General features: G+C 40.7%; 20 protein-coding genes and 1 non-coding gene across 25 annotated transcripts in view; 15 read left to right on the top strand and 6 right to left on the bottom strand.

Annotated features, from left to right (window-relative positions):
- dact3b (dishevelled-binding antagonist of beta-catenin 3b) overlaps positions 1 to 3,242 on the top strand; it is a 5,488-nt gene extending 2,246 nt beyond the window's left edge. Inside the window, exons 2-4 of the mRNA XM_030765202.1 lie at positions 1,165 to 1,294; positions 1,601 to 1,693; positions 1,843 to 3,242. Of these exons, the coding sequence (XP_030621062.1) occupies positions 1,165 to 1,294; positions 1,601 to 1,693; positions 1,843 to 3,242 (1,623 nt within the window). The remainder of the gene's footprint in view (positions 1 to 1,164; positions 1,295 to 1,600; positions 1,694 to 1,842) is intronic.
- A 6,504-nt stretch (positions 3,243 to 9,746) lies between these two features.
- On the bottom strand, positions 9,747 to 11,416 carry c5ar1 (complement C5a receptor 1). Its single transcript, XM_030765201.1, has one exon. The coding sequence runs from the start codon at positions 11,414 to 11,416 to the stop codon at positions 10,307 to 10,309; it is 1,110 nt and encodes a 369-aa protein (XP_030621061.1). The 3' UTR covers positions 9,747 to 10,306.
- A 4,095-nt stretch (positions 11,417 to 15,511) lies between these two features.
- On the bottom strand, positions 15,512 to 21,476 carry lbhl (LBH regulator of WNT signaling pathway, like). The gene is made up of 5 exons (XM_030765200.1): positions 21,460 to 21,476; positions 19,648 to 19,878; positions 16,191 to 16,269; positions 15,739 to 16,024; positions 15,512 to 15,582 (listed from the first exon to the last, which is right to left on the bottom strand). Exons 1-5 carry the CDS (start codon positions 21,474 to 21,476, stop codon positions 15,512 to 15,514), a joined length of 684 nt encoding a protein of 227 aa, XP_030621060.1.
- A 15,530-nt stretch (positions 21,477 to 37,006) lies between these two features.
- Positions 37,007 to 42,677, top strand: pglyrp5 (peptidoglycan recognition protein 5). Its single transcript, XM_030765199.1, has 4 exons — positions 37,007 to 37,067; positions 41,875 to 42,061; positions 42,201 to 42,319; positions 42,457 to 42,677. The coding sequence occupies exons 1-4, from the start codon at positions 37,007 to 37,009 to the stop codon at positions 42,675 to 42,677; spliced, it is 588 nt and encodes a 195-aa protein (XP_030621059.1).
- Positions 37,427 to 40,844, top strand: polr2i (RNA polymerase II subunit I). The gene is made up of 6 exons (XM_030766098.1): positions 37,427 to 37,564; positions 37,917 to 37,971; positions 38,061 to 38,134; positions 38,298 to 38,372; positions 38,735 to 38,786; positions 40,417 to 40,844. The coding sequence occupies exons 1-6, from the start codon at positions 37,503 to 37,505 to the stop codon at positions 40,477 to 40,479; spliced, it is 381 nt and encodes a 126-aa protein (XP_030621958.1). The 5' UTR covers positions 37,427 to 37,502; the 3' UTR covers positions 40,480 to 40,844.
- Positions 42,678 to 44,167: 1,490 nt separating the features above from the next.
- On the top strand, positions 44,168 to 45,109 carry foxg1c (forkhead box G1c). Its single transcript, XM_030765198.1, has one exon. It carries the CDS (start codon positions 44,219 to 44,221, stop codon positions 45,107 to 45,109), a length of 891 nt encoding a protein of 296 aa, XP_030621058.1. The 5' UTR covers positions 44,168 to 44,218.
- Positions 45,110 to 49,841: 4,732 nt separating this feature from the next.
- snrpd2 (small nuclear ribonucleoprotein D2 polypeptide) lies at positions 49,842 to 51,581 on the top strand. The gene is made up of 3 exons (XM_030765909.1): positions 49,842 to 49,915; positions 50,614 to 50,793; positions 51,062 to 51,581. Coding segments are annotated over exons 1-3 (357 nt in total). The 5' UTR covers positions 49,842 to 49,913; the 3' UTR covers positions 51,237 to 51,581.
- Positions 51,582 to 57,085: 5,504 nt separating this feature from the next.
- Positions 57,086 to 75,943, top strand: vaspb (vasodilator stimulated phosphoprotein b). Its single transcript, XM_030765956.1, has 14 exons — positions 57,086 to 57,509; positions 67,490 to 67,661; positions 69,358 to 69,538; positions 69,649 to 69,715; positions 71,101 to 71,198; positions 71,605 to 71,840; positions 72,061 to 72,164; positions 72,520 to 72,577; positions 73,430 to 73,457; positions 73,613 to 73,655; positions 73,990 to 74,043; positions 74,961 to 75,030; positions 75,161 to 75,218; positions 75,376 to 75,943. The coding sequence occupies exons 1-14, from the start codon at positions 57,505 to 57,507 to the stop codon at positions 75,411 to 75,413; spliced, it is 1,212 nt and encodes a 403-aa protein (XP_030621816.1). The 5' UTR covers positions 57,086 to 57,504; the 3' UTR covers positions 75,414 to 75,943.
- Positions 75,944 to 77,595: 1,652 nt separating this feature from the next.
- On the top strand, positions 77,596 to 86,588 carry akt2 (v-akt murine thymoma viral oncogene homolog 2). Of its 3 annotated transcripts, XM_030794473.1 has the most exons (15): positions 77,596 to 78,009; positions 81,905 to 82,072; positions 82,211 to 82,339; positions 82,614 to 82,725; positions 83,058 to 83,202; positions 83,486 to 83,617; positions 83,703 to 83,768; positions 83,878 to 83,946; positions 84,067 to 84,189; positions 84,471 to 84,599; positions 84,764 to 84,978; positions 85,339 to 85,426; positions 85,745 to 85,847; positions 86,282 to 86,287; positions 86,365 to 86,588. In XM_030794473.1, exons 2-15 carry the CDS (start codon positions 82,027 to 82,029, stop codon positions 86,442 to 86,444), a joined length of 1,443 nt encoding a protein of 480 aa, XP_030650333.1. In that variant the 5' UTR covers positions 77,596 to 78,009; positions 81,905 to 82,026; the 3' UTR covers positions 86,445 to 86,588. The 3 variants fall into 3 exon arrangements, with proteins under 3 accessions (XP_030650333.1, XP_030650332.1, XP_030650331.1); XM_030794472.1 differs by lacking the exon at positions 86,282 to 86,287; XM_030794471.1 differs by lacking the exon at positions 86,282 to 86,287 and having other exon boundaries at positions 83,058 to 83,205.
- A 3,019-nt stretch (positions 86,589 to 89,607) lies between these two features.
- ccnp (cyclin P) lies at positions 89,608 to 94,093 on the top strand. Its single transcript, XM_030765197.1, has 9 exons — positions 89,608 to 89,661; positions 90,169 to 90,294; positions 90,624 to 90,699; positions 90,837 to 91,009; positions 91,408 to 91,506; positions 91,663 to 91,818; positions 92,263 to 92,421; positions 92,795 to 92,973; positions 93,916 to 94,093. The coding sequence occupies exons 1-9, from the start codon at positions 89,608 to 89,610 to the stop codon at positions 94,091 to 94,093; spliced, it is 1,200 nt and encodes a 399-aa protein (XP_030621057.1).
- A 1,464-nt stretch (positions 94,094 to 95,557) lies between these two features.
- Positions 95,558 to 102,336, top strand: si:ch211-132b12.7 (CLOCK-interacting pacemaker). 2 transcript variants are annotated; one of them, XM_030793463.1, is made up of 4 exons: positions 95,558 to 95,762; positions 97,900 to 98,088; positions 98,637 to 98,773; positions 99,319 to 102,336. In XM_030793463.1, the coding sequence occupies exons 1-4, from the start codon at positions 95,744 to 95,746 to the stop codon at positions 100,537 to 100,539; spliced, it is 1,566 nt and encodes a 521-aa protein (XP_030649323.1). In that variant the 5' UTR covers positions 95,558 to 95,743; the 3' UTR covers positions 100,540 to 102,336. The 2 variants fall into 2 exon arrangements, with proteins under 2 accessions (XP_030649323.1, XP_030649331.1); XM_030793471.1 differs by having other exon boundaries at positions 95,558 to 95,906.
- A 1,142-nt stretch (positions 102,337 to 103,478) lies between these two features.
- On the bottom strand, positions 103,479 to 116,177 carry LOC115804689 (sodium- and chloride-dependent GABA transporter 2-like). The gene is made up of 14 exons (XM_030765196.1): positions 116,039 to 116,177; positions 115,432 to 115,566; positions 111,519 to 111,659; positions 110,983 to 111,070; positions 110,707 to 110,839; positions 109,643 to 109,777; positions 106,659 to 106,762; positions 106,179 to 106,303; positions 105,968 to 106,080; positions 105,612 to 105,749; positions 105,236 to 105,338; positions 104,825 to 104,925; positions 104,194 to 104,364; positions 103,479 to 103,619 (listed from the first exon to the last, which is right to left on the bottom strand). Exons 2-14 carry the CDS (start codon positions 115,553 to 115,555, stop codon positions 103,479 to 103,481), a joined length of 1,617 nt encoding a protein of 538 aa, XP_030621056.1. The 5' UTR covers positions 115,556 to 115,566; positions 116,039 to 116,177.
- A 1,716-nt stretch (positions 116,178 to 117,893) lies between these two features.
- LOC115804688 (sodium- and chloride-dependent GABA transporter 2-like) lies at positions 117,894 to 131,655 on the bottom strand. Its single transcript, XM_030765195.1, has 15 exons — positions 131,529 to 131,655; positions 127,325 to 127,507; positions 126,897 to 127,031; positions 126,365 to 126,505; positions 125,792 to 125,879; positions 125,558 to 125,690; positions 125,152 to 125,286; positions 121,980 to 122,083; positions 120,536 to 120,660; positions 120,291 to 120,403; positions 119,904 to 120,041; positions 119,643 to 119,745; positions 119,217 to 119,317; positions 118,663 to 118,833; positions 117,894 to 118,025 (listed from the first exon to the last, which is right to left on the bottom strand). The coding sequence occupies exons 1-15, from the start codon at positions 131,653 to 131,655 to the stop codon at positions 117,894 to 117,896; spliced, it is 1,929 nt and encodes a 642-aa protein (XP_030621055.1).
- A 2,512-nt stretch (positions 131,656 to 134,167) lies between these two features.
- Positions 134,168 to 146,083, bottom strand: LOC115804687 (sodium- and chloride-dependent GABA transporter 2-like). The gene is made up of 14 exons (XM_030765194.1): positions 145,930 to 146,083; positions 145,670 to 145,804; positions 141,082 to 141,222; positions 140,532 to 140,619; positions 140,256 to 140,388; positions 139,809 to 139,943; positions 137,435 to 137,538; positions 137,053 to 137,177; positions 136,808 to 136,920; positions 136,418 to 136,555; positions 136,165 to 136,267; positions 135,700 to 135,800; positions 134,799 to 134,969; positions 134,168 to 134,299 (listed from the first exon to the last, which is right to left on the bottom strand). The coding sequence occupies exons 1-14, from the start codon at positions 146,081 to 146,083 to the stop codon at positions 134,168 to 134,170; spliced, it is 1,773 nt and encodes a 590-aa protein (XP_030621054.1).
- A 3,826-nt stretch (positions 146,084 to 149,909) lies between these two features.
- Positions 149,910 to 152,379, top strand: LOC115804686 (major histocompatibility complex class I-related gene protein-like). Its single transcript, XM_030765193.1, has 5 exons — positions 149,910 to 149,913; positions 150,019 to 150,276; positions 150,846 to 151,118; positions 151,661 to 151,945; positions 152,282 to 152,379. Exons 1-5 carry the CDS (start codon positions 149,910 to 149,912, stop codon positions 152,377 to 152,379), a joined length of 918 nt encoding a protein of 305 aa, XP_030621053.1.
- Positions 152,380 to 163,377: 10,998 nt separating this feature from the next.
- Positions 163,378 to 163,541, top strand: LOC115806268 (U1 spliceosomal RNA). The gene has a single exon (XR_004025168.1). It is a non-coding gene; the product is annotated as a U1 spliceosomal RNA (small nuclear RNA).
- Positions 163,542 to 164,617: 1,076 nt separating this feature from the next.
- Positions 164,618 to 173,417, bottom strand: vwa7 (von Willebrand factor A domain containing 7). Its single transcript, XM_030765192.1, has 17 exons — positions 173,337 to 173,417; positions 172,094 to 172,379; positions 171,311 to 171,544; positions 171,068 to 171,164; positions 170,715 to 170,846; positions 170,040 to 170,235; positions 169,384 to 169,565; positions 168,915 to 169,027; positions 168,556 to 168,672; positions 168,257 to 168,436; positions 168,031 to 168,169; positions 167,547 to 167,699; positions 167,087 to 167,179; positions 166,539 to 166,816; positions 165,657 to 165,793; positions 165,356 to 165,515; positions 164,618 to 165,130 (listed from the first exon to the last, which is right to left on the bottom strand). Exons 2-17 carry the CDS (start codon positions 172,328 to 172,330, stop codon positions 164,618 to 164,620), a joined length of 2,961 nt encoding a protein of 986 aa, XP_030621052.1. The 5' UTR covers positions 172,331 to 172,379; positions 173,337 to 173,417.
- Positions 173,418 to 179,466: 6,049 nt separating this feature from the next.
- On the top strand, positions 179,467 to 218,705 carry LOC115804308 (von Willebrand factor A domain-containing protein 5A). Its single transcript, XM_030764677.1, has 16 exons — positions 179,467 to 179,515; positions 179,953 to 180,155; positions 180,873 to 181,095; positions 181,421 to 181,590; positions 181,699 to 181,813; positions 181,928 to 182,103; positions 182,230 to 182,318; positions 182,497 to 182,641; positions 184,761 to 184,840; positions 186,872 to 186,986; positions 187,460 to 187,618; positions 188,020 to 188,123; positions 192,320 to 192,548; positions 217,013 to 217,213; positions 217,328 to 217,451; positions 218,186 to 218,705. The coding sequence occupies exons 1-16, from the start codon at positions 179,473 to 179,475 to the stop codon at positions 218,263 to 218,265; spliced, it is 2,256 nt and encodes a 751-aa protein (XP_030620537.1). The 5' UTR covers positions 179,467 to 179,472; the 3' UTR covers positions 218,266 to 218,705.
- Positions 218,706 to 232,287: 13,582 nt separating this feature from the next.
- Positions 232,288 to 245,635, top strand: LOC115804307 (von Willebrand factor A domain-containing protein 5A). Its single transcript, XM_030764676.1, has 20 exons — positions 232,288 to 232,339; positions 232,595 to 232,646; positions 233,087 to 233,289; positions 233,750 to 233,981; positions 234,315 to 234,484; positions 234,824 to 234,938; positions 235,052 to 235,227; positions 235,340 to 235,428; positions 235,584 to 235,728; positions 236,048 to 236,127; positions 237,224 to 237,338; positions 237,545 to 237,703; positions 238,076 to 238,176; positions 238,252 to 238,469; positions 238,566 to 238,634; positions 238,919 to 238,981; positions 243,785 to 243,826; positions 244,576 to 244,715; positions 244,829 to 244,952; positions 245,108 to 245,635. The coding sequence occupies exons 2-20, from the start codon at positions 232,604 to 232,606 to the stop codon at positions 245,185 to 245,187; spliced, it is 2,364 nt and encodes a 787-aa protein (XP_030620536.1). The 5' UTR covers positions 232,288 to 232,339; positions 232,595 to 232,603; the 3' UTR covers positions 245,188 to 245,635.
- A 2,816-nt stretch (positions 245,636 to 248,451) lies between these two features.
- Positions 248,452 to 266,804, top strand: LOC115804684 (von Willebrand factor A domain-containing protein 5A-like). The gene is made up of 20 exons (XM_030765191.1): positions 248,452 to 248,494; positions 249,305 to 249,507; positions 250,232 to 250,463; positions 250,780 to 250,949; positions 251,056 to 251,170; positions 251,285 to 251,460; positions 251,587 to 251,675; positions 251,854 to 251,998; positions 254,097 to 254,176; positions 256,293 to 256,407; positions 256,896 to 257,054; positions 257,456 to 257,559; positions 262,267 to 262,484; positions 262,713 to 262,894; positions 263,253 to 263,361; positions 263,828 to 263,896; positions 265,026 to 265,085; positions 265,309 to 265,448; positions 266,228 to 266,351; positions 266,618 to 266,804. Exons 1-20 carry the CDS (start codon positions 248,452 to 248,454, stop codon positions 266,695 to 266,697), a joined length of 2,613 nt encoding a protein of 870 aa, XP_030621051.1. The 3' UTR covers positions 266,698 to 266,804.
- A 6,561-nt stretch (positions 266,805 to 273,365) lies between these two features.
- itpkcb (inositol-trisphosphate 3-kinase Cb) lies at positions 273,366 to 283,637 on the top strand. Of its 2 annotated transcripts, none has more exons than XM_030765920.1 (7): positions 273,366 to 273,951; positions 280,680 to 280,779; positions 281,214 to 281,427; positions 281,790 to 281,994; positions 282,433 to 282,534; positions 282,944 to 283,015; positions 283,332 to 283,637. In XM_030765920.1, the coding sequence occupies exons 1-7, from the start codon at positions 273,403 to 273,405 to the stop codon at positions 283,542 to 283,544; spliced, it is 1,455 nt and encodes a 484-aa protein (XP_030621780.1). In that variant the 5' UTR covers positions 273,366 to 273,402; the 3' UTR covers positions 283,545 to 283,637. The 2 variants fall into 2 exon arrangements, with proteins under 2 accessions (XP_030621780.1, XP_030621781.1); XM_030765921.1 differs by lacking the exon at positions 273,366 to 273,951 and adding an exon at positions 277,605 to 277,897.
- Positions 283,638 to 285,346: the final 1,709 nt, after the last annotated feature.

Here is a 285,346-nt window from a genome sequence, read left to right as displayed (position 1 = left end):
AAATTTAATATGAACACCTCTAGATTAATCACAGATGTTTGTCAAAGGTAGATGCATTTATTACATCAGTCTTTGCTTTTAAAATTTCATTCTCCTTAGACAGATGGACCAATTCATGTTAAATTTACATTATTTTGTTGCTATTACATGTAAGTATTTTAATATTTGCTTGGTATCCTTCTTTTGGATGTATATGTTTGTGGCTGACTCTGTGTGGCTTGGACTACTGACATAAAGATCCCTCCCTACTGAGGCAATGAATCATGCTGTGAAAAGAAAAGCAGAATCTGTTTTGGAAAGTGAACAGTGAATTTGTTTTGTGTACCGTAAAGTTTACAGCATATCTGAACTCATGTCTTTGTATTGCTGTGTGACTCACCAAACAAACATGCATTGTTCTTGTTCATGTTTACCCTGATGCACAAAAACAGACTACTTTGAGTTTGTTTCTCACTCTGTGTGTGTGTGTGTGTGTGTGAGTGTGCTACCGTGTTCCACAGTGTGTATGGTCAGAAAAAGAGCAACTCTACAGTACCTTCCCAAGATGCCCTGTCTACAGTAAATTATTGATGTTCCATTTGCTTGCAATTGCTCTCGGCTTACATAACAATGTTCAGTGGTGCGCATTAGGACACACATGCACTTGCACACACACTCACATGCAAACTCAAGCTAATCGTGCCACAATTTCATTCGAAATCTCTCAGATCCATGAACAGTCATATCAGTGTAATTCTGCTCTACCCTCATGTTTTTGGATATACATGCATTCTACTTTTAAAACAAAACACAAACAATCCAAATATGGTGGAGAGATGCAAAGCTATTGGCCCATTTTGGGTGAGTTTAATGTGCACTGATTTACTGGGCCAAATGCTGTCACGCTCTCCTTTCCAAGTTAGACACCTCCAATAAAAGTACAGTGTGAAAACTGTTCACAGTTTGAAAGTTCTAGTTTTATGTACTCTCCCTTGCACTGACATGGTCCCAGTGTATTTTCTGAAAAATAAGAATTGAGTTTCAAGTGCTGCATTTCTTTGCAAGCTCTGTTTTTGCTGTGTGTGTGTGTGTGTGTGTGCATGTGCATGTGTGTGTGTATACACCCAGTATTTGTTTCTGTTGCTGAAATGTGTTCATCTGTGCCCTGACCACTGTGTTTTCCAGAACAGACTCCAGGGTGCCCCTAGAGGCCTGATGCTGGCCCTGCAGCAGCAGCTCAGCGAGCTGAGATTGGACACAGAGGTGACATATAACCAGAACCCAGAGGAGGACATAGATAGTCCCCTCAGCTCAGGTACTCAGCCTCTACTCTCCCTCTCTCTCCATGTGTGTGTTTGTGTGTGTGTGTGTGTGTGTGTGTATCTTGACTCAACTCTCTCTCTCTCTCTCTCTCTCTCTCCCTCTCTCTCTCTCTGTGACGTCTGACACTGTCACATTTAGATTTCCAGTAATAATTTTTCCTGTCCACTAGGTTTTTTTCCAGTCGACCTTAAATGAATACCCAATGAGGTGTACTAATGCAAACTGTATGGCCTATGATTATACCTAATGTACATGTGTTTCTAAGCTTTAGTGTTGATCTTAGTATGTGTCACCCCAGGGTTTTATGAGCAGAGTGAAAGTCTGTCACCATCAGCCTATTCCTGCTCATCTCAGTACCTAGGCCTTACTGGGCACCGGCCCAGATCAGTGGGTGAGTTAAGCTTTCCAATCCACAGCTCAGTCTCACACCCTATTAACATGTTCTTTTGGTACACAGTCTGCTCTCCCAGCTGTTTTGAGCCGAAATGTAAGATATGCTCATGTTATCCTACTAATATGAACTTTGACCTTGTGTTTCAGATGCTTACATGCTGGATTGGGAGGGAGACACAGAGCCACCTCCTCGCTCCACTCTGCCACGTTCATTCTCTGCACCTTACTCATCTCTGGAGGGCATCGCCGAGGGAACCGAGGAAGAGGAGGACGGGGAGGATGGACAAGAAGACGAAGAGTTGAAGATCACACAGGAGGCAGAGGAGCACTTTAGATCGGAGGGTATAAGAGGTCCCACGATGGAGGAAAACGAGGATGTCACAGAGGAGGACATCCAACAGGCCCTGCGTGTGGAGGCCTACATCCTGGGCCTGCTGCAACGTCGAGCTCTAAGGTCCACACACAGCTCTTCACCAGCCGTGGATCCTGCTGCTGTGCCCTGGCATAACTCACACATTTATGAGCCTTGCGTTCCCAATCATTATAACCCTCCACCTGATCACCCAGACTGGCAGACATGGGCAGCAGAGAACGGCCCAAATGGAGAGGAGTATCAAGACCCAGAGATGTACTACACTCCCATGCTCAATTCCCAATCTGAGCCACCATCTCTGAGCTGTGAGGAGCCAGAAACATCTCTGGAACTAGAGTATTATGGAGCTCCAGATCCCTGTGTTAGCAGCAGTGAAACTGATTCACCTCAACACCATCACAGTCACTATCGACGACCCGACCCCCCTGGAATAAACAGTCTACCAAAATACATCCATACGTGCCGTGCCCATACCTGCACCCTTCTTCACTCAGTACAAGAGGACTCTGACCAGAGATGGACCCCTCTTTCTTCAGAGCAGGCACTCCCAAACTCAATGCCTAGAAAGTTCCAGATGGAGCAGTGGGCGAGTACTTCAGAGACCCATCAGAGACAGACCAGTCGATCGCAGTCTGAAGACAGTCTGTGGAGTCGGGGGTCCAGGGGCATACTACTGAAGCACAGGTATTACACAGTGGACCGGGGCATGGGATGTCACCACGGCAACCACTCCCATCTACATAGCTCCGGTCAGCGTCGCTGGAGCTCCTCGGCTGACCTAAGCCAAGAGGAGGTGGAGTCGGTGCTGAGATGGGAGCCAACAGCCTTTGGACACACCCACCTACCCTACCGTACACATGTACACACTTTGCCCCAGTATACAGGGCAGAATGGTAGGGCAGGGCAAGGGTCAATCATAGAACCTACCCCAGGAAATGGTTCTGACTCCAGTCTGAGTGAGGCCTACTCCCCAGCATCCAGCTCCCTATCCAGTGACTCAGATGAGAGCAGCGGTCTGGTGTGGCCCCAGCAGCTTCCCCCATGTCTCGCCCCTTCATCTGCCTCCTCCAACCTGCCGCCCAACTCTGGTGTCAAGATCAAAGCCTCGCATGCCCTGAAGAAAAAGATTATGCGCTTTCGTTCAGGCTCACTCAAAATGATGACCACTGTCTGAGATTTTGGAGCCAATTATATTCTCCCTTCTGGGGATTTCATACATTAGCATGACTCTGCAGTGTCCACACTGACTGTACCCCCACCCACTTACTCAGCTCTCAGGCAGGGGGGAGTAATCTGGGTTTCCATGGACTATGCAATGTACACACAGGACACTAAGACTTAATGTCACCCTTTCCAAACCTAATAAACCTTGTGTCCTCATATCTCATATCCTGTCTTTAGGTTCAGAAGGAGTCGTATTGAGAATGTGTGCTCAAGACACAGGCCCTCTCAGCGACAGACTTTATAAATGTGATTGCCATGTTCTTCCCACCTTTTAGCCACTCCCTTTCATCCAGGCTGTTGTAGCTACACATCCAACTTATTATTACCTAGCCGAATGTTTCACAAAAAGACTCACAATTACTGCCATGCTTTTCTTCACATATATACACGTATTTACAAGTTTTTATGATGAATCTCCCAACTGGTAAATGCAGTGTATTATGTGCCATGCAGACAGTGTTGTGGCATTGCCTGTGCTGTTGTCATGGAAAATATTACCTTAACAATGTCTTATTGTTTTTATCCATAATAACCATTATGCCATAGGGGAGCCACGTAAAAGTGGATCAGCTGGTGACCAGTTGTTCAATAACCATGTCCAGTCACCTTGCCCTGTCAATACACTGCCTGCCACTGTAGAGACCATGTACACCAGTCTGTGCCCTGATGAGGGGGGGTGGTATTCCCCAGCCCCCCCAGCATAAAGTGTTTATACTGTAGATGACCTGTACATAGCCCGCCTAGAATTCACTTGTTGCTCTGAATTCACTGCAGCCTAAATAAAGAAAAGGCCATCTGTTTTGATTGTGCCTGCATGTGAAATGTAAGCATGTGAGTTTTTGTTGTATTGGGATTTACTGAGTGTGTTATGAAATGATTCTAGTTACAGCTGTTCAAATCAGCTTTTCTTGTTTTCAGCCAGCGCGTATCCACTCTGTTAGCTGAAGCAGATGAATTTGAGTAGCTTATACTGTCAGATACACTCTGTCAGGTCATTTTTCATGGCCTTTTAATGACAAAGCTAGCTACGCTGATGCCCTCATTAGACCAAAATGTGCTGCAAGCTCAGTTTAGAGGTGTCTGAGAACAGTATATTGACACTGATGTTGCCATCTCTATTCCAGCCCGGCATGTTTTTAATTGAGCTATACAGGCTTCGCAATCTCTTCCAATCTGCCTTCAGTCACCTAGAGATTTCAAAAGCATTCTACCAAGTAGAGTCTTCATGAGAAAGAACTACTTTTAAAAATGAGAAGAATATAATGAAAACACACCAATATGGATACACTTGTAGAGACAAGATATGAATATTGAAGTATTGGTTGACACGACACATACATTAACATATATAAATGCATAAGACACACCTAAAATCATCACTGAAAATGGGGAAACTGAGGACAAGAGTCATGTGTTGTCATGGCCTGTGAGGCCTGGGATACAGAATATGGGCCCAGAAGCAGACTCTTGAGAGCTTGTATTTAAAAAGATGATTTTAATGATCAAACATTTCAGCAAAACAGAAAACAGCAAGCAGTGTTCGCAGTTAATTCATAATCGGGCAAAAATGGGGAACAGGCATAAACGTGGTTTGAGTCCAGGCAGAGTTCCAAATAACTAGAGGTCAGTCCAACACGAAAGGCAGAGGTACAGAGGAGGGCAAAGGAGTAATCAAAAGCGAGCAGGCACAGGTCACAGACAAGGAGGGCAAAAACAATCTAGGCAATTACAAAAACCAAAAGGGCAAGACAAGAGCAAAAATCCAGGAAACAGGCAGAAGTCAAAACATGAGCAAAAGTCAGAAAACATACATGAAATCGCGAGAGAACCTTCCAAAAAGTGGCAAGGATAATCTGGCAAGAAGTGAGTGGTGAGACAAGGCTTTTAAAACACGATCCGCTTGCCTTCTATAACGGGGAGAGATGCGCCAGAGACAGGAACGGGCTTGGGCCCAGACTCTGTGGCACCGCCGGATGAAGGCTTGGGGACTGCCACTTCCTCCTCTTGGATTGGAAAAAGGGGGGGGTTGATAACCGAGACAACACTGAAAAGGAGAGAAACCCGTGGATGACAAGGGAAGAGAATTGTGGCCGTATTCCACCCAGGTTAATGCCTTACTCCAGGAAGCTTTGTCTTGAGCGGTCATACAACGGAGAGTAATCTCCAGCTTCTGGTTGGTCCTTTCAGTTTGGCCATTAGTTTGGGGGTGGTAACCTGAAGGCAGACTAGGAGAGGCACCAATTAGCTTGCAAAAAGCCCCCCAAAACCGAGCTGTGAATCGGGGGCTGCGATCTGACAAAATGTCATTAGGTAACCCATGTAGTCTAAAAACCATGATGCATTAAAAGTTCAGCAGTCTCCCTGACAGAAGGGAGCTTGGGTAAGGGAACAAAATGTGCAGTCTTAGAAAAACGGTCAACAATGGTAAGTATACATGTATTTCCATGAGAATTGGGAAGTCCAGTGATGAAATCTATTGCAATGTGAGACCACGGGCGGATTACTATGAACGGATGTTTGGCGCCCTCTAGCCAGTGTCGCCATTCCTCTAAGGCCAGTTTCACTGCCAGCAGCTTTCGATTTCCAATGTCATAATTCCGCTCCGCCTGTGAAAGACAGTGAGAGAAATAGGCACATGGATGTAACTTGTTGTCCGTTGGAGACCTCTGAGATAGGATTGCCCCAACTCCTGTCTCGGATGCATCTACCTCTACAATAAACTGTAGAGATGGGTCTGGAATGATTAAAATGGGAGCAGAGGAAAACCTGGTCTTGAGTTCAGTGAACGCCTCCATGGCCTGTTCTCCCCAGACAAAAGGGTCTTTGGTTGAGGTCAGAGCAGTGAGAGGAGTGGCAGCAGAATTGTAATTACGAATAAATCGTCTGTAGAAACTGGCAAATCCCAGAAACAGCTGGAGCTCGCGTCTGGAAGAAGGAGTGGGCCATTCAGTCACAGCTTTCACCTTGGAGGGGTCCATCTGTATCTTATTGGGAGAGATAATAAAACCAAGAAATGATATTTCTGTGTGATGGAACTCACATTTCTCTGCTTTGACAAAGAGTTGATTTTCAAGGAGTCGTTGTGGAACCTGCCTCACATGAGTTCGATGTGCATCAATAGAGGGGGAAAAAAATCAGGATATCATCCAGGTACACAAACAAACTTGTTGATCATATCTCAGAGTACATCATTAACTAAAGCTTGGAAAACTGCTGGGGCATTGGTCAATCCAAAGGGAACAACAAGGTATTCATAGTGTCCAGTTGGGGTATTGAAAACAGTCTTTCATTCGTCCCCTTCTCAGATTCTGACCAGGTGGTATGCATTGCGCAAATCCAGTTTGGTGAAAACCTGCACACCCTGTAGTAGTTCAAAACCAGTGGTCATGAGGGGAAGAGGGTAACGGTTCTTAATAGTTATATCATTTAAGCCCCGGTACTCAATGCAAGGTCGCAGGGATTTGTCTTTCTTTTCAACAAAAAATACCCAGCTCCTGCAGGTGAAGTGGAGGGGCAAATTATGCCTGCTGCCAGGGACTCAGAGATGTGTTTCTCCATGGCCTCTCTCTCAGAGGGGGACAGAGAGTAGATGCGCCCTTTAGGAGGGACAGTGCCAGGTAAAAGGTCTATGGCGCAGTCATAGGGTCTGTGAGGGAGAGACGTTGCTCTGGACTTACTGAAAACTGGCTTGAGATCAAGATATGGGGGGGGGGCAGGACAGATGGGACGGGCGGAGAGTGAAATGACTCATGGGAACTGGCAGCATTGAGGCAATGGGCATGGCAAAAGGCATTCCATCCTAAAATGGATGTAGATTGTGCTTTGATAGCCAAGGCAATCCTAACACAATGGGTACATGGGAGTTCGCTAAAACATAAAAAGAACTCCTCAGAGTGGTTATCTGAAACTTGTAAAAGCACTGGCTCGGTAACCTGGTGGATGGCACTGTGACACTGACCATTTACAGCTCTGGCAGTAAGAGGCTGATCGAGGGAGCATGTGGTAATCCTCAGCTCTTGAACTATGGAGCTGCACATTAGATTCTGATCGGACCCAGAGTCAATTAATGCTTGGAGAGTGTGGACCTTCCCTGAAATTGACAGGGAAACAGACAATAGTGACCACTCCATGGGGAATCTTTTATTTATTACACCCACCAACCACTCTTTACTCACTGGTGAGGGTTTGTTCTTCCATGGACATGTCTGACAAAAATGCCCATTCTGTCCACAGTAAAAGCAGGCCCACATCTCCAAACGTCGCTGACGTTCCTCTGGAGAAACCTGGGTCCGATCAACTTGCATAGACTCAGGGGATGAAAGCAAGAGTTCCTGTGGAGGGGGCACTGGGTCCCAAGCCCTGTGAAGTCTTGGGGTCCTCTCTCTTTGTCATGACTTTAGGCGGGCATCAGTGCGACCTGCCAGATCCATGAGGGCATTCAGGTCAGTGGGTAGTTCTCAGGAGGTCAGCTCATCCTTGACATTCTCAGAAAGTCCGTTGTAAAAAGCATCATAAAGCGCCAGATAATTCCAATCACAAGAGGCTGACAGGGTTCGAAATGTTATGGCATAATCATAGGCGGAATGGTTACCTTGCTTGAGGTGTAGTAGCTCCTTCGCTGCCTCCCTCCCACTCAGAGTGCGGTCAAACACCCTCCTCATCTCCTCTGAAAAGTCTCTAAAACTGTAGTAGAAAGGAGAGTTGGCATCCCACACAGCAGTACCCCACTCACAAGCCTTCCCAGTGAGCAAAGAAATGATGTAGGCTACCCTGGAGCATTCAGTGGGGCAGACTGAAGCCTGGAGTTTGATAATCAATGAACACTGCGACAAAAATGACCGGCAGGCTCCTGGCTCACCATTGTAGGGAGGCGGAGCTGGTAGCCTTGGTTCTCCTTGGAGGAGAGCTGGAGGATTAACAACTGGAGGAGGGCTGGATAAGGCAGGAGTAGGAGAAGAGGTAGTCTGGAGCTGCTGGATCTGAGTAGTGAGGATATTCAGAGAATCAGCAATGGATGTGAGTTTTTGATTGACTTGTTGGATTTCCTGGTGGTGAGTTCCGAGAAGAGATCCCTGCTTCTCTACGGCAGCTTTGAGGTGGTCAAGGTCTGCTGGGTCCATTTTGTTGGCCAGATTATTCTGTCACGGCCTGTGAGGCCTGGGATACAGAATATGGACTCAGAAGCAGACTCTTGAGAGCTTGTATTTAAAAAGGTGATTTTAATGATCAAAAATTTCAGCAAAACAGAAAACAGCAGGCAGTGTTCGCAGTTAATTCATAATCGGGCAAAAATGGGGGAGGGCAAAGGAGTAATCAAAAGCGAGCAGGCACAGGTCACAGACGAGGAGGGCAAAAACAATCAAGGCAATTACAAAAACCAAAAGGGCAAGACAAGAGCAAAAATCCAGGAAACAGGCAGAAGTCAAAACATGGGCAAAAGTCAGACAACATACATGAAATCGCGAGAGAACCTTCCAAAAAGTGGCGAGGATAATCTGGCAAGAAGTGAGTGGTGAGACAAGGCTTTTAAAACACAGACTAATGTGAGAATGGTGAACAGGTGAGTAGAGGGAAGGCAGGTGACTGGTGAGAATACAAAAATGTGGAGTAGAACCCAGGAAACAGAACACAAAACGGAAGAGAGGGAAAACGTGGCTAAACAGTGGAAGGACCAGGCTGGATTGTGACATGTGTGGTGCACTTTTTTTCCAAACCCAAATCATTCACTGCACCTGTGATCCATTTGCCCTGTGTTCTCACCCCATGAGGAGGGGAGGTACCAAATAAAAAAAGGATACATCTTAACCCTTTCAGGCATGAATTCTTCTCTCAAAAAAGTAATTCATAAGTCCACTCAGGGGGAAAGTGTGCATTTGGGCACTAAATTACAAGCAGTATCTATAAATAGACTAATGAATGAAATAGTGTAATATTTGAAAACTAAGACAGTAAGTGGAAATGTACTACAGTAAAACTAATACTGCATAACATTATAACATGTAATGTAATGTAATAGCAAAAACTGTTGTACAATGACCTGTGATGACACTATATGTTCTAAATCAAATCAAACGCCCACCCCCCCCCCAAAAAAAAACTCCGGTGAACAGTTCTCTCCATGAGCCTCAGAATACTCCTTTCAGATTAAAAACTGCAACAAGGGCTTTTCTTGAGTCTTCTCAAGCATTTAAACAGCTGTCTACTATAGCGACCAACATGCATGAAAAGGTTAAGTAACAGCTGTCTACTGTAGCGACCAACATGCATGAAAGCGTTAAGTAAAATAAATGGCTTTTCCATATACAAAATTTATTGAAAATACAACTTCAAAAGCTTCATGCAAAAGTACAGGAAACATGAAAGGGTGTGTTCAGGAAGAACTTCAGTCCGGTGAACCAGTGGGCTAGGTTGTTAAATTCTAAACACTTCCCAAAATTCAAATAGTGATCAAGTCTATGTATCTTCTACCCTTGATTGTGCACATTCACTTTGTACATAATAACACATCAGGAAACATCATTCTTATTGTTCACATTATTACATTATTATTACATCACATTATTATCACTTTTTTGTATTTCACACTTCTTTTGTACTTAATTGTACTTCTAAAGCAAGGATGTACCATTTGTTTTTAATTGCCTAAACATGAGAACTATACTGGCAGGTTCCTCTTTTGTGGTATGCAAGGACTGTTACAGTTTGTGCAACAGACTAAGAAATCTTTTCCTGCCCTCTTTGTTAGTTTCACAACTTGCCACTTAAAAAAATGAAGAAAAATAATTTCAGCACTTGACCTCAAAAAAACAGAATCATTCCGATCTGTACAGATGTGTTTAGGGAGAGGATAGGTGTTTAGAAGAAATAGTAGCTTTACATGTGCATTCCTGATGGTTTTCATGCATGTACGCATATTGACCTACGTTGTTGAGGTAAACACTGAAAAGTTGAGCCTGCAGGGGTAAATGATGGATAATAGGTTTCAGGTGAAGATGCGTAAAGTTCAAAGTGGTTTTAGGGTTGAGGATTATAGTTTGTTGGTTCTACGATCGTATTCATGCTGTTTGTTCTAACAGAATTCTCCTCAGTCTGCAGGCTGTTGTCGGTTAAGTTCTTGGTTTTTGTCGCCATGCTCATGCCTCGTGAGTGGTCCTCAGAGGCGAAGTGGAGGACGCTGCGCAGGGTCTGTGTCAAACTGGCCTTGAAGCCGCGACCGAGGCACACATAAAGCAGTGGATTCAGACAGCTGTTCACGTAAGCCAGGCAGAGGACAAGTACGTGAGCCAGGTTCAGGTTAGCAGCTGCCACATCTGACGGTGTGCGCACTACTAGCATGACTATATCCACAATATGCAGTGGCAGCCAGCACAGGAAGAAGCTCAGAACCACAGCCAGGATGACCCTTAGCATTCGTGCTGATTTGTTGTTTTGTCTGCCCGGTCCCTGCCCTGCCCTCTGGTACACGGTCCAGTGACTGACGCTGATGATGCCAAAGGGGATGCAGAACCCGAGCAGGAACCGAACAATGACGGTGGCCCAGGCCGAGGTTAACGAGTGGTGAATGGCCCTGCACTGGGTCTTATTTCCCCTTTTTTCCTCTTGCATATAAGCAAAATGAGGAATGGCGGCCAGGAGTGCCAGCATCCAAGTGCCAAGACAAACCCAGCGTGCCTGCTTCACTTGCCTGTGGTTCTGGCACCAGATTGGCTGAGAGACCAAGAGCCAGCGGTCTACACTGATGAGGACAAGCAGTAAGACACTGCAGTACATGACCAGGTAAAGCGTTCCGGTCACCAGCTTACACGCCAGCCAGCCAAAAGGCCAGTGCAGATCCTGTGCAAGTGGTACCATGAGTAACGGAAGGGACAGACAGCACAGCAGGTCAGCCAGCGCCAGGTTGAGGAACCACAGGGCGTTGACTGAACGCGGCATGCGGAACCCTGTGACCCAGACCACAAGGCCGTTGCCGGGGACACCCAACAGAAAAACCAGTCCATAGCAGACCAGAGAGATCCAGTGACGATGGCTAATCACAGGTGTCTTCTCATTCAATATGTTCTCGCAATCAAGCCCCTCATCACATTCAAAGTCTGTATCATTCGAAAGTAAAAAATCGTCTTGCATATCGGAACCTGTGAGTCTGTGTATAGAGAGAAATAGAGTGTGAGCGAATAGTCTGCCATGGTTTAAAATAAAATAAATTACATGTAACTATACAATGTACTTGTACAAGTTATTTTTAACCAATTTGTTTACAGGATTAGGTTGACTTACGGACTTTAGCGAAGAGGACTGTACTATATCATATTATAACCAGTCAATTTCAAAAGAATCATGCATAAGCACATGTAATTTTACAAAGTCTATGATAGGTCACATTCTAATTTCAAAGATAGTAAAACTTATGATCAGTTGTACCTATCTGACTTTATTACACCCTATAAACTGCCTCATACCCTACACTCTCAAGATTCTAGACTATTAATCGTTCCAAGGGTTAAAAAGAAGTCCGCTGCCAACCAAGCCGTTTCCTACCGCTCTCCCTTCCTCTGGAATGGTTAAGTAACAGGAATTAGGGAGGCAAACTCTCTCCATACCTTCAAAACCAAACCAGAGACCCATCTATGTTCTCTAAATTATGGATAATATCATTCTGATTTGACTTTGTTATAGACATGTAAAGCCCTTTGAGACTATAAATAGTGATATTGGGCTCTAAATAAACTTATTATTATTATTATTATTATTATTATTATTATTATTATCATTATTATTATTATTGTTGTTGTTGCTGTTATTGTATAAAGCACATGAAGCACAAAGCACTAGCAATATTATCACTCATTAAAAGCTGAACCGGGTTTCATTAAGAAGTGAATATACAAACAAACAGAATTAAGTTGAGTAATTAAGTTTTCACTTTCAATGTACATGTTAATTAGATGTGGTTGTACCTGCTTTCAGGGTAGAGCTGGGTACGCGATCAGTCTGATCCTCCTCGTGTCTTCTAATGCAAGAGTGAGTTCTTGCTCTTGGAGTGGCAGTAGTTTTGTCACAGTATGTCATTACCCAAACGGGAAATGAATGAGTGCTCAGCAGTTTGATGATTTCCATAAAGTGTGCAGGCTATCATACTGTTATAAGTTCTTCAAAATCTTCTAGACCTGATCAGCTGTGGGTGTCTTTTTTTTCTCACTCAAAAATTGCCACTTCCCACTCAAAATAATGTTGTCATTATGTACGTCTTATTACAACACTGCATATGCACAATTAGTGAGAGAGCGCTATGCTTCTCTGTCTCTTTGTATGTGTGCGTTTGTTAACAGCTCTCCTCCAGTTCTGAGCGAAAAATCTCCTCATGGAAGTGTAACCATTTATTATTTCATTAGTAGTACTACTAGTAGCAGCAGGACTAATAGCACCAGCAATATCAGTAGTTCTACTAGTTGCAGAAAGGTTTGGGGGTTTTTTTTGTTTTTGTTTTTGTTTTTAAGAAAAAAAAGGAGCCTTGTAAGAATGCAAAACTGCTTTAAATGTAAACATTTCTTTCTCTCTGTTTTTTAAACAACAAACTGTGGTGTCTTTTTGTTTAACAGAACGTTAACAGAGACATAATGGGGTGTAGATATGGTAGTTACACAAATCAAAAGGTAGTACAACAAAAAGCAAACTGCATAAAAAGATACCATGGAGGACAAGAGTTGTTAGACCAAAATGTATGAATTCTGAAGATATTGAAGACATTGAGATGACCTAAGTCTGCAGTATGAAGTGGCATTTCTTCAAGATTATTTTATACATTCTCTATAAAAATGCATAACTATATGCTCTCAGAAAGACTCTCCACAGCTGCTGAAACAGAATAACTTTATTGGTATTATGTACAGAACCCATCTATGAAATATTTCTTTTTCAGTAGGAAACTGTACTTGTTAAACCATTGTATACACAAAGTAGGAAGAGGATAATGCCTTCCAAATGGTAGAGAAAAACTACTTAAGAGCCAAAGGTCTATGTCATAACTGTTCCCCATGGTATTTCTAATATTAATAGCAGGTATTAGATATAGATAATATGCAAATGCAAAAGGTTCAAGTAACAGTTTCTTGGGTGTGCATCTGCTTTTGTGATATCCTGAGCATTTTATCATGTTAACCGCAGGCCAAGTTTAGTCAGCTCTCACGTAACATTTTGCAATCAGACAAACAGGAGATTGGCGTCAGATATGGCTTGCGCAAAAATTATAGCAAAGATCAGCAAAATTCCAGGGGCCCTGTCATCACATATGCGCTTCATAATTTTGTTTCTAGTTTCCTGTTGAGGTTGGGTGCCACAGCTCCAGAACTTAAGTCAGTCCTCAAAGTGCTGACCTTCACACTATACTATTTTTGTTTCTGTTTAATTTTTTTTTCTTTTACTTTAAAGCAGCCACTCTCCTGTTTGTCAGATATCCTACTTTAAGCTGTGTGTATAATCCCATATAGGAAACAGAACATCTTCTTCTCTGGGCCCTGTGCTTTTACAGGATAGCCGAAGCATCTAGGAAAGTAAATCTAAGTTACTGAATGTTAATAAATGAATTGCCCTATCTGCTTGCTTATGTATCACTTTCCCATCCTCCAAAACACAAATTGCATATGCGTGGCATTAGGGCTGCCCCTGAACAAAGATTTTCCCAGTTGACTGTTAGTCGTTAATTCAAGCCATTAGTCCACTAATCATTGCACGTTTATGATGTTCATTTCAATAGATAGATAGATAGATAGATAGATAGATAGACAGATAGATAGATAGATAGATAGATAGATAGATAGATAGATAGATAGATAGATAGATAGATAGATAGATAGATAGATTTTATTCATCCCCTGGGGCAAATTCAGGAAATTTGAATATATTTTTGGGGGCATCAGAGTTGAGAAAGCTTGTTACAAGTATCATTGTTAACACTGTGCTACTTTACAGAGAAGCACAAAACCATAATAATGACCCTTTAAAATATAAATTTTACAAGCACACGCATGAAGCGAGCTGCCTGCTAACGGCAAAGTCTTTGCATGCAGAGTTTGCATGTCACTTTCTTGGGGTAGTCCTCTCCATGCTCAAATCCCACACTTTGGATGATTTCCTATGACAGAGTATTAAGGCCACATTGAGGAAAACAAATTCCGAGATTTCGAGAATAGGGTCGTAATATTATGTGAATAAAGTCTTAGTTGAGGAAAAAAACTCATAATATTACAAGAATAAAGTCATAATTCAATGAGAATAAAGTAATAATATTTCAAGAAAAAAGCCGTAATATTATAAGAATAAAGTTGTAATTTTAAGAGAAAAAATTATAATATTACGAGAACAAAATTGTAAAATTTTGAGGGAAAAAAACATAATTTTTAGGAAAATATATCACCAGCAACCAACAAAATCCCCACAAGTAGGTCTAACTGCAGACATTTTTTTCGTAAAATTATTACTTTATTCTGGTAATATTACAACCTTATTCTCTAAATCTCAGATTTTTGTTTCCCTGAATGTCGCCCTAATACTCCGTTGTAACTTCCTGCCCCACATAGTCTAAACTTTTTAACGACAAGACGCAGCTCCCGAATGGAGTTTGAGGGGGGTGGTTGTTTGTTTGTTTGTTTGGGGGTTTTTTCTACGACAAACTGACAAATGAAAACTTGGTCGACTAAGACTCTTCTCATCGACCAGCGGTTTAGTTGACTATTGGGGGCAGCCTTACATGGCATTGTGTGATACTCTTTTTCCTCCTTTTGTTCTTTATTTTAAACTATTTTAAGTATTATTTGTTATATTTTATTAACACAGAAAGAAATCTCTGTAACAGCCCACAACAACAGCAGTTTGAAGAGTTGTGTCAGAGTTAGAGGAAGGAAATGACACATACGCTGTCAAATAGCAGAAATTATGAACAACATAATGTTTACAAAAAATGACCATTAACTTCCATGGCAATTACAATCAAAGCGTACACTGTTACATCTCAAAATGCAACCTGCTGGTCATACAGCTTCAGAGTCATCATGCTAACTCAGCTCAGGTCAATGTACTTTTTGTAACACAGGGTTTGTATGGTGTGGGTTCATCTGTGGAAACAGTCTAAAGGATGTGCTGAAAAGTGACCGATCATTGGTCCTTCTTGGAGAAGTGACTCTACTGCATGCAGTTAAGGATTTAGACAGTGAATGATCAATGGGATTAGTTTAGAGCAGACGCACTCTCTGGAGGTAGTGTTGGGGTGTCATCTCTGAAGTCATCTGACTGAAGATCTGTGAGACAGAGAGAGAGAGGGGGGGGGGGGGGGGGGGGGGTAAATTAAATACTGCAAAAACAAAAAGCAGGGAGAAAAAGGAATTCTAGGAGAGTTAAACAAAATTTGATGTGACAAGTTGTTAATGTACATCTAAACACTAATGTGGCTTCACCTAGCAGAGATGATTGGTTGTTGATGATAACTGAGGTCTCTTCCTCCTCCTCTTCTTCTTCCTCACCCCAGTCAGCAATGTTGGCTGGTGGAATGCACTGCTCCAGGAACAGGTCCTCATCCTCCTCGAAGTCCATGTTCTCTGGAGGCCAGCGCAACTCTCCACTCTCCACTTCACTGACTTCAGTGGGCTCCACCACTATGGAGGGGAGCCGCTCCTTCTCCTGCTCCACACAGTTTAGTGTGCCCTCTGGCCCCAACACCACCTCCACTGGGTCAGGGAAGATCTTCAGAAAGAGAGGAGAGAGACAGAGAGAGAGAGAGAGAGAGAGTGAGAGAAAGAGAGGAGAAAGAAGGATGTACCAGAGCAAAAACAGCATCAGCCGTCATAAGCTTGTGTGATGGATTTATGGATGGATGAATAGATGGATGATTGGACTGACAGATCTTTACCTGGAAAGGTAACCTGTCCCCTTTTTTCTGCAGTGGAATCTCTTCCATGGCAGGGTCCTGAGCTCCTAGCACCTCCATTCTATATTTTATAAGGAAAAAAGAGGAAAAGGAGAAGAGATATATACAGAGAGGGTTTTAGAATTCAAACAAAAACTGCTTATTTATGCAACATCTTTTTTGTGTTGCAAAATAGGCAGAGTACATAATGCAATAGTAGAAACAAAACAAGTACGTTGCCAAATACCAGTTGCTGAAATAAAATGATATCTTTTGCACACATCGCTGGCCATGTATGTTTATGTTTAAAGTATTGAGACAATCCAGAATCTTCAAATTAGGTAAGGTGTGCCCTGTGTTGATCAAATCATCATTGTTTAGAAAGATGACACATCACACACAGGTTCTTGAAGTGTCAGGGTAGAAGGCAATAAAATTACAGAGATTATTCTGTCATATAACGTGTGAATGACCTACTAGTTTTTCACTTCCTCTTCACTGTTCTTCAGTTCTCTAAAACATTTAAGTAAGGACATATTTGAATACTCACAACATTTAGAACAAACATACACAGAAAAGCTTCTGATTATTTTTTTCATGAGCTCAGAATTGCTTTGAACATATGCTTTGAGTGCATAATATACACTAAGTTAATGGAGAATTAGATTAAACAGGAGTGTCTTCAAGGTTAAAAGGACCCCATGAAATCAGAAATGTACTGACAGTTATACATGAATGTCACTACATGAAAGTGTCTGTGTGTGGCTTTGTTCAGTTTACAATGTTTCTTATCATGAATTCAAGCCTATTTGGAACAGAGCTTGTGTGACCATGCTCACTTGGTTTCTAACTGTGAATCACTGGGTCTGTTTGAATGTTCAAATCCTGATATCTGTATTATTAGCTGTCATGTACTGTGCACCACAGTATTACTGTAATCATAGCATTATCCTCAGCACTCTCTCATCTCATTTTATCCCTTTATGAAACTCATAAACACACACATTAAGGCTTCTCTCTCTCTCTCTGTGCATGTGTGTGTGTACACTGTGAATGTGTCTGTGATTGACAAGCTTTCTGTCAAACCTAGTTCATTCAGAAGCATCATAGGGAAACTCTGCTTTGGTGGCCACTGCCTTTGTCTTGCTACTCAAGGGACATGTGACATGTGACAAATATGACACATGACAACACAAAGCTACGATTTATCCTCCAAAATTTAAAGGGCCTTCATTGGCCATATTACATGTCTATCTATCTCACAGAAGCAAAAAGTAGAGACCTCATTGGTTATAGGGTCATCGCTATGATACAGGCTGGTGCCTGATAGGTTGGTGTGGGAGTCCCAGATGACCTCTGCCTAATCCTACACTCATGTGACCCTCCTGTGTAAAGCCAGAGCCCAGATTATAATTCTTATAACACTGATGGAGGGTACATATTTTACAAAAATGGATTACTTTTCTCTATAGTCCCTTTTGCATGATTGGTGGGTTAGAAAAAACTGGAGCATTATTTCTTCCATCCTCTGAGAAGGAAACAAACCAAGAGGCCGATGATGACCTGGCATGTTCTCTTCAGTGAGGCAGCCTCTCTTTGCCACCATCTGTCACCCACACCAGTTTCACCAGGGTGAGCTCAGGTAAAAAAAAAAAAAAAGACCCTCATACCCAGGCTACCCCAACATCAAATTTAAATCTTCAGTCAACAATCACCTTCATTCATGTTTTTGCTTCTAAAAAGGTTTGCTTACCCTGGTTAAGAAAGAAATGATTTCATGTCACTGTTTATGATGGGGGGTTTTTTCCTACTCCAAATCTGTTTATGTTCTCCAGAGAAGCTGGAGGGGGATTAAGAGAGCCTGAGGATCTGTCTGATAAACAGAATCCTCTTTTTTCTTTGTAACTCCAGTGTCAACGGGTGTGTCACCAGCCCTCCTGTGCTCAAGAGAAGTTGTCACAATCCTTTAAAAGCTTTTTGAATCAGGACAGGAGTGAGATAAAGCATTAGACAACATGAGAACAGCTATTTGGGGTCATTCTATTTCCTTTTTGTGAAAGTTCTAGAATTCGGTTCTTGTTTTTTTGGGGGGGGGGGGGGGTCTAAATCCTGTACGTCACCTTATTGCTTTGTGCTGATGTTGTACCATTTGTATTATTAGAGCATTTCAATTTTAATATGAAAGTACTAAAATTCATTTTTGTGAATAGCTTGTGAGTGAAGAACGCCAAAGCAAGGTCACTGGGACCACTGAAAGACCAACAGAGAGGCCAGATCAAAGACCTTTATATCAATATTTATATCTTTTTCCAAGAGTTTGTTATCGCCACTCTAACGTATAGCTGACATGTTTACTACATAGTTAAATACCTGCCTAAATCATGGCTCATACATCTTAGCCTGCATTTATTCCATACTCTTCTAATTAGAGGACTTCTTGTAAGTTTTAAATAATGAGTCATTACCACGCCACATGTCATGTGGGACACCGACATATCCCTTTAAGTCTCCATGACGACTGTTGCTCAGTGGCAAGCATTGTAATCCAGGTTGCCACCTCCTGTCAGCTGCAGTAAGTCATTAACAAGCTAACCCAATCTCCCATGCCGTTCACACTAGTGTAGCATTAGTGCTAAGGCTCAGATTGGGGACACAGAGTAGAGCCAAGTGAGGCGAAGGCCACAGAAGTTGTGCGTGTGCTTTTACAAACACATAACAGCACTGAGGAAAGACAATTATTCCACATATCACTGTGGATTCATTCTTATGTACACAACATATTCAACAGGCTGAACATATGTCAATATATCCTCACTGAATATATATCAATAACGTTATGAGTGACAACATTCATTCCTTCCATATTAACATACGCACATTTTCCACTGAGAAAGTCAAATCTAATTTCATGTACCCAGCAAACGCCACCAAATAAACTAAGTCATACATACATGTATACATACACTCACAGACACACACTCACTGCTCTAAGTACATGCTGGGTGTTCAGTGTACCCTAACGATGTGACCTATATTCATGTAAGCATACACTGTAAAATTTAATGCTTTATTAACCATATAAGCTAAATTTATTATATCTCTCTGCTTGTCAGAAACACCAAAACAACACACACTTATTTTCTAAGAACTCAAACCTTATTAAGTAGCCATACTCGTATGTATAATTGTGCACATGAAAATGTACTGAGGCTCTATGTCCATTTGCATTTATTACATTTTCTATATGCAGAATAACAAGAAATGTGACTATATCCTCCAAGCAGCAAGGTTTGTGGAGATAAAAAAAACAAAAGCAGCAAACACATATGCACTGAATACACACTTAATACCTATCTAATCTTTCTTCTGTCACACACACACACACACACACACACACACACACACACACACACACACACACACACATACATACATGCCCGCACATTGCGAAGGCTCTTACCTGTCTGTGGGGGGACAGGCATCATGACAGAGGTCCACAGTTGGTACGGTGGGCATGGTGATGGGTGGCACAGACGGAAGGGGGCAGCTCCCACAGCAGTCCCCTTCTGTAGGCCCAGAGTGTGGGCAGTGGCTCTCCAGGGCGATGGGGACTGGGCACGGGGGTACCGAGGGCACGGGAGAGTTCAGGTGGCTAATAGAGCCTCTAGTGAAGTCACAGAATACGGCAGCACTGTAGGTCCCACACAGGCCAGCCAAACCAGAGCACAGATATCCACACGCCTGACCACCTCTTTCTTTCCCTTTTCTTTTCTCTCCCTCTCTGAGTCCCTAACTCCTCCTCTGTCTCTCTCTCTCTCTCCCTCTCCCTCTCCCTCTCTCTCTCTCTCTCTCTCTCTTGCTCTCTCTCTCTCTCTCTCTCTCAAAGCAGAAGGGCTTTGCAGAGGAGCAGGATTAACGTCTCTTTCGATTAAAGCTACAGGGTTCGTGACGTCAGAGCAGGCTGACTGTCCTGCTGCCGGCACAGGCACAGAGTATATCACTGAAAGAGAGCTGGTTTTAGGGGCCAGGTGTGTGCTTAGTGATGTGTGCACATCAGTGCCACCTAGAGGGAACTTCACTTTACACACCCACACAAACACACACAAGCACATATATGCATATATATGTTCACATTCCTTCTTTTTTATATTACTTTTGATATTTCTACCACTCCAGATTGCCACATCTATCAGCACATCTGTTTTTCCTCTTTATCTATTAGCACTACGTGTGGCTGGTTAGCCATTATTTGTTTTTGAATCTGCATGTCCCACAAAATCTTAGCTCATCTCTTTTCCACCACACTCTCTTTACCACACTTTTTAGGCCCTGCCTCTCTTCCTTCCCATAGTGTGCAGTCTCTGGATGTTGGTTTTTGAGTGGAGTGCTCTGTGCATTGTGAGGAGCTTTCAGGTCTTGATTTCAACAGCTTCCGTTTCCTCTCTTGGCCAGTTCATTGCGGCAGATGGGTATTTGATGACTGAGAGGGCATACGCGTTGATGGCTTTGATCTTCCCTTACAGCTGCCTCTTCAGGACCTGTTTTGTTTAGGGATGTACTTGGATTTTGCTGCAAGCACAGGAGCCTCCCGTATATATGCCACCATTCCAGATTTATACACATCGTCTTCTGCAAAGAACTGCTTGAAGAGAATGTCAGTGACCAGATCTTTATCATACACAGACACACACACACACACACACACACACACACATCTATCTATCTAATATATATATATATATATATATATATATATGCACACATACACACAGGGGTTGGACAAAATAATGGAAACACGCGGGATTTCAAGACCTATAAATTTGCTGATGTTTAGGCATTAATACGATTCCCAGTGATATGTAAATCTTATGTATATGCACTGCAGACATCCTGTGCTTTATGTATTACTCAAGATTTTTCTTTCTGTAGAGGTCTGCGTATTAGTATAAGTCAAAATGTGTGACCTTTCAAGCAAATTGTTGGAGCGCGAATGCCTGGCGCTTCAGTAACAAAAACTGCCAAGTTGTTTAACTTATCAAGAGGAACTGTTTCTAAAGTCATGACATACCAAAAACTATGGAAAACATGTTCTGGGAAGTGTAACTCTGGACAGAAGCCAAAACTCTGTGAATGTGACTGCAGAGCACTAAAACATGTTGTGTCAAAAAAACACAGAACCACAACTACTAAAGTGACTGCAGAGCTAAACCAACATCTTGGTAACCCAGTATCAACAAAAACAGTTCTTCGAGAGCTCAATGCAGCTCTATACCATGGAAGGGCTGCCATCGCCAAACCTTTCTTTTCCCCAATCAATGTTCGAAAATGCCTAAAATGGTGCAAAGACCATCAGAAGTGGACAATGGACCAGTGAAAGAATGTCATCTTCTCTGACGAATCATCCTTCACACTTTTTCCTTATTCAGGACTAATTTCTGTGTGGAGGAAGCCAAAAGAAGCCCTTGATTTCGACTGCCTGACCCCAACCATTAAGCATGGAGGCGGTTCTGTGATGATTTGGGCCGCAATATCGTGGAATTCTCTTGGTTCTGTATTAGCACTGCATGGTAGGGTTATCTCTAAAGAGTATTTGTCAATTTTGGGTGACCAAATTCACCCAATGGTCCAAACACTCCAAACGGTAGTGCCATCTTTCAAGACAATAATGCGCCAATTCACATTGCTAAAAATGTTCAAGACAGGCATGAAGAGCACAACAGTGAAGTTGAACACGTGGATTGGCCCCCGCAATCACCAGATCTTAACATAATCGAAAATGTCTGGTATATTTTGGAGCAGCAAGTAAGGAGCCACTTCCCTCCATGATCATCTCTGAAAGAGGTGGAACAGGTTTTGCTTCAGGAATGGATTAAAATTCCCTTACCTACTGTCCAAAAGTTGTATGAATCTATTCCTCCACATATTGAGGCAGTTATTGCTGCCAAAGGAGGACCAACTCGATATTAAATAATGAAACTGTTATTTAACTAAGTGTTTCCATTGTTTTGTCTAACCTCTGTATATAAATATAGGGGTGAAGAAGTTCCTGCCTTATTTCCATAAGATGGTAAAAATGCATCATGTTTTTTCAATATCAGTTTGTTTATGGTAACTATCACTGCCTTTAGCCCATGACATGTTTGAAAACGTATGGGATTTGCTTTTAACTGGTAAAATGATTTCTTCTATTTTTGCTGGATATACTTTGAACACAGATCTCTGTCATTCATCATACTGGTCAAAGTGCTCTGAGATGGAACTGCAGTTATTCTAATGTAGTTGGGGAGAGTATGTACAGGTCACCAAACAAATATGTAGGGTCTTTATTTTGATTTGGTTTAGATTTATGGACTTTTAGTAAATGTTCTTAATCCTTGGCTAAATAGGGCATCTACTCTGATCTCATAACAAAGCTCACATTGCTATTTGAAATACAATTTCTCTTTCTATTTACAGATTGAAAGCAGTGGGTGGGGCCTAGAGGTAACACAAAACAGCAAAATACATGATAAACAAATAGACTTCTCGTGACATGAACGCGCACACACACACACACACACACACACACACACACACAAAATGCCACAAAGCATGGATAAATAAATTAAGATGATTGAAAAGATGAGTCCCTGAAAAAAATGAGGTTGGCAGCAAAGCCTATTGTTTCAGTTAATCTTTGATTATCTTTGTGGCCATCATTTTTAAGTTAATTGTGCAAACAGACTTGGTTAATGTAACATTATTGTTACTGCTAATTAACCATAGCTAGCCAGCTAATGAGAATATGTGACCTCGATACCTGCCCCTTCAATTTGACCATGTCTGCATGATTACTGATGCAGAACACAGAATATGCAAACTCGAGCAAAAAGTGCAGCTGTCGAGATACAAGAGCCGTTACAATTTGTGCCTTTATGAGCAACGTGAGGAAAATGTGAGGCTGTAATTCCTGCACATTCTGACAAAATGCGAGGATTTATCAAGGATCATGACAGGTGACAGCAGCTCTGGTGGCTTGTTGAAAAAGCTTGTCAAAAAATCCCCTATTTTTTAGCTCAAAAGGTCTACATTCATACTAAGGAACTTTTGTTGGCAAAGGATTAAAAAACAGAATCTTTGAATGGATGATGAGTTTTTTTTCCTTTTTCTTATGGTTCAAACGATATAGTTGGTGTGCTTACTTTGAACTAGCCTACAAATGCAAAGGTAAAATATCAGAATCAATGGGTGACCCTGAAGGTCATTTTCTTTTGCTAGTGGTTTTAGTAGATTATTACTTTTTATCAGGTTACATAAGGTTTCAACTCAACTAAAAACAATGTGAGGTTGTGTAGTTTGGTAGAAATTCACTTTCAGATCAATCATTTATTTCAGATCAAAACACACTAACTCGTATTTTCATTTTTGCAAAACTTTAATGAAACTTTGTGCAACACCCTTGATTGTTCACCTCCCAAACTGGCAGTCAAATCATCCTTTTTATCATGTCTTATGTCTCATTTTGGGTCACCTGACAGTTGAATTTACTTGTCCAACAAATCAGGTTCTTTAAAATCTAGATTTGATTTTTGGCTGATTTCAGACTCACTCTCATGATTGTATGCTGCTGAAATTACATGCCTCTCACTTAAACAATTCTGTTCTTTTTGGGAAGTTAATTCCTTCCTGGTAGAGTTACACAATTTAAGATTCAGCATTTCAACAAAAAGCACAAGAAAATAAGCTTGCCATTCATTAGGAATTGAAATTTAACATCAGTACTGAGGAAAGCTGGCACTCTGATCAGCTGAGTAGATTTGAATCAAAGAAAATACTTTGTCCCTTTGTGTCCCATTTTAAAATGTTGGGTGATCATAAAACAAAGTTGGCTGAACTCCAGAATAATCTTGATAATGCCTGCATACAATAGGCAAAGAGTGCTTTCATTCACTCCCAAAGAGTTTGAAGGTGAACACAAACTTCCTTAAACAGGGGAGGACCCACACAAATATCCTCTAGACGGTTTAAAATGATGTAATCTCAGAAACCAAGATTTAGATTTTCCAGTAACTTCAGTTTATAATGTTCAAGATTCTCGGCTTTACGTTGGTCATTAACCAGAGGCAAGACCACGCATTTACACAAATTTAAAGTTAAATTTCAGTCCAGAGGCATACAAAATACAGGAACACAGGCAACAGCATGGCTAGGCTTCAGGATACAGGGCAGGATTACAGGTCACAAGACTGGCATAACAGTCAAACTTTGTGCTGGCAAGCAGTACAGATCAGGGTCAATTTCATATAAAGGGACAGCGAAAGACCCAAGCATTTATACACAAAAAGGAAAGCAGACCAAATTAACAAGCACGTGCACCAGGCTCCAACCATGGAGTCACCAACCTGGGGGACATCCCTTACAGCGGCGCCTGCGGAAAATATTTGGTTGGGGGAGGCCATATGGGGCCAGTGAAAATCTTGGGGTGGCACACTAAAAGGCTATAAAGCACAGAGGAATTTCAGGGTACACAGGTTAATACAAAGGTAAAGACACTATATTATAGTGTATAACAAACTGAATACGGTTTAATTCCTTAGCTGATCTCATGTGAATATAACATTATGATTTTCACATGAGATCAACCAAGGAGTCATTAATTAGCCTATCAAATTCCAATTTGAATGCATCATCACCACGTCACATGAGAAGAGATGCGTAAACACAGACATAGGATCCATATTTTACTAACCTGATTGTGTTAGGAAATGAATTAAGGTGAGATAGCCAAAACTGATTACAAGTAGTAATACTAAGTGTCACAAAATGATCAAATTATCGTACATTATGGGGCCTTTGGCATTATTGATTGTACATCTTACAGAGGGCAAAAATATTGTACAAATATGATACTTATCGTACATCTGGCAGCGCTGAATTGCTCAGCTCAACATCTGTTGACCCTGCACCAAAAATCAAAATGAGAATGGGGCTCACGGCCAAAAAACAAGGGAATTAGGTGCTTTCGGAGGAACAGTTCAAGGGTCTCATTTGATAGGAACTACCTCATGGGGAGCTTCCCGAAGAACTACATACGTTTGCATTCGCACCGCCAGTAGGAACGCTGAAGTGAGCTAAGCCGGCCGACGTTAAAGCAGCTAAGAGCTGTTGTTTACGACTAACCAGGATAGCTGCACATTTTTAAGTACAAATTTAATGACTTTTAAGACCTTTTAAATACCTCCAAAAGGAAAGAATACCATTACTGCGGCAAAAGAAATCGACAAATTAGACTACAATGGAAGAAAAAATGTTCCCCTGCGTTTACCACCGCAGTAGCAATGAATGACGCGATGGGATAGTACTTTTCGGGTGCTAGCATAGCGCTTGTGTCTGACGCTTGCTCGCAGCATCGTGGGTTTTTTTTTCTTTTCTCCTTTTTCCCCGCCGCAGCCCTCAAATCGTGAGCTGGATAAACACATTGTTATTTTAGGTTAAAATGCAGATCACAGACACACAAGCAGACACACAAGCACCTACCGAAGCAGAGTGTACGCTACCTCTTCAATGTACAAATATGCATTGGACGTTGCAGAAATGGTCATTGTGGGGGGATATAAAATACCGGTAAAATAAAACATAAAAACCAACTCCCCTCCTACAATTCCAGACATTTTTAGACATGAATATCAAAAACTAAATGTAAGACGTTCTAAAACTTGCAATCATCGTATACCTGCGTCTGAACCAATGGCTGTACATCTACGTCACAAGGTTCCTATTGCGCTGTGAAAGAACCTACCCTGAAGTAGGAGCTAAAAAAGCCCCTCAAAACGGCGTTCTAAGAACTATGATCATTCTAAGTTCCTGCGGTGCGAACACGTGTAAAAGGGGGTGCTTTCTCCAACAGCTCTAAGAACTATGGAAAAGTTCCTCCGGTGAGAAAGCGCCTATTGTGTGCACTTGTAAAAGTGTCCTGTGGTGCTGTGGCCAGAACCTCAACTGTTCCGCCTTAAATGTGTAATAGATTTTTAAGGGTTTGCCGTTGCAAAGAGATTAGAATGACTGGGGCTTGTCAGTTGGGGAAGCAGTGGGGTGGACAGTAATTTTAGTATGGTGGCCACGCCCCCAAAAAGCTGGCACCGGCATGGCACTGCAGAATTGCTGGTCCTAAAAGTTGGAACCGCTGCCGTCAGAGGCTATGCAAAAAAAAAAAAAAAAAAAACTATGCGAGAACCAATCAGTTCAGCGTTTGTTGTGTTTGATACGTGATGTTCTCTAAAGAGGAGGGAGTAACAAAAAAGGTCTGACCAAGATAGCGGTAGGCTAAAGGCTATATGTAGCATGAAAATATGTATATGATTAAAAGATGAATGGGAAACAATTTGTGTCTACATCAACACGGGCTGTTGTTGACATGTAACATGCACATCGGACCCAGAGTGTAGAAAAAACACTCTCTCTCGGCTCTGGCTGGTGCAAATAGCCCACTGCAAACCTTCATTTGAAGGCTCATTTAAACATTTGAGCTAGGTGACAGGTTTACTATATTCATGAATTTTGTACCCAGAGCGAAATGTTTTAGAATAAATTCATGAGGTGTTTCGCTGTGAGGAAGCCTAGCGTAAAAGTAAAAAGCAAGCAGATGCGTTCTGTCCGACATTATTTTTTCCCCACGGAAATTACCCAAACTTTCGCTACGTGGCATTCGGTTCCCAAACCTGTGGAAATGCGGGCCGGTTCTCAAAAGGCACCAAGGCAGCACTGGCTCCGCACCGGTATGTAGTACCATAGGTGCAGCATGGCCAGACATACAATGTCAGAGGCCCAGGTGGGCCACCAGAACCTCCTTTAGGAGCTCAACGGAGCAGATGATACCTGGTTGACCCAATGCCAAGGAACTCAGGAGCAGGCTCCCTGCAGGTCTCACTCATGCCTTGTTGCCCTGTGGGGCACCAAAAGGCTTGTAGACTCTGAAGATCAGGTGATCTTTAGCTTTCTTGGAACCTGGGGGGGTGGGGTCCACTCCACTCCTCCAATGCCAACTTTACCACCAGCAGCTAAATATTCAAAGTCACAGTTCCTCTTAGCAAGCAACAGCTTTGTGGGTGGGGAGGGCACACACTGGAACATTTGAGTGCTCACCAACACATTGGGACAGTATTGCTCTATTTGAACAAAAGCTTGCATAGGTCTGGTAGATTGAGTACTGGTACAGTTGTCAAGCAGCTCTTCAGCTGGTAGGTGTGCCTTGCTGCTTTGGTCCAGTGGAGCCGATTGGGTTTTCCTTTTAGCAGGGCCGTGAAGAGAGCTGCAATTGTGCTGAAGGTCCTGTGGAATTGGCAGTAAAAGCTGGTTAGTCCCAGGGAGTGCTGTAATTCTTACTGTCCTAGGCTCGGGCCATGACAGCACACTGCATGCCATGCACACTCCCTGTGAGCGGATATAAGTGAGGAAGATGGTAATTTGATGGAAATCCCGATGATCCAACCTCATGTCGTCAGTGGTGTAGGAGGTGGTAAAGTACTTTGACCATGTACCACATGCTCCTGGAACACCAACGAATGGATAGAGGTCAACGTAAGGAAAGATGCTGTCCCATCATATCACATCAAGGACCTGGAAGACAAAGGGTGCATCAAGACCAAAAAGCATGAGCAATTGCTCAGTGCAATGTGGTACTAAAATGGTCTTTCAGTCATCTCCCTCCCAGATATACACCAGGTTGCAAGTGTTCCAAAGGTCCAGCTTGGTGAAACACCAGAGACCCACGCAGCTGCTTAATAGTGGAGGGGAACAGAGCGCACAATACCGATACTTTACAAGTTTAGTCACCAGTAGTCAGTACTGGATTGCTGACTTCCATCTCTCCATGAAAAAGAAACTTGGCAAGGCTAGAGAGGTGGAGCAGCCGATGTACCCCTGCTGTAAAGACTCCCTGTTGTACTCCATGGCGACTCTGCAGCTGCCCTACGCGTGAACTGCCTAATTTAAATACCAACGCCTAATTTAATACCAATTAAATCTCCGACTAAGGTACGTGAAACTTTCACTATGGCAAATACTCAGCCTGTTCAGTGTGTCGAGTGCAGGATGTTTAGCCATTCTTCCTCCGTCATTAATAATAGCTCTGTTTGTGCTAAATTTACATTAGTTAGCTCCCTGACGGAGAAGATTGTAGCATTAGAGATGCGCATCCAGATGCTAGAGAGGCTTAGTGAGAGTGAGAATAGCCTAGTTCCTGTAAAAGAAAATCCGGATGGCTCAGGAAGAGTTAGCAGCTCCCTGACACCGGCACTAGAGCCCTCACAGCGGGGCGAATGGGTGACGACTCGGCGGCATAAGTGCAAAGCCAAAGCTAACACTAAGGCTAGCCCACGAGAGACACACCACTCCCCGCTTCACACGTCAAACAGGTTTGCCCTCCGCAGTGAAACACCCGCTGAGAAACCTGAAAGGGCTCTGTTTATAGGAGATTCCATTCTACGGCCCTTAGTTAGCTGTATACCGGGAGCCAGGGCGCCGGACATAGCAAGTAATCTTAAAGTGTTAAGTAAGCACAGTTTTCAAAGATAGTTTTTCATGTAGGAGCTAACGATATACGCCTTCGTCAATCAGAGATTACTAAAAGTAATATCATAGAGGTGTGTAAATTAGTGAAGGCGATGTCCGATGCAGTAATATGCTCTGGCCCCATCCCAATCCGGCAAGGCGATGTAGCTTACAGCAGGTTATGGTCGCTGAACTGCTGGATGTCCAGGTGGTGTTCTGACAACAATGTGGGCTTTATAGACAAATGGAATAGTTCTGAGGGCAAGGCTGGCCTCTTAGGGCAGGACGGTGTCCATCCCACTCGGGAAGGTGCTGCTCTCATTTCTTGTAACATAGCGCATAGTCTCAGAACAGTTAGTCCGTGACAATCCAGAGCCAAGGCCAGGGAGCAGGCAAGCAGGCTAAACCGACCATCTGCTAGAGTCGTCACCCAGGTTAAACTATATTGAGACTGTGTCTGTTCCCCGATCTATACGAAAATGTAGAAACACTCAGAGAATTTGTTCTAGTAACCTAATTAACATAGATTTAAATCATACTGAATGTACCACCAGCACCTTCGATCTAAAGCTAGGACTGTTAAATATTAGATTTCTTACACCCAAAGCGCTTATTGTCAATGAAATTATTACTGATCAGGAGTTTAATGTACTGTGTTTAACAGAAACGTGGATCAAACTAAATGGGTATGTCGCATTAAATGAAGCTAGTCCTCCCGGATACAGTTATATACACCAGCCTCGTTTAACTAGCAGAGGAGGAGGCATTGCAGTCATTTATAATGATAACCTAGGCATCGTACAAAAACCTCTACATAAATTCAATGCGTTTGAAGTTCTTTATACAAACATAACATATGTAGCCACAAAAAATAAGTCTACCCAGTCTATCACACTAATTATTATCTATAGACCCCCTGGGCCGTACAGTAGGGATTAATCAGACGGTCATAGGGCCCACTCATAATGGTGGCCACACCCTCGATCTTATACTAACACTCGGATTAAATGTAGGAAGTATAGTCACATTTCCACAATCTGAAGCTATCTCAGATCATTATCTTATCTCATTCAAAATGTTTCTTAGTAATAATATATGCACCTCGCCACGCTATCCTAATAAATGTACGTTTACGCCAGCTACTACGCAGAACTTTATCAATAATCTCCCAGAGTTATCAACTTTGATTGGAACACTGTCACACCTCCCAGAACTTGATCAGGCAACTGAATCTTTAGAGTTAACATTCCGCAACACCTCAGATAATGTGGCCCCACTTAAAAGGAAAATAATCAGAGAGAAAAAACTAGCTCCCTGGTATGATGAGCACACACGCGCCTTAAAACTTACCACTCGAAAATTAGAACGTAAATGGCACCAAACTAAATTGGTAGTATTCCAGTTAGCATGGAAGGAGAGCCTCCTGAGCTACAGAAAAGCTCTTAGTGCCGCTAGATCAATGTATCTTTTCACCCTAATAGAAGACAACAAAAATAATCCTAGATTTTTATTTAATATCATATCAAAACTAACTGGGAATAAGAGCACCTCGGAAACAGGCACACCATCAATATTCAGTGGCGACGCATTCATGAATTTTTTCAACAGTAAAATTGAAAATATCAGGCAGACAATCCAGGCTATAAATTTTAAACCAGATAATTTGATCACTAACACTGTAGATAACAATATAACTATATCAGATCAGCGATTAGAATGTTTTACTCCCCTTCAGGTGACCGAATTAACCTCACTAATTTCTTCATCAAAATCACCAACTTGTGTACTAGATCCCTTACCTACACGTTTCCTTAAGCAGATACTACCAGTAGTCATCGAGCCGCTTCTAAAAATAATCAATTCCTCCCTTAGCACTGGCTATGTACCTAACTCTTTTAAACTAGCAGTTATCAAACCCCTATTTAAAAAACCTGACCTTGACCCCTGATCGTTGTCCAACTACAGGCCAATATCTAACCTTCCCCTTTATCTCCAAGATCCTAGAAAGGGCTGTAGCACAGCAGTTATGCTCATACTTACATAAGAATAACATCCATGAAATGTATCAGTCAGGATTTAGGCCTCATCACAGCACAGAGACAGCACTGGTTAAAGTTGCAAATGACCTATTACTGGCCTCTGATCAGAGTTGTGTCTCCTTGCTTGTGTTGCTTGACCTCAGTGCAGCCTTTGACACCATTGATCATACCATTCTCCTTGATAGACTAGAAAATATTGTTGGAGTTAAGGGAACGGCCCTCTTATGGCTTAGGTCCTACTTGACTGATCGTTATCAGTTTGTTGATGTAAATGGTGAGTCCTCTGCATATACTGAGGTAAAGTTTGGAGTCCCGCAAGGTTCTGTTTTAGGCCCACTGCTCTTTATATATGCTACCTCTAGGTAATATTATTTGTAAACACGGTATTAGCTTCCACTGCTATGCTGATGACACAGTTGTATGTCTCAGCGAAGCCAGACGAGAGACACCAGCCTAACAAAATTGAGGAATGTCTAAAGGATATTACGCACTGAATGCTTACTAACTTCCTCTCACTCAACTCTGAAAAAACAGAAGTACTTGTACTAGGATCACATGCAGCTAGGAGCTTTCCGATCACATAGTTACTCTGGATGGCCTTTCTCTTTCATCAGGTGCGGCAATAAAAGACCTTGGTGTAATTATTGACCCCAGTCTTTCATTTGAAGCTCATGTAGATAGCCTTCTTTCATCTTAGAAATATTAACAGGATAAGAAATGCATTGTCATTTCAAGATGCTGAAAAATTGGTTCATGCTTTCATTACCTCTAGGTTAGACTACTGTAATGCCTTACTGTCTGGATGTTCTAATAGGTGTATAAATAAGCTACAGTTAGTTCAGAATGCAGCAGCCAGAGTTCTTACTAGAACCAAAAGATATGATCACATCACCCCTATCTTATCCACACTGCACTGGCTCCCAGTCAAATCTCGTATTGATTATAAAATCTTACTATTAACATATAGAGCATTAAATGGTCTTGCGCCACAGTACCTGCGCGAACTCCTGGTCTTTTATGATCCACCACGCCTACTTAGATCAATGGTGCAGGCTATTTGTTGGTACCTCGAGTTATGATGGCTACAGCAGGGGGCAGAGCCTTCTCTTACAGAGCCCCACAGTTATTGAATAGCCTCCCAATTAATGTTCGAGACTCAGACACAGTCTCTATGTTTAAGTCAAGGCTGAAAACTTATCTGTTTAGCCAAGCCTTTTGCTGATAGTTCTTTACTAGGCAAAGGAGCAGATCTGGAGGGTTAGAATGTTTGGTGAACAGGGATGTTTGCTCCTGAGACACCAGTGATCCTGACTCCTCCCGCCCTGTGGACCGATCCATCCTGGTGTTATCATCTTTCATCCCCCTGTCAGCCTCCTGTCTACATCGCCATCCCCTTTGTCCATGCCCAATTTACTTTCAATTGTAACTGCCCACGTGGTCGGCACCTATTGCACACCTGTCTGGCCAAGGAGGGGTCTCCTCTCTCTGTGGTCCTTCTCAAGATTTCTCCCATTTCCCTTTTGGGTTTTTGGGGAGTTTTTTCTTGCCCGCCATGAGGATTCAGTCAGGGGGTGCCGTCATATTTTGATTTGACTGTTGTGGCCTGTAAAGCCCTTTCAGACTGTAAACAGTGATATTGGGCTCTAAATAAACTTGAACTTGAACTTGAACTTAGGTCTCCTTTGCAGTTGGGATACACATGATGATGCAGGGGCATAGCACCAGTCAGGAGGGAAACAGCACAGCCCAAGGATTGTGATGCTTTTTGGAAGAACCAGCTAGGGAAAATTCTCTTGGACCACTCCCACCGTCAAGATGGACGTTTTGGGTGATGAAACCAAGTAAAACCAGCTTTCCATCTAGAGTATAGGTGGACACTGGTGCAGAGGGCTAATGACTGGAAGTCCAAGGACTAACCAAGGTAGTGCTGATAATTGCCAGCTGCTCCAGAATCTAGCAGGACCAAAACAAAAGAGGAAAGCTCTCCAGAGCAAAAGTTCAGTAGCCAATCTTGGCAAGACGCTTACCTTACCTTTGAGAGGTAGTCAACGTGATGCTCTAGATCAGTGATTCTGAAATCCAGTCCTGAGGGCTCCCTGTCCTGCATGTCTTTGTTTTAACTCTACATTATCACAATTAATTGGGCTAATCAAGGGTTTGATGATTAATTGACAAATGAAATTAGGTGTGTCAGTCCTGAGTTAAAACAGACATGCAAGACATGTAAGACAGGGGGCCCTCAGGAAAGGAGTTGAGCTCGAGATGGCCAAAGTGGGCAGCTCATTCACTGGAAATGATTATCGCCACCTTGGTGTCATCAGAAAAAGAGTGGTGAGCAAAATAGAGGGCACAATGTAACAAATCCCTCACACTCGGCTGTGCTACCTCAGTCAGGAATCTTCACTGAAGTCTAGCTACACTGCGGAAATGGACCTGGTATAACCAGAGAAGTGTGGGAAAACATCAGCTGCTGTAGATGTTGGATGACCTGGGGCCTATACTACAAGGCAAGTCCAACATACCAAGGGTATCTTTCCGTTAGCTGGCTTGACAAACCCTAATAACCGCTGTCACACGTAAGCTGTGTCATGACGGTGGTTATCAACTCATTAAGCCAACCCAGGTTTTCCCAATCTAGCTATGAGCGTGTTCACATAAAAGGGGTGGTAGTGGCAACAGATGACCAATCGCAAAATTGGAGAGGTCTAGAGCCACATATTTCACTCAAGACAAACAAACCATAACCCTTCACAACAATGAGGAATTTAAATCTATAAAACAGGCTAAAAGGAACACAGTTGCTGCAGCCAAAGCCAGGAAAGAAAGCAAAAAAAGGCAGGAGTAGATCTGACTATAATCACAATTTTTTATTCCATTAAATTAGTGGGTTGCCTAGATGTATTCTTATGGTGTGTAAGTCAACAGTAATGTGATTGTTTCAGCTGCAACCCTGGTGATGTTAAATGGTCTTGGGAGCAAGTGAAGAATAAATATAACAACATAATTCAAACCAGTAAGTATGTTTACTTGCAAATATAAGGTCAACAAGTACAAGTACAAGGCTTTAGTGATTAAATCATTTAGTGCTTTGTATTGGGCTTATATTGCTATCCAAAGGCCTATGGAACAATGAAATGGCTTTGAAATTGATTGCAGCCAACAGGGAAAAAAATGAATCAAGGAAGACTGGAGGGGGCCCTCTTCCACAGAACTACACTCCTGCTGAGGAGCTGGCCCCCTCCAATAATCAGGGCCGTCCCTTGATGGAAGGGTTGGAAGGGCGAGTAACATCAGACCCTGGTGGACCTGGCAGCTCCCCACAAGAACAATTCGTGCAGGGTATGTTTCACTGAATCAATGTTAAAATACTCGGTTGCTATTAAAACATTAATATAATATAATAAATATTGTGGGAGCAATTACTAAATTGTATTTACTTATTTACATTTGATGGGGAGACACTGGTGTTGGTGCCACCACCCACTTACACACCTCTGTCCCATACAGAGGTAACAGTGAAAGCAACCTGTCATATACATTGGCATGTCATGTGTGGTTGCCTATCATGGATTAAACAGAACATTTACATGTCTTATTGTCTCAGGTGGAGATGGCTAAAGATGACCAATAAACTATATATGCTCAGAGAGAGCTTTGGGTTACACTTTAGTCTTTTGTTATCAATTTTACCCAGTTTTCAATTCGTCCATCTTAACATAGACATTGAGAGTATGGACACATGGCTGTAATTGATGTGTCTTTAATTAGTAGCTAATAGTGGTGGTTTGTAAATATGACCGCTCACTGCTTCAAGTGTTCTCTAGCCAAAAATGAATCAATTGCTTCCATTGCTAGATGTTAATTTTGCAGGAACAGGGAACCCCCCCCCCCCCCCCCCCCCCATGAGCCTATAGCCCCCACTTCTAGGCCAAGGAGACTGTCAAGTGGTAAAGAATAGCCTTTATTTAAACAGGGTAGTCAGTGACATTTGCATCGTTCAAGTGAGCCTTGCAAAGGGACAATGCTTAAATCTTAAAGCAACTATATAATTAGTTTTATTTGTTTCAGGTTGGAGCAGACAATGTCAGGAGTCTGTACAAGAGGAAACTATAACTCGACAGAGTATAAAGAATTTTTAAGCAAAAAGCTGGAGGTGGAGAAATTGGAGTTAGAAAAGAAGGTATTGAAGTAATGTAATTTATTCCCAGGCATAGGTAACAATTAAACTAAAATGTCCGTTTTTCTTCCTAGGAGCTGGAAAAACAAAATAATTGAAAAATCAAGACTTGTACCGGGGGGGGGGGCATTTGCTTTTTGCTTCAGGCAAAATATTGATGTGTTATAGCCTCCCTCACAGCCCTGCCAGTAGGGTGGTCTATGGTGATGGGGTCCACAACCTCAGGAGGTTGTTGGTTGATAGGAGGGGCTCTCTCCTGTATTGAGGCTATGTTGTGAAGCACAACACAGGCTGCCACTATTTGACAAGCCCAGTCTGGGGTCACTCTGAGCCCACCTTGGCACCTGAAGCAAGCTTTCAGGATTCCAAATTTCATTTCTATCTTGACCCTTGCTTTCATAAGGGCCACGTCGAATATAGTTCCTGGCCTGGCACTTGGGTAAGTATAGGGGGTCATTAAAAAGGGCTGGCATGTGTACCCCCTATCTCCCAGGAGTAATCCACTGTATGTGCTAAAAGAGAATGACCTTTAATTATCCAGGCAACAGCATTTTCTGCAAACCCTTATTGTCTATGTAGGCAATGTGCCAGTATGACAACACAATGAGTATCCTTATTTATTTTTTACCTGAACGTTGATGCTTTGGAATAACTTGCGATTGACAAAATTGCCTTCATTCTTGCCCAGACATGCTGTGATTGGGATATGGGTGCCATCTATGGCACGATCACTCTGGGGAACCCTATGAAAGGAGTAGGCTGCATTTAAGACAGTACACACCAAAGGGTCTGCATTATTTACAGATCACGTGGTCAACTTGAATTGTCTACCTGCTATTTCATAAAAGCCCTGTTTTATTGACTGCATGGGCAAGTGGCCTGGGAACACAACCAACACATCAAGTAGCTGTGTTAGACCAACAGCCACCTTGCAGATTGCGCGGATGACCATGCTCTTGCTTATGTTCTCCACATACATAAACGTGCCTGTTGCACTGTCTCTGAAAACTCTGGCCTTCCTAAGAGACTCTCACCATCCATGCACCAAGGTCAATTGACCAATTGAGCTCTCTGTTTAATTCTGACTGGTTTGAAAGAGGCTTATTTCCTTCAGTGACTCAATCACTAAATACAGACAACATGTAAGGGCAAAGTGGACTTGACTGATATTAAATGTATCAACAAACTCACTTGTTAAAACATAGTTTTCCACTCCTCTACTTTTTGTGCTGTTACGGCCTCTACTAGAGAATTCTTTTCTTTTTATTTATCATTAGCTGTTGCTTTTAAGGTTAAAGATGCACTATTAAATTTCATCAAACGGTGCTGCTTTTTTACATTAAAGATTTAAGTTTAAGTTTTTTCTTCTCAGCAGTTAAAACAACTGAACTGAATTTCCAAATATGTCCTGGATCCACACATCTGATCTTATTTATCTTATAATTTTGTTGAGTAAACATCATATTCATATCTGTGGGTGGAAAAAAACAGACCCTTTTTTATTTGTTTATGTGTGGAAAAACTTGTGCCTCCATGTCAAAATTCCTCTTTACACCACTGGCTATTACTGTTTCTATCAGGCCAATTTGTTTCATGTGCTTTGTTTCTTTATATATTTATAGTATTATATTCTTCTAATATATATATATGTATATATATGTGTGTGTGTGTGTGTGTGTGTGTGTGTGTGTGTGTGTAACAATATGTTTTTTACACGTCTGATTACTTTTTTATTGCTGATAAATGACTGTTTAACTTTTTAAAAACATAGTGGGTAAATGATAGACAGAATCTAGCACTACGATGTGGTGTCCGATGTGATGGCTATGGGGCGGGGCTATAGACCAAGAGTTATTTTATTATTCGTAAACCCATAAGATGAATATTCTTTCAGCAATATTCATAATTCTGCTACTAAAGCAGAGCCAGGCTTAGTATTTCGTGCAAACATTACCCTTCAGAACTCTTCAACTATTTTCTAAGTGGTTTCACCATACAGCATTAACTCTCCACACCTGGCGGGCTGGGTCAACTTGTGATGTTCTTGTGGGAAAACGTTTCTCCCCGTGAGGACAATGATACCTTATTTTTTTTCGAGCGGGCTGAAACCTCCCCTTTCCAAAAAGGGGAACTTAAGTACTGAGTCTGGTTGTCATGAATTGTAATGTGTTGTACAAGTTCCAGTTTTACTGAAAGGTAATCTGAGCTACATTGCTTGAACTCTATGTAACTGGTTGAATTATATTTATGTTGTCCCCACACTTTAATATTTCCATTTCGTAAATCAGATGATGAGTTCATGACAAGCGGGCCAGAGCGTGGAGAAATTTTTTGAAGTTTTTGTTGACGGAAATTATCTGTGAATGTTTATATCTGATCGATTGCTATTTCTTCCCCTGCGCAAGGGGGCACTCTGAATTTTCCTCACGCCGAAATTTCATAGAAAATACACGCGTGCGCAAACAATAATGTTTCTAGCTTCTCAGCAGACAGGTTCAAACGCTGATAGGTGTTCTTGTCCATTGGGTCGGCTGTATATTCCCCTCAGTTAACGATCAGAACAGAACTGAAATGGATCTGGACGGTGGTACATATGAGCCTGGGTTTGTTGGAATCAGGTTCTGTCAAGAATGGTGAGTGTTTCGGTGAAAGCTTTCAGTTTACCATCACTAGCCAGCTTAGCTAGCTGGTTCAAGGTGTTTAATGTTGGTAAATTTTATATATTAAATCAAGAGCTTAACAGCTAATGTACCATGTGATTCGTCAGATTTAGAAATAAGGTTGAAGTAGAACTATCGTGAAATGTGCTTTAAACATTGATGAACCTGTAATTTGTCTAATGACTCTAAAGTTAAATGCTCGTGACGGAACTCTATGATGAACTGAGCTCCTACGACGGGATCTTGGTATATTAAGTCATATTAACGCTATCGCCGGAAGATATACAAGAGAAAAATAACGAGTCATCTGCATTCTTTTTTGCAGTAACAACATGTTGTACCCCAAAGAAGACAAGGAAAATCGCATTCTCCTTTATGCCGTGAGTTATAAAGAAGTGTGTTGTTTTGTTGCTAAGTACAGTATTTGTGAGTAGTTACATGGATTATTACTTTTGTTTGTGTCTCTCAGTGCAGAAATTGTGACTATCAGCAGGAGGCTGACAACAGCTGCATATATGTCAACAAAATTACACATGAGATTGAGTAAGTATGCCTTAGCCATTTTCTACCTTTTGAGAGAAAATATTCAAGATAAAATATTTTGTATTGGGAGATAATGGCATATATGTAACTACAATATGCATTAGTCGAAACTGAAAGTAGTACATTATCTCCTCTCCTCTGTGTGTGTGCTGTCTCTCTCCAGTGAACTAACCCAGATCATTGCAGATGTAGCACAGGATCCAACATTGCCTCGAACAGAGGACCACCCATGCCCCAAGTGAGTGAAAAAGCAGCACACTCTCCAGATGTTAGCATTCTCTTGCTCTCTGTCTCTCAGTCTCTCTTTCTCTCTCTCTCTCTCTCTCTCTCTCTCTCTCTCACTCTCTCTCAATTCTGTTTTGCCAGTGCAACTGGTTGACATATCACTTTTACGACCTGTTTATTTTTTTTCTGTGTAAAAATGGAAGTGGTTTAACCAAAGTTTTGGATACTTCAGTAATAAAACAGTCAGATGATACTCATAATGCCATAATGGTCAAATGATGCTCCACAAGTTGTCAAACTATTTAATGTAATTAAATATTATATAATTTAATATAATATTGTTTTTTAAAAGTCATGGTGCTACTACCCTTTCAGGTGTGGCCACAAGGAGGCAGTCTTTTTCCAGTCCCACAGTATGAAGGCTGAGGTATGCTATTTGTACATACAACATAAATATAAACATTTGTCATCTGATAGAGTTTTAAATTAAGAAATGTGTTAGTTTGGTGTGTGTTGACATTGCATTGATATTTATTTTGGTGCACATTATAAATAATATGCTTTATTGGAGATAATATGAATATACGAAAGGGAAGACCGGTCAGGTTTAAGAGTTATCAGGGTTCCTACGCAGTATGGAAAAGTATGGAATTTGATTTTAGTCATTTCCAGGTCTGGATAAGTATGGAAAAAAGAGAAGAGAGTATGGAAAAAAAAATTGTGTTTCCAGACTGTTTCCCCTATTCTGTTTTCTAAAATATAAAATTCAGAATTTGTTTCCCCATGGAAATTACCCCTACTTTCACTATGTGACATTTGGTTCTCAAACCTGTCGAAATGCAGACCAGTTCTGAAAAGGTACCAAGGCAGAACTGGCTCAGCACAGGCACCGTCCTGGCGGAAAAGAAGAATTAGGCAATTTTCTCTGGCCCCCTGGTAATCCAAATTACTAAAAGACTCCTAAATTAAAAGTAAATCAACATTTCAGGCTCTGGAGCTCAGGGGAGCTCCCTGGGCTTCTCCCTCATCCCTTGGGGGTAAATCAGCCCCTGTTATGGATAAATAAATACAAAAATCTAAATTTCAGCCTCCGGTCCCCTGGTAACCTAAAACATGACTTTCTCTCTTATTTAATGTACCAGGCTATGCAGTTCAGGGCACCTCACTGGTCCTCTCTCTGAACATTTGGGGGTAAATTGGTGCCTCATACCCCCCGGTATACAGCTATTTAAATTTACATGATAAAAACTGTATAACATTGCACTGTTTTAGCATTGCAGCTTGAGTAAAATGCTGTGCATTGAACTTGTCTAGGTTTGGTGTTAATTGATTTGTATGAGCTACAATACTTAGCTACAGTCTTATGGCAATTATTTGGTAAGATACAGTAATTGCATACATAGTTAGAATGTAACATACATGTCAACAGTTGGATTTTAAAACCATTTATTTGCATAATAAACATTTTAGCTATTTGTACTTGGTCTTAAAAATCTACCGCGTAGTCTGGAAAAGTATGGAATTTTGAAAAGGAAGCTGTGTAGGAACCCCGAGTTATTTATTTACAATTGTTTACCAGAACAGACATTGTGGATCACTCACTAAATGAATTTTTCATTTGCCACACAACATTCTAACTAAACTTAAACAAGCTAACATAAGGAATAATGCAGACTGTATGAACACACTACATATATAAGCCTACACAGTGTGAGAAGTTTCCCAGAACTGATCATCTGAAGATCTGGTGTCTAATGAGAATGTCCATGATATATATATAACTTTCTCAAAGGCATGTTCAGCGTTTCTTCCTTTTGTTTTTAAATCAAACAAAAATAGAACAGCCAGTCATATCTTTCCTTGTGCAGCTGTATGATCTCAGACCTGGTGATCTCAGATGGTGCTTAAATTAACCATCATGCTTCCTGTTCCTCAGTCAACTGCAGCATAGATTTGCTGACTCCAAAAATATGTTGTTGCATTTATTGTTGTTGATATATATACATGGAAAATATACATGGCTATTACTCAGCTCTACTTGTGATTGTTTTCGGTAGGATGCCATGCGACTGTATTACGTCTGCACTGCTCCTCATTGTGGACACCGCTGGACTGAATAAGGGAGAGGAAAAGGAGGAAGAGGTCCACAGCGTCGACGCTCCATCTCCTTTGTTAGAAGTGCACAATTAATCATGCCTCAGATTGGATTGAATTTAAATTTGACAGTCCGTTTTTGGCCAGATGTTTGTTTTGTTTCTTCTGCTCATCATTGGTCTCGTAGCCCTGGTTTTCCACATGTCAGAATGTAAAGTATGTCAGGTCAGCATGGTGCTATAAGCCCAGCCACAGGACAGTAATCAATCTGTGTATGATCAGATCTGGTAATTTGTATTGAAGGCTAATATTGATATCCTGAGAGCAGTTTACACACTCTAGGGAGTGATGACCTTTTCAGTAGTAATTTGCTTTTACTGATGACACTGTATATTTTTTTAAAGGTGAATTATTAAAAAAAAAAGTTTTACAAAGAGTGTCAGATATATTTTTGAAAATGCCATCACAAGGGGGCATACTTGATTTTGTGTGTCTGTTGTCTGATTCCTGACATTTTTCTGCTTGAGGTGATGTGCACTCAAAGCACTCGAACCTATGTGTGTTAAAATAAGAGAGCGAGACAGAGGGAAAGTGAGAGACAGTGATGATAAAGTGTAGATGTAAAAGTACGCCGTCCGTCGAGAAAATCTACTCAATCAAATCATGTAGCTGTCCAGTCTCTTGAAAATTTTGCAACTCATATAATGGTTCCCTGAAATCATGGCATAAAAGGTAAACGTCAAATCTTGTGACTCAGTGGTTAAACTCGCTAGGTTTACATAACCAGGTGTCGCTACTGCATGCCATTTTATATTTTCGGATTTTATCACGTTCGAAGACGTGAGTCAAAAATTCACAGTCCACAACGGTGTTTCCAACTCGCCGCAACCTTTGTAGTTGCAGCTAGATTGCGTGTGAACACTTTATACAATGACTGAAGCTATTTCCGTCTCTGAGAGCTGTTCGGGTACGGTGAGCCAACTGGTAACGTGCATGGAAAGTACGCGGAAGATAAACCACAGTTGCCTAATGTCAGTTCCGCATAGATCTGCACTTTTTTTCTGGAGCTAAGCACAGAGGTGCCTACAGCGAGGCTTTCGCGGTGATTATTCGAAGTCATATGAGTGGCAACAATTGTTTTAAGCGTGTTCGCTTTTAATTACATTTTAATTAGCGTCTATGATGGATGAATGCAAAACTTCAGAAGAAACTGCACTAACAAGCTACAAAGGTGGGAAAACAGGTGAGAGGCTGGATATTTCTGATACTATTTGTTTACTATTTATAACTATTTATAATCAGTTCTGTCAATTATATCTCACATAAAAGAGTGGCTAAGCACCGATGCATATCTATGTTTGCGACAGTGTTGCGTATATAATACGAAAGTAAACCTGTGTGTTTCGGTGTAGTTACCGTAGTCTCTCGGCGTCGTTGGCAAGCTGCGGACCCACAGGTCAGAGACGAGCTGGGCGAAGCCGCGCGGAAAGTGGTGATTCATCATACGGCACTGTGGACCTGTACCAAACCAAGCGAATGCCAAGCTCAACTCACCTACATACAGAAAATGCACATGGAGGATCGCGGTTTCAGTGACATTGGATACAAGTAGGTATTCTGTTGTATTTGTTTTGTTAGCATGTGAAATAAACAATTAGTATGTTCATATGCTAAATGAATACGACGAAAAGTGTTTAATAGGCTATGCCATACAAAATTTTCGTCAAATTTCTTCCGCATTTTTTAGTTTTCTGATTGGAGGAGATGGGGCTGTATATGAGGGGAGAGGCTGGGGAATTATTGGGGCGCATGCAAAGACACACAATCTCGACTCTGTGGGCATTGCTTTCATGGGCAACTTCAACGGTAAGAGCACAGCATATAGCCTATGTTGCTGCTAAATCACACTCTACCCACAGCTGTTGAATTCTTACGGTTTGGCTACAAATAATTCGTGTTTTGACCATCATGAATGACATCTGTTTTACCCGTTTGTTTTACAGATGAATTCCCCAGCCCTGCGGCCCTCTCATCACTACAAAGACTGTTATACAGCGGGGTGGCTCAAGGACACTTGTACTCTAATTTTGTACTGTTAGCGCACAGAGACTTGGCACACACCGAGTGTCCAGGGGAACACTTGTATTCTTCTCTACAAAGACTTAAGTCTCAAAGAGCACACCATATGTGTTGTGTTGATTGTGTACCGGCTGTGGGATGTTAGGATTCTCGACTTTGTGGCGGCTGTGGGATCTTAATGGGATCTGGTTTCTATGACAGTTTAGAGAGACTAAGTTTCTCTAATTTTTTGTATTTCAGAATTAAGCTATTTCAGAGACGCATTTATATGTTTGAAAATGTCATCTTTTAATAAATTATGTTTTTAAAGAAAAAAATAAATCTCATATTTATTTATTATTTATATTTAAATATTTAGGCCTATAACATGCGTGCCAATACTTGGTGACACATGATAGCGTATTCTCATTCGTGTACCCTGTTAGGAATATCCATTAGATCAAATTTAAATTAGATTAGGTAATACAGAAAAAACATAACCCAGTTAAATGCCCCAAACATTTAGTAAATCGAAGTTCTCCGGCAACGTAAGAACTCCCAGTTCTTAACCGAACTAATACTTCAGCTAAACACATAGAGCTAGGCGTATACCGATTTTTTCAACTATGAAGAACAGTTAGGCCTACCTGAGTGTGACGCGCTTTTACGGAAACACTTTCACTATCACCTGTAAAATTTTGGATTATGAAACTCTGATTCTTAAGGCCAGACATCAGTGCTGAGGTGTAAGTGGAAACAGAATATCCTTAAATGCCGTGAATACTTGAAGACAATAAACAGGTGTCTCCAAAATTTACAAAGCGCGTTGCGGTGGCAACGCTGTAGCCTACCTGCGCGGGCAGGATAGCCTCTTGGACTCTGAGGCAGTTGGTATAGTCTGCTTAGTTAGAGGAGTGCTGGTTATATATTTATGCAAGGGAAGCATTTTTTCACAGTTTTCTTTTGACAGGCAATTAGCCAAGTTGTGGTATAAACAGGGGGGAAGGGCGAGAACTGAGAGGCGGTTCAAGGGGGCTAGAAGCAGGTGAGGGGCTTGGATTTCACTGGGCGCGGAAGTGTTATAATGGAGCTTTTGAGCTCATCTATCAGTCAGTGAGACTGGCAGCCCAGTAAAAGGTTATTAGTAAGAATACCAAACCATTATTGCAACTGCACGAGCTTGAAGTTATTTCACGGTGCAGTGCGCAAGGATGGATCCTGTTTGTGTTTTTTTTGTTTGTTTGTTTTACCCTGCCGACTGAGGAAGCTAGAGAATTTCTATTCCCAGACGACTGTTGCACATCTTGAAAAAGGATGTTTAAGATGGAAGATCTGAAATGTCCTGTCAGGTTTTTCCAAAATTCGTCATTCAGCATCAGCAGCCTACTGTTCCAACACGAAGGTATGATGAATGTCGGCAGCCCTGAGCTGGATGAAGCCCGTTCTTGCAGCACATTACCACTAACTCGAGCTCAGATTTTAACCGAACAGTCTCCTAAAGTGAGTCGTACTCGAGGTGAGAAATGTGGAATTGATTTTGACGACAGGACCAAAAAATCTCGGTGCCCAGTCCGGAAAGAGAATTTAGGTAAAGAAAAGAAGGACGTCGCAACTGGAGGGACCAACGTGCTACAAACAGGGGACATTGATGGAAAAGACACAAAGATTAAACCCGAGAAGCCGCCTTTCAGTTACAACGCTCTTATAATGATGGCCATTCGCCAAAGTCCGGAACGACGACTCACTCTTAACGGTATCTACGAGTTTATCATGGGCAACTTTCCATATTATCGGGAAAATAAACAGGGATGGCAAAATTCCATTAGACACAACCTGAGCCTCAATAAGTGTTTTGTCAAGGTGCCGCGCCACTACGATGATCCAGGAAAAGGCAACTATTGGATGCTTGATCCATGTAGCGACGACGTGTTCATAGGTGGCACAACGGGGAAACTTCGACGTCGCTCAACTTCTGCTTCTAGAACAAAGTTAGCTATGAAAAGAGGCGCACGCCTGACTTCCGCTACAACTACAGGTCTTACATTCGCAGGATCTTTTTACTGGCCCGTGTCGCCTTTTTTGGCGTTCCAACATTCTGCACATCCAAACTCAAGTGCAATGCCATACGGATCTCACCACAACAACTTTGCCACATCGGTTCTCTCACAAAGAGCGCACCACATTGCCACGACGAGTCCATATACAGACAGACTTTTCCCAGCTGGCCAGGAGATTCCCGTCTTTGGGATTAGCGGTGACCACTGTCGACACCGTCAAGTGTCTGCTATGACTTCGTTTGCTTCTTCTTCCTTACCTTACCCTTTGTCATTCCCCAACTCGTGTTCTTTTAATTTGCTATCCGGTCAAGCCAGTTACTTCTACTCACACCAGGTACCTCAGACTCTAGAATTTAGCCCCTGGCCTAATGAAGAGGCCACCCTGCCCAGAGCATCTTCAGTGGGACGCTTGATACCTGGAAAGACCGCCTCTTTAGATTGTGTTGGAGGGCTTTGTACAGAATTCCCAAATTATTTCTCCACTTTTAACACGACGGGATCACTGACCACGATGACAGTTTCTGATCCGTTATGTCATTAATTACAGTGTATTCTTATTCTTATTATTATCATCATTATTATTATTATTATTATTATTATTATTATTATTGATGTAGCTGTGGTCGTCATTGTTGGTAAATTTTAACTTAGAATGATTAAACTTTAGAAGACGGGTTTAACAGTAAATATCAGAAGTAGTAGATAGTGAATCACATTATCAACGACCGGCATACGTTAGTATATTATATTACATACTGGTGCATGTAAAAGGCTGTAACACTTAAAATATATTTCAATTTTAGAATCCAATAGCAACAACAAGAACACCACAACCACCAGCAGCAACAACGACAATAACAATAATAAGAATAATAACAATTATCATGATTATTATTATAATAATAGGCCAAATGAGAAAACAATTAAATCAGCGTGAGTGTAGCCTTATCTTTTTAATAAGAGAGATTATTGCTCTGATGACATTTTCACAAATTGTCTCCTAAAGCACAACACCAAATCTAATTTATCAATTTGCAGGGACTCTCACTATGCTTTCAAACTGCCAAGAAAATTATGGTAATTTGTGTCTCCGAAACGGAATTTAAAAGGGATTATATATAATACGCTACTAGGACTTGTACATTTAGTCTAAAGATTTAGCTCGTATAGATATTTAGATTATGACAGTGCTTTTTTTCTTTCTTTCTTTCTCTTAATTTTTTTTATTAATTTGTTTATCTGTTTGTTGTCTTCAGCTATTCACTGCAGATAAGGATATTCTGACTGTTCCGCTCACACATCAAAAATATAATCTTAAATGTTCTGATGTTGTCATGGAAATATTCCTTAAATTCTACAAATTTTATTTAGTCGATTCATGTCCTGCGTAAAGTGAAAGAAAGAAAGAAAGAAAGAAAGAAAGAAAGAAAGAAAGAAAGAAAGTAAACTGCACGGTTATAGGGAAATCACCGCATTCTGTCCCTGTAAGAGATTTTTCGTCTTGTTTTACGAATTTGAACCTCATAGCAGATCACTACTACGCTGATCAGTCCTGTATTATCGAATGTGCTTAGAGGAAGAAGTAGACATTTGACCGTATTTTTTTCTCATGCATGAATGTAAGCTATCCACACTTACCTCGGTGAAATCGTTTGTCGTAAATTAGCCAAAGTTTCTGTTACTATAACATATGATTCATGTAATTCATCACAACATCCCTTTGAACAGATCCTGCTGATAGCCATTATGAAGTGTGAAATGTATTTACGCTGACATAGATCTGATTTAGAATGCCTTTCTCTTAGATGCGACCTTCTTATAGCTACACGACCTTACTCTGTTTCAATAAAATACTGAAATGACATTGTGGTAGAAATATTTTACTTGTGAAAATGCTTTATTATTGCGAAATCACATTTTTTGTTGTTGTTGTTTTTTTGTTTGTTTGTTTGTTTGTTTGTTTATAAACTTTACCTTTATTTTAAAATATATTTTTATGAGTAATGTGTTCTCTTTTCTTTTTTCTTTCTTTGTTGCTTGTTCTTTTATGCAAGAGGTATAGGTACAAGAGGTAATTTGACTTGTTGTTTAAGATAGCTAACGTTTCATCTCAGACTTTCAAGAAATTAATTCTAATTGGAAATCATCAGGATTAGAAATAATCTCACAACAAAAATGCAAAAGTGGGAAAATTTTACACCGAGATGAGGCACTCTTACGAATGATTTAGGTCATCATTGTTTATCCACCAATCTCAAAAATATCAGATTTTCTTCCTCTGCAGAGGAGATGAATTACCAAAAATGAGTGACATGTATGGGGGTTTGCTCTAAGTTCAATGAAGCCCAGAGGGCATGCAGCTGGTGGCCCAAACCTAAGCAAACACACACTCCTCTCCTTAAAGGAATACGCCCTAACACTTCCTCTAGGGCACATGCATGCACCTTTTGTATGAAGCCAACATACCATAGGTTTTATATTTACATTAAGATATATTCAACATAACTGTTCCACCTCTTACACAGATTGAATCTGTAGAATTTTCATCATAACTTTATAGCTGATTTTTCTCCCTGACAATTGTTATAACATTTTACAGGTTATTTCAGCAGGCATCTGGCATTTGACTATATCAGCACTGAATTAGTTCAGGTGTAACAACTGATTAGGCCGCCGTACTGCCATTGACTTATAGCAGCGACAGCACTTCATCTGATGAACTGAACGATGCAGTTGGGAAACCATGATAGGTTTCATTCAGAGTTCCAGTTATTGACAAAGAGTGGTCATTAAAAGCACTGAGACTCATATATATCTGAGAGTAATGGCAGTGGGGAAAAAAGTGTAAATTAAGAAGTGAAGATGAGGAAAAAAAGGGTACAGTGGGCAAAGGAAGTTAAAGTATAAAGTTTTTAACTGTTTTGTAATGTTTTAATGATATGATATAGATTATCTAAATACATTAACTCAAGCTTGCTCGGTATTTAGTTCTATTCTTTAAGTTGATTTTGGTTATTTAGCATCATTTGATTTTATCACTGAGAAGCAGACAGAAAATGTAGTGCATTATTCTGCCATGATATTTTTAATGTTCAATTAATTGTGCGCCGAAAGCAATTCATGGAGTAAAATTCTTAAACTAGAGCAAGAACTTCAGATAGAAGTAGACAATTCTGCCTGTTTCGATATTCCACTTTGAATTCAGTACTTCTCAGTACTTGTGAAGGCTGACATGGCTAATGGACAAATCTTTGACATTTACTCACACAATCCAACTGGTCCTCTGTGGTGGATGTCTCCTGAGTGCTATCAGAGACTTATCTCAGTAATGAAGTAGGTCTCATTTTTCATGGGGGATAAGCCAGGGGAGAGAGAGAGAGAGAGAGAGAGAACACCATTGTGCTTTAATACAAAATAGTTTCACATATGTTATTTTACAACATACTGCAATTCCTAATATCTCAGTTTAATTGGATGGAATCTTATCCCACCATAGCAATATTTATATATGATGCAAGACAACAAAGTTGTTTTTACCCCTGTTGTAGTTGTAATATACTCTCAGAAGTACCTCACTTACAATGTCACTTTCAAAAGCAATATACAGCCATCTACAGACAAAATCACATAACAGATTAACATCAAGACTGATCACTGAATAACCTCAGGCCATAAATCCATAGTTTAAAAGAAGCCCGGTGGCTGAATCACTGAGGTTAGTACATATCAATAAGAAAATGTTTTCTGTGAAGACATCTTCCTCAACCAAGATGCCAATCACATTAAGAATGGCATTGCTCTCAGAATGATCTCATTCAAGTGCATCTTCTGTTACCAACATACATTACGTCACCTTAGGGTGAACTTTCTCTCACCTTTCACAATCCGAGAGAAAAATAAAGAGTAGGATATATAAATGTGAAAGAATGGCAAAGAAGGACAGCTTTCTGGAGCTGTGCCTTCATCAAACAAAAGAGACTTTATAAGAATCTGATTGTGTCTCCTCCATATCAGGTCCTGTCTCTAACTCAGACGTCTGCGGTTGGCACAGGACACTACAAGTATGTTTCAATGTAACCTTACAGGAACAGTGTTGGCAAACTGCGTGGTCAGATACAAAAGATAACAATAACTTGATTACTACAGACTCATTAGAGAGTGGGAGAGAGAGGGGGAGAGAGAGAGGGAGAGGGGGGGGGGTGAGCAATATGCCCTAGAGGAACTGTAAAGTGATACTGTTTGCTGTTAATTTTATGTAATAAATAATATCTTTTTAGTGACAGACAGTGCTAATAACTTTAACCACTCAATCACTCAGCTCTCCTGTTGAGTAAGCTGAAGGAGGAAGGATGTTAATCTGAAAAAAGTGGAGCCACGCGTTGCCATGTTCCCCAAGGGATACAGAGGGCAGCTGTAGTGTCAGTGAGGACCCTCCAGACAGACCACACACACACACACATATACAGAAGCTGAAGGCATTCTGGGTTAGACAAGTTCTTGTTGTGTGCAACAGCTTCGATTCGTGCTTAGGTTCCAGAGTCTGCTCTCTATCTGAGAGGAGAGCTCCAGAGAGACTCTGTGGAAGAACAAAGTGGGAACTGAAAGGGTTAAAGTGGAAAGGACTGTACCACAAGGACTCAGGCCAGAGGTTCATGCGTTTCTTTAATGTTAGTCAGGCTTAAAGCCAAGTCTAACGTTATGTTCTCCAAATCTGCACTCCGCAGGTATGATTATCTCTGGCTGAGTCACCAACCTGTGAAATCACATGGGTGGGTTTATGCTCCCCTGGGCGCCCACCTGTCTCTTGCCAGTAAGTCAATCCCCCATAGTCTCGACACACACTCTCCACTCACACTTGTGTCTTTCTCATCCACTTACTACACACAACAAAGATGTGCCTGTTCAGTCTTTACTCCTGACCCTCCTTCCCCTATAAAAGCTTCTCATCCAAGATAGATTTTAGACCCACATTCTTTAGAATATTTAACAATACTAATACTAATGAATTATTCTGTTTAAGTAAGATCCAAGCAAACTGGATCACGATCTAAATATTTAAGATAATTAGTTAAATGAAAAGGTGTGTGATATGTGGCAAGTTAGGAAACATGATATAACAGGTTACATTGCTTTTAATTGTGGGAGAGAAAAAGTCCGTATATTGCAGTAGGCCGCCTGGCTGGATTAAGCGCGCAGCAAGGTACATAACCCAGAAGTAATCCAGTGAGCTGCTAAACCTTGCAACCCGGAAGCAAATGCGGACATATTCGGTGCTTTAGGAACGTGAGTCGTGCTGACGGGAGTATTGGCAAACTCGTTTTGAATTTATAATCAAATCCACCATCATGTAAGTATAGGGACGATTATATGGAATTATGCGTGTTTAGGTTCGTTGCTTGAGACTGCAGAAAATAGCAAAATTCTATAAATGAGAAAACAATTCAGTACTAGTTAGTATCTCGTTAGCTGACAAGCTAAGTAGCACAGTAGTAGCACCCATTCAATGGCGACGAATCTTAATATTTTTCTGTAATTAATTAGTATTTGGTGATAGGCGTTTGGTGTGATTTACCATAATAATGACACCGAATTTCATTTGCTGAAAATTGTATTGTCTCATTTTTAATGAGTATTCGCAGTGTGTGTCCAGTGCGCCTTTGTTCACTTTCAGTGACTATGCTGGTAGCGATAATGTACAGGACGTTTAGAAACACATATCAAGTTGTTGTCGAGTATAAGCATTTTGAATAACTACTTTGTGGTCGTAGTTTCAGCTCGACTGCCCACTGACTTCAAGATGCATTCGTGTATGTTCGTATATGAGATCGTGTCACGTGAAAACTTCTTTTCTTGGCTGGGATGGTTGTGTTGTATGGACTGTTGAATTCATATGGTACTTAGATCTTGTCCGACAAAACAAAATAAATGATCAAGGCCTATAGAGCTCCTAAAAATCACTGAATCACTGCTTTCCCCATGTTTGTTTGCAACACTTATGCACTTGTTACCGTAAATTGGCTTTTTAAAACGTGTTGTTGTGCTCAGGAGTCTATTGAACAAACCCAAGTCTGAGATGACTCCTGAGGAGCTGCAGAAACGAGAGGAAGAAGAGTTCAACACTGGACCCCTTTCTGTGCTCACACAGTCCGTCAAAAACAACACACAAGTCCTTATTAACTGCCGCAACAATAAGAAACTACTGGGCAGAGTAAAGGCATTTGACAGGTAATTTTTTACTGTGTAGTGTATGTGACCCATTGAAATGAAACAAGCTGTTTGCATCACATTTTATTGTCATGTTCCTTGTTTTTCTTATCAAATCTGATAATTGCAACTTTGCATTCATGGAGATTCTTGCTCTTTATCATTGGCAAATGCATTTAGAGCTGTTTTACAGAGGTACCCTGAAGTGCTACGCACTAACTTGAAAAAAAAAATCATTATAATACTGACAGGATGTCTGTCTAATTGTCCTACTCTGAACTCTGTGCAGGCACTGTAACATGGTCCTTGAGAATGTCAAGGAGATGTGGACAGAAGTACCTAAAAGTGGCAAGGGAAAGAAGAAATCAAAGCCAGTTAACAAAGATCGTTACATCTCCAAGATGTTTCTCAGGGGAGACTCAGTGATTGTGGTGCTGAGGAACCCCCTCATCACAGGGAAGTAAATGACCACTCAGACTAAACAGCGTAGGCAAGCCCAGCCTGGATGGACCATTCACACAGCAATATCAACATGTCTAATGCTCTGGACTTTCTGCTGATATGGTCATGAATGCATCTAGAACTCCAGGAACAGTTTGCTTAGGCCTAATATTACGGCGTGCTACCATGGCAGGAGATATTAAGAGGAAGACAATAGTGAGAAAAAAGACATGAGTTAAGTTGAAGATGTTTGCATCAGCTCTGGATGTATGTATGAGAGGTTGTGTTGTAAAACTGAAAGCCTTTGTTTGATTTTCTATGTGGAACTGCTTTTGTTTTTGGTTTGTTTGTTTTTTTCTAAATAAATGTGTGGAATCACATAAAAAGACAATTGTGTTACTTTTCTTTTTTTGCCCCCCCCCCCCCCCAAGGTTTGTCTACTATCATCAGTTTCCATCACATTGTGCTCATTTGTTCAAACCTTTAATTTCAGTGACAGAAAACCCAAACTGTCATTTTTGGATCCATCCTGTTCATCTCACTCCTGTGTTTTTCTCCCTTCCTCTCTTCTGCTCTGCACCCTTCACTTGTGTCACTCCTCTTGGCTGTGTCCCTTCACAGCAGCTTGGGTATCAGTGTTGATTTCAGCAGGCAGCACTCAATAAGTGACAAACTGCCGTTTAAAGGCTCCTGCAATATTAATGAGACCAGATGTGCTGACAGTCACACCACACCCCTTTCCTCCATTACAGCCCCCCCCCCCCCCCCCCCCAACCATAAACCCTCTCTCAAAAGCAACAGTTTCATTAAAGTAAATTTGGACCCTTAAGTCAAAACTGCATTGTTATATATATGTAACTCTTGAGTTTTTACTGATACAAAAATTATTTGAAATCCCATTTGATTTTCCTTGATCACTACATCTTTGTGAGACTGAGGTAATTTAATAAAGCAGACTGTTGGTGACTGGGCCTAGCCTGTAAACACAGTAGTGAGTTACGTAAGGGAGTATTACCATTAGTGAAGGGTTCATAATTTCCGGTATAATCTCGGTGAGAATTTTGTGTGAGGTCATCAGTTAGAGGGTGTTCAGAGAACTCCTGCCACTGACAGTTTCCCATGCTCCTTACTTTCGTCTGGGCCAGGAAGGCCACGTGAAGCCTGGGGCTTTCCTCCTGCTCTGCCCAGCCTGTCAGCAGATGCACGATCCTCATCATCTCACATCTGGGCTACCGCACCTGGGAGATATGTATGTGTGTGTGGTAGGCCTCGGAGGCTCCCCCTTTGATTTATGATTTACAGGTGAAGCTCCTACCTCAGATCTTATCTCAGACAAATGAACTTTAAGGGTCTGCTCAGAGTTCAGGGTTTGCAAGGTGTAGTTCTTGGGTTTCAGACATCACTTTCTCAACCCCAACAGGGGATTTGAGTATTGTTTGTGTATAGTGGTGTGAAGTTTGCAGTGCAAGGGGTAACATAAATATACATCACTCGTGAAGGACTTAATCCTTAGACAGGGATGTCTAGAGGCCTGTTCTTTGGCAATTTTCCATTTGTTTTCTGAACATATTTACATGTTATTACTAATAATTTCATGTATGTGTTCTTGACTTTGTGTGTTGGTACCAAAACAGGATTAGGCCTACTGGCATTCTCAAGGCACAAGAATAACATGAAGAGGAGAGAGTATCTCTTACATATGTTTTTCTCAGGCTGCTTAGAAACTTGTGAATCAGTGTCCATAAGTTTGTCAAGTTAATCTGCTTTAGGGGTGACTGATCTTGGCAGGAAGGGGTATATTTTATTCAGGAGCTAGGCGGGCAAGGAGAGGCGATAAGAGGGGAAGTGTGATTATGATAGCGATCGGTCATGCGTCAATACTTTGCCTCCTCTGTGCAATGCAATACCGTCGCCCGGCGTGGGACTCGCTCTCACCATCGATCGAGCACGGAAATCTGAACCGCCACAGTTTGTTTCCAAGCAGCTTCGCTGCCTGAGTGTCAGGGCTGCAAGACCAGGTGTGGAGTGACAGAGGGTGAATGACAGCACAGTCCAAACACACACACACACACACGCAGCTCACTGCATTGCAGTCTCTAGGCTAGAGAACTCCTACCTTGCAGTATGGGTAATAAATTTAGTTCTCATAGAACTCTTTGCTGTGAACAGTTGAACAGTAGAATGCAGAAGAAATATTTTTGATGACTGGAGACAGTTTGCTTGTGAACGAGACCAATTAAAAAAGAATATTTAGAAACAAACTAAGTGGCGTTAGTTTGGCCCCAAAGTTGTGACTATACACACAGGATAAGTCCATCACTTCACTCTTACCATGGAGTTTTAAAGGAGATGGAAAGAGTGATGAAGTGGGTAAAGTACATTTACATCATAAAAACCGTATTTTCGCTGTCCCACATACATTTTTGCTTTGCAATGTGTTGTGGATCCTGTGCCAATGTATGAGAAGATTAATTTTAGAATACATCACCAGTTTCTTCATGTATTATGAAGCTTCTTTATGGCCTAAAATATTTAGCATAATGTTGTCTCTAATTTGCTCTGAGTTGCCACGTGAGACAGGTTTGTTAAAATGGTGGCTGTGGGGTAAACTTGAAGTTGAGCCAGTAACTCAGCCATCCACCAATCATAAACAGTCTTCAACACTAGCAACCATTTCAGCCAGTCCTGACCTCCACTGTGTTATCAGGAGTCATGAGCCCTAAGTGCCCTCCCAAAACTGATGTACCGGGGTCCCAAGCATTGGGATGTGTATGACGCCAGTACACAGGACAGTAGAGGGGGTTGATGATCATGAAAGAGGCCAAATTCATGAGAAAAAACTTATGGGAGGTCAAAGAGTGAGCATTCTACCTTCCTCTTCAGACAAAACAATGAAGGGCTCTTTCCCAAAAGTGATGTGCCATTCAAACTTCTAGGATCAAGAAGAATCAGAGGGACAGGCAGAAGAGAGGAGAAGTTTATATTCCTGTGCAGCCTTGACAAGAGAGAGAGTGGGGTGGAGGTGTAAACTCTGAGCAGTCTTTTTTTGTACCCTTAATTGGTGTTTAACTGGGCTTCAATTATTTTTCACACTTTTCATGAATAAAACTTTCTGGAAGTGAGATGAGCCTTAAAGTTATTCTCTTTCTTTGTATAATTAGGTGATACAAGGTGATATCAAAAAAGGGAAAAATCCTCTATTTTTTCAATAGAAACAACAACTCATTGTTTCATGGCTCCACTTCCACATATGCTCAGTGGGGCAAGATGAGCCAAAACACCACTTTTGGCAAGCCATAGCTTGAAAATGGTTTTTAAGAGAAAATTCTGCCTAATTCTGCCTAAGCATGGCATACTAAAATACTTGTAAATGATTTCACTGTAGGGACATTTTTTTTTATCCCTTTACGACACATTTTGCAAAAAAAGGCTTGACAAACCCCACTTTACCCCCGAAATTGTACAACTGCAGTTGAAAGAGACAAATGATACATAAATACATAGATTAACAGTTATGTCATAATTTAATAAACTTCAGTCATGTTCGGTAGCAAAAGAGCCCATTCCCAATCAGCACTGCGGCCTTGCCAGGTCCCTTAACAGAGCACAGATGTGTATAAGTCGCCATCTTGTGGTCTAAAATATGTAAATCAGATGTTTCACTAGATGGCGTGCTTGAACTTCTGAATCAGTTCAAACCATCAGTTTACCAAAAATCTCTTGAGGCTCAACGCTTGAAATAAGGCATGACAGACACTGCATACTGAACGGAAAATTCTTTGCGTTTTCAGCTTGTATACTTTAAAAAAAAAGTATTTACACTTTTTTAAACAAGTAACTCTATGAACATTCCACCAACTCCTTGTTGAGAGATCCCCAAATTTCTGTTTGAGGTCATTCTGCCCTTTTCCCTCAGATGGGGTCAACATTATGGTCTGGGTCAACTCCTTTGGGTTCAGTCCAAAATTCCTTCAGTTTTCCTCTCACTGGCAATCAGCCCAGTGCACAACACACACCACACACAGACACACACACACACACACACACACGCATACACCAACACACACAAACACACACACACACACACACACACACATTCATTCTCCCCATTGTTTATTCCTATGTTTGCCATTACTGTCTCTTTTTCTCATGCACTCTGTTTTGTCTTAGAACAGGTCCACTGGTATTTCACTGGTATTTTGGTATGAGATGCTGCTTATCTCTGTCCATACAATCTCACACCACTACTTTGAAATATGACTAATCAAAACACTCAAAGTTGAGGATACACATATCAGTGACACTTGGGTAAGTTTAGTAAGCTGAGTAATAATTGCAAGGGTTATGAACAGGATGTTTTTGACAATCATGAAGTTTCAAAAAAAGCTTCGAGGTTCAGAAAACAATTATCCATAGTTATGTTTTGTTTAAGACAAACCAGCACATTTGCACTATTTTGTCTGTTTTTCAAATCACTTTTTCTCTAGTGACCAATCCAGAGACTGGAGGCAAAGCCTACATGCATGGCTTCCCCTAATGCTTACCGTATTGCTGAACACTCTCTGCAGAGTGTGTGGAACCTATGCCAGCCAAGCAGAGCTGGAGAGAGAGCCTGTAAAAGCAGCCCATTGGAGGAGGGGTATACTTAAAATTACAACTCTCCAGTTTTCTTTTGTGGTGAGATAAATTTCAGCACAGTCAGCTATATATCACATACCTCTTTACTCTTTCAGAGATACACATTTCTCTCTTTCCCTTTCCTCTTTGCTTTTATGCTTCACTATCAACAGCCATCCTTCTCCTCTCTGAGCCTGATTAAAACATGCATGAATGGTGGAAATCGGATTATGTAATTAACAAAAGCTTACATAATTGCTTAAAAAAGTTTACATTTTCAAATTTATTGTTTTAAAGCGCAATGCTTCGGTCAGCCACATGACTGATTAAAGCTCACAGAACAGTCAAGGGACAAGTTGGACAAATGAATGGAAACAATGGAAAAAAGAGAAGTCACCTTTTATATCTAAAACAGTTTCAGTTGTTTTTAGAACTCTGCTATATTTTGTGATTGAGTTGGAACCCTCCACACTTTAGTGTGCAGTGAAATGTTCAGTGATTCTCTCTCTCTCTCTCTCTTTCTCTCCTATTCATATGTAGGAAAGATCCAAGACTCACATTGCTGACCGATGTGATACACATGCTAAAACAGCCTTCCCTCTCTTGCTTGAGTGCAATCCTTTATCTATTTAAGAAAGAAAATCATTGTGCTTTGGGAATGCTGTATGTTACACCTACACAGTGAGACAATGTTCAAGCCAACTTTTTCTCCCCTGCTTTTCTCTGGTGGATTGAGTTGATAAATTATGTTAGCAGAAATTATTATCAGATCAGTAGTCCATAATACAGGTAGCTAACATCTAATGTAAACACTGGGGTTCTATTTTATGGAATATTAGTTGTACTGGCCATAATCATTTGGACTGACCATCAAAGTGCATTTAGCAATGTGGTTACTCATGGTGCAAATTACAATAAATTAATCATTTTCTAAATGTTTCTGATTGTGGAAATGATGAAGAGAAGATGTAATATAATAGTTAATTTCAACATACTTTTTTTATTTTTATGATTTTTTTTCCGCTTCATAATAATCGAGTGTAATTCTACCATTGAAAACTATAGTATTTCTTAAATTGCCCTTTTAAAACCGTCCCCACCACCAAAGCGTTACCCTTTTAAACCGGGATTGGAATTATGGCGTTCAGCCGCTAGGGAAAGGCGGAGTGGATTTTTCTTTTTTCAACACAGGAGGGAGGGGGTGAGACAGGAATGAAAGCTTACTTGGTGTTGCGCGAGGCAGGTTGGGCTTCGGTCGCGAATCAATCTAAACGGTCCAGAGCTTCGGAGGACTGTCGAAAATTAACAGGGATTCGCACTTTTGAGTGATTATCAAACGTATGCATAAGAGCAGAAAATGCAGTAGTGGAAACCGTGCGCAATTTTGTGCTTAGTTTTCTGGTATCTAATGAGAAGAAAGATGAGCCCGGGTTACTGATTGGAGTTGACAAGCCCGCTCCACAACTATATCCACTCTTCCACCCCCTCTCTCCCAAACCAGGAAATCGAAGAGGTGTTCTCGCCCCTTGATAAACTCATACCCCTTTGTGGGGCGATAGATGAGTCGTACATCGATAACGTAGATTTTAATTTTGTTTTTTTTCTTTGTTACTGTGGGCTTAAATCTGAAGCCGACAACTCAACGACGGGAAGGATCTGCACTCTCACCGAACAATGAGGTAAAGCGGGTCAAATGAGATTTGTCTACGCTTTTGTGCTCATGTTGTTTGGGAAACAGCTACAGTAGGCTACACTACACGGTTTCTATTGCACTGGCTATGCGCGCGGAGCGACGTTATAAATAATTGTGTGGTATAGCCGCAAGTTTTTAGCTGGAGGGTTTTTTTCAGTTGGTTTGTCTCATTGCCTAGTAATGCGAAAGTGCGGTCTGTGTTTCGTATTTTTAGTCCTTTGGTGTTTAGACCATCAAAGCGTGAATGGGGCTGACTCGAAAGGCATTTATGGATACAAAGTGTCCAATCAAGTGTAGCATTATGTGAATGTGTTGACGGAGATTTTGTAATGCTCTTAGAAGCGAGAGAGATTGCCATTATCCATGCACTGTCTGTCGAAATGACAGACACTTGCAAAGTTTTGTTGTCTTAGTGTTTCTCCTACTATTTGTTGATTTAGTCATTTAAAGTGTTGCCGAATTTTAGGATTTCAGGATTGGCATTTTACGGAAGTTGAATTGCTGCACTGTTGTTTTGCTTGCGAAATTGCATTTGTTGCATGTATTAATGTTGGTCATAGAGGAAGGCTGTACAATTTTGGATTCACTCTATCCGAGGAATCTGCAAATTGTACAGAACCAAAGGGAAAGAACCAATGTTCACACAAACTCGGGGATGAGGTGGGATTTCTGTGTACAGTATGTAGTTTTAACCCCAGGTAAGCTGTCAAGTGACAGTGACTTACCTGGCACTTTGCACCACGTAGCTACCCTCTTTGTGATCCCTCCTCCCTCTTCTGGGAGTTGGCCCGGGCTATACCCGGAACTACATTTGCGCCATTTATGGAGTACTCAAGCCTGCGAATTCCACATCCTGTCGCAGCCTGTGAAGTTTCTTATTTTGAAGCCTCCGTTCTTTGCCCTGCCATCCCTGGAATGTTGTTTTTCTCAAATTCAGACGAAATGAACCTAGCGCCTTAATGCACAGAGTCTTAGTTTATGATGTTAGAAATGGAACAATCTTAGTGAAAAATACTAAACCCTGGATCTTTTCTTTCTTATTATTCCTTTTAACTCAGTCATCCAGTACAAGAAGTTCCTTATCAAACTATCGCCGAGTACAATTTCAAGCCGAAAGGCAAGGCTGATAAAGGCAGCTGTAACCACATTCACTTCAGTCAGCCATTTCTTATGCTGCTTGTCCCTTGTGGATTTCCAAAGCGTAGAGTATGCAAATTTCTTTTCAATATCCGTGACTGGCAGTTTACAGTTTATTGAGTTTGTTAAGAGAGAAAAGAACCATTGTTACACGTATTGGTTGCTCTATCCACTCAAACGGGCTCTGTCGGCGGTGCTGAAATGCATGCCCTCCTAAAGAGGGTTCACCACACTGGTCAGGTTTGCATAATAGGTGAAAAAAATGGAATGTTGTCACATTTACAAGTGCATTGTCCTGCACCGCGTTTGCAGATGTCAACACCGGAGCGTGATAGAGTAGGTCAAAAGCTCAGCTTGATTGGTCGAACTCGGCAGTCCAACAATTGGCAACCTGAACTGACCCAGTCACAAAGATGGTCCAAATCTGCAGCCCAGCAATCCCAACATGTTTCAGCAGTCCATAAGCAATAGTGCAGGCTCAACCATACAATTCTAATTTAAAGACTGTTTGACCTAGGAGTTTGAGTAAGAACAGGTCAAACCATGTTTTGTTTTTTTCTGGTTTTGTTTTGTTTTTTATTACCCTCATTCAAAACACGGCATGAATTTTGGCATTCTGGTCAGGTTATTCCTGTGTGTGTCCTGTCTGTCACTCAGGAAGTGCATCATGCTCTGATGAATGTCAGTGCTGTGACTCACTTGTGTTATCAGGCTGGTGCCTGCTGTGACTTGTCTACAGAATCAAAAAGATTAACCCCATGGCAGTCCAGGCTTCAGGGTAGGGCCCTGGCACTGTCCAAGTGCATTTTGTCGTTCCCTGAGGCTTGTTGCTATGAGAGCATATAAATGCGCAACTTACTGTCACCATTTTGTCCATTATGTCCCTGATTATCTGAGAGAGTGAGTATCAAATAATGCAATATCCAAAAGGGCAGCTGACTCATTTATGCACCAACTACATTTGCTAAGAATTGAGAAATGGCTCCAGCATAAGGAAGTCACAGTCAAGTGGATTATTGGTGGTGGGACACGCAACGTCAAGTCTTGTTGCTCTGAAATCTGAATTATTTTCTTGATCTCCAAAAAGATTGATTGATTGTTCTCTGGATTAATAAGATATATCGATCATAAATTGCTAGCAGAATTGTCTTAAATTCTTGCAGTACCTGAGCAGGTAACTAAAAGGTTAACAGTGTGTATTAGAACACCAAGCTATCTGCAGTTTAAGGTCAGTGGGTTTTTATTGTTTTGCTGACACTTGTGTCAGAGCCAACAGAGTCATCTGGGTGAGGAGACTCAGGATTGGGCATGTCTAACCTGGTTTCTGTCAGTCCATGGGTGGAATGCTGGAAATGGTGTTCATTTCTTAGGAAATACCTTTTCTAATGAAATGGTCTACTGGAAACAAGACCTCACAAAAAGAGAAATGTGTCTCTCAGAAGCATGCATTCGCTTCGCCTTTTAATTCATTAAACTGGCCTCAGTTTTAGTCCCATAGATCCAAACCTGGTATGTATCATGTCTAAGCACTATGTCTAAGCACTATGTCAAAGCCCTAAAGCTCAGTGTGTCAGAGTGTGTCATATTGTGCTCAGCTTCCCAGTCATCAGGGATCCAGACTGGTAAAGAAAAAGAAACAGAGCCTGCAGGCATGTAGGTCTCCTGTTCTTACACACCGATTACTGTTGACCTTATGACCCGCAGACAAACACCTTACTCTTGCTTGTGATATGAAGGCGAGACACTAAGTTGTGAGGTTATTGTCATCGCTATATATCCACATGTTTGAATTTGTATGACACAGACTGAACAAACCAAAGTTGTCCCCAGGATTTACAAACAAGCTTAAAAATGCACTGATTTGATCAGTGTTCTTGAATTCTCAAATAGAGACAGAGCATCTGCTTTGAATAAGCATAACAATTTGAGCCTTTTTAGATAGTGTTTTAGTTATAAATGCCGTATTTTAAACCATAAGTGACTAGGATACCCTGCTGGAAGTTCCTTTGAAATTTAATCATCATAGTTCTGTGTCGTAAAACAAGACACTCCCCCGAACATCAACAACTGTGAGATGAAGAATGAGATGCATTACTCAACACCAAATGTGACTTTCTGTGACAGTGCAACCTGGGAAGTCCCAGGGGGACATTTTTGAGGAGGAACTGAAGTAGCTAAAATTGAACTGGCCATTACCCCATCTGTCCCTGTGACATTTCCTGTACTTTTATTTCCATTAGATATTTTAAAAAAACCAACTTAATAGCAATGTAGCCCTGTTCTTTATACATGCACTTCTGCTTGCCCTCATTGCCCTCGCGCGCTGGCAAAAGCTTGGCATTCTGCCCACCCTACAATGGTTAGTTAAATTACTGGGCTTCTTACGAAGCTTTTTCCATGCTTTAACTCTTCTGTAATTGGTCCACCAAACTCCTCAAGTGTTTTCCAGTGAATCTTAATGCAACCCCAGCTCAGGATTAGTGACACAAGTTGCCACAAGAGTTACATAATTCATAAAATCCTCTATTGTTCATTCTTGGCAGAATCCATCTGAATGGTTGCTTTTATTTTTCTTAACAGGTCTTGACTTGACAAAATGGAAACATTGATGATTTTTTTTTTAACGCCTCCCAAAATCCAAACCTACATTGCCCTGTTAGAGTAGAAACTTTGGAATCTATTTCTTGCTGTCATTGTAAGCTTCGGTCTGCTGAATGTGCAGTTGGTAAACAGGAAGCCACAGTTGGGTGGTCATGGACCATTCACCCAAAAAAATATCTTTTGCCTTCTTGCCCTGTGGCACACCCATAGTGTTGACCATCCCAGCATTCTGCCCACTGTGCTGTGCTCCTCTGCTATGTTTCGGTGGGAGCTGAAATGAAGACTGCATTGTTAATCACCCACAGATGATTGATGCTCTCTCTCTGGATATTTCAAAACAAAAGTTCATTTGGAACATTTAGTTCTTCATTTCGTAAAGCGGTCCTCACAGACTCTTCCAGAATTCTCCGGCACGGAATGCCTCTACCCACCTATAGCATTCTTTTCTTCACGTGGATTTGGAGAGGCTGACAGTTAAAGTTATGAGGGATCCTCTCGGGAGATGGGCCTTAATCGATTCCACAGCCTAACCTTCAAAGATGATGGCTGAGTCTGCTTTTTCAAAAAAAAAAAAAAAAAACTTGGCTGAACCTGTAATATTCGTGCTGTGGAGAGCTGCGGCCCAGCTAAACATTCTCGCACTGATTACCCAAAAAGAACTCGAAACGTGAAAGATGCAAACGGTCATATTGGCCCCAGAGCAACCGCTCTGAAAGTTCGCCTGATAACCAAATATGGTTTGTTAAAATCAGAGATGGTGAAACCATACGTGTCTTTTCTAACAGATGCCGTAATGACTAAGAACTCAGCTAAGAATGGTCCTCTGAAATGCCAGAGACAGTGCTCTTAGACACTGAGTGGTTATAATGCAGTCTAATGGAGCCTGTGGTAAAATGTTTTTTTTGATTGAGAGGTAGTCAGGGGATATCGCTCTGAAACATGCTGGGGTAGCGTAAATCCTGTTTATATGTGTGACGTCCCTGTGGACAGAAATAACACAGTAAGCATGTTTGAATGGAGGCTGGCCACATTTTGTCCATAGATGAATGCCTTTTTATTAATTTGGTTTTCTTATCACATATGATGGGACTTTTTCATCTGCCTTTTTTTTTTATAAACCTATTAAAAATTGGAATGTGAGTATTTTAGAGTTGTGTAGGTAAGACGAGAATATGGTTTCGGAATGCTTTCAAGGTTAGAGTGGCAAAGGATTTGTGAACAGCTCCAGAAGACTTCCATCCGAGTAAAATTAAATAAAATTCATTTCGGGGTGAAGTGTCTTTGTCTGGTCTGTGCTCCGTGGATGGTCGTTGTGTCCATGCCAGAGGCTTTTCTTGCCCGTCTGCGGACCTCCAATAAAGGAAAGAATTAGCTGAATTATGAACGCCAAAGGAATTCAATATAAAAATTTCCATCTCAATCCCTTTTATGATGAAACCAAAGCGCCCCTGGTGTTTTCTTTTCTTTTTTTTTAAAGATGGGAAGAATGGAACATGTTAGGACAGCAGAGAGACATTGGATTTGCTGTCTCATCATCCGACCCCCAACCCCCCCTCCCACCCGGCGCTCCTCAGCAGACCAGCCTGTCTGAGGGATGCCTCTCTGGGGAAGTGTCTCTGTCTGTGAGGTTGTGCTTGAACCTGTAAAAGGAATCAAGGGGAGAAACATTCTGTTTTATTTGACTGTCCACATATGGCCTTGCTACACGGCAGCCTTAGATCAGCAGGGAAAGATTCTGTGCTTCGTTCCTTTCTCTTCCTTGTGAAGTGGTCAGGCCGTTAAAGATCTTAATGTTTGGGAAACAGTCTCTCTGTTTGCACAAGTTGTTCAATACAATGTGTTACTATTTTTAGGGCTTCTCAACACAGTCCAACAAAGAACACTTGACATAATTAAGATCTTACACAGAGAGACAGAGAGAGAGAGAATGAAAAAAAGAGAAAAGGAACTTTATAAATAGTGACAAAAAGGGAGAACACATAGCTAGGATGATCTGCATGCCGTACACAGTCTTTCCGATTGCGATGGCAAACGCTGTAGCCTGCAGCAGCTAAAACAGCAAGCTAGGACCTGTTAGGAGAACAGACAGAAGAGAAAAGGGTGAAAGTCACCAAACCTGGAGTGAGGAAAAGCAACCAGAAATCTACAACTAACATGATTCAGTCTTTTGGTTGTGTCAACTTCCATCACAAAGAACCAAACTTGCAGGGAAATGCAAATGCACTCAGTGTATTCAAATGCCTCCTGAGAGTCTTTTTGCAGGCTGTTTATCAGAGTCACCATATCCATACTTCCCTCATGTAGTTTGCATCATGAATTACATATCCTTCGATGCATTATGCATATGAAGGCCTCAATTCAAACAGCTAAATCTGGAAGGCGAGTAAAAGACGTATGTGTGACAGTGTTCTGAAAAGCTCTGGGGGGGGGGGGGGGGGGGGGGGGGGGGCGTTAAATGTGACTGAACTCTCCATGTCTCTTTTGGCTCATTTATGAGAAGCAAACATGCAATTGTAAAACGATTAGCATGGCTTTGCCTCGCTGGTTTCACTCTCTTTAGACAGAAGCTGCCTGTTAATGCTTTTCCCAGGTCACTGATTGTAACAACACCATATCTGAACCTTACCTTACCTTACAGACAAAAGCTAAAACTGACCACAAAACAGTTCTTCAGAATAGCTGTGACCAAGCTGCACTCACCAGCATCCTGCCTGCACAGGGAGACCCAGAACCCTCTGTGCCTATGTGCTAAACTAGGATCCCACTGTCATGTTCAGGCCTCAGCAACTGGGTCTATGCAGATTTTCTACCTTGTACAGTTCTTGCAGAGAGTGATTTCTCAAAGCCAAATGATTACAGAGAATTCTTTTAAGCTTCAATTTTATGAAAATACATGAGTCTTTGTCCACTGTTGTAAAATTGACTTTACTTTATATCTGAAGTCTTTTTTTTTTTGGTGTTTGTTGTTTTTTAATAGTCTGTTGTTGACCGTTCCACATTTTTGTATCTTCAGTCTCCACTCCAGTCTAGATACGTGAGTTTTGACTGGATGTTGAATGGCCCTTTTCTGGTTATATAGAATCACCACCCATTGGCTGAGAGCCTTTGACTCTATGAGGTCACAAATAGCCATGCTCTCATGCTGTTCTTAGAATGGTTTCAGTAAGCACTAAGTGCTCATTATCCCTTCCACTATATATACCATTACCGATGCACCATTATGGCTAAAGAGACATTTTAAACAGGGTGATCTCAGTCTAGAACCTCATCTTAAAACTCCATTATGGCTTTAGACATCACTTTTGTGGAGGCCCACATTTAGAAAGTCTTCAGATATATGTTTGTAAGCATGAATTGACAGTTGACAGAAAGATCAGTTGCCTTCTGGTTATGAAAAGACTCAGGTTCATTTATGGTTACCTTGTATTGTTTTTTCTTACCCTCCAGAATGTCGCGTGTCAGCTCTTGAGTTATTTTCCATTCTTGACTGGACTGGCTTGTCGAGACACGGTTTAACTTTGCTCCTGTAATTTAGATTTGCCTCCTGTGTGAGCTGCACCCCCCCCCCCCCCCCCCCATTGGCTCTCTCTCTGTCTCTCTGTCTCTCCCCTTAATCTGCCATTAGATCAGCCATCCCCCATCTACTGTTGCATCTTAACTGAGGAAAAGATCAATAAACGGGGGTTCGACTCGGTCTGTTAAAGCTTTGAAGAAACAGCTTGAGTGTCCAAATCTGTTTTTACCACAAAGTTTCAGAATGGCCAGGTAAACAGTACACGAGAGAGAGACAAGAGCGAGAAAGAGAGATACAGTGTTTTAGAGTAAGACCGGGAGAAAAAGATTAGTGGGCCTGACTCTACTTGTTACCACTCTCAGGGCAGCTATGCACACAGCCTTATACAGACATTTCTTCGAGCGTGCTCCCAGCCTTTGACTGCAGTTTCCTGTTAACTCCTAAGTGACTGAAACAGGACTGCCATTCTGGCTCTTAGGACAGGAACTATTCCAGTCTCCTCCATCAACTTTTGAAAGCCTTGAGATGCTTTTATTTACATTTGGGCTTGTCTGAGTACTTCTGTGTTTATTCCCATTACATGCTTGGGGCGTTAGCCTGGGTTAGGTGATACGGTTACACAATCAATTCCACGTTAGTCAGAAACCCTTTTCTTTCACGCAGTCAGAGGTGTTGACTACCATTTGGATTTGAACACTTTGTTTCCTGCCTCACATTTTGGGACTTAGCCTCTTGATCACAAGGGCTGTTTTTATAACATGGTCCTGAATTTATGACATGTCTATGAATGCCTACGATTTTAATGGGCTGTTTAAACTTGTTTTGTCAGACTTAGTTTATAGAATTATGAGATTTATTGTTCCCTGTACTTTTATAATCTAATGATTTTTACAGGAAAATATTACTTGTTTTGTTAACAGGCATGTAATGGCCTCTCTATGCTGAATCAACCTCAGTGTGTGTTTGAGAGTGTGAAAGGGAGTGTGTGTGATGCATGTGATTTATCTAACTGCAAATGTCCAGTGTGCATAGTCACTCATGTGAGTTTAAAGTGTGTGTGTGCATCTAACTTTCTTGGCATTAATAATTCACTCCACACTCTCGGTTTCTCTCCCAGTTACAGTATTCACTCTGCTATTAAAAATTCATCCGTTTCCCAGTAACACAGTGTCCTGGTCCTTCATCTCACATGGACAGATTCTTACCACCCCCCCCCCCCCCATCTTCATAACCTGACTTTTTTTTATCCTTCTATCATTTCTTTCATCCCTTTTCTCATTTTTCCTCCATCTGATTAGTTTAAGCTCCCCCAGCCTGTAGTCACCAACATCTGGGCTTAAGTACAGTTTAAAAGTATGTGTGTGTGTGTGTGTGTGTGTGTGTGTGTGTGTCCTTGCATACGCTGTTCCAGCAGTACATCAGTCCTTATTAGGCAGTAGTGGATGCAGGAAGTGGGTTGTGGCTATGGAGCATTGTCATGGGAAGTGGGAGATTGAATCATAGTCTGGGGCAGGGGGGAGAGAGAGAGAGATAGAAAAGGAGTAGGAAGAAAAAGAAGAAGGAATAAAGTATGACAGGTTAGAGGAGTGCTTTCAAGAGTCATGTGTAATGCCCATTCATATCCTTCAGCCCCCCACTCTCTCTCTCTCTCTCTCTCTCTCCCTATCTTACTCTCAGAGCGAAACTAGTCTGGTATTAACCGAGTCAGCCTGATAGTATGCAGTGAGTGTGACCATAAAGCAGTTTTGACCAAACCGGCATGTTCAGGAATGTAAACATTATGTCAGAACAGGAAGGTTTATGTGATTCGCTTGTGTTTGGGGTCTTTCTCTGGAGATCTGGCCTCTAAAGTAGAGCCAGAGTATGAAGTACACAGAGGTTCCTGTGTCATCTTCCCTGGTCTTTCGGTGTGCCATCCCCTGTGTCTCTGTGTGTGGATGTGTTATAGAAGTATAGCAGAAGGAGAGCTTCCATCAGAATTTGAGGAGCTTCTTATGACAGGTCTGTGACTGCCTGAATTTAAATGTGTTTTTAGGCTCCTGTGTTATCTGAGGAGGTGTGTGCTAGTTTTTGAGAGGATTTCCCTTTCATTCTTTCACATAAGCTAAGTGTCTGTGTCTGTGTGGCAGAGAGAGAGAAAGAGAAAATAGAGGTGGTGTGCAGGTGGGAGGTTCTAGAACCTGCTCTTTCTCCTGCATGCACTCCTGAGTACCGGAACACACGAGCACTTCCTGGCTTTGTCTGGCTGCATCGCTGCTCGCCACTCAACTCGTTTTGGTGCTGACAGATTTCTTCTTCTAATTTGCACATTGCTGTCTCTCTCTCTCTCTCTCTCTTGCTACATTACTCTCTACCTCACTCCTCTCTCACTCTGTCCTCACTCTCTCCTCAGTTCTGTTTTTCCTTGCTCTTACAGATACCTTTGAACACCTGAGTGAATGTGTCTGTAAACTCTTGTGTTAATCTTTCATTCCATTAACTGTGTGAGAGATTGGATTGAGTGCATCATCACTTGCTTGTGTTTATTCTAAGTGAGCTGGTGACTGGTTAAGTTAAAGCTTACTCTGAGCAGGCTGTCTATCCTGCAGTGATCTATGCATAACTATTGTCATAAAATAGAAAAATCTGCAAAGTTTGTACCTTCTGTCCTGCAGGACAGCTGAACTGTGTATTTTAATCTATCTTATCTGTCTGTCTCTCTCTTTTGCCCTCAGTGAGTCGAGTATTTGCCAGGCACGTGCCACGGTGATGGTCTATGATGATGCCAATAAGAAGTGGCTCCCGGCAGGCACGGGGCCTCAGTGCTTCAGCAGGGTGCAGATCTACCACAACCCCAGCAACAACGCCTTCAGAGTGGTGGGCCGCAAGATGCAAACCGATCAACAGGTGTCTGTCTGTCTATGTGTCTGTCTGTGCCTGTGCCTGTGCCTGTGCGTGTGCGTGTGTGTGTCTGTGTCTCTCTGCGTATATGTCTGGGTGGGTGTCTGTTAGACGTAAATGTCTGACTGCTAATCTGAAAGCGAAACTACACTGAGTTTTTGGATTTCTAAGGGAAGCTGTAGCGCTTCCCTCCTCATTCCTTTTAAGGGAGAATTTGCATTGTCGGTGTCTTTTCTTTAAATAACATCTCTCAGCTTGGTCCAATTATCTCTTCTCACCTCTCTTAGTCTGTGCCATATTCTCTCATTTCTCCCAATTTCCATTCATGCTTATTGCTTAAACTACATACCACCTTGTCTCTCTCCTTCCCTCCTTTCTCTGTGTCTCCCCCATATGACTTTTTCTTTCTCTCCCTCTTTCACCCGCTCCTTTATCCAAATACACACATGCACATGTTCCCCAGAGATATATCTCAAAGTGGATGTCCTTTCCTGAGAGATTGTTGGAAAGCTCAACCATTTCCTGTAACAATTAAAGGAGGTTGTTCCCCCCTTCACCACATCTCTCCCTCTCCACATTCTCTGCCTCTGTCTGCCTGTAGATCTGTGTTTCCTCATTCAGACGCTCTGCCAACGACTGGACGTCTCTCTTGGTGTCTTTCGTCCCAGACTTCCTTTCTCTGGTAGTGTCATGCCTTGCTCTCTTTCTTCTCTCTTATCTTCACACCCTGTTTTTACTGCTCTCTTTCTTGTTGCTGATCTGTTCTTTTACATTTTTAGATCCCTCTCGCCTTCTCTCTCACTCACTCTCTGTGTCCTTATTTTAACTGGTCAGCGGCTGTGCTGTGTCAGGGTGACTGACTGCCTGAGTTCAACTCATCTTGTTTTGGATGTTGGCTCTCTCCTCTGTTCTCTGGCATTCAGGGTTGTAAAACAAACAGAGAAGTGAGGCGTCAGCACATTCACATGGAGCGAGCGGGCACGCGCACACACACACACACACACACACACACACAGAGCTCTCGACATGTGCAGACATTTGCGATAGGCAGGCCTGTCCCAGTACTGACACAATAGTGGCACCACCTGCTGGACATAATAACTGCACTCTGTCATGACCAAACTGGTGCAGAACAGACAGACCTGTAAAGCTCCATTACAGGATTTCTGTAACATTTACAGAACTTGACAGATATTTCAAAGTGATGAGCAACAGGTTAGGGTTCACCAAGAACACAGCTTTTTATACAAATGGTGGCAGCATGCTTACGCATCATGTGTATGCTTTTTTTTTTTCTTTTTTTTTTTTTTTTAGCAAATGCTGTATATACATGTAATACAGTCCAGTTAAGTGGCAATGTTTCAGTGACCAGGTGAATATGACGTATCACTATGTGCTGTTTCAAATGAAACGGTGACTGCTCGTGCTGAGAGAAATACTTCTGTGCTGAGAGAAATACTGCATTTTCTGTAATCTGAAATACCTCTCACACAGGTTGTTACACTGAGGTGAAACACACTGAAATCATCAGCTCTCCACTGAGGAAGAGGTGGTCTGGCCAACAAAATCTGTTATTTAGGCAGACAGCTGGTGTGACAATAGGCATCATTGTGTGGACAAGTCATATTAATTTATTGGAGACTCATATGGATGTGACCATGTATCAAGGCATGTTTTGAGAAATGTGCTCTTTTTCCTGTAGGTGGTGATAAATTGTCCAATCGTGAGAGGGCTAAAGTACAACCAGGCCACACCCAATTTTCACCAGTGGCGAGATGCGCGGCAGGTTTGGGGACTGAACTTTGGCAGTAAAGAAGACGCAGCTTTGTTTGCTAATGGCATGATGCATGCTCTGGATGTCCTCAACTCCATGCCTGACACAGGTAATGACACACAAACACTCGCACACAAAATAAAACAGACAAAATAAAAACTACACTGAACTCTGTGAGAGTCCCAGATGAAAATAACATTATTAATGCTTTGTTTCAAGGGTACTCCTCCCTCACCCGGCCAGTGTCAAATGGACCATCGCCAGAGGAGCTGGAACAGCAGAGAAGGTGTGTGTGTATGTCTGTCTGTGTCTGTGTGTGTCTGTTAAGGGGGCTGTATGTTCCAGGTGGGAGTGTGAGTTGATATCTTTGTGGTCTTTCTGGTGTTCAGACAGATGACAGGCCTAATCTGCCCAGCTGAACTCTGTAGTTGTCAGTTGAATGAATATGTCTGTTTCTGAATATATGTCAGAGTCTCTCTCTCCACACACACACACACACTCTCTCACACACACGCACACACACACACACGCGCACGCACACACACACACACACACACACACACACACACGGAGGGAGGCAGATGCTATCAAAGGATTTGCTGGCATTATCGTTGCTGTCTTTAGCTCTTTGTCAGGCCCAGAGGTGAAAGGTCAAAAGCAAGAGTCAAGACTTGTGTTGTTTAAATCCCTTCTTCCACTTAATCTCCCTTTTCTCTCTCCCTTCTTTATCTACTTTTTTTTCTGCCTTTTCCTCTCTGACCATTTGACCCCACATTTAAACTGGAAATTTCAATTGTGTTGTGATGTCTTTTACATTAGGATAGTGTCAAATAATGAGGATAGAGTTTCTGACTGGGAAACATGACAGTCTGTCTGTTCTGAGAGCCAGAGAAACATGCTCAGACATGGGCACTGATTGGAGAGCAGTCTTTGTTGTCCCTTCTTCTTTTCCCCTAATTGATTTCTTGGCAGTTCTCCACTTGTCAGGGCGATCGACCTGGGCCAGTGTGTAATGTTACTCTGCATCACCACTGATCAGAGCTGAGCAGACCAGTCAGCCTAGCTCTGAGAAAGGAATGAGAAAGAGAATGATGCAAAGAATGAAAGAATTCACATTTATACACCCATCTAGACAATTAAACTCTGCTCTCCGAATGAACATATGTCAGAGGCAGTAATTCTGTGCACACGCATATTATTGCCACACAGTAAATGGATATAATCATTTTGCATACTACAGCCTAAATACCCATATGTATTGTTCATGGAACTATGATTCGGTGATTTGTGACTATTGTTTTTGTTTTGTTTTTATCATTGTTGTTTTTCCCTGTAACAGGACAGGGCTGTGTTTTCAAAATGGACACACTTTCAATACCTGGAGTTTAATACTCATACACACAGTTTTGCTGCCTCTGTTGTTATGGTTACCTTGATAAAATGCCCGACTGGAGCTGGCTGACTCATGCTTCTACTTGACTGAAATATTCAGTATGTTTTTATGGGTTACTTGACTTGACATGAAGCTTGTCATTATGGGGCTGGTAGAGCTGTTGCAGAGCAGTGTTCATGCACAGAGGCATGTGTTTATGTGCATGTGATTATGTCAGCCTTTTGTTTGTTTGTTTGTTTTTCTGTTCATCCTAATCTGTGTGCATTTGATCTCTCTAGATTAGAGCAGCAGAGAATTGAACAACAAGAGAGAGAGAGACAAGAAAGAGAAAGACAGGAGCGAGAGAGACTGGAGAGAGAGCGACAGGCTGCTGCTGGTCAGTGTCTAATACATTCCTTCTTTCATGATGGTTAATTGAGCCCATCCAAGCAGTTGTATGTCATTCTCTCATTTTTTCCCCCAAAGTAGTGTTCTGGATGAGTAGTCAGTGATATACATTAGGTGTGCTACAGTGTGACAGAAAGCTCTGCACATTTGAGAGAATTTAATGAAGTGTGACAGAACATCAGAATTCAGTGAACACCATCCTTTAGTCGTCTTCATTCAATCAGTCTGTCCTGGTCAGTCATGCACTCACTTACACTCACTGACAGTCTGCGCACCGTCAGCCGGTCTGATAGGCTCGTGAGCCACTTGTCATGTCAAACCGACCGAACTGTCGGGAAAGAGCGGCTGTCGTCATTGTTCGGATACACTGACTCTCTTCTGTTGTTCTGCGACAGCTGTTCCCCCTGCTCCACTTTTGGCCCCTGGAGGCCCTCCAGCTCCCCCTGGGCCCCCACCTCCCCCTGGACCTCCTCCACCCCCGGGACCCCCTCCACTGGGTGGTCCTCCTTCGTCGGGTGGTCCTCCTCCTGCGCCTCCACTGCCTGCCTCAGGAGGAGGAGGAGGAGGAGGTGGAGGAGGAGGAGGTCTTGCTGCTGCTCTGGCGGGAGCCAAACTTCGCAAAGTGCCTAAGGTAATAAAGATATATATAGAGAGAGGGAGAGAAAGGGAGGTACAGGAAAAAGGAGGTGAACTTCATAAAGAAAATAGAAAGAGGGATAAACTGATAAGTGACCAAGTCTGTCCAAGCATACAAAATATATGCTCATATCAACTGAAATTTACTTTGTTTTATGTTTCTAAACATTTTCCCTATATGTAAAAGGTGTTTGTCACTCTACTGCCCCTTACAGGAGGACAGTGGCACTGCCAAGCCAGATGCCAGTCGCAGCAGTGGTTCCTTGCCAGCTGGAGGAGGGGATCTGATGGGTGAAATGAGTGCCATACTTGCACGACGGTGAGTAAGTCAAAAGGGCACTGCCATTTGAATGCCCATGGAGGTCTATATGTGTCTCCACTCTGAGTGACCCTTATTTAGAACGATCTGTAAGTGTTTCTCTTATTTGATAGACATTACATGAGAAACAAAACTTGCATAAGAGATCAAATAAATAATGAAAGGAGCTGATTTGCTCAGATCTGTTTGGTTGGTTCATTTGGAGTTTTCCAGCATCGTTAGGCCTGTCATTTCGTAAGCAGATTCTTGATTTAGATTTTGTTTACTCCACTTATCTGCAAGTGCCCTGCATGATGATTTTGATATTGAAAAGTATCAAAGACTCATTGTTGTGTGTCTGTGTCCAACTGTTCAGGAGAAAAGCTGCAGATAAAGGAGAGAAGGTGCCCGCAAAGGCAGAGGAGCCCAGTAATGTAAGCACAGACACATCCTGGACCTTTTGCATAAATACATTGTTTCACAGTCATTTTTTAGAGTCAGAATGATCGCGTTCTTCACTACAGTTCACAGTGAAGGGCACATGATGGATTCTGAATTGTAACACGAACAGTTGTAGAGGGACCAGGGAGCCAAAGTCAAGGAGTTGAAGTTTATTTCAGCTTACAACCTGCGCAGGGAGCCACCTCAAGCATAGGATCAAGAAGTGATGGCCTGACAGTCAAAAAGGCATTGTATGTATACCAGACAGACAGTACAGTCAGCATAAATCAGTCAGTCATGATGTAGACAGAGATGAATAACTTCTACACAGATAGTTACATTGATGATGCCGGGAACTCTAATCTAAAACACAGAACAGACAGTGTCAGGTTTACTTTATGGCTGTCCCCTTCCTGAGAACTAGATGAGCCCTTGTGACGTCATCCCCGGGATAGAGGGGGATGCCTCTGGAGGCAGCTGGAAAGGGCATTACTACTTTACTTTATAAGGAGAAAGTATCTATAGCAAGAGGCTATTTTCTGGGGTACAACAGTGCACTTCAGTTTCACAGGTGGCATAAACAGGAAACCAGCAGTAGTTTGGTTCCATCACCCATATGTGGTGTCGATTATGATAGGTCCTGTCCATGAAATTATGCTCTGAATCATGAAAGGGAAATTATATCTTTTCTCACATTATTGACATTCCCTCCAGCACTGCTGCTATGCATATCGACTGCAGAGTACATTAATTATGAAAAGTAATTTTTTCCCTTGTCAGTCTGTTTGTATCATTTCTCTCTCTTTCCCTCTCATGCACTTCTTCTTCCACCCGACTGTCATTAGGATGACTCAGACACCGCAGGCCAAAGTGGTGAGAACAGCTAGAAGTGTGTGTGTGTATGTGTGTGTGTGTGTGTGTTTCCTGTGTTTGTTTGTGAACATTACTGTGTATTTATCAATATATTTTTTAAATGTTTAAATTTGTTTGTTTCTGGCTAACGTGTTTCTGTCTCTTGTCCATCACAGACACAATAAGGAGACCATGGGAGAAGTCAGCAACCATTCCCAGGTGGGAGTCTGCATAATCCTGTGTGTGTGTGTGTGTGTGTGTGTGTGTGTACCATGACTAGAGTCAGTTTGTTTAAGATTGCATAATATTCCCCTATTTTAGCTTTAGTTGTTGAATGAATATATGTATGAATGTATGAATGAATGAATGAATGAAGGAAGGAAGGAACATAAAAGTGGACCATGTAGGAGGGATGCAGCTTTTAAACTGTGGATGTGTGTGCATTAGACTGGGGCTGTTGATCTCGGTTAAAAGTAGATATGAGACAGAAAGTGAGTGGTGTCTTGTGTAGCCCTAGTCAGAAGTAGAATGCATATGTATTTGTCTCAAACAGGAATAACTCAGTGCCCAGGAGCATGGATTCCCTCTCCCCCTCTCCCTCTCTCAGGTAGCTCTCTCTTAGCTCGCGCTTCTTGCCCTTGAGCCACAGTAGCGTGGCCACAGCCCCGGCTTGTACACCTACACACACACACACACACACACACACACACACACACACACACTCACAAACACACACACACACACACACAAACATTCTCTGTAAGCAAGACTGTGGCTCCTTAATGCTAGTGTACAGGTGATTTCGCTACTCTACGATCTTGAGGATATTTATACTGATCTGCATGCATGCAGGAGCTTATACATATACTGATAGCAGTCTTTCTAGGTCACGTAAAAATCTATTAGCCACAGCGTGTAAATTACTGGAGTCTGCTGTTGTTCTGTGGGGATTATTGACTTCTGCTTTCATTGGCTGTCTCCAGGTTATTCAGTGGTATGGTCAGTGCTGGTGTGGCTTGTTTGAATGTTTGGATTTTGTTGCAGTTCCAAAAGTGTCCACCAGAGGGATCTCTGTTAAATATTTCCGTCATGTGCTTCTTACACCTCATTGAACTCTTGTGCTGACACAATGTTCCTCGAAACCTTGACATAAGTCTCAAAAACAAACCATAAATTTTTTTAATTCTTCTTCATTTCTGATAGCTATCTGAATGTGGAATATTTCCCTCCCTTGGTGGCATGATCGAATGGCATCTAACTGTAGATGGGGATGTGGGCTGCTTTCTACAGAGAAATGTCTTTGAGTGGTGATTTTTGGACATTATTACCATTATCATGGTGATGGGTTGTACAGTTGTCATGGTGTTAGACATGAGGTGTGTTCTGACATTCCTTCTTACAGTTTGGCATTATAATTATATCCTTTCACTTACTGACCACCCTCTTTCTTTTGTTCTTTTCTTCGCTCCCTCTTGCATACTCCTCCAGTCTTTTTTCACTTAATCCCTTTGTGCATTTTTATAGGATGAAGCAAGGGGGTCTCTCAAACGAGACAGAGAGTGGAGAGGAGTCAGAGATGGAGAGAATTAAACAGGTGAAACTCAGCACTACTCGAGTCCTACAAATTGTTATATCCAAAATATGCAGATGTTTGAAGAGAGAATATTCATCGAAATGTATCTGAAAAGTGTGTTTGTGCATCTGTGTGTGTGTTCTGTCTGTAGGAGCTGCTGGAGGAGGTGAGAAAAGAGCTGCAGAAAGTCAAAGACGAAATCATTGGAGGTGAGGAAATCACTCAATTCTGCTACCACACGTTTAATCACAATGTTCTCCATTTACTGGGTTGAACTATTATGGGAATTACTTGAATGAGTAAAAGGAACAGAGCACATGTATATGGTACACTTTGCGGTGCTATACACCTCTTCTCTCTCCACAGCATTTATCCAGGAGTTACAGAAGAGAGGATCCACATAGTCTCACAGCAATGGATGAGAAGGGATGTCCTTCCTTTTCTGAGTAGCGCAGGGATTTCCCCATCTTGTGTACACACACAAACACATACACATACATGCACATGCACACATTCTCGCCAAGTATCCAGGGACATTTACCCACAATCCCTCAACCCATAATGAGGTTCAGTCATATCCAGCTGATCTGCTGCCATTTCTTTCTTCTCTTTTCTTCTCATCTGTCTCGTCATACTCGTCTTTTAGCCTCACATCATCGGAATCAAGCACATATCCCTTCTTCTCCTGACCCCAGCTGCATTAAGCTGTTAACGATTTTGTCATAAGCACCAGTTCTTGCTGAAATTTGACCATATTCAGGGAATACAGCATATCATTCATCCCAATTACTGTAACGGCATCATGCTAGCATGCGCGGCTTTGTGAAGACCCAGGAGCATGACAGGGCACGGCTGCAGGCTATGCCACTGCCCACAGAGGGACACAGCAGCTGGGGATGCAGCCAGATGTGGATTACATCTTATCAGTCAGACTGAAGAGTTGAGATCCATGACGCATATATATATATATATATATATATATATATATATATATATATATGTGTATATTTACACATACACACACACACACACAGATCACTGAGAGAAAGACTGTGTTTCAGACCAGCGTCCCCTCTGAGGACACACACACACACACACACAACAATGAATATAAGAGTTGCAATGAAATGCCAAGGAGTGGGGGAGTGTAGAATGAAAAGGGAATGATGTTCTGATTACATGTGTGTGTGAATGTGTGTGTGTGTTTGCCACTCCGTGTCTGCTGCATGTTTCAGTTTGTATGCCCTCTCCTCTACAGTGGCTCTAAACAGCCCTTCTAGTTCTATCCAATTTTTTTAGGTATGTTTTTCTAACCATTTAGTTATGAAACACTAGAATGGCCACAATCATGTTTGTCTGGTGGCCATGCCAAACTGCCTTGGAAAAAACATATAAATATATAAATATATATATAAGGTATATATATTTGTTTTGAGGGGAAAAAATGTTAGAAGAATGGATATGTTTCTATTTTAATTGAGATGATTGGTGAATGGGGATATTTTTTGTGATTTGACTTTTTTTTTCTTTTAAGAGATTGTTATTTTGGGTTTACAGTTATTATTTTGTTTCTCTTTTTTCTATAGAATATAGGCTTTTTACACTGAAATATAAAAAAAAAAATGCGTAGAGACACTGGATTAGAGCTGCCTTTATAGTCAAATACAGCTGCTTCTTCTACTGCATCTGTGTCTGTGATATTCTCTCTATCTGATCAAATTTAACAAACACCAACCTGCTTGAGTTGTTAACAGCAGTTCCGAAATACGTAATACTATCTTTAACCAGTAAAAGGTCATTGTTCCTATCAGCCGTTTTCAAAATAAGATATATATGAAGATTTGGGTGAAAATTGTTTGCGCCCTATGTGTGCTGAGCCAAGAACTATATTTTGTCTCCATTAGGCTGTTCCAGTTTCACTGTCAATCATTACATGAAAAAGTGAAAAACAAGCTTGTTATGAAGATGGGGAGGAACAGTATGTTTCCTTCTCTCTGTGTGGCGCTTGTGGTCAGATGAGCGGTCACTATGATAAAGGGGTAATAATACTGTGATAATGAGGTGTTGTTTCCTGTGCTGAATGGCTCAACATCATGCTGTTACCTGCTACCCTCTCAACTCGGCCCTCGCTACAACTGTGACAGGAGCTCACAAATACAGTCACTCTCATGGTCGGGCAAAGTAGAGTTATAAGCTGGGCATTGTTTCCGCGGATCCACAGAAAACCGTTATCCTGTGAAGTATAGGACATGCTACAATAAGCGCGATAGTCAGGATATAATGAGTTACTGACGCTCAGCCATTATAGCTTAACACCTTAAAAAACTAACATAAAAAGTTCTCCCGTCACAGTATCAGTTTAAGGTCGATCTCTTCAGAATTACAGTGTGTGAAAATGTGTAACTGTTTTGTAATTTTACATTAAAAACACATTAATGAACATCCCCTGTTGTCTCTGGCCCGATTCAGTACCATAGAACTCTTGTCAGTGTACAATCAGAGGCGGATACGAGGAAGACCTCCGTTTGTGTAGACGTCATTTCCTGTTTGTGCTCATGTTGCGAAGCTGCTCTGCTGAGACGGAGGCCTACGTGTGTTCTGTAGAAAACAGAACCGTGAATTGAAAAGAGAGAAAGAGGAAAATAACAGGCAGGAGAGATTATACAATATTTGTTCTGATATCGCAACCTCAAGGGCTAACGGGTGCAACGTTTTCGATGAAAGCAAGCTTTTCCAGCGAGTTTTTGTACAACCAGTCGCTCCTCTGCAGATTTGCTAACAAAGCTAAGAGTAACACACCGCCTGGAGTAGCCAGCGGGTAGCAAAACAGGCTTAGCGGGCACTCGTTTGTTATTTTTGGGAGGCTGTGTGTTCATTGGCAGAGTTCAATACACCAGCTTGGACAGTAATAAGGTTCATCGTGGGGGACGGAGACTTTGAGCGTGCATGAGCTTTGGGAATAAATCCACGGCACCAAACTACCAAGACGAGAAAGTGGAGGTAAGTTGAGTGTGCTGTGGTTGACGCAGAATTCAGAATAATGATTGATAGCTTTGCTACCTTGCTTAGCTAGCCATGTCAGCTGGCTTGTTAGCTGGCTAGCTAACCTTAGCCAACCTATTAATATACTCTAACGCGTCTTCGCATCGAAAATAATTCGAGTTGTAGCTATGCAATCCGTTATTAGTATGTGCTATATGCAGAAGTTTAATGTAAAATACCCGGGGGACAATGATTATGACTGGTTGTTTTAAGTGGTTAGCTATGCCATCGATTGCTTTGTGGTATGCGCTCTACCTGGATTGTTTGGTTTTTAAAGTTAGTCGTAGTTGAAAGTCGTTCCGCAAACTTAAGCGGTTCTCATAGTCTTAATGATTACTTTACTTCTGTTATGGGGTTCAGCGTACTATACTAAACCAGAATCATATGTCTCTACTCATTTAATTAAGGTAGTTTATCGTTAAGCTTTGAATTTTATTGGCAAGTATTTTGATCTTCCTCGTTAGAACTCCACAGTCCAGTAGCCACCTAACCGTTAGATAGTTATCATACCTTCACACGTTTGCTCAGAGACATTACGCAAAATTATATTGCGCACTTGTCATTTTGTTCGGCAGTTTTTAAGTGTCTTCCAACTCGTTGTGATTTTGACATACGCAAAGGTCGATACTCCTATGGTCAGTGAGTTTCCGCAACTTTTTGATTTTTTTTTTTCCTTCAGCGTGAAAGTGGCACGCGTTAAATAATTGTCAGAAATGATTTCTATCGTTGTTACGTCACATTACGAAAGGTTCTCAGAGTACCACATTTAGGGTGTTTTTCGTCCGAGATGAGTTTTTACACTTTTTTTACACAGGTTAAAACGTATTAGAGGGAGGGAACGCATATTTTATGTCGAAACTGTAGATCTCGACGTAATTTAACACCATGCTGAAGTATTTTCAACCAACTTTAGCGGCAGTTTTTCTCCATAGAATTGTTATATTGCTGTAACTGAATTAAAAAGAAAATTACGTAAGCCTATGTCGTCACACGTGGCTTCACATATAGCTTCCGCCGGCTTAAAAATGTAAACGCCAGGAACTCATTGATTTTTATCTCTGCACCCTATGCTGTGCAAACAGATTGAAAAGTCACCATGTAACGGCTCTGTGAACTCCATATGCAGCCCTATCAATGAATCGAATGGCGTTTTGCTGCACTGTTGGCTCTGGTTCTTTTTATAGAACCGACATTCTTTTAAGCTGAATGAGAATCATCGAAACGCCCCTTATGTCAGGTTAATTTACGTTGCCTTTGCATATGTTATAAAACAATTTATTCATTTGATGAGAATTTGTTTGTTTGTTTTAGAACATAGCAAATCCCACCCTGCGTTATACTAACTGTCTATTTCAACAGCTGTACTCTGAACATTTTGTGCACATTTTTCTTCCTTATTGCCCAGTTATGACAGCCTGGCTTCCCATTGTTCTGAGCAATATGACAACCTAACACATTTACCGACAGTGCACTGTTCCCCAAACCACTCAGATTCATAACAGAGATGTAATGTAAACATGACTGTTTTACCTTTCAGCATGTAATGTCTTGACAAAAAGTAATCAGTAGGTCAGAGAGATGGGCCCAACTCTTATTTGCTCTTCTCCCTGGACTTAAACTTAACCAAAGTTGTGTGTGTGCGGGTTGGGGGTGGGGGGTAGCTCAACGGGACATGGTTTGCCAGAGTGTGTAAGTGTGTGTGTGGCAGCTGTGCCCACGGCTTTGGGGTGTTTGGCTGTGCAGTTGTATAACAAGCTGGCTTGGGCATCACAAGGTGGGGATTTTGCCTTAGTAATCCCCGGTGGTGCCCATGGTGACGAGGCTTTTGGCAGTGGCTGTCAGGGACTAGTCATGAAACTTCACCAGGACAAACCACAGGCATAGATCTAAAATTTAAGATAGCAGTCAGTCAGTCAGAGCCTCCCAGTGCCCCCCAGCTCCAACATTCTCCATGCTGATATATGGAGATTGTAGGAGTGTGACAGTCTCGTATTGAAACTGAAGATGGTGGTTCTGTACTCCAAGGCTCATTTCACTGTATGTGTCTAATGAATCATGGATTTTTTTTCCCCCCACCATGAACATGTTGCCAAATCCCAGGGAATATATATTCTTAGTATGGGAGAACATTCCTCACTGTGCTTTTTGTCATTTAAGAACAGTGTTAATTGCTATTTGAAGTCAAGGCACCTTTTCTTTGTCTTTTCATTTCTCTGTGTGAGGATAAAATGCACCATGCTTATTATGTGGCGTGTGTATGCTTTAATTGAGTGAACATTCACATCAGCTATAACGGCAGCGTCAATGGAATAACCATTTTCAAATGACAGCGAAACACACAGTGTCATTAGATCATAAATAATATAAGTTATACTTAGTATATGAATCCACATAAACAAAGTAGATCTAATCTTGAGACCTTTCTAAGGAGCAACTTGTTTTTTATATATTGAAGGAAGTACACTTTGATCTGAAAATCCTGTGTTTGCAGACACTTTCCTTATGAAGAACCTTAAAAGAGACTGATGTTTAGTTTTTTACCACGCATTGTCGTGGAGAAGAACCTTAAAATAACTGTCAAGTTTAGTTTTCATTCATTTTCTTGAAGAAAAACCTCTAAAATAAAAGGACTGACAATTAGTATTTTAGTAGTTTTATGTTAATCTTAAATTTGTAAAGGCACATGTTTACATTAAAAATAGCTTCAGTTCTGAATTTGTTCAACTTTCTTTTCATCCTAAACTGTGATACAACCGATCCATGCCCACAACTGAGGTGCTAACCAAACCATACACTGACATTGTATGGGAGCAATCACAGGACAAATGTAATTGGGTTACACAAACTGTCATATTCACCCATACTCAACAGGGAGGATATCTAACAATGTGTATCACATAGGATGTAGAATAAACCAATGAGTCTTCTGATGATTGATCAACTAACTTCAGACAGGCACCTGCTGGTGGGAAAAGTTCAAGCCAAATTCAAATCTAGAACATTACTTTTCAGACATTTGATCCTGTGAGCATGTTAACAACATGTAATCTGTGCTGTTTTCTTAAAAGCAGTTCATTTTCGCATGTAACTGGGAGAAGTCTCAGAATACTTTAATTGAACTACCTTTCAGTTAAAGAATTGGTAGCTTTTTGACGAGAAAATTCTTGTCTTAGATGATCCAACTGAATCTGTACAAGACACTGAGCCACTGATCACTGAAATCTTAGGTGGCTCCTAGCACTAGATGAACTGCTATGTTTTTGTCTAGATCTTTTTTAAGACTAAATAAGTGGTAGGGATGAAACAAATAAGATTAAGGAAGCCAGTGAAATGTTTTGGAAGACTGTCTGATTCTTGACCAGGCAATATGACCTGAAATACTTGTGTAGTTTCCACGACGGTCTCCAAGGATCTCCCATTGATATGTTGAACCTCCTGGGGTCTCTGTGATGCTGTCTCTCTCCCCTCTCCTAACCCCAAAACCAAGACCAAGTGTGGATATTCATGTAGTCTTCTCCCATTTTTGGCTGTGTTTGTTGGTTGAGAGATGGCATGATTGAGGTTGCCTGAATGTCAGGTCTACATTAGAAACATCTGTGGACAACAGTGCTCACACAGACTGTTTGTTTGTATGCCCAGGTCATAGTAAAATCTATAAACATTTGAAAATTTACTTTGTGATTGCAGGAGTATATGTTGGAGATATATTTTAGACATTCCCTCCAACCCAGACTTTCCAAAAATATGATGTAACTTAGTCGGGATAAGGTTTGCCTTTGTTACTCACAGTGTTTCTCTGTTTTCTGAGAAGTTTAATTTGTGAGTTAAATTCTCCTGTGCATTTCTACACTAGGTGTTGAGTGACTCTACGTTCGTGGACGTTCATCTGACCTTCCTCCTCAGCAAACGCAGTGCTCCCCTCCCCCTGTCCTCCCTGCCACCCTGCCCTGAGCCCCACGACCCCCCCGCCCCAGCATGAACGAAGTCAGCGTGGTTAGAGAGGGCTGGCTCCACAAGAGAGGTGAGAACTGTTAACCACTCTGAGTCAGTTACTCCTGAGTTCACTGAAAGTACAATCCTACTGATTAACCACCGATGCTGTGGTGTTCTTTCTCTCTCGCCCCTGCCCCCCCCCCTCCCCCCCGTCTTTTCTCCCTAGGTGAATACATTAAGACATGGAGGCCCCGTTACTTTATCCTGAAGAGTGACGGCTCTTTCATCGGCTACAAGGAGAAGCCAGAGATGTCCGACCACAGTCTGCCCCCCCTCAACAACTTCTCTGTAGCAGGTTATTCCGTGCATATCTACATTTTTGTTTTCCTCCAAAACACACAGTCGTTAACCAGTATTCTTTGCATTTTACTTTGTACTTTCCGTGCTTGTGCATTTTAATGAACTGTTAACAGCACAACTCTTTAAGGTCTGAGGAAATCGAGCTTTCATTATAGAAAAGAAGGAAAAATTCAAAATTGTCTTTGTCATCATCGGTCCTGATGCCGACTAGCGTCTCTGTGCTCGTTTCTGACTGGGCTCTTTTCTCTGGGCTATGTCGCCCTGTTTAGAATGCCAGCTGATGAAGACCGAGCGGCCACGCCCCAACACGTTTGTCATCCGCTGCCTGCAGTGGACCACCGTCATCGAGCGCACCTTTCACGTGGACAGTAATGCTGAGAGGTAAGGGCGGGCGGCACCTTTTCATAGGGCATATGGTTTTAACGCTTATGCAGCACTTATTGTGTTCTCACAGGATTTACACCTGACCTGATTTGATTCCCTTGTGCTTCTTTTGATACCAAGTACAGTGGAATGCAGTTCAGAGCTGCCCTCTCTGTTTGTTACATTTCTCTGTATGACATTCATTTTCTGCAATAACAATATTGTTACTCTGAAGCACCTGTCGTCCTTGTTCTGTGACAAGCTGCGTGCTTGTTGGGGCCTCTTCTGTCTGATCTTTGTGGATGTAAGTCAGCTCAAATTCAGTCACTCTCCTGCTCAATCTTTAACAGGGAGGAGTGGATCCACGCCATCCAGGCCGTAGCCAATGGTCTCAAGGCTCGAGAAGAAGAGGAGCCAATGGACATCAACTTTGGGACACCCACTGAAAACAGTTTAGAGGGGATGGAGGCAGCCATTGCGAAATCTCGCACCAAAGTGGTCAGTGCCCTTCTTTTTTTATCAAGCAGAATAATCTCAAAGCATTTACAAGGCTGCGAGTTGTATTTTATTGACCAGTGGCACCACTCTGCATGCAGTATTTGGTCTGTTATTGTGCAAAAACAGTTTTTCTGATTTCAGGCCATTTAAACAGCATTTTAAGCATCTCTGTGACCAAACGTAGTGGTCTGAATTGATTCATTAATCCATACATGTGTCATGTTTCTCCTTGGGTCTCCTTGGACATCTTCTGAGTTGTATATTTGTGTTTGGCCCACAGACAATGAGTGACTTTGACTATCTGAAGCTGTTGGGAAAGGGCACATTTGGGAAGGTCATTTTGGTGAAGGAGAAAGCCACAGGCATGTATTACGCCATGAAGATTCTGCGCAAAGAGGTCATCATCGCCAAGGTGAGATTCTCAGGTCAGAGTGAGCGAGAGGGACAGCTGTCAGTCACGTAAGAGATGTAACGTGACACTTGTGTTTTTTCTGTAGGACGAGGTAGCACACACAGTTACGGAAAGCAGAGTATTGCAAAACACAAGGCATCCCTTCCTTACGGTGAGTCACCTGACCCAACATTGACTGTCACAGGCTTTGCTTGGATTTCCTCTGTGTTTACTCTTCTTTTCTTTTCTCTTCCTTTTTTTTTCAACATCCGCTCTGTCAGACACTAAAGTATGCCTTTCAAACGCACGACCGCCTGTGTTTTGTAATGGAGTATGCAAATGGAGGCGAGGTATATCTTTTATTTGGTCTTACATACATTGTTTACAACTATTCTTACACAACAGTCTCATCACTCAACACTACATCACTCAACACAAGCTGTGAAATTCCCTCGTTTTTCTCTTCCTAGTTGTTCTTCCATTTGTCACGAGAACGTGTGTTTACGGAGGACAGAGCAAGGTTCTATGGTGCTGAAATTGTCTCAGCATTGCAGTACTTACACTCTCAAAACGTTGTCTACAGGGACCTTAAGGTACAGGCTCAAGACTCGCAGAGTCCTCTCACATGTTTTGATAACATACATTATACCTCACACTCACTAAGGAAACTCAGATCCTGAATAGCTTTTTTTTTTACCCTTTTAAAGAATCATGGCAATTTTGAGTTCCCTTTAAAATATATTTCTTTGAGCAAATATGTCATATGAAAAAAAATTTGTGCAAGTTCCTTGATGGGGGGAGGGCATATCTGCGGTTCCCATTGTAATATTTTCTTTCTTTTCTGTGACTGGTCTTTGTTTTGATAACCGCTCAGCTGGAGAATCTCATGCTGGATAAAGACGGCCACATTAAGATCACTGACTTTGGCCTGTGTAAAGAGGGCATCACTAATGAAGCCACCATGAAGACTTTCTGTGGAACTCCCGAATACCTCGCCCCTGAGGTACCTCTGCCAAAATGAAACTGGTTGATTATTGATAAATGATTAAATCCACCCCAAACACTTTGTGCTAGAAATAAGAATACAACGACTGCCAAACCTCAGCTGCTGCGTGGGTCATTATTCATTGAGGTGAAATCATTTCTGTGTGTGTGTGTGTTTGTCAGGTGCTGGAGGACAATGACTACGGTCGTGCTGTAGACTGGTGGGGTCTTGGTGTGGTCATGTATGAGATGATGTGTGGTCGCCTACCCTTCTACAATCAGGATCACGAGCGGCTGTTTGAACTCATCCTCATGGAGGAGATCCGTTTCCCTCGAAACTTGTCCCCCGAGGCCAAATCCCTGCTCGCAGGTCTTCTCAAAAAAGATCCCAAGCAGAGGTGAGCATGCTGGTGCTCTCTGCAGCCTCAGTGTGAAAAAGACATTCTCAGCAGTCTGAACATTCATAAACATTTAAGTTCAACACTGTTGAAGATTAGCAGAAGGCAGAATGCTGGAGTTGATCTTTATCTTGATGTTCAATTATTCTCCCAACACCCATTCCCAGCACTGCAGTACATGGCTTTTCATTGTTGTATGCACAGTGACAAAGCCTGCCTTAGGCTGATTAGTATTTAGATTAGTATTTGTAAGAGGTAGAGAGTTTTTTTTGTTGTTGTTTTTTTTTAAATTGAGGAAGATATGTGGTAAGCAATGATTGTGGTGCTAATGATGGGTTTTTTTTTCGGTTGTTGTTGAAGACTGGGTGGAGGGCTAGATGACGCCAAAGAAGTGATGACCCATAAGTTTTTCGCTTCCATCAACTGGCAAGATGTCCTTCAGAAGAAGGTGAGATACCAGGTTGCTGGGTTGCAGGATGAACCATATCAACATATAGAAGAACAACTATGAGACTTCAGAATGTTTAGCAAATCTTTAGAAGGTTCCGGTGAACATTTATGGAATCAGTGAGAAGATTGCTGTGAAGGATATGTAGAGGAGCACTACAGTAGACCTTCAAACATCACTATGTTTGATTAGTAAACGTTTGCTGCGTGGACTCATCAGAACATTGCTGTAGGGCGGCATGAGAGGTTTAGATGTCATGCTTTTTTTTCTTTTTTTTTTTACATATGACGTCCAAAATGTCCCTTTCTCTCTCTACAGCTCACACCACCCTTCAAGCCACAGGTGACCTCAGAAACTGACACTCGCTACTTTGATGACGAGTTCACAGCACAGACCATCACTGTCACGCCCCCTGACCAGTGTATGTCCATAATTACTCACTCTGTGCGTGTGTGTGTGTGTGTGTGGGAGCGCATGTAAAATGACTGAGAAAGGAAGCAAGATTTTCTGTCAGATAGGGAATTGCTGCCATGGTTCAGAGGCACTTTGTAGTTCAAATAAATGATTGCAGAGAACACTGACGTAAAGTATGAGCCTCTGAGAACTCACTGCCCCAATGCCCGTGTGAATTAGTTAAAAATGTACTGTTTCCCAGACCTATCCATTGTGGACACCAGATAAGAGAACCTTCGATTCAGACTATCTGTTTGCATTGCGTTTACATGGCCAAGCACTTCGCTTTCACATTACATATTTTGGTTGAAATACAGGTCCTGTGTTGAGAATATATTTTTGATCAAGTTTCACAGGTTATTTGTACAGCAATGTGCTGTGAACAGTCTGTTTTGACCATAGTTGAGTGTACTGACTGATCGAGTCAATTTCACTAAGTGATTAATGTATCTTGTACCTTTCTTCCTTTTCTGTGGTGATTACAGATGACAGTTTGGATGTGGAAGATTCAGATACGCGCACGCATTTCCCTCAGTTCTCCTACTCCGCCAGCGTACGGGAGTGAATCTCCTCCTTCCTCTCTCACCCTGACCAGCAAAACCGGATGCCCTACACACACACACACACACACACACACACACACACACACCCCAACACACACATACATACACACACCAGCACAGTCTGTTGAAAACCCAGGTAGTAAGATGCAGCGTGCTGATGGGACAGGAGCTGCAGCGGACAGCCTGAATTCAGCAGGGAGCTGTAGCCAATGTTTTTACAATCATCTCTGCTCCTCAAGCAATCACCTGACACTACACTTTGCACCACGATAGCCATTCTAGTACTTCACCAGCAATCAGGTTAAAAAAAAAACAAGGACAAGTCAGCACCAGCAGGTTGCTCAACACAAACCCAAGACATCACACAGGTCCATCTCTGGACTCCAGGGCAAACGTCTAGCTCATACGTAGGTCTAAAAACACACTCAAAACCATTGGGGGAGGAAAAAAAACGAAAGTGTATGTAGTTTTTTTTCTCCCATATGATTGTTACAGTTTTTTTTTTCTTTTTTTAAAAAAAGCCATATTTCTGCAATTTTTACAAGTGCTCTTTATGGAACTAGCTGTTACCAATAGTGTTTTAACTGTTCCTACAGAGGGAGAGAGACAGAGAGATGGAAAGAGTATGGATGGGGGAATATAGAGGAATGGCACCAGAGAATGGGGTGGGGGGTATTTTTCCTGCTTGTTTCATGTATAGAATGGGCATGTGTGTGTATGTGTGTGTGTCCCAAGCACAGATGTTGAGAAAATGTATGTAAGCATGTAGTGAACCTACATCTTAATGTGTGTATGTATGAGTGTCTGCGTGTATGAATTATGAGAGAGAGAGAGAGAGAGAGTAAGAATGTGTGTGTCAGCCCTGAATCTACATCTTACAGTGTGTGTCTTTGTGTTTGATTTTGTATATGGGCATACTGTTTGGGAGCAGGAGGGGGGGGGGGGGTTGTTGTGGGAGGGGGGGGTTACCCTACACACTATAGATGTTTAAAGATTGCGCTTTAAAGGGAAGTGAGAGAGAGTGAGAATGAGAGAGCTCTGTAGCAAGCAGCTCCTGAAATAAAGTGGCTCCTTAGCCAGACCAGTACCCCTGGAGAACGTATTTAGTTTTTAGCAACGCCTCAGCGGCCCTGTCTCCATGAGCAAGATGAATATATCAAGAGAAACTGTCAACCATTTCTTCAGTATGTTCACTATTGTGGACACAGTGATGATTTAAAGAGATTTTTTAAGTAAGGAATGGAATGTCCCCTTATTTAATTAGTGAGTTACTAACTCAGCCTGACGGTGGGTATGAAAAATGAGAATAAGATTGACTGACTGACTGACTGACTGATGCAGCAGTTGCTGGATTTAGACACTTACATTGTGCAACGACATCTTTTTATAAGGCCTTGTCTCTTTTATTTTGCTTTTTTTTTTTTTTTTTTTTTTTTCCTTTTGATGAGTGTAGTCATAGCTGAGTGACAACCTTGGTGTGGGTTTCAGAGGAATGCGGAAGGAGTGTTCAGCTCTCTCTCCAGGTGTGTAAACGTAACCAGAATGTGTCTATGGCTTGTGTGACGCCGTCAAGACGCACTGTTAAAGTAGGGAGAGGTGTTTAATACTTTTTTTTTTTTTTTTTTTTGCCTTTTTAAAGAAGATGCTTCACTTAAGGAACATCATTAACTTTTTTTGTTTGTTTGTTTTCCATTATTTTATTTGGATCAGACCTGTTTTTGTTTTGCTCATCCTTTGTCTACCCACTCCCTGAAACAAATTTTCTTGTTAAAAATATATATATATATTAAAAATATATATATTAAAATAGGAGAAAAATCTTTGTTTTCCTTTGTCCCTTGTATCTCATTACCATCATAGGTGAGAAAGTGTGAGTGAAAGAGTGACTGCTTTAAAGGGGAATGGGCAGTGACTTTAATCCAATGCCACCTCTATAACCAGTCCATCCACTCTTTGCCCCATTTTTTTTCTTACGAGATTTCACCGATGGACAGAGGTACTTTGTAGAATGAAATTCATTTTTAAATCATGCACGGTTTGATATGCTCAACATCAGATATCTTGGATGCCTATTTACTGAAAAACATTGACGGCAGGACTAGACCAAAGTGCTTGAATGGACCTTTCAACTTCGTCTGCTGTTTGACAAATGGTCAACAGGTGGCGCCGCACACCGCTCCAGCGACATCTCACGGACATTGCACAAACTTGCATAAACTCTCATAATCAGGACCGATTTCTAGGTACCAGTGGCCATTATCTGATGGGTCAGTATCTTTCGAAATATAAGAAAAAAGAACTGATGTTGAAAACAAGGCTTAACTAGATGAGAAAATTAATGGCAAGAGGGCAACCCTTTGTCGCGGAGGAGCGATGTTGTAACACGTGAACTGCCTCTCAGAGGTAACAGTGAGGCGTGACTCAATTTGTAAACTGGTCCACAGAGATGATCAGACGGACACGTTTGTCTGATCTTGTAAATATTGAAGGCAAACAGTCGCATTATCGGTAGTTATGAAGTCACGACGGCTTTGAATCATTCGTTTTGCAGCTTAACACATGTATGCTGAATGTCTTGAATAATCACGAATGTCATATCTTCAATGCTGGTGCAGAATAAAAATTTCTTTCATATTTTTTTCCAGGGGTGTGGGTCAAACATGATGGACAGTTGTTTAGCATCTGTTGCAAGACTTGTAACAGGTGCGAGCTGCTACATTGTAGCGTTTAAACTATTATTTACTGTTATATATACGAGTAAAGTCCTTACCCACATACAGCTGTTTCTCTTTTTTTACGGAACAAATATTTTACAGTATTCTGCATCTGAGTGAGGGTTTGATTCAGTTACACGTTTTCAAGAGTTTCAGTTTAGAAGAAAAAACATTTCAGAAAATGTTTAATAACAATTGTAAAAACACGCCAATTCTCCCTATAACTAAAACAGTGTAATCTTTATCCCCAAGCACTGTGAGTCTTGCGATGCAGTTTACCTTAGGAGTGCGTATTCATAAATCGGAGTCTCTTCACTGTTCAATTAGTCAATCACCTGCGTTAATTAGCAGGCGACCTGTGCGCAGAAATTTCTAAACTTCCACGGGTTTCAGCTCGACGAATTCAGGTAGCTGCAGGGTCGAAGCGAACTCGCCGCCTCCGGTTCTAACGATGGCGCAGACCGGATTCTGCGATTCAAGACCGCTGCCGGACCTACACAAGAAGGTAAGGCTCATGACTAGAGACACAAGATCCTGAATGAAGAATGTATTACAATCTCTACGCGCGAGGCTAGACTATCACATGAAGTATGAAACGTTGGGACCCTTGCTTACCGTTTCAAATCAGGTGGTTAAGTAAAGCCATGCAAAACTGTTGAAATGTAATACGACCTGGAGTCAAAGTAAAACAATCTACAACGTAAACTCGTTTCTGGCTCTAAATGTAAAATTCACAATTTTACCGACCGTGAGGGTAGTTAAGTGCGTCGACCCTGATCTAAATGTGAAATTTACTATTTTACCGACCGTGATGGTAAGCGTGTCGACTCTGAGATCGATCTTGAGATGAAGGTCCTTTACACGTTAGAAATCTATTTTGATAAAGAAAGAGGAGGTTAAACCATTGAAGTTGCTAAATGAGCTTGGGCTGTGAAACGTCACTGGTTAGTAATGAGTTGAAGTTGGAGGGCTAACAGCACTGTGTTCTGTGGTTTAATGTGTCCTCCTGCAGGCTGAGGAGAGGTGTGCCCCTTTGAGAACATGGGCTAACTCATGTCCCCTGAAAGAGAGCAGGACACCATCAGAGGGAGAAAAGCTTGGAGAGCCCAAGTACCAGACTGAACAGACGTACAGATGGGTATTCTTCAGTCACGACCCATTCTCCACTTTTTCTTTACAGGCCTACATCGGCACTTTCCTTTTCATCTTTTCTCCTGTTTTGTTTGAAAGAATTGGATGGTATAGTTCACCATTAGTGATAGTGTGTCCAGTTTGCTGAACATTACAGTAGTTCCTGAAACTGATTACAACTGATTACAAATCCTCTCGCAGTGTTTGGAACCGAGATCAAAACCCTTTGATATTTTAGTTGGCTACTTTTACTGAAATGAGAAGCATTGGTGTCCTTAATAGTTTCAGTTTGATGCACTTGATGGCCACATTGTCATGAGTATGTTTTGAGCACAGGTTAGGAGGCTTCCATTATCTGCAGAAGATGGCATCATCATGGACTACGCTGAACAAAATGGCTCGCTTCATCAAGGTACCTGCTGTTTACACTCTTGTAGTTAAAAAAAAAATCAACTCTTGTTCTGTAGCATATGCTGAACAGTGGCCTATGCTGAGTTAGCTGGACTTGTCATTGGCTCTATGTGTTTTGTGGTTTTGTGCTGTTTGCAGTGACTGGCTGTGAGAGAAAGGCTTTGATGGACTGTCTTACTGGGCTGTCAGGTCTGCAGAGCCTCACAGAGTTGTTACCTGGCCTCCTGCATAGAGAGCTGGAGCGGGCCATGAGCAAAATGGGGCTAATCTGTGACAGGACCTTTGCCTGGGATGTATTTACAGAAATGATGGTAAACTCAAGCTCATACTATTGGTTAAACACAAATCTTACTGTTTTTGAAAGGGCAGTTTAAGTGTGAGACGAAATTATTGTGCTGTGCTTTGAAATCATATGCATTTTTTTAAACTGGTAAACCTTTTGAGGTCCACGTCAGTTTGAGCCATGTTTTCTCTGATGTATCGAGCAGTTTAAAGATTAATTTTCTTGTGACCTTGGTAACTCAAGATTTCTGAGAAAAGCTTGGAACTCTAGTTGAACTCCAGAGAATTTTTAAGGTTATATGACAGTTGTTTATGGTTTTAAGTTATTTACAGTTATACAGTTCATTTTTTTTTTTTACAGTTCATTTTTTTGGTCTGAAATAGTGTGTAACCTCTGCTGTTTGTTAAATGACCTGTTTTTCCATAGAGGACTCAGCTGCGTTGTGCCTTCCCTAATGCTGACTTGCCCCCACCCTTCACAGACGCCATGCGTGCCATCCTCGTCGACTGGCTAGTTAAGGTTCATGTGAGTACTTTTCATTTTCTCTGCATCTTGCATGTATTAAATTTCCCTCTGCTCATGGTAAAATTTTCAATGTTTTGTATACAATTTACAGTAACAAAACTGATGTAGTTTTTTTTTTCTTTTTTTGGCTATGCTACAATTACTGCACCCCCACAGATGTTGTTCCATTTCTCAGAGGAAACCCTTTACCTGGCGGTGCACCTGCTGAACCAATCCCTCCGTCGTATCAAAGTGTCCATAGCCAGCTTGCAGCTTCTGGGCATGGTTTGCCTCTTTTTAGCTGCTAAAAAAGAGGAGTGTCTGCTTCCTGAGGTAGAACAGAGCAGACCGACTTTTTCCATTAACTACCAATTTGGTCTAGTCAGTTAGCTATTCTGAGCAATGAGTAAAAGTTCTCTTCAGAACTGAACATTGCGCCCCCCCCCCCCCCCCCCCCCCCCCAAAAAAAGAAAAGAAAAAAAAAGTAAGAGGGGTGGCCTGGCCCAAGACATCATATTGGTTTTTTTTACTGACCCAGAAATGAACATTTGATTCTTTTGCTTTAAAACTTATTCATGATGTAAAATGTGTCCACAGTAAGCAAAATGGAAGGGATTAGTGACTTAGACAATAGAAATGCTTTTGCGTGAGTAGTAAAATTTTCCATTCTACCATTCACTGCCAAATATGAGCATCAGACCAAAGATTATTTTACCAGAACTGCTCTGGAAATCCTGTCAGAATCTGACTGGTTTTATTTTTCCTCTGCCCATGGAGGTGTCTGAGTTATGTTACCTGATGCAGAACGCCTACAGTAAAGCACAACTCTTGCGTATGGAGCGGCGAGTTCTCTGTGGACTAAGGTTTGAGCTGTCCCATTGTCCACCCCTGCACTTCCTGCTTCTCACTGCCTCAATCGCACGATGCAGTGATAAGGTCTGGCTTCCCATTTGCTTGTGTGATGTATTTATTTCTGTAGAATTGCTCACAGTGTTTTTAAAAACACTAGATACTTGAAAAGCATTCTGCCATCCCTCCACAACTTTGCTTACTCGACAGGACTAAAAGAACAGGGTAGCATGGTAGTTTAATCCATTTTCTTTTTGAAGTTATGTTTGCAAAACATCAAGCAATATGTAAAGTGCTGTATTCTGATAGACCAATTTTCACATTGGTTAATGAAACTTAACTCTTATGGTAAAATAATGCTGTAGCATTTAATACTTGCTTCTGGTAGAATCTGCTCCTGGACACCATTTTTGATAAACCCTGTCTCAAGCCTGCTGCTCCTCTTCTGTTTTGTGACCAGGTAGTGTTGATGGCACGCTACTTGTTGGAGCTCTCTCTGCTAGAGGGCCAGTGTGTGGTGTATCTACCTGCCCAGCTGGCTGGTGCTGCAGTCTGTCTCGCACGCAGGATCCTACAGGAGCCACCAACACCTGAGAGTGAAGCTGCTTGGTGCATTGCTTCCAGCATTCATGTGGGCAGGTCAGGCGGCTACGCAAGACTCGTCTTTAAAAAACTGAAATGATCAAACAAATGACCCTAGAAAGGAATATTTGAAGTGCCTGTTGTTCCACAGAATTATTTCAAAAACCTAGTTGGTGGAATGGTAAGGTTTAGTTTTTCAGAGCCTAATGCCATTCCACTCATTTGTTCTATTTAAGTCAAATTCTTATGGTCAAATGAGCACTAAACTCTTGGTTTGAGAAAATCAGCTGATGTTGAAATAGAGCAGGTACAGAATGATGGGCCTTCCTTTCGAGCCTGAGTTTACAACTCCAATCAGTAGACTTAAAGGTGTGTGAGTCGCACTGTCACATTTTAGAATGATTCACACTTGATTTGTTCAACCTGAGTTAAAACTTAATGTTTACATGCACACAGTGTCTTTATTTGGTGCTATATTTACACAACACAATTTACATGCACAACAAAATGTGACACACAAGTGTTTTTGCATACATCATACATGAGTAGAGAGTGCTACTAACATGCATAGTTATGCAAAAACTAGACCATACATAAGAACGTGCTTGGGTTTGTGCAGTATAACACAAAGTGTTTCTTACACTCCACGCCTTAAAATGTTTTTTCACACTCAGTTATGTCTTATTCAGTTCATGGCCGCAATACTTGAATAGACATATGGGTTAACATCGGAGTATTAATGTGTATAAACATGGTGATGGTATCCCAAGCCAGTTTTTGGGTGCTTCAAACATTTTGTTCCATTTCACACTAAAGCATGTCATACTATCAGCTATTCAAGCCACGGACTAGATGGAACACATTTTGAAAGATGTGGCTTACCCGTAAAGTGGTTTGAGAATCGTTGCTCTGTACCCAAGGCACAACACCAAACTCTTTAGCATAAATCTAGCCAAACATCTGCCTTATGTCGCTTTCTCCATCTCTCATGTAATACAGTGAAGCCAGTCTTCTCAGCATCATGGAGATCATGGCTGTCGCGGCGGCGAGGGCAGACAGCCGAGAGACCCGTGCAACGTTCATCAAGTTCTCTACTGCTGATACACTCTATGTTAGCATCCATCCAGGCCTGAAAACTGCCCCCAGCCTCTATGGCCTTTCCAGCCCACAGACCTGATCCTTTGTGCGAAACGACTCGGTAATATGCACTTTAAAAAACAGGTACAGTCCATGCTGCATACAGACAAGGACTACAACTGTAAGACCCAAGCGTCGTTACAACAGAGAATTTGCACTGGTAATGGTAACAGATGTAGAATGATATTGCTGGACTCAAGTTCAGAAGTTAACTGGCTTTGTGTTCTTGCACTTTTTATAGTCTTATCTCGGCAATGCCTGGAAACCTGAGAATAATTTTGTATTTGAAAACTCTTTTCTGTGTAGCTTTTAAGTGTTGTGAATTGACCATGTGCTAATGGCTAAAATGAACATCATTGGAACATGCTGTAAGGCCTTTGATTACACTGAGGCACTTAAAAAAACAGTCATTGTGTAAGTGTTTTTGGGTGTTAGTTTTGAAGAGGTCAGATTTTTAATATTGTAAAAATAAAATTATGCCTGCTTCATAAAATTTAAATGTTATTTCTCTTATTCAGAGCGACCACACATCTCACCCCATTTTCCCAGTGTCCAGGGTCACAAGCGTTCATGAACCATATGTCTGGGGGTGGCGCGCCAATGGCATCCCCTCACATGACAATGCGAGTGCAGGCGCGTGTGACTGTGTTCATTCGTCTGAATGGGCGGAGAGCGCGCAGACTGACTCGGTGTTTTTTTTTTTTTTATACTCGTCCCAGTCTAGCGTCTTCTGAGCCAAGGAGAAGTTTTTCACTACAGCCTCTACACAGCTCAAAACATGTGCGCGTTTATCCTAACCACGCCCTAGCTTGTCCGCTCTCACATGTCCGCGCACACTCGCGTAGCTCATTGGAAGAGCTGTGTGCGCTGCGTCATTTTGCCCTGCAAGAACCACGTGGCAGAGTTGTAGAACAGCTGACGGTCAGAATATTAGCACATTTGAATGGCGCGTGTAAAGCCCAACAGTACCCCTGCTGCATATGAATGTCAAAGAGAAATACAATTTCGCATTGAGTTGAAGGGTTTTTTTTTTTACTTTATTCTGTTACTGTGCAGCACTTTCTCGTAAAAAAAAAACTGTTGTAGCTAATGAACGCAGGTTATTTTATTGTAGGAGGTCGTAGTGTCACGAGTACACGCCAACTTGGCCATCTCTCATCACGACAAGTCTGTGAATAGGTGGATATCTCGCACCTCCCCTTTTTTTCATTCACTCGCGTGTATTTAATCTACCACGAACGAAGCCACGGACGCAGTCAATAATGGGGATTAGTCGACACAAAATATTTAACACATGCGCTCTCGGACCTGGTTGAACAAATCCACTGTTTCTGTTTGTTTCAGTAGAACTGTCGGAGCTGTCGCTCCACCTACGTTATCCTCATGAGCTGTGCCCAGACTATGACACTCACTTTGACAACAGGCCCGCTGCTGTCTTGTCCCTCCTCTACACGTGCCTTGTCACAGGATTGGCCATGCAACCCGCTGTCCAACGTCACAGTGGTTTTGGGCTGGATCAGGAGGGATCCTGCATCTTTATCGGCAGAGTAGACTGTCAGTCTCACTGAGGAGCAGTTACGAGGGCGGGCTTTTATTCAGGTGGAGCGCACAAACGATAGTTAGGGGCGCAAATCCGAATTGCTAATCTACCGTGTCTATAGACCACCATCACAGGTTTTTGACATCAGTGATGCAGCTTCATCGAAAAGGTTGGTGGTCCCTGTCACCGACATGATTAGGTACAAAGAAAGTGTTCGGAGAGGGAGTTAAGGTGCCCTGTGATACAGCGGGGCAGTAGAGGAGTAAGGATCCAAATATTCTGGACTAGGGAACAGTGTTCAAAATCTTTTGAGGTATGTCAACCACCTATTTATTTCGTCTTCGCTGTACTGACACTTCACGAGGTTAAGAGTAGACATACTGGATATTGCTTTGAAATTCTGTGAATCATCTCTGTTCAGTCTTTTTAACTTCCTGACACTGAGAAACTCATGAGTAGCATTGTGTTAGGCTTGATCTATTTAAAAAAAAAAATAAGCAGGTTGTGTTTGTCTTCTGACTCTGACAACGCATAAAGCACCTTCTTTTAATATCGTATTTACGACTGAAACAGGAGGAAGTACAGGCAGTGGCTTTTTTTGGCACTCCATGCCAAGTTGTAGTATTACATAACAGTCAGAGGTGCGGAGGAGGATGGGGAGGGGGGGTATGGTTCACAGAGGAGACTTGGACTTGCTCGGCCATTACGGCATAGACAATGCTTTGCTACACCTTATTAAATACTGCCTTAATTGAAACGCATGTATTATCTGTGATGTGCCCGACTTTACAAGAAAGCTCTTACATTAATTCCATAGCGGAAAATAGTCACTGGGAGATATTGTAACAGTATTTACGCTTTTCATGTTATTGTTGTAATGACTGTTGATTTTTTTATGAGATTGTACCAGTCTTTCATCGTAACAATGGGGAATTTTAGTCATGTTTCGCCAAAATCGGAATGCTTTTTGTAAACTTTTCGACGTGATTTTGTGCGTTTAAATGATCAGTCACGTGGCCCGCGTGGTAATTGTTTTGGTTTTAAATCTGGATACCCGCACCTACAAATTACCTTAAACTGATGGCTTGTCAATCAAAAGACTTAAAACATATGCGCCTGTTGATCCTAAACCAATGTGACTGGTACAAGGGCTTTTCGGAAACATCCGTGTCATTGGCAGTTTATATGATGAGTTGGTGAGTGCGAGAAGCTGTGTGTGGCATGGTGATCAGTGATGCTTCTGTATCCGAACACGTGGTTGAGAGTGTGCTGACAGTGTAAATTGTGCCCTGATCAACTTGGGGAGGGGGGTGCTGAGAGAGATATGAATGAGTTGGAGCGAAGAGGTCACATGTAGTGTGATTATATATAGCTTTTGATGGATGTCCAATATTTAAACTCAAAGTATGGTACTTTGCATACCCAGCTTGCAATTTTAAACAATTTCTTACCAAGTAATAGCAGTTAAACATTTTTTTTTAGGAGGAAACAGTGTGGCCAGTGACTATTTTTAGGCTAAACTGAGAAGCTATTGTATGTGTCCTTGGTAGGGTGAAAGAAACCACAAGTCAAAATGGACTTTGGTGGCTTTTTATTTTTTCCTGAGTTTGTTAAGGTAACCTACACTGTATCTTGTATTTCTTTTGACTCAGTCAGCACCCATTGAAAGATCCAGTTTTCCTCATATTTTTCCAATGCCTTTTGTGGCAGCCATTTAAGCATGTCTGTTAACTCATTATGTTAGAGCTGCAGTGATAATTAAAACACAATAAAACCACTCCATACGCTAACAAAATTTAATCTTGGCTCTGTTTAGTGTTGATGTAACTCAACAGAGGATTAAATACACATTTCAACTGTGATTTTTTTTTTTATTGGGTCTAGTGCACTATAAAGCTCAACATTGCACTTCACACCTCAGTGCATTCAAACAAACCTCTTTATTATGTGTCCAAATGCAATGAAAATTAAACCTAACTCCACAAACAGGGACCTGGCAATGAATTGGTTATATTTAGCAAAAGATCATTTCTGAGTTGCTTGGTACAGTTCTTTTAACAATGGATTGTTTCCATTTTTCCCTTTGTCAACATCTTGACAAGCTGTTAGCTTTGTCCAAGAGTATTTGTCATCCGTAGAGATTTGATTGCAATCTTAAGCTCATTTTAATGATCATCACTGACTCAATTCTCCAAATGCACTGTGGCAACGTGTGCGTGTGGATCTTTATCAGTGACAGTCCTCAGGAGTATTGGCTGATTGGTCAGGACGTCTTAATCTGCCTGCCTGTCTCTGTGTGCCTTCAGGGACCAGGATGCCCAAAGAGGTGGGCTGTGGGGGAGAGCGAGAGCATGCTGCTCGGCCAGCCAGCAAGAATGCTAAGGACAAGAGCAACAGCGCCGCCCTGCTGGCATCCCGTGCCAGAGCGCATGATCAGCAGGAGGCCAACGACCGTGGCTCCCGCTGTAGCTCGGAGAAAGACTCGGGTTACTCGGGTGAGTTCACACATGCAAACCAAGACATCCCCATGCGCGCACACACACACACACACACACACACACTCTGAGTCAGTTTCCTCAGGTGATTCAGCTTCCACTTACCCCAACACGCGATCTGTTCCCTGTGTTATTGAGCTCAAACCTTCACATTCACATGTACATGTACACGTTCACATTCTCTCTTTCTGTCTCTCTCTTTCATTCACACTCATATACACCCTGACACATGAACACTCACAGACACTCACTTTCACGCTTTCCCATCTGCCACAATTCAATAGCCACGATCATCCTGCAAGCTGTCTTCCTAAAGTTGTTTACTGATTCCTACTGAGCACAGACATACCCATGTCTGGCTCAGCATTCGGATGCACACACTGTCGTTCATAACCAAGGCATCGTATGTCTGCCTGCTACTGTAACCATGGAAGTCATTATGTATTCTGACAGAAGATATCTGCTTGTTTTTTCTTAGTTGTGATCTAGTAAAATAAGATTTTCTCTCTCTCTCTGTCTGTATGTGTGTGTGTGTACATGTGCTTAAGACACTGGGTCAGACTCACTGCAGATGGACGCTGAAGAGCAGCGGAGTGTAGTGAGTCAACCTCCAGGCCATATTTTGGTGTCTGGCACTCCTGAACTCACCCCTATATTCATCATCAAGAATGTAGTGCTCAAACAGGTGAGAGATTGAGGAGGAGGGGGTGGATGGGGTGATGTGGATAGGGAGCAGATGATGGGATGACAGCTGGATAGACTGGGGCTTATGTGGGAAGGGAGTGGATGAATGGGAAAAGATTGAGAAATAACTGAATGGGGGTGATGGAGTGCAATAAAGATCAGAAAGGGAAAGAGGTTGTGAGAAATAAAAAAACAGAGGGGTTGTAAAGAAGGGAGAGAGAACGATTTGGAGGAACATGAGACATTATTGCACATAGAAATAATGTTGGTCTAAACTATTTCTATGAGTGTCAGAGTGCAATGCTCTTGAGACGGCATTGCAACAGAAGTCCATATAGTCTGTTTTAAAGGCAGTTAGAGGAGCTAGGTAAAAGGAACTGGAAACGAGTCAAAATGCATTTAAGCCCTATTTTATCAACTTAAATACACTTCCATTATTAGTAATTTAAAACTCACTGTTCCATACAAGAGCGAATTCTGTCTCTCCACCTCTTTTTTGTGCCCCTCTTTCTTTCTTTCTCTTTCTCTCTCTCTGTCTCTGTGCAGCTGGTGCAGTCTGGTCAGGAGCATCTCCTGCAGTCTCCTCCACCATGGGGAGCAGGAGGGTCTGGCACTCAGGCTCCCACCCATGTCCTCCTGCTGCAGCAGCCAGGAGCAACCCCAACCACCGCCCCCCCACATGCCCTAAAACCCCGGCAGCAACCTCAGGGGCACGAGAGTGGAGCCAGCAAGAAGAACAAGAACTTGTACCTCCCCATTCTTAACTCTTACCCTCGCATAGCTCCTCACCCCAGCAAGAAGACACCTGAGAAGCCTCCCACTGGCAGGGCTCCTGCCACAGAGGAGCACAGCCTGAGTAAGAGGGTGTGCATGGAGGAGAAGAGGGAAGAGGTGTCCACCACCACTAGTAACACCGCCCTGAAGAGCACGCCCAAACAGCATTTCCTCAAGCAGCCCAAGAACCGCTCCAACTCTTATTCTTGTTCTCTCTCAGCAGACTGTGAGTCAATGGCTGTGGCTCAGCAGTATCGGAGCCCAAGACCCCCCTCCAGTCCCCCCACCTCCCTTAGTCTGGGCTCACCCTCCGTGTCCAGTTCTGAAACATCCCCTCCTCCTCCATCCACCTGTGACCCCGCTGCACCTTGCCCCCAGGACAGAGCAGGTCCTCACAGACGCGCAACCGAACCCAGCTGTGTCTCTGGGTCCGGTGCCAGTCACAAACCTTTGTCAGGCTCTGCACGTCATCAGCGTTTCCTGAACACGGTGGAGATCCTTAGCCAGTCAGGCTTATTGGACATCACGCTTCGCACACAGGAGCTTCTGCGTCAGAGCGCTGCCACCGAACGAGATATCGCCCAGCTCCGTCAGCATACCCAGCTGCTCTGCCAGGCAACACAGGCTGGTGCCAATGCACCATCTGCCTGGGAGGAGCTCCATCAGGTCATGGCTGAATCTGGACACTACCCCAACCTCAAGTGCCTAACCATGGAGGATGCAGAGTGCAAAGACCGGTCGTCAACTAAACAGGAGATGGAGGCAGACACCAGCACCAGATCAGACAGCATCGTGTACAGGTACGGGCAAAACGGCAGTGAAGAAGTGGCACCACCTTCGCCACTCCTTGCCCTGACGCCTGATTTAGACTGCCTAGTGGATCAGCATGGCTCGTCCTTTGTCAATGACACCTTCGGGCACCGGGGGAGTGCTAGACCCCCGGACGAACACCTCATGCCTGCAGATAGCTCGACACATGGCAGCCTGCTGTAGAGTATTTCCAAGGAGTTGTTGTCTTTCTCAAGCCAACTTCTGATAAGCACTGAACATTGTAATGGTGTAGAGGCAAAAGAGCTCCTTTTTTATTGTTATTACTCATTTACATCCCTTTGATTCGGTAGCTTTCCCATCCCCCAATATCTCCCATTGCTGTGATTCTAGAGTTCTGATGGCATCTCAGGGTTATCCACCCACCCCCTCCCAAAAAAAGCAACAAATGCTGTGCCATCCTCCGTTTATTCATGCTCCTGCCATTTTTACAATCAACCATCACCCAAAGTGTCTGATGTGAGCCACAGCAACTGCATACGTTTGCCTGAGAAGGGATCTGGATGCCTGATGTGTACTCCTGTTAAAATGCACTCATTTGCATAGAGGGGAGAAACTACGACTGTAACCCAAAGTGTGTGTGTGAGTGTGATTGTGCATGTGAGACACCCACTGATACACGTTTCATAGTGACACTAGGAACTGCATTAGCACTCAAGCTAATGTATTACTTAGAAGCTTCTATATATTCAAAGGGGTTTTTTTCCCCGCCGTTGTTCTTTTGATAAGAGGAATAAGGAAACAGACACTCTGATTGTGAGGCATTTGCTGCAGGAGAAGCTGGATGATGGATGATTTCCTGTGTGGCACAGTGGGGATTGGGGCAAATTGTGTGTGTACGTGCTTTTGACTCTACCACTCATGAACACTTGACTGATTTCCATATCTTGGAGCAAAGACTCACATGAGAGAGATACCTCACACAAAAATCATCAGATGTCATTGTTTCCAGGCACGGGGCATGGGACTGGGTGGCAGTGTCTCCTTCACATTTCAATGATCTCATGCCAGGCAGTTGGGATTTTTGAATTTTGCCCTTGTCCTTAGGTTTGTACAGTACCAAATCAACTGCCACACCGGTTAAGAGGGCGAATTCCATTGACCAGAACGATTAAGAGGTTGTATGCTTGAGGGAAACTGGGCGAAGCTTCAAAGATGATGGGTCCACTCGACTCTCTTCTTTTCATTTTTTTTTCCTTCTTTCCCTCTTTTCAATTTTTGACTAGTTTTGCATCGAGTTTGTACCTGTGATGTTCTTGGTGTAAGTGGTATTTTTTGGTGTCAGCCTTAATGTTCTCTGTCTCATTATTCAGACTGCACCCGGATTGTGGCACATTTTAATTCACTTGACTCAGTATAGATCATTTTTCTGACGTCCATCACTTCTTTTCCCTATCAAAGAGATTTTCCATGCCTTTTAAAATAAAGGCAGTTATGCTTAATGGCAGTGGGGACTGAAGGGTATTATGTCACAGTTTAATAACATGGTGATTCTTTTTTCTGTTCCTATTCCTTTCCTGTGTATAGATGAATTGTTGATACAATCTTGATTTTCATTTTGGTAGCACTGTAAGGGTGAATCTGAGCTGTTATATAGCAATGAAGACAGACTTGTTTGAAGCAATGGATCAGGCCTGTGTGTGTGTGTGTGTGTGTGTGTGTGTGTGTGTGTGTGTGTTTTGGAAGACGTGGATGTGTTGACTGAATGTGATGTAAATAAAAGCCAATTTGAGTGTAGCTGATCAAACACAGTTTCCTATGTAGCTCCTAGGGAAGGAGGACTGACTCACCTGAGAGGTCTGTGTGTGTGTGTGTGTGTGTGTGTGTGTGTGTGCAACTGAAAGCGAGGATGATGTCTCTTTCATTTTCATGCTGTGTTTCCCTAATAGGTCACTGTACCGCTGCCAATGTGCACATTACACTACGAGAAAAAAAAAACATTAAAAAGACGTGTTGAAAGACTCCAAATGGTGCTTGTGAGTTATTTTTCACCTTCTGTCTTTTTGAATGTTGTAATTGTGCTGCAGCTGTAAACTTATTCAGTGAAATGCAGTTCCCTGTGCCTTACAGCAGTTTCTCTCTCGTGTCAGAGGTCAGCCAGCATCAGGCGCAGACTCAAACAGGTGGGTCTTACAAGATAGAAGTCAAATGCTCAGTATACAGCATTTCTTGTCTGAGTCAGTGAGAAATGGTTTGATTTGAATATAGTCTCTTTTCACTTCAGTATGACATGCCCAGATTTGAGCAGTTGTACCTATGGTCAGCATAGCAGATTCACAACAACACATTGTAAGAAACTTGCTAAGCTGTCAGAAGCAGGTTTTTCTTTGGTGTTAACTTTATTCATCTTGTACTGAGCTCCCTGAAAGAGAGATTAGTGCCATAACTGGTATGATATTACACCAGCGTCAGTGATTTCATACTCTGATTGGTGGGAGTGATTTGTTTAGGCTATAATTATTTAAACTTTTCTGTGAAATACTCATTGCATCCTTCATTATGAGATGAGATCATGAGCTTATCTAGTAAGGTAGTTTTCCTAAGCCCTGATAAAAACAAACATTTTGTTCTTCGTTTCAAGGGAGAGTTGGCATTGTTTCCAAGGCAACGGACAAGGGTCATTAAGACACAACATAAAATGATGGACAGATTTAGCTACCAGGCACAGTCCATTTAGAGTGGTGAAAGCACCTGATTGTGCAACCTGTTGACACTAAAACCAGAGAAATTAATGCTGCAATATTCCTGAAACAAAACAGAAGTAAAAGACAAATCGGCTTGATCTAGAACTCCAGATTTGCATGTGTCTATGAATATATGTATCACTAGGAAACATCCAACCATTCTTAAGGCAACTCATGTTACCTTTTTTTTAATGTCTTTTATTCTTCAGCATGAAAGTGGTAAAACATTTTTTTTTATATATATATATATTTTTTTTTATTCATATTTATTTATTAAATTAATTAATTAATTTGTGTGTAGCCTTTATCTCTTTAAATCTCTGGTTCTGCCTCACTGAACATGTCAATGCCCAGAAGTTTCATAGAAAGCTGGACAGCTACAATAATCCAAAGGCTGGCCATTGTTTTCTTTTGCCACTACTACTCATTTCTCTGGTGAGTTGTGTCCTTCATAGCATTAAGGTCTTCCATCTCAGAACACAGGATCATGTCCTGTCTCCTGGCCTTCTGTTTTTGGGTCAAAGGGAGGTTATCATCCGGACAACACAGCTTAAGCCAGCGCTACAAAGAGAGACAAAAGAAATTGAATGATAGTAAACAAAAGACTAACCACTAAAAATCAGATATATTTGTGAGGAGTTGGAGGAAACCACTAAAACACTACTGTTGTATCTAGAAAATGTCACCCATCTCTGCTGTAGAACCAAAATCACATGACTTCTTTCGCAACACAAATTGCTTTTTTCTAGTATGGAATAAAACCATCCACTTTACCTCTCTGCTGACTTTCATTCATAATAATCTTTATTCATACCACAGAATTTGTATACCAGTAAAAATACTTAAAAAAAATAAAATTTAGTAAAAAGTAAAACTTAAATGACTAAATAAGTGTATATTTCAAGAGGCTCAGTGCAATCCTCAGCATGCCTTAATCAGCCAGCAACTCTCCTCACTCCTGTTCCAACTTCTCTTGCCAGTAGCAGCATGCTTAGATCATCTGTGTTAGGATTACTGCCTTGAATTTTGTGATCCAGACTGATCACAAAATTCAAGGTTGTCACTGCTGAATTTTCAAGAATATAAATTAACAGTAGTGTCTTTGTGTTGAAGCCTTCGGCCAGTCCATCCCTACCTGTCTGAAGCTGCCTGTGCCAGTCCACAACTGAATGAGCGCCCAGCCTGGCACTAGCAGGATGGAAGAGAGGGCCAAAATCCAGCCCAGAACATACACCCAGTCTGGGTACACATACCAGCGATTAAACGTCAAAGGCTGGTACTCCACCAAAGAACAGATGAACGTTCCCTGAGGAGGAGGAGTGTCGAATGCTTAATAGCCTTATTTAACACAAGTTAAATGTTTCAAATATAGTAGCTCTGAAGTGATAATTTGTGACATTCTATAATAAGGCAATGTACTATAATACTTATTCAGTGAAATCACTCAAGTGCTCTATATAAAGGTATTTTAGATTGTAATGTACTGCCACCTTGTGGTTAAAAAAGGAGTTGTTCGATGTTTGTGAACCACAGGACAGCTAAAAGCTAGACAGACAGTTCTGATTTCTGGATTCACTCTTGTCACTCAAGACCACCATTGAAAGAGATTCAATCAGTCATCAGAAACATTCAGGATGTTTTGATGAAAAATAAAACAATATTACCAGTGAAATATTGTAAACCATCCCATTGTGAAAGACTGGAAGAAAAATAAAGAAGGATGTTTGTTTTATCTGTTTGATTTCCATATGAGGACAGAGACACACCAGAGAGACTAGAGGTGTGAGGTATTTCCAACACAGTCTGAAGATGATGTTAGGGTACATCCCAGTCATATCCTCAATTATTTCACACAGACGCTCAGCCCCTGATGATGGACAGATCAGTGAATGATATTAGCATGAAATGAATGTGGACAGGAGGCTTCTGGAAGATTATGGTATTCGTCGTAAAAGATTACAAAATACAATAAAAATGTCCTGGTGAGAATTAAAAACAAAAATAAAATATGGCCTCAGGAATCAGGGACTAATACTTTCAAAATGTTTCAGCCTGAATAAACAGAGAGTGTATCAAGTCTTAAGAGCCTGCAGAACATTAGTCCATTTGAAGGTACTGAAGATTTTTGCATATGTGTGTGCTTGCTGGATTGTCCCTGAGGTTTGTGTGTGACCCACCAAAGATCCAGCCAATGGCGAGAGACTCGAAAACAGAGAGGAAGAGGACGCAGGTGCCATTGCAGGCGTAGTAGTCAAGTAGCTGAAATATATACATTCCTCCCTGGAGACCACAGAGCACAGTTCATCATCTAATTCTCCTTTAATCTGTAACAAAGGATTTAAAGTCCAAAACACCAACAATGTCTCTAGCATTTAAACATTTTTCTCTTTATTTCCCTCTCCAACGTCTCTAGCATTTAAACATTTTTCTCTTTATTTCCCTCTCCAACGTCTCTAGCATTTAAACATTTTTCTCTTTATTTCCCTCTCCAACGTCTCTAGCATTTAAACATTTTTCTCTTTATATTGTTGCTCCCTTCCTGCTTTTCCTCACCTCTGTAATCATCACAAACTGACTGAAGAAGCATGTGAGGCAGAAGAAGAGGAGGAAGAGCTCCTTGCGTCTTGCCCTGCGCAGTACTGAAGGAAACAGATCGGCCACTGATGTCACGACTACTTCCATGGCAACAAACTGAAACAGAGACAGTATAATTCCACAGTATAATTGTGGTTGATTGGTAGGGGATGAGACAAGTGACTCCTCCAACACATCAGTCCGTGCTCTGTCATCTATCTATCTATCTATCTATGCCTCTCTCTCTCTCTCTCTCTCTCTCTCTCTCTATATATATATATATATATATATATATATATATATATATATAGGTGACTGCATGTGCTTGTCCTCACCTGTGTGTCCAAACCAAGCAGAATAAGCATGATGAAGAAGCAGACAGACCATAACTGAGGGAGTGGCATCATTGCTATTGCCTGAGGGTAAGCAATGAATGCCAGTCCAGGACCTGAGACAGAGATGGACGGGTGTGCTTCATGTAACTTACACTATATCCATTATACATTGTGCCTTATTCCTAGTCTTACTATGGTGAAGAGGTTGTACCTGATTCTGCCACTTCATCTATAGGGGCATCATACTGATGAGCCATGAATCCCAGCACTGAGAACACAGCAAACCCAGCCACCATACTGGTGCAACTGTTCAGCAGGCAAAGCAACAAGCAATCCCTGTCAAAACACAAACATAGAGAAAAATTTTATATTCAGATTCTGAGAGGTCAGAAGAAATATTCATCTGAATGAACAGTTTTGATGTGGCTGATAATTGCACTTTGCATGCTTAAAGTCACAAGGCTTCCTTTACATTTAACATAGCTTGTTAAAAGACGTTAGGCTCTAAAACATGGCAGCCATTGGTTGGTTGGTTGATTGATTGACTGATTGATTGATTGATTGATTGATTGATTGATTGATTGATTTGTAGTTCTTGTTGGTATTGAAAATAAGAGAGGCTCAAGTAAACCTGTGGTTATATGTAGAGTCACCAATCCCTTTACAGCTGTCATGGTTTGCAGCAACTCACCTGTAGCAGTTGTTCTTGTATTTGTTGTAACTGCCCAGTACAGTTAGTGACCCCACACAAATACTGTAGGAGAAGAAGATCTGAGATCCTGCCTCCAGCCACACCTGCTCTGACAACACAGTGACATCACAACACAACCCAAAACCACAACATAGACAGAGTGCAAGAGGTGGACATTCTACACTAATCATATTCTAATCATATCAGTTAGTATTGCTGCTGACACATGGTTTTCCCTATGCATGCAGGCAGTGGTTAAAATAATACACACTGCAAATGGTGCATACTCAATGTGTGTTTTGATTTTAAATAAGATTATTCTAACTTGCAAATGTGTTAAGTAATATGCTCAAATTTATCGAAGATGTAATCAAAGGCCAAAATCTCTGATGAGTTTAGCTTCTAGGAATTTTTCATTGTCTCTGTTCGGAGACTAGAACTTGGGAAACAAAGAATGTGGGTGGCCATGAGAACATAATGTCTTGCAAAATAACCAGATCAAACTGGTTTTTAGTTGTCCTTGGGGTCAAGAGTATATGGCAAGAAGGATATAAAAGCCCTCAGAAAAGAGTCTACAAAGCTCATTGAACTGCCATTGTTCTCTGTCTTCTCAACTGCTGTTGTATTACTTGCAAGGGCAATAAAGTAACAGAAGTGAACATCTCTGACTCTGCCTTTAATTTCAAAAAAAAAAATAGCAACCACACTCAGCAGTTGAAAGGAGATGCCTATGCAGGATATGCGTATGGGCTTAAAAGGAGAAACTATCATCAGGAGACAAACAGTACAAGAGCACCTCAATAAGAGAATACTGGTATTTTTGTGTTATGCTTCCAGTGTAAGGGAAGGAAAATTGAAAAGCACTAGATGAAAATAAAAGGTTATGTTTAGGTGCATTTTTTATTTGTATGACCAAGAGAGTACTCAACATTATTTTTTCCTCATTATCCTCTGTTTATCACATGAAAACTGTCCATATGTTATACATTCAAAATCAAAATATCTTTGCGTATCCTATAACTTGGCTGTGCATCCTAGAAATGGCTGCATTCCTAAAAGTGCATGACACTGAACACATTGGCCCTGCACCAGACCACCCTTAGACCAACAGCCTTGCTGAGCGGTTTGACTGAACCATGATATAGATTCTGGAGGCATCTAAAATTAAGGACACAGTTTATTACCATCTCAGCAGTTTCCTACTCAGCTACAGTAACATGCCACATGTGACAGCCAAGGTGTCACCTGCTGCCTCCCTGAAATGAACTGCATACCAGCTTTGTTCTGCTGAAGCCAACAAAGTTAAATGGTACAGTACAATGTCAACAGAACGAGTAGATTAAGTGACCAAAGCTGCTTGCCAAATGCAGAGTCCTCAGCTAAGCAGAATGTGTTTTGGAATGCAACTACGGCAAGAGATCTATGTGGGTCCCATCCACCTGTGTTATACAAAACGGTCTGGTAACACACACGGTCTTGACAGCAGAACATACTATCTAGACGAGACATGCTGACCAGCAGTTGCAGGGAGCTACAGCACTGCCCTAATCACCAACAGCCACTGATCCAGATGCAGAGCTGAGGAATGTGACTCACTCTGGATGCTGCTGAGTTCACTCCTGCCTCAGCAGTGGAAGAGTCATTAGCATAGCCTACTCACATGCGTACATGTCTGTCAGTGTCACTTAGCAGAAATGTGGCTGCTGAGAGTCAGGGTGACTGCCTGTGTCCATCAAGAAACAAGCAGCCTCCACAATGCGTGACCTTATAATTAAAGACTTACTCACCACAGTGGGCAGAACAACCATCATGGATATAATCAGGACTTAAGGTAGTCCAACCTAATTCTCAAGGTTATTGTTTGTGTTGTGCTGTAAAGCTTTGTAAAGCTGAGAATGACCAGAACTGTTTGTTGTGTGCTATCTGACATTTCAAATATCATAAGCATCCAGAGGCCTAAAATGAGATGAAAAGACTCATTTAAAAGAAACTGGTATGTGATGTGGTGGAAATATTTCATGTAAGGAGATGAAAGGTGTGGAGACATTATATATTTGGCTGAATGGAAATTTACATGTACCACTGTGCCGTTGTTAGTCTTAGAGCATTGTATGTACTTTGCTTTGCCATTTACAATTACACAGTACATAAACAAAACAACTGAAAAATCTCTGTGTCTATTTCACATACTTAGATAAGGTGTTATAACACTAACCAATGAAAGGATACTCTTACATCCCATACATACATAAGCATGTCTTCAAGGTGGTAGACAAATTCACCCACCTGTGCAGCACTTTGTCAAGAGAATACAGTGGAGGAGGGCAACAAAAATGGTACAAGAACTGTCTGAGGTCAACGCTGAAGTTATAGAACACTGACATAAAAAGGTGGCAGTAAGTTGCTGAAGATCACAAGTTTGGCACCCACTGACTCATAGTGGGTCTCAAGGCTTTGAGGCTTGCAAGAGAAACCACTATGCATACATAACTACTAGGCTGGGCAACCAGGTACAACATGAAAGATGTTTCCAGAGAGTTTTCAGCTGAAGATTTTTCTCTGTTTCATTTCAAGGTCTTAACCACCACTATAGGGCTCATTTAGCAACAGTGATTAATTCACTTTAAATTATTATTTGCATGCTAGAGAATTTGTGAAATTCATCATTTCAGTCCAAGTGTAACGGTAGCCAGCAAGTAGAGTGCTGCGCAGTGAGTATGCCTCATAACACCTTAAGAGACGTACTAGCAACTAACGCCAGTGCCCAAGGGTTTTAGCCTCCTTGCTAGCACGCCCGCCTCCCATCCTGAGGATTGCCGGTTCAAGTCCAGTAGTATACACAACACAGAGCGGGTTACACAAACATATATAAATATGTACATATACGACCTATATATATGTACAGTATATATATATGTGTGTGTGTGTGTATGTATATATATCTGTTGGAGCACAGTTCGTCATTCTCTTTGATACTGGGATACCTGTGGGTCAGCGAGACGGGATGGTTCTGGGTACAGGTAATACATGACTCCTTCCCAAGCTCCTGGCAGAGTCAGCCCACGAATCAGCAACACCAGCAGCATAACATAAGGGAAGGTAGCTGTAAAATATACCACCTGTGCACAGAAAGAAGAACATATGATAATACTTCAATTGATGTACTTCTGAGCCCAGTGTTAAAAATTGTCTCTTATATTTTATTGCTCAGCATTTTATAAACCATGAAATTTGGGATCCCTTTAATGTATAACAACCATTTTGGGGCAAACAGAACAGAACACCATATACAAATTGCACACACACACACACACACACACACACACACACACACACACACACACACGTGTGTTAGAATGCACAACGTACCTATTTGTAGACTTAGCTCAACATATATTGATTTAAAACTGACTAAGTGATTTGGTAAGTGATTTGGTAAGTGATTTGGGTTGGATTTTCCATGTGCTCCAGCTATAATATGCTTCCCAGAGCCAACCACCACAATGGCAAGCATATGGCAATGAATCACCAGGAGGTGCAACATGGAGACAAGACCATGCTGGTATCTCACTACCAATGTTGAAACATTGTTACCAGGAATCAAACCTGGCTCTCTGTTCTGGTGTGCTGAAATTTTTTTTTACCGCTGCTTCATTGTAAAGACTGCTATTAGTGTGATATACAAATTTTTTCTTTCGGTCTCTCCTGCTAAGCATAATTCTTTCATTGGACATCTCAGAATGCAATGCATGGTCCAGTATTTAGCCAGTCACTAACACTGTTTTCCACAATGCATTGTACACAGTGAAATTAATAACATAGTCATTTACTTTAACATTTAATTTGTTACAGCTTAGGTGTTAGCTGTGATAGAGAGTGTGAGCTATAACAGAATCTCCTACTGTTTGATATTAATGAAAATTAGCAAACCAGGGAGTATATGCGCCGAAGAGAAGAGAGATCTTCAGAGCAACTGGCCGTGTATAAACAGTTTGATAATCAGTAAGTAAATAAATATGAATCATCACACACATACACACACACACACCTTGCCTGTTGACTTTACTCCTTTCCAAACACAGAAGTAACAGATGACCCACATTGCAATGAGACACAGGAGGATTTCCCATCGAATGCTGCCCATCTGCTCAATGCCTCCTGAGATAGACAGAACTCTCCTCCTGGGATACAATGAATAAATGAGATATGTAAGATGATCTAAGATCACATGATTGTGACTGACCATTAACTGAACTTCACACCCTATATAGTCAATTAACTCAAGGTTCTGTTGCAGTTTTACAGTGTATTAAAGCAGACTTACTCCCAGAACTCAGTGGTGGCAGATGTTGAGTTGATTTGTCTTGTCCAGTTGTAGGTCAGGTTTTTTGTAGCAAAGCTTACACACTCATCTAAATAAATAAAAAACAATATGTATTACTTCATATATTAATTCAGCATCATTCAGTACTACTGGTATCAAACCCAGAGCGCTGCCATTCTATAATTCGCAAAGTAGTGGCCACCCTAGAAAACTAGATTAGGTTTGCCTGGCTTAATCATGAGTTAAAAAGTACAATGTTTTAAAATGAGTAGTTTATCAGCTCATGGTCTCATAGATGAGTGGTAGCTGACTGCAAGATTGTGGAACATAGCTAATTTAGAGGGATCATGAAACTACAGAACATTTTGGAGACTGATTACATACAGTTACAGAGCATTGGAGTGTTTTAAGAAGAACCAACTCATGTTTTGGAAGCCTGCTGACGCTGTGTCTTCCAGGTGTTACCATCTGATATTAACAGTAGTTTGATTCTCTGTACTGCTCTATCTGCTTGTCACATCAGATCTATAGAGTACCTGTGTTCCAAGTGTTGTCACAGCTGGCCCAAGGCAGTTGGGAGCTGAATGAGAAGACAAGGTAGAAAAGTGCCCATGACAGAATAATGATGTAGCACATGCAGCTGTACAGCAGGATCAGCTGACCAGCATATCCAATCCCTGACAGCAAAAAATAAGTGATACAATTACTAATGTAGAGAAAGGGTATAGAATCAGACACATCTGAGTTCATAATCTTTATAAACTCGCAATGTATTGAATATGAATATATTTCATACAATATTATTCATATTTATAGTATGTGTTAAAATAAAATCATACAAATTTTTAATCTAATCTAATAGTTCATCTAGTCCTAGTCCTGATAACTAAAACTGTTCATTGCGTAATGTAAAACTTAATGTTGCTATTGCCTGGTTAACGCATTGCTGCTGATTATTCCATGTTAAAAGTAGCAGGAACCTTTCGTTATGAGTAACAAAGTGAATAACAGCATCAGCACATAACACATACTGACACACAGTCTATTTTGTACATTTCAAGGGTAATTTTTGACAGTTTAATTTTTGATCAACCTTTTGACAGGTGATAAACAACAAACCAGGTATCTTAATTCTAAGGAATCTTGCACTACAGAAGATAAAGTTATACATCCCTGATGAACAGCCCAAAAGCAGGTTTCTTTTAGGTGACTTTACTTGTGACCAAGACCTTTAGTGATGGATTAGGACAGTGGTCTGCAATTGCTGGTATGTAGACAAAACTGGGCCATGGCTTTTTTTTTTTGGTCTCTCAAATGCCTCCTAGGGACTTTGTAGTAATGGGTGAACTATGTTTTTGGGCTGACCATTCATTGTTCCTTCTTAATTATGGTAGCTAAATGCACCATTTTCCCACAGTTTGAGACAGAAACGGTAAGCCTAAAGGCAGTGGCGTCACCAGGATATCATAGCGTATGCTACATCGCAATTTTGCAACTCCTAACTTGATGCATTCAAAACTGTCAAAACACAGTCACCGGAGCTGGGGAGCCGGAGCCTTCAAAGCACCAGCGGGACAGGAATGTATTTTCAGCGTCTAGGGTAGCCTACTTTAGATGGAATTACAAAGAAATTCTGCTTTACAATCAGGTACTCTCCGTTGGTCATTCAACCCCTCCCTTGTCATAACAAAACCAAACCAGATTCAGATTAATTAGATTACATTTTCTAATCACTGACACTACTGAGGACACAGTAAAGACTTTGAAGGGCGGAGCTCGCGCTTGTGCTTTACAGAGAATGAACATGTTTTTCTGCTTGCTCTCATCCGGGCTTATATGGATCAACTAAAGAAAGGCAGGTTACCCCCCCCCCCCCCCCCCATCTCTACTTGCACAAATCAACGAGACCATACATTAGAAGTGAGCTAGGTTACCACAGCAATAGTTAACTTTTCTCTCCGTTTATTTGGCTTAACATGGACAGTGTTGATTAACATAGATATTCTGAGAGCAAATGCCCCCCCTCCTCCCCCCCGTCCCCACTTGCACTGTCCCTGAACTGAGTATAGAGGTGTGCCTCTGGCAGTATAACATTGTGTTTTTTTCTCCCTTCAACAGTGATTTATGCAATTATACTTTCATTCACTTACACTCTTTCTGTATTTAAGCCATCCATTATGCTGCCAATACAAGGCTTTGTTTAATTTGGTTAACAGCTCAGCCCGTGTCAGATATATTTGAGATGTCTAAAAATAAAGTACATGAAAGCCCTTAAAATCATAATTAAAAGTTGCTTTGAATGATGGATGGGTCTTCAAACATATCAAAAATTTAGCAAACAAATTGCTTTGCCAAACAAATGCTTAGTTTGAAGGTTGCATCAGAAATAATATTTTTTGATAACAGCCACCATTTTGTTGCAAATGAGACATGCTAGTTTTACATAATAAATTAAAGAATTAATGCATAATTACCTCTCTGCTTAGTCTTGAAAATATGATTTTCACTATTGATCTTTCATTCTGACAACACTTCCTCTCCTGCTAAAACGCAAATGCTGTGGTCATTCTGTTCCTTTCTTAAATATTTTGGTTAGCCATGTAAATAGTGGCTTTTGTAGGCATACTTGCTCTGTGAGATAAATTGTGGAGTCTCATATTTACAAATCATCCATCGTACAGGCTTGTAGACCTTTGTCTAGCTGTTTCATACTGGTTACTGTACAAGTCTGTTTTTTTTTTCAGACCGGTCTGAAAGCTATTGTGAGCTACAACAAATTAAACATTTTATATGAGACCTACCAATTGGGATTCTGAGGTTTTACCCAACTACCTGGGAGCACTCTGAAAGAGACATACCAGAGACTAAGAGAGCTCAGGTGTACATCCACACCAGGGCTCAGATTTATTGAGAAAGCAGTCTTACTGCAGGCATGCCTGTCTGGGTAAAGAGTACAACTATGCCAATTTGGGTCAGAACCTGAAAATTTACCTTCAGACAACCTGTGTGGCACAGTATCCTCCCCATATGTGACCAGGTCAAACCCCACAGACAAGGTACGGCTTTTCCTGGTCTATTTGCTTTGTCTATTCGCCTCTAATGGTGGACTTCAGACCAGGAAAAGCCCTACACACGCTGTAACCCATGTCAAGATGTTTGTAGGGGATGAAAACCGGGGCCAAAGGTGACTGAGCAGAACTATTCTTGTCCTAGTTTGGCTCATCCATAAATCAGCATCACTTTATTGCTCTAATCTAGAACTGCACTGTCCAGTAAGAACCAAGTTCAAAACTGCAGCTGTTTTTGAACCACTAGCAAACCTGTGATCTGCCTCAGGGGACTTAACAACTGTAGGAAAATCTGGCAACAACACTGCTGAGAGTATTGGTTGGGTACACTTTACCTCCTGATACAGGTAAAGACAGGGACAAGTGGCTCCCTTTCTCGTTTGTTACCTGAACAGTAGCTGAAGAATCAAACAACATTCTGTCTTATTTGGTACAAATGAATGATTGACTCAAACGACAGCATAGGCACAGGAAAACTTGAGAAAGGAAACAGTGTATGCAAGGCATTTTAAGCTAACACCATATTAGAGGTGTCTATTGTTACTCCAAATATTTGGTAACAAACTTCAAGCTATCTCTGAGTGAGTGTGAGAGTATGTGCATGCGTGTGTGTACGTCTGTGAGAGTGTGTGGTGTGTGTGCTCACGTGCACAGGGATGTGTAAAAGCTCGAGAAGTGCAAAAGAATTCCACTGAAGTATTTCATGGAATTTCGTCTGCTGAACAGTTGGTGATTACACCAGTATGATGCTTGGCATGGACCAAAACCAATATCAAAGGCAATTTCACTGTGTTGTCACACTAGGTTATTACATCATTCATTCAAAAGTAACTAGATTATCATGTAAAAAGTTACTATGTTATGAACTTTGCACTTTCATTGCATTGTCATCATATGATTAAATTTCATCTCATTTTATTATATTCTATTTTATGTAACGTGGCTGCTGTTAGTCACTCCTTAACTCCCAGCACATTCCTCGGTACTACTGTTCAAGAGAATTTACTTTTACTCAACAACTGATTATACATTAAACCTAAGATATTCTGAATTAGTCATCAGGAAAATTGATATGACTTCTGCTCTGTGGGTCCCTTGTTAATGTTTTGTCTTTTAAGAGAATGGAAAAGAACTGAATTTAGTCAAAGTCTGAGTCTTTGCATTTCCCTTACTACATAAATCAAAATACATAAGAAAAACAGACATACTAAAAGTGGAAAGCGGGATGACCAGTTTTACAGGGAAGAGGAGCCTATAACAATGGTCCCCTTAATGCTTTGGAATGATGCATCATGGTTCTTAACACATATGCTTTAATTGATAAAAAGGAGCATCAAGAGTAATTCTAAAAAAGAAGAACAAGACAAGTTCTGATGTTCACCTTCAGCCAATGGACAGATCTTCTGCCAGCATGTGATGCCACCCTCTTGGGTGTACTGTCCCATAGAAGTCTCCAGCAGAAACAAGGGCACACCACACGTCACCGCAAACACAAGGTAAGGCATGAGAAATGCACCTGAAAACAGTTTGTGGCATCAGCCACCCCAGACCCCAAAAATGCTATGAACAACAACATACAGTAGTGATTGGATCCACTTACAGCTCATTTCTAATCTCAGCAAAATTATCAAAATCCCATAATAAACCAAATGGCACCTGCCACCTCAATCCCCAGGACTGCTCAACAACATGTGTAGTGCTGATAGGACAATAAGCATATTACGATAACATTAATTTCTGATTACAGCTAAATTTGTTTGATGTGCACTAAACTACCCGCACTGTAAAAGTTTAGTTTTGTCTTTGTTGAACAGCATTCTGTTAGTGTAACTTAAAAAATGACCTGATTGCAACATTGAATTGCGTTATTTTAATATGGAGGATCTTTTAGGGTTACCCATAGTGAGTTTTTTTTCAGCAAAGGACACAACAGTGTAGTGAATTCTCGGTAGCATTTGAACATAATTAGTGTATCACTGTGCTCTTACCTCCACCATTCTTGTAGCAGAGGTAGGGGAATCTCCATACATTACCCAGACCCACCACATTTCCTGCCACGGCCAAGAGGAACTCCACTTTACTGCCCCATTGTCCTCTCTCCTCAATTTTCTCCTCCAATTTTGTCTCATTCTTTACATGTCTCATCTGTGCCATCTCTTTCTTCTATACAAGCTCCTGCTGTTCTCTTCTTCTTCTACGCTGCCTTTTAGTACTTGCTCTGTAACACAGTCACCTTTTCAATGTGACCCAGCATTCCTCTTTTCGTTCCTTTCATTCAAATTTATCTGACGTCTGCTGGCATCATCCCAATAGCTGTTTTAATATTGGAGTGATATTCTGTTGCATCTATTGTACTATTGCATAATACAATCAGTTCTCCTCTTAAGATAATAAAGTGAAAAATGTTTGCCTTTGAAGGCAACTTACTCAGAATCAGCTGAAATATATGGAAATGACTAGAGCTACTCATTGACGCAAACTGTCACTTCCACAAACAAGGATGAACGAGAATCACTGATTGAAAAATGAATGAGTTACTTGGCCCTTTTAAGAAGAACAAAAGTCTTCTTTTTCTGAAAAGGAGTGACCATAATGGAGACTATATCATCACTGGCTCAGGTTTCTCCTCTGTATGGCAATAGAAGACACATTCTTTTAAATTTCTGTGTTGTGAAGGATGGAACCTTCTTTAGGTTGTTTCTGTTCTGAGGATTGTAAAACTTGTTTGAAACAGAACTGTCTTGTATATGGTGTTAAAGGTGTTAAAATAAATGCTTAAAAAAATATGAAAAAACTTACATCTGCATGCAGCATTTTTTTTAAAAAAGAGTGTAAGTAACATGCACATGTGATGTAATAATATAATATTATGTGTCATATATAATCTGTCTACTGAAATACTTCAATAATATAATAAGGTTCAGACTACGCAAGATGATCATTCCAAACTGTGGTATAGTCAAGCCACAATATCTCAAAAGTCAAAACAGTGTAGAATCAGTGTGTATCTGTGGCTCCAGTACACACATAATGTTTCACACCAACTGTTGTGTGCAGTGGGTCTCAACAATGTCTTAGTGGCTCTAATGAGTGGCAGAATGGTTAAAGTTCAACAGAAGTCCAAGAAGCTAAGTTTATCATGGTGCTACACTTGCACCCATGAAGTTTACAGAACTTGACATAAAAAAAACAAATACAACAAAAAAAAGGAATAATCCACACATGGATCACTCCAAAATGTACTGCCTAGCGGAGTTCTTCATAGTCAGACCTTGAAAAGGAAAACAAGAATGAGAGGCATTTTTGCCTGAATGAAAATAAAAACGGTAACAAAAACTACCTTTCGTGTGCATCATACACATTGTTTTGTTCTATGCAATTTCACAACAGCTACAAGATCAAAATGTTATGTTCTATATATGCTCCACGAAAACCTTTTAGGATTTCAAAGTAATTTAATTGAAACCACAAAATAGGCCTAATATATCTGCAAAAAAATCCAACAAACAAACAAACAAAAATGACAGAGAACAAATCACAAACATTCCACATGCACAATGAACAATATTTGTACATGTAATCAGAAGAAGATATTACAGGATTTCCAATCATTATTCTTTGAAGAGTGAAAATAAATTACTTGAAAATCATTCATCTACTGAGATGACACAGTCAAAGGAGATGTCACTGGGGACATAATTTAAAGGCTACACAGTTTAAATTTATCAAAGAGCACACCGTTTTCTTCTCGCGCATGATTCATGGAAAGTTATGGAAAGTTAAAAGTCTAAGTTCTCCAACTCTTTCTTTTTTCTTGTTTTTTATTCTACCATGTTACCAGGTTTAGTATTCAGTGGTGCTCTCTGTAGTGGTTAAATTGTCCATCTCAGAGCCCAAGATCATGTCCTTTTTCTCAGCCCTCTGCTTCTTGGTCAAAGAGAGGTTGTTGTCAGGACAACACAGTTTAAGCCAGCGCTGCAATGGGACATACATGTATAATAATAAATAATATACCACTGCTTACAATTCCTTTTGGATTCTTCAGTAATAAATGTTCACTCTGACTATGAATGACAGAATTATGACCAACCACTCATTTTAAAAATGATAAACAGTAACCAACACTACCAATCAAAAGACTGATCTGATTCTGTGTCACTTCGCTCACTCTTATTTCTCACTGTTTTTCATTTCAGACTGTGAACATATTTTGATAGGTTTTTGTTGATAATCAAATAAACCTCATTGTAGGGAATCACACTTTTCAGGATATTATTTCAGCTCTTATCCAACAAACCTAATTCTAATATATAAAAGTGTATTGAGAACTTAAGATCAGCTGATTCAGCTGTGCTAATGGAGGGTTAGAGCAAAAGCCTCCATCACAGTCTACAGTCTTGTTCATCTTGCTTTAGGACTAAAATCATACAGTTTTTTTCATGAGGCAAATTTGGCTACATTGAATAAAGCCATTCACTTGACATCTATGCAGCTACAACAGATTTTTTGTTTTGTTTTGTCATACCTCATGAATATTATACCAGTAAAACTGCTTTGAAAATCTGATTTATGGAGTACTGGTGGTGATGCTCCAATGCCGTTCAATCCCTACCTGTCTCAGGCTGCCTTTGCTGGTCAATAATCGACCAAATGCCCAGCCTGGCACCAGCAGGATGGAGGAGAGAGCCAACAGCAAGCCAAGACCATCCACCCAGTCTGGATACACATACAGCCGATTAAACGTTAACGGCTTGTACTCCACCAGAGAACAGATGAAAGTCCCCTGTGGAAGGGAGAAAACAGAAGATTGCACAATTGGCATTCAGGTGATGGATGACCATTTTAAGTGAATATCCTATATTGAGAGTGTTCTCATTACCATACTCTTCTATAGCTTTGAGCTTTACCTTCACTTCGGGTTAAAGATAGAACTGCTCAACATAGGTTATATTTACAAAAAACAGGATTGTTAAAAAAACACATGGATGAGGTAAGTTGTGGGTTCACTTATGTAGTCAACCAGACCCAAGTTAGTTATAAAACATTCAGGATATTTTGATGAAAACAACCCTCTAAAACTCCTTTAAAAACCCATCTCATTGTGAGGTAGTGGAAGCAGGATGTTTTTTTTATCTGTTTGATTTCCATATAAGGACAGAGACACACCAGAGAGACTAGAGGTGTAAGGTATTTCCAACACAGTCTGAAGATGATGTTAGGATACATCCCAGTCATATCCTCAATTATTTCACACAGACGCTCAGCCCCTGATGGTGGACAGATCAGTGAAAGTCATTAGCACAACAGACCAGTGAAACTTTAGGCTATCCGTTATAAAACTCATCAAAAGCCATAAACTAAACATATATTAAAGGAACAGGGCTGTACAAACATCAGAGCTAAAACAAAACAGAACAAAAAAAAGATGACATATTTTAAAGATATCAAATAGATCTCCTCTAAAGATTGAAGTCAGTGTTTTCCTCTAATGAAAGGGTGTGTTAATTCTTAATAGCCAACAGAACATGTCTTCGCTGAATGGCACTGAGGGTTGTTTGTTGTAGGCTTTCATGAAGTTTATGTTGAACCCACCAAAGATCCAGCCAATGGTAAGGGATTCAAAAACAGCAATGAAGATGAGACATGCTCCATTACAAGCGTAGTGGTCAATTATCTGAAGGACATACATTCCACCCTGAAGAGCATAAAACAAACGTTTTTTTATTTAACGTTTGTTTTGTCTGAAACAGACATTTTTAAAGCTTAAAACAGCAGCAAAATCTCTGTTTTTTTGCTCTCTATTTCCCTGTTTCCATTTTTGTCTTCCTCTTCCTTTTCTATTTTTTTAATCACCTCTGTCACCATGACAAACTGACAGAAGAAGCATGTGAGGCAGAAGAGGAGGAGGAAGAACTCCTTGCGCTCAGGCCTGCGGAGCACTGAAGGAAACAGGTCTGTCACAGACGTTATGACAACCTCCATACCAACAAACTATAAAAAAGGGAAAAAATGCATCATAACTACAGCACAATTCTGGAAGGAAGCAAGACAACGATTTATGTCACTCACAAAACAATCAAATCTCTGATCATTGTAAGTTTTTTTTTTTTTAATTTATGGGAAGAAGATGTAATGAAAGATGTAATAGTTCTCTGATTTGGTTTATGACATACACTATGTGTGTGTATGTGTCTGTGTATATATGAGCAATTGTCTGTATTCGTGCATTCTTGTACTTACCTGTGTGTCCAGGCCCAATAGGATGAGCATGATGAAGAAACAGACAGACCATAACTGAGGGAGTGGCATCATTGCTACTGCCTCAGGGTAAGCAACAAATGCCAGACCAGGACCTGAATGAGGTGGGCAGATGTACTTTAGGTTTCTACAGCAACTTGACATACTCTGTATGCTATATTCTGTATTTATTCAGCTGTGTGTCATGCTTTATTCATTCTCTCAGTGATATTGTATAGAGGCTGTACCTGATTCTGCCACTTCATCTATAGGGGCATCATACTGATGAGCCATGAATCCCAGCACTGAGAACACAGTAAAACCAGCCACCATACTGGTGCAACTGTTCAGCAGGCAAAGCAACAGGCAATCCCTGTCAAAACACAAACAAGGAATACAGTTTACATTCAGATCTTGAGAGGTCAAAAGACCTAGTCTCTCGGCAGGGCAGGTTTAACATGACTGATAACTAACTTGCACTCTTAAACCCATCTAACTTCTTTTACATTCACCACAGCTTGTTGAAAGAGGTGATACTCTAAGACCAGTTATGTTCCTTAAAATCTCCACTGTTAACTGTACAGTTACTGCTTTGAAAAATAGCTATGGTTTTAAATATTACTGATGTGTTTAAAAGACTTAAGCTTCAGCTGTTATAATACAATGAGTTATTATTGATAACAACAACAACAACAACAACAATATTAGTATAATACATATTCTTATTCTTATTGTTGTTGCTGGTAACAACAACAACAACAACATCAATAATAATAATAATAATAATAATAATAATAATAATAATAATAATAATAATAATTGTTTTAATTGAAGATAGCAGCGACTTGATTGCACTAGTGTTATATGTAAACTTACTGATGTACTAATGGTGATAAGAGTTTAATATGTATGATAGGACATTTTATAAGATGCATTTAATTCATACTAACAAGCCAGTGATGAGTATTGTCCTCACTGACTCTTTGTGTTCTGTGTGTTGTCAGCAGATTGGAGGCATGATTGAAGGACATTCTTAGTAACTGCATCCAGCTGTTCAGACAGTCAGGAGAGGGAAGGGCCTCCCATAAATACACCACATTTGATGGGCTCCCCTTTTTGGTTTGGGATCTGTGGCATTGTGTGAGTTGGAGTGCCTCTACCATGGTATTGTATGACTGCTTTAAAATAGCACAGCTGCATCTGCAAAAATTACTTCTGCTGTTTCCCAAAATTATTGCATTTAAAAAGATATGGTGTGTGTTTGTGAACCTGTGTGTAACTGATGGACAGATTTATGATATATATCAACTTTAACTGAAATGGATTTTGGGGAATTCTGAGGTGGTTAAATTCAGAAGGAATGCAGCAATGCAGGAATTTTGCTGTGGTTTTCCATGCACCCAACCAACTGTGTTATTTGAAGCAGACTGTACATTTCTTACTGTATTGCAGGCATTATGAATTTGCTGCTTCTGACTTTTAAATGATGCTCTCTAATTAAAACTTCTTTGTTGAACACCATGTTGTCAGGTCTAGTTTATACAGTTTACCACTAAAGCGCCACCCTGAACACACTGATTAAAGAAAATTATGCTTATATTCTGCTGTACTTTAAAGGCTGGAAATACATTGCCAAACGCTTCTTACACCAGCTGCTTTTAGCTATTGATATTTGGTAATGCAGTAACTCACCTGTAGCAGTTGTTGTGGTATTTGTTGTAACTGCCGAGCACAGTAGGTATACCTGCACAGACACTGTAGGAGAAGAAGATCTGAGATCCTGCCTCCAGCCACACCTGCTCTGACAACACAGTCAGATCACAACATAACTCAAGACTACAACCCAGAGTGCTGGAGTGAGATGTTTTACATTAGTCATATTCTAGTCATATTCCAAGCAAGAATGTTTCACTGTCAAATAACACAAAATGTAATTTATGCAAAAATAATGAAAAAACATATAATAATAATGGACCTCTCCACGCAAAGAGTATTATACATTTTTACATACACCGTTATACATATTACATACTGTGAATACTAGGCTGCACACTGAGTGGTTATCTTCGTATGAAAGCAGTTCCTCAGTCAGCAATCTGAATAGCTGATATCTATCCCCAAATGGCCTTTGCTTATGTTATTCAACAAGTTTATAACTTCAGAGAAACACATGCAAGCTCACTTAATCATGTGCCATGCTTTTAAGATATATGCAGGCCTGCAGTACTGTGGGTATAGGACAACAGACATAAGACTATATAGGACAACGAGTAAAGCAATCAGCTTGAGACAAGAAAGTGAAACGTTCAGTAAGTATTTCTAAGCCTTAAAATTCTGTCAGAAAGTGCATTTTTCACTCAAGTTGAGTGAATAGGCTAATATTACATCACAGGTAGAAAATTGTGATTTAGGCTGGCTTTCTGCCATGGCTTTTTCTGTTAAATACAATACTCATTTAAGCAGACACAGGCTTAAGCAGACACAGATCATGTTTAACTAATCAATAAGGGGGGAACTGACACTCACTCATTTTCAAACCCACTTATCCTAATTTGGGGCACGGGGGTTGCTGGAGCCTATCCAAGCATTCATTGGGCGAAAGGTGGGGAAACACCCTGGACAGGTTGCCAGTCCATCGCAGTGCAGACACACTCACACCTAGGGGAAATTAAGTGTCTCCAATTCAACTAACTGTGGGAGGAAACCGCAGCCCCTGGAGGGAGCTCACGCAGACACGGGGAGAGCATGCAAACTCCACACAGAAAGGACCCTGCCCGTCTAGTCGGGAATCAAACCAAGGACCTTCTTGCTGTGAGGCGACAGTGCTACCCACTGTGCCACCATGCTGCCCAGGAATTGCACCTATCATTGATAAAAAAAAAAAAGAAAACTACCATCCAACTTGGACTGAGAGCCTACATTGTCATGGTTACAGTCATACAGTTCACCCCTCCAAAAGGATCAAGACTGTCCAGCTGATAGGAATCAAAGCTATCCTATTTTGATCTTTGAAGACTGCACATAACTTGATTCAAGATTTAGACTATCCTTAGCCTGTATTGTTTGATTATCAAACTCTTGCCCCTGTCCAAAAAGATGAAAGTCTGACTTTTCAGTTTCTTAGTTTCTTAGTCCTCTCAGTGGGCTAAATGTTTATGATATTGATATACCGGGCAAAGGCTGTGAGGGAACTGTAAATAATAGAAAATATGATTTAAAATCATTTATTATTATTTATTTATATTATTTTAATTTGTATTTGTTTGTATTTATTTATATTATTATTTATTTATATTGTTTTGAATTATTATTTAAAATAATATTTTCTAGCACTAGAGATAACTAGGAAATAATATTTAAAATGACGCAAGACTAACTTTGAAATCGGAATTTCCACTCTGCAGCTATGACTAAAATGTGTAATAAACTGAACTTAAAATGACATCTAAAAGAAGGGGGCAAGATCAAATAAATGATTTCTGACATGAAGGACTCCCTAACAATAAAAATCAAAGAGTTTAGAATGGAGTGCGAAGACTTCTGAGCAGACACAGAATGAGATATAAAGAAAACCCTGCAACAAACAAGACAGTTACGCCTGGATGTGGAGAAAACAGACGTAAGAGTGGCGAAGTTGAAAACCAGGGTTGGTGAGCTTGATGACGCTGAAACAAAACATCCGAAAATAATGAAACGGCTAAAAAAACCCAAATAGGATTCAAGAACGGATTGAATATTTGAAAAGGAAGCGGAGACAAAAACAATGTTTACATGAAGTGGTGATATAACGGCCTTTATCGAGAAATTATTGAAGGACATCTTAGCGGTACAGGAAAAGGTCATATTGCCCACTCTCTTCATATATATAAAGAAAGCAAAAGGCCATACAGGGCCAGTCGATGCTGCCCTTCTCAATTTAATGCAAACACAAAAACTGTAGATAAGAATTGTAGACAAAGTAGGAGCTAATGTTTAAAGGCAGACACATTTTCTTTAGCCACGATTCATTTCAAAGTCAAGCAAACTGGGTGAAAAGGGAGGTCAAAAGACAGACAGGAGAGGGGACAAGAGGCCACTGAAGGGACCACATAAACCCAGGAACAGCTGGCAGGATGTGCTGTAAGTGCTGACACTGGCCAACTTAAAAGACATTAAGACTCCAAATTGGCTCATGTATAACAGACCTTTTGGTAAATTAGCTGAAGCTATCGAACTACATAAAGATTTGTAAATTACTGTTGTTTCTTTCTGTATATTGTGGCCAATGACGTTGACTATGTTGCCAAAGTAATACACATGTAATACACATGGAACCTCTCATTTTTATCCATTGTGAAAATGGATACAAAGAATGATAAAGTGTTTAGTGTTTTTCAGTCTCTCACTTGTGTGTTGCTGGTGAGCAAGAACAGAAAGGGAAAAGGGAAGGGTCAAAGAAGCAGAGGGGAGCAAAGCAGTACATTTGTTAAATACAAACACCTGTATATTCTGTCTAGGCTTTTTTGTCTGTCTTTATATTTCTCCATGATGAAGGGGTCAATTTCAGCCCTACACCTTTTATCAGAAGCACATGTGAAGTTATGTCTATGTACCATGGGATGGCTCAGCACTCAGTTATGATAAAGCAGTGAGTTGCCATAGTTTTTGTCTAATAACCACTGACATCTTTCTCACACCTAAGAATATCATTCTGTACAAAATGTTGCTGAGTAGTTTGGTCACATTAAACATGTGCTATTGTTACAAAGGAGAAACAAACCACAAATATGGAAGATTTGGCTGTTGTGGTCCATGTTGAGCTGTTACTTAGACCTTGAGCTACTTGTCAGAGTTCAGGTAGTGATGCTCTTCAGTATGGGGATACCTGTGGGTCAGCGAGACGAGATGGTTCTGGGTACAGGTAATACATGACTCCTTCCCAAGCTCCTGGAAGAGTCAGCCCACGAATCAGCAACACCAGCAGCATAACATAAGGAAAGGTGGCTGTGAAATACACCACCTGTTCACATAAGAAGGAAGACGTGAGGAAATACTGCAATGAGGAAAGACCCAAGACTAATGTAAAAATCACTTCTCTTGTTCTGCGGACCTACTGTTAAGTTACAGAGTGTGTTTAGTGTGGTAGCATTTTTTTTTAAATTTCCAGGCTTTTGAAATTTGCTGCTGTTGTCTTTCAAATGAAAAGATAAGGATTAAAGAAGAGAAGCTGTATTTTTATAAGGATCAGATAATTTGGTAGTATATATGAACACACACACACACACACACACCTTGCCTGTGGACTTCACTCCTTTCCAAATACAGAAGTAACAGATGACCCACATTGCAATGAGACACAGGAGGATTTCCCATCGAACACCGCCCATCTGCTCAATGCCTCCTGAGATAGACAGAACTCTCCTCCTGGGATACAATGAACAAATGAGATGATTGTGATTGAGCATTAACTTCACATCCTATAGAGTCAAGGTTCTGTTGCCGGCTATGTGTTGCGTCAGACTCACTCCCAGAACTCGGTGGTGGCAGATGTTGAGTTGGTCTGTTTCATCCACTTGAGGGTCAGGTTTTTTGCAACAACATTCACACAATGATCTGCATGAATAAAAAAAAACACATATTACTTTGCATCATTTTAGTTAATAAGTAGAGCTTATGTCAAACCTAAAAATCCAGCTTGTTGCCTTTCTGTAATACATAAAGTAGTGGCTACCCTGGTGTTGAGGAAAGTAAATTTGTCCAATGATGCTAACCACAGATTACTAGGTCAGCTCTTCCAGTTTTTATCATTCAAGATCATTTTTCATTTTTATGTGGTATGAGATTTTGGAATAAATATGAATGTTTCAGACTATACTCTATTAATGGTGACTAATATAGTGTAGCATAATGTACACTACAAAGTTATAAGCATTTTGGGGATTTGACTATAAAAAAAGACAAATCATGTATAATGGAAACTATTTGTTTTCGACCTGTCACCATACCAGATACCTATGGTACTTCTATGATCTATTTTTATTTCACAACTTCACAACACAACAACTAACATTTCACATTGTTTCAGATCTATAGAGCACCTGTGTTCCATGTGTTGTCACAGCTGGCCCAAGGCAGTTGGGAGCTGAATGAGAAGACAAGGTAGAAAAGTGACCAGGAGAGAAGAATGATGTAGTAAATGCAGCCATACACCATAATTAGCTGGCCAGCATAGCCAATCCCTGAAAGCAGAATAATAGACAAGACATTTATTGTTGTGATGCTGTGGGGAAGTGCCACAATCATGGAAAATCTAGTGACATGTTATACCGTAAAGCAGCTCATAATGTTACACCAGTGAACAATACACTAAATTAATATGATTAAAACTGAGATTGTTACATCACAGGTTTCATCACTTTATATTAATATGATATTCACAATTATTATGTTATGCCCATTATTACAGGTTGCAACATGGCCCTTTTTGCTGCTGTAGAACATCTCTGGGTAGTGCCTCTCAGTGCCATAGTTTGCATTTCACTTAACAACTAGCTATACATTAAACCAAACAGATTTCCATTTATATAACAAATTTTCCATCAACAATGTGAATGTACTTCTGATGTTCACCTTCAGCCAATGGACAGATCTTCTGCCAGCATGTGATGCCACCCTCTTGGGTGTACTGTCCCATAGAAGTCTCCAGCAGAAACAAGGGCACACCACACGTCACCGCAAACACAAGGTAAGGCACAAGAAATGCACCTGAAAACAGTTTGTGGCATCGGCCACCTCAGACTACTCATGAAAAACAACATGTAGTGGTGTCTGGACATCATAATAATGACCTCAATAAAAATAAACATTTTTGACCAGAAATGTTACGTTTTTATCCTCAGTTATTATGCAGCCTGTTAGTCTAATTTAAAAGTAACTTGGTGAATGTACTGTAGTGAATGGTATATAGACATCCATCATTTTTTATTTTAGTGCAGAAAAGATATGGAGTAAACTCTTGGTAGCATTTGAACATAATTAGTGTATCATTGTGCTCTTACCTCCACCATTCTTGTAGCAGAGGTAGGGGAATCTCCATACATTACCCAGACCCACCACATTTCCTGCCACGGCCAAGAGGAACTCCACTTTACTGCCCCATTGTCCTCTCTCCTCAGTTTTCTCCTCCTGTTTTGTTTCATTCTTTACATGTCTCATCTGTGCCATTTCCATCTGTTCCTTTGCTACACACCGTCAAATATAATGCAAAATTTTGAGTTTGATTTTTTTTTTAATTATTATTATTATTTTAATCTGTGAGAAATATTTTCAAAGTATTTTCAAAGTTTTTGGAATCTTCCTTTGGGATAGGATGACGCTCATAGGATGTTGTGTTTAGTTGAAACAAAGCTTTCAGGCAGATTATGAACAAATGCACTTGGTGACTCTGAAGCTCATAAGCCCTGAGATATCCAAGAGAAGTTAATAAAGCTAGGCTGAGTTGCACGCAACCCATTGGAAAAAATAAATTAATAAATTCAGTTTGTTTCATAAGCAAAGACATGCCTGCAAAATGAACGTGTTACTTGGCCAATTTAAGATAAACTAGGGACATTGTGTCAGAAGACCATATGGCAAGACCATATCGAAAACCACATGGTATTATCATGAGGGGGTCCTCCATACTTTTTTTCAGTAGTGACAGTTTTGGTATCTGTACTGACATGAATTTTACCTAATTTGGTTTGAGCAGTGCTAGACATTCATAAAAAACAGGTCTGTATTGTGACTTGTTATTTATTCCGATAAGCACCGAGAAGACCCTGATGGGTATTTTTGAATAGTTCCTCTCTGTTTTCAATTGTTAATATACCATTATTCTCAAAATATAATATAGCATCCTTACTGCACGAGGGAATAAATTTATGCTGATAAATGTATTTCCATGACAGAACATGGACTATGGACCTCTAGACTGACACAAGCCAGCTATGTGATATACATATATATATACATATATATATATATATATATATGACCGTTTATACGAGCTTACGTAACAGTATAAATCAAAATTAAGCTCATATATCATATGCAAATAGACTGCTGTCATTTCAAGCAATTACAGATCAACTCCAAATTTACATAGCAGACATACTAAAAAACTAGCAATATGCTAGCTACTTACCTACCTGGAAGTCCAAGTCAAAGTTCTAAGGGATTTGGTTGTGTAGCAAGCTGATGAACGCAGTGTCCAAGGCAACAAATTTTCTTCACTTGAAATTTGCATCAGTGAGATTTGCATAAGCTTCATAAGAACAGTTCTTAAAAATAAACTGTAATTTTCCTTAAGCGTGGCAGGTACTTAATATTTAATAAATGTAGGTGTGTAAGCTTATTCATATGATTAGATGTAGATCAGCATTTCCCAATTCTGTTATTAGCTGAATCAGGTGAGTTAAGGAAGACAGAGATCTATAATTTGTAGGTCCAGAGGAACAGAGTTAGGGAGCATAACTATTGACTAGACTCACACCATGCATCTGTAGGGTAGCTGCTGGAGGTGGCTCAGAATCGCCAGTGGTTATAATAATAGGTAGGAGTCGGAGTATGATGATTATAAAATTCAGTAAAGTATATTGAGCGCTCTACAATTCAAAAGAAGCATGTGTGTTATTGCAAATAAAGATAGAGCACATTAGAACAGCAGCAGGTAGTGGAAAGGAGAAGAAGGGTGCCCAAAATGTTCTGAATCTCTATAGATATAGTCTTGGGCAAAAACAAACAAGACCATGCTTTCATCTAATACTAACAACTGGTTGGCTGAACAATGAAAACAATACCATAAATGGAAAAATGCCTGACACAGAATAACCTCAAGTCACATTTTACATCATGCACAAGGAACAGTATAGGCTGGAATATTAATCAAAAATATTCAGTGGAGGTAGCTGACTCGTCTCCGGTCTTCAAGGTTGATCATCCCTCAGTGCAAGGCTGTCTGTGTGAAAATAAACTATTCATAAAAAAACTAATAATAAGAAAGAGAGTCTAGCAGCAGCACAGGGATGACCTTGGTCTTGAACAGGGTCGTGGCTCACTATCTTCAGTCTGGATGTCCTTCATCAGGGCTCCTGCAGAGACTTCTTTTAAAACAAGAGAGCACAGCATGCATACAGAGAGGTGATAAACCCAACAAACCCAATTTATGTCATCCAAAGCTAAACATTAACCATGTGACCATAATATGGTCCTAATGTTTTTCCTTTAAATTCTAACTTAGTGTTGGTGAGTTGGTTATTGTTTACACTGCATGCTTCTAATGCAAGGATGTGAATACTCACAAATTTCTAAAATGAAGCTCAACCAGCCACTGATTGCATGTTTCACAACTACTACAAGGCAAGCACTTAAATGACTATAACGATCATGAGTGTCACAGCCTGCCCCTCATTTTTGACTCTTGTTTTGATATGTCTTTGTGCTCCTGTTCTGTGTCTGTCTCTGCCCCTCACCTGATCCCGTTTGTCCCATTTATTAACCTCGTTAATTTGAACCAATCCTGTTTTGCCCTGTTTAGTTCTCCTTCTGTATTTAAGCCCTTGTGTTTGCCTTGTCCTTTTTCTATCGTTGTTTGTGTTTGTATACATGCTGTTAGGCTGCACCTTTTTGTTACTGGCTTTTGTTCCTGTTAATTTATCTTCATTTTGTAAGTAAAGTCCTCCTTTTTTGTCACCACCATCTTTGTGTCTTGTGCTTGGGTCCTGCACCACTCCGCCATGACAATGAGGTCACATAATATGAACATAACACACATCACTCAAGAAAGTCTTTATTAATCACAATTTTTAGGTGACATGTCAATGATGGGTGCAGTTCATATCTATTTCCACCCCATCACATTTATGTGACACACCTTTGATCTGGTTTATCAGAGCCTGCATAAGGTTATAAAGCAAATTTCTGTCATATACGCACAGGCTGCCATGATGCCATACTATTACAAATCAACAGAAAACCTACAAACATGTGGAATTCAAATGGCCAAACCATCCATATGTCATAAAAATATGTAACTAAATGACCATTTTATATGTGGCCTACAAAGTTAAGTTAATAAGCTGGCTAAGCATGAAGTGAAATAAACTAGTACATGGGTGTGGAGCTTTTTTACTTTGAAGGGCCCCAGTAGTAACCAGTTGAGGATACTCTCGTTTAAAAAAATCCTTCACGGTGAGTGACAAGGGTAAATTCATTCCCTTTTCTGTATGAGTGGTCCTGTTTTTCTGAGGTTTTTGGGACATCTCACATAATACCTGTGTAACAAATTTAAGCTGAAAGCTGGAACTTTGCATGATTTAATGGACTGATGTAACACATGGAATCTAACATGTGCCAGGAGAAGATACCAGAAACCAGAGAGGAAGGTTTTATGGACTCATGGTGCCTGTGCCAAATCTCGAGTCTGCCATCGGCATGATAGCAGGAACTGGAATGAGGCACAATGTTGTCCAGTATCCAGTGGAGCTGCTTATTTCTGTTAATTAATAGGATGCAGTTGTGTGGTTTTGTGGTCCCGTGGAACAGATGTGATGTGTATACTGAGATGCTAGCGTCCACCTCACTGTTGTGATGTGCCATTGTTTGCCTGTTTATAACCTGTTTGCACCATTCTTGCCTTTTTCGTTCAATTTCTCTCATCAGCAAGCTCTTTCACCAGTAAGACTGGTTGGATTTGTTTTGCTTTTTGCACCATTCTCAGTAAACCCTCGACACTTAATACATGAAATGCCCAGAAGAACGACCACTTAATGAAACTAGCAGATCCAGCATGTGTAATCATACTGTGTTCATAATCGCTTACGTCACATGTTCTGACTATTTTAACATTCAGCTGAACAGTACCTGGATAAATCAGCATCTTTTCAAATTTACACATCTGCCTTTAGGTTAACTCTCTGTAGATGTGGTGTACTTAATAAACCAGCCTCTGGGTGTAGAAAGCAGCTTAACTGGGTTACTAGTGTACTTTATTATTTTAGGCTGTACATATCTTGGACTTTTAATGTTTTAAGGTGACAGAGACATCAAATGACGGCCACACGATTAAGTGTCTGTGATCGAGTATTCCTCAGTATAGCAGACGAAATAAGAAGCCAAAGCAGCATTGCTAGTCTGGCATTTCAAGGGTATTCTCTGTTTTTGCAGACCGTGTATATTAGGCTCAAGGCTGGTGTCAGCTGAACACACACAATACTACACTACACTGATGGCCTCCATGGGTCATGCCTATCATGACAGAGATGATATGAGCATTGATCTTAAATGTCTTTATGGGAGTATACAGGGGCGGTTTAGGGATGGGCGGCATGGGCGGCCGCCAGGGCGGCATCTTGTCGGGGGCAGCACGGGGCGCCCACACAAAAAAAAAAAATGGAAATGGTGATATTTGCGCCATCGGTATTCTATCGCTCATTTGCACGTCACATCAATAGTATCATGTCACGGTGTGGATCAAATAACCTTGTCAGAGTGGGAGCCCTGCTTCTAGTTTGTGAGCTAGATGCCTGTCTCCTACTCAGAAATACCAGATGGGGGGGAGGGCGGAGTTCGGTTGACCTCAGGTCTCCCCACTTCCAGTCCAAGGTAGGGGGAGAGGGGGAATCTATCAAATAGTGCACCTCTAACTTTGTATACTGCTAATGCAATTAGTAAAATCAGTCACACCACGAAATGCTTCCAATAAACTACAATTCATTCATAATACTGTAAATAGTTTTGCAGACATATTTTTCATCTTGTTTGTGCAAACTCGTTAAGAATAATATAAAACCAGTCTGCACCCGGGGCGCCGGAAGCGCGACTTTTGGTTCTCAGAATATCTATGCTAATCAACACTGCACGTTATGCCAAAAGATGGAGAGAGAAGTTAGCCACTGCAGCGGTAACCCAGTTTGCCTCTAATATACAGTCTCGTTGATTTGTGCAGGTAGATGTATTTATGTTTGAGGGGGGTATCACCTGCTTTTCTTTAGCTGATCCATATGAACTCTGGAAAACAGAACAATAAAACAATAACTCTGGAAAACAGAAATACGCTCTCGATCGTAAACAAGGGGGCTCAAAGCCATTATTTTGGGATTAATGTTTGACTCCCGGTTATGACGTCACTCCGTACCACCAGCCACCATCTTATGTCTAGATCGTAAGGTTCGTAACATGATAATGTTTAAGAAGAAGGGCGAAGCGTAGCCCACGCTGGCTATGCAATGTATTTTGTTGATTTGGGAAATCGGAATGACCAACAGAGATTACTTGGTTGCAAAGCACAATTTCTTTGTAATTCCATTGTAGTGGTCCAACTGCCACACTTACTCGCTTCTCTTCTGGTGCTAAGTCTTCAATGAATTCTGAGTTTCAAAAAAGCAGTCGAAGACTTGAAGAGTCTGGTGCAGTATAAGTTTATTGCTACCACTTGAAAGCAGCGTACAACACACCGAGTCAGGTCCCAGGAGCTGACTGACTAACAGGTACACATCACCTATGGTTATACCAAAATCATATCAAAGATTATCCAGTGACAATCAAGACAGTCATCAGAGAACTTCCCACCTTCTTTGCCTATCTTGCTGGACACCATCATTTCCCAAAGATGTAAAACAGAAATTGACACCTTTGACGCAGGTCAAAAATAATTGAGGATGTTGCCTTTACATTGGCACCTGCATTGATAAATGAACAAAGGTGAATACAAAGAGTTGTGTCTCACCTGCGATGATAAAATGCAAAAATTAATAAGAGCTCATTAGAGAATACAAGGAATAAGTGAAGATGGTGCTTCCTGTTGTCGCTTATGATGATAACGAATAAAAGGGCATATAGAGAATAAATGTAAACATCGCTATACACTTAATTCACACCTACTTGGTCTCAACTAAAAATAAATGAGAATACTGTTGGAAATACAAAGAATAAATGAGAGCACTGTTGCATCTTATCTTAGTGCCCTTGGCTATATTTCAACACAGTCAGTCTTCTCATTTCCTCCAAAAAAGGCTCACACCATGTAACCTTGAAGGCCTGACCATTTGCACTCTCTGTACACAGATGAACTTGAAATACCTCTTCTATTCACCATTCACAGGTCACATCTTTATAAAAGAACTTCGCCCATTTACTATAATATAAATGACTATATAGTTATAAATTCTTAATGCAAATATAAGCTGATTATTAATACAAAATGAATATGTTGATTAACTCACACAAAAAATGGCTACATAACTGTTACAGTGTCTTTTTCATACAAAGAAACATTTTTCCTCCAACATATAAGCTAGAAACACCACTGGGAGTGTGGCTTTCACTTTCTCTATTGCTGAGTTAAGTTAGTTGAATCATGATAATGACTTATTATACGTGACCTCTGAGAAATGATCTTTCTTTGGTGTTGTTTTTGGATTGGGAACAAACCAAAACCTCAGTGACTGTTGACACACTCTGCACAGAGCTATGCTGTGCATGTACGTTTAGTGAATCATTTCATACATTACTTCTCCTGAGGACAGTATAATAGAGGCTCATACAATGTCAGACACACTTAGTCAGAATCCAAATATGTAAACTGTCACAGTATGATTAAAACAATAAATAAATGCACATTACTACAATACCACAGTCAACGTACGCAGTACATTCTACATTACCACAGTAAATGCACTTGTACCACAAATGGAGAATCTCATTCCATGGGACAACAGTAAAAGGAGATGTCACTGGTAAAGGTTATTTAGTTTGGATTTAGGAAAGAACACACAGTTTTCTTCTCCAATATGATTCATGGAAAGTTATGGAAAGTTGTTTTTTTTCTTTTTTCTTTTCCCTTCCCCCGTTTCCCTGTTAGCTTAGCATTCAGTGGTATTCTCCTTAACAGTTAGATCATCCATCTCACAGCTGAACATCATGTCTTTTTTCTCAGCCCTCTGCTTCTTGGTCAAAGGAAGGTTGTCATCAGGACAACACAGCTTAAGCCAGCGCTGCAATGGGACATAAAGAATAAAAAATAATCCACCATCACTCATTATTCCTTTTGGATTCTTCAGCAATGAATGTCCACTTTTACTATGAAAAACAGAACTGCAACCACCCACTCCTATTAAACATTATGATTATATGGAATCACATTTTTCAGGATATTATTCCAGTTCTTGTCTAACACACCTCATTCCAACATACAAAAGTGTATTAAAACCTTGTTCAGCTGAACTCATGTAGGCCCAGAGCAAAAGCCTCTATCACAGGCTACAGTGCTCCTCATCCTATTTTATGGCCAACATCACACAGCCTTTTTAATGAGGCAAATTAATTTAATGAGGTTACACTGAATAAAACCATCCACTTGATTTCTGCAAACTACAACTGCTTGTTTTTAAAGTTCCCAATGATGTTTTGCCATAAAGTACTTCACAAATGTTATACCAGTAGAAATTTTTATGCAGTACTGGTGGTGATGGTCCTTTGTCAAACTTTCCCTACCTGTCTCAGGCTGCCTTTGCTGGTCAACAGACGACCAAGCGTCCAGCCTGGCACCAGCAGGATGGAGGAGAGAGCCAACAGCCAGCCAAGACCATACACCCAGTCTGGATACACATACAGGCGATTAAACGTTAACGGCTTGTACTCTACCAGAGAACAGATAAAAGTCCCCTGTGGAACAGAAGGGAGAAAAGTTGAAGGTTGGGATACCAGTCATTCTAATGATGGATGACCACTTTAAGTGGCAAGAAAAGATAATGATTAAACTAACTTCAGACACACTCAAGTAATACGGATAATTTGACATCTACTGCAAATCAGATTTTAAATGGCCTTATCCAACTGCACTGTAAATAATTCTTTAGGGTGCAGTGGCTCTAAATTGAGAGTTTTACCCTCTATCATACTTCCATGTGTGATATGGACCTTAACTTTTAGAATTTGCTGTTTACAAACCAACCAGTATATTCTCCCTTTAAGCACTCTGGATGAAAGTGTACACTAAATGAAAAAGGATACATTTATTCATTTAAGTTAATACAATAATTTCTAACAGAGCTTAACTGTGGTTACTAATCTTTTCTTTTGGGGGTTATAAGGATAATCTAACTCAGGTAGTATTTGGTATGAACTTTAAAAGGTGTTTCAGTTTGTGGTATATATCTTCTGGTTAAAAATAGTCAATATCTGTAAAAGATCATTTGATAACCTTAGTTATGGTGTCATGGTTCACTTATGCAGTCCCAAGTCAATTATCAAAACATTATCAGAATGATATGGATGTTTTGATGAAAAAGTAAAAAGGCATTCAAAGTCAGGAAAAACATCCCATTGTGAAGTGATGAGAGTGAATAAAGCAAGATTTGTGTTTGTTCTGTTTCATATGAGGACAGAGACACACCAGAGAGACTAGAGGTGTGATGTATTTCCAACACAGTCTGAAGATGATGTTAGGATACATCCCAGTCATATCCTCAATTATTTCACACAGACGCTCAGCCCCTGATGATGGACAGATCAGTGAATGATATGAGGATGGCATGGGTGAGGGTGAGAGGCCACTGAAAAGTTATCATGCTCACAAAAAAACCCCAAAGATCACTAAGTGAATAAAAAAAACATTACAACAAGAAGAGATCTTTATGAACATCAAAAACAAAAACAAGACTTAAAATGTGGCCTTTAGAATTAAATAGATATACTTTTCAAAATTAAAATTGACATATATGTGTTTCTCTCTGTAATTTAAGGATTTGTTAAGTGTAAATATCATACAGAACATTTTTGTGCTACAAGGTGCTGAAGATTGTTTTTTCGGACACAAGAGTACATGCTTTAAAGTCCCTGAGATTTGTGTGTGACCCACCGAAGATCCAGCCAATGGTGAGGGATTCAAAAACAGCAAGGAAGATGAGACAAGCTCCACTACAGGCATAGAAGTCAAATAGCTGAAGCACGTACATCCCTCCCTGAAGACCACAGAATGCCATTAATCACCTAATGCTCAGTTTATTTCTAATACACAAATTTGAACCCCCAAACACAACAGGGCCAGCTCTGGCTTTTAAATTTCTGTTTTCTCTTTCTTTTTCCCCATTCATGCACCCTTTCTTTTTCACCTCTGTCACCATGACAAACTGACAGAAGAAGCATGTGAGGCAGAAGAGGAGGAGGAAGAGCTCCTTGCGTCTAGCTCTGCGGAGTACTGAAGGAAACAGGTCTGTCACAGACGTTATGACAACCTCCATACCAACAAACTACAGGAAAAAACATCACAGGGAAATAAGACAAAGTTTCTATTAAAATATGTGACCAGTGTTTTAATTGTTGTCCACACATCTTAAGTTTTTAAATTATTGAAAGGAAGACAACTGAAACATACAATAGTGTGTTCATCAGGTTTATGAGATAGATTCTGTTTATTTGTATGTGTACGCATATGTGGATGTGTGTTTATGGTTTTTTGTGTATATGAGTGAGGGTTTTTGCTCATCTGTGCTTGTCCTTGCCTGTGTGTCTAGGCCAAGTAGAATGATCATGACGAAGAAACAGACAGACCATAACTGAGGGAGTGGCATCATTGCTACTGCCTGAGGGTAAGCAACAAATGCCAGACCAGGACCTGAATGAGGTGGGCAGATGTACTTTAGGTTTCTACAGCAACTTGACATACTCTGTATGCTATATTCTGTATTTGTTCAGCTGTGTGTCATGCTTTATTCATTCTCTCAGTGATATTGTATAGAGGCTGTACCTGATTCTGCCACTTCATCTATAGGGGCATCATACTGATGAGCCATGAATCCCAGCACTGAGAACACAGCAAAACCAGACACCATACTGGTGCAACTGTTCAGCAGGCAAAGCAACAGGCAATCCCTGTCAAAACACAAACCCAGAGTAAAATTTATTTCCAGATCCTGAGAGGTTTTTTATGTCTGGAAACTAAATATTACCCTCTCAGTATCATTTGTCTGCTGTTACATGTATTTGTTTGTTTGTTTGTCTGTCTGTCTGTCCACAGCCACTGTTAGTGGAACCGAAGATAACGCACAATAATACTGAGGATGACTTCCTTGAAGTGCTACTACAAGTAAAGTTATCAACTTCTTGGATCTGTCATTTGAGCAATTTACCTGTAGCAGTTGTTGTGGTACTTGTTGTAACTGCCCAGCACAGTAGGTATAGCCACACAGACACTGTAGGAAAAGAAGATCTGAGATCCTGCCTCCAGCCACACCTGCTCTGACAACATAATCAAATCACAACACAACCAAAACCACACCACAATCACAGTGCCAGAGATGGATGGATGGTTAACATTAAACATATTCTCACCGGAACTGTCACAGCACACTATATAAAACAGGAATCCAAATGCACATAGAGTTGAGTTGAACTGATGCAAATTGTGTACACCAGGAGTAGACACTGAGTAAGAGTAAGAAGTAATGAAATACGTGCTTTTTTGTACTGTACTTCAGTAATACAATGGAGGATTTAAACTTTGATTAAGCATTTCTATTTTGTGACTTTATACCCCACTCCACTTGTTAAAAAAGTTATTCCAGGGCATTTTCCCCAAAAGCTTTTGTTACTTGTTACATTGAGATGTTTGCTTTGGTATTTGTAATTTAGTCTTGGCTAGTGTGTTAATAACAACTCATCTTTTTGACTTGGCTGTTACAAACGGTTTGGGTGGTCATGGCACCTTCTACTGCAAGCATTCAGATGAAAGTCAGGTCTAAGTAGCATCATGGGAGGACCTAACTGGCCTTCTTTATAAGAAGTATTTAAAAGAAATATACACAGATAATAGAGGATAAGGTGCTTTTTCCGTTTACTATGGGAGGGAAACAAATGCCTTAACGAACTGGCCATTGAATCTGTGTAAGTGCATTGTGTTTAACTAAAATTACTGTTTTAGTTGGTACATTAGCTAGTGACCATTTTACTTAAGATAACAAGAACCACAACTAGCTAACACTAGCTAGTTATTTTAAGATCTGATGGGGAAGCCAATTCATCAACCCATGGTATGAACTAAGTTACAGTTCTGTTAACACTGAGTTTAGCTGTTTTATTTTTCAGTGCCACAAAGTGTTTTGTGACTACATTCAAGTAGTCATACAAAGACAAACAGGTCCTTCAAGAATCAGCTGTATCAGGCTGTTACAAAATGGTGTGTTTTTATGTTTTGAATCACATTTCCTTTAACTTTTGCTTTCAGTAGTTGAGTATATTACAATACTGTTAGTTTTACCCTTTAATGTAACTAGTATGTTTAGTGGTCTTACTTTTAAGACTGTAGATCTACAATATGTGAATATTTTTACCACCACCTTAATGGTAAGGATGTCTGCATAGAAGCCATTTTTCAGCCATCTGAATAACTGATACCCATTTCAAACTAGCCAAATATACAAGGCATGTATTACTCACATGTAGACAGGCACTACCTCTTCAGGAGATGGGCAGACTTATAGAAATATAGGTGAAGCCACAGGATATACAGCAATCAACTGGAGACAAGACAGTGACACAGCAGCTACCCTAGATAAGTTCAACTCAATATTTTGTCTTTTTCAGACAAACAATTTCAAGTCTCTTCCTTCTGTATGTGCCCCCTACAGGTACAACCTTGCCTTGCATTAGCATCCTACTTCCCCTACAAGACTTGTTGAACCTCTTCTTTGCTCTTGACTTAAGTAAATGTTCCTCAAAATAAAACCTTTCAGTTTCATTTGTCAAATACTAGACTCTGTAACCATTTCTCTTTCTCAGTGCTATTTCAACCTTTACATTTAATGAACCGAGGGACAAGGGTTTTAATTTGCCCTTTTCTTGACAGCAATCTAATTATTGAAAAACATCTGTTCTCCAATCAGTAAGAGGTCCTGTTTTTGTTTTCATTGTCCTATTTCACTTGATTCACAAATGTCCACTATGGTTTCAAGTCTCTGTGCTGATGTGTTGACCCAGGTAAAATGTCTTTTTCTTTGGTATTTTTGACTCTGCTTCTGTGGTGGGTCACAGTTTCAATGTGTGCTGTGGGGTTCTGTCCCATTCTTTACAGTTTGGGGTTAGATTTGTGTCCTGGTTAGAGTGATTATGACTTATGTGGCATGACCTCCTGTGTGAATTTTCTGCAAGTAATATTTAATCCAGGTTAGGTCCTTTTGTGTCTCTGTCATTGTAGCAGCGTCAACAGCGTACGGCACTTCCACATAATTTACTGGGTTTTTATGGTTTTGCCACAGCTCTTGATTTTAGCCTGAGTAGTGGCACAGCTATTAGGTACAGGATTGTTTAAAATTCAGTTATGACCGAGCAATGAGTGGCCATATTTTTGTGTAATGGCTGCTGACACTTATTGCGCATCTAATCATATGATTTCACCAATGATGCTGCCAAGTAGTTGGGTGACATTGCAGACCCTTGCGTTGGTAACCCGGTGACCCAGAATGCATTAAACACTACACTATATTACGCTCTCTAGTATGGGGATACCTGTGGGTCAGCGAGACGGGATGGTTCTGGGTACAGGTAATACATGACTCCTTCCCAAGCTCCTGGAAGAGTCAGCCCACGAATCAGCAACACCAGCAGCATAACATAAGGAAAGGTGGCTGTGAAATACACCACCTGTTCACATAAGAATGAAGATGTGGTAATACTGCAATGAGGAAAAACCCACCACTTAAGTTAAAATGGATTTTTTTTTTTTTTGCTGAAGGCTAACTGTCATGTTACAGAGTTTATTGAGTTTTGGTAGGATCTCCTTTGAATGTCCAGGCTTTGGAAAGTTTTCACTGATAGTTTGTCATGAAAAGAAAACCATTAACGAAGAGAGAATGTTTGTATGGAAGAGAGAGGATGTAGACTGTTAAATCAGATGGACTGGCAGTGTATAAACAGTTTGATCATCAGTGAGTATGGATCATCACACACACACACCTTGCCAGTTGACTTCACTCCTTTCCAGATGCAGAAGTAACAGATGACCCACATTGCAATGAGACACAGGAGGATTTCCCATCGAACGCTGCCCATCTGCTCAATGCCTCCTGAGATAGACAGAACTCTCCTCCTGGGATACAATGAATAAATGAGATATGTAAGATGATCTAAGATCACATGATTGTGACTGACTATTAACTGAACTTCACACCCTATATAGTCAATTAACTCAAGGTTCTGTTGCAGTTTTACAGTGTATTAAAGCAGACTTACTCCCAGAACTCAGTGGTGGCAGATGTTGAGTTGGTCTGTCTTGTCCAGTTGAGAGTCAGATTTTTTGCAGCAAAGCTGACACATTTATCTGAGATAATGCAAAAATCCACAATTATTACCGTACATCCTATTAATCCAGCCTGATGCCATTGTGCTATATGCTAAATGCTAGATATTGACTACTTGTAGTAACCACTTTTTTTTTTTTACACCCGTGTGTTTGTTAACTGACATGAAAATGAGTGGTTGTTGACTATGGGATTTTGGAACAAATATGTAATATGAATGTGTTACACAACATATCACTAAATACAGAAAGCTTTGCAGTATTAGAAAAATGTGAGCATTTTTGGAGCTTGGATAAGAAAAAAAAATTTGTTATCAAACTGTTACAATGTTATATTTTAAATGGTTTGATTCTCTGTACCTGTACATTATATGCTGTCCCAACTGGCATTTGGAGTATCTGATGTGAATACACTGATGTGATTGCATCAGATGCATAGAGTACCTGTGTTCTATGTGTTGTCATGTCAGATCTGTAGAGTACCTGTATTCCAGATGTTATCACAACTGGCCCAGGGCAGGTGGGAACTGAATGAGAAGATGAAGTAGAAAAGTGCCCAGGAGAGAAGAATGATGTAATATGAGCAGCTGTACAACAGAATCAGCTGGCCAGCATATCCAATCCCTAAAATACACAAAACCGGATAACATATTCGTTGGTTGACAACTGAAGAAGAGTCGCAATTGCATTGCAGTTGTGATCACTCTGCATATCCCTTCCTTATGACACATCAAACCTAAATTTATTTATTTGAATGTATTTTAATGTATTTTAGGAAACCTAAAATAAATTAAACTTGTGCACCATATTCTTGTTTTTTTTCTATTAAAGATGTATGTTGTACAATCCTTCTGCCCCAGAAAAAGAACAGTTCAAAGGAATCATTGAAAGCCCAATATTGTCATGACATTCATGTCCATGATGAGTGCATGTAAACTTCCGACCACAACTGATATATATATATATATATATAAATTCACATCATGAGGTGATGTAAAGCCATACATCCCACAAGTTCAGTGAATGCACAGTCTTCAAAATATACAAAATTAGAATCCAACAGTAAGTTCTGAAACATATCTTATCTGAATATACATATCTGAAACTTTTATCATGATACCATAGTCTGTTCCCCTTACCCATTGCAGTCATTCTTAACTTTGCTGTGGTTTACTCAGAAATCATATGCTTTTTATTACAATCAGTGGAACCCATTTATGCAGTATTTAACATTTGACATCTTATATAACTTATCATGGGTTTTATTACATAGCATGATACATGCTGTAATACAACAGTTGTTACATTACGTAGTAATGCACCCCTTACCAACTGCAATATAAATTACTACTAATTACAAATCACAGCCTTTCCCTGACTTGCAACCTATGTGACTTATGACCATCCGCACATAAAACCCGAAAAAAAACCAAAATTGTACAAAAAAAAAAAATAAAGAAAAAATATATGTAAATATAAAAATTATGCTTGGCCGTACGTCTTCCAGTGTAGTATATAGTGCTGTGCACTGATACAGATGTGATGAAGTTACTGTTGTGGAGGCGGAATAACACAATGTGGGCTTAGTCTGGTTTAGCCCAGCGCCAGGAGTGTTGTAAGTGTCTGATCTGTCCCGCCTGCCTGATCTGTTCTGCACATGCATGTGCTTACGCAATCAGAAACAAAACCTGCCCAATTTGTACCACGTGTGTGAACATTTTACGGTGTTGAAACCATGGTTGAAACACTTGACAGCCACCAGCAACTGGTGGTTCAAAGCGAGAGTCTGTTTAAAGAATGTTATAGAGTGTGCAAGTGACAGATGCATGCTCAATAATCCAGGTAAAGAAATCCCAGGGAGTTGAATCAGTTCATCTGGACACTGAAGTCTGAAGTTCTAGTGGGAGAAACGTTTCATCACTCATCCAAGTGACTTCATCCGTCTCAGTTGACTGTAAGTATCCCTAACCTTATAAACAGTACAGCTGCATAACGATTGAAACCAGCACCATTGCATAACAATGAAACTGACGATTGATTTCATATGCAAATTACCGTGACCGTTAATTACAATAGCCACGTGTACTATTCACAGAGGATTGGGGAATAGCTGCAATCATGGCATTGTAAGATGGCAAAAAATGATCTCTTAGACCCTCTCCTCGGTTCAGGGATGGTCATTACCTCTTCACAAAAATGGCCTCTTTGACTCCCCATTGAAACCAGCTCAGACCAGGACTCTGCGATCTACATCCACCTACAGGCCACTCTTTCAAGCATGGGAATGTGCATGGCCTTGATAGGGGGGAATGCTGGTTCGAACGGGAGTCAAAGGGGCCATTTGTGTGAAGAGGGAACAACCGCCCCTTAACCCAGGTGCAGCTAGCCAGCTTAAGGCAGTTGATCAATACATGAGCTGACACGATTGAGGGCAAAATCCTTGATATCAACGAGAGCATTTAAGCAACTGTTGTTGACATGAAGTCAATCACTGCCACACTGACCAGTCTGGAAACATCGAGTGGAAAAAGTAGAACAACCTATTAACCTGTGACAGAGGTGTGTGGATGAGTTGGAATCATACATGAGATTACACAACTTAAAGCTACAAGGTGTTCAGGAATCTGTCCAAGAGAACATTTGGCTTGAGGTTGTAAAGATTTGCCAGCATGTCCTTCTAGATGAGAAAGATGAGGTCCCTGCCGCCACAGATTTTGCGCATCACCAAGGTAAAGCATTGAGCAGCGAGAATAATGTTCAACTCAGAGCAATCATCATTCAGTTTACTTCACGCTTCTACCAAAATGCTATATGGAGAGCTGCTACGAATGCACCCTACTTAAAGGCAAATGGTCTCAAGTTTGGTGAAGATCTCTCATAGGGTGACTGAGAATGGAGACAGAAGCTGTGGCCTGAGGTGCAGAAAGCACGTGCACAGGGAAAGGTAGTTTATTTTGTTGGAGCCAGAGCATTCATCCAGGCCCAGGGTGAATTAACACCTAGAGGTTAAGCTTCTCCTGTTTCAGTAAAGGGGCAGTCATCTTCCGCGTGGGAATGTAAATTGCACATGCTCCTTCTTGGTATTGTTTTTGTTTTGTCTTGGTGAATTCAGTTCGCAGGAACTGGCAGCTGTCAAAGCCTATTTAGATATCTTTGGAGCAACACTTTTTTTTCTGAACTGAAGAAATACACTTGAACGTACTTCTTTTACTTTAAGTATTTGCCACTAATATGTTGTTCTCTTGTTCCTTCTTTGTTTTTATGTCTTGTTCTAACTTATCTTTGAATGCCAGGGGGTTGAGAGATATTGTTAAACATAAGGCCTTATTTGTGTTTACAAATTGTTTCAAAACTGATTTTCTGAACAGTCCCATTCTATTCCTAGTGACATCACAATGGGGCAATGATGGTTATCTCATGGAACAGAAAGATCTGCATGGGTCTCATCCTTAAAAGAATAATTATGATGGTGTTTTTTAGCACTGTGAGTGTGACCCAGAGTGTCAATTCATCTGTCTAGTCTCAAACTGTTTTAATACTATCCTGATCATAAAAAATATCTATGGATACAATTCAAAATCTAGAAATGATGTTTTACTAATGGACCTAGAATGCAAGCTTATGCAGTGGCTAACAAAATATCCAGGGGCTTACTTGATAATAGGAGGTGAGTTTAATGTTGTTTTAGACAAAGCTGTTGACAGGTGGCCCCCCACACCCGGGTCAACAGTCTAATCAAAATTCCTAACTAAATCCATTAAAATATCTATTTTTCATCACCTGGCATTTGTCTTTTGATAAGTGATCGTTCTTAACATGCTTGTATGTGCTGATTGGGGATCACAGCTGTTCTCACAACAACCACGCAGTTAAATAAACACATCAGTTACCTGAGAATTTGATAGCAGCAGACGGTTGCATAGAATAAATCAGATGTTTTAGGCGTTAATTTTGTCATTTATTCTTTTTAAGATTTTTTTTTACTTCATACATTATCAAAGACAAATGTGATCATACACCAACACAGTGCTTAAACAATATACATTTATTGACACACACACAACAGTATACCTAATTACACCGTATCCCATCATTATGAGATCCCGACTACAACTTTCAATATGCTCACGCGAAAATTAAAGTGACATAAAAAATCCCGCATGCGTGGAACAGATTGGGCAGTGTAGTAAAAGAGGTTAAATTCTGCACATGCGCTGGTTTTTGGGCATGTGCAGAATGATTCGTGCAGCCGGGACGGATCGGGCATTTACAAGTCTGAGAATTTCTAAATAGGAGAGAACTTCCACTCTCAGAACTTCCGGTTTCACAGGGGCACATACGAGTAAATCCAGAATGAATGGAGGCCCATGGAGCTGTACCCCCAAAAATGTTTCTTTCATTGGGTAAACAATTTTTTTCTTGCAATTTTTGTTTTCGAAATAAGGGGTTGAGACAATAGATATAGTTCCATTTTCTGATTTTTTACGGTTTTCAATTGTAGTAAAATACTTTTCTGTAAAAATTGCCTTCCCTATAAGAAAAACGAAAGGACATTAGTAATTTTTTCATTTCAGTTCTGATATTTAATCGATACTATATTTGCAAAAACTAAAATAAAATTTGGGCTTTTTTTGTTTAGAAGCAGGTGTAAATAATTATTTTAGCTGTTTAGCTCCATTCACTCCCGTTCATTGAGGACTCTCTCGCAAGTGCCCTCTAGGTGAACTGTAGCCAATTTCGGTACAACGACATTAATAGAAAGTGGACAGGCTCTATATAGATAGGCTCTGTTCAAGTGTTATTGGCTGTTATGTTAACCCTGCACCCTGGATGTTCTCTGTACTCCCTCTCTCACATTTCTGGTTCTGCTGTGGTAAAAGTTACTACTACCCAACCTCTTGCATTTGTGATTCAATGACATCCTCCTCTTAAACTGGCGCAGATAATGTGGCATACGAGTGTCTTCAATAAATGTTGAGCTCATGCAGTAATGTTGAGCTCATGCGAGATACAACTGGTTGGTCAGAACAGAACTCGGATGTATGTTGCCTGTACTACACATGGTGCTCACCTACAGCCAGTGGGCAGATCTTGTTCCAGCATGTTATGCCACCCTCCTGGGTGTATTGGCCAATGGAAGTCTCCAGTAGAAACAGGGGCACACCGCATGTCACTGCAAACACAAGGTAAGGCACGAGAAATGCACCTGAAAAACAACATATGGAATTAATCACTCGCCACACCAAAACTGTTTATGAAAAACAGCAGTGCAATATTGACTTGAGACAAAATGAGGAATCTGGTTCATGGTTCACACTGTTGTGCTCTTACCTCCGCCATTCTTGTAGCAGAGGTAGGGGAATCTCCATACATTACCCAGACCCACCACATTTCCTGCCACGGCCAAGATGAACTCCACTTTACTGCCCCATTGTCCTCTCTCCTCAATTTCCTCCTGTTTTTTATCTTTTTTTACATAACGCATTTGTGCCACTTCCATCTGTTCCTGTGCTGTTCAGTGTGAAAAGTGATGTATGATTTTGAGATCTTTTTTTTTTGTCTATGAGAAACCACAATTATTTTTGTAATCTGAACATCTTATGTTTGGTTTGGGCTAGGATAACTGTTATAGGATAGGTTATTTATCTGAAACAAAGTTTTAAGTTAGACTGTGAATGAAATTGTCAAGTGGCACCAATGTTGAGATATATTTGGAGGTATACAAGAAGAGTGAATTAAGCTTGTCTCTGATCCTAAACAGAGGTAGCTGATTCAATTTGTTCCTTTCATATCCAAAGAGGAATTAAGGAATCAACTGCAAATTGCTTGAGTTCTAATCTACGCAAAACTGTTTTAAGTATTTACCAAACGAAAATAAATTCCTGTTTGAATATACTACATATTGCTTTTGTGTTAGAAGAAAAGGATTGTTTATGTTATGCCAATGTTATGGCCACCACAGATATCAGTTTAACTTCTCAGTCATCAGTGAAATTAAATTGTTAGCAATTTGTTTCAGAAAGTTTGGTAAGATCATGCAACTGCAAATCAGAAACAAGTCTATCCAGAAAACATGTACTGACATGTATGAAAAAGCAAGCTACTTACCTACAATAAAGTTTAAGTCAAAGTCCTTAAGGATGTAACTGTGTTAGGCAGGCAGTCTAGTGTAACAACTACCCTTTCCCTTTATAACCTCAAATTATGTTTACATATTCATATTCTGATGAAAATCATTTAAGATTTGCATCAGTGATATTTGCATCAGTGTTGGACAGAACAGACAGTTAGACAGACATAATTCCTAACAAAACTGCTGTTTGCCTCAGGGGTACCAGACATCTCATATGTGAGAACCTGTGCCAAAGGAGAAAATTCTCACTCTCACATCTTGAATTTTGAACATTAGATTACTTACAAAGTACAATCATCTGTACAAACTGCAGTAGGCAATACATTTACACGGACAAATTTATTAACGCAACAATTTGTAGGTCAGTGTTTCCCAATTCTATGGTCATTATAAGCTGAATCAGGTGACCTAAAATGTGTGGGCTCCAAGGAGCAGGGTTAGGAAACATTACATAGATTACGGATAGCTAGATTCACACTATTCATCTGTGTTACACATCCTTGATCTAGTTTATGAGAGCTTGAACAGCATAAATGTATAAAGCCAAAATTCAGTCATCTCTGTTCAGGTTACTGTCACACCATCCAATTGCAAATCAACAACAAATCTACAAACAAGTAGTATGCATACTGCCAAAATACCTGCCCAAAAGTCCATTTTAAATGTAGCCTACTAAGATAAATTAATCCGCTGGATTAGTGACAATGTGAAATACACAAGCACATGAGTGGAGAGCTTTTTTCTTTTTTGAAGAGCCGGAGAGGTAGTCAGTTGAGGCCTGAGGAGCCTTTCATTATTATTATCTAAATGAGTGATTTATAGACACTTTCTATTTAAAAAATATTAAGAGTGAGTGCATGGGGCAAATTCATCCCCTTCTTTGTATAACTGGTCCTGGGGAGTGTTTTTCCTGGGGCCCATGATACAATACCTGTGTAATAAACTTATGTTTGAACTTTGAGCAAGATATGAAGAGTTGACACTAACCCAGCAGGTACCATAGGACCTGACGTGTGCCAGGGAAACAGTCATCACATTATTATACCTCTGACACCAATCTGTACTGTTGAAATTAGACGGGATGATTTTATGGATCATGGTGCCTATGCTAATCTGCCATCTGCATAACATAATAAGGAATTAGAATGAGGCTCTGTGTACCGTCTGCTGTTTAGTGTTAGTGATCATGTACCCAACAAAGCTGCAACTTCATGTTTTTAACAGAATACAGCTAAGTTGCTATAGCCTATCTGTGATGGGGACAGATGAGTTGTGTATTCTGAGATGCTAGTGCTCATTTCTGTCATAAGGCACCATTATTTACCTATTTGTGGCCCAGTTCTTTGCACAATTCTTGCTATTGTCCTTCAGCCTCTCTTACCAATGAGGTCTTTTCCCCAGCAGGAATGCCACAGATTGGATTTGTTTTGGTTTTTGCTCCATTCCCAGTTAATCCAAACCATTTATATGCATGAAATGCTCAGAGTGATAACCATTTACAAGTTAATGAAACTAGCAGATCTGGCATGGATAATCATACCATGCTCATAAGTGTGTACATCACTTGTTCTGACCATTTTATCATTTAGCTGAACAGTAACTGGAGAAATCAAAGTCTTTCAGATTGTTTTCCTTTGGTGTGTGTCTCTTCAGCTCAATGAAAATAACTCATCCTACTATTTTACCTTTTTTCCCCACTCTATAGTTTTCCTTTGCCTGTATTTGCTGTACTACTTTATTTGCAAGTGTGTATCTCTGAGTTCAGTGAGGCTTTATGTTCAGCATGTATGTTCTGCATGTATCCCTCCATGTGAAGTTCTCAGTGGATTATTCTGACTCAAATTGATGTCTCAGATTGATATTTGCAGTCAGATGATTCAGAAATGCTTGTCTATTTTGCCTCGCATTCCAAATGAAAGGAGAAACACAGTCAAGGACTACTTGCTTTCAACCACTTTTGACCCTAGTTCATGATGTCACTCCCTCAGACTTGCATGTAAACATAATTTAGTCATTACTCTTTGTGAAACATTAGCAAGTTGAACAGCATTTTTGCACATGAACTTAAAAATGATGTGATGTTAATTACATGATAAACCCAGGATCCACACATTTCTCAAAGCACTTTAAACTGACTTTGTATCCCTCAAGTGGCTTGAATGTTTCCTTTACTTTATCAGTCACCTGAGTATAACACCTATGCATAAACTACTCCTCAATTCGGAATGCCCAATTAAACGTACTCTCTCTTAGATTATTAACCGCATTTCTCCTGTATATATCCCCTCTCCACACAACTGACAAAACCAAATACTATTAGATCATATTACCATTTCAATTTGTATTTAAACACAATACAGGAATTACACATAGGTTTTCCGGTGACTGAAAAGAATCACATGGTTTTTGCAAGGTTCCTAAGGCTGCTTTCACACTTGGTCCGTTTGACTGGTCCGTGCTCGAGTGCAAGTGTTTTCTTTAGGACTCGGGGACAGTCCCTTGGTTCCGCACCCGAGTTAGGAAAATAGTGTTCATGCCAAACGAACTGTACCAATGGCCGAAGCGGACCTGGGTCCACACCAAAAAGCTGTTGTGTGAAGACTAATGGTTTCAAGGAAGAGGAACACGTATTCACGAGCCTGCAGGATATAGTCTAATTCATGAACTCAACCGAACACAACGTGGCAGAGCTACAGAGGCACCCTGACTTCCTCTTCCACTTTCGCCTCCGCTTTAAAATTAGCTTTACTATATTCGACAATCACAATTGAAAGTCAGATAACTACGGTTGCATTTTCTCACGCAAGGGAAGATACAGAACAAACTTGTCTTTACGTTTCTCAAAATATTCAGCCTTTTTCTTTGGCTGAGCTGATCTAGTTGAAGTTAAGCCCTGCACCAATTCGTTGAAATAATAAACATTGAGTGACTGGTACAGGTATTGCACCCTTCCGAATGTCCTCTAAGGATACGATATAACACTAACGACACTGCGATTATGGTCTAAATTTAGACCATACTTTACTCTAGAACAGATGCTGAGTCTCACAGCTCTTTTTGTTTTTATATGTTTTCATCTGTCCGAATCAGGTGAGTTAGTTTTATTTCTACTTTTTAAGCTTTGTGTCTTTGCTGTGTCAGGGTCGCGTTTCACAACTGTTAATGTCTTAAAATTATCATGAGTTAGTATTCATAAAATTATCACAATTATCATGTTAAGTATGTATTGCGACTTTGAAACTTCACTTTGTTCAGTGATTTATGTTGATATAATATTTGTCTTTCAGAGGTCCATAGGCTTCGTCGACATTGTATTGCAACCAGGGGAACTTGGTTTCCTAAGAACGTCCAGTTTTTAATGCTAGATGATGTTGTGGTATCCTACTACAACAGCAGCGCTGATAGAGAAACCAAGATCCCTGACTGGCTCAGTCACCCTGAAGGCTTAAAGTTCTGGAAAGAAATCAGCGAAAATCTGAAGTTTAATCGACATGTGATGAATACTGCCGTTAATCTTATCAACGAACGGTTAAATGGCTCTCATGGTAAACATATCTCAAAGTTTGACATTTACGGAGAGCTCAATATCACAATGATATAATAAAATGAAAAAGTCACAGTAAAATGTTTTTCATGTTTGACTGAGTAAATTTAATAGTACATTTCAGTAATTTTTGCTCTTCATTTATATCCCTTTTAGATCTCTGTCTATCTCACAGCTTTCTTAAATCTGTTATGTGATATTTATAGCCTAGAACAATGTTTCTCAATCTTGCTCCTTGGGAGCCCCTGCTCTGCATCTTGTCGACCCTATCCTAACACACCTGATTCGTGTGATTAACATGCTCTTGATCAAATAAGGTGTGCTCAGCCAATCCAAAGTGCCATTGATGAGTTAAGCCAGGTAGGTGGAGCAGGGAAAGATGGAAAACGTGCAGAGCAGGGGTCCCCCAGGAGCAGGATTGAGGATCACTGGCCTAGATAATAGATAATTGTCATTTTAGAGATATTTTTGGGGATGAGGTAGGGACAGTGATCCCTCAGTTCAGCAGATGAATAGGAAAGCAAACCAGGGTTTTCAGTCTGGAGTTTTAAGAATCTTCTGTTTTTGCAGATCATACATATCAGGCTCAAGGCTGGTGTCAGCTCAACCCAGACAATACTACATTAGCCTCCATGGGCCATGCCTATGATGGCAAAGATTTTGTGAGCTTTGATGTTAAATCCCAAATGTGGACAGCTGCTGTTCCAGAGGCTGTCTTTTACAAACTGAAGAGGGAACGGGACCTTGAGGACCTCCACCGTCTCACTACCCACTATGAGTCTGGATGTATTAGCTGGCTGAAGAAGCTACTGCAGTTCAGCCTAAAAGTGCTGGAGAAGAAAGGTCAGGAGAACTTCCAGTAACCTGTTTTATTGAACTTCGCCTGTTATATTAGCAGTTATAGTTATATTGCTGCTAAGGAGTTCATCTTGACCAAACTCCACTCAGACCCGAACCAATATATCAGGGAACTGGCATGAGGTAACAAATGGTGATTTCTTTAGACTTTGGCATTTGACTCTATTTTTGACTGAATGGCTTACCTTGGTTAATTTTTCTTTTAAAGGACTTTTTTGTGCTTTTCCCCATTTAGCACTGTTGTTTTCACTTCCTATTGCTTAAGTTAGCTGAACAATGGTGAATCACTGATTGTGTATATATGACCTTGGATGAGACAAGTGAAAGATAAAATCTGTTGAAAGGTAGTTTTTTCAACAAAAATATATTTCACTTGTAACAGGTTATTTGACCATTTTGAGAGACTTGAGTAGTGGCTTGAAGACCAAATCCAAGCCAAAACTCAAACACTGGTAACACACTCTGCACAGAGCTGTGCTGTGTACTTTCAGTGAATGGTTTCAGTAAACATGGCATGGTTGTTGCAGCCCCTCAGGTCAAAATAGTGGAGGGTCCTACTCAAGACGCATTTGAAATGGAGCTCACGTGTCATGTGACGGGATTCTACCCAAAGGAGGTGCAGGTTGAGTGGCTGGGACCTGACAACCGCCCCTTGGTGCAGGGAGTGAGTGGTGATGCAGTTCTGCCTAATGGGGATGGTACCTACCAGCTGAGGAGGAGGGTGAGGGTGCCAGAGGGAGCCCAGAACTCTGAGGGCTACAGATGCCTGGTGCTGCACAGCAGTGTCAGAGGAAATATCACTGTGAACTGGGGTAAGAACAACACAGAGTAGTTACATATTTTGCTTTTTAAAAACATCATTGTATCCTTGAATAAATACCAACCAGGTTATGACCACCGAAGAACACCCCTTCTCACCCTGACTGCTTTGTTCTACACATCTGTGTTATGCAGATGGCAGTCTACGGATGGTCAAATGAAATTATGCAAATCATTTATATGCTTAACAGTGTATCCATCAGTCAGATGAAATACGTAAAAATAAAAAGAATGAATTGATATAAATCCTGAAAAGGGGTTGCAAGGAGCTGGTGTGTTTGTTTGTTTGTTTGTTTGAGGTCATGTTATTGTTTCATATTTAATTGCAGTTCCCAAGAGGAATCTGTCCATCGTATTTGTCACTGTTGGAGTGGTTTCCTTGATATTAGCAGCAACAGCAGCAGTGTGGTGCCTGCTCAGCAGATAAACATGCAAGTCCTCTACGGGCAATCGACAGCATCACAAAGTTCTCCGCAACAGACATGCATAATGTGTCACTATGATGTTAAATCTGTTATTTAGATTTTGTTGTGTATATGTAAACCTTCATCGTAAGTCAGTTGTAATGCGTGTGCAGTTCACGTCACATTTAATATCAGTAAATCGTTGTATTTGTATCTTATCAAAGTTCAGAACACTGAGGTAGAGGATGGTCAACCTGTTGGAGAAGAATAAGTTGACCGTATTGTTTTCACTTTGGTGTATGATAGGAGAAGAGAGTTTTAATTTTAATTTTTTGTTAATTTAGCTAGTTTAATGTAGTATATTTTAACCCAGTATTTCCCTATTTCTATCCAGTTATTCTTTTCATATTTATGTCATATTTTTTGAAAGTGAACTACAGTATTGGAAGAGTTGATATCAGATGTTTAACATGTCAGTGCCTCTGATTTTGAATATAAAAGTATTATTTTCATATTGTTCTATATATACTGAATGTCTCAGTCTAGGCAGTCTCTGCTTACAATGTTATTTATCAATGTCCATTACTGAAATGAGGTTTTTGCCTTATGATTTGTTTTAAAAAGATATGAAGCTTATTGCTCATCTTACATTTCGATGTACTTCATGCAAACTTATTTTGTTGATGTCATAAAATTTTCTTTTTGTTTTCATATTGGACTTTCTTTTTCTCTGCTGCTGCCTGCTGTCAACTGCGCAAACTGTAAGAGTCTTTGCATAGATTTTGGGATTAGACTAGGACTTGCGAGTGTTTTTAATGCCGTTTTTATTATGTATAAGTTGTTTGTATTTATTGATACTTATTTACTATTAAACATGGTCCTCTGCAAATGTGAAACATATTTGACTCACTAGAAAAATGAATCATGGGAGAATTGATCTCATACATGCAGTCCTAAAAGATGTAGCGTATCTGCTGCTGGTTACAGTGGTGTATGTGGAACAAGTTTTTACTGCTTTTCAGAACAAAACTAGCCAAAGATTTCTGTGCATACCTATTAGCCACAGACCTCCCCACAAGTGCTGTGTTTGTGATAAAAATAAAAATGGTGTGGAAGTTGAATGTCCCCTCTAAAATATAGTAAGTACAAGACTAGTTAGCTCTGTTTTGTTGCTACACAATGGCCAGTAGGTGGCAGAAGAGAGAAACTACAACATGAAAATGTAGAGTGAGTTCAAATGCACCCAGCTTCATCTTTACACCTAAGGAGAACATTACAGTCTTGAGGGATCACAGCTATAGCATTGTGATATTTACAGAGCATATATTGTAGTCTGTGGGGTGTTTCCCCGCCTTTCAGCCAATGAGTGCTGGGATAGGCTTCAGCATCCCCTGCGACCCTAATTAGGATAAGCAGCTCAGAAAATGAATGAATGAATGTATTGTAGTGATTATCCTGCATCAGTACAATTTATGTGTATTTATCTTTATGGACAAAAACATGGGAAACTGTACTGCCATCAGTAATGACAAAGATATTTCATTAGTACTTATATCTCTGTTTACATAAAGTGTCTTCATCGGTGATGTATTTACATGCTGTACATTCTCCATAACATCAGTGTAACTGTTGTGTTTGCAGAATATGCAATTCTATGACTTCCCAGTACCCAGCCTCACTCGTAAGGACCAATTTGTACACACAGGTATTACTGCAAGTTCTTTATTACAGTGCAGCTATGTAAGTAAGGTCAGTGTAAATTCAAACATACACATATTACCACAGTACTTGGTTATTACATGAATAATTTAAAGTAATCACAGATGTTGTCAATAGATAATTTTACTGTAACATTGCTCTTCCATAGAACATGCTGTGCTCTTGTTTAAGGACCTTGTACATATATTCAGTACAGTGGGACTATAAAGAGAATTTTCTTTGATGTCAATAGCCTCATAGACAATGTGCTAACAAATCTTTGAGGGTATCACTCGTAACACTCAGGTTAAAATACAGTGAATCCCCACCGTTCTCACGGTGGGCTTGGCAGATAGTCATGTCTCTCTGTAAATGAAAACCTTCACAAACCGTTGTGACGACTGTGCATTCTTTATCTCTGCAGATTGACGGCACAAGCACAAAACCATTGTAAATAACTGCGACATCTTTGGGTGCATATGAGCATTCAAAGCTTGTTTTTGAACAAACTAACCATTGCCAAGTTTTCATATGAATGGAGCAGAATAGGCGTGCGAGAGTTGTTGTCCTGGATCACATGACCAAAAATGTTGACACAGAATAGCATGAAACAGAAAACAGGTGTCAGGTTGCAGAACAAACTTGTTTAAAACTGGTTTGTCATGATGCATCAGAGAGCCAAAAATGAACTCAATACAGCACTGATTCATAATTCACCATTAAGAAGTGCCAGCTGAACTGACTGTAACAATGAAGGTTGTTGCTGTCTTGATTTTTGTCTTTCACCATTGGAGGCTCATGAGTGCAGGTAAGCACTTTATTGTTTCATTGTGTTTCTGACTGAGTGCTTCCCTATGAGAGATATATGCTTTAAGATTGTCTTTTATGAGTGCCCAACAAAATATGTTTAAAGCTTTATTGGTATAATACAGACAACCTAAAAACACTATAGTAACCATGCTTATGTCAGGGTGCTTACTGATATATTTTCAGCTTTCTTAAAGTCTTCAGATTTTATGGACATTTTAGTGGTGGAATATTTCAGCATCTACTTCTGATTTCAGTTAGTTTGTTACTGATGATGTGAACCTTTTCGTCATTTTAGCCACTTCTGCGGAGGGACATTGTCTACACATGAGCCACATCAGTTCAGAGGGTCTGGGTCTTCCGGATTATGTGGGGATGTGGACTTTGGATGATAAAACTTTCCTCCGCTATGACAGTCAATCAGTGTTCCTGGACTCAGACTCACCACCTCCCAGTTGGCTTAACCACACTGAGGGGCTATCTAACTGGAGGGAACTGATTCTTACTTCAAAAGTAATTCACAAATTTTTGCTAATAGCCCTGAGATTGGCAGGGGAGCACAAAAACCTAACAGGTATGTCTTGCATACAGAAGAACCATTCATAGCATAACTATGGTAGATCATTATGTTCCCATCTTCTGGTCAAGTAGAATGCATCTTAATTGTTTTTGTAAAGGTTTTTCTGAGTCCTTCACTATATCAAAATGCAATGCTCTTGACTTCTCCAAGCACACCCAGCTAATTCTGATGTTTGTTTTCTAAGGGTCAGTCCCAGAGGTTGGCATTTACCAGACTCACGGTTACTGCAGATTGAACAGTGACGGAACAATCGATTCTTCAGTCAGCCACGGTTATAATGGAAAAGACTTTGTGACTTTTGACATTCCCGCAAGAGTGTGGACAGCTGCAGAACCTCAGGCTGTCCACTATGTCCAAAGGGTGATCAAGGGAGCATTTGACCTGGACAGACTGTATTACTATTATAATTATGAGTGCATTCAGAGACTTAAAGGCATTCTGAAATTTGCCCCCTGGAACAATGTCAAATTAGGTGAGGAGTGTAACATTAACATTGAAACCTGTCAAATGCAAAAGTCTAGTTCATACTGACAAAACCTTTTTAATGTTAAAAAGTGGTGTGTTTCCATTTGTTGGATGTAAGTTTGATTAGTGGCCTAATCACTGATTTTCAGCATTTCAGTGTCTTAACAAGCCACTTAGATCTAACGATGGTCTGAAGACCTCATTTTATTTTATTTTCAGCTGCTTTTTACATCACTGTGACCTTTGCTTACTCCTTTCTTGAGTTCATATTGGTTGAGCAATGGTATCGATACATCACTCATTATATATTTACACTATTCAGATCCATGACAGATATTTTTACTTCAATTTCACTATTAGTGGGTTATTCGACAATTTGAAGTTAGTTCAGTCATGGCTGGAATACCTCTCTTTGATTCTGATTTTGAATTGGGGACGGGCTAAAAACAAACTTGTAACACAATATGCACAAAGTTATTTTGCAGATCCACTCATGATAAATCATTTCATTGCAGCCCCTCAGGTCGGAATAATGGAGGGTCTTACTCGAGACGCATTTGAAATGGAGCTCACGTGTCATGTTACGGGATTCTACCCAAAGGAGGTGCAGGTTGATTGGCTGGGCCCTGACAACCTCCCATTGTTGCAGGGAATGAGTGGTGACGCAGTTCTGCCTAATGGGGATGGTACCTACCAACTGAGGAGGAGGGTGAGGGTGCCAGAGGGAGCCCAGAACTCTGAGGGCTACAGATGCCTGGTGCTGCACAGCAGTGTCAGAGGAAATATCACTGTGAACTGGGGTACGAACTAGAGGTCTACATTATCTGTACCTATATCTGTTCAACCAACAAAATTATCTGTCTCTGTATTTGTATTCGGATAGTAGACCGGAAGTGGGCGTGGTTTATACAGAAGTCATGTTAAACAGGGCAGTGAATGAAACGACTTTAGACTGGGTTTGTTTTGTTTTAAATGGAGGAAATTAACACATACATACAGTTAAAAATTACATGTTCTGAGCTTCATTTTGATATATGTTGCGGTAGTAATCCAGCGGCCACCTTTGTCTCGCTTGCCCCTGCACCTGACTCGGTGTGAGCAAATACAGAATATAGCGATCACTTTTAAATGATCTGCAGTAAATTAAATGACTAGTTAGAGAAATCAAAGTCTTATGCTGCCAACAGAATGAGAATTTTCATCTTGTAGCCATCCACAATGTTATCAGTCGATTTGAAGAAACATAGTGGCTGACGCACAGACATGATAATAATGTTTTTTCCTCGAACAATAACGAACAATTTCGGGTAGAAAAAATATCTGTTTTCATCACATTATTCATGCCTTCCCGAATAACGTATTCGGGTACATCCCTAGTCATAATATTATGAGAATAAAGTTGTAATTTTAGAAGAACAGAAGAGGATCAGAAGATGTGCCAAAAGATTAAGTATTTCATTATTCGTGAAACCTATACAAAACTAACTTCACAAGATGCTCCATGTTCTCCATATTAACACAGAAGACAGGCTGCTCTTCTAATATTTCCCCTCTGAAACAACACGAAGTCCAAAATTATGATTTTATTCTCGTAATATTATGACTATTTTCTCGTGAAATTACTTTATTTTCGGAATACTATGACTTGTTTTCTGGTAAAATTACGACATTCTCGTGGCAATTTCCTCCAAGTCCGTGACGAGGTTCTTTCTTCGGAATAGACACAGTTTCTTGCACAATCTTGAGTCTGGATAATTATGATAATGTAGTGCTGATGTGCCAAAAGATACAGTATTTCATTATTTGTGAATTTGAGTACTAAAGTGTAAAATATGCTCCACGTAGGAGATTGGCCTACATTATCTCTGGCAGTGTTGTTACTGGCTAGTTCACCTACTCGCTGTGCTCACTGTGTGTCTCACTGTGTTCAGCCTGTGTGTCACATGGTTGCTTCCCCCAATTATGGCGGGTGTTGGCTGGGTTCACAATGTTCACACAGGCATTTATTAGTTTAGAGTTTAGTTTATTGACTTGAGTGTTGATTACGAACTGAATGCAACTTTTAAGATGATTTTCTTTTCAGTGATGTTTAAGGTTATACATGGTTATTTCCGGGTCTCTGAAACCCATAAACCAAAAATACATTTAAGTGTTCATAATTAAGATAATAGTTTATTGAAGAACACTTGTATTAACACTTCAATATCCTAAAATTAGAAGCGTAATAAAAACAAAAACAGGATCATTATGCCTATTTCCACTTTTATTCTTATACAAATACAAATACAAATAATTTTGCTGCCTCAATAAATACAGATACAAATACAAATACTGGGCTCTCTGCACATCCCTATTATTTATTTATTTATTCATTCATTCATTCATTTGTTGTTTTGTTTAATTCATGTTTCTGTTTCATCTTTAATTGCAGTTCCCCAGAAGAACCTCTCCACTGTATTTATCATTGTTGGAATACTGGTGTCCTTGCTGATATTAGCAGTAGCACTGTGGTGCCTGTTTAGCAAAAGAAAATTTAGGCTCTCTACTGGCATTCAACTGCGTTGCGAATATGTCAGTGCAAGAGGTGAGTAATGAGTCTCTATGATGTTGAATATATTATTTAAATATTGCTGTGTATATAAAATTCTTAAATTGTTATTTATGATTTATGTGATTCAAGTCAAATTCCAATCATATTTCATCCTAATAAATCACAGTTTTTTGGGGGGGGGGGGGGGGGGGGTTGCCTTGTTACAGCTCAGAACACTGAGGAAAAGGATGGCCAACCTGTTGATGAAGAATAAGTTGACTGTATTTTTTTTATTATTTCAGTTTACATTTCAGTTTAAGTGAGGAGGCAGGGTAGAATACATTTTTTGTCGATTTAGCTAAATAAATGTGATATATAACTCAATGTATAGTTATAGTGTTAGATAACTCAATATAGTTTTACGGTTTAGTAGTTCTAGCTTTCAGTTTTTTCAATTTTTCTCTGTCATGAAAATAAGATTCTAATGAAATGAAAATTCAAGAGAAGCTCTAAGTGCAGCAGTGTACACCAAATCAGCATCCTTATTCTGCCTACTGATGCAACATTTGTAATAAACATATGTTTATATTTCACAGATTGCTTCCAAGTGAATATATATGCTTTTATCCTATCTATACATACATATACATACATATACATACACACACATACCTGTATATATTAAAGTAATCCAAAGTAATTTCACATTTTGTTACTGTGAAGTGTTTTTTTCTTTTTAATTACTATCTAGGGTTTTACATTCCAGTGTAACTGATGTTGAGTGTTGATAATGATCTTTCATGGAATACCACAACATTTTTTTTCCAGTGTTTCATTTTTAGCTCCCTGATGCTTACATCACAAACCAGTTTCAAACAAATGCTTCCTGCACAACTTCATTGCAGAATGCTGCTTGGGAATTTCCCCATTCTTTGTCCTGATGATGTATATGAAAACTACTTGGGCTATGATTATTTTGTACCAGAACAAGCTTTGATCAGCTCATATTTGTCTAAAGCAGAATTCCCTCTTACTTACTGTACTAGCCAGGGAGTGTGGATCTATTAAACATTTCATAGGGCGATACGATTGTCTGTTGAACCCATTCTGAGAACAGGGAGGAGCATTGTCTATATTTTGACAGATATCTCATCACTGATGCTCTTAAAGATGGGTTGCCACCTCATCCATGATGCTGTCAAAGTAAATGCTCTTTACAGTCACACGGTTATAGTTATGTAAAGATCTAAAGACCTACAATATGGAGGTGCTTAAACAAGAGCACCGCATGCTCTATGTGAGGGCGCTGTTACACAATAATAATGTTTTGTAATTATTGTTAGGGCTTGGCAGCATACACTTGCACAGAACAGAGATGTTGTGTGTATATGTGTATTTGTTACATGTTATGTAATGTGTATTATATGCAAGTACATAGGCAATGTAAATACTTTATGTGAAGAGTGATGTTAAATATTTATAATAACTGATGCCACTGTACTTTCCCATTCCTCTACATAAAAATATAAAACTCACACCACTGAATGGTGTGATGTGTGTACATTACATGAGCTAAAATAATCAATCAATCAATCAATCAATCAATCAATCAATGTATATGTAAATAAATAAATTTTAACATTCAACAAAGATAACATACTCCTCTCTGAATGTAATGCACTGGTCTGGCAAAATCTTTAAAAACACATACACATTGTCATATAAAAATATCTTATGGTCGTGATTCCTCAAAGTTATGGCACAATCCTTAGGTGAAGAAATTCATTTGAGTGCATCTTAATTTGCTTATCATATTGTAGTTTCTCTAGCCTGCCACCTACTGGCCATTGTACAGTACCAAAACAGAGGTGGTGTACCTTTCATCGACTTGAACAGCATTTTCTTTCATGTGCTTTGAATCCTGATCCAACGATTAAAGTAATCTGATAGGGCCCCTCCAATAGTGTAACCAGCAACAGACGTTCTTTGCCATATTGTACTACATGTATGGAATAAGGTTTTTATTATTAGGCTTAACTTTCACTTTGACAGACAATTTCAAAGGTGATCAATGTCACATAAAAAAAAAAAATGTGGTCGTGCAGGGAGCTAGTTTAGAACTGGTTTGTTACGAAAGCATCAGAGAACTAAAAATAAACACAACTCTGGGCCAAAGGAATGAAATCTTCTGGCATATGCATTCCTTCATCGAAGCATACAGTTGAAGTGACAGTAAAGATGAAGGTTGTCGTTGTCTTGGGTCTTGTTTTTTGGAGGTTCATTACTGCAGGTAAGTGCTTAACTACTTTGCTGTTTACTGCTTACTTTAGTGTTTTACTGCTACAGCCATGTGTTATATGAATATCCAAACAGATTACAGTTAAATCAAGCACTCTCGCACAAGCACTTACTCTTAGGTCTAATACTATCCTAGAACTTAAATTGTTCCCACTTGTAAGTCACTTTGGATAAAAGCATCAGCTATATTAATGTAATGTAAATCTTTGCATGTATGGTATATAGGAACCAGAACATTTGCAGTGATCATATGTATGTTATGTGTTATAGTGACACATAATCAACTATCTTATACTGAAAACTATATAAACATTTTTTGCCTCTTGGTGTTTCCGTTTTTGCTTTTGATTTCAGTTAAATTGTTACTGATGGCGGAATTTGTTTTATGGTTTCAGTGTCTTCTACAGAAAGCCATGTTCTTCACTTGAACCACATTGTTTCAGAGGGTCTGAGTCTGCCTAGTTTTATGGGAGTGTGGAAAATGGATGACCAAACTTTCCTTCACTATGACAGTCGGTCAATGCTCCTGGATTCTGACTCCCCACCTGACTGGCTCAACCACACTGAGGGGCACACACACTGGGGAGCGATCATTTCCCTCTCAAAAGCAGTTCAAAATTTTTTGTTGTTAACCCTGAAGTTGGCAAGGGAGCACAAAAACTTAACAGGTATGTTTTGCATCGGAAAAACAAATCATGAAATAACTGTAGGTAGATAATTATGATTTCTTGCCATCTCCCAGTCCAGTAAAGTGCATCCCAGATGTAAAGTGTATCTCATTTACTTAATCAATCAGCTAATGTTGATATTTTTTTTCTAAGCAACAGTCCCCGACATTGGTGTTTACCAGACTCGTGGTTACTGCAGATTGAACAGCGATGGCACAATTGAGGCTTCAGTCAGTCATGGTTACAATGGAAAAGACTTTGTGAGTTTTGACATTCCCGCAAGAGTGTGGACAGCTGCAGACCTTCAGGCTGTCCACTATGTCCAAAGGGTGATCAAAGGAGCATTTGACCTGGACAGACTTTACTACTTTTATCATAATGAGTGTGTTCAGAGACTCAGAGGAATTCTGAAGTATGCTCCCTGGATGAGTGAAAAAAGGAGTAAGTGGATTAACTTTCCCATTAAGACTGTCAAGTGTGTAGAAATCAACAGCAATAGTGTCAAGAATTTTTGATGCTAAAAGCTGATGGCATTTATTGTCACAGTGTGATGGGTGGCCCAATTATGTGACTTCCTCGTGTGGATATTGAGATTATTTTGACTAATTTTGACACAGTTTTACTTCTCAGTCCCTCAGGTTTCTCTTTTCAAGAGGCATGACCCTTCATGCACTGAGGAAGTGCTCATTTGTCATGTGACAGGGTTTTTCCCAAGGGAGGTTCAGGTTGAGTGGCTAGGGCATGATGACACGCCACTAGTGGAAGGAGGGAGTAGTGATGCAGTTTTGCCCAATGGTGATGGCACATATCAGCTGAGGAAGAGTCTGAAGGTTCCATGGGCAGCCCAGATGTCCAGGAGCTATAGATGCCGGGTACTACACAGTAGTTTACCGGGAAACATCACTGTGAACTGGGGTAAGAGCAATGCTGAGAACATATGAGATTTGCTAAAAATTAATATCACTGAACCCCAGAAATGAAAAAAGACAAGTTAAATTAATTTTACACTAAAGTACGTATGAGTTATTAGTGCCACACACTTCCACTCTGTTATGTGGCCTATGGGTTTGTACGTGATTTTGGGCACTTATGAGTGGATTTTGTAAATTATGTGCTCTGTGTGCTCTTATTTTGCAGACAATCAGGACTGTAGAAGACTGAGGAGCAGTTGTATCCTTGCAGTGACGGTGCTTTTATTCTGTGTGGTCCTGTTTGTACTGGTTATCAGATCATGGAGTATTGGGAAGACAACAGACAAAGTGGCCCTCAGACCAGCACAGGAAGCACCATCCTGAGCATTCTTATCTGAGAGGTGTGGGACACCTTCAACACCTCTGGCCTATGTCACCATATTAACTGAAGCTGTTTATTTTTACTTCAAGAATGAAGAGTACAGAATATACATACAGAATAATTCTGTCAGTGGCGGTTTCTGTGTAAACTCTTCATTGTGAAGAGAACTATCTCTTCACTGCGAGAGTGTTTTATCCTTGGACCCCTTCTCCATATTAATATAATATTTATTTAAGCCTATCAGTTCATGTCATATAACTGAAGTGGAACTGGAGAGGATTTGTCAAGAGTTGATCATATAGCAGTATGTGAAAGAGGAGAGAGAGAGAGAGAGAGAGAGAGAGAGAGAGAGAGAGAGAGAGATGCACTGATTGTAAGTCGCTTTGGCTAAAAGCATCTGCCAAATGCTAAATTGTAAATTGTAAATTGGAGAGAGAGAGAGAGAGAGAGAGAGATATTTCTTTTTAATTTAATTTGAGTTCTGTTCACATTGCTGTGGTTGGTTCCTGTTTACATGCTACAAAATACATGTAACAGAAGATGTTACACATTTTCACCAATATCTTTCACACATAGCTCCTTTCTTCTAGAATTTCCTCTGCACATGTGTATACACTGAAAACGGGTCGTTATCATACTGATTTGAGATCAGCTTGGGCTCCTTTGGATGCTGAATTATTCCATCATTACCTGGCAGAGGAGACACCATGAACACAAAGGTGGTTCACCCAGGGTGAGGCTTAGCCATTGCACTTGGGCTATGCTGACCTCTGCGAATTCCCCAAATGTGGGAATCTTGACTGCATAATTTGTGGTAGTGGGGGACTGCGTTCACGCTCTCCCCTGATCTGGGCAGCCGTGGTCTAAAGGTTAGAGAACCGGGCTCGTGACTGGAGGGTTGAATCCATGGCTGTGTGCCCTTGAGCAAGGCACTTAACCCTAATGCTCCCCGGGCGCAGAGGAATGCTGCCCACTGCTCCTGCGTCTGTTGTGTGAGTTCACTACTGGTGTGTTGGATGGGTTAAATGCAGAGACAAATTCACTGTTCACAGTGTGTGTGTGCAATCACGGAGATTTACATTTACTGTTCTTGGTTCTCGCTCTTCCAGTTCAAAATGGGGTAATGATTCACTGATCTGAGATTTGCTGAGTCCTGGCAGTGATTGAAAAGACTTCTTTTCACAAATTATGACTGCCACTTTTACATAGAAGGTTCTATATTTTAAGTCGACATATTGTTGGTTTTCTTCTATGAATGCATGTCTTGCAATGGGGTTTTGGATAACAACATCTGCTAAACAAACTGTAACATTTGCTGTAGAACTTACTGTAAAAGTTACTGTAAAGCTCTGCTAAACAAGCTGTAAACTGTATAAAAACTCTAAAATGTATAGAAGTGCTTACGGAATTTTGGTTTATCTGCTGAGCAGAGATTTATGTATAGACTTGATCTAAGATGACTTTTTGTTTGCTTTATTTTGTTTTTAATTTTGTACACAGTAACATTTATTAAAATGAACAAAATATTTACAAATAAAGCAATGAAATACAACCAAAATACTACTATTTTACACATTAAATCAGTGCACAATCACCAAACTCTCTAATTCAAATTCAATCCAAGCATCTCTAATGTGAAGTGTTATTTGTATGAATGCGTTTACTATCAAGTCTTCCTGTTTGAGTATGTGTCATAAGAAGCTATAAACATATTTTTCTGAAACAAGGTATTTTCCATATTGGAGTTAAGACATGAGTCTGTAGTATGTCCAGTGTCTTTTACAGATATCCAACGATTTCTGTGTCTGCTACTGTGAAAGACAATCAAATCCTCTAAAACAAGGTTACATAGTACATATCTGATTATTGTACCACAACAATAAAAAACAAAACAAAACAAAAAAATCTTTGAAGCGGCACCCTCATACTGTCCTGGATATCACTAGACCCAGCAACACCAGGTCTGTTAGAGTGCGTGTAGCCCTGCTGGGTGTAACATTTCTCTCCTGCTTCACCCTTTGCTGACTGGAGATGAGAAGGCAACGCCGTGTGTTCCCAGCCCCATCCTGCAGCAGCAGTTTGGCCCGAGGGGAGCAACAGCCCGATGTGTAACGCAGCCTGAGGGACTTCCCTCTCACCCACGATGACAAATTCAGCGGGGGATCGTTGTACACTAACTTCTGCTTAGGAATTCCTCGCTCTGCCCCTTTCTTGTGATTCCACTGTTGGTCAGTCACAACCCCCATCTCTTCATTTAGCAGTGTGAGGGTGCCCATGCCTTGGGACAGCTGTATAGAGGCCAGGCCAGAGTTTCCTCTATCTCTCACTGCTAGAGAGACACTCCAGTTACCCTGAGAGCACTGATGGCCTGAGACTGGGGGACAGGCCATCTCCACGCGCATTGTAGAACATGACGGAGGAGACGCGTCAGGTTCCTGTGGAGAGAGACACAAATAAAACTGCTCTTGTGTCTTGCTGATTAATAACTGTAATTCTCTTCACCCTGAGAGCACTGTCTTACACCCTATTTTCAGTTGCAATCCACAGATGTCTAGTTGTGTTACTACGTGTTTCTCCCCTTGATTGTTTTAAAAACCCTCTATGGTCCAGATGCCTAATCAAAGATCGTATTATAATGTGATTATGTTTTAAGTTCTCACCTCTGGCAGCACGGTCAGATGAACTACAGCATAGTTTAAGCCTGCGTTGTCACTAGCAGTGACTGTTACAGTTAAGGTCACGGCCTGCCCTGCCTGAGCAGTTTTAGGAGTTTTTATCTCCATCTCGTGCCTCACAGACCCCCTCTCTTTGATTGACAAGCTGTCAATGAAAAAAGAATGAGAAAGCAGACCATAATTTTCTTCATCCGCATTATATTTCCAACATTATAAACACGTGAAACATGACTGGGGCCTTAATTGTAGATTTATATGATAAACCCAGACCACCAGAACCATTTACCTGAAGATGTCAGTCTTTGAAAGGTAGCCTGAGTCATCCTTAGCAGAGAGACTGAAATGACCTGCAGGGCCATGATTCTGTACCTCAAAGACCACAGTGCTTGTCTGACCCGCAGACAGGTGTGGAGCAGAAAGGACCTGACAAAAGCACATGTCACGTTAATACTTCCCTGTAACAATCATACATCTTTCAAGGATTATTTAACCCCTATAAAACATGCTTGATTTGGTTTATTTTTCAGTGGTGCAAATTTTGTGTGTGACACCCTGGTTCGCTCTTTCCCTCTCTACTGGCCATTTTATGTTAGATTTGTATTGCACTTCCTGAGTTCTTAGTGAATCATTAGTTCCACCTGTTTTCAGTTAATCCAGTCCTGTTCTGTTTGGTACAAATGCCCCCAGTTTCCCCTGGAACTGTCAATGAGCTGTCAGAGTTTTGTGAATTGTCAGTGCACCGAATCTTGTTCCAATCTTGCGTTTCACGTTTCATTCCAATAAAACTGAGAAAACCCTGCGGATGCATCCAGTTCTTCATATAAACCATGACAATGTGAGAGAGGATTGTATGCTTGTACTGTGTCATGCCATGTCATGTTGTAATGTGTTTAGTGTTTAATGTTAGTTAGATAGTGTTTATTGTGTTTGTGTTTGTGTGCCTTTCTTTACTATGCTGTAGTTTATTAATTGTGCTTCTTTGTACTATATTATTTATGACAATATAAACTGTGCTACGTGGTACATTTGCTGTTCTGCATCATTTTACATCACAGAGTTTGACAGAGAACTGCTCAGCGGTCTCTTATTGAGAGCAAATCTGCTGCTCATCGTGCTTTAAATGTGTGTTGTACTTTTTGGGCGTGGTTTCTCCATGCAGCAGTTATACCTGAATTTGTACATGCGTGGGATGAATTATCTCTGTGGAAACCCTGTCCAGTTTGTTCCCCTTCCGATCGCTGCCAGACAGACGCAAGCTGAATGGCATTCGGGGTACTGAATCCAGGTGGCCAACCAACTCCTCTCCAGACCACCAGGAAGAGGAAGAGTTGAGGAACACCTGCTGTAGGCTCTCTCCATTGGTCCCCAGCAGTGTCACATGTCTGAATGAGACCCCCTCATTGTGAGAGAGGCCAGTTATAACCACCACTAAGAACACTGGTGCACCTGTGTAAGACATCTCTGGTGAGAATAACTTAATTCAGATATTTCTCTTGAGTATTATTAATGGAAAATAATATATCAAATATGTTTTTGGCTTTCTCTTTCCATAAAGCTATTCAAATGATGGTGTAAAGGCAAAATCAAATTGAACTGAACAATGAAACGTTAATAAACAAAGCTGTGAGCCTCATCCTTAGCCAAAATCTGTAATCAAACAGTCAATCAAATGTTTATGAGGAAATTTGTTGTGTTGAAGTTCAAGAGCTGACAGACCTGCCACAGGACTTCCTTCTACTCTGGCTAGTCCTGGATGGGTTTCATTTGATTCTACAGCAAAGTAATACAGGAAGTCCAGGCTGCTGTCCCCTTGGAGACCAGATAAAGAAGAAGAACTGATGAGAACAATTTCATTTATTGTGAAGTGGGATGCGCTACTCTATCCTGCCATTCATATAAAGATGTATATATGTCTGTGCTTGTGAGTAGCAAATCTATCTGTCTGTCCGTCTCTCTCTCTCCCTCTCTATCTATCTGTCTATCTATCTAACAATGGTGTGAATTATGTTGTTTATAACCAAAATCACTGAACACTTAGCCCAGTCTTAAATGGTTGGTGCTTTTGCATCTTAATAGGTTTTTACCACATACAGTTTAATTGTATGTGTGTCTGTGTTTGTGTGTGTGTGAGAGAGGGAGCAACAGGAACAACAGAGGGGGAGGCCAGGTCTCTTACCTATGACATTAAGTTTGATATTTCCCTGAGCCCGGATTGTCAGCTGCCATTGGCCTGGCTCAATGGGAGGGAGCAGGCTGATTCTGTAGAGGCCCTGATAGCTCTCCAGCTTTGCTAATGGACCTGAGGAGCTGAGTAGAGACTGAGCAGTACCTGAGGAGTGGGGGGAATATTTAGAATTTAGAATTGCTGTGATTGCACACACACACTGTGAGGAGTGAGTAGTGAATTTAACTTCTGCATTTAACCCATCCTATACACACCAGTGAGAACACACCAGGAGCAGGAGCAGTTTTGGGGTTAAGTGCCTTGCTCAAGGGCACTTCAGCCCACATTTTTCCTGCCGGTCCTGGAGACTGAACCAGCGACCCTCCGGTCGCAAAGGCTGCTCAAAGATGTGTAGATAGATAGATAGATAGACTGCTGTAGTGTGTGTGTATGAGTGTGTGTGTGTGTGTGTGTGTGTGTGTGTTAATGATTGTACCCTTGGAGCTGCTGATGTCACAGTGAGTGAGCTCTGATTGTGAGGTGAGATGGAGTGTGACATTTCTCATTGTTCTGTCCACGCTGAAGGAATAAGAAGAAAGAGAGTCTGATTCAGTGTCCACATGGAGCAGTGAAACCTGTAGGGGGAGACAACCTCCAGTCATGACAATCTGTACATTACAACTTGAATCCAAATTCAATGAAACAAGTTTGAATAAGCATACCTTACTAGCCTCAGTGTTGTCCTGGACAACGGCTGACACTTTACGTATGTCTTTTTTGCTGGTAAAAATGGTCATTCCACCTGACACAGAGGAAAGAGAGGAGTACAAGGAGAAACGTTCAGGTGAGAGTGTCTCTCTTTTCCTCCTGAGTCTCTCATCCACTGTCAGCAGGAAGGTCACCTGTACACAGACATATAAACATTGTTCTGTGGGTGTATGTGGTTGCATGATTTAGGTCAAGTGCAAGCCACATCTTGCACATCTGCATCTAAATGTGTGTGTGGGGGTTGTGTAGTTACCTTGCTCTGTTTCTCCAGCGCAAGAGCCTTTACTGCATTAAATAGATGCTCGTCTTTCGGAGAAGCGTCGGTAAAAACAAAAACCTCAGACAGTGGTGGGCTATTGGTTAGGGCCAGCTGAAACATACAAACAGAACTGAAACCCACTTCCCATAACTGACACATAAATTTACTTTCCATTCAGTGCTGTGCGACTTGACGTTGTCTGCATACTTCACATCCTTCTACACTTTGCAGAGAGATGACCTGGTTCAACTGTTTGATTTGGTGGGAACGGTTTGTTCCAGTTGTTTTAGATTCTTGGATTCCTCGTTCGTCTTCAAGTCATTTACGTGAACTCAGTTCATCTCTGTAATTACCTGTATGGCAGAGAGACACATCTCTGGCTCATCTCCACCTCCGAGAGCAGTCAGATCCTCCAGCTTTTTTATGAACTGATCAGGGTCATCTGTCTCATACACTGGACCCACAGCTGTTGCACAACGGAAATAAGCATCCTTATTTTCCAGCTTCTCTCTCACTTGCATGTATACTCATTGCACCAAAATGACAAATGCTTTGAAATCATGCCAGTGTGTAAAAATATCGTTGAGTTGATACATACATGAATATAACCTATTATAACTTCCCCAGTGCCAAGAAAGACAAAAACAAAATGTCTTAGAAAAATGAAAGAGTGAGTTTTGAAAAACGTGAGTATGGGCAGAACTTCATGAGATTGTGAGTCCCAGTGGTCCTTTGTCACTAAAGTTGGTTCAAGTTTGTTCACATTTGCAAACCCAGCAAATGTGTCCTAGTGTCTCTGAATCAGAAGGGAGCCACACTTACCTGGGTCATGAAAGGGCACTAGTAGGAAGGTGCCAGGCAGGCTGGAGCCATGGCTCTGGGCCTGGGCACGAGCTTGAATGATGGAGAAGGCCCGCATGCGGGCAGCAGTGATCTCCTCAAACATGCTGCCCGTAGTATCCATTACGAAGACTAGAGCTGGAGGCTGCTGCACACTGAAGAGTCTGGAGATGCAAAATTGTTGAACTTCTCTCAGTGAACTCCAATTTGTTTTTGATGCAGTTCAGTTCAGTTTGCATTATTCATATATCCTCTCTTTATGTTCGTATTAATGAGCCGCATAGGATCTTAGTAAATAACTGCCAGCCTCACTAAATAAAGAGTCTGCATGTTTCTGAAGAGGCATGTGCTAGTCTTGTGTGGACACGAAGATGTAGGGATCGCGCTACGGCAGCGATGATAATATAGGGAACAAGCAATTCCAAATGAAGAGAATAGGGAGTTAAAAATACTACAACTTAGCATTCAAGAAACCAAAAACAGAAAAAGAAAAGGAAAAGAAAAAAACACAAAAGGCAAAAGTAAGTATGTTGAATGATTTACCATTGTTTACTTTTCTTGAATTACACTGCGCTTTTATTTAACAACCCATTACCCTTTGAATACAGTAAAAACACAGCTGTATTGTGACCTCTGACCTGAGGAATCTCTCTGGCCCCACCACGTCTCGCAAGTCTCTCAGCACGGTAAGGGTTGCCATGGTAGCTAGACGAGCAGCCTCTTTGTGGAGGTAGTGGTGAGGAGAGAAAAGGAATGAGGTGCTGTCCTTGTTTATGCCACCCTTGGCTTCCTGGTGATGGCTACTGTCCAGAATACCGCCATGGCTGCACTTTCCTACAAGACAATAATGGCTCACTGTTGGGTCCCAGAAAGATCCTATGTAAACTGCAAAAATGCCTGCTTTGAATATGTAGTTAATTGCCTTTGTCAAGATCGAAAGGCATTGGTCAAAGGTTGCTTTTATAATGGTGTTGTTTGTGAAGCAGTTAAGTGCAATGTGCTTGGTTTATCATGCCCTCTGAATATGACTCACTACAATCGGTAACCAGATTTGATGTCCCAGGTGATATAACTTGTGACCTATTAGTTGTGTGTTGGGAACTGAAGGGGTTACAGATGTTATGGTTTCCCAATCCGTTCCATAGATAATCTCAGACATTGTAAATACTGAATCTCAGAGTAAGTAACTAAGGAACAGTTTAGTTTTTCTGCATCTTCTTGTTTTGTATTGTTAGTCAATTCACACATTTATTTTAGTCTACTTAACACCTGATTAAACCCATCAGCAGTCTGTGTGTTCACTGAATGATAACCTTGTGGTTTGACAGGATAGTCGCTGAAGTATCCAGTAGTCAGGACTGGACGCCTTTCACCCAGGGTCAGCTCCTCCAGGAGGTTATTATAACAGGTTGCTCTGGGACAATCGATACAGGTAGGCATGTCCTCTAAAGGAGATGGAGCAGCAGTTTAAGTTAAGATTTCTTTGATAACTAAAGCTAGATTTTCAATTTATTGATAATTAAAGCCAGATTTTAAGTCAATTTTCAAATTAGTGTTGTCCTCTGTTATACACTTAGTAAGCAGTAGTTTAAAAATATAAACTTGGCATTCCTGTGTTATGAATATACTACAGCAAAGTGATTTGGTGAATCTTTGTGTTGCTCACCTGATGCTACAGGCACTCCTGGCTCCTTTGGATCTAACAGGTGGTGGTATTCTGAACGCTGACCCATCTCTACCCAGTTACTGTGGCTGTAGAAGTCCTGTGTATATGACATGTGATATTGATATTATATGATTATTCTACTTCACTAAACCTAAATCCAAATCAACCGATAGGGTCCTGACCCTGATTCAGGATTTGGGTCAGAGTCAAATCAGTTATGTGTTGGGGTGAATCCTATAGTACCTGCAGAGAGTGGAGAAGCTGGCCAAGGCAGCTGCGAGCTCCCTGGTACTCTTTGGCTTTGGTCAGCAGAACTGTTTGAGCCCAGAATTCCCGCAAAAGTTCTGTTGCACCTTCTACACGTTCTGAGTCGAAGTGGTAGACCGGGTCAGAACGTGTGGAGCTCAGAAAGTCCATGTCAGAATTGGACTGGACCACTTCCCTTACAGCCTGCCAGAACCTATGACCCAATTCTATCTGAGATCAGGAGGAGCTAATTAGTGAGCATGGATTTCCAGTTTAAGACCTGCCCCGATTCCCCTCCACTGCATTTCACTGAATTTCAGTCTATCATACTGGAATTTTCCAGCTCAAGAAATTATTGTTTTCAAGCAGAATAACTGGAAGTGAACACAGGAATAGAAGCAGTTTAAAGAACATGGTGAAAGAAGAGGTACTTTTAAATGGAGGCTCTTATCATCAGTTATCATAATAATGGTTGAATTCAAGTAGTATTATGTGGTAGATCCTCACTGAGGTCTCTACTCCTGGTTTCTAGCAAAGTCATTCAGTCCAGTCCAGTCCAGTCTAGTGAATAAAAATGACAGCCATGTCTCTATCTTTAAGTTTTCACTTACAAGACTAAAAGTAATTACACACAAGCAAAGCAGTGAGCATTTTTTCAGTGTCAGGACACTGGCAAAAAAGCTTTATTGTAATCACTGGCTGAAACACACAAACACACACACACACACACAAGACTCCCTGACACACACACAATACCCCCTACAAAACCCAGGGCCTCACCTGCTCCTGAGATTTGGAGTAATGATTTTTTCTCAGAAAACTGCTCAGTGTCGCCATGGTAACATTAAGTATAGCCTTCTCAGTCATATACTGATGTGTGTACGAATCCCAAGACAGTGTCAGCACCCGGGACCAGAAGTTGGGCAGGAAAGCCTGGCACCCTGGTAGTGCCATGCACAGAAGAACCAGGGCACACAGGCTGGTCCATTCCCTGAGCCCCACATAACTCCACACCATCTTTCAAGTGATCAGTGCCCTCAGAGTTCAGCCAGTGGTAGTGTTATCCCTGTAAATACACCATACAGTAACACTGGTCATTTTCATTGTTATTCAGGTTTAATGACAATAACCACTACAGCATAATGTAAATAAACAGGAAGTTAAATGTATTAATTATACGTCTGAGACCATATTTCTTTGTTGAGTTTTGTCATTTTAAAACATGTTCTAGCTGTTGATCAAATTTGTGATATTTGCAATGTATGTTTTCTGACTCACATACAGTTATAATACATTTACTGACAGTGTAATGATGGAGATAATATAGGTCATGACAGCCTTTAGACAAACTTTGTATGTCACTCCACGAAATTTCACAGGCTACTGCAGAGTATTTCATCTCAACATGTAATTCTCAGGTTTTGTTGTTTTTTTTTTACCATTACTTGCATTCAAGGTTTTAAAAGAAATGAAAAGAAAGGGAAAAATCAAAAGGAAGCTTAGAGAGAGAGAGGGAGAGAGATGAAGGGAGAAAAGAGCAATATTAAGAAATTGCCTTATCATATCCCTGTCACTCTCCCAGCTTATCTGTAGTGCCAGAGCTGTGACTCTACCAAGCATAAAAGCAAGTCATGTAAACAAGTGGGTGGTCTCGCATGCTCCAAGTTATCTACGACACTGGCCAGCTCTGTCAGCTGTATAATGCTATTTCTGTGCTAATTCTGTTAAATGTCTATGAAACAACAGATACATATTCGTGCATGTGTCAAAACAGAATTTTCAGAATACATTCATAACAGTAAATTCCAGCGTATCCTCTGGGGGGGTATTTTTGGTCAGGGGAGAATGCAGTATTTGGTTTGTGGCACACTAGAAATTTGGGTCATCACTCACCACCTACCATATCTTCACAAAATCGAGTCATAATATACAGAAGTCTTCTGAGGTTTTTTTTTCCCCATTATGAATGCAAGGCCCAACGACATAACCAAAAAGAATCAAGCTCACAGAAGTCCAATCTCACCTCTTATTCTTGTCATCAGATGTCTCATCCCCTTCAGTCTTCTTGTGTCTTTCTGTGTCTTTTTGTGCGTGTGACAGCAAAGCTTTGCACAGAAGTGTCTATCAAGAAAGCCACAACTACCGGTCGTTTGCAGACAGACAGAAAATTGAGGAAGTGTTTACATTTCAGGCCCCATCTGAATATTGTGACGGAGCTCTGAGGTTCCCATGGCTTGAGAATGTTGAGTAAGGTGCTGAACAGATGATTACAGCGAGCAGACTGATATTCCGTGACACTAGCTGGAGTATGATAGCCCACAAGAGCCACGCATGTCTCTATCTGTGGGACCCCCAACTGTCTCCTGTGCTGCTCTCCCCCTCTTTCCCCCCATCCCCTCCATTTGGACCCATTATTGCACGCTGCATTGGCTCCTCACAAAGGGGATGAATAAATTAGAGGTCAGTGTGTTTGAACTCAGGATTCTCTGTCCCTCCCTTTCTATTTTTTTTTCATTCTCTCTTTTTTCTCTGGCAGGGAAAATCATTGGGCAGTGAATTGCAGCTTTTTCCTTACCCCATCCCCCCAGTGTTTCTTTATTGTGAAGTTGAGAACAGAAAGGGGACAAAGTTCTTGCTGCCAGCACACTTCTTATTAGCGAAAGTGACACTTCTTTTTCAGGGGCTGCGGCAAGTAAACTCAAGATGTAGTAATGGGGTTTTTCAGGTGCTTTAGTGTGTGATTTGTGAGCTCAGAGAAAACTTACATCTTCTTGAGCCATTGGAGTGAAAATGTTCAGACTCAGTGAATGATTGATGTTTTTGGTTGAGTTCAGATTCTTTTTGTTTATGTTGCGGTTCAAGTGAGGTGAGAGGGAAATAAAACACCCAGTGATGACAAAGACCATAGATGAATGGTGAATGTAGGAAAGAGAATATGGGGACAATGAGAAGGGGCAAAAAACAAAAGCTGTCTTTTTACTGAATAAATAAGAGGAGGAATTATAGTAACTAAAACGATAAGTAGCATCATTTTAATTTAATAAGTGGGTGAGGAAAATCCATTATCATACTGGCTTGCAAATCAAAACATATCTCAGACAGAGATCAAACATGAGCAGCCAAAATGAAGTAAACCACTCACCTGATGGTACATCTGAAATCTCTCCAAGCCATCTCCTTGGAAACGCTACCTGTAGGTCCTGGCAGCCAGTAAGTCATGTGACCTTGAAGAGGCAGTCCACACAAAGAACCTATAGGACATAGGTCTCTTCTTTAATTTCAACATTCTCTCTTTGTCTTCATCTTATTTCTCAAACAGCCTGGCCTGAAGAATCCTTGTAAATCCCTAAAACATTTTTTTTTTGGTCCAGTATCCGGTTTTTACTTTTTCTCTGTGACTGCTCTGTCCTTGATTTGCCACCATACTGCACCTAAAATTAGCCCTCTTAAAAAAAAAGCATTTGTATGCCAGTCTTGACTCAGCTACCCAGACTGGCATCTGCCTCGGCTCCAACCAGCCCCACAGGCATGCTCTGGATAGTTTCCTTGCAAAGGTCGTATGAATCTGAGAACACCTTGTTCAGGCCAGCAGTCCTATAAGACCTTCTCTGTGTAGCACTTTGCTTAATCAGAACACAGAGCAAGATCATTTTTCTACCTCTGTGCACCAGCCTGAACTAGATATGCTGATTACTGTTTCACATAGCCAGCTACACATATACATATATAGCTATGCATATTATAATGTCCTTATATTCTTAGAAACAAGCGATGATTTGTAGATGTCGCTACAGCCTTTCATTTTTTCATAAAGGTGAACAGTGATGTAGCGTGTTTGTGTTTAAAGCCAGACATTCATTCTTCTCAGTGTGTTAGAGAACATTACCTCCACACTGATCAGTGCAGCTAAAATCTAAATTCATTTCCCAGATTACCAGGCAATGATCAATAGCATACTGTTTACCCCTTGGATACCTAGTGACAATTAAAAGAAACCTTTAAATGAAAGCCAGAATAATTTCTCATTACAAAATTCGACCAAAGCTCTTTGAAAACCAGTGCAAAATATGGCACAATAAATCTTTTGGTTTGGTGATTTATTACAACATTTAATGAACATTTATTACCATATTTAAATTTGTTTCAGCATTTAAAACATGTTAAAATGTCAAATTGTCATTCTGTTGTCTCAAGTCTGGTGATGTCTGACCACAATGTTTGCCTCAGTTTTAAAAAACCATTTCCTCTTTCTGCTCACAAATTTTCCAGTACTCAGTCACCTGTGGTTCTGCACGTATATCACGTATGCATCATGCATGCATCACGTATCTGACGCTCCGCTCACTGCATGGGAAAATGACACATTTTCTCCCAAACATGAAACCATTCATGTTGCACTGATTTTTACTCACTGTGAGTTATGCAGTTATGTCAATTAATGCAGCACTCCAAGGACAGGAGCTAGTTATGTATTGGTAGCAGCTATAAACACTTAATCAGTTTTGACTGAATGGGAGCTAGTATTAGGCCTGCGTGTGTATTTACAGTAACATTATAATAGAACCGAATGGTAAGAGATCAGGATCAAGGTGCTCCTAGATTGTTGATGCTAACAAAGATAAGTACTTAACTGTGTCTCACCTACTAAATGTATCTGGAGCCATCTTTTATTTCCTTTTTAATTCTTGCTCTCCTGTTTCTTTACATAACATTCACGTAACAGTTAAGGAGAAACAGAACATGTAGTCCAAAAAGTTAGAGCTGAGATTCAGTAGAATTACATAAACCATGCACTTACATTTTAAAGTATTCTGTGACTTGAGGATTTTTTAAATTTGAGCAGATGAATGCTTTCATCAGATAAAAAAAATTCAGGGGGACTATACCTTGCCAGATGTCAAGGTATTGTATAAAGAAATATTAAATGCACACGCACGCACACACACATACACACACACACACACACACGCATTCTGAGTTCTTATTTGAGTATTTGTGACTGAGTACATTTTTGAGTAGTTATTTTTGAATGCCACTTGTATTACCTTGTGTACCAGCTGGTGTGTATCGAGGGTTAAGCACAGCAGGCAGACAGAAGCGTAGGGCATGGTCGGCCTGCACAGTGAGCTCCATGATGTAGATGATGGTGATGGTGGTGTTCTTCTCTGGGGACAGGCTGCCCACACTCAGCCTAAACACATCTGGACTCTCATTATTTTCTTCCAACAGGAAGGCCTGCTGACCTGAGCTCAACACATTATCATACTGTGTGTGTGTGTGTTAAGGTGACTCTCTTTGCTCATGTTTTGTCTCTGTTTTGTTGTCTGTGTGCAGGTCAGTCTGTCTCCAGGTCACAAGTTTGACAGGGATGTTGAGCTGCTGCTGTATTACCAGAACGCCCATCAGCCCACTGCCATAGTGGAGGCAGGACTGGCCAGTGGAAAACCTGGTTAGACTCTTCCCCTGTTAATTAGTTTGGATTTTTTTATGGCATTCAAAAGCAGCTCATCCTCAAAACTTTCCTCTCTTCAACATCTATAGTGTTGCTTTCTCTCTCTCTCTCAGGCACTCTGATGGGAGACCCTGTATTCACGCTCAGCTTGTACCCAGGGCTGATGTTTTTCACATAAGCTTGAAACCGCTGAACCATTTTATATGTCCAGACTGAAATAATCTTCTTTATTATTATTATTATTATTATTGTTATTATTATTATTGTTATTATTATCATTTTAGAATAGTGTTTTGTCTTTGTTCATCACTTTTTCTTTAATTTCATTAAGAGTGTGCAGTACAGCAAAAAGACAATGGATCAGTCACTGAAGAAAGTGATCCTGCAGCCATTAAAGCACATCTACAGTCAACCATGTGTCCCAGGTCACCCCAGACAGGTAATACACATTTTACCTGAAAATGCGCTGAAAGTAAGACATTTATGTGAAAATAGCAAATAAACAAGAAACACAATTAGACCCAGGAGATCAAAGGTTAACACACATAGAGTCACTGATAGAGTCATTAAGATACTTCCCTTAGGTTTACTAGTGACTCTGAGGGGAGCTAAATAAGTGCTCTATTAGACTACCAACCTGTCGTTAATCCTTTTTTCTGTCATTTTAATGAAAATGAAAATGAAAGGAGGAAGGAGAAGTAGGAGAAGAAAGAAAAGAAGGAAAAAAGAGTGGTAGTTGGTCGCTGTTAGGGAGGTAAAAGTGAGTGTGGATTGCAGTCTAGGTAGAGAACATGACGTGTTTTCATTCTCTTTGATTCACTTGTAACTGTACAGGCTTTGCTGACTTGTGAGGATGGTGAGAGTGCATTGTCTTTTGAGAGTGCCTTGCTTGTGTTAACTTTATTAGTAAATTTGGCCCATAGAGACACAGAGTTCATATTATGTATTTTGTCTTAGTATGTGATACAGGGTTTCTGAGGGGTGCATGTCTAGCTCCAAATGGAAGGGACGTTGGTAAGAGAAATAAAGCACAATTGGATTAGGGCTCATTCCTCTTTGTGTTGTTTTTGTCAAACTGCTTTTTGCTTTTTATGTGTCTTTTGTTGCAGCTAACGGATTGAACTCAACTGCAGAACACAGATTCTGAATAAAGTTTTGACGGGGTTTTATTGAGAAAATGGGAAAGTGACAGGCAGATGAGAACACATGGAAATGGCAGCAGAGGAGATGGTTTGTGACAGGTGACTGGGTCAGGACGCGTAGCGGATGAGTAGCCGGGAATGACAGACGAGGCAGGCAGGCGTGTGGCGGGTGAGAGGCAGGCAAGAGCTGAACAGGGAACGTTGCTTCATGGGATGCAGTACGCGTCGAAGTGAGCTCTGGTTGTATACTGAAAATTTTCGCCAGAGTAGTACATCTTCCGGGTAACTTCTTATTTTTCACGTACTGCGTACTACTTACTACTTTTACATCAAGATCAGTATGCGAGTAGTATGTAGTATGTCATTTTGGACACAGCCTTAGAAACACACGGGAAAACGAAACCAAGTGCACAGCCGAAGCAGTAACAGTTTTCCATTTTTAAAGGCACTTTTGTAACTTTGCCCGATCGAAAACAGGGAGTTACGAGGCTTGAAGAAGCACAGACGGCTGCATGATGAAATCGAAATGTATTTATGCTTAACTGATGCGGTCAACTGGTTTATTTTACCTCATAAAATCCAGAATGTGGCATGAAGAAAAGTCGAACGTTTTATCTAGATCTATTTAAATAACGGACCTAATTAATTTTCATTGGATAGGCTTTAATTCAAAACGTTGAAATCAGAGCAAAATGAAATCTTCAATCTTGCAAAACAATGAAATCAGAGCAAAATAAGTTAATTACTTGAATAATCCAACAACAGTACAAATTAAAATAGCTCGAATAAAATAATGAACATGAAACTGAATACAGTGTATAAATACCAATTTAATATGATCTAAATGTAGATCATAAAAATAATGTAGAGGTAAAAATAAGCACAATTATGCAAAGTTTGAGTATTTATTTATCATCATTAGATTAATGCACGACCTTTTGTATCCAGCGTAAAGCTTCAGCGAGTGCGGTAAACTGAGGAAACGCACCAGAATTGCAAAATAATAAAACTCGAAAAAAAAACCCAGTTGAGACTCTCTAACTGTTCGAAAGAGTCGGTTCACTAAAATGAAGCGAACTGCCCACCACTAGTAAATTCCCCACGTCACAGGCATGACGGGAAACAAGACCGAAAGTGAAAAACCTCAGCAATCCTGCCTCTCATTTCAAGCTGCGAACAACTTGAAGAAATTTTAACCTGAAGATACACCTAAGGCGAAAGGTAGGAAGGGACCTGTTCGTTTGTTGTTGCTGGTCACAGTAACTTTTTATGTTCACTTCCGACTGTGAACTGAATTTTTCATTATATGTTTTGTTTGTGTGTTTGACAAAGCATATTTAGTGTGAAATAAGCGTTACGTTTAATTGTTCATGATGGAAAAAATAGCGTCGGACGAGTAGTGACATACCACCTGCCAAAGCGACCCCTCCCTTTCTTTTTAAAGCATTATCGTATAGCATTAACAAGAAAGTTCAACTGCATTGGTGGGCACACATTGCCTCCCTGCCCGTACGAGCAATTAGAGAGATCACAAACCTCTTCTTTTTCCTTCCAGATAGCAAAAAATGGCGAATCGTTGTGGTCTGGTGACAGTCAAGGAGAAACCAGGTTTGAACAATGTCCTCCAAAACATGCCCTATAAGAAATGTAATGATTTGTTACAGTAAACCTGGAACTGACACTTTACCTTATGTGAACAAGATTTTTCTGTGCCAGGATCTGCTTTCTTATTTGCCTCACCAAACTGGAATGAGGGAGCTATTTTGAGTTTCCCTGTCTTTCTACAGAGTGTTAAAACTTTCTCCTCTGTCACTTGGCATCCACTTTACCAGTTTAAGTTTTGCTGATTGAAGTCAAACTGTTGCTTGATGTCCTTTGCAATCTGATTGTTCTGAAGACTGTACATGTTTGGTCTCCTTAGGAATGTTACAAGGGTGTGAGATTTGTAGATTTCTGATGGGAAATCAGTGTCAATATCCTCTTGTTATTAAGAGCTATTTTAATAACAGGCTATTTTCCTGTTTGACCTTTGCTGCGACCCTCAGTTCCTCTGAAGAGTATTGAGGTTGAGGTGCATGTACGTGGGCATGTAGCCACAGTGAAGTCCACTCTGCAGTATGTGAATAAAGAGGAGCAGCCCCTGGAGGCTCTGTTTGTGTTCCCTCTGCCTGGAGAAGCTGCTGTCTGTCACTTCAGTGCCAAGATTGGAGACAAAGAGGTGGTGGCTGAAGTGCAGGAGAAACAGAAGGTGAGATATTGGAACAAGCAGAAAGAGTCAACACAGACTGACCGATCAGTTCTTCAGTCTGACATTCACCTTCACATCTTAATCAACTTACAATGCCAAAAGTTCAGGAAAATCTTTGTATTTCATCCAAAAACACAGAGAGAGAGCCAGAGAGAGAAAGAGTAGTAAAGTATTTCTTTTGTTCACACATAGTTTGAACATTGTAAGCTGTTTAGTGTCCGAATAAGAAGAACATGAAAATGGACGCTGTTGGTGTGTGTTGTATTCTGTAGTCAATCGTGTGTGTCATGCACGATCACCGGTGGTATGTAGAAGTCATCATTATGATAGGAGGTGTGTTGTGGACTGCAGCCTGTGGCATGTGTCGTATACTCAGCCAATGAAAAGATTGCAGTAGCCAGGGAGTTGTTTTGCCAGGGAGTCAAACATTTGGTTGAGTACAATATGGTAATGGAGATTCATATTCTCTCTGAGACTTTTAGTTTAGTTCTGCACAAAATGTTCTGAGCAGTCATGTGCCTCTGTGCCTGTTTTTGGCTTTTCTCAGTAACCTTTCCTTTCCCTTCCGAACAATCTGTTTGTTTCAACATTCAGCACAGTGTCACTGGTTTTCTGGAAATTTACACACAACAGCTATAGCATTTGACATCACCATGCTAACAGTCATGTTTGTGTGTGTGTGTGTGTGTGTGTGTGTGTGTGTTGTCCGTTTGCCAGGCGCGGGAACAGTATGATGATGCTTTGAGTTCAGGTCAGCAGGCCTTCCTGTTGGAGGAGAGTGATGAGAGTCCAGATGTGTTCAGGCTGAGTGTGGGCAGCCTGCCCCCGGGAGAGAGTGCCGCCATCACCATCATCTACGTCATGGAGCTCACTGTGCAGGCCGACCATGCCCTACGCTTCTGTCTGCCTGCTGTGCTTAACCCTCGATACACACCAGCTGGTACACAAGGTAATACAACTATTAGAGTCCACAAAACACACCTCAGGATACAGGATACGACAACTGAGTTTCATTTTTTTATTGGCTGAGTGTACAATACACACCACAGGTTACACTCGACAGCAAACATCCTATGATAACAACGATAACTTCTACACACTAGCAGTGATGATCCATGACTCATACCACTGACAACAGAATACACCACACACCCACAGCGTCCATTTTCATATTTCCCTGGTATGTGGACACTAAATAACTTAGAATGTTAAAACAATGTGTGAACAAAACAGATATTTTACTCCTCTCCCTCTCTCTCTACCAGGTTGGGGTAGTGGGATTGTGTCCCAGGTGACATCTGTACCAGCAGGAATGATCCCTTACAGTTTATCTCTCAGTGCTCACATGTCTTCACCAAACCCCATCTCTAAAGTTGAGTCCAACTGTCCACTGGAGCCACTGGTCTACCATGACGCATCTCAGACAAAAGCTACGGTACTATGTGCATGCACCTGTGTTTGTGTTTGTTGGTGGGATGGGGGGGTGTTGTTGCTGTGACTCTCTTTGCTCATGTTTTGTCTCTGTTTTGTTGTCTGTGTGCAGGTCAGTCTGTCTCCAGGTCACAAGTTTGACAGGGATGTTGAGCTGCTGCTGTATTACCAGAACGCCCATCAGCCCACTGCCATAGTGGAGGCAGGACTGGCCAGTGGAAAACCTGGTTAGACTCTTCCCCTGTTAATTAGTTTGGATTTTTTTATGGCATTCAAAAGCAGCTCATCCTCAAAACTTTCCTCTCTTCAACATCTATAGTGTTGCTCACTCTCTCTTTCAGGCACTCTGATGGGAGACCCTGTGATTGTGCTCAGCTTGTACCCAGAGTTCCCTGCAGAAGTGATGTCATCACTAACCTCACGTGGAGAGTTTGTGTTTTTGGTCGATCAGTCTGGCAGTATGCATTCTCCAATGCATAACGGGAAAGGTTCACAGATGCGCATTGAGAGTGCAAGGGTAATGATTGGCTGACAAAAGAGCTACGTATTTTTATAGACAAAATGTTCTGAAATGGAATGATTTGTATCTTAATGTTTCTATGGTGACAGATATTCTGAACACTCATTGTTTTTCTTTACATAGGATACTCTGCTCCTGTTGCTGAAGAGCCTTCCACTGGGCTGCTATTTCAATATTTATGGCTTTGGTTCCAGATATACGTCTTTCTTTCCGTGAGTAACTGTCTCCTCTATATTGTATTCCAGCAGTGCTGACATTTTTGGGACATTCTTGAAACTGCTTATGTGTTCTGTAAGACTGGGTTTAAATAGTCATTAACATGGGATGTTTGATGAGGTCCTGGTTCATTTATTGTGTGTGACTTCATCTTTTTCTCTGTCCTTATCTCAGTAAGAGTGTGCAGTACAGTCAGGAGACAATGGATCAGTCACTGAAGAAAGTGAGTGAGATGAGGGAAGATTTGGGTGGCACAGAGATCCTGGAGCCGTTAAAGCACATCTACAGCCAACCATGTGTCCCAGGTCACCCCAGACAGGTAATACTCTATAACGCCAGTGACAGATCATGATCACAACATGCACTTCGACCAATAAGATTTGTATACCAGGGTAACGTTATGGTCAGTAGCATAAATGACAAGCTCCTTGCACCACAGACAAATCTCCAATTCAAAAAAACAGTTCTTCTGGGAGAAAAAACAGTGGTTACCGGTTTCATTACCTACCTTAACTATCCTGCTCCACTCATGGTGGGGATTGGTCATCAGGAGGATCCCTTGTTTCTTGTCCTTCCCTCGTCCATGTACTCCATCATTGGTGGTCTTCCCTGGCTCCAAAACCACAACTTTAACATCACATGGCAGGAGAGAGAAATCATTACCCTTCCTGGTCTGCTTCCTGTCAGCACTGCTGCCTCAGCTTGTACTATGCATCCACCTTGATTCCTCAAACCCCCATGCCTCCTAAGATTCTCCTTCAGTAACGCTACCTGATAGAAATCTTAAGACCCAAGCCAACAGCCTTCCACAAGCTGAAAGACCAGTTCACCACAGCACCCATCCTCAAACTGGCCAATCCTAGGAAACAGTTCATTTTTGAGGTGAAGGACTGCTGGCAGTGAAATTGATATTTGAGTGGTGGAGACAATGACTAGAGGTGTCTCAGGAGCCATTTCTCATTCCAACAGATCACCAAAACCTGGCGCACATCAGGACGACGATGAGGCTAGACCCCTGTCCAGCCAGGAGCATTTTCTGTCAGTTTAACTTCTCTTTCTGTCAAGGATCAGAAAAATGGGAAAGCTGATACCTTGTTCTTAATCCATGATACAAGCAAGGTGCATCTGTGGTCAAACCCATCATTCACCTGTCACTAATTGTCACTGTCGCTTCAGTCCAGTGGCAGCTGGAGGACATCACGCAGGAGTTCCAACCAGCCAAAATATTGTCCACCAGCCAAAATTTGCAAAAAACTTACATCTCATAAAACTTACAAAACAAACGTACTTTCTCAGTGCACACCTCCACAGCTTTGGGACACCTTGGTATTGAGTATCCAATTCCTCTCTGGAAGGTGTTGGTGACCCACTTTGGCCTCTGACGTGAGGCAGTCCAATCCCACTCTTTCTGTGCCACTACTATGTACCACAGAAAGTCTCTCCCTGCTTCTCTGCCTCTCTCACAAACACCATTGTCTCATGAGGCAGGTATGTGCATTTCTGCACAATTTTTTTTGCAAATTCCAACTTGAGCCGCTTTGTTGAAGTATCTTAGTCCCATGACTAATTTCCTGTCTTACTGTCTGCCTTGCTCATGTATTTGTCTTGCCTTCGTGTTTGAACCATCTGGCTTAGCCTTCTAAGGGAAATTTGGAGTCTCCTTATGGATAGTTGCTAAGTCTCAGAGGCTACAAACTCAAGATGTGATGAATCATTTACCATTATTCCAATAGCATGATCATGGGAGAGTGCACTCGTCAATTGTGAGCACAGTCTCTCCGAAAAGAGAGAAGTACAAAGTATTTATACAATGACGCAAACAACTGACATGGGAGTGGCACTAATATGTCTAGTTTTTGAACTGTGACACAACCTGTCCTCAAAGTACAACTGCAGAATGAACTATGAACTCGAAATGTTCCCTCACAACTTCCCTTTGTCTGATTTTATCTTTATGATTTTATCTTTAATACAGACATTATTTTAAACTGTGACAGATGGTCACGGCCCAACATCCTTTTAACCGTTTCACTTGTCTAATCTAAGATACTTTCGCCTAAGGTTACAGACAGTTCAAGCAGTGACAGATACTCTCGATTATATAGAGGTTACAACAGATCCAAAGGTTGCAACAGATCAATAATATTTCTTCTTTTGGGCTTGCAGGAACACTCCTTCACACATTCAACCATTGCATTCTCGCATAACTTCCTTTGTTATTTTTCACTGTTCAACCTCAACCTAAAATGGCACTTTGTATTCCAGCTTAAGACTTGATTAGGCAGAACACACATTCAGGCACTGTTAATGCTTAAATATTTCCTAAATAAAGAGCATTGGTTTGCACTTGAGTCTTCCCTGATCATATGCTATGTACTCATATCAGTGTTTCGTTTTCTCTTAATCCAGGTTCTTTTATTTTGTGTTTAATTCCTCAGCTGTTTATTTTCACTGATGGTGAAGTCAGCAACACCAACGCAGTCCTGGATCTGGTGAAGAGCAACGTTGGCTCTCACAGGTTGGTTGGCTGACTGAATCTGTGGAAATGAGGGTGACGTAATTATTTAAGATTGTGAAGTAGGATATTTCTACCCTGAAACAACAACAATAATAGGAATCATGTAAATGTACACTAAAAAAGAGGATTATTCAGATGAAAACAACTAAAAAGAAAAACACATAACTAGACCAGTGACATACTGCTCAGTTAGTTTCTTCTCCTCTCTCTTTCATACTGCTTGAGTCTCTGTTGGTTTCACTCCTGTATTCCTAATTTTATCCCGTTTAAAGTGCAGCTTGGTGTAATATTCCCGAGTAAAGCTATAGCTTGTGCGATACTTTAAAATAACATCCAGTGCTGTGCTTCAGTGGATGCAAGCCCCAGTGATCTCGTTGCAAATATTACTTCTCTTTTTGGAGCTCATATTTCTAATTTCATATTGAAATAACACTTGACCCCTGAAATCTCAGTTTTGCTACTTCCTTCATTGAAGAGGAATGGTTGACTGCTTTGACCATCAAAGATAAATACTGACATTTCTCTAAATCCTCTCAGAACTACAGCACCTGAGGAAATTGTCAGAGACCAATTACTAATATTTTACAATTAGTACTAGTATGTAAATAATTTGATATAGTTCATTTGATATCATTCACGATTAAGGTCGTTGCAGGGGATTGATTAACATTGGTATATCATGCTGCTCCATTGCCCGGTTATATCTTATTGCTCATTCACACTGGGCCCTATGAACAAATTGTGCATTAGAACAATGCAAAAAAAAAAGAGGAAAAAATCACTTAAATACCTAGCTAAATATCATGCATTTCTTTAGTGATTCAAAATGGTAAATATAGTTCTTCAGTTTTTTTCAGTATACATTAAAAACAATATGTTTCCTACATTGACCTCAGACAGATTATGTTGGATTTTTATGCACACTTCATTTTTTGTGCTTAGTAAGAAATGAGAAAATGTATGTGTATGAAGCCCTGTGTGTGTGGTGAATGATGATTTCTGACAGCTGGCTGTAAGCTGTGGGGTACCACAGCACTCAATCTGAGGGCCACTATTAAAGATTGAATCTACTTTTGATGTGGTTTGGGATGGTTGTGATCACTCCGGGGCATCTTTTATTCACATGTATGTGTGTGTGGTTCTACAAACACAACAGTTTAATGCCATTATGACACACCAAATATAACCAATTCTAAAATACAATTATCAAGCACAGCTGCACTCACTGGTTTGAACATTGATGATTCGGCTGAGACAGAAGGGATAAAATTTCACAGTAACATTTCACAATATACAGAATAACTACTGGGTGTTGTTGCGTGTTGATTACGTATTGGCACCGTTTCTCTGTAATGGCTTGTGCCTGCGCATTAGTAACACACGCAACGCCATCTTATGGCTGGTAGTTGGCCATCTACAATACTTATGGACGACCATGCATTTGAACACACATACGCATATATAACAATGGTGATTCAATCGCATTCTAGCACTATAGCATGTTACCAATGAGAATACTCGTTTCCATAACGGAATGTGGGTAACAGCTTCGGTGCCAAAGACATGCTTCACGCCACTACAATGACTCAGCATTAATCTGAAATACGGGGTGCCATAACATTGAAACCTTTCGTCTTAAGTTAACCACAATTTCCTCTAATGAAATAACGATAATATATTTACAGACATGAACAGGACTACTTACAGTTTTAAGGAACGCACACGCACAAGTCCATAAACAGTTACAATACGTTGAGCTACTTTGTGCAAAGCACCGCTAAACTTTTATCCCCAACAACTTAACTGGGGGGCGCACTCTTCATTATAGAATGTCCATAACGTCTCCTCTTACCCAAAAGAATAAAGTAAGACCCAATAAGAATGTAAATAAACAGGGAAACTCTGCTGAGCCTTTTTAACAGCCACTTTTTTGCATCATCAGAACTTTTAAACGGAATTGCATGAGCTACACTATATACTTTTGAGAGTAACATTGCTCATCTATGATATAAATATGTGCTGTATGTCCAGGTGCTTCTCCTTTGGCATTGGGCAGGGTGCCAGTACTGCACTGGTCAATGGAATGGCTAAGGAGGGATGTGGCCACGCCCAGTTTATCACAGGCAAAGACAGACTGCAGCCCAAAGTAAGGATGTAAAACAAATCAGAGAGAGAGAGAGAGAGAGGGGTGTTGTGTTTATAAACACTTAAAGAGATTATTTCTGGACCAAACACAGGTTCTGTTATCTGCATGTCATTAAGTATAATAACAAAATTAAACTGATTACCATTACTGTGATCAGAGAAAACAAAGCAGAACACTGGGTAAAAGTTTCTTTGCAACAAGATCTGCTGCATTTTTATGAATTTTCTTGCCTCTACTGTCATTAGAAAGTAGATGCTCAGTAATTTATTGGAATTAACAGTAAATCGCTAACAACAGCATGTTAATGGTTTCGGACTAGAGGAGTATGAATCAGGGGTAACAGGGAAGAAAACTGATTTAAACAGGCTAAAAGTGTCTACTAGTGAATAAATGTAAATGTGAATAAATGTAAATGTAAATCTTTCATTTCAGTCTTTTAAAACTTTTATCTTTTATGACTTCCTGCCTCCCAGGTAATGCAGTCTCTCCGCTTTGCCCTGCAACCGGCTATAGTAGACATCGCTGTGAAATGGAAACTTCCAGATGGTGTATCTGTCACCACTTTGTCTCCCCCAATCAATGTGGTCTTCCAGGGTCAAAGAGCCTTGCTCTATGCCCAGTTAACAGGGCGGGTGAGGAAGCTTTTCATTACATTTTCATAAGTGACATAACTAATTGAGCTGGTCCCTCTGCTCATGTCTCCTTATTTACATTCTTATCACTCTGACTAGGTTGTCCAATCTTATTTTCTCTCCATTTGCCACACTCTCCTCAGAAGTTTTACTCAATTCAGTTCACCATAAACATGATATATCAGCCGCAGTATTCCCAAAGAATGAACAGTAATGCAACAAGATTAATCCCCGGAGATGGAAATGAATGTGGATGTGGAAATGCTGGTGATAGTTTGATAGTGAGGAGTAGTATCTATTTTTTTCAAATGTGTTTCTCCAATTTTGTGAAACATTAAACAGTAGAAAAGTCACTCACCTCTGTTTCTGCACCACTCTCTACCTCTTTCTCTATCTTTCAGAGTTCTGAACATAGTGAGGGATCTGTGACGGTGGACTATAGCTTGGCAAATCAACCCATCACAAACCAGCTCAGCTTTTCACTCAAATCTGCTGAGGATTCACAGTACGTACTGTAAGATTATAGTGACGGCTGAGCAGACATGGTTCATGATAGGAGAACTTTTTAACCTGATGGTCTTATTACCATAGATACAAAGAAAGCTTCACACCTTTGGCGCCCCATTACTGTTGGAGCCAATAGCAATTGATTAAGGCAAAATACAACCGGTAATGGGCGAATGGCAGCCATCACAGACAAAAGGGGAATTTAGCATTAACACCTAGATTCTGATTTGCATCAAGCAACATTATACACCTATTGTCTGTTTGCTTCATGGTATAAAAGGCTGATCACGGTAACAGTTCTCTGAGTTAAGCTGCGGCGCAAGCAGACTTGCTGCCGGGTTCCACTACCACCAAATAAAGCTTTTCTCCAAGCGCGCTTTTGCTCCGGTTCGTTTACTTGTAAAATCACAAGAAAATCCAACAGTACATACACTCTGATGATGAATATCACCTGTTTCAGACCAAGCACTGTACTGAGAACAGTGACGTTATGTTGAACTGAGCATAAAATAATACATACACATTGTAACGCAAAGAAATCCAACAACAAAATTACTTACCTGAGGTGATGAAATCACTTGTTGAATTTTAGTCTTTTTGAAGTGGGGTTGAGGTGATCATGGTAAAAGAAGGAACATGAAATTATGAAATGAAATGTGAATAAAAATTTTTCAGGTTTTGAAGATGGCTGCTGGAAGGGAAGTTGTACTTAGTTGAACTGGTGCACCACCTCTCTGATTATTTTACATTTTTCCCTGCAAAACATAATACTCCACAAAGTTTCACAGTTTCTTATCCTACAATGAGTCTTAACAGTTACTTTTTGAGGCAGTCCAACAACATGTCGCACAGGAAAAACCAGTCTTCAACAACTTGGTTGAGCTTAACCAACAAACCAGTGAAGCAAACACGGCAGCACCTCGTGAGCCGCTTACTGAGATTACGGCTAACATCTCCAAGTTACTTATGAAAAGCTAGGGCCACTATCACAACTCCTACAAGTGCACTGTGAAGAACAGTCATGAAAAGCAGATCATAGACACAGAGACTCGAATTTTGGCGTTGGAAGATGCTGTGGATCCTGTCAAGGCCAAGCTGAGAGCACTGGAAAAACAGATGTTTGACTTGAGTGAGCACACTGATGACCTGGAGATCAGAGGGAGAAGAACAAAAAATTTGCATCCTTGGATTCCCAAAGGATGCCGAGGGCAGTGATCCAACACAGTTTTTTGAGACCGGGCTCCCTAAAATCCTGAATGTTGAAACAAAGTTTGTCCAAATAAGGCTAGAGGGTACACCAATCGCTGGCCCCTAAGCCTATCCCTATTCAGAGACCACGATCCGTTCCAGTGAGATTCCACGATCATCAGGATAAACTAGTGATAAATGCATCGTGGGAAATGGGGACAAAAAAATCAAGCACTGAAATATGGAAATGACACGGTGATGATCTTTCAGGATTTTTCAGCGGCTATTTTTCGCAAGTGCAAACGATTTGACGGGGTGAAGAAATGCCTGAAGTCAATTGGCCCATACCTTAAATCGTGTTTTCTTAACAACAAGTCTATGTAGGTCAGAATAAGGGTGACACCTTTCGGGATCCTGGGCAGATAGCCTTTTTTTGTTGTCAGAGAGCCCTTTCACTCGAGTTCTCTTTGGATGAAGTTAAGGACAGTGCTCAGCTTTAATGCCAGTGTTGGGCATGTTATACCTTAAGTGTACATTTTTGTTATATGCATGATAGTTGTGTGTGGGTTGTTACTCAAGTCTTTTTTCACTTTAATGACGTGTCAACTTATAGGTGAAAAATGTGCTAAAGAATCATCTTATTTTATAGCTCATGACTGTGTCAACGTTGAATTTATGCACCAGGAATATTAGTGCTGTCCACACAACTGAGAAAGGTCTTGATTTATCTTAAAAGGAGGGGGGGGGGGGTAGATATAGCATTACTGCAGGAGACCCACTTAAATGATAAGGTACATTTAAAATTGCAACAAGGGGGATTTGGGCATATCTTTTTCCCTTCATGTATGTCGAGGAGTAGAGTCGAGGCTATTTTATTTAGAAAAAGCTTACCACCTTCGTTCAGTGGAGGAGATTTTAATTGCCATTTAAGCCCAATTATGGACAAGTCTCTCCTGAGCAAATTGTATGTCTCTCCCCAGGCCACGATTGTTACTGCCCTTTGTGAAGACTTGGATTACGTAGATGTATAGAGGGCTCAGCAACCGGTAGATAAAGAGTATACCTTTTTTTTCCCCAAAAGACCATAAATGCTGTACAAGAATAGAAATTTCTTTACTCCAAAAATATTGCTGTAATCAGTTACTTATCGCTCCATAGGGAATATAGTTGTATCTGACCATGCTGCTGTCTTCATTGACTATAACCTCAAGAATCTGGTTACTCAGACGAAACACTGGAGGTTTAACCCTTCCCTTCTGACAGACCATAAGTTTATATTTTATGTCACAGAGGAATTTAAATCATTTGTATCTATTGATTCGACTTCTACAAAGGATCCATCACTGCTATGGGAAACATCCAAAGCCTTTTGAAGAGGTCTTATCATAACTTGTGTGTCTAGTAAGAGGTGAAACCCAGCTTAAGCAGGTTGAAAAAAATTATGTTAAAAATCTGTCTTCATAGAAGCTCAAAGAAATTTCTGCACTCCGTTCTGCTTTAGACTCTCTCTTAACAAAAAAGAAAATTAGATTTACCAAACAAAAACTATACAAACATGATAATAAAGCAGGGAAATACTTAGCATATCTATTGAAGAAAAGGAAGACTTCCAAACTATCTCTGCAATTACAAATGGTTATGGTAAGCAATCTTTTGACAATGCAACCATAAATGACACAGTTAAGAACTTCTGTGAAAATGTATATAAATCAGAGCTACAGGCTGATGCCCCAGAGTTCATGGACACTTTTTGTCTCCTCTCTTAATCCCCCCAGCTTGTCAGATGATCAGAAATGTACTCTTAATGCTCCTATATATAGGGAAGAGGCGTTTGATGAGAAAGTGCCTGGGCTAGATGGACTCAGTAGTGAGTTTTTTAGAGAGTTCAAGAACCTTTTACTTGATGCTCTGGTGAATATGTTTAATGATTCCTTTGAAAAGGGTGTTCTACCTGTGTCTTGGAGGGAGGCAAATATTTCCTTAATTTTGAAAACAGGAAAACAGCCTGTGCCTCAGTAATTTCATCACTAGATGTAGATCTGAAACTCCTCTCTAATATACTCGCAACATGATTGGAAGGCTTACCTCCTCTGCTTATTAATGAGGACCAAATTGATTTTATTAAAGGTCATATTTCATGTAACAACACTTGTAGGTTACTGAACACAATCTGGTTGCTCCACTGGATGCTGAGAAGGCATTCGGCCTCGCTCACCTGCGCATTATGGCTGAAAAGGTGCATAATAAGTCCGCATCTCTTTTGTTTGATATTGAAAGCTACATGTCCAAATTTCCCTTAACAAACTTATTGTTTATTAAAAGGCTTAAATCTCTGAAGCCTGCCTGCAATAACCCAATTACAGTCTGCACTGTTAAAGCATGGCGGAGTATTAGAGGATTAGAGGGTAGATCTGGAATCACCTCTGTCTTCACTCCAATGTGTGATAACCCTGATTCCTTAGCAGGAATAACAGACACTGGTTTCCAGATTTGGGCTAGTAAGGGACTCTCTAACCTGTATGACTTATTAGACTGATCTAATGTCTCTAATGTCTTTTAGCAAATTAACCAGAAAATACAATATTCAAAAACAGGACTTTCGCTGTCACTTACAGGTAAGGGATTTTATTAAGAGGGACACTACAGTCCTTGCCAACAAAAATGTCTCTCACACAGAAAGGCAGCTTTTCTTGTTACAGTTGGGCAATTCCATAAACTCTTTCTACAGTATGCTCAAAGAATATGGTACTACAAGCACCTTTCACCAAAATGTAGAGTGTTTTGGAGGGTTGGGGGGGGTTTGTGTGTGTGTGTATTATCGTTGTATAACTTGTGAAAATCTGTCTGCTTTTTCCTTAGAAATCAAGTAAAAAGTAAGTTAATGAGAGTAAATATCATTTCCAAAGGGTCTTCCAACTAAGATTTAGCCTTTGTGATACAGGTACGAACATACACACCCACATTTGCACTGCCTACTCCTCATTTACTGTCTATTTGTCCTTGCAGACTGGCCCTTCATTGGCTTGGGGCTCGGGCACTGATCCGTTCTCTGGAGATGGAGGAGAGGGCTGTGGGTGGAGAGAAGAAGGAACTGAAAAGGAGAGTGGTGGAGCTCAGTCTTCAGGCAGGAGTCAGTAGTGCATTCACTGCCTTCATCGCCACATACAAGGGCAGTGGACAGCCTGTGCAAGGACCTCTGGTGAAAAGAAATGTGCCCGCCCCAAGTCAGTGTTGTGTGTCTGTGTGTGTGTCTGTGTGTGTGTGTGTGTGTGTCTGTCTGTCTGTGTGTAAGTGCATTTTTGTGTAGTGTGTCTTGGTTACATTCTCTGTGTGTTGTTTGTGGTTGTATTCATATATCTGTCTTAATGAACATCTCCTTGGCTTTTGCTAAATGATTATAAAATGATGATCATCTCTATTGGTCATAATAATCAGGGGTGCACATAACATTTTTGGTCTGGTTCTCAAAGAGGCACCTTGGTGCTCACCCTTTACCCTGCATGAATATCCCACAACTGGTCATCATCACTACTCTCCTCACTGTCAGTCTTTCCTACCACCAATGAAGAGGGCAAATGGATTTCTGATCCTGGTTGCGCCTGTTGACTATAGTTTGCACTATGTTCATGTGCTCTTTACTCTTTTCATGGTTTTAAAAAGTTGGATGACTGAAATTTTTTGTTCCTATTTAAAAGGTGCTGCTTTATCTGCAAGATTGGGTTTTTTTCACTGCATATTTTGCACCACATCTCTGTGCGGTCATCATCTTTTTTGAGCCATGCTACCTCCTGCAGCCACTTTTCCACGAATACTCATTTTTTAATGTTCAGGTTCAGTCTGCTGTTTCTTTGAAGGTGGTGGAATACCAAAGTAATTACTTAATGTAGCTTGCTTCTTGGACATGTTGATGAATAGATGAAAATCCTAAAACCAAGAAAAACTGTAAGCTAGTTATAACATAAGCTAACTACTTGCTGGAGGTAACCTTGGTAACTTGGAAATCAAGAACGTAGGCTACAAGTTACACAATTACCAACTGATGATTAACATTAACACATTTATCATAATGGCTATCTTACCAGTGATGCATGGAGAATATTCTGTTTTAGTGGGTATCTGTGTCCCAAAAATGCCAAAACTGTTGGTATGCAAAAGCGCTTCTTATTGTAATACATGCTGTGCATCGTTTATTTTGACCACACCTGCGCACCACTTATGTGCACCCCTGATAATAATCATGGCTGATCATAGGTTGACGATGAAGAGAGAGTTCATGGTATTGACTTTAACTTAATTTATCTTACAGTGCTTCAGCGTATATCTCGCTGTGCTGCGCCCATCGGCAGTCCTCCTGTTTCAGGTAGTACTAGAAAGTAAAACATTTTACATAATGTTGCAATCTTTGACATTTGAGAAAAGACAAGTCTGTTTGTTTCCTCTTTTGAGAGCCATGATGTCGTAATTTACTACAGGTTTTCTGAGGCTTTAACTTATCGAAAGCATTGAGCAAATGTAAAAACAATATTGATAGCATCAATACTGTTGTGCAAACCTATTGTGGATGGAATTTCATTGGAATGGAATTTTCACCTCATTTGCTCTGTTAAATTAAGGTTGTCAAGAAATTAGTGAATTTATTAAAAGGGGCAAGGTCTGCAGCTGTTATTGATTGTTACCTCCTGAGTAGATCACTGACAAATAAGAAACTGTTTGGTAATGTATTTCTGTACACATAAATGATCTGCTTACATTGGCTTTTTCATTAAATCTGTTTTAATGTTTTGTTTCAGTATTTCTCGAGCCATTCAGCACTATATTATTAATGTTTAAAAGCTTCCTAAATGGAGATTCAGCACTGTTTCAGTCAAATATTTGGCACTCGTGTCCTTCATTCAAAGGCAACATCCGTTAAAGAAAATTCACCAGCTCTGTTTCTGTGTACTTTCCTGTGAATGTTGTGATCATATGGCGCTCTACACACTTGTGTTTTGTAAGTAAATAAACACTTAAACCCGCAGTGCACTAGTAAGGCTTAGTGGGTATGACTTCAGTGTTTCAGTTTGGGATTACAGAGTAAAGGAACTCATTGAAATATGATTAGTAACCAGAGGTGGACAACGTAAACAACTCCATTACTTGAGTAAAAGTATAGATACTCCTGGTCAAATATTACTCCAATACAAGTAAAAATTTTTACTTGAGTTAAAGTACTGGAGTACTTGCTTTTAAAAATACTTAAGTTTTCAAAAGTAAATTTTCTTTTTAATGTCATCGCATTGTTGTATTGTTGCAATAATGTATTTACAGAGTCTAATGACTCTGAAACAACCTACTGAATGCAGTGACTTGCTTGTAGAACCTGTAGAATAAAAAGCTTGTGGAATATCCTACAAAGCCTATAGAAACACAGTTGAACCAAATGCTTCCTCTATAAGACAGTGTATAGCTTCAGTTAAACAGGCACTAGGTTAACTCAGATTGGCCTTAAAAGGATAAACACGTCATAATGTTGTAGGCTAGGTTAATTTTACTTCTACTACATAGCATTGTCTGAAACGTGAAACCGCGGGATGACCATCGTCACTGCTTGATTCCCGCCCTCCTCGTCTTATTGGGACCGGGTCCTACGTGAATCCGCTGACCTTACAAATATTACTGTGTTTACCTGACAAGATTAAAACATATATTTCTGAAAGGATTTTTGTCAGTAACGTTAACTCGGCATTTTCGCTATCTAACTATTAGTACGAGTCAGCAGTGGATTCACACAGGACCCGGTGTTATGGCCCAAATGGTTTTCAAGCCAATCGGTTTCCGTATGTGTTCACACACTGTGTTAACAGTAGAAGTTGTGGTCTGCCTCTGTCGCCAGATTCGTCATACATTCACAAACATATAAATCTCAATTTTCAAGTCACATCTCATATCTACTGTGGCAAATGATTGTAAGTGTTAGGCGAACACAGCACGCGAATGCATACGGGAAGCAATTAGCTAGGAAACCAGTTGATTTCAAAAATCTCAGACATGGACTTAAGATATGGCCATGGCTGCTCTGGTGAGGAACTTTTATCTTTATCATCTTTATCTTCCATTGTAGTAGCCATCAGTAAAACCGCCAAGTTCAGTTGTTAAAAAATGCAGCACGCACTTGACTGACAGCATTGGTGCAGTTTACTGTGATTGGTTTTTTTGCTGTGACGAACACAATATGGCCTATCGCATTTTAGAAAGAACATTCGTCTGCTGACTTCAAAGCTATGCGTTAAAGTAACGAGTAACGAGAACCTTCATAGAAATGTAGTGGAGTGAAAGGTACAATATTTGTATTTCAAATGTAGTGGAGTAAATACGTTTCCAAAAAAATTAACACTCAAGTAAAGTACAGATACTCGAAAAATGTACTTAAGTACAGTACTCAAGGAAATGTACTTCGTTACTGTCCACCCCTGTTGGTAACACACACACATGGTTTAGGTAGAGTGATATTTTCATTATTATCCTGCCTTTAATCGGTTTCTTTTCTGTCTTGTCTTTGATCATTTTAGCTGCACCGATTCTGACTGCAATGTCAATTCCACACCCTAGTGAAAATTCCAGTTGAAAACCAGTAGAAAATCCCAGTAGAAAACTAGTAGAACACCAATTGAAAACCAGTAGAAAAAAGCCCTAGAACATATGTAGTTCCAGGGGAAGCTCCCCAGCGGGCAGTTCCTAACAAATGAGACCCTAGAACTGTTCGGTCCAAAAGCACCTAGTGTGTGTGTGTTTGCTTGTTTATTTGTAGGGAAGTGGAAGTGGGCGCAATTCATTTTTCTCTTTGTGGCTCTTCTGTGCATATTGCTACTTGTCTTTGAACATCTGTTACAACATCTGATGTCGATTTCTTTTCTGTCTTGTCTTCCATCATTTTAAATGCACCGATTCTGACTTTGGTCTCAATATAAGAAGACGGTGAGTGTTTTGAACTTACTCTGTTTTCTCTTGCTGAGATATTCTGCCTTCAGAATCAATAGAACTTTCATTGTTTTGGAATTTTTGATTTCATTGTGTGCAAGTATGTTTGGAAGTCAATTTAGTTATACTAGATACTAGAGGTAGCGTACACTCCGCTTTGGTAGGTGCTTGTGTGTCCGCCTGTGTGGCTGTGATCCGCATTTTAACCTAGAAGAAGAACGTGTTTATTCAGCTTACGATTTGAGAGGTGCAGCGGGGAGGGGGGGAATGGAAAAAAACAAAAACACGACGCTGTGAGCAAGCGTCAGGCACAAGCGCTATGCTAGCACCCGAAAAGTATTATGCCCCAGTCGTTCACTGCTTCTGCGGTGATAAGTGCAGGGGCACATTTTTCTCCATTGGACTGGGACTATCGTCATACAGTTTAATTTTCGTCGTTAATGAGAAGGCAGTTATATCATCTAATGTGCACTCAATATTTCTGCCATTCAAATTCAATAAAACTCAATAATTGTGTAGTCTGTATACTGTAGTAAACAACAGCTCTTAGCGTGACATTGCTATACCACCATCTGCCGGCTTACGTCACTTCAGCGTTCCGACTAGCGGTGCGAATGCAAACAGGAACAAAAGGCGCTTTCGGACCGAACAGTTCTAGGGTCTCATTTGATAGGAACTACCCCTGAGGAGCTTCCCATAGAACTACATACGTTCTAGGGCCTTTTTTCTGTTTGCATTCGCACCGCCAGTAGGAACGCTGAAGTGACGTAAACCGGCAGACGGTACAGCAGCTAAGAGCTGTTGTTTACGACTAACCATGGATAGCTGCACCTTTTAAATACCTCCAAAAGGGAAAAAATGCCATTACTGCGGCAAAAGAAATCGACAAACTAGACTACAGTATACACAATTAACCAGTTTTATTGAATTTGAATGACAGAAATATTGCGTGCACATTAGACATACCTGCCTCCTCATTAACGAAAATAAGACTGTACGGTGACAGACCCTGCCCAATGGAAAAAAATTTGCATTTATGCATTTACCACCGCAATAGCAGTGAATGACTCGATGGGCATAGTAGTTTTCGGGTGCTAGCATAGCGCTTGTGCCTGACGCTTTCTCGCAGCATAATGTTTTTTTTTCTTTTCCCCGCCGCAGCCCTCGAATCGTAAGCTGGATAAACACATTCTTATTTTAGGTTAAAATGCGGATCACAGCCACACAAGCCGACACACAAGCACCTACCAAAGCAGAGTGTACGCTACCTCTTCAATGTACAAATATACATTGGACGTTGCAGAAATGGTCATTGTTGGGGGATATAAAATACCGGTAAAATAAAACATAAAAACCATGTGTCCCCTCCTACAATTAAAGACATTTAAGACATTTTTAGACATGAATATCAAAAACAAAATGTAATACGGTCCTAGCCTTTATATTTTGCACGGATCTTTAAAAATGGCGGTTGCAATCATCGTATACCTGCGTCTGGACCAATGGCTGTATACCAACGTCACAAGGCTCCTATTGCGCTGCGAAAGTACCTACCCCGAAGTAGGAGCTAAAAAAGCCCCTCAAAACGGAGTTCTAAGAACTGTAATCGTTCTAAGTTCCTGCGGTGCGAACACGCGAAAAAGGGGGTACTTTCTCCAACAGTTCTAAGAACTATGTAAAAGGTCCTCCGGTACGGTGACTGCTACTGCGGTGATAAGTGCAGGGGCACATTTTTCTCCGTTGGACTGGGACTATCGTCATACAGTTTAATTTTCGTCGTTAATGAGAAGGCAGTTATATCATCTAATGTGCACTCAATATTTCTGCCATTCAAATTCAATAAAACTCAGTAATTGTGTATACTGCAGTCTGTATACTGTAGTAAACAACAGCTCTTAGCATGACGTTGCTATACCACCATCGGCCGGCTCACGTCACTTCAGCGTTCCTACTAGCGGTGCGAATGCAAACAGGAAAAAAGCCCTAGAACATATGTAGTTTCAGGGGAAGTTCCCCAGCGGGCAGTTCCTATCAAATGGGACCCTAGAACTGTTCGGTCCAAAAGCACCTAGTGTGTGTGTGTTTGCTTGTTTATTTGTAGGGAAGTGGAAGTGGGCGCAATTCATTTTTCTCTTTGTGGCTCTTCTGTGCATATTGCTACCTGTCTTTGAACATCTGTTACAACATCTGATGTCGGTTTCTTTTCTGTCTTGTCTTTGATCATTTTAAATGCACCTATCTTTGAACATCTGTTACAACATCTGATGTCGGTTTCTTTTCTGTCTTGTCTTCCATCATTTTAAATGCACCGATTCTGACTTCGGTCTCAATAGACAACGGTGAGTGTTTTGAACTTACTCTGTTTTCTCTTGCTGAGATATTTCATGTGAACTTTCATTTTGTTGGAATTTTTGATTTCATTGTGTGCAAGTATGTTTGGAAGTCAATTTAATTTTACTAGATACTAGAGGTAACGTACACTCCGCTTTGGTAGGTGCTTGTGTGTCCGCCTGTGTGGCTGTGATCCGCATTTTAACCTAGAAGAAGAACGTGTTTATTCAGCTTACGATTTGAGAGGTGCAGCGGGGAGGGGGGGAATGGAAAAAAACAAAAAAACACGACGCTGTGAGCAAGCGTCAGGCACAAGCGCTATGCTAGCACCCGAAAAGTATTATGCCCCAGTCGTTCACTGCTACTGCGGTGATAAGTGCAGGGGCACATTTTTCTCCATTGGACTGGGACTATCGTCATACAGTTTAATTTTCGTTAATGAGAAGGCAGTTATATTATCTAATGTGCACTCAATATTTTTGCCATTCAAATTCAATAAAACTCAATAATTGTGTAGTCTGTATACTGTAGTAAACAACAGCTCTTAGCATGACGTTGCTATACCACCATCGGCCGGCTTACGTCACTTCAGCGTTCCTACTAGCGGTGCGAATGCAAACAGGAAAAAGGCCCTAGAACATATGTAGTTCCGGGGGAAGCTCCCCAGCGGGTAGTTCCTATCAAATGAGACCCTAGAACTGTTCGGTCCAAAAGCACCTAGTGTGTGTGTGTTTGCTTGTTTATTTGTAGGGAAGTGGAAGTGGGCGCAATTCATTTTTCTCTTTGTGGCTCTTCTGTGCATATTGCTACCTGTCTTTGAACATCTGTTACAACATCTGATGTCGGTTTCTTCTCTGTCTTGTCTTTGATCATTTTAAATGCACCTATCTTTGAACATCTGTTACAACATCTGATGTCGGTTTCTTTTCTGTCTTGTCTTTGATCATTTTAAATGCACCTATCTTTGAACATCTGTTACAACATCTGATGTCGGTTTCTTTTCTGTCTTGTCTTTGATCATTTTAAATGCACCTATCTTTGAACATCTGTTACAACATCTGATGTCGGTTTCTTTTCTGTCTTGTCTTCCATCATTTTAAATGCACTGATTCTGCCTTCAGCCTCAATAGACTACGGTGAGTGTTTTGAACTTACTCTGTTTTCTCTTGCTGAGATATTCTGCCTTCAGAATCAATAGAACTTTCATTGTGTTGGAATTTTTGATTTCATTGTGTGTAAGTATGTTTGGAAGTCAATTTAGTTATACTAGATACTAGAGGTAGCGTACACTCCGCTTTGGTAGGTGCTTGTGTGTCCGCCTGTGTGGCTGTGATCCGCGTTTTAACCTAGAAGAAGAACGTGTTTATTCAGCTTACGATTTGAGAGGTGCAGCGGGGAGGGGGGGAATGGAAAAAAACAAAAACACGACACTGTGAGCAAGCGTCAGGCACAAGCGCTATGCTAGCACCCGAAAAGTATTATGCCCCAGTCGTTCACTGCTACTGCGGTGATAAGTGCAGGGGCACATTTTTCTTCATTGGACTGGGACTATCGTCATACAGTTTAATTTTCGTTAATGAGAAGGCAGTTATATTATCTAATGTGCACTCAATATTTCTGCCATTCAAATTCAATAAAACTCAATAATTGTGTAGTCTGTATACTGTAGTAAACAACAGCTCTTAGCGTGACGTTGCTATACCATCTTCGGCCGGCTTACGTCACTTCAGCGTTCATACTAGCGGTGCGAATGCAAACAGGAAAAAAGCCCTAGAACATATGTAGTTCCAGGGGAAGCTCCCCAGCGGGCAGTTCCTATCAAATGAGAACCTGGAACTGTTCGGTCCAAAAGCACCTAGTGTGTGTGTGCTTGCTTGTTTATTTGTAGAGAAGTGGAAGTGGGCGCAATTCATTTTTCTCTTTGTGGCTCTTCTGTGCATATTACTACCTGTCTTTGAACATCTGTTACAACATCTGATGTCGGTTTCTTTTCTGTCTTGTCTTCCATCATCTTAAATGCACCGATTCTGACTTCGGTCTCAATAGACAACGGTGAGTGTTTTGAACTTACTCTGTTTTCTCTTGCTGAGATATTTCATGTGAACTTTCATTTTGTTGGAATTTTTGATTTCATTGTGTGCAAGTATGTTTGGAAGTCAATTTAATTTTACTAGATACTAGAGGTAACGTACACTCCGCTTTGGTAGGTGCTTGTGTGTCCGCCTGTGTGGCTGTGATCCGCATTTTAACCTAGAAGAAGAACGTGTTTATTCAGCTTACGATTTGAGAGGTGCAGCGGGGAGGGGGGGAATGGAAAAAAACAAAAACACGACGCTGTGAGCAAGCGTCAGGCACAAGCGCTATGCTAGCACCCGAAAAGTATTATGCCCCAGTCGTTCACTGCTACTGCGGTGATAAGTGCAGGGGCACATTTTTCTCCATTGGACTGGGACTATCGTCATACAGTTTAATTTTCGTTAATGAGAAGGCAGTTATATTATCTAATGTGCACTCAATATTTTTGCCATTCAAATTCAATAAAACTCAATAATTGTGTAGTCTGTATACTGTAGTAAACAACAGCTCTTAGCATGACGTTGCTATACCACCATCGGCCGGCTTACGTCACTTCAGCGTTCCTACTAGCGGTGCGAACGCAAACAGGAAAAAAGCCCTAGAACATATGTAGTTCCAGGGGAAGCTCCCCAGCGGGCAGTTCCTATCAAATGAGACCCTAGAACTGTTCGGTCCAAAAGCACCTAGTGTGTGTGTGTTTGCTTGTTTATTTGTAGGGAAGTGGAAGTGGGCGCAATTCATTTTTCTCTTTGTGGCTCTTCTGTGCATATTGCTACCTGTCTTTGAACATCTGTTACAACATCTGATGTCGGTTTCTTTTCTGTCTTGTCTTTGATCATTTTAAATGCACCTATCTTTGAACATCTGTTACAACATCTGATGTCGGTTTCTTTTCTGTCTTGTCTTCCATCATTTTAAATGCACCGATTCTGCCTTCAGCCTCAATAGACTACGGTGAGTGTTTTGAACTTACTCTGTTTTCTCTTGCTGAGATATTCTGCCTTCAGAATCAATAGAACTTTCATTGTGTTGGAATTTTTGATTTCATTGTGTGTAAGTATGTTTGGAAGTCAATTTAATTTTACTAGATACTAGAGGTAGCGTACACTCCGCTTTGGTAGGTGCTTGTGTGTCCGCCTGTGTGGCTGTGATCCGCGTTTTAACCTAGAAGAAGAACGTGTTTATTCAGCTTACGATTTGAGAGGTGCAGCGGGGAGGGGGGGAATGGAAAAAAAACAAAAACACGACACTGTGAGCAAGCGTCAGGCACAAGCGCTATGCTAGCACCCGAAAAGTATTATGCCCCAGTCGTTCACTGCTACTGCGGTGATAAGTGCAGGGGCACATTTTTCTCCATTGGACTGGGACTATCGTCATACAGTTTAATTTTCGTTAATGAGAAGGCAGTTATATTATCTAATGTGCACTCAATATTTCTGCCATTCAAATTCAATAAAACTCAATAATTGTGTAGTCTGTATACTGTAGTAAACAACAGCTCTTAGCGTGACGTTGCTATACCATCTTCGGCCGGCTTACGTCACTTCAGCGTTCATACTAGCGGTGCGAATGCAAACAGGAAAAAAGCCCTAGAACATATGTAGTTCCAGGGGAAGCTCCCCAGCGGGCAGTTCCTATCAAATGAGAACCTGGAACTGTTCGGTCCAAAAGCACCTAGTGTGTGTGTGTTTGCTTGTTTATTTGTAGAGAAGTGGAAGTGGGCGCAATTCATTTTTCTCTTTGTGGCTCTTCTGTGCATATTACTACCTGTCTTTGAACATCTGTTACAACATCTGATGTCGGTTTGTTTTCTGTCTTGTCTTCCATCATTTTAAATGCACCGATTCTGACTTCGGTCTCAATAGACAACGGTGAGTGTTTTGAACTTACTCTGTTTTCTCTTGCTGAGATATTTCATGTGAACTTTCATTTTGTTGGAATTTTTGATTTCATTGTGTGCAAGTATGTTTGGAAGTCAATTTAATTTTACTAGATACTAGAGATAACGTACACTCCGCTTTGGTAGGTGCTTGTGTGTCCGCCTGTGTGGCTGTGATCCGCATTTTAACCTAGAAGAAGAACGTGTTTATTCAGCTTACGATTTGAGAGGTGCAGCGGGGAGGGGGGGAATGGAAAAAAAACAAAAACACGACGCTGTGAGCAAGCGTCAGGCACAAGCGCTATGCTAGCACCCGAAAAGTATTATGCCCCAGTCGTTCACTGCTACTGCGGTGATAAGTGCAGGGGCACATTTTTCTCCATTGGACTGGGACTATCGTCATACAGTTTAATTCTCGTTAATGAGAAGGCAGTTATATTATCTAATATGCACTCAATATTTTTGCCATTCAAATTCAATAAAACTCAATAATTGTGTAGTCTGTATACTGTAGTAAACAACAGCTCTTAGCATGACGTTGCTATACCACCATCGGCCGGCTTACGTCACTTCAGCGTTCCTACTAGCGGTGCGAACGCAAACAGGAAAAAAGCCCTAGAACATATGTAGTTCCAGGGGAAGCTCCCCAGCGGGCAGTTCCTATCAAATGAGACCCTAGAACTGTTCGGTCCAAAAGCACCTAGTGTGTGTGTGTTTGCTTGTTTATTTGTAGGGAAGTGGAAGTGGGCGCAATTCATTTTTCTCTTTGTGGCTCTTCTGTGCATATTGCTACCTGTCTTTGAACATCTGTTACAACATCTGATGTCGGTTTCTTTTCTGTCTTGTCTTTGATCATTTTAAATGCACCTATCTTTGAACATCTGTTACAACATCTGATGTCGGTTTCTTTTCTGTCTTGTCTTCCATCATTTTAAATGCACCGATTCTGCCTTCAGCCTCAATAGACTACAGTGAGTGTTTTGAACTTACTCTGTTTTCTCTTGTTGAGATATTCTGCCTTCAGAATCAATAGAACTTTCATTGTGTTGGAATTTTTGATTTCATTGTGTGTAAGTATGTTTGGAAGTCAATTTAGTTATACTAGATACTAGAGGTAGCGTACACTCCGCTTTGGTAGGTGCTTGTGTGTCCGCCTGTGTGGCTGTGATCCGCATTTTAACCTAGAAGAAGAACGTGTTTATTCAGCTTACGATTTGAGAGGTGCAGCGGGGAGGGGGGGAATGGAAAAAAACAAAAACACGACGCTGTGAGCAAGCGTCAGGCACAAGCGCTATGCTAGCACCCGAAAAGTATTATGCCCCAGTCGTTCACTGCTACTGCGGTGATAAGTGCAGGGGCACATTTTTCTCCATTGGACTGGGACTATCGTCATACAGTTTAATTTTCGTTAATGAGAAGGCAGTTATATTATCTAATGTGCACTCAATATTTCTGCCATTCAAATTCAATAAAACTCAATAATTGTGTAGTCTGTATACTGTAGTAAACAACAGCTCTTAGCGTGACGTTGCTATACCATCTTCGGCCGGCTTACGTCACTTCAGCGTTCATACTAGCGGTGCGAATGCAAACAGGAAAAAAGCCCTAGAACATATGTAGTTCCAGGGGAAGCTCCCCAGCGGGCAGTTCCTATCAAATGAGAACCTGGAACTGTTCAGTCCAAAAGCACCTAGTGTGTGTGTGCTTGCTTGTTTATTTGTAGAGAAGTGGAAGTGGGCGCAATTCATTTTTCTCTTTGTGGCTCTTCTGTGCATATTACTACCTGTCTTTGAACATCTGTTACAACATCTGATGTCGGTTTCTTTTCTGTCTTGTCTTCCATCATCTTAAATGCACCGATTCTGACTTCGGTCTCAATAGACAACGGTGAGTGTTTTGAACTTACTCTGTTTTCTCTTGCTGAGATATTTCATGTGAACTTTCATTTTGTTGGAATTTTTGATTTCATTGTGTGCAAGTATGTTTGGAAGTCAATTTAATTTTACTAGATACTAGAGGTAACGTACACTCCGCTTTGGTAGGTGCTTGTGTGTCCGCCTGTGTGGCTGTGATCCGCATTTTAACCTAGAAGAAGAACGTGTTTATTCAGCTTACGATTTGAGAGGTGCAGCGGGGAGGGGGGGAATGGAAAAAAACAAAAACACGACGCTGTGAGCAAGCGTCAGGCACAAGCGCTATGCTAGCACCCGAAAAGTATTATGCCCCAGTCGTTCACTGCTACTGCGGTGATAAGTGCAGGGGCACATTTTTCTCCATTGGACTGGGACTATCGTCATACAGTTTAATTTTCGTTAATGAGAAGGCAGTTATATTATCTAATGTGCACTCAATATTTTTGCCATTCAAATTCAATAAAACTCAATAATTGTGTAGTCTGTATACTGTAGTAAACAACAGCTCTTAGCGTGACGTTGCTATACCACCATCGGCCGGCTTACGTCACTTCAGCGTTCCTACTAGCGGTGCGAATGCAAACAGGAAAAAAGCCCTAGAACATATGTAGTTCCAGGGGAAGCTCCCCAGCGGGCAGTTCCTATCAAATGAGACCCTAGAACTGTTCGGTCCAAAAGCACCTAGTGTGTGTGTGTTTGCTTGTTTATTTGTAGGGAAGTGGAAGTGGGCGCAATTCATTTTTCTCTTTGTGGCTCTTCTGTGCATATTGCTACCTGTCTTTGAACATCTGTTACAACATCTGATGTCGGTTTCTTTTCTGTCTTGTCTTTGATCATTTTAAATGCACCTATCTTTGAACATCTGTTACAACATCTGATGTCGGTGTCTTTTCTGTCTTGTCTTTGATCATTTTAAATGCACCTATCTTTGAACATCTGTTACAACATCTGATGTCGGTTTCTTTTCTGTCTTGTCTTCCATCATTTTAAATGCACTGATTCTGCCTTCAGCCTCAATAGACTACGGTGAGTGTTTTGAACTTACTCTGTTTTCTCTTGTTGAGATATTTCATGTGAACTTTCATTTTGTTGGAATTTTTGATTTCATTGTGTGCAAGTATGTTTGGAAGTCAACTTAATTATACTAGATACTAGAGGTAGCGTACACTCCGCTTTGGTAGGTGCTTGTGTGTCCGCCTGTGTGGCTGTGATCCGCGTCTTAACCTAGAAGAAGAACGTGTTTATTCAGCTTACGATTTGAGAGGTGCAGCGGGGAGGGGGGGAATGGAAAAAAAACAAAAACACGACGCTGTGAGCAAGCGTCAGGCACAAGCGCTATGCTAGCACCCGAAAAGTATTATGCCCCAGTCGTTCACTGCTACTGCGGTGATAAGTGCAGGGGCACATTTTTCTCCATTGGACTGGGACTATCGTCTTACAGTTTAATTTTCGTTAATGAGAAGGCAGTTATATTATCTAATGTGCACTCAATATTTCTGCCATTTAAATTCAATAAAACTCAATAATTGTGTAGTCTGTATACTGTAGTAAACAACAGCTCTTAGCGTGACGTTGCTATACCATCATCGGCCGGCTTACGTCACTTCAGCGTTCCTACTAGCGGTGCGAATGCAAACAGGAAAAAAGCCCTAGAACATATGTAGTTCCAGGGGAAGCTCCCCAGCGGGCAGTTCCTATCAAATGAGACCCTAGAACTGTTCGGTCCAAAAGCACCTAGTGTGTGTGTGTTTGCTTGTTTATTTGTAGGGAAGTGGAAGTGGGCGCAATTCATTTTTCTCTTTGTGGCTCTTCTGTGCATATTGCTACCTGTCTTTGAACATCTGTTACAACATCTGATGTCGGTTTCTTTTCTGTCTTATCTTTGATCATTTTAAATGCACCTATCTTTGAACATCTGTTACAACATCTGATGTCGGTGTCTTTTCTGTCTTGTCTTTGATCATTTTAAATGCACCTATCTTTGAACATCTGTTACAACATCTGATGTCGGTTTCTTTTCTGTCTTGTCTTCCATCATTTTAAATGCACTGATTCTGCCTTCAGCCTCAATAGACTACGGTGAGTGTTTTGAACTTACTCTGTTTTCTCTTGTTGAGATATTTCATGTGAACTTTCATTTTGTTGGAATTTTTGATTTCATTGTGTGCAAGTATGTTTGGAAGTCAACTTAATTATACTAGATACTAGAGGTAGCGTACACTCCGCTTTGGTAGGTGCTTGTGTGTCCGCCTGTGTGGCTGTGATCCGCGTCTTAACCTAGAAGAAGAACGTGTTTATTCAGCTTACGATTTGAGAGGTGCAGCGGGGAGGGGGGGAATGGAAAAAAAAACAAAAACACGACGCTGTGAGCAAGCGTCAGGCACAAGCGCTATGCTAGCACCCGAAAAGTATTATGCCCCAGTCGTTCACTGCTACTGCGGTGATAAGTGCAGGGGCACATTTTTCTCCATTGGACTGGGACTATCGTCTTACAGTTTAATTTTCGTTAATGAGAAGGCAGTTATATTATCTAATGTGCACTCAATATTTCTGCCATTTAAATTCAATAAAACTCAATAATTGTGTAGTCTGTATACTGTAGTAAACAACAGCTCTTAGCGTGACGTTGCTATACCATCATCGGCCGGCTTACGTCACTTCAGCGTTCCTACTAGCGGTGCGAATGCAAACAGGAAAAAAGCCCTAGAACATATGTAGTTCCAGGGGAAGCTCCCCAGCGGGCAGTTCCTATCAAATGAGACCCTAGAACTGTTCGGTCCAAAAGCACCTAGTGTGTGTGTGTTTGCTTGTTTATTTGTAGGGAAGTGGAAGTGGGCGCAATTCATTTTTCTCTTTGTGGCTCTTCTGTGCATATTGCTACCTGTCTTTGAACATCTGTTACAACATCTGATGTCGGTTTCTTTTCTGTCTTATCTTTGATCATTTTAAATGCACCTATCTTTGAACATCTGTTACAACATCTGATGTCGGTGTCTTTTCTGTCTTGTCTTTGATCATTTTAAATGCACCTATCTTTGAACATCTGTTACAACATCTGATGTCGGTTTCTTTTCTGTCTTGTCTTCCATCATTTTAAATGCACTGATTCTGCCTTCAGCCTCAATAGACTACGGTGAGTGTTTTGAACTTACTCTGTTTTCTCTTGTTGAGATATTTCATGTGAACTTTCATTTTGTTGGAATTTTTGATTTCATTGTGTGCAAGTATGTTTGGAAGTCAATTTAATTTTACTAGATACTAGAGGTAACGTACACTCCGCTTTGGTAGGTGCTTGTGTGTCCGCCTGTGTGGCTGTGATCCGCATTTTAACCTAGAAGAAGAACGTGTTTATTCAGCTTACGATTTGAGAGGTGCAGCGGGGAGGGGGGGAATGGAAAAAAACAAAAACACGACGCTGTGAGCAAGCGTCAGGCACAAGCGCTATGCTAGCACCCGAAAAGTATTATGCCCCAGTCGTTCACTGCTACTGCGGTGATAAGTGCAGGGGCACATTTTTCTCCATTGGACTGGGACTATCGTCATACAGTTTAATTTTCGTTAATGAGAAGGCAGTTATATTATCTAATGTGCACTCAATATTTCTGCCATTCAAATTCAATAAAACTCAATAATTGTGTAGTCTGTATACTGTAGTAAACAACAGCTCTTAGCATGACGTTGCTATACCACCATCGGCCGGCTTACGTCACTTCAGCGTTCCTACTAGCGGTGCGAATGCAAACAGGAAAAAAGCCCTAGAACATATGTAGTTCCATGGGAAGTTCCCCAGCGGGCAGTTCCTAACAAATGAGACCCTAGAACTGTTCGGTCCAAAAGCACCTAGTGTGTGTGTGTTTGCTTGTTTATTTGTAGGGAAGTGGAAGTGGGCGCAATTCATTTTTTCTCTTTGTGGCTCTTCTGTGCATATTGCTACTTGTCTTTGAACATCTGTTACAACATCTGATGTCGATTTCTTTTCTGTCTTGTTTTCCATCATTTTAAATGCACCGATTCTGACTTCGGTCTCAATAGAAGAAGACGGTGAGTGTTTTGAACTTAATATGTTTTCTCTTGCTGAGATATTCTGCCTTCAGAATCAATAGAACTTTCATTGTGTTGGAATTTTTGATTTCATTGTGTGTAAGTATGTTTGGAAGTCAATTTAGTTATACTAGATACTAGAGGTAGCGTACACTCCGCTTTGGTAGGTGCTTGTGTGTCCGCCTGTGTGGCTGTGATCCGCGTTTTAACCTAGAAGAAGAACGTGTTTATTCAGCTTACGATTTGAGAGGTGCAGCGGGGAGGGGGGGAATGGAAAAAAACAAAAACACGACACTGTGAGCAAGCGTCAGGCACAAGCGCTATGCTAGCACCCGAAAAGTATTATGCCCCAGTCGTTCACTGCTACTGCGGTGATAAGTGCAGGGGCACATTTTTCTCCATTGGACTGGGACTATCGTCATACAGTTTAATTTTCGTTAATGAGAAGGCAGTTATATTATCTAATGTGCACTCAATATTTCTGCCATTCAAATTCAATAAAACTCAATAATTGTGTAGTCTGTATACTGTAGTAAACAACAGCTCTTAGCGTGACGTTGCTATACCACCATCGGCCGGCTTACGTCACTTCAGCGTTCCTACTAGCGGTGCGAATGCAAACAGGAAAAAAGCCCTAGAACATATGTAGTTCCATGGGAAGTTCCCCAGCGGGCAGTTCCTAACAAATGAGACCCTAGAACTGTTCGGTCCAAAAGCACCTAGTGTGTGTGTGTTTGCTTGTTTATTTGTAGGGAAGTGGAAGTGGGCGCAATTCATTTTTTCTCTTTGTGGCTCTTCTGTGCATATTGCTACTTGTCTTTGAACATCTGTTACAACATCTGATGTCGATTTCTTTTCTGTCTTGTTTTCCATCATTTTAAATGCACCGATTCTGACTTCGGTCTCAATAGAAGAAGACGGTGAGTGTTTTGAACTTAATATGTTTTCTCTTGCTGAGATATTCTGCCTTCAGAATCAATAGAACTTTCATTTTGTTGGAATTTTTGATTTCATTGTGTGCAAGTATGTTTGGAAGTCAATTTAGTTATACTAGAGGTAACGTACACTCCGCTTTGGTAGGTGCTTGTGTGTCCGCCTGTGTGGCTGTGATCCGCGTTTTAACCTAGAAGAAGAACGTGTTTATTCAGCTTACGATTTGAGAGGTGCAGCGGGGAGGGGGGGAATGGAAAAAAACAAGTTTAAAGTTTCAAGTTTCAAGTTTAAGTTTATTTAGAGCCCAATATCACTGTTTACAGTCTCAAAGGGCTTTACATGCCCACAGGATTACAACAAAACAGAGCAGGGTGGCACCCCCTGACTTGATCCTCATAGCGGGCAAGAAAAAACTCCTCAAAAAACCCAGACGTTAGGGAAAAATAGGAGAAATCTTGAGAAGGACCACAAAGAGAGGAGACCCCTTCTAGGCCAGCCAGGTGTGCAGTAGGTGCCAGCCCAGAGGGCAATTTACAAAACAACAGAGTGATAATAAATGAGAACACAACTAGTAAGTAGTATGAGGAATGACAAGACAGCATGGGGCTCAGTTGGGGTGGACGGCACAGCTGTGGCAGTGCAGGAGGACACGAGCCGCAGCAGCCATCGGGATGACCGTGAAGAGGGATAGCATGGAGGGTGGGGGGGGTGGGGGACACCTAAGAGAAAGTAGCCACATTCAAACCAGACACTCATGCTCAAACAGATGAGCCACAGCCATGCAGGAGAAGAGGGAGGGAAGGAGAGCATTATTGGAGTAGCGGCACTTAACAGATGAAACAAGAAAAATAATTTTATAGATAATTTTGTATTGAAAGTTGCAAGAGTAGTAGCTGAGGAGGGCGCAGGAGGAGCACGGCTACGTGGGGGAGCAGTGCCAGGGACAGCAGGGCACAAAGTCATTCAGCCGGTCAGGGGAAGGTGCCACATCCAGGAAGGAGGCGCAGACATCGACCACTCACACAAAGAGAAGAGAGCAGGTTAATGACAGAAACTGATCAGGTTAAGATAAGAGCAGAGGAGAGGGAGGAGAGAGAGAAGATGAGAGGTATCTAAGCCGGCAGCTACTAAGCTAAACTATGCCAGGAGAGACTACAGCAGAGACTGAGCAATACCGGAAGATTAGTTTGAGACTATGCTATCATACGACACGGAGAATAAATGAGTCTTAAGTTTGGTTTTAAAGGTAGCAAGACAGTTTGCCTCTTTAATATCTATAGGTAGGCTGTTCCAGAGAAAGGGTGCGCGGTAGGCAAAGGCGCGATGGCCAGCAGACTTCTTTTTAACTTTTGGAACAACTAATAATTTAGCAGCCTGAGAGCGCAGGGTGCGGGGGGGGGGGGGGCGTAGAGTGTAATTAAATCAGAAAGATAGGCCGGTGCAAACCCATGTAGAATTTTAAATGTTAATAGGAGGACTTTATAATCAGCCCTCATGTGAACTGGGAGCCAGTGAAGGGAAGCCAGGACGGGAGTGATGTGATCGAACTTCCTAGTTCGGGTCAGGATTCTGGCAGCAGCATTCTGGACAAGCTGAAGACTTCTGGTGCTAGAGGCGGGCAAGCCAGAGTACAGAACGTTACAGTAGTCGAGGCGAGACGTGACAAATGCATGGACAATGGTTTCTGCATCAGCTAAACATAGTAGGGGCCTAATTTTGGCGATATTGCGGAGATGATAAAAGGCCATTTTGGTAGTGTTCTTGGTATGAGTGACAAGCGAGAGACTAGAGTCAAAAATCACACCAAGGTTTTTTGCAGTAGAATTTTGCGAGAGAATGCAGTTGTCAAATTTTAATTTAAGATTGTTAAAAAGATGCTTATGCACAGGGGGTCCAATGACTAGCATTTCTGTCTTACCTGCGTTAAGCATCAGGAAGTTTGAGGACATCCAATTTTTAATGGCACAGAGACATGCCTCAAGGTTAGCCAATTCAGAGCGGTCACTGTGCTTGATTGGTAAGTAGACCTGAGTATCATCAGCATAACAGTGGAAGATAATGTGATAGCTACGAATAATGTCTCCAAGAGGGAGCATGTAGATAGAGAAAAGGAGAGGGCCAAGGACCGTCCCCTGAGGGACACCACAGTTAAGCTCTCGATACTCAGATGTCACATTATTGTAGTGGACACACTGCTTTCTCTCTGAGAGATAAGATTTTAACCAGGAGAGCGCCAGGCCACGGATGCCAATTTGATTTTCCAGGCGCTTTAACAATATGGTGTGATCGACTGTGTCGAATGCTGCACTCAGATCGAGAAGAATAAGTATTGAGGTATCACCAGCATCCATGGCTAGTAATACATCATTAGTCACTTTAGTTAATGCGGTTTCAGTGGAATGAAAACGCCTAAAGCCTGACTGAAACACTTCAAAGAGGCTGTTGGAGGACATGTATGCGATGAGTTGCGCAGCGACAATTTTTTCGAGTATTTTAGAAAGAAATGGGAGATTGGAGATTGGTCTATAATTATTCAAGCTTTCTGGGTCGAGGTTAGGTCTTTTAAGTAGGGGGCTAATCACGGCTGTTTTGAAAGCAGAGGGTAGAGCGCCCGACTTAATTGACAAATTTAAAAGGTTGAGGATTGTAGGGCCGAGGATCGAGAAAAGTTCTACGTAAAGTTTAGGAGGTAGAGGATCGAGCAGGCAAGAGGCTGGTTTAGCGGAGTGCACCAGTTTGGAGAGCGCGTCTAGGGAGATAGGCTCAAATTGGGTTAAAGAGTGCCTTCCTGATTAGGCTCTGGGGCAGCGATGGGGAGTATACTGGCGCATTGATTTTGTTGACTGTTTTTAATATCACAACGAATTAAGTCTATTTTTTGTGAGAAAAAGTCGACAAAGTCGCATGCGGTAATAGAACTGGATTGAGGGGAGTGATTCTGGATCAATTTTGATACTGTATCAAATAGAAATCTCGGGTTGTTTTTATTGAGATTAATTATTCTTGAGTAATAGGCGGATTTGGCCGTGGAGAGGGCGCATTTATAGGCTATTAAGCTATCATGCCAGGCGAGGCGGAAGACCTCCAGCTTAGTGGCGCGCCAGTTCCGTTCAAATCTTCTGCATGCTTGCTTCAATAAACGTGTATCGTTATTAAACCAGGGTGTTATATGTTTACGCGATTTTTTAGCGTTAATGGTGCTACCGTATCTAAAGCATTGCGGAGGGTACAGTTTATACTGTCTGTCAGATCGTTCAAAGACCCTTGTTGATCATCGAGAGAGCTGAGGGCGGCAGGAAGTAAGTTAGCGAGCACAGCAGTGGTGGAAGCATTAATGCGGCGGCAGCGTCGAACCACGGTAGAGACTACAGGAGGAGAGGGGAGCGTGACCTGGAAGGTAACAAGAAAATGGTCAGATAAGGCAGTGGAATAGGGAGATACAACCACGAGAGACGGTTAGGCCGCGAGCTAAAATAAGATCTAAGGTGTTGCCATTGGAATGAGTGGGCTCGCAGACGTATTGGTTGAAGCCAAAAGTGTCTAAAATAGAAGTAAATGCTTTGTTAAGAGAATCAGAGCTATCACTGATGTGGATATTAAAATCCCCCATTATAAGGATTTTATCCACCGTAGTTATAATGCTAGAGATCAATTCAGTGAAATCATCGAGAAATTGACTATAGGGCCCGGGGGGCCGATAGATCACTACTATGAGGAAGGGTGAGGTAGAGCAGGACTGTTTCAAAAACACAACGCTGTGAGCAAGCGTCAGGCACAAGCGCTATGCTAGCACCCGAAAAGTATTATGCCCCAGTCGTTCACTGCTACTGCGGTGATAAGTGCAGGGGCACATTTTTCTCCACTGGACTGGGACTATCGTCATACAGTTTAATTTTCGTCGTTAATGAGAAGGCAGTTATATCATCTAATGTGCACTCAATATTTCTGCCATTCAAATTCAATAAAACTCAGTAATTGTGTATACTGCAGTCTGTATACTGTAGTAAACAACAGCTCTTAGCATGACGTTGCTATACCACCATCAGCCGGCTCACGTCACTTCAGCGTTCCTACTAGCGGTGCGAATGCAAACAGGAAAAAAGCCCTAGAACATATGTAGTTCCAGGGGAAGCTCCCCAGCGGGCAGTTCCTATCAAATGAGACCCTAGAACTGTTCGGTCCAAAAGCACCTAGTGTGTGTGTGTTTGCTTGTTTATTTGTAGGGAAGTGGAAGTGGGCGCAATTCATTTTTCTCTTTGTGGCTCTTCTGTGCATATTGCTACCTGTCTTTGAACATCTGTTACAACATCTGATGTCGGTTTATTTTCTGTCTTGTCTTTGATCATTTTAAATACACCTATCTTTGAACATCTGTTACAACATCTGATGTCGTTTTGTTTTCTGTCTTTTCTTTGATCATTTTAAATGCACCGATTCTGCCTTCAGAATCAATAAACTACGGTGAGTATTTTGAACTTACTCTGTTTTCTCTTGCTGAGATATTTCATGTGAACTTTCACTTTGTTGGAATTTTTGATTTCATTGTGTGCAAGTATGTTTGGAAGTCAATTTAATTATACTAGATACTAGAGGTAACGTACACTCCGCTTTGGTAGGTGCTTGTGTGTCCGCCTGTGTGGCTGTGATCCGCATTTTAACCTAGAAGAAGAATGTGTTTATTCAGCTTACGATTTGAGAGGTGCAGCGGGGAGGGGGGGAATGGAAAAAAACAAAAACACGACGCTGTGAGCAAGCGTCAGGCACAAGCGCTATGCTAGCACCCGAAAAGTATTATGCCCCAGTCGTTCACTGCTACTGCGGTGCAGGGGCACATTTTTCTCCATTGGACTGGGACTATCGTCATACAGTTTAATTTTCGTCGTTAATGAGAAGGCAGTTATATCATCTAATGTGCACTCAATATTTCTGCCATTCAAATTCAATAAAACTCAATAATTGTGTAGTCTGTATACTGTAGTAAACAACAGCTCTTAGCGTGACGTTGCTATACCACCATCGGCCGGCTTACGTCACTTCAGCGTTCCTACTAGCGGTGCGAATGCAAACAGGAACAAAAGGCGCTTTCGGGCCGAACAGTTCTAGGGTCTCATTTGATAGGAACTACCCCCTGAGGAGCTTCCCCTAGAACTACATACGTTCTAGGGCCTTTTTTCTGTTTGCATTCGCACCGCCAGTAGGAACGCTGAAGTGACGTAAACCGGCAGACGGTACAGCAGCTAAGAGCTGTTGTTTACGACTAACCATGGATAGCTGCACATTTTTATGTACAAATTTAATTACTGTTAAGACCTTTTAAATACCTCCAAAAGGGAAAAAAATGCCATTACTGCGGCAAAAGAAATCGACAAACTAGACTACAGTATACACAATTAACCAGTTTTATTGAATTTGAATGACAGAAATATTGCGTGCACATTAGACATACCTGCCTTCTCATTAACGAAAATAAAACTGTATGGTGACAGACCCTGCACAATGGAAAAAAATTTGCATTTATGCATTTACCACCGCAATAGCAGTGAATGACTCGATGGGCATAGTAGTTTTCGGGTGCTAGCATAGCGCTTGTGCCTGACGCTTTCTCGCAGCATAATGTTTTTTTTCTTTTCCCCGCCGCAGCCCTCGAATCGTAAGCTGGATAAACACATTCTTATTTTAGGTTAAAATGCGGATCACAGTCACACAAGCCGACACACAAGCACCTACCGAAGCGGAGTGTACGCTACCTCTTCAATGTACAAATATACATTGGACGTTGCAGAAATGGTCATTGTTGGGGGATATAAAATACCGGTAAAATAAAACATAAAAACCATGTGTCCCCTCCTACAATTACAGACATTTAAGACATTTTTAGACATGAATATCAAAAACAAAATGTAATACGGTCCTAGCCTTTATATTTTGCACGGATCTTTAAAAATGGCGATTGCAATCATCGTATACCTGCGTCTGGACCAATGGCTGTATACCAACGTCACAAGGCTCCTATTGCGCTGCGAAAGTACCTACCCCGAAGTAGGAGCTAAAAAAGCCCCTCAAAACGGAGTTCTAAGAACTGTAATCGTTTTAAGTTCCTGCGGTGCGAACACGCGAAAAAGGGGGTACTTTCTCCAACAGTTCTAAGAACTATGTAAAAGGTCCTCCGGTACGGTGACTGCTACTGCGGTGATAAGTGCAGGGGCACATTTTTCTCCATTGGACTGGGACTATCGTCATACAGTTTAATTTTCGTCGTTAATGAGAAGGCAGTTATATCATCTAATGTGCACTCAATATTTCTGCCATTCAAATTCAATAAAACTCAGTAATTGTGTATACTGCAGTCTGTATACTGTAGTAAACAACAGCTCTTAGCATGACGTTGCTATACCACCATCGGCCGGCTCACGTCACTTCAGCGTTCCTACTAGCGGTGCGAATGCAAACAGGAACAAAGCCCTAGAACATATGTAGTTTCAGGGGAAGCTCCCCAGCGGGCAGTTCCTATCAAATGGGACCCTAGAACTGTTCGGTCCAAAAGCACCTAGTGTGTGTGTGTTTGCTTGTTTATTTGTAGGGAAGTGGAAGTGGGCGCAATTCATTTTTCTCTTTGTGGCTCTTCTGTGCATATTGCTACCTGTCTTTGAACATCTGTTACAACATCTGATGTCGGTTTCTATTCTGTCTTGTCTTTGATCATTTTAAATGCACCTATCTTTGAACATCTGTTACAACATCTGATGTCGGTTTCTTTTCTGTCTTGTCTTCCATCATTTTAAATGCACCTATCTTTGAACATCTGTTACAACATCTGATGTCGGTTTCTTTTCTGTCTTGTCTTCCATCATTTTAAATGCACCGATTCTGACTTCGGTCTCAATAGAAGAAGACGGTGAGTGTTTTGAACTTACTCTGTTTTCTCTTGCTGAGATATTTCATGTGAACTTTCATTGTGTTGGAATTTTTGATTTCATTGTGTGCAAGTATGTTTGGAAGTCAATTTAGTTATACTAGATACTAGAGGTAGCGTACACTCCGCTTTGGTAGGTGCTTGTGTGTCCGCCTGTGTGGCTGTGATCCGCGTTTTAACCTAGAAGAAGAACGTGTTTATTCAGCTTATGACTTGAGAGGTGCAGCGGGGAGGAATGGAAAAAAACAAAAACACGACGCTGTGAGCAAGCGTCAGGCACAAGCGCTATGCTAGCACCCGAAATGTATTATGCCCCAGTCGTTCACTGCTACTGCGGTGATAAGTGCAGGGGCACATTTTTCTCCATTGGACTGGGACTATCGTCATACAGTTTAATTTTCGTTAATGAGAAGGCAGTTATATTATCTAATGTGCACCCCATATTTCTGTCATTCAAATTCAGTAAAACTCAATAATTGTGTAGTCTGTATACTGTAGTAAACAACAGCTCTTAGCGTGACGTTGCTATACCACCATCGGCCAGCTTACTTCACTTCAGCGTTCCTACTAGCGGTGCGAATGCAAACAGGAAAAAAGCCCTAGAACATATGTAGTTCCAGGGGAAGCTCCCCAGCAGGTAGTTCCTATCAAATGAGACCTTAGAACTGTTCGGTCCAAAAGCACCTAATGTGTGTGTGTGTGTGTGTGTGTGTCTAGTAGCCCCTCAGCCCCAGAAGGACCCTCTCCTTCAACTGATTTCTCTCCAAAAGGCCTCAGGCTTCTGGGAGTTGGAGTCTGCATTGGCCAAGGTGTTTGGAAAGACTGAAAAAGAGGTGGCCAAACAGATGCCTGCACAGGTTTGAAATGTCTGTCCAGTTATCAGAGCAGTGTCCTATGGCTGTACAGTCAAAGAGAGGAGGATCTGTTTTGTTGTGGATTATTGACCAAATGAAGGTTTCTCTTGTGTTCAGGTGGACAGGGCATTGTGGGCCACAGTCCTGGCTCTGATCTGGCTTTATGGGTTCAGGCTGGATGCCCAGGAGGAGTGGCAGTTTTTGGCCATGAAGGCTGTGTCATGGATCCAAGCTCAGAAAGGTAACAATTGTCCTTTTTAATTGCTGTAAAAACACCTGCTGTCAGGTTCGGAACGGAGAATCGGACCCAAAAGCAGTTTCAGTTCGATGTTTTAATAAAGAAAAGATCTCTCAACACAAAAGTCTCCAGACTCTCCAGGGAAAAAACAGGAACACAAAAACAGCACTCAAAAATGGCTGTAGAACAAAACTCAGGCAGACTAACCAAAAGGCAGGCAAAATGACAATTTCAGAACAGGCTGGATTCTAACAGGCAAACAGGCAGGAAATCAAAAACAGGCTTGCAATCTAGACAGACTCAGTCAAGATACTGGGACAATCTGACAAACCAGAGACAAGCAGAGGAAGGTATAAATAGACAGAGTAATCCAAACAAAAATGAGAAACAGGTGAACTCAGAAGGCGGGAAACGGACAATGACAGGAAGTAGAAACACAAGTGAGGGGCGGGGTCGGAGTGACAGGGAAAACCAAAACAAACAAAAGCACATGGTAAAACAAAAACACAGAATGACCAGCAGGAGGCCACAGAATGACAGTCCAAGTGCAGGTACTGACACCTGCAACACTATTAAAAAAACCATTATCAGTGTATTTCGTAATGTTATAATGTGTACCTAATAGTAAAGTGTGAATGTGTCTCACAGTGATGGTGTATCATTATTCTAATATGTCTCATACTGATAATTTGTCATTATTCTTATATGGATTATTTTAACAATGTTGTGTGTTTCAGGAGCCACTGTGTCTGAGTGTGTTAAGGCTGGAAATGCTCTCCTGGGGTGTCAGGTAGAGGTGGAGACTCTGGGGCTTTGAAAGAGCCTCTTACATTCAGATCAGTTTCACTGAGCGCTGGACCTCACTCAGTAAATGGATGCTGTCTCTCTTCCGGACATGTTTAGTCAATTTACGCCTCCTCTCAGTTCTGTTATGAAATTTTGAGATGCTGTTTTGAGCTGATATTTAAAGGACATGTTCATGTTCTATGGGCCCATTTTGACAATTTCCACCTTGTCATTAATTATCAACACAGTTTCTCTGACATGACATTTCAGCTGACCAATGCAGTAAGTATCTTTTTTTGACCATTTAAAACTTGCTTTAGGTTTAGCGAATCATTATTTTTTATTTTTGTTTTACACAGGAGAATATTTTTAAAAAAAGAGTCACTTATCGCTATATATTGGTATTATCATTTACACAGCCACGACCACCAATCTCAGAGTGAGTTTTTGTTTTAGTGAGTTTGAGGTTTTTATTGAAAGTGACTTTGTTTATGAAAAATTACAAAAACTAAAAATCTCAAAAGGGGTAACTTCACCATAAAATGTATTTTCTCTTTCTTTATTATTTTAAAACAAGGTATTATATGTTTTATTGTAATTTTTTGTTTGGGTGCTTTATTTTAGAAATTATGCTGATAGTATAAAACACTGGTTTATTTTACACAGATCAGTGCTGATAAAGCAACTATACACACACATCAGGGCTGCCAACTTTTCAGTTCAGCTTGGAGTGAGATTGGGGGGGGGGGGGGGGATTAGTACTGCACTTATTTTTGTTAGACGGTGGCGTGCTTAGCTATCAAAAAAAAAAAGGAAAGAAATGGAAAAAAACTTGTATCACAAGGAGTGTACAGTGTTCCCTTACTGCTCCCTTACATTTATTGTCAAATGTCAAAACATTTCAGAACTGAATAGTATTTCCTTAAATGTACTCACAACATGGAAAGTTCAATTCACATTTCTTTTTGAGATTGACTGTCGTGAAACCCACTAAAACCCTAAAACCCACAACCAGAAAGTATAAAAGAAATTATTGGCTGATAACTTTTTAATCAAATTGAATAAACTGTATATAGGTCAGGCCAATAAAACGATAGCAATATGTACAGCGATAGACACTATCAATGGCAGTGAGAAAATTGTTCGATAGAATGATAGAATGTTCGATAGTTTCACTTAAATTTATTAAGCAAACCGCCAAGAAAGCACATAACAAATTATCATTAGTGCAGGACTTTGAACAGATTGTGAAAGAAACTGTCTATTCCGAAGAAAGAACCACACGGACTCGGAGGAAATTGCTTCTTTTGTCATGATTTTTTCTCATAATATTACGACTTTTTGTTGAAATATGACTTTATTCTCGTACTATGACTTTTCTTCCAATTACGACATTATTCTCGGAATCGCAGATTTTTTCTTTAATGTGACCGTAATAGTCCGTCGTACAAAATAAAGTGGTTAAATTAAACTTTTTTTCTCCTGGTAATTATTAAAATAGGTCAGTAAAATGAACAATAATTACCCATATCGACTGAAATGAAACATTTTATCGTGGTAATTTTCAGCTACATCATCAGCCCTAATTAGGCCTTCATACAAATAAGATCATTTGAGCCGGGACGTCGTTAATAGCCGCGCTTTGTTTCTTTAGAGAACGATAACTAGCAGCTAACGTTAACCATTAGACATGTCCAAATGTTTGACTTGTGCCGTGTGTTTTGTCATGTTTATAAGCATAAAACGATGTAAATAAGTGCTGCAATAACTGCTAACCTTGTAAGTCGTAGGCCAGCTCTACAACTTTACACCGGCGGATTCTGAGTTACGTATTTGTTCCTCCAGCCTTGCACCACTCATGCCTTGCGGGATAGCTGCTTAAGCCCAAAATCATTGTGATTGGCTGCTCCACCAGAAGGCGCATCGCAATAATTTGTTGTTGCACTCAGTGCTATACCTTGGCTTAAAACTCACAAATTTTACATCGGAGGAAGAGAAGGCGTGGCATGAGATCGTGAAATCTGTGAGTCTGGTTGTTTACCTGTGATTTGGGGAAACTGACCAAAAGACACTCTCATTTCTTTTATTGTTGCAGCACTAAAAAATCGTAGTGACACCTTGATAATCAGCTAGTTCCACTGATACTGAGGTCAGCAGACCAAAGTGAATTAGCGGATGGAGTTCACTGCACTGTTAACATTGTCTGTGGTTACATATATGCGTGTTACATATAAATAAAGTACATATAAAGTAGTTTGTTTTGTATTGTTCATGGTGACCAAGTGATCTAACGTTTTTTGATCAAGAGTTTGTGTGTTCTTAATTTATGCTTTCCACTGTCCATTCATTTTGTACGGTATTTTTGTGAATAATTTGAACAGTTTTAACATGAGAAGCGTACCGCCCAGTACATTCACTAAAGATAGCCGTCCTATTTGCAACATTCGTTCGTCTATTGCCCGTCTATTGCTCAGCTACACGGCGTCATCCTAAGGCTTGGATTCACATTTATGTAAATTCCCCAAATCACTGTTATGATGACTAAGGTCGGGTAAGTGTCACATGTACCCTGCCTCTCATTTCGAATTGTGAATGGTCTGAGCAGAGTTTGTGCTTAAACTAAAGGTCTGAAAAGACCTGTTTCTCGTTGCCGTCACAGGTAGGCTAAATTAGCGTGGTAAAGTTGGTTTTATATTCGGATATTCGTGTAAGCGACCGACGTCAAGCTACACATTTCATGGATGTTCGCTTTTTGACGTGCTAGCTGGTATTAAAAGAATATTCACTGAAAATGAAGAAAATGAGTTTTACACCTCTTTAACGTTCTAGTGATTCCAGAATAAAGTAACTGTCTTCCCACGACGCATATTTGGAAGAAACTCTGTTTCAGGAACTTTCTTCCAAAAATATTCACTAAAATACAAAAAAGGCCTTTCTTATTCTAATGGCTGTATGTAGCTCGACATTAGAGTGCATCATTTACTACACTTGAGAATTTGTTGAAAAGTCAAATTACAAGGAACAAAGAAGGATTTATTTCTGGAAAACATTCACTAAAAATCAGCTAAACAACCTTTTCTCATTCTGATTGCTGTAGTAGTTTCCAATTACAGTGTGTTGCTTACTACAAGTGAATATTTTTGTGAAATGTCAAATTATACAGAAGCAGGAGTCATTTAATTCCTGAAAAATAGTCACTAAAAATCAACGACATGACCTTTTCTCATTCTGATTGCTGTAGCACTTCCCAATTACAGTGTCTTGCTTACTACAGGTGAGGTTTTTGTGAAAAGTCACATTATATGGAAGCAGAGGCCAATTATTTCTGAAAAATATTCATTAAAAATCAACTAAACAACCTTTTCTCATTCTGATTGCTGTAGTAATTCCCAACTACAGTGCATAACTTACTACAAGTGAATTCTTTGTGAAATGTCATCTTACATGAAAGCAGGAGTCAGTTATTTCCATATAACTTGATATTTCACAAAAACTTCACTTTACACACTGTAGTTGGGAATTACTACAGCAATCAGAATGAGAAAAGAAATAAATGACTCCTGTTTCCAATTAAGTTGACTTTTCTCAAAAGCTCACCTATAGTAGGCAAGACACTGTAATTGGGAAGTACTACAGCAATCAGAATGAGGAAAGGTCATGTTGTTGAATTTTAGTGGATAATTTTCAGAAATAATTGACTCTTGATTCCATTTAAGTTGAACTTTCTCAAAAACCTCACTTGTAGTAAGTTACACACTGTGATTGAAAAGTACTACAGCCATCAGAATGAGAAAAGGTCAAGTCGTTGATTTTTAATGATTATTTTTCAGAAATAATTGACCTCTGCTTCCATATAAGTTGACATTTCACAAAATTCTCACTTGTAGTAAGTTACGCACTGTAATTGGGAAGTGCTACAGCAATCAGAATGAGAAAAGTCATTTAGTTGATTTTTAGTGAATATTTTATGGGCGAAAAAGAATCCCTTTGAGTTCCTTGTAATTTGACTTTTCAGGAAATTCTCACAGTGGCAGTGACATACTCTAATTCTACTACACCCATCATATTGAAATTTTTATCATTTCAGATCATTTTATGGATTTTCGGTATATTTTTCTAAGAAGGGCCGGCACGGTGGCGCAATCGCCTCACAGCAAGAAGGTTTCGGGTTCGGTTCCCGGCTGGGTGGTCAGGGTCCTTTCTGTGTGGAGTTTGCATGTTCTCCCTGTGTCTGCGTGGGTTTCCAGTTTCCTCCCACAGTCCAAAGACATGCAGGTTAGGTGAACTGGAGACACTAAATTGCCCCTAGGTATGATTGTGAGTGTGTTTGTCTGTGTGTCTTCCCTGTGATGGACTGGCGACCTGTCCGGGGTGTTTCCTGGACTCCAGCACCCCTCGTGACCCTAATCATGATAAGCGGCTTAGATAATGAGTAATAATGAGATTTCTCTAAGAAAGCTTTTAAAACTGGGAGTTTCTTCTAAATATGTGTTGTGGAAAGTCAGTTATTTCATTTTTAATAACTAGAAGAGGTGAAAAGGTGATTTTATTCATTTGTAGTGAATATTTTTAATACCTACTGACATGTCAGAAGGCGAACATCCATGAAGTATAACTTGCCCCCCTTGCACAGACGTAGCGACTGACGGTCATGAAAGTCCTATCTGTTTGACCGTTCCTACCAGGTCTCTTGGAGGGAATCGGTCTCCTCCCCCTGCCCTTTTCACATGGGAGTCCCACAAGGTTCGGTACTTGGTCCACTCCTCTTCTCTCTCTACACCAGATCACTCGGTCAAGTGATCTCCACCCATGGTCTCTCTTACCACCGCTACGCTGATGATACACAGCTGTTCTTCTCCTTCCCCCCCTCTGACTCTCAGGTTCAGCCTCGCATCGCAGCCTGCTTAGCTGACATTGCCTCCTGGATGTCTGCTAACCACCTCAAACTCAACCTGGAGAAAACTGAGCTTCTGTTTTTTCCTGCAAAGAACTCCCCAACGATTGACACTGCAATCACCATCAAGGGATCTGTGGTGTTCCCCACCAGAGCAGCCAAAAACCTTGCCGTAACCCTCGACAACCAGCTAACCTACTCCGGTCACATCGCGGCAGTCACTCGATCCTGCAGATTCTCCCTATACAATATCAGGAGAATCCACCCATTCCTCACACAACAGGTGACCCAGCTCTTGGTCCAAGCGCTTGTCATCTCCCGCCTGGACTACTGCAACATCCTACTGGCTGGCTTACCAACCTGCACCATCAGGCCGCTCCAGCTCGTGCAGAACGCCGCTGCACGCCTGGTCTTCAACCTCCCTAAGCACTCTCATGTCACTCCACTGCTTACTGCGCTCCACTGACTCCCGGTAGCTGCCCGCATCCAATTCAAGACACTGGTGCTGGCCTACCAGGCAACAAGAGGCTCCGCCCCATCATACCTTCAGTCCCTAATAATTCCGTATACCACTACTAGAACCCTCCGCTCTACGACCTCTGGTCAGCTGGCGGTCGCCTCACTTCGGGAACCCGGCAGCCGCTCCTCCCGACCACGTCTCTTCTCCACCATTGCCCCTCAGTGGTGGAACGACCTCCCTCATCCCTCACCATCTTCCGCAAGAAACTGAAAACCCACCTCTTCATGATAATAATAATAATAATAATAATAATAATAATATTTATTTAGAGCCCAATATCACTATTTATAGTCTCAAAGGGCTTTACATGTCTATAACAAAGTCAAATCAAAATTATATCATGCATAAATTCGAGAAAATAGATAAGTCTTTAGTCTTGTTTTAAAGGTATTGAGAGAGTTTGCTTCTCTAGCTTCTTTAGGTAAACCATTCCAAAGGAAGGGAGAGCGGTAGGAAAAGGCTTGGTTGCCAGCGGACTTCCTTTTAACTCTTGGAATGACTAATAATCCAGAATCTTGAGAGCGCAGGGTGCAAGGTGGGTTATAGGGTGTAATTAAGCTAGACAGGTAGGAAGGCGCAAGCCCATGTAAAATTTTATATGTTAATAAGAGGACCTAAAAATCTGCCCTTGCATGAATTGGGAGCCAATGAAGGGAAGCCAGGATTGGGCTAATGTGATCAAACTTCTTCGTTTGGGTCAGAATTCTAGCAGCAGCATTCTGGACCAGCTGAAGACTATTGGTACTAGAGGCAGGCAGGCCAGAGTAAAGAACATTGCAGTAATCGAGGCGAGACGTGACGAATGCGTGAACAATGGTTTCTGCATCAGCCATTCTTAGAAAGGGCCTAATTTTAGCAATGTTACGGAGGTGATAAAAGGCAGTTTTGGTTGTGTTCTTGATATGAGTGACTAGCAAGAGACTAGAGTCAAAAATCACACCAAGGTTCTTAGCTGAAGAGTTTTGAGAGATGATGCAGTTGTCAAAATTTAGAGTTAGATCACTAAAAAGATGCTTATGCCTAGGGGGACCAATGACCAGCATTTCAGTCTTGCCTGCGTTAAGCATCAGGAAATTTGAAGACATCCAACCCTTAATAGCACAAAGACATACCTCAAGGTTAGCCAATTCAGAGCGGTCATTATGCTGGATACGTGAGAAAATCTGAGTATCATCAGCATACCAATGGAAGTTAATGTTGTAACTACGAATAATGACATCCAAAGGGAGCATGTAAATAGAGAATAGAAGAGGGCCAATGACTGATCCCTGAGGAACACCATAGTTAAGCTTGTGGTATTCAGAGGTCACATTATTATAGTTTACACACTGCTTTCTCTCAGAGAGATAAGATTTAAACCAAGAGAGCGCCAGGCCACGAATGCCAATTTGGTTTTCCAAGCGCTTTAACAATATAGTGTGATCGACCGTGTCAAATGCTGCACTCAGATCAAGCAGAATAAGAACAGAGGTAGCACCAGCATCCATGGCTAATAAAAGATCATTAGTTACTCTAGTAAGGGCGGTTTCAGTAGAGTGAAAACACCTGAAGCCTGACTGAAATATTTCAAACAGACTGTTAGAGGACATATGGGCTATCAGCTGAGCAGCTACAATTTTATCAAGTATTTTAGAAAGGAACGGGAGATTAGAGATCGGCCTATAATTATTTAAGGCTTCAGGGTCAAGATTTGGTTTTTTAAGTAAAGGCCTGATCACGGCTGTTTTAAAAGAGGAGGGTACAATACCAGATTTAAGTGACATATTTAGAGTGTTTAGGATTGTTGGGCCAAGAACCGAGAAAAGCTCCATATAAAGTTTAGCAGGTAGGGGATCAAGGAGGCAAGAGGCTGGTTTAGCAGAGTGCACCAATTTGGACAGCGCGTCTAGAGAGATAGGGTTAAATTGAGGCTGCACATCCTGACTAATCTTAGGCGCAGTAACAGAGAGCGTGCAGGCAGTCTGATTTGATAAATTAATTTGAATATTACGACGAATTAAGTCTATTTTTTGCGAGAAAAATTCAACAAAATCGTTTGCGGTAAAAGGGCTAGATTGAGGGGAGTGATTCTGGGTAAGTTTAGATATTGTATCAAAAAGGAACCTGGGGTTATTTTTGTTAACATTAATTATTTTCGCGCAATACGTGGATCTGGCTGCGTAGAGAGCGCGTTTATAATCTATCAGGCTGTCGTGCCATGCAAGGCAAAAAACCTCTAGTTTGGTTGCCCGCCAGTTTTGTTCCAATTTCCTACACACCTGCTTCAGCGTGCAGGTTTCTTTATTAAACCAAGGTGTTAAGTGTTTACGTCTATTTTTTATAGTTAATGGTGCTACCATATCTAGTACATTACGAAGGGTAGAATTTATGCTGTCCGTCAAGTCGTTCAAAGATCTCTGCTGAGTGGAAGCATTAACACGACGGCAGCTACAAACCGTGGTAGAGACCACTGACGTCAACGGAAGAGGAAAGTAATAAGAAAATGGTCTGAGAGGGCAGCGGAATAAGGAGAGACGATAACATGAGAGATATCTGGTCCGCGAGCTAGAATAAAATCTAAAGTGTTGCCACTGAGATGAGTTGGTTCGTGGACATATTGGTTAAAGCCAAAAGTGTCTATGATAGTTGTAAAAGCTTTATTAAGTGAATCAGAATTGTTATTGATGTGAATATTAAAGTCCCCCCAGTATCCACTCTAGTAAGAATAACAAAGATAAATTCAGAAAACTCATCTAGAAATTGACTATAGGGCCCCGGGGGAACGATAGAGCACTGCTATGAGAAAAGTTGAGGCAGTACCATATTGCTTCACAGAGAGCAACTCAAAAGAGTCAAAATTAGGTAAACTAAGAGTGTTAGGAGTAAATTTAGTATTATAGATTAGAGCTACACCCCCACCTTTCTTTGCTGCCCTAGCAGCACAGGAAAAGGAATAGTTAGGGGGTGAAGCTTCATTTAAAGGGAGAAAAACGTCTGGCTTTAACCAAGTTTCACACAAACCCATCATGTCAAGGCTATCACTGATCAGGTCACTAACAAGCAACGCCTTAGGTGAAAGCGATCTGATATTGATAAAACCTAACTTCAGCGTAACCGGGCTTACAGTAATCATATCGGAGGAGGGAGTCAGTTGAATTGGAACTAAATTGCTACGAAATATGGTCTGTTTGACTCTAGACCGAAATGAGCTACGAGGGCGTGAAAGTACACTAATGGGAAAAATGTCACTACTAGCTATATACATAGTCATATTAGTCTTAACATTATGATGTTCATTACAATGAACATTATTCGTTAGAAGGATACTTAGAGGGCGACGGTTTTCTTGTTGTTTCTGTTGTCTCTGCCTGACCAGTGCTCCAGCTCTTTTGCCTCGCTTCCTTCTCCGTCTCCATTTACAAGGTGTAGCAGGTAGGCTAAACAATTTAAATCTAAACAATTGGAAGTCCGCTGAATCTGTTGAATAATCTTTAGCTATAAAATGCGTATCGATTGTAGATCTGATGTTGATCAAAGTCTCCCTATCGTAGGTGATCATCACGTTCAAAATGATAGTGTTCGTGCATAAAATAGCGTGAATAAATTAACAAAAAAAGTTCAATTTAAGATAGAGCTCAGAGAACGACAGCCATCTTGACGGAGCGTTACCATGGAACCACCTATCCCCCAAAGCCTAACCTCCCTTCCTTTAAAAAAAAAAAAAAAAAATCCTTGACTGCGTCCAAAACCGCATACTAACGTACTAAATAGTACGTCAAAACAGTACGCCACCATTAGTAGTACGTCCAAATACATAGGCTGTGTCCGAAATGGCATACTACATACTACTCGCATACTAATTATGACGTAAAAGTATTAAGTAGTATGCAGTACGTGAAAAATAAAAATTTTGCAGTACACGACAGTTACCCGGATGATGTACTACACTGGCGAAAATTTCTAGTATACATCCCGAGCTCATTTCGCCAACTACTGCATCCCATGAAACAACGCGGTGATTTCCAACTTGTCAAAAAATTTTAAAAACATGGCGGACAGCGACAGAACCAACTTCAACTGCAGCTGCATTTCCGAAGATAAATGTATCAGTTGCATATTTTGGTGTAATAAATCTTCATACGCTTTCTTATACGGCTACTTTTGATACATATTTGTGGTTGTCGTGTGTTGTTCGATTTTAACATAGGCTTTTAACATAGGCCATAGGCTGTGTCCGAAATGGCATACTACCGTACTACATACTACATACTAGCCTAGTATACACTGCACACTGCGCACTACTCCACACACTAGTATACAGTATGGTACGCAATTATGACAACTTTCGTGTAGTGTACTACACGTTTGCTATCGGTTGGGCTATCTGTTCTGTTAAAATCGAACAACACACAACAACCACAAATATGCATCAAAAGTAGCCGTATAAGAAAGCGTATGAAGATTTATTACACCAAAATATGCAACTGATACATTTATCTTCGGAACTGCAGCTGCAGCTGAAGTTGAAGCTGGTTCTGTCGCTGTCCGCCATGTTTTTAAAATTTTTTGACAGTTGGAAATCACCACGTTGCTTCATGGGATGCAGTAGTCGGCGAAGTGAGCTCGGGACGTATACTAGAAATTTTCGCTAGTGTAGTACATCATCCGGGTAACTGTCGTGTACTGCAAAATTTTCATTTTTCACGTACTGCATACTACTTACTACTTTTACGTCATAATTAGTATGCGAGTAGTATGTAGTATGCCATTTCGGACACAGCCATAGTATGCATAGAGTAGTATGTGCATTTTAACCGGATGACATACTACTTCCGTTGGAAAAACGCAGGCTGTGTCCGAAACGGCATACTACCGTACTACATACTACATACTAGCCTAGTATACACTGCATACTGCGCACTACTCCACACACTAGTATACAGTATGGTACGCAATTATGACAACTTTCGTGTAGTGTACTACACGTTTGCTATCGGTTGGGCTATCTGTTCTGTTAAAATCGAACAACACACAACAACCACAAATATGCATCAAAAGTAGCCGTATAAGAAAGCGTATGAAGATTTATTACACCAAAATATGCAACTGATACATTTATCTTCGGAACTGCAGCTGCAGCTGAAGTTGAAGCTGGTTCTGTCGCTGTCCGCCATGTTTTTAAAATTTTTTGACAGTTGGAAATAGCCACGTTGCTTCATGGGATGCAGTAGTCGGCGAAGTGAGCTCGGGATGTATACTAGAAATTTTCGCTAGTGTAGTACATCATCCGGGTAACTGTCGTGTACTGCAAAATTTTCATTTTTCACGTACTGCATACTACTTACTACTTTTACGTCATAATTAGTATGCGAGTAGTATGTAGTATGCCATTTCGGACACAGCCATAGTATGCATAGAGTAGTATGTGCATTTTAACCGGATGACATACTACTTCCGTTGGAAAAACGCAGGCTGTGTCCGAAACGGCATACTACCGTACTACATACTACATACTAGCCTAGTATACACTGCATACTGCGCACTACTCCACACACTAGTATACAGTATGGTACGCAATTATGACAACTTTCGTGTAGTGTACTACACGTTTGCTATCGGTTGGGCTATCTGTTCTGTTAAAATCGAACAACACACGACAACCACAAATATGTATCAAAAGTAGCCGTATAAGAAAGCGTATGAAGATTTATTACACCAAAATATGCAACTGATACATTTATCTTCGGAACTGCCGCTGCAGTTGAAGTTGAAGCTGGTTCTGTCGCTGTCCGCCATGTTTTTAAAATTTTTTGACAGTTGGAAATCACTGGCTGTGTCCGAAATGACATACTAGCGTACTGCATACTACATACTAGCCTAGTATACACTGCGTACTGCACACTACTCCCCACGCTAGTATGCAGTATGGTACAATTATGAGACGTTTCGTGTAGTGCACTACACTACATTGCCATTGTCGCTGTCTGCCATGTTTTTTGAAAATTTTCGGAAAGTTAGAGGTTACCGCGTTGCATACCGCGTAGTCAGCGAAGTGAGCTCGGGATGTATACTAGAAATTTTCGCCAGAGTAGTACATCATCCGGGTAACTGTAGTGTACTGCAAAATTTTTATTTGTCACGTACTGCATACTACTTACTACTTTTACGTCACAATTAGTATGCGAGTAGTATGTAGTATGCCATTTCGGACACAGCCACCGTGTTGCTTCATGGGATGCAGTAGTCGGCGAAGTGAGCTCGGGATGTATACTAGAAATTTTCGCCAGTGTAGTACATCATCCGGGTAACTGTCGTGTTCTGCAAAATTTTCATTTTTCACGTACTGTATACTACTTACTACTTTTACGTCATAATTAGTATGCGAATAGTATGTAGTATGCCATTTCGGACACAGCCGCAGTATGCGAGCACTGGACACTTTTCAATCCCATTTGGCCATATGGAAAAAAGGGGCGTTTCTGGTGCGGCGTTTAAATGTACCGCTGTGTCTGTTTACAGGTGGTCGTCATTAAACCGCGATTATAAAGCTCACGCGCAAAAATGTGGCGCATTTTGATTACCTCATTAGTGCGTCCAAATTCTAGCATACTTTCTTGTCTAAAATCTTTTAGTACGTACTCCGCACTACGTACTTCAATGCAAGTTTAGTGTGCAGTATGTAGTATGCGGTTTTGGACGCAGCGCTTGTCTTGTATCTATGTTGAATTCCAGGGGCGCAATACGAAGGAGTAAATTGACGCTCAGTCTTTTTTTGCGATGTCTGCTTATGAGGTATTAGAAATCCGAATGATGCACTGATTGTAAGTCGCTTTGGCTAAAAGCGTCTGCTAAATTGTAAATTGAAAGTGCCGTGAAGTTGTTTTGGGATAAAAATCGATAGCGACAACAAATATTGTTATTTTCCTCTGACACACCATATTAAAGTGAACTTTCCATGCCCTCGAACACGTAATTAAACTGAAGTGCTTTGTCGTGTCCGAATTTAAGAAAGTTTAAAACCGAATATCCAGCGAATATCCCAATCTAAAACCAACTTTACCACGCTAGTGTAATGCTAGCCGTGCCAGTCGTTAATCACAGTAGTGACAGAGTTACATACTCTATGTTGTCACTGTCGACATCTCTCCTCTAGCGTTTTGGGCTTTGGAAAGGCCAAAATTGCGACACCCCTCTGGTAAACTTTGAGGATATCTGCTGTCGGACTTGCAGGTTCCACGTGCACACCGTTTCAGCATTTTCCCTTCTTCTGAAAGCTTGACAGGCCTCCTGTGCCCAGTTACGGTTGCTAACGTAGGATTGGACAGTGGCTGTTCTAGGGAGGGGCTTAGAGAAGGGTCAGTGGCTTGTAATCTTCAGTTTCGCATTTCAGGTGAGTCCAGGCAATTTGGGTTAACCAACAGAAGAAATTTCGCAGTGCTCTTGAAGCTAAACTGCTTGTGTTGTTGACATGCTAAACTACTAATTCGTTCTCGCATTATGATTGTTGACTGGTGTTTGATCGGTCCACTCGGTTCTTATTTTTGCCGTTTTTAATCGCTTATTTTCCCATTGAAAGTGACTGGGGAAAGTTTTACGGCTCTGGTACGACGAGGGTTTGCACAGCGGCAGTCGACAGTTGTATTCAGTGGTCTTTTGCTCAGCGAAACAATTGATTATATTTTATTTAGAGGTATTAATGTGATTGGTAAATGTACGTAGCCCGACGATTGTCAGCTAAACTGTGATCTGCTGGGTAAACAGAGAGAATCACTCGTTCTTTGCGAAAGGCAAAGAGCTTTTAATAGGATGCTCTCGTTTTGAGCATTATGATTATAGGCTGCTGTTTGTTTGATCGGTCCGTTTTTGTTTTTGTTTTTTATTTTGCCATTGAAAATGCATGTGGATACTTTTGGGTCTCTAGTGGTTCCGACGACGGATTGTACACATCATCACTGGATAGTTGTATTCAGCGGTCTTTTGCTCCGAGAGTATACTTCAGCCGGACACAGATCCGGTATTTCTACAGTTAAGATTCGCTGATGCTGCGGCGCAATCACATTCGCATTTTCTCGTGGAAAAGCATCTCAAGTTGTGTTTGTATTGCTCAGTGTGAGCAAGTGATCTAACAGTTTATCAAGCGTTTGTGTGATTGTAATTTATACTGTAATTTCTGCTTTGTTCTTTGATTTTGTGTGGTATTAACGTGAACATTTTGAACAGTTTGAACACGCAACGGACCTCCCTGTAAGTTTATTAAAGAGAGCCGTCCTGTTTTGGACCTATCGTTCGCCTGCTGCCTATCGTTAGCTTAGCCAAAGGGCGTCATCTCAAGGCGTGGCTTCACATTTATTTAAATTCCCCAAAGCACTGGTATGTTGACAAACAGAATACCGCGTAAGTGAAAGGTGTCAGTATCCCTGCGTCTCATATCGAGTCGTGAATAAGCTGAAGAAAATTTACACCTAAGACGAAAGATCGGAAAGGACTCGTTTGTTTGCTGTTGCGGGTCAGAGGTAACTTTCATTTTCACTTTCGGTTCTTGAATTTAATCTAGAATCATCTGGTATTTTTACTAGCTCATTGCAGAAAGGCTTATGACATCTGCGTATCAAAGCAACATCGATTGATTTTCGTAACTGAGTTGTGCTCACCAACGCCACCACACAGAACGACTACCGTTTTCTAACAGAATGTGCCATCTTGTCCAGCCAGGTCATTCGTATATCTTTTGCTGTTGTTAGTGTGCCTGACAAAATATGTTCGGTGTGAAATTAGCAATAAGGTTGCATGTTTCATGTTAGTGTCAGACGAATAGTTGCACACCGTCGACTGAAGCCTGTGCTCCCTTTTTTCTTTAAAGCACTACCGATATATCAACGAAAAAGTTGAACTGCACTCGTTTGCCCACATTGCCTCCCCGCCCATAAAAAGAATGAGGCTAATGAAACACCTCTTTGTTTCCTACAGAGAGCAAAAATGGTGAATTGTTGTGGTCTCGTGACAATCAAGAAGGAGCCAGGTATGAGCAATGTCCTCCCAAACATGTCCTATAAGAAATGTGAAGATTTGATAAAGTAAATCTGGCATTGACACTTTAGGTCATGTAAGCAAGATATTTATGTGAAAGGGTCTGCTTTCTCCTTTGCTTCACCAAACTGGAATGAAGGAGTTATTTTGAGTTTCCGTGTCTTTCGCCAGAATATGAAAACTCTCTCTTCTGTTACTTGGCACCCACTTTACTAATTTAAGTTGTGCTGATTGACATTAATGATATGATATGAAGTAAAACTGTAGCTTGATGTCCATTGCAATCTGATTTTTGTACAAACTGTGTGTGTTTTGACCCCTTTAGGAATGTTATTTGTGTGTGGTTTGTTGATTTCAAATGAAAAATCAGTGCCATTGTTGTCTTGTTAGTACTAAGCCATTTTCCTATTTGACCTTTGCTGCAACCCTCAGTTCCTCTGAAGAGTATTGTGGTTGAGGTGCATGTACTTGGGCATGTAGCCACAGTGAAGTCCACTCTGCAGTATGTGAATAAAGAGGAGCAGCCCCTGGAGGCTCTGTTTGTGTTCCCTCTGCCTGGAGAAGCTGCTGTCTGTCACTTCAGTGCCAAGATTGGAGACAAAGAGGTGGTGGCTGAAGTGCAGGAGAAACAGAAGGTGAGATATTGGAACAAGCAGAAAGAGTCAACACAGACTGACCGATCAGTTCTTCAGTCTGACATTCACCTTCACATCTTAATCAACTTACAATGCCAAAAGTTCAGGAAAATCTTTGTATTTCATTGAGTGACCCAACATGTGTAAAAACTGTATATATGTAGGGAGAATTAAGGATAATTATATTTTCCTCTTAAGTTCATCACAACATTTAGGACAGCATGGTGTAGTATTATGTGTTTGAGTTTGAGCCTGTGTAGCTGGTCTTTAATTTGCTTGTCATGTATCATCCATACAAATACATAATACCTGCAATAGACTTGAAGAATTAACTGCCTCAATTCTAAGGTAATTTACAACAAACAGCCGTACCATTAACCATAATCATGCTATTAATGATGTTTTTGTGTGTATGTGTGTGTGCGCGCGAATGCGTGCGTGTTTGTGGTCTGTTGGCCAGGCGCGGGAACAGTATGATGATGCTTTGAGTTCAGGTCAGCAGGCCTTCCTGTTGGAGGAGAGTGATGAGAGTCCAGATGTGTTCAGGCTGAGTGTGGGCAGCCTGCCCCCGGGAGAGAGTGCCGCCATCACCATCATCTACGTCATGGAGCTCACTGTGCAGGCCGACCATGCCCTACGCTTCTGTCTGCCTGCTGTGCTTAACCCTCGATACACACCAGCTGGTACACAAGGTAATACAACTATTAGAGTCCACAAAACACACCTCAGGATACAGGATATAACAACTGAGATTCATCTTCTCATTGGCCGAGTATACAACACATGCCACAGGCTACACTCCGTATTATACATCCTTTGATAAATGATAACTTCTACACACCACCACTGGTGATGCATGACTACAGAATACAACACACACTCATAGTGTCTGTTTTCATGTTCTCCTATATGGACACTAAATAACTTAGAATGTTAAAACAATGTGTGAACAAAACAGATATTTTACTCCCTTTCTCTGTCTCTCCCTCTCTCGCTCTCTCCCTCTTTCTCTCTCTCTCTGTCAGGTTCAGACACTGGGATTGTGTCTCAGGTGATGTCTGTACCAACAGGAATGATCCCCTACAGTTTATCTCTCAGTGTTCATGTGTCTTCACCAAACCCCATCTCTAAAGTTGAGTCCAGCTGTTCACTGGAGCCACTGGTCTACCATGATGTATCACAGACAAAGGCTACGGTATGACGGCGTGCAGTATGATCACCCCCCCAGAACACGGAAAACTGTACTTTGCAATGTCAGACACAGCCAGTGGTAATGCTGGGATTCAAACCTTAATCCAATCCCTATGTAATTTACCACTGCACCACCTGAGCGGCCCTTCCTTAAATATTCTGCTTGGTTTTCCTTTTGCTCCTTTTGCTATTTCATTATGTTCATGTCACATTTCATGTAACTCTTAATAAATGTGTGTGTGTGTGTGTGTGTGTGTGTGTGTGTGCGCGCGTGTACATGTGTGTGTTTTTGTTAAAGTGACTCTCTTTGCTCATGTTTTTCTGTTTTGTTGTCTGTGTGCAGGTCAGTCTGTCTCCAGGTCACAAGTTTGACAGGGATGTTGAGCTGCTGCTGTATTACCAGAGCGCCCATCAGCCCACTGCCATAGTGGAGGCAGGACTGGCCAGTGGAAAACCTGGTTAGACTCTTCCCTTGTTACTTAGTCTGGATTTTTTATGGCATTCAAAAACAACTCATCCTCAAAACTGTCATCTCTTCAACATCTATAGTGTTGCACACTCTCTCTTTCAGGCACTCTGATGGGAGACCCTGTGATCATGCTCAGCTTGTACCCAGAGTTCCCTGCAGAAGTGATGTCATCACAAGCCTCATGTGGGGAGTTTGTGTTTTTGGTCGATCAGTCTGGCAGTATGGGTTGTCCGATGCACAGTGAAGAGGGTGCACAGATGCGAATTGAGAGCGCCAGGGTAATAGTTGAAGATTGACCAAGCAATGTGATGTCATGGACCAAATGATTTGAAATGGAATATTCAATTCTTTCTTGACTACATAATGTTACATGTTTTTTCCACTGTATAGGACACACTGCTCCTGTTGCTAAAGAGCCTTCCTCTGGGCTGTTACTTTAACATCTATGGCTTTGGCTCCAGCTTCAAATCTTTCTTTCCGTAAGCAAAAATCTCCCAAATACAGTATAATAAAGTATTCCACAAATGTTAACAATTTCAGCATGAGCTTGAAACCGCTCAGCTATTCTGTGTAATCCAGCTCACATAATCTTTAGTTTAGTTTCGAACAGTGTTTTTCATTGGCCTTATTTCAGTAAGAGTGTGCAGTACAGCCAGAAGACGATGGAGGAGGCACTGAAGAAAGTGGATGAGATGTCAGCAGACATGGGTGGTACAGAGATCCTGCAGCCATTAAAGCACATCTACAGCCAATCATGTGTCCCAGGCCACCCCAGACAGGTAATACACAATAACCCTAAGACAGACTACAATAGCAACATGTACGGTATATTCTAGGTATTACAATACATAACAAGAAACATACATGACAAACTCCTTGCACAGGAGATTATTAAACAGTAGCAGAAAACATGAAAAATGTGACTTATTGCTTTAGGAAACCTTTTGGGCAGCTGTCTGCTTCTATGCTGATTGTTTCTCCTGTCAGTTCTCCCTTGTATGTGTTTGATAATGTTTGGATACCTCTATGGTCTTTAATTCAAATGAGTTTTCTGTCCTGTCCCAGCTTAAGTGCTTTTGGTCTGCTTACTTTTCTCAGCTGTTTGTTTTCACTGATGGAGAAGTGGGGAACACCAAAGATGTCCTGGATCTGGTGAAGAGCAACACTCACTCACACAGGTTGGCTGGCTGACTGAATCTGTAGAACTAATGGTTAATTAATTAAGACTGCGAAATATTATATTTCAACTCTAAGATTCTATTATTATTATTATTTTTATTTTTATTATTGTTTGTCCATCACAAATCTTTCCTTGGATCAGTTGTTGTTCTTCTTGGTCTCGGAATGCCCACATGGCCTATGGGAGATCCAGGGTCTTGCAAATGATGTATAACGATGCAAACAGTGCTTTGATGAGGGCTACTGCTTTGTTTGCTCCAGGTGGGCATTCTAAGCATTTATTCAGTTCTGGGGGATGGTACCATGGCTCCAGTCACTAGTGGGATGATTTGGGCCTTCACGCTCTGGACCTTTTGCACTTCAAGTCTTCATCCAAAAGTAGACATAGGCTAATCACCTTTTGCTTGAAGTGTCCAGATTTCATTATGCATTATAGATTACACCAAGACAGCTTTAATGTGTGTTGCCTCGTTTTTGTGGAGTTTAATGGAATTCTGAGGCTTACAGATTGACAGGTTCATCTTGAAAAATTACTTTAAATCACATATTAGTTCAGTTTTCAATGAGGACATTGCATTCAGATTACATGACTGCTTTTAAGTGTATTGCTACATTTTTTTTTTGTGGAATTTAATGAAATCATAAGGATGGACAGGCCCATCTTTAAAATTTGTTTTAAATCACATATTCGTTCAGTTTTCATCGAGTTTTTTATTTGTTGCAGAGTCTGGAGAAAGTCACTATTCAGACCTGTTTTTAATGCACAGGACAACACAATGGGTGACTGGGCTGAAGGCCCAGACTGCAGTGTTTTCTCTCTTTGTTTCTGCTTGTTTGTTATTCTGAATGATGTTTTGATGCTGTGTTCTAAACCAGAGCTCTCGAGAATGCCCCTTGGATTACTGATTGTCACTGTAACCACGCTGGTTAGATAAACCAAATATTTATCATGATAAATTAGAATTTGGCTTGTCTGTTCACACAACATTGTAATCAAATTGATTAAATTGATGAATTTTTCAAACTAAGGTAAATGAATGTCATTTTGAGAGTGGTATTGCTCATCTTTGATGTACGTTTGTGCTGTGTGTCCAGGTGCTTCTCCTTTGGCATTGGGGAGGGTGCCAGTACTGCACTGGTCAATGGAATGGCCAAGGAGGGCCGTGGCCATGCCCAGTTCATCACGGGCACAGACCGACTACAGCCCAAAGTAAAGATTTAGGAGAAATCAGAGAGGAATGATGTGCTTAAAGAGACTTCTAGAAATAATATTTTGGCATTCAATAATATTTTGGCATTCAATAACCCTACCTATTGTAACCATACAGTGCCTCTGTTGTTCATGTGCCCACAAGTGAAATAACTGAAATACAGGCACTCTGTGACTGCACTCTGTAACTTCTACTTACCTTCCAGGTGATGCAGTCTCTTCGCTTTGCCCTGCAACCAGCTTTAGTTGACATCTCTGTGAAATGGAAAGTTCCAGATGGTATATCTGTCACCACTCTGTCTCCCCCACTCAACGTGCTCTTCCAGGGTCAAAGAGCTCTGCTCTATGCTCAGTTAACAGGAGTGGTGAGTAAAGTTTTCATTACTTTTCATTAGCAACATAATTGATTGATCAGACCTCTCTGTCTCATCTTATCTCACTGTTGTCACACCACTTAGTTCATTCATTTTCTCTCTGTGTGACTGTGCTTTTTCTCTGTCTGTCACTGGAGCTTCAGAAGTGCCGATTTAACATAATGTGTCAGTTTCAATTTTCCCAAAGTATGAACATTAATGTAACAAGAATAAACAACTTAAGTCACAGAGTCCACAGTTTTCATTTTGCTCGTTTCACCTTTTCCATGTATATGTATATGGTCTTTTACAACAGAATATTCATTACCCTCACTCTCTTTCTCTCTCTCTCTGTTTATCTATCTTTTGGTCTCCATTTCTCAGAGTTCTGGACATGGTGAGGGATCTGTAACAGTGGAGTACAGCTTGGCAGATAAGCCCATCATAAATCAGCTCAACTTCTGTCTGAAACCTGAGGATTTAGAGTAAACACACACACACACACATTCACACAAATTTGCTCTGCCTACTCCTCATTTACTGTCTATTTGTCCCTGCAGACTGGCCCTTCATCGGCTTGGGGCTCGGGCCCTGATCCGTTCTCTGGAGATGGAGGAGAGGGCTGTGGGTGGAGAGAAGGAGGAGCTGAAAAGGAGAGTGGTGGAGCTCAGTCTTCAGGCAGGAGTCAGTAGTGCATTCACTGCCTTCATCGCCACATACAAGGGCAGTGGACAGCCTGTGCAAGGACCTCTGGTGCAAAGAATTGTGCCCGCCCCAAGTCAGTGGTGTGTGTGTGCGTGCGTGCGTGCGTGCGTTGGTTGGTTTCATTCTCGGCGAGTTCATAGCATTGATTTCATGTTAAGCTGTCTTGCAGTGTTTCAGAGTATGATGCTGGGCTGTACGTTGGCTGCACCATTGAAGAAACGTTCCTCAAAATTTGGTGGTAAAGATGATTTGTTGTAACGCTCTCTATAACATAGTGCTATGTAATACTTGAAAGAGAAGGAAAAGTCTTTTTTCACCCCTCAAGAGTGTGTTTGCTTGTTTATTTGTAGAAAAGTGGGCGCAATTCATTATTCTCTTTGTGGCTCTTCTGTGCATATTGCTACCTGTCTTTGAACATCTGTTACAACATCTGTCTGAAAGCTTATCAGCCAGAAAACTTCACTGAGACATTGTACAGTCGTAAGTCTTGCACAGTAACATGTCTTCTCACTCCTCATGCAGCTGTTTTCTCAGGATTCAAGTTAAAGAGAGAAACCAGACAAAAGTTCAACAACAGCGTATTGGGTAAGACATATTATGAGGTACTTTTTATTTCATTGCATTGATTTTTTTTTTTTTTTTGAGAATTTCTCAAGCCATTCAGCATTATATTATTAATGTTTAAAAGCTTCCTAAATGGAGATTCAGCACTGTTTCAGTCTAATATTTGCCACTTGTGTCCTTCATTCAAAGGATACATCCATTAAAGAAAGTTCACCAGCTCTTTATCTGTGTACTGTCCTGTGAATGTTGTGATCATATGGTGCTTTACACACTCACATTTTGTAAGTAACTGAACGCTTAAACATGCAGCAAACTAGTAAGACTTAGTGGGTATGACTTCAGTGTTTCAGTTTGGGATTACAGAGTAAAGGAACTCATTGAAATATGATTAGTAACACACACATGGTTCAGGTAAAGTGATGTTGTCATTTTTTTTTAAGCCCGCCACCACCCCTCCAACATGGGAGTCACATCGTACTTTTCTCTCTCTCTTTTTTTTTTTTTTCTCTTCTTTCTTCTTATAAATTTTATTGTGTACAGAGGAGACAGGTGGACAGGCAAACGAACAAACATGCAGACAGACAGGTGACATACTGTAGAATGACAGACAGACTGGTGAACAGGTAGACAAGGAGACAGACAGAAGGACAAAATCAATGAAAGATAATAAGGGAGTGAGGGAAAAAGAAGAAAAGTAAAAAAAACAAACAAACAAAAAAAAACAACTATACGTGGGACAAGACAAAGGACTGACGCTGTGATGGGGGAAGCAACGCTAATAATTATAATATGGAAACAGTAATAATAATAGTAACAACATTGATGACCATGTATTAGTTGAAGATTAGTATTGTTTGTCATTGTGAAAGTGTTTCTACAGATTAGAGTCCAGAAGTCTGCATTGGTAGAGAGTGATAGGTCTTTTTGGATGGGGAGGGATATTGTTTGGTCAGAGGATGATATTAGTTTGTATAATTTGGAGATAGTTTTCTTAGTATTATTTATTTTTTCCATTTCTTCCACTAGTGGGGGTGGATGTAGGTTGTTGTTAGTTTTATTAATTTTGGATTTTAGAATGGATTTTAATTGTAAGTACTGAAAGTATTGCTCTTCCCCTATGTTATACTTTTGCACCAGGTCCTGGAAAGTGATGAAGGTGTTATTCTGAAAGATGTGTTGAAGCTGTGTGATACCTCTTTGTTTCCAAGTGGTGGAGTGGAGTGGTGATTTGTTGAGTGTAAAGTCCGGGTTGTGCCATATTGGGGTGTATTTACATGGTGACACTGTGAATTTAAAGATTTTATTAATTTTCCACCAAGCTGTCAGGGTTGTTGAGATTACGGTATTTTTGAAGCAATCGTGGTGTTTTATGGAAGTGCTAAGGAATGGCAAGTCGGAGATTGAAATTTCTTTGCATTCTGACTGTTCTATTTCAATCCATGGGTTATTCTGTTGGTTGGGATGAATCCACTTTGAGATATACTGTAGTTGATTAGCCAGGTAATAATAGTAGAAGTTTGGTGCTTCCAGTCCTCCTTGAGATTTGTGTTTCTGTAAAGTTGCTAGTTTAATCCGGGGTGGTTTATTTTTCCAGTAGAATTTAGTTGTCATGGAGTTGAGTGAATTAAACCAGTTAGTAGTGGGTTGAGTTGGAGTCATTTGGAAGAGGTAGTTCACTTTAGGTAGTATGGTCATTTTTACAGTTGCTATTCTGCCATTTAGAGAGAGTGGTAAATTTGTCCAGCGGTTTAAGTCATTTTCTATTGATTTTAATAGTGGAGTGAAATTAAGGTGAAACAACTCTGACAGCTTGGCGGAGATATTTATGCCTAGATATTTAACATTACTTGAGGAGGTGAGGGGCGTGTTTTTCGCTGTAGCGTATGAGTCGACACCGCAGATGGGTAAAATTGTTGATTTTGTCCAGTTTACAGTGTAGTCTGATATTTCAGAAAATAAATTGATAAGCTTGATGGGTCTTGGAGGCAAAGCAGTATGTCGTCTGCGTAAAGGCTGAGTTTGTGGTGTGTGTTGGGGCTTTGAATTCCTTTGATGTTGTTATTTTGGCGTACTGCAGCAGCTAGACGTTCAATGAACAGGGCGAAAAGTGATGGTGAGAGTGGACATCCTTGCCTGGTCCCTCTGTGTAGCATGAAACTCTGTGATGTTAGTCCGTTAGTAGAAACTGTGGCCATCGGTGAGTTATACAGTGTTTTTATCCATTGAATAAACGATTCCCCGAATCCAAACTTCTGAGGTGTTTTGAATAGAAATGTCCGGTTTACTTTATCAAATGACTTTTCCGCATCTAACGAAACAAGTATTGTTTTTGTTTTACTTTTTTGGGATATATTGATTAAATTGAATAGTCTGCGCATGTTATTTGATGAATCTCTTCCTTTGATAAATCCGGTTTGGTCTGAGTGGATTAGTGATGGGGTTACTCTTTCAATTCTGATGGCTAGCGCTTTACTGATAATTTTGAGATCGGTATTGATGAGTGATAGGGGGCGGTAGCTAGAACATAGGGTTGGGTCTTTGTCAGGCTTCAGTAGTACTGAGAGGAGTGCTGTGTTCATATGTGGCGGGATTTTTGAGTTTTGTTTAATATCAACAGTCATTCTAAAGAAAAGTGGGGAGATTGTGTGCCAGAAGTGCTTAAAGAACTCAGCAGGGAAACCGTCAGGTCCTGGTGCTTTATTATTTGGTATCTGGTTGAGGGCGTTATAGAATTCTTCCAATGATAATGGTGCATCTAGTTCATTTGCTGTTTCCTTGTTAAGCTGAGGAAGGTCAGTACTATTGAGGAAGGAGTGGATGTCTGTCAATTTTGGTTCATGATCTGAGGTGTATAATTTAATGTAAAATTCCCGAAATGTATTATTTATATCTGTAGGTATTTGCATGGTTTCCCCTGCTGAGTTCTTTATGACCGGGATAATTGATTTGTCTTTGGCTCGTTTTAATTGGTTTGCCAGATATTTACCAGATTTGTTGCTGTATTCAAAATTGTCATGTCTTAGTCTTTGCAGTATGAATTGGTTTTTCTTTATGAATTGGTTTATAATAGTGTTCAATTGAAAATTGGTTGTTGTTAATTCATTCAGAAGTTGTTCCGTGGGATTATTAGCATACTTGACATTTAATTCTCTGAGTTTTTGTTCCAATTTCTTTTCAATCTCATTTTCCTTTTTCTTCTTGTGTGATGAGTATGATATGATTTTTCCTCTCCGTACTACTTTAGCAGTTTCCCACAGTAATGAGGGTGAGATATCCGGGGAATCGTTTATTTCCATGAAGGATGTCCATTCTTCTCTGAAGAAAGTGTTAAAATCAGGATCTTTAAGCAGCGAGATATTGAAACGCCGTCTGGGTGAGGGTTGTTTAAATTGTTTAGTGTTTAGATTGAAGGATACAGGGGCATGATCGGTAATTATGATGGGGTGGGTGTGAAAGTCTGAAATATCAGATATAATTGAATTACTGGTAAGAAAAAAGTCTATGCAAGAGAATGACTGGTGAACCGGTGAGAAGTACGTGTATTCTCTGGTTGAAGGGTTTTTTAATCGCCAACTATCACCAAGGCCAAAATCTTTCATATACTGCTTTAGTGTTTCGGTGGAGTGCCAATTTCTAGAATTACCTGATATGCTAGACCTATCTAGGTTGGTGTTGATGACAGTGTTGAAATCACGTCCAATTATTATTGTTGAATTTGGGGTTTCATTCAGTGAACAGAAAAATGTATGGAAGAAAGTGGGATCGTCAGTATTGGGGCCGTATATGTTTACTATAGTGATATTGTTGCTGTTAATGGAAGCGTTGATGATGACATATCGCCCTTCAGGATCAGTAATGGTGGTTTTATGAATTAATGGTATTCTTTTGTTTATTAAAATTGATACGCCTCTTTTCTTTGAGTTATAGGTTGATGAGAATACTTGATTGAAATGTGGGGTTTTTAACTTTTGAGATTCAGCTGCTGTTATATGAGTTTCTTGTAGGAAGCATATGTCAGCCTGTAATTTGATTAGGTGGTTGAGAATTTTAACTTTCCTCGCCTGTGAGGAAATCCCACGGATATTCCAGGTTATGAATTTGAGCGACATGTTTTATAAGGATTGAAGTCAGTTTTAAAGCTGAGTGTTATGTAGTATTGTGTGTGTTATATATAATAGGAAGAGTAGATATGATTGTGAAATTAGTAGTGGGCTGGTGTTTGTTTGCAATACCACATTTGGCAAAAAATGAGATACCTGCAGTAATAACGATCCATTAACAGTAAAATGAATAACATCATAGAGAAGCGACTTTGCCATAATCATCCTGCTTACATCATAATACAGTGTCGTCCCAATTAAGAGGTTAATTGCATATCCTCATTTTCTCCCAGTTTCCCTTCTCTCCCAATTTTCTAAACAAAGATAGACACACAGATGCAGAGAAATACAGAAAGAAAGACAAAGACAAACAGATAACAATGAGATAGAATAGAACATAGAGAGGGAGAAAGAAATATATATATATATATATACATAGATAGATAGATAGATAGAGATATATATATATATATATATATATATATATATATATATATAGATGTATATAGATATGTATATATATAGATGTGTGTGTGTGTGTGTGAGAGAGAGAGAGTGAATAAGTAAGTAAGATAGAGGGTGTGAGTGTTGGTGTTGAGGTTGTCAAGACAGTGGAGTTAGTTACACAGCAGTAGGAGGGTTAATTGTTAGCAGCCGGCAAAAAAAAAAAGTGATGTTGTCATTATTATCACTTTCTTTTCTGTCTTGTCTTTGATCATTTTAGCTGCACCGACTGCGATCTCAGTTCGACGAAGAGAAGCAGACGGTGAGTGTTTTGACCTTTGTTTTCTCTTGCTGAGATATTTCATGTGAACTTTCATTTTGTTGGAATTTTTTATTTCATTGTGTGCAAGTATGTTTGGAAGTCAATTTAATTATACTAGATACTAGAGGTAGCGTACAGTCCGCTTTGGTAGGTGCTTGTGTGTCCGCCTGTGTGGCTGTGATCCGCGTTTTAACCTAGAAGAAGAACGTGTTTATTCAGCTTACGATTTGAGAGGTGCAGCGGGGAGGGGGGGAATGGAAAAAAAACAAAAACACGACGCTGTGAGCAAACGTCAGGCACAAGCGCTATGCTAGCACCCGAAAAGTATTATGCCCCAGTCGTTCACTGCTACTGCGGTGATAAGTGCAGAGGCACATTTTTCTCCACTGCACTGGGACTATCGTCATACAGTTAATTTTCGTTAATGAGAAGGCAGTTATATTATCTAATGTGCACTCAATATTTCTGTCTTCAAATTCAATAAAACTCAGTAATTGTGTATACTGTAGTTTACTACAGTATACAGACAACAGCTCTTAGCATGACGTTGCTATACCACCATCGGCCGGCTTACGTCACTTCAGCGTTCCTACTAGCGGTGCGAATGCAAACAGGAAAAAAAGCCATAGAACATATGTAGTTCCAGGGGAAGCTCCCCAGCAGGTAGTTCCTATCAAATGAGACCCTAGAACTGTTCGGTCCAAAAGCACCTAATGTGTGTGTGTGTGTGTGTGTGTGTGTGTGTCTAGAAGCCCCTCAGCCCCAGAAGGACCCTCTCCTTCAGCTAATTTCTCTCCAAAAGGCCTCAGGCTCCTGGGAGTTGGAGTCTGCGCTGGCCGAGGTGTTTGGAAAGACTGAAGGAGAAGTGGCCAAACAGATGCCTGCACAGGTTTGAAATATCTGTCCAGTTATCAGAGCAGTGTCCTATGGCTGTACAGTCACAGAGAGGAGGATCTGTTTAGTGTGGATTATTGACCAAATGAAGGTTTCTCTTGTGTTTAGGTGGACAGGGCATTGTGGGCCACAGTCCTGGCTCTGATCTGGCTTTATGGGTTCAGGCTGGATGCTCATGAGGAGTGGCAGTTTTTGGCCATGAAGGCTGTGTCATGGATCCAAGGGCAGAAAGGTATCATTTGTCTCTCTTAACTGCTAGAAACACATCCGCAACACTATTAAAAAAAATAAAACATTACAAGTCTATTTCTTATGATGTGATGATGTGTCTTATACTGATAATGTGTGTTATGGTGTTGATGAGTTTTATAATGTTGTGTGTTTCAGGAGCCACTGTGTCTGAGTGTGTTAAGGCTGGAAATGCTCTGCTGGGGTGTCAGGTAGAGGTGGAGACTCTGGGGCTTTGAAAGAGCCTCCCACAGTCAGATCAATTCCCTGAACACTGGACCTCACTCAGTCCTCTGAATGGATGCTGTCTCTGTTCTGGACAAGTTAAGGCAGTCTGTGTCCCTTCTCGGATCTGCTGTGAAATTTTGAGATGCTGTTTCATCAACTGATCTTTAAAGGACATGTTCATGTTCTGTGTAATAACCTTGTAATTTATTATAAATATGATTCCTCTGATACGTCATTTCAGTCGACCAATTCAGTATCTTCTCAGCCAATTAGAAATATCTTTACATCCTGTTTTAAAGAACAGTGTTGAAGATACTGCTTCATTGCTTTGTTTGCTCTGTTTGTTTTTTATTTGTGTTTCCATAGCAAACAGTTTAAAAATTTGAGTTAAAGGTTGTCATTGAAAAATACAAAAACTGAAAAATCCCAAAAGTGGGGAACTTCCCCTTAAAATGCTTATTTTCTTTTGCTTTATTATTTAAAACAAGGTATCATTTTATTGTAAATGTTGATGTTTGGGTGCTGTATTCTAGAAATTGCGAGGTTGAAAGTATCCCAGACAGGACGTAGTGTTAAAGAGTACACTGGAGAAATAAGTTGTTTGAATTTGCTGTGTTTAAATTGTATCCATTTAATCTAAATGAGTCCTCGTTAAAGAACTGCTTATGTCAGTTTTTTTCAGTGAGCCCTCTTCTGAAAACCATTCACACTCAGTACTAGTAAAGCAATTCTGCAAAACTGTAGCAACGGACATCTCGCAGCATCTTATACTGAGAAGACATTCAAACTGTTGTATGCATTTAGAGCTGAGTTAGATTCATATTCAAACATATGGTAATCTGGATTATTAAAACTCATCTGCTTCCAAGAATATTCAACACTTCCTGTGCTTTTTTCACTGGTTCTCTCTACTCAAGCATTTTTTCTCTTTTTTTCCAAAGGGAAGTTTGGTTAAACTGTCCTAAATGAAATAAACTTACCAAATAGCTGCCGGATTGAGTGACCAAGTCATTCTTTTTGCTACTTGATGGTGAGGGTGGAGGAGCTGTAAACTGAGGTTTATCAAAGTAATAATTTGACTTGTGGAAATGACATGTTTTAATTTTTTCATGTTGTTTTTAATACATATGTGACATTACTGCTTGAGAATCTGCAGTAACACTTTCATGGATAAGGAAATTCTGTCTGTTTTGTGCATTAAGATCAATGTTTCCTGGCACTTCTCTGTCTACCACCATGATATGGAGATTCAGTTGCACAAAGAAGCAACTTTTCTGTCAGTTGCCAGGACAGGTTCAGCTGCCAGCACAGATCATACTTGCCCTCAGCAAGATCCTACCAATATTCTGTGACTGTCTTTTTAGCTGCTGTATAGGTAAAGACTTTCTTTCTTTCTTTTTTCCAAAATCCTTCCCTTTTAAATGGCTGCCTCCAGTTCAGCATTTTAATCTTTGCAGAAGATCAGATAAACACTAGGTGGCACACAACACACAACAGATATGAAGTGACGGCAAAAAACAAAACAAAACAAAAAACAAAGGGTCTTAAATCCCTCTCCTTTTTCTGGTCTGTTTTAGACATTAAACACTCTGGAGATTAACTAAACACTAAATTTTCTACTGTTACTGTTAGTTAATTATTTTACCTCATAGTATCAATTGTTTGTAAAATACATAAAGGGTTTTTGTTTTCAGCCACTCGTACCCTCAGCGATTATAATTACCAAACCAAAAATGAAAGCTTTTACAACCACCTAGAATGAATGAGGAAGCAAAAGAAAACCTTTTCACGAACAAAACCTAGGGAAAAGAACAGGTAAAGTCTGGATGGAAGTACAAATTATCAATGTAGGAAATGTCGACGACGACCAGAGGTGTTATGAAGTCTCTGAGCATAGGTCTGGCAGTTGTCAAAGACAATCAAGCCATCACAACAGATGTTATATATGTTAATACATCCACATAAACTCACACACAAGCATTTATGATAGTGTGATTGGGATTTGGGGAAACTGACCTAAAAGTACTTTCACTCATTTCTTTTACTGTTTCAAGACCAAAGATTTTTATTTTTGAACACGCAGCTGGATACCCTGATACCGAAGTCAACACAACATTGTATATTAGTGGATGAACTGAAGCCCACAAATCAATGCACATTACTCAGCCTGTTACTTACAATGTGCCTTTCGTCATACAGGGTTAGAATCGGTGGGTAGGCTTACATATGGGTTCTCTTCCGTATCAGAGCTCACTATGAGCAAGTGGTCTAGAATTAAACTGATCTGGACTTGTGTGTTTTTAATTTGTGCTATGTCCACTGATTTCTAATTTGAATAGTTGTAACGTGATCAGCAGCGTTCCGCCCCATAGCTTCACTAAAGAGAACCGTCTTGACGTGTGTTGACTTCGCGCACTATCATCAGTTCGGCAACAGAGCTGCATCGCAAAGCGTGGCTTCGTGCTTAAATAAATTTCCAAACTCACGAGAACGTTGACAAATACGGGGAACGGTAAGTGACAAGTGTCCTCAATCGTACTCCTCATTTCGAGTTGTGAATAACCGGGGGCGGGGGAGAGGGTATTTCAGAAAGCGAGTTTAGTGAAAATTAATTAGTTCAAAACAAGTAGTAAACCTCCAATTAGAGAATCCTGCGGCTTTATTTTGCTGGGAGAATGAAGCCATAGGACTCTTCTCTCAGGAGGTTGACTACTTACCCTGAGTTAACTTAACCAGAAGTTACCTTTACCTCGCTTCGTAGTACAGCCCTCCGCTTTCTGGAATACCCCACCGGAGAGGATTTGTTTGTCTGTTATTGCTAAGTGAATAAATTGCAGGTAAGTTTCATTTTCACTTTCTGCTTATCAACTTAATGTGGCATTTTTGCCATTCATTGCAGAAAAGTCCATAACGTCAGCACTCGAAAACAGCATTCCAAAACGAGCTTACCAACGCCATCACACGAAACGAGTAATGTTTCCTAACTAAACGCGCAATGTTTTTTGGCTTGTCTCATCGTTTGCTTTGTTCGTGTACCTGACAAAACGTATGCAGTATGAAGCGAGCGATACGATTCATTTTTCATGTTGGAAAAAGAGACAATGTCAAACGAGTAATGACGTACCACCTACCAAAGAGTCCCTCTTCCTTTATTTGTAAAGCATTATTGTATAACATAAACAAAAGTTCAACTGTATTGACACATTGCTTCCCCACCCGTAAAAGGCACGAGAGAAATGAAACACCTGTTTGTTTCCTTCAGATACAAAGAAAATATGGTGAATTGTTGTGGATTGGTGACAGTCAAGAAGGAACCAGGTATGAACAATGTCCTCCTAAAAATGTCCCCTAAGAAATGTGATGATTTGTCGTAGTAAACCTGGCATTGACGCTAACCCATGTAGGAGGCACTCTCTTCTGTTTCTTAACATCCACCTTACCAGCTTAAAGGGTTACATTAATGAGCCAGTATGAGGTCAAACTATAGCTTGATGTCCTTTGAAATCTGACTGTGTTTCACCTCCTTTGGAATGTAAGGATGGTGTGAGATTTGTAGATTTCTGATGGGAAATCAGTGCCAAAATTCTCTTATCACTTATCCATTTAAATGGCTGCCTCCAGTTCAGCATTTTAATCTTTGCAGAAGATCAGATAAACACTAGGTGGCACACAACACACAACAGATATGAAGTGACGGCAAAAAACAAAACAAAACAAAAAAACAAAGGGTCTTAAATCCCTCTCCTTTTTCTGGTCTGTTTTAGACATTAAACACTCTGGAGATTAACTAAACACTAAATTTTCTACTGTTACTGTTAGTTAATTATTTTACCTCATAGTATCAATTGTTTGTAAAATACATAACAAAGAGTTTTTGTTTTCAGCCACTCGTACCCTCAGCGATAATAATTACCAAACCAAAAATGAAAGCTTTTACAACCACCTAGAATGAATGAGGTAGCAAAAGAAAACCTTTTCACGAACAAAACCTAGGGAAAAGAACAGGTAAAGTCTGGATGGAAGTATAAATTATCAATGTAGGAAATGTCGACGACGACCAGAGGTGTTATGAAGTCTCTTATCACTTATCCATTTTCACATTTGTCCTTTGCTGTAATCCTCCCTCAGTTCCTCTGAAGAGTATTGAGGTTGAGGTGCATATACGTGGGCATGTAGCCACAGTGAAGTCCACTCTGCAGTATGTGAATAAAGAGGAGCAGCCCCTGGAGGCTCTGTTTGTGTTCCCTCTGCCTGGAGAAGCTGCTGTCTGTCACTTCAGTGCCAAGATTGGAGACAAAGAGGTGGTGGCTGAAGTGCAGGAGAAACAGAAGGTGAGATATTGGAACAAGCAGAAAGAGTCAACACAGACTGACCGATCAGTTCTTCAGTCTGACATTCACCTTCACATCTTAATCAACTTACAATGCCAAAAGTTCAGGAAAATCTTTGTATTTCATCCAAAAACACAGAGAGAGAGAGCCAGAGAGAGAAAGAGTAGTAATGTATTTCTTTTGTTCACACATAGTTTGAACATTGTAAGCTGTTTAGTGTCCGTATAAGAAGAGCATGAAAATGGACGCTGTTGGTGTGTGTTGTATTCTGTAGTCAATTGTGTGTGTCATGCACGATCACCGGTGGTATATAGAAGTCATCATTATGATAGGAGGTGTGTTGTGGACTGCAGCCTGTGGCATGTGTTGTATACTCAGCCAATGAAAAGATTGCAGTAGCCAGGGAGTTGTTTTGCCAGGGAGTCAAACATTTGGTTGAGTACAATATGGTAATGGAGATTCATATTCTCTCTGAGACTTTTTTATTTTAGTTCTGCACAAAATGTTCTGAGACGTCATGTGCCTCTGTGCCTGTTTTTGGCATTTCTCAGTAACCTTTGCTTCCCTTCTGAACAATCTGTTTGTTTCAACATTCAGCACAGTTTCACTGGTTTTCTGGAAATTTACACACAACAGCTATAGCATTTGACATCACCATGCTAACAGTCACGTTTGTGTTTGTGTGTGTGTGTGTGTGTGTGTGTGTTTGTTGTCCGCTTGCTAGGCGCGGGAACAGTATGATGATGCTTTGAGTTCAGGTCAGCAGGCCTTCCTGTTGGAGGAGAGTGATGAGAGTCCAGATGTGTTCAGGCTGAGTGTGGGCAGCCTACCCCCGGGAGAGAGTGCCGCCATCACCATCATCTACGTCATGGAGCTCACTGTGCAGGCCGACCATGCCCTACGCTTCTGTCTGCCTGCTGTGCTTAACCCTCGATACACACCAGCTGGTACACAAGGTAATACAACTATTGCAGTCCACAAAACACACCTCAGGATACAGGATATAACAACTGAGATTCATCTTCTCATTGGCCGAGTATACAACACATGCCACAGGCTACACTCGACAGCGAACATCCTATGATAACAACGATAACTTCTACACACTAGCAGTGATGATCCATGACTCATACCACTGACAACAGAATACACCACACACCCACAGCGTCCATTTTCATATTTCCCTGGTATGTGGACACTAAATAACTTAGAATGTTAAAACAATGTGTGAACAAAACAGATATTTTACTCCTCTCCCTCTCTCTCTACCAGGTTGGGGTAGTGGGATTGTGTCCCAGGTGACATCTGTACCAGCAGGAATGATCCCTTACAGTTTATCTCTCAGTGCTCACATGTCTTCACCAAACCCCATCTCTAAAGTTGAGTCCAACTGTCCACTGGAGCCACTGGTCTACCATGACGCATCTCAGACAAAGGCTACGGTACTATGTGCATGCGCGTGTTTGTGTTTGTTGGTGGGGTGGGGGGGTGTTGTTGCTGTGACTCTCTTTGCTCATGTTTTGTCTCTATTTTGTTGTCTGTGTGCAGGTCAGTCTGTCTCCAGGTCACAAGTTTGACAGGGATGTTGAGCTGCTGCTGTATTACCAGAACGCCCATCAGCCCACTGCCATAGTGGAGGCAGGACTGGCCAGTGGAAAACCTGGTTAGACTCTTCCCCTGTTACTTAGTCTGGATTTTTTTATGGCATTCAAAAGCAGCTCATCCTCAAAACTGTCATCTCTTCAACATCTATAGTGTTGCTCACTCTCTCTTTCAGGCACTCTGATGGGAGACCCTGTGATTGTGCTCAGCTTGTACCCAGAGTTCCCTGCAGAAGTGATGTCATCACTAACCTCACGTGGAGAGTTTGTGTTTTTGGTCGATCAGTCTGGCAGTATGCATTCTCCAATGCATAACGGGAAAGGTTCACAGATGCGCATTGAGAGTGCAAGGGTAATGATTGGCTGACAAAAGAGCTACGTATTTTTATAGACAAAATGTTCTGAAATGGAATGATTTGTATCTTAATGTTTCTATGGTGACAGATATTCTGAACACTCATTGTTTTTCTTTACATAGGATACTCTGCTCCTGTTGCTGAAGAGCCTTCCACTGGGTTGCTATTTCAATATCTATGGCTTTGGTTCCAGATATACATCTTTCTTTCCGTGAGTAACTGTCTCCTCTATATTGTATTCCAGCAGTGCTGACATTTTTGGGACATTCTTGAAACCGCTTATGTGTTCTGTAAGACTGGGTTTAAATAGTCATTAACATGGGATGTTTGATGAGGTCCTGGTTCATTTATTGTGTGTGACTTCATCTTTTTCTCTGTCCTTATCTCAGTAAGAGTGTGCAGTACAGTCAGGAGACAATGGATCAGTCACTGAAGAAAGTGAGTGAGATGAGGGCAGATTTGGGTGGCACAGAGATCCTGGAGCCGTTAAAGCACATCTACAGCCAACCATGTGTCCCAGGTCACCCCAGACAGGTAATAATCTATAGCGTGTAGTTGTGACAGATCATGATCACAACATGCACTTCGACCAATAAGATTTGTATTCCAGGGTAACGTTATGGTCAGTAGCATAAATGACAAGCTCCTTGCACCACAGACAAATCTCCAATTCAAAAAAACAGTCCTTCTTCTGGAAGAAAAAACAGTGGTTACCGGTTTCATTACCTACCTTAACAATCCTGCTCCACTCATGGTGGGGATTGGTCATCAGGAGGATCCCTTGTTTCTTGTCCTTCCCTCGTCCATGTATTCCATCACTGGTGGTCTTCCCTGGCTCCAAAACCACAACTTTACCATCACATGGCAGGAGAGAGAAATCATTACCCTTCCTGGTCTGCTTCCTATCAGCACTGCTGCTTCAGCCTGTGCTATGCATCCACCTTGATTCCTCAAACCTCCATGCCTCCTAAGATCCTCCTTCAGTAACACTACCTGATAGAAATCTTAAGACCCAAGCCAACAGCCTTCCACGAGCTGAAGGACCACTTCACCATAGCACCCATCCTCAAACTGGCCAATCCCAGGAAACAGTTCATTTTTGAGGTGAAGGACTGCTGGCAGTGAAATTGATATTTGAGTGGTGGAGACAATGACTAGAGGTGTCTCAGGAGCCATTTCTCATTCCAACAGATCACCAAAACCTGGCTCACATCAGGATGACGATGAGGCTAGACCCCTGTCCAGCCAGGAGCATTTTCTGTCAGTTTAACTTCTCTTTCTGTCAAGGATCAGAAAAATGGGAAAGCTGATATCTTGTTCTGAATCCATGATACAAGCAAGGTGCATCTGTGGTCAAACCCATCATTCACCTGTCACTAATTGTCACTGTCGCTTCAGTCCAGTGGCAGCTGGAGGACATCACGCAGGAGAAACAGCACCCTCGTATTGTCCACCAGCCAAAATTTCCAAAAAACTTACATCTCATAAAACTTACAAAACAAACGTACTTTCTCAGTGCACAGCTTCGGGACACCTTGGTATTGAGTATCCAATTCCTCTCTGGAAGGTGTTGGTGACCCACCTTGGCCTCTGACGTGAGGCAGTCCAATCCCGCTCTTTCTGTGCCACTACTATGTACCACAGAAAGTCTCTCTCCCTGCTTCTCTGCCTCTCTCACAAACACCATTGTCTCACGAGGCAGGTATGTGCATTTCTGCACAATTTTTTTTGCAAATTCCAACTTGAGCCGCTTTGTTGAAGTATCTTAGTCCCATGACTAATTTCCTGTCTTACTGTCTGCCTTGCTCATGTATTTGTATTGCCTTCATGTTTGAACCATCTGGCTTAGCCTTGTAAGGGAAATGTGGAGTCTCCTTATGGATAGTTGCTAAGTCTCAGAGGCTACAAACTCAAGATGTGATGAATCATATACCATTATTCCAATACCATGATCATGGGAGAGTGCACTCGTCAATTGTGAGCACAGTCTCTCCGAAAAGATAGAAGTACAAAGTATTTATACAATGACGCAAACAACTGACATGGGAGTGGCACTAATATGTCTAGTTTTTGAACTGTGACACAACCTGTTCTCAAAGTACAACTGCAGAATGAACTCGAAATGCTCCCTCACAACTTCCCTTTGTCTGATTTTATCTTTAATACAGACATTATTTTAAACTGTGACAGATGGTCACGGCCCAACATCCTTTTAACCGTTTCACTTGTCTAATCTAAGATACTTTCGCCTAAGGTTACAGACAGTTCAAGCAGTGACAGATACTCTTGGTTATATAGAGGTTACAACAGATCCAAAGGTTACAACAGATCAATAATACTTCTTCTTTTGGGCTTGCAGGCACACTCCTTCACACATTCAACCATTGCATTCTCGCATAACTTCCTTTGTTATTTTTCACTGTTCAACCTCAACCTAAAATGGCACTTTGTATTCCAGCTTAAGACTTGATTAGGCAGAACACACATTCAGGCACTGTTAATGCTTAAATATTTCCTAAATAAAGAGCATTGGTTTGCACTTGAGTCTTCCCTGATCGTATGCTATGTACTCATATCAGTGTTTCGTTTTCTCTTAATCCAGGTTCTTTTATTTTGTGTTTAATTTCCTCAGCTGTTTATTTTCACTGATGGTGAAGTCAGCAACACCAAAGCAGTCCTGGATCTGGTGAAGAGCAACGTTGGCTCTCACAGGTTGGTTGGCTGACTGAATCTGTGGAAATGAGGGTGACGTAATTATTTAAGATTGTGAAGTAGGATATTTCTACCCTGAAACAACAACAATAATAGGAATCATGTAAATGTACACTAAAAAAGAGGATTATTCAAATGAAAACAACTAAAAAGAAAAATACATAACTATACCAGTGACATACTGCTCAGTTAGTTTCTTCTCCTCTCTCTTTCATACTGCTTGAGTCTCTGTTGGTTTCACTCCTGTATTCCTAATTTTATCCCTTTTAAAGTGCAGCTTGGTGTAATATTCCAGAGTAAAGCTGTAGCTTGTGCGATACTTTAAAATAACATCCAGTGCTGTGCTTCAGTGGATGCAAGCCCCAGTGATCTCGTTGCAAATATTACTTCTCTTTTTGGAACTCATACCTCTAATTTCATGTTGAAATAACACTTGACCCCTGAAATCTCAGTTTTGCTACTTCCTTCATTGAAGAGGAATGGGTGACTGCGTTGACCATCCATCAAAGATAATAACTGACCTTTCTCTAAATCCTCTCAGAACCACAGCACCTGAGGAAATTGTCAGAGACCAATTACTAATATTTTACTATTAGTACTAGTATGTAAATAATTTGCTATAGTTCATTTGATATCATTCACGATTAAGGTCGTTGCAGGGGATTGATTAACATTGGTATGTCATCCTGCTCCGTTGCCTGGTTATACCTTATTGATCATTCACACTGGGACCTATGAACAAATTGTGCATTGGAACATTGCAAAAATAAGAAAAAAAATCACTTAAAAACATAGCTAAATATCATGCATTTCTTTACAGATTCAAAAGGGTAAATATAGTTGTTCGGGTTTTTTTTCAGTAAGCAGCGGTCATTTCATTGATTATTCCTGAATGATCTGAGGATTTTTTTGCTAGGGATTTTTCTTCCTGAGCCTGTCACAACATACATTAAAAACAAAATGTTTCCTACACTGAGCTCAGACAGACTATGTTGGATTTTTATGCACACTTCATTTCTTGTGCTTAGTAAGAAATAAGAAAATGTATGTGCATAAAGCCCTGTGTGTGTGGTGAATGATGATTGCTGACAGCTGGCTGTAAGCTGTGGGATACCACAGGCTCAATCTGAGGGCCACTATTAAAGATTGAATCTACTTTTGATGTGGTTTGGGATGGTTGTGATCACTCCGGGGAATCTTTTATTCACATGTATGTGTGTGTGGCTCTACAAACACAACAGTTTAATGCCATTATTAGACACCAAATATAACCAATTCTAAAATACAATTATCAAGCACAGCTGCACTCACTGGTTTGAACATTAATGATTCGGCTGAGACAGAAGGGATGAAATTTCGCAGTAACATTTTACAATATACAGAATAACTACTGGGTGTTGTTGCGTGTTGATTACGTGTTGGCACCGTTTCTCTGCAATGGCTTGTGCCTGCGCATTAGTAACAAATGCAGCGCCATCTTATGGCTGGTAGTTGGCTATCTACAATACTTATTTATGTGGCCGACCACGCATTTGAACACACATACGCATATATAACAATAGCGATTCAATCGCATTCTAGCACTATAGCATGTTACCAATGAGAATACTCGTTTCCATAATGGAATGTAGGTAACAGCTTCGGTGCCAAAGACGTGCTACACGCCACTACAATGACTCCGCATTAAACCGGGAAGACGGGGTGCCATAACATTGAAACCTTTCGTCTTAAATTAACCACAATTTCCTCTAAAGAAATAACGATAATATATTTACAGACATGAACAGGACTACTTACAGTTTTAAGGAATGCACAAGTCCATAAACAGTTACAATACGTTGAGCTACTTCGTACAAAGCACCGCTAAACCTTTATCCCCAGCAACTTAACTGGGGGGCGCACTCTTCATTATAGAATGTCCATAACGTCTCCCCTTACCCAAAAGAATAAAGAAAGACCCAATAAGAATGTAAATGAACAGGGAAACTCTGCTGAGCCTTTTTAACAGCCACTTTTTGCATCATCAGAACTTTTAAACGGAATTGTATGAGCTACACTATATACTTTTGAGAGTAACATTGCTCATCTATGATATAAATATGTGCTGTATGTCCAGGTGCTTCTCCTTTGGCATTGGGCAGGGTGCCAGTACTGCGCTGGTCAATGGAATGGCTAAGGAGGGATGTGGCCACGCCCAGTTTATCACAGGGAAAGACAGACTGCAGCCCAAAGTAAGGATGTAAAACAAATCAGAGAGAGAGAGAAAGAGAGAAGTTGTGTTTATAAACACTTAAAGAGATTATTTCTGGACCAAACACAGGTTCTGTTATCTGCATGTCATTAAGTATAACAACAAAATTAAACTGATCATTACTGATCATTATTGTCATTACTGTGATCAGAGAAAACAAAGCAGAACATTGGGTAAAAGTTTCTTTACGACAAGATCTGCTGCATTTTTATGAATTTTCTTGCCTCTACTGTCATTAGAAAGTAGATGTTCAGTAATTTATTGGAATTAATAATAAATTGCTAACAACAGCATGTTAACTGTTTCAGACTAGAAGAGTATGAATCAGGGGTAACAGGGAAGAAAACTGATTTAAACAGGCTAAAAGTGTCTGCTAGTGAATAAATGTAAATGTGAATAAATGTAAATGTAAATCTTTCATTTCAGTCTTTAAAAACTTCAATTCTTTTATGACTTCCTTCCTCCCAGGTAATGCAGTCTCTCCGCTTTGCCCTGCAACCAGCTATAGTAGACATCGCTGTGAAATGGAAACTTCCGGATGGTGTATCTGTCACCACTTTGTCTCCCCCACTAAATGTGGTCTTCCAGGGTCAAAGAGCTCTGCTCTATGCCCAGTTAACAGGGCTGGTGAGGAAGCTTTTCATTACATATTCATAAGTGACATAACTAATTGAGCTGGTCCCTCTGCTCATGTCTCCTTATTTACATTCTTATCACTCTGACTAGTTTGTCCAATCTTATTTTCTCTCCATTTTCCACGCTCTCCTCATTAGTTTTACTCAATTCAGTTCACCACAAACATGATATATCAGCCACAGTATTCCCAAAGAATGAACAGTAATGCAACAAGATTAATGCCCGGAGATGGAAATGAATGTGGATGTGGAAATGCTGGTGATAGTTTGATAGTGAGGAGTAGTATCTATTTTTTTCAAATGTGTTTCTCCAATTTTGTGAAACATTAAACAGTAGAAAAGTCACTCACCTCTGTTTCTGCACCACTTTCTACCTCTTTCTCTGTCTTTCAGAGTTCTGAACATAGTGAAGGATCTGTAACGGTGGACTATAGCTTAGCAAATCAACCCATCACAAACCAGCTCAGCTTTTCACTCCAATCTGTTGAGGATTCACAGTACGTACATACACTCTGATGATGAATATCACCTGTTTCAGACCAAGCACTGTACTGAGAACAGTGACGTTATTTTGAACTGAGCATAAAATAATACATACACATTGTAATGCAAAGAAATGCAACAACAAAATTACTTACTTGAGGTGATGAAATCACTTGTTGAATTTTTGTCTTTTGGAAGTGGGGTTGAGGTGATCATGGTAAAAGAAGGAACATGAAATTATGAAATGAAATGTGAATAAAAATTTTAAATAGCAGGTTTTGAAGATGGCTGCTGGAAGGGAAGTTGTACTTAGTTGAACTGGTGCACCACTTCTCTGATTATTTTACATTTTGCCCTGCAAAACATAATACTCCACAAAGTTTCACATCCTACAATGAGTCTTAATAGCTACTTTTTGAGGCAGTCCAACAACATGCCGCACAGGAAAAACCAGTCTTCAGCAACTTGGTCGAGCTTAGCCAACAAACCAGTGAAGCAAACACGGCAGCACCTCGTGAGCCGCTTACTGAGATTACGGCTAACATCTCCAAAGTTACTGATGAAAAGCTAGGGCAAATATCACAACTCCTACAAGTGCACTGTGAAGAACAGTCATGAAAACAGATCATCGAAGCAGAGACTCGAATTTCAGAGTTGGAAGATGCTGTGGATCCTATCATGGCCAAGCTTAGAGCACTGGAAAAACAGATGTTTGACTTGAGTGAGCACACTGATGACCTGGAGATCAGAGGGAAAAGAACAAAAAATTTGCATCCTTGGATTCCCAAAGGATGCCGAGGGCAGTGATCCAACACAGTTTTTTGAGACCGGGCTCCCTAAAATCCTGAATGTTGAAACAAAGCTTATCCAAATAAGGCTAGAGGGTGCACCAATCGCTGGCCCCTAAGCCTATCCCTATTCAGAGACCACAATCCGTTCCAGTGAGATTCCATGATCATCAGGATAAACTAGTGATGAATGCATCGTGGGAAATGGGGACAAAAAATCAAGCACTGAAATATGGAAAATGACACGGTGATGACCTTTCAGGATTTCTCAGCTGCTGTTTTTCGCAAGTGCAAACGATTTGATGGGGTGAAGTAATGGCTGAAGTCAGTCGGTGCTGGATACAAGCAAGCTGCCTCGGCTCCCCCGAGGTGTTCCATGACCTGGCTGAGGTGGAGCATTACATCGAGTCGCTGAATTGTGACTCCTGCTGACAATGCGCCAGTGTCAGACTGACTCAAGTTTTTTGGATCATGCAGTTGACTAATTGGGATGTCCAGCAGGTCGTGAGTGTAGGTTACTAGTGTGGCCCATACCTTAAATCGTGTTTTCTTAACAATAAGTCTATGTAGGTCAGAACAAGGGTGACACCTTTCAGGATCCTGAGCAGATAGCTTTTTTTTGTTGTCAGAGAGCCCTTTCACTGGAGTTCTCTTTGGATGAAGAGAAGGACAGTGCTCAGCTTTAATGCCAGTGTTGGGCATGTTAAACCTTAAGTGTACATTTTTTGTTACATGATAGTTGTGTGTTGGTTGTTACTCGACTCTTTTTTTCACTTTAATGACGTGTCAACTTATAGGTGAAAAATGTGCTAAAGAATCATCTTATTTTATAGCTCATGACTGTGTCAACGTTGAATTTATGGACCAGGAATGTTATTGCTGTCCACACAACTGAGAACGGTCTTGATTTATTTTAAAAGGGGGGGGGGGGGGAGATATAATGTTACTGCAGGAGACCCACTTAAATGATAAGGTACATTTAAAATTGCAACAAGGGGGATTTGGGCATATATTTTATCCCTTCATGTACGTCGAGGAGTACAGTCGAGGCTATTTTATTTAGAAAAAGCTTACCACCTTCGTTTCAGTGGAGGAGATTTTAATCGCCATTTAAGCCTAATTATGGACAAATCTCTCCTGAGCAAATTGTATGTCTCTCCCCAGGCCACGATTGTTACTGCCCTTTGTGAGGACTTGGATTATGTAGATGTATAGAGGGCTCAGCAAGCAGTAGATAAAGAGTATACCTTTTTTTCCCCAAAAGACCATAAATGCTGTACAAGCACAGAAATTTCTTTACTCCAAAAATATTGCTGTAATCAGTTACTTATCGCTCCATAGGGAATATAGTTGTATCTGACCATGCTGCTGTCTTCATTGACTCTAACCTCAGGAATCTGGTTACTCAGACTAAACACTGGAGGTTTAACCCTTTCCTTCTGACAGACCATAAGTTTATATTTTATGTCACAGAGGAATTTAAATCATTTGTATCTATTGTAGCATCCCTGGCTGATTTAAGGTCCTGGTCTTCAACGGGTGGTTTATGAAATTTGTTTTATTGGCCATATATTCCTTACAAACACACCGTAAGAGCTGACGGAAGAAACAAACGAAAATACAATTCAACATTTACATTAATACATCATGAAATACAACAGAAAGCTACCTATGCTACTATTTCTTGGCATACAAAAAGAATGTAAGCTACAGAGAAGATTATAAACGGTAAAATCAAACAATGTACGCTAAATTGCTTAAATTAAACTACATCGCATTTGTTTTAACGGGACCAAAAGAGGGGAGCACAAAACGATATATCTGCATTGTTTTCAAACATAAAATATACTCTTACACAAAACAACCAAACAAACACAGACTCACTAACCTTGTGCCCCTCAGCCGGGTGCTAAACATTAGAATGCAAAGAAAACAACCAACACCTTATCCGTAATAACTCTCCGTTTTACCGCCGCTACTATTAACGATTGCGCATGTACACTAGATAGCGCAACTGAATTTCAAAATAAAAGCGCGTTTTCCATTTTTCCAGAAATCGTAAATCAATAGATATAAACATAAAAAAGGAGATACAAAAATAACTGTAAAACTCAGTGAAAGGTTATTTACATCTATTGATTCGACTTCTACAAAAGATCCATCACTGCTATGGGAAACATCCAAAGCCTTTTGAAGAGGTCTTATCATAACTTATGTGTCTAGTAAGAGGTGTAAACAAGCTGAACAAAGGGAGATCTTAGAAACCCAGCTTAAGCGGGTTGAAAAAAATTATGTTAAAAATCTGTCTTCATGGAAGCTCAAAGATATTTCTGCACTCCGTTTTGCTTTAGACTCTCTCTTAACAAAAAAGAAAATTAGATTTACCAAACAAAAACTATACAAACATGATAATAAAGCAGGGAAATACTTAGCATATCTATTGCGGAAAGGAAGACTTCCAAACTATCTCTGCAATTACAGATGGTTATGGTAAGCAATCTTTTGACAATGCAACCATAAATGACACAGTTAAGAACGTCTGTGAAAATGTATGTAAATCAGAGCTACAGGCTGATGCCCCAGAGTTCATGGACACTTTTTGTCTCCTCTCTTAATCTCCCCAGCTTGTCAGATGATCAGAAATGTACTCTTAATGCTCCTATATATAGGGAAGAGGTGTTTGATGAGAAAGTGCCTGGGCCAGATGGACTCAGTAGTGAGTTTTTTTAGAGAGTTCAAGAACCTTTTACTTGATGCTCTGGTGAATATGTTTAATGATTCCTTTGAAAAGGGTATTCTACCTATGTCTTGGAGGGAGGCAAATATTTCCTTAATTTTGAAAACAGGAAAACAGCCTGAGGACTGTGCCTCCTACAGGCCAGTTTCATCACTAGATGTAGATCTGAAACTCCTCTCTAATATACTTGCGACATGATTGGAAGGCTTACCTCCTCTGCTTATTAATGAGGACCAAATTGATTTTATTAAAGGTCATATTTCATGTAACAACATGTGTAGGTTACTGAACACAATCTGGTTGCTCCACTGGATGCTGAGAAGGCATTTGGCCATGCTCACCTGCGCATTATTGCTGACAAGGTGCATAATAAGTCCGCATCTCTTTTGTTTGATATTGAAAGCTACATGTCCAAATTTCCCTTAACAAACTTATTCTTTATTAAAAGGCTTAAATCTCTGAAGCCTGCCTGCAATAACCCAATTACAGTCTGCACTCTCCAAGCATGGCGGAGTATTAGAGGATTAGAGGGTAGATCTGGAATCACCTCTGTCTTCACTCCAATGTGTGATAACCCTGATTCCTTAGCAGGAATAACAGACACTGGTTTCCAGATTTGGGCTGGTAAGGGACTCTCTAACCTGTATGACTTATTAGACTGATCTAATGTCTCTAATGTCTTTTAGCAAATTAACCAAAAAATACAATATTCAAAAACAGGACTTTCTCTGTCACTTACAGGTAAGGGATTTTACTAAGAGGGACACTACAGTCCTTGCCAACAAAAATGTCTCTCACACAGAAAGGCAGCTTTTCTCGTTACAGTTGGGCAATTCCATAAACTCTTTCTACAGTATGTTCAAAGAATATGGTACTACAAGCACCTTTCACCAAAATGTAGAGTGTTTTGGAGGGTTTGTGTACGTTGTTGGAAAGGACAACGACTGTGGTATGGTCTTGTGTGTGTGTGTGTGTGTGTGTGTGTGTATTATCATTGTATAACTTGAGATGAAAATCTGTCTGCTTTTTCCTTAGAAATCAAATAAAAAGTAAGTTAATGAGAGTAAATATCATTTCCAAAGGGTGATGTTTACTCAGTCTTCCAACTAAGATTTAGCCTTTGTGATACAGGTATGAACATACACACCCACATTTGCTCTGCCTACTCCTCATTTACTGTCTATTTGTCCCTGCAGACTGGCCCTTCATCGGCTTGGGGCTCGGGCCCTGATCCGTTCTCTGGAGATGGAGGAGAGGGCTGTGGGTGGAGAGAAGGAGGAACTGAAAAGGAGAGTGGTGGAGCTCAGTCTTCAGGCAGGAGTCAGTAGTGCATTCACTGCCTTCATCGCCACATACAAGGGCAGTGGACAGCCTGTGCAAGGACCTCTGGTGAAAAGAAATGTGCCTGCCCCAAGTCAGTGTTGTGTGTCTGTGTGTGTGTGTGTCTGTCTGTCTGTGTGTAAGTCTGTTTTTGTGTAGTGTGTCTTGATTACATTCTCTGTGTGTTTTTTGTTGCTGTATTCATATATCTGTCTTAATGAACATCTCCTTGGCTTTTGCTAAATGATTATAAAATGACGATCATCTCTATTGGTCATAGTAATCAGGGGTGCATATAACATTTGTGGACTGGTTCTCAAAGAGGCACCTGAAGATGTTGCTTGGTGCTCACCTTTTACCCTGCATGAATATCCCACAAGCAGTCGTCATCACTACTCTCCTGACTGCTCTCCTCACTGTCAGTTTGTCCTACCACCTGTGAAGAGGGCAACTGGATTTCTGATCCTGGCTGTGCCTGTTGACTATAGTTTGCACTATGTTCATGTGCTCTTTACTCTTCTCATGGTTTTAAAAAGCTGGATGACTGAAATTTTTTGTTCCTATTTAAAAGGCGCTGCTTTTATCTGCGAGATTGGGGTTTTTTTTAGGAAATCAAGAACGTAGGCTACAAGTTACACAATTACCAACTGATGATTAACATTAACACATTTATCATAATGACTGTCTTACCAGTGATGCATGGAGAATATTCTGTTTTAGTGGGTATCTGTGTTCCAAAAATGCCAAAACTGTTGGTATGCAAAGGCACTTCTTATTGTAATACATGCTGTGCATCGTTTATTTTGACCACACCTGCGTACCACTTATGTGCACCCCTGATAATAATCATGGCTGATCATAGGTTGACGATGAAGAGAGAGTTCATGGTATTGACTTTAACTTAATTTATCTTACAGTGCTTAAGCGTATGGCTTGCTGTGCTGCGCCCATCAGCAGTCCTCCTGTTTCAGGTAGTACTAGAAAGTAAAACATTTTACATAATGTTGCAATCTTTGACATTTGAGAAAAGACAAGTCTGTTTGTTTCCTCTTTTGAGAGCCATGATGTCATAATTTACTACAGGTTTTCTGAGGCTTTAACTTATCGAAAGCATTGAGCAAATGTAAAAACAATATTGATAGCATCAATACTATTGTGCAAACCTATTGTGGATGGAATTTCATTGGAATGGAATTTTCACCTCATTTGCTCTGTTTAATTAAGCTTGTCAAGATATGAGTGAATTTATTAAAAGGGGCAAGGTCTGCAGCTGTTATTGATTGTTACCTCCTGAGTAGATCACTGACAAATAAGAAACTGTTTGGTAATGTTTTTCTGTACACGTAAATGATCTGCTTTCATTGGCTTTTTCATTAAATCTGGCTCATAGAGACAAAGAGTTCATAATATTTTGCTTTATCTTATTTTCTGTTATAGCTTGTGGCATCTCGCGGTCAATACCATTGCCACAGCCAACACCACTGGGTTCTCCAGCTCTGATGATGGGTAAGAGAAAATGAAACACAATTGGATTAGGGTTCATTCTTCTTTATGTTGTTCTTGTCGAATGGCTTTTAGTTCATTCTGTGTTATCTGACTTTGGATAATCAGTGTCAGTGTGCACAGCCTCGTCTGAGTCTGACATGACATTCTCCATCCTCTCTCAAAACAGAAACTTAGGCAGAGACGCTTTTGCCTTTAACTTGTTTAATTTTGATGGGTTTTGTAGGAATAACAGTGACGTGTTTTAAAGTAGATCCTATTCCACCAGGCAAACATGTAGGTCAGTGTTTAGAGCTGATCCTGTCTTTTCTTACACAGAAAAATCATTTGAGTGTAAGCACATTTTACAGTAGATTTGGTTAAATAAGAGATGAGTGAAGCTTCCTCAATAGAGCGAAAGGCTTTGTTTCCTGTCAAATTTATCATACTTTTCTCTCATACTGAGGGGCTACTAGGGACCTGAGTTACTGAATCAGATGTATGTGTGTAGAAGCAAGGTTAAAAGTTACCGTTAATTCTCTGAGTCAATAGTAACAGTATCTGAGAAATTCCTTTATTCTTTTTTATTCCATTTTGGCACTAGCAATTTCCTGTAAATATCTGTCAGGGTGTGACCCCAGCATTAATCAAGGAGGTCAAAGGTTAGCACAAGCAGTCACTGAAAGAGTCACTAAGACTCTTCCCTTGGATTCATTGGTGACTGTTCAGGTGTTACATCAGTGCTAAGAGCTGAGTAAGTGCCAAATTAGACTGACTCTCCCTTCCTGTCTTTAGTCCATTTTTTCTGTCTTATCATGATTATTTCGGATGGAGGACTAAGAGCAAGTTTGAAAAGTGTGAAATGTAAATGTAAAGGTGGGTGTTCTCATTCCATTAGATTCACTTGTAACTGTGCAGGATTTCCTTAAGTGTGATGATGGGGAGAGTGCATTGTCTTTGCAGTGTCAGACTGAGCCAGTGCTAATGCAGGCATGCAAACCTGAAAATCCCAGTATAATTTACCACCACACTGCCCAAATGTCCCCACTTGAAATCTTCTGCTTGGTTTACATGTTCCTATTTAATTAAGTTTTTTTCACTTTTGAAGTGACTCTTAGTAAGTGTGTGTGCTTTATCTTATTTTCTGTTATAGCTCTAGACACTTTGCAGCCAGGACCATTTCTGCGAACGTGTTCTCAAATTCCGAGGAAGGGTAAGAGAAAATAAAACACAATTGGATTAGGGATCATTCCTCTTTATGTTGTTCTTGTCAAATGGCTTTAAGTTCATTCTGTGTTATCTGACTTTGGATAATCAGTGTCAGCCTCGTCTGAGTCTGACATGACATTCTCCAACCTCTCTTAAAACTGAAACTTAGAGTCGCTTTCGCCCTTTAACTTATGTGTGTGTGTGTGTGTGTGTGTGTGTATGTCTAGTAGCCCCTCAGCCTCAGAGGGACCCTCTCCTCCAGCTAATTTCTCTCCAAAAGGCCTCAGGCTCCTGGGAGTTGGAGTCTGCGCTGGCCGAGGTGTTTGGAAAGACTGAAGGAGAAGTGGCCCTACAGATGCCTGTGCAGGTTTGAAATATCTGTCCAGTTATCAGAGCAGTGTCCTATGGCTGTACAGTCACAGAAAGGAGGATCTGTTTGGTGTGGATTAGAAGTTGACTGATGTATCGGTTTTGCCAATATATCGGCCGCTGTTGGCTCCTTTTTTCACACATTGATCCATATCAGTTTCAGCCTCATCATATTGGTTTTGCTAATAGTTGTCCAAATGCGCCCTCTTGTGTTTACGTTACGTACGGCAGTTTTAGGCTACCCTAACCAAATAAATACAAATTTTACGTGTGTGTGTGTGTGTGTGTGTGTGTGAGAGAATATATAAATATATATATAGATATAGATATAGATATATATATAGATATAGATATAGATATATACATACATATACATATACATACACACACACACACACACACACACACACACACACAATATATATATATATATATATATATATATATATGTGTGTGTGTGTGTGTGTGTGTGTGTACATGTATGTATATATGTAATTCTCTTTTTTTGTATACTTTTAAAGAACTTTTAAAAGTTTACGTTTTTGGGAACGTAATAACAACATATGCTGCAAAGATGCTTGATACACCAGAGTGACATTATTGTTATTGCAACAGTCAAATATGATAAATGAATATCAGCCCAAAATATCTGCCAAATATCGGTTATCGGCCATCCTAAGCCATTAGATATCGATATTGGTATCAGCCCTAAAAAATGCATATCGGTTGACCCCTACTGTGGATTATTAACCAAATGAAGGTTTCTCTTGTGTTTAGGTGGACAGGGCATTGTGGGCCACGGTGCTGGCTCTGATCTGGCTTTATGGGTTCAGGCTGGATGCCCAGGAGGAGTGGCAGTTTTTGGCCATGAAGGCTGTGTCATGGATCCAAGCTCAGAAAGGTAACATTTGTCTTTTTTAATTGCTGAAAATACATTTACACAATCATTTCATATTTTTTAATGTAATAATTCATACCTAACAGTATGTGTGTCTAGTATGTTGTCTTGTATCATTATTCTAAAATATCTCACAGTGATGATGTAACATTTTTCTAAAGTCTCTCATAGTGATGGTGTATTATTATTCTATTGTGTCTCACAGTGATGATGTGTCCTGATAATGTGTGTTATGGTGTTGATGGGTTTTATAATGATGTGCGTTTCAGGAGCCAGTGTGTCTGAGTGTGTTAAGGCTGGAAATGCTCTCCTGGGGTGTCAGGTAGAGGTGGAGACTCTGGGGCTTTGAAAGAGCCTCCCACACTCAGATCAGTTTCCCTGAACACTGGACCTCACTCAGTCCTCTAAATGGATGCTGCCTCTGTCCTTGACCAGTTCAGGCAATTTGTGTTTCTACTAAGATGAAATTTTTGATGTTGTCAGTCAGAATAACATTTACAGGGGAAGTTCACCCTCTGTGGGCCCATTCTGCAAATACAACATTGTAATTAAACTGATATCTCATATTAGTTGACCATGTGCTTTTTGCTCAACCAAGAAAAATCAGAAAGACGGGAAGTCTTTATTATCCTGTAGCCTTGAGGGTGTTAAAAAATAACTTGCTGTTAACACTCCCACCACCAATAATGTCATAGCAAATCAAGATTGTTTTTAGTGAGTTTTAGGCTGTTTTGAAAATAAGCTTTCATAGTGAAAGATATATATAAATAAAATCCAAAGGTTTGATTAGAAAAGGCTTGGGGTACAGAAATACATAGTGATAATGGTTGTTATGTACCCGTGTTGAGACTGGTGAACATCCCCTGAATAAGCTTATTTTCAACCTTGTTACAGTAAATGTTGTGGTGCTATAATGTGCAATTTAGCGATGGGGTACTTTTCTTCTTTTTAAGGTATCTGTTGGGGTTTTTTGTTTGTTTTTTACACAGATTGAATATTATGGTGAAGGGCAGCTATAAGGGTTTTGTTGTTTAGCCTTGACCAAAGCCATTTTCATCAAACTAAATATGGATGAGTGACTCCTTCACCTGGGATCAAAGCTTATCATCTTAATTTCTTTTTTAAAATCATTGTGTGGTTTTATGGTTTTGTCTCTTTTTTCTATCTTTGCGTGTCCCATATTACTACACTATGTCAAAACGCACCATTTTACTGGAAACTGTACCCTGTGTCCTTGATATCCTTAAAATTATGAGCATGTTTCTAAAGCATATATTAAACTCACAAGGAAGCACAATTATGTGGACAAGCCATGGATTACCAAGAGGATAGAGAACGTGTGTAAAAAGAAAAATGTACTATATAGGAGATTCTAAAACATAGAACAAAAGAAGCAGAAAACAAATATAAGATATTTAAGAATAAATTAATAAGTATAATCACAAACCACTGGAGCAGTATAGGAATAACACCCAAGGAACATGGAGAGTGCTTAACAACATAAACATCATTAAAAAGTGTACTGGAAAAGCAGATAATCCAAATTACTTTGTAAATGATAACAATATAATTCTAAATAAAACAAAAGAAATTGCAGATGAATTTAATGATTATTTTGTAAATGTTGGGTACAGTTTAGCAAATGAGATTGTGGAGCCAAGAAATAAGGACGATGTAGATGAGGATATTGTGCATAAAAACTCCTACTCCATCTTTATTAGTGGAGTTGATGAAAAGGAAGTACCTGACATTGTTAATTTTAAGAATAAAAAGTCCACTGATTGGACTGAAATTGATATGTCTTTTGTAAAATAATATTATAGAATGTATAGTGAAACCATTGACCCATATCTGCAATCAGTCTTTCCAAACAGGTGTATTTCCAAGCAAAATGAAAACAGCAAAAGTCATTCCTGATTATAAAAGTGGAGACAGACATCTGTTCTCCAATTATAGACCAATTTCTCTGCTTTCTCAGTTCTCAAAAATTTTAGAAGAACTATTTGTGCAAAGACTTGATAATTTAATAGAAAAACACAATATATTGAGTGACCATCAGTATGGCTTTAGAGAAAATAGGTCCACCTCAGTGGCAGTGATGGAACTGGTAGAGGAGATATCTACTGCAGTGGACAACAAGGAATATACAGTGGGGTGTTTATAGACTTGAAAAAAGCATTTGATACTATTGGTCATGGCTTATTAATGAAGAAACTGGAAAGATATGGTATTAGAGGGACAGTATACTCATGGCTAAGAATTTACCTTGATGATAGATATCAATATGTACAAATAAATAATATCGAATCTGATTTGTTGAAGGTTACTTGTGATGTTCCACAACGTTCAGTGCGAGGCCCTAAATTGTTTATACTGTGTATAAATGAAATTTGTAAAGTGTCTAAATTGTTAAAATTTGTTTATTTGCTGATGACACTAATTTATATTGCTCTGGAAAATTTTTGGAATGGCTTCTGAAAGCAGTGGAAGAGGAATTGAAAGTTTTAAAGAAATGGTTTGATATTAACAAATTATCATTGAATTTATGTAAAACAAAGTATATAATATTTGGTAATCAGCAAATCAAATCAAAATTATTATAAATGATGTTGAAATAGAAAGATATCCTTAAAATTATGAGCATGTTTCTAAAGCATATATTAAACTCACAAGGAAGCACAATTTTGTGGACAAGCCATGGATTACCAAGAGGATAGAGAACGTGTAAAAAGAAAAATGTACTATATAGGAGATTCTAAAACATAAAACAAAAGAAGCAGAAAACAAATATAAGATATTTAAGAATAAATTAATAAGTATAATCACAAACCACTGGAGCAGTATAGGAATAACACCCAAGGAACATGGAGAGTGCTTAACAACATAAACATCATTAAAAAGTGTACTGGAAAAGCAGATAATCCAAATTACTTTGTAAATGATAACAATATAATTCTAAATAAAACATTCCCTCCTATTGCAGAGATTAGACAAGTCTAGGTTTAGCTAAATAACCTGTGGAAATGACATGAAACTTGGGGGCAGAAGTAATTATGTAAAACATAAAAGTATTTAAAGTGATATGGTGACCAGTGGACTGTTTACTGTGCTGTGTACTGTTCTATTTGGGGAGAAATTTTGACATAAATGTTATTTTATTAAATCTCATGGAAATGTTCATCTGGGCAGCCTGATGTACTCTATCTCAGCCTCTTAATCTTTTAACTAGATGACTTAAAGCAGAGCACAACAGATATTGTGGTCTACTCTTATCAACTCTTTTACTATTTACACTGGTTTAATTTTTTAGAACTGAAGTTTCATGATTTGATAAGATTATGAGTAGATTATGAGATAAATACTTAAATCTGTAGTAACCATTTAATATTTAAATGAATTATGTTTTGATCACTGTTTGACTAATAATTAAATGTTTATTTTGATGAGAAATATTTATTTTAATACAAGACTGAAGATTCGATGTACAACTGAAATATATTTATTAGTTGCCGAAATCATGAATAATTTGATCGTCTATGTTGTAATTTTTTCAGTAACAGCTGGAGATAAAACTTTTGTCACTTTTACTATTCCAGTAATTTGTCTCAGAAAGTCCCATTATGTGTACATACTTGTGCAGCTAAGCATTGTGTTGGCCTAGTTCGTTTTGTTTCAGATGAGTAAGCGGGCCGGTCACGTTGTATGAGCTGTGTTTCTACCATGAGTCAGAGAGAGTGATGAGGGTGTGTCTTAGTTTGCTGCTTGTTTGGTTTTATTTGAAAACGTAAGTACAATATCAGTTGATCAGTCATTGTACACAGTCAAAATGTCCATTTACTTGTATGTTTCAATATCAGTTTCACTAGCACTGCTCTATTGCACTATCAACATTTACTGTTTCTGCTGAAAAAAAAACTGAGGTGAGTTTAATCATATTGTGTTTGAATTGTAGCGTGTTGATTCATTAGCAAGATTGTTCTTGTTCTTGTAAAATGATGGGTCCATTTCCTAAGTTAAAAACATCATTTGTAGCGGCTTCAGTGCTGAATACAGAGACAATATAAACCAGAAAGTGGATGTACACTCTTTACTCAGCCTTTATGATGGACACATTATTTATTACTATGATTCAAAGAGTCAGTTCACAACATTTTGGAACTCTGAAGTGCTGTCCAGCACCTATTCTATTTTTAATTCTATTATTTTTTAAAGGCTTAGTTTCTCAGATTGTTCTCATCAGGGAGCATTTCTCTTCTTTAAAGATTGGAGATTCAGTTGGCACCCACATTCAACACACAGGACTACAACACAATTTTCCGGTGAAATTTACATACATTTCACCAGCTTTTTAAAATCGCATTTTCTGTTTTCAAGTCAATGTGGTCACAACAGTTTCTTTGATAATTGTCATGCCACAACTGTATCTGCTACATGCAGACTGACAGAGAGAGGTGTGTTTTTTTTGTCTTTGTATCTAGAAAGCAAAAATCAAAAGTTAACCATCTATCTTTCATAACTCAAACTGTTAAAAAAAAATCCAAAATAGCATTAACATGCACTGCTGAAAAAAAAAAAGGTATTAGAGTGCAGAGGTTTACATTTATGACAGCAAGCCTCTTTTAAAAGTGTAAATTGCTGAGGAAAAACATTGCTTGTGTACTCAGTGTTCCAGTGTTCAGGGGAAAAAAGGAGTGCCCTATCACTATCACCATTCACCTGGGTGTGTGCCTCTGACCACATGTGCCAGACCTTGAAACATGATGACTGCGTCATCTAATATTGTTGTTTACTCTGTATGATTTTTGTAACTGAATGATGTGTTTAGACACAGGGCAGAGCCTGTGTCATAACTGTGGCCTGCCTATGACACGCACTGCTGCACTGCGCAAGCTGTTTTCTCTAGCTCTGACTTCCTGTTTCACAGTGTGCTCTGGGAAAGAAGGTAATTGTAGTCCGTGTCATCTAAAAAAAGAGGAGAGTGGGTGTCCTTTAAAACTGAGTGAGATTAAAGATAATGATATTGATATTAATACAGGGAATCATAATAAGCTTTGTGTGATGTGAGTCTTTTTTTTTATAGCTACAGGTTAGTATCAAGGGGCAGAGTGAAAAGTAATGAGCATGAGTGAGGCAGTAGTATTTTCTTAGGGGGACCTCACAGCAGTGGCTGAATTATCATGTTGACAAACTTTTTGTGCCTTTCTTGTTTAAATTTGAAACTGCATCCTTGAAGTGTGCAGAGTAGTCTATAGATGAGAGTATGAGGAAGGGTAACGTGTTTTGTAGTGACTGAAGTGTGACTGTATGTTTTGAAATCTAGATACTGTGAACTTGATACATACTGCCATTAGCACTAAAGTGAGCATGGTGTTTAAATAGCCCTCTTGGCAGTAGAGCTGCACATGTTAACTTGGGGTGGAAATGGTAGGAATAAACAAAATGTACTTTGAGACCTCAGTCACATGAGGGCAGCAAAAAGTCTGTGATGTTTTGAAGGCAGTGTGTTTGGTTTTGAACTGCACTGTTTCTCCAATATCAGTAACATAAATGGCACTGTGGTCTCAGCACATTTATGTAATGAATCTTTACTATCAGCTTCTAAAGAAGGTTTTCAAACAGATATCAGATGTTAAGAGACCACTCAGGTCAGCTAATTAACCACTAATTAAGCTAATTAAGTGACGTCTTTGGATACAACAAAAATCTTCATAATCTCCAGCCCCCTGAAAATGGGTTTCAGCCCTAAAAAGGCACAGGAGGGCTTCAGTGGTGATCACTGCCACAAAAACAACTCTTCTAGCTATTTGGCCAGTGTCCTGCCTAGCATGTGAAATTACTGGTCATGACAATTCTAATTCGCTGGAGGAAGAGTACGGATTATAACACATAATGCTATGGTTTTAAAAATATGACTCGTTCACAGTGAGTTAATTTGAACACAGGGACATTTTAATGACTAAAGAAAATGATCCCATTTAAGAAACTATGTAAGTGCTGTGGAATGTGTTAAATTCTCTTTGACAAATCTCAGCTATTTTGTGTATTCAAACAAGTCTTGGTAGCTAAAAGTGTGCATCGCTTGTACAGTCGAAAAAAGGCTGTTTTAACTGCCACATTTAATGAAGGCGTACACTGGATCTTCTGATACACTTACGACTTAATTCACTTTTCCTCTCAACGCAGTCTCAAATGAATGTTTCATGGGTACAGCAATATTGACTGAATGCTCTGTTGTTATTTCTTTCAGGAACTGGACTTGCTGTCTAACAGTTTGTGCAATAACTGCCTTCAGTCGATAACTGACATGTCTTCTCTTAAACTAATTGTGCGTCACACACTTATCTCAGTAAGGCCGTTTCTTTCCGAACAGTAAATTTAGTTTTCAGTAGACCTCTGGAATAGCGATCAGTAGTAGGTGTGTTGCTCAGAAAAGTGCTCCAACTGATCAAATTGTACGGTACGCGGAATGGGTCAATTCCCCTCCGTCTCGTCGCAGTCAGCTACTGCTGGAACTAAAGCGAAAGAGAAATCGGCTATAAAACACATACGAAAACTCAGACGTGTTAGTGGAGAGAAAGGTGGTGACCGGTTAGACGGGAATCTAATGAGAAACGAGGAGTTACCGAGCCAGCGAAGCGTGTTTGGACGGGACTATGTTTTAAAGGGCTTCGGGGAAACGGAAATAGGTGGTCACAGACAAAGAAAGTTGTTGAACGGTAGGATAGAGTCGGAAACTCAACTTATCTCAACTGTCGATAACCCGCCCGGTGCCAACCATGTGCCCAAAGAGAACGGATTTTTGAGGGGCAAAACTGACTTATCCGTCGATGTGGGCTTTGACACAATACGGGTCAACGGGCTCAAATGGGCTGACCATACAGAACCTCAATGTGACGAACCAAGTGCGACTGAGAACGATGATGGGAATTCCTCGAATTGGATCATGGAGAATAATTCACATGGACAGGTCAGCGAGAGGAGTGCATGTCCCAAAGGTAGTACAGTATCTGGGGTTGCGTTACCGGTCGATACAGACCCTTTGTTGGTGGAAAATATGAATCCAACCCTGTCAGCATTTAACTCACGATTGAACGAGTCCACAAACTCTCGCGTTGTGACTCCGGCAAACAGTCCGAATACCGCCAATATTTTTGGACCAGGTGAGACATGTAGGACCTGTCCGTTCGAGAGAGAGAGACAGGATTACAAATCCAGTTTGTCGAAAGAACACTACCCTTTCGACCAGGATAACACGGCGGGCAGCCAGAATTTCTCTGGTACCATACCAAGACTAATTGTTACTTGTGATCCTAGCCCTACCGAAGACAAGCATGTGGCACAGACTACAGATATATTATCCGGCCTTGGCGGACTCACACTAGAGCAATGTTTGGACGAAGAATCGCCTTACTCGGACAGTGGTTGCGGAGGCTCACCGGTGCTGTCGCTTTCGCTACGAAAACTGTCCAGTTCATCTTCCGCCGGTCTGTCCTCCGCCTCGTCGTTTGAGGAGTCAGAGGATGACTACACTGGCAGCGACATTGAACCCAGCAGCTTGTCTCCGAGGATGTACAGCATGCTTTCCAGTCCAGAGGAAGTTGGGGTGAGTGTCTTTTTGCAGATGTGATGCGGATCAATAAATCATTACCTCAGCGCATTTTAATACCAAAGAATGTTTAAAGGATAAGCTCCTTTAATACCACACTGACCAGAATGGCAAACAATGCCCCGAGAGATTAATCTCGTTGTCTGTCACACATATACGCACATACATAGATGGTCAAGCGCCAATCTCCAAACTGTCTCGCCATTATAGTGAACTATTTGCAGCTGAGCAATCATAGACTCTGGTCAAACTGATCTGGACTCTCACTGATTTTCGACATGGACGGGTTTTGAATTCTTGAATCGTGAAAGTGCTTTGACTTCTGTAATTCCTCACACACACTTCTGCAGCCCGTCTCTACATAACTCACTCATGTGCAAGAGAGGGACGATCAGACCTGAATTCTCCTGCTCTGTTTTCAAACCACACAGACCGCCATAGAAATGTGGGGATACACCATGTGTTCATAGGGGAATCACTTCATTCTCTCATTGGTCATCATAAACACCAACTACACAAGCCTCTTAACTGATGCTCCAGATGATAACTCACCAATCTGCAGTCACGTTGTCCTCCGCGACTCGGTGCCCCTGTGCCCCCTGACGCAAATTAAAATAATTTTGAGAAAGTTTGTATGGGGTAATAAATACATGCATTTTAATTTTAAAGCCGGGAAAATTAGTTAAAGGAGTGCTTGCACAGCTCAGCTCTACTCTGCAAGCGTGTCTAAAAGGATGTTTGTCAATTTTACAGATTTAGAAAAGGCGTTTTTATGTAACCAAAGCAGATATTCTGCACCTGTATTTCATACTTTTTTCTATTCGCTGTTCTTATAAGTAGCAAACACATTTTAGTACGCGGTGGGTGTTTGGTCAGACGAAGCAGCCTAGTTGAGCGGCATGTGGATTTTAAAATGACAACATTTAAGACAAAGTATGAAAAACGCAACGTTGTGAAGCAAAACAACAATAGCAAAAAAAAAAAAAGTTAACTTCGAATCAAAGTTAACGTTTGGAGACGGCTTCACTTGTCATTCACAAGATGAAAACCGTGACAACTAAGGAATTTAGTGACGTCATTCAGGAGGGCCACTTTCAGTAAATGGTGCATGCCTCAGGCATCTATAAAAATAATATCACCAGGAGAGAGAGAGAGAGAGCAATAAATAGAGAGCGATGTGGCATAGGACATGAGATGGATGTCTTTGGCCTATTTCAGTGTATGCACTAACCCCAGCAAAAAATTTGAGTAGAACACCCTTGAACAAGTCAAGTAGTGAAGCTCAGGACTACATGCTACTGTGAAATTGGACGATGATCTCAAATAACACTATGGTCTATTTCTTCCATCTCCCTTCCGCTGTTGTCATGCACAGAGAGCGAGAGAGAGAGAGAGTGAGTGTGTGTCAAGTGCTGCTCCAAACAGATGAAAGGCTGTAAGAGAGTGAATTAATGGACTGTCTGGATGGTTTGAAGTGTGTTATGAATATGCAGTAGCCACAATGTTGAAAAAATACTGTTGATGTGGTGGGTTTGAAAGATGAATGAGCATGCTGTTGTCATGTGAAATCTTATTGCATCACTAGCAGATGTTATAGTGGGTGTTGTTGTTTTTTCAGTCTGTACTATGTTCTCTTGAGGAATGTCTGGAATTCCAAGATCTTATTCTCGAGCAAGTTAGGTTTGGATAACACAGTGGTGTGAATTTTCTGCCATGAAAAGGGGTATGAATCTAAGAGGAATTGGTAGACGATCATTTTGACTTGATTCTTAACAATATATCTACACACACACACACACACACACACAAACACACTCTCACAGTTGCATATGAAGTCATGAAGGAGATAATGAACAGGTCATGACGTGCTTGGGTTGTTTGTTAAGGGGAGGGGAATGTATGTGCACACACACACACACACACACACACACACACACGCACATTTAGTTGTGTTACATTCATTCATCAGTGAGTCAAAGTGAATCAGTACGGAGAAAATGAGTGCCAGGAAGTCTAGTCATTGTCCTTACTGTCTGACCTGTTTGGACGACATTTTGTCAGGCACTCTCCCTGTTTTCAATTCTCTCCTTTTCTTCTCTTTTTCTTAATCACTCCCTTCCAACCCTCCTATCCCTGCTGTTATTCCTGCTTGTCTTTAGTGTGTTAAAACATTTGATCACTGTATCTGGGTTGTAGTTGAGACTGACTAGATACGCAGTCTGAAGGGTGTGTTTTTTGTCAGACTCCTTGATAGTACACTTGCCCTAGGGTTTAGTGTGAGAGCTAATTTACATTCCCCATGTCAAAGAATATCTACATGCGAAAATTTTACCGCAGTCCTTGACGTCCTCACAGAACACATATATACAGAATTGTATGTGTATCTGCATGCTTACACACTCACACGCACACATAAACACATACTAATGCCATCGCTCAATGACGGCCAAGAGAGTGTGTCATGGAAAACGGAGCAGTAGGTGTTTCCGTCGCTAAGCAACATCATAACCATATATGGTGGTGGTTCTCTTTTTTTTTTTTTTTACTTCTTTTCTTTTCTCTCTCTCAGTCTCACTGTCCTCCTCCTTGTGGGGAATTTCGATAAGTAGAGCAACGATAAAGCACACGCTGACACACAGAGACACACAAACACACACACATGCGCGCACACACGGGTCTGTGGTTCCTGTGTTTGTGTAGTTGGTGTAGAGCGAGAATGAAGGGAAGTGGTTAGCGAATGTAGTCTTTAAGTAGTCTTTAAAGACGCACTCCTTAAACCCTTGTCACGACTTTGAGTTCACAACTTCAGTTGGCCTTTGTCCCACTCTACTTAACCAGAATCAAATGAAAGAATAAAACAGCTTTGTTTTGTTGTTGTATGCCATAATATTAAACCATTTGTCTCCCTTTCTCTGTCTCTGCCTCTCTTTCTCTATTGGAGAGTAGTGTTGCTCAACAGGTTTATCCCCCTCTGTGAAGGTTTGCATGTATATTAGGAATTTTTCTCAGAATAGAAATAAGGGGAGGGTGGGAGTATGAGAGGGAGGGAAGGAAAGAGAGAGGGAGGTAGGATGGGGGAGGTGTGGAAAAAAGGTAGAGCAAGAGAGAAGAGGTGGGGAAAGGAGAAGGGTGGAGTTTTACAAGAGCTTCAGTGAAGTATGTGTACTCTGACATATTTAGAAAATCAATAGTAGTGTGTCATAAGTTTCACAGCATTAGCCATAATTCCTGTTTATGTTTGGGCTTTGTGGTGTCTTTCTGCCTGAAGGTTTCTTTCCCCACCAGGCTAGATTCTCTGACCCATGATACATTAACATCAGAGAAGTCGTGTGCGTCTTTGTGTGTGTGTCTGTGTGTGTGTGTGTGTGTGTGTGTGTGTGTGTGTGTGAGAGAGAGAGAGAGAGAGAGAGAGAGAGAGAGAGAGAGACTAAGGGAAGGATTATGTGTATACATGCGTGTGAGTACGAGTATATGTTGATGCTAGTCAAGGAGTTGCTGATTGGAGGATTAGGGTCGGGGGGTGGATAAGCATGGAGCCTAGAGACAGAATATCAGAGAGAGGCAGAGGAGTGACAGATGAGTGTAAGAGGAGAGAGGATTGGTGTCACAGAGAGGGTAAGGGAGACTGTAGAGAGAGAGAGAGAGAGACAGAGAGTCACAGACAGGGTGTGAAACAGTGCTCTTTATAGATAAAGACGTGTGGATGGTTTGAAGACTGTTATGAGAGCAGTAGCCACAGTGTTAAACACATATGGTGGGTATGAAAAGCATCAGCAGGAGCTGATCGGAAAGTGAGGTCTGGATGACAGTGTCGTCTGTGTGCACAGAGGCTCGGGCTCTGAGTCGCTGTGTGTGTGACTGGCTTCGGGCACACTCACTCTCTCTGTCTGTCTGGTCCTGTGTCAGCATATGTGTGCTACTTCACTACTGCTCTGTCTGCCAGGTGAGACACACACACACACACACACACACACACACACACACAGAATCTCAACCTGAGGATATTTTCTGTTTAATTTGTGTGTGTTTTTTGTTGTTGTTGTTGTTGTTGTTGTTTTTATTTCCTTTCTCTCCTCTCATAACTGAAATGTGGGTCAGAGCTGTTTAGCAGAGACCTAAAGTAAATGACTGTAGTCTGTGCTGTAGCTGGGCTAAGACTGCAGTGACGGTAAGCCTGGTGGGGCTTTCCATGATGGCTATGGCAGATTAAACTGGACAAAGAAAGAGAGGGCTGAGTTCAGGGGTCTGGGCTCTCTCCCCCTCCAGGCAGATGGAATGAACAGAGCTTTCTCATATTGTGGTGGGCGTCATAGACACTCACAGTGACCTTTGACCTATTGTTTGGCCAGCGGCAAACCCCACTGTTTAGTGAACTGTCGTCACTGTGATGATAACCAGACCCTTCACAGGGTTGGAGATGGAGACAGTAAATAACTGATTTTGTGTGTGTGTGTGTGTGTGTGTGTTGTAAAACTTACAGTTGGGCTCTACTGTGAGAATCATTTATGCGTGTGAGTGAATGTGTGTGTGTGGTATTTGCCTTGGACATGCATTATAGCATGTGTGTGTGTGTGCAAGTTCTCAGAAAAGACAATGAAAGACTCGGTCTAGCTGTCGCCTGTCAAACATGCAAAACGAAGCCTGTTGAGGAGTCTGTCCCGGTGTGGGGAGATGAGACAGAATTTCTCAACTATGAACCAGGGTGGCGTGGCAGCCAAACCAATAGAGTGCATAATGCTTGAAGTGAGGCTATATCACAGTGTTCAGTGCATCTTAACAAAGTAGAGAAGGAAAAAAGAGGCCTATAACAAGACCCAGTGCAGAGGAGAAAGAGAATGTGACACCACTGTGAATAGAGAGAGAGAGTGTTAAGAGAGAAAGTTGGACACAAAAGGAGGTGGGGAGAGGTTTTTAGGCGTGACTGAGGTGTCATCTGGCCCTTTTGACCAGGGTGTCAGTTGGTGGGGGGGGGGGGGGGGGGGGGGGGGGGGTCTCAGATTTACAGCTAAGTGCTGAGAGAAGTCTGCCAGTCAGGGGCCTAGAGAGAGGATGGAAGGACTGAAAGGTGACTAGAGAGGAAACATTAGGAGAAAGATGGTAATGAAGAACTGAGAAAAGAACGTGTGTTGGAGGTGTGTGATCTCTCCACCTTTCTGTATTCATCTCTGTTGCTCTCTGGTTCTCTCACAACAGATACAAATGCACACTGACAGATTTCAACATAAGCAAACATAATTAACCTTAAACCAGTAGATACCCTTTAGTCTCTTCTTTCTGTTTTAACAATTTAGAGAAGTGAGGAAATGTGCTGTTCATATCTCTAGCTTGTTTTTATTTGTAGTCTGCTATTTATCTGTAATAATGTGCAGGATCAGAGCCCAGCTCAAGATCCTTGTTTTTAAATGTCTAAATTGCATTAGGCGTTAAGCAGTTTGCCACACTACTGGAAACCTCTCTGAGCGTTTCCGTTTTGTCCTTGTGCAAACTGTCTCTCTCTCAGAGCCAACAGATCAGCTTTGCATCTACTGCCGTGTGTGTGTGTGTGTGTGTGTGTGTGTGTGTGTAAGTGTGTAAGTAAACCAAGCATTATAGTAAGGAGGACGCAAGGAAAACTTCAGATGTGTGGGAGATGGTGGAGTGAACCTGTATAGGTGGATTACGTGGGTGTGTTTCGCATGGTTTCGTGCATGTCTGTGCGTTCAGGGCAGAGCTACATTGTGCAAGGTGTTGGGGTGTGCGGAGTGGATTGCAAATTGCTGTGGGGCAGCCAACAGTGTGTATGTTTGTTGATTAGTTTGACTCTTCACTGAATTTGTGTGTGTTGGAGAGTGAGAGAGAGATGGAGTGCCTTCCTGCTGTAAGGATGGACAGTTGGAAAGTCTGCGATTATGAGTGTGTATGTGTATTATAGAAATGCATCTGACCGTATAATTGACAAATGCAGTAAAGAACACCCAGTCAGTGTGTCAATGAGAGAGAAAGACAGTTGGAGGTAGCTGTCTGTCTGAACAGTGGAGCATAGAGATTAAGCTGATTAAGAGATTTGACTTGTTGCACACTCACTTCTGTTTTTTTTTTTTGGTTTTTTTTCGGTCTTAATCTGTGGCAAATGCTAGTGCGTTTCAATCCAGGCATAAGAACATGATGTTTACCTGAAGGTCTCTTGCTGGGGGCATGAACCTGGACACACAAGAATGCGTACACACACAGACTTTCCTCAGTATATCAGTATCTTTACCTCACGTCATTTCCCACACTCGTTCACTGTTCTTAATCAATGATTTGCTTATAATCAATACCACTGCTTACTGTGTGCGTCACGCCCTTCGATGTGACCTCGCGCTGTGCTTGTGTGTGGCAGATAAAGTCTTTCCCTGTGTGCGTGCTCTTGACTTTTCCAGGGCCTGGGAAAGAAGACTGCCTATGTGTTGTGTACAGTGACTTGGCCTATCTGATAAATATTTTATCAGAGAATTAGAAGTGATGGACTTCACATTAGTAGACCAATCTACGTCCTTCCAAGAGACAATTTTCCACCTTACTGATGTCGCACAGTAAATGGGGCAGACGTGACAAAGAAATTGCATCTGAAGTAATATCTACACCAAATTTTTGTGTTACAGCAGGTTCATGCTTCCGTGTGTGTGTATGAATATTGTTTTTATCAAATATTTATCATCTCTCTCTCTCTCTTCCTCTCTGTGTGTGTGTGTGTGTGTGTACAGACCAAGTCGTGGAAAAAGCTGAAATCCATGGTGCATTACTCACCATTTGTGGTGTCCTTTAAGAAGCGTTATCCATGGGTGCAGCTTGCTGGACATGCAGGTCAGATTATGTTTCAGTTTTGTCATCTCTCTCTCTCTCTCTCTCTCTCTCTCTCTCTCTCTCTCTCTGTGGTAGTCTGTTAAATAGCTATATGTAAGTGGGAATTAGGTTCCTACTTCCTTATTGAATGTTATCACCTATCTAAAGTTTCAAGTCCATTTTTGTGGTATCTGTTTCAACCCCTCATAAACTAACTCTCTCATTCTCTTTGCCCCCCTCCACTCTTTGATCCCTGTTTATCTTTCTGTAATCTCCAGTTTTTCCCTCTGTTTTTGTTTCCATGGAATTGTACTGTGGCCACCAGTTAGCCTTTTATCTGAACGGAGATAAAAATAGATCATTGCTGCATTACATTCTGGTTAATATTTCGTTGTTGTTGTAATTTAAGTAAAAAACCTGTCCTTCCTCTTTGCCTTGTATGTGTGTATGTATAGGTAGTTTCCAGGCGGGGGAGAATGGAAAGCTTTTGAAGAAGTACTGCGAGTGTGAGCAGCTCTGTCTGCAGAAGCTGATGCATGATTCCCTCCGGCCCTTCGTACCTGGTTACTATGGCATCGTCCAACGTGACAATCAGGACTATAACCTGATGGACGACCTGCTGGCTGACTTTGACTCGCCCTCCATCATGGACTGTAAGATGGGCAGCAGGTGAGCTTATTGTTTAGTATTCACCATAACATTAAGAAACTAAATAAGTGCATTTATTGTCTAAAGACCATTGGGAAAAGTTTATCCATATTGTAAAATCTTTCCTTGTCTGAGAAAGACTCTCTGTCGCATGTCTCTGCTTAACAAAATAACACATTTTACTTCCACCCACTCATTATAATCCATTTGAACTAATTATGGGCTTTATAATTTGTTGATTACGTAAGTGTTGGGTTTGAATGCTTTTTAGGAAATAGGAAATATTGGCTCAAACTTCCGTCAGCAGAGAGGCTCTGACCAACATGGTCAAACTGCCATGATAATTTGCATTTTCACTATCCCTGTCTGTAATTCCCCATCAGGACCTATTTGGAAGAGGAGTTAGTGAAGGCGCGAGAGCGGCCAAAGCTTCGCAAAGACATGTATGAGAAGATGGTGGCAGTTGACCCAAGTGCGCCCACACCAGAGGAGCGGGCGCAGCAGGCGGTGCTGAAACCACGCTACATGCAGTGGAGAGAAACCCTCAGCTCCACCGCCACACTCGGCTTCCGAATCGAGGGCATCAAGGTGGGCAACACACATTGAGAGCATGACTTGCAGTAATCCTAGCAACCACCAGAGAGCTGGTCTTGCTTGTTTGAGAATCAGAATATATTTAAGATCTTCTGTTTCGAATGAAAAATGTCATCGTCTTATTGCGTAATTTAAAATTTAACAAACTGAAATCCAATCCTGCCCTCCAAGTGCATGTGTCACCGGTGTGTTCGTCTTTCTCAATGGGCTATCAAATACAAAGCAATGTATTTATGCAATATCCTGTATACTTTCAATAGACATGCAAATAGGTAGATATTAAAATGAATGGTCTTGTAAATGAAGCTTGTGGACACATAATCAGAGATAGAACCATTGTTTGCAGATGATTTGACTGCTAACACTTTGTTTCTGAAGAAAGGGGGAAAAAAACATATAATTTTACACCCTTCTTCTTCTCATTCTGTTTAGAAAGCAGATGGAACGTGTAATACCAACTTTAAGAAAACGAAGCATAAGGAACAGGTGATGAAAGCCCTGGAAGACTTTGTGGATGGAAACGTCCAGATCTTGGTATGTGTTATGGGACCCAGAGTTCAATGAGATACTTAATGGAGCCAAGCCTTGTGCCAATGATGCCATCCACAGTTATGAATTTTTATTGGGAATTTTTTGTCAAAAGGCCACAGAAAATACAGTTTCATAATGATGGTGTTGAAACTGAGACCAACAGCTAACTCAGATGTTCAAAACAGCAAATATCAACTGCTTCTGTACGCTACTATAAAAAGAGACCAGCCTCCGTAGTACGGCAAGTTAATTAGGACCACCTCATGGTGATAAAAATAGACAGAGTGTAAAACACACTTTGAGGGAAGTCAAGGCAGATGTTTGTAGGTCCTCGTCATGTTCAAGGCAGATGTTTGTAGGTCCTCCTCATGTTCATGGCTTTGATTCTTTCCCTCATCTCTCCTCATGGTAGAAGAGTTACCTGCAAAAACTGCAGGAACTGCGTGGTGTGCTAGAACATTCAGAGTTCTTCAGGAGCCATGAGGTAAATACACTGCTTCCTATAACCTATATTACCTATAACCTATAAACCATTGGACAGATAAAGGATGCTCTACTTTAAGACAGCTTTTTAATTCACGTTGCTCTGGTGACATCAAGGATATCAACTAGATGTTTTTAGAGTTTTTATTTTGTTTTGGTTTTTTGTTTTTTTCCCTTATGTCATCATGAAGCAGCCTTTACACATAGGATACGCATCACTTTCTCTCAATTAATCTAATCATGGCAGCCATGTGTGTGGCAACTGAAATGAAAAGAATAAGATTGTTAGTAATATGTTATCAAACTATGTTCTGCAGGTGGTGGGCAGCTCCCTGCTCTTTGTGCATGACTGCACAGGACGCGCTCGCGTTTGGATGATTGACTTCGGCAAGACTGTGCCCGTTCAACCTCCCCTCACACTGGACCACCGCACACCCTGGGTAGAGGGCAACCGGGAGGATGGTTACCTGTGGGGCCTGGACAACCTGATCCTCATCTTCAGCTCCATGCTACCTGCCACTGCCCCTTAACCCTGAGACGGTCTCACTACAGCAGCCTCACTGCAGAGAGGAGCAGTCTCTGAATGGGTGAAGCGACTGGCCTGGCACAGAGAGAGAAAGAGAGAAAGAACAGAGATGATGCAAGTGTTTTGTGTTGTGAATTAAAGAGAGGATGGAGAAAGAGGGAGAGTGATCGATGAAGAGAACGACAGCGATATGGTAGAGGAAGAAAAAGACAGAGAAAGAATGACAAAGAGAGAGAGACTCGAATTGCAACCACTCATCCAACACTTTTTCGGTTTCTCACCTTTCCCTTTCTGTCTCTCACACACACACACACACACACACACACTCTCCTATAGACAAACATGAAGATGTACTCCCATCAGGTGGGTCTGTGGACAACCGTCTTTTGGAGAGCGATGTGAAAAATGTTGGCGGTATTGTTTAAAGACATTGACAACACACTCACTCACTTTTAGCGCAGTGTGCTGAAATCTTGAGGTGCCTTCAGAAGGACAAAATTTTATTTTGATATGGACTATCAGTCTTTTGGTTATGCATGTATAACTTTTTTTAACGAAGATTTTTAACACTAGCACACTGGAAATTATTGGTTGAATATTTTCCATTTCCTTTTTTTTTTGTCGCTGATATATCTTTATTTAATCTGAAATGCTGTGACACACAGCTCTTCTATGTACCATGAACTGTTTTTGTACGACTAGAGGGGGAATATTTCTGTTGGGGTTTTTTTTCCCCCCTTTGTATTGTTTTACACTTTCAAAACACCCATCCAGTATATTACAACGCAGTACTTCAGTGGTTGCCAAGATTGAGATGTAAATTGTGAGGCATGTGCAAACAAATTCTTAAAACTTGCCTTCAGTTACAACTGCAGGGAAATCACACAGATGATAAAATCGCTAGCTTTCAAGTTATCTATATTTTAGTCATCTGCAGAATTGTAACCTGGCCCCTGAAATAGCTTCTCTAACTTCACACTGTTATGTAGGGTGGTAAATAGCTTCTCTAATTTCACACTGTTGTGCAGGGTGTTTTTTTTCTGTGAATGCATATGCTCCCTGATTAACTGTTAGTATTAGAAGGGAATACAAGAAGTCGAAATGAATTGAAATCGTTTTACAGAGTCAGTCAGCCCCTGTTGATCCGCTGATTGTCAGACATGTTCAGTACAGTCCCTGCACGCATTCCTAGTGAAGGTTTATTGATTATTCAGCAGACGGCTCCAAATAAAACAGACTGAGTGTTATGTACGGAGTAAAGCCGTCAGCTATCTGTCAGTCAGATAGCTGAAACATCCATTTTTGACAGGCCACTGTACAACTATTGGTCTCCATATGCTTTGGACTGGATTTCAGAAACGGTTTAGAGAGAGAACATGTAGTACGTTTCTGCCGTAGTTTTCTTGTGGGACTGTGGGTTCATTTTCTGTCCAATCGTGCTGAATTTCTTCAGGCTAGAAACTGTATCTAATGGGAAAGCCAGCTAGGTTTAGCCAGGCCTTAGTGGTTCAGTGTCCATGAGTGGGCTCTTTTCACTTTGTGTGACTCCTCTGTGGCTGGATATGTTTTATGACTTCTGTCAAGTGTCCCTGAGGGATTTTCTTTTTTACACAAGTGCTTTGAATTATCTCTCGTTATCATCCTGACAAAAGAAAAGCAATGAAACTGGAATCTGCAATATTCTTGCTTTTTGATATGTGGGGAAATTTTAAAGTAATCACATTTTCGTTATGTTTTTTTTTTAACTTATGGGGTTTTTTTTTTGATAAGGGGAGTTTATCAAAATATGATGATAACCTAACTGCT

The sequence above is a fragment of the Chanos chanos genome, chromosome 2 (assembly GCF_902362185.1).
Source record: "Chanos chanos chromosome 2, fChaCha1.1, whole genome shotgun sequence".
Lineage (NCBI taxonomy): Eukaryota > Metazoa > Chordata > Actinopteri > Gonorynchiformes > Chanidae > Chanos > Chanos chanos.
Note: the sequence above shows the minus strand (reverse complement) of the source record. Positions and strands in the feature narration are given on the sequence as shown.

Bases quoted from the DNA above. Each gene is read 5' to 3' on its own strand.
- c5ar1 (XM_030765201.1), bottom strand. From the start codon at position 11,416: ATGCAAGACGATTTTTTACTTTCGAATGATACAGACTTTGAATGTGAT.
- lbhl (XM_030765200.1), bottom strand. The intron at 16,025-16,190 runs GTAAAGATCTGT...CTCTTTCTGAAG, and splicing joins GGGACAGGTTACCTTTCCAG to ATCTTCCCTGACCCAGTGGA. The intron at 15,583-15,738 runs GTGAAGCCACAT...TCTGTCTCACAG, and splicing joins CAACCAATCATCTCTGCTAG to ATCTTCAGTCAGATGACTTC.
- pglyrp5 (XM_030765199.1), top strand. From the start codon at position 37,007: ATGATACCTTATTTTTTTTCGAGCGGGCTGAAACCTCCCCTTTCCAAA. The intron at 37,068-41,874 runs GTACTGAGTCTG...TAGTTACCGTAG, and splicing joins TTCCAAAAAGGGGAACTTAA to TCTCTCGGCGTCGTTGGCAA. The intron at 42,062-42,200 runs GTAGGTATTCTG...CGCATTTTTTAG, and splicing joins TTCAGTGACATTGGATACAA to TTTTCTGATTGGAGGAGATG.
- polr2i (XM_030766098.1), top strand. From the start codon at position 37,503: ATGGATCTGGACGGTGGTACATATGAGCCTGGGTTTGTTGGAATCAGG. The intron at 38,373-38,734 runs GTGAGTGAAAAA...CTACCCTTTCAG, and splicing joins GAGGACCACCCATGCCCCAA to GTGTGGCCACAAGGAGGCAG. The intron at 38,787-40,416 runs GTATGCTATTTG...TGTTTTCGGTAG, and splicing joins CCCACAGTATGAAGGCTGAG to GATGCCATGCGACTGTATTA.
- foxg1c (XM_030765198.1), top strand. From the start codon at position 44,219: ATGATGGCCATTCGCCAAAGTCCGGAACGACGACTCACTCTTAACGGT.
- snrpd2 (XM_030765909.1), top strand. The intron at 50,794-51,061 runs GTAATTTTTTAC...AACTCTGTGCAG, and splicing joins AGAGTAAAGGCATTTGACAG to GCACTGTAACATGGTCCTTG.
- vaspb (XM_030765956.1), top strand. The intron at 69,716-71,100 runs GTGTGTGTGTAT...TGATCTCTCTAG, and splicing joins GAGCTGGAACAGCAGAGAAG to ATTAGAGCAGCAGAGAATTG. The intron at 71,199-71,604 runs GTCAGTGTCTAA...GTTCTGCGACAG, and splicing joins AGAGCGACAGGCTGCTGCTG to CTGTTCCCCCTGCTCCACTT.
- akt2 (XM_030794473.1), top strand. From the start codon at position 82,027: ATGAACGAAGTCAGCGTGGTTAGAGAGGGCTGGCTCCACAAGAGAG. The intron at 82,726-83,057 runs GTAAGGGCGGGC...AATCTTTAACAG, and splicing joins GTGGACAGTAATGCTGAGAG to GGAGGAGTGGATCCACGCCA. The intron at 83,203-83,485 runs GTGGTCAGTGCC...TTTGGCCCACAG, and splicing joins TTGCGAAATCTCGCACCAAA to ACAATGAGTGACTTTGACTA.
- ccnp (XM_030765197.1), top strand. From the start codon at position 89,608: ATGGCGCAGACCGGATTCTGCGATTCAAGACCGCTGCCGGACCTACAC. The intron at 91,819-92,262 runs GTAGAACAGAGC...CTGCCCATGGAG, and splicing joins AGGAGTGTCTGCTTCCTGAG to GTGTCTGAGTTATGTTACCT. The intron at 92,974-93,915 runs GTCAGGCGGCTA...CATGTAATACAG, and splicing joins TCCAGCATTCATGTGGGCAG to TGAAGCCAGTCTTCTCAGCA.
- si:ch211-132b12.7 (XM_030793463.1), top strand. The intron at 98,089-98,636 runs GTGAGTTCACAC...CATGTGCTTAAG, and splicing joins GAAAGACTCGGGTTACTCGG to ACACTGGGTCAGACTCACTG. The intron at 98,774-99,318 runs GTGAGAGATTGA...GTCTCTGTGCAG, and splicing joins AGAATGTAGTGCTCAAACAG to CTGGTGCAGTCTGGTCAGGA.
- LOC115804689 (XM_030765196.1), bottom strand. From the start codon at position 115,555: ATGCCTTACCTTGTGTTTGCGGTGACGTGTGGTGTGCCCTTGTTTCTG. The intron at 106,304-106,658 runs GTGAGTTGCTGC...GTGTTTTGACAG, and splicing joins TACAAGAACAACTGCTACAG to GGATTGCTTGTTGCTTTGCC. The intron at 105,339-105,611 runs GTGAGGAAAAGC...TGTGGTCTCCAG, and splicing joins AGTTTGTGATGATTACAGAG to GGAGGAATGTATATATTTCA.
- LOC115804688 (XM_030765195.1), bottom strand. From the start codon at position 131,655: ATGCCGCCCTGGCGGCCGCCCATGCCGCCCATCCCTAAACCGCCCCTG. The intron at 120,404-120,535 runs GTACAGCCTCTA...CACCTCATTCAG, and splicing joins AGATGAAGTGGCAGAATCAG to GTCCTGGTCTGGCATTTGTT. The intron at 118,026-118,662 runs GTAGGGATTGAA...GTCCCATTGCAG, and splicing joins GCAAAGGCAGCCTGAGACAG to CGCTGGCTTAAACTGTGTTG.
- LOC115804687 (XM_030765194.1), bottom strand. From the start codon at position 146,083: ATGCGTTATGTAAAAAAAGATAAAAAACAGGAGGAAATTGAGGAGAGA. The intron at 139,944-140,255 runs GTGTGTGTGTGT...TTATGTGAACAG, and splicing joins GAGTGAAGTCAACTGGCAAG to GTGGTGTATTTCACAGCCAC. The intron at 137,178-137,434 runs GTAAATTGCTCA...GTGTTTTGACAG, and splicing joins TACCACAACAACTGCTACAG to GGATTGCCTGTTGCTTTGCC.
- LOC115804686 (XM_030765193.1), top strand. The intron at 151,119-151,660 runs GTCAGGAGAACT...TGGTTGTTGCAG, and splicing joins AAAAGTGCTGGAGAAGAAAG to CCCCTCAGGTCAAAATAGTG. The intron at 151,946-152,281 runs GTAAGAACAACA...ATTTAATTGCAG, and splicing joins AAATATCACTGTGAACTGGG to TTCCCAAGAGGAATCTGTCC.
- vwa7 (XM_030765192.1), bottom strand. From the start codon at position 172,330: ATGGTGTGGAGTTATGTGGGGCTCAGGGAATGGACCAGCCTGTGTGCC. The intron at 169,028-169,383 runs GTAAGTGTGGCT...GTTGTGCAACAG, and splicing joins AGTGCCCTTTCATGACCCAG to CTGTGGGTCCAGTGTATGAG. The intron at 165,794-166,538 runs GTATAACTGCTG...TGCTTTTGTCAG, and splicing joins CCACGCATGTACAAATTCAG to GTCCTTTCTGCTCCACACCT.
- LOC115804308 (XM_030764677.1), top strand. From the start codon at position 179,473: ATGGCGAATCGTTGTGGTCTGGTGACAGTCAAGGAGAAACCAG. The intron at 181,591-181,698 runs GTACTATGTGCA...GTCTGTGTGCAG, and splicing joins CATCTCAGACAAAAGCTACG to GTCAGTCTGTCTCCAGGTCA. The intron at 182,104-182,229 runs GTAATGATTGGC...TTCTTTACATAG, and splicing joins TGCGCATTGAGAGTGCAAGG to GATACTCTGCTCCTGTTGCT.
- LOC115804307 (XM_030764676.1), top strand. From the start codon at position 232,604: ATGGTGAATTGTTGTGGTCTCGTGACAATCAAGAAGGAGCCAG. The intron at 238,635-238,918 runs GTAAAGATGATT...CTCCTCATGCAG, and splicing joins ACGTTCCTCAAAATTTGGTG to CTGTTTTCTCAGGATTCAAG. The intron at 238,982-243,784 runs GTAAGACATATT...TGATCATTTTAG, and splicing joins GTTCAACAACAGCGTATTGG to CTGCACCGACTGCGATCTCA.
- LOC115804684 (XM_030765191.1), top strand. From the start codon at position 248,452: ATGGTGAATTGTTGTGGATTGGTGACAGTCAAGAAGGAACCAG. The intron at 248,495-249,304 runs GTATGAACAATG...ATCCTCCCTCAG, and splicing joins GACAGTCAAGAAGGAACCAG to TTCCTCTGAAGAGTATTGAG. The intron at 265,086-265,308 runs GTAAGAGAAAAT...GTGTATGTCTAG, and splicing joins TTCTCAAATTCCGAGGAAGG to TAGCCCCTCAGCCTCAGAGG.
- itpkcb (XM_030765920.1), top strand. From the start codon at position 273,403: ATGAATCCAACCCTGTCAGCATTTAACTCACGATTGAACGAGTCCACA. The intron at 280,780-281,213 runs GTCAGATTATGT...GTGTATGTATAG, and splicing joins GCAGCTTGCTGGACATGCAG to GTAGTTTCCAGGCGGGGGAG. The intron at 281,995-282,432 runs GTGGGCAACACA...CATTCTGTTTAG, and splicing joins TCCGAATCGAGGGCATCAAG to AAAGCAGATGGAACGTGTAA.